The 276,427-nt window shown below is 37.5% G+C and overlaps 4 protein-coding genes across 11 annotated transcripts; 3 read left to right on the forward strand and 1 right to left on the reverse strand.

The window, feature by feature from the left end:
• The first annotated feature begins 11,935 nt into the window (after positions 1-11,935).
• CUNH2orf88 (chromosome unknown C2orf88 homolog) lies at positions 11,936-29,873 on the forward strand. 3 transcript variants are annotated; one of them, XM_058580329.1, is made up of 3 exons: positions 11,936-12,175; positions 27,188-27,307; positions 28,144-29,873. In XM_058580329.1, exon 3 carries the CDS (start codon positions 28,316-28,318, stop codon positions 28,619-28,621), a length of 306 nt encoding a protein of 101 aa, XP_058436312.1. In that variant the 5' UTR covers positions 11,936-12,175; positions 27,188-27,307; positions 28,144-28,315; the 3' UTR covers positions 28,622-29,873. The 3 variants fall into 3 exon arrangements, with proteins under 3 accessions (XP_058436312.1, XP_058436313.1, XP_046303217.1); XM_058580330.1 differs by lacking the exon at positions 27,188-27,307 and having other exon boundaries at positions 11,936-12,194; XM_046447261.2 differs by lacking the exon at positions 27,188-27,307.
• A 3,205-nt stretch (positions 29,874-33,078) lies between these two features.
• Hibch (3-hydroxyisobutyryl-CoA hydrolase) lies at positions 33,079-127,210 on the reverse strand. The gene is made up of 14 exons (XM_046447260.2): positions 127,023-127,210; positions 120,008-120,050; positions 113,142-113,282; positions 110,797-110,881; positions 97,125-97,205; positions 94,779-94,831; positions 64,468-64,546; positions 62,675-62,820; positions 59,731-59,817; positions 49,062-49,120; positions 48,235-48,316; positions 39,079-39,198; positions 36,345-36,378; positions 33,079-33,414 (listed from the first exon to the last, which is right to left on the reverse strand). Exons 1-14 carry the CDS (start codon positions 127,055-127,057, stop codon positions 33,299-33,301), a joined length of 1,161 nt encoding a protein of 386 aa, XP_046303216.1. The 5' UTR covers positions 127,058-127,210; the 3' UTR covers positions 33,079-33,298.
• A 10,383-nt stretch (positions 127,211-137,593) lies between these two features.
• Inpp1 (inositol polyphosphate-1-phosphatase) lies at positions 137,594-172,223 on the forward strand. Of its 4 annotated transcripts, none has more exons than XM_046447443.2 (6): positions 137,594-137,813; positions 159,613-159,880; positions 162,637-162,697; positions 165,696-165,896; positions 168,363-168,537; positions 170,540-172,223. In XM_046447443.2, the coding sequence occupies exons 2-6, from the start codon at positions 159,677-159,679 to the stop codon at positions 171,096-171,098; spliced, it is 1,200 nt and encodes a 399-aa protein (XP_046303399.1). In that variant the 5' UTR covers positions 137,594-137,813; positions 159,613-159,676; the 3' UTR covers positions 171,099-172,223. The 4 variants fall into 4 exon arrangements, with proteins under 4 accessions (XP_046303399.1, XP_046303401.1, XP_046303400.1 ...); XM_046447445.2 differs by lacking the exon at positions 137,594-137,813 and adding an exon at positions 144,849-145,263; XM_046447444.2 differs by lacking the exon at positions 137,594-137,813 and adding an exon at positions 144,851-145,267.
• Positions 172,224-196,603: 24,380 nt separating this feature from the next.
• On the forward strand, positions 196,604-265,466 carry Mfsd6 (major facilitator superfamily domain containing 6). Of its 3 annotated transcripts, XM_058580333.1 has the most exons (8): positions 196,604-196,732; positions 214,266-215,877; positions 238,093-238,190; positions 258,302-258,463; positions 259,353-259,451; positions 261,068-261,348; positions 263,140-263,164; positions 263,300-263,442. In XM_058580333.1, exons 2-8 carry the CDS (start codon positions 214,319-214,321, stop codon positions 263,308-263,310), a joined length of 2,235 nt encoding a protein of 744 aa, XP_058436316.1. In that variant the 5' UTR covers positions 196,604-196,732; positions 214,266-214,318; the 3' UTR covers positions 263,311-263,442. The 3 variants fall into 3 exon arrangements, with proteins under 3 accessions (XP_058436316.1, XP_046303381.1, XP_046303382.2); XM_046447425.2 differs by lacking the exon at positions 263,140-263,164 and having other exon boundaries at positions 196,605-196,732; positions 263,300-265,466; XM_046447426.2 differs by lacking the exons at positions 196,604-196,732; positions 214,266-215,877; positions 263,140-263,164 and adding an exon at positions 237,848-237,950 and having other exon boundaries at positions 263,300-265,466.
• The last annotated feature ends 10,961 nt before the right edge of the window (positions 265,467-276,427 follow it).

Consider the following 276,427-nt stretch of genomic DNA (forward strand, 5'->3'; position numbering starts at 1 on the left):
CCTTTTGGCTGTCACTTGTAAATTGGCAAAGGCATGAAAATGGATATGCTGCACAAAATAACAAACTCATTTCTCAGCAATTCCATTCTAGTTAGGATCTTGGCTCCTGCAGTCTTGGCTGCCTTGATAGATCTTGGATACCTTCAGTCTGATTTTTTTGTTTTTTACATTCTATCCAATTTTTTTAGTTTTTCTCATTAGGAGAGTTGGTGTAATACAAACTCTATAGACTGCTGTAATTGGAAGTGAAAATATCTTGTTATTGATTTGTTCAAGAAGTAATTTTTGTACTTACAGTATATAAGGTACTATTGTTCTAGGCAATGTTAGTATAGTGTTTAAATGCTGTAGAAAGTATTCCCTTAATGGCACTCACATTCTAGAACAGGCGAGTAAAACATAAGCAAATAAGGTGATTTCAAGTTGTGATAAAGACTCTGAAGGAAATAAACAGCGGAAGAGCTGGTTATGGGGAGAAGGCTACTTTACACCAAGTAATCAGGAGAGTCTTCTTCAAGGAGGTGACATTTGAACAGAGATATGAAATATATGAAAAGAAGACCAAATAAAAAGTATGAAGGCCCTGAGGTGGAAAAGAGGCCAGTGTGGCTAGAACTTGTGAGAGAAGGAGTTGGTTGTATGAGATAAGATTGGAGAAGTGCCCAGTAATAGCTGGTGAGCCGTGTGTAGTGGGAGAAGCAGAACAATAAAATGGGAGAAATGACCAAAAAATGACTCCTAAGTTTCTGATTTGAGCTATTAGTTACAAATTTATTAGGTTGGAGAAACCAAAAGAGGAATATATTTGGAGAACAAGTATCAAGAAATTAATTTTTACCTGGGCGGGATGGCGTAAACCTGCAATCTGAGCTACTTGGGCAACATAGCAAGAACTGGCCTCAGATAAAACCAAAAATCTATTTTTGATATGTTAAGTTTGAGATGGCTGTTAGACACCCAAGAAGGGTTAAGGTTGGAGATGTAACATTGGGGTTCACTGGCAGAAAGATCATAACTAAAGCATGTGATCTGTGAAGATATGTGAAGGATTTATTAAGCAGTGCAAATGGGTAAGTTCACCTAAAGAACTATTTTTTTCCTTTTTCTTTTGGTACTAGAGATTGAACCCACTAAGCCACATCCCCGGCTCCTTCTATTTAAAACTTTTTATTTTGAGACAGGGTCTTGCTAAGTTGCTTAAATCTTCTGTAAGTTGTTGAGGCTGGCTTTGAACTTGCAATCTTCCTGCCTCAGACTTCCAAGCCGATGGGTTTACAGGTGTGCGGCACACCTAAGGAAATTATATAGAAAAAAAAAGAGAGGAGAACATACATCAGGCCCTGGGAGATGGCCGTATTTAAGGATTAATATGAGGGTAGGAGCAGCACAGGCAAAGGAAGAAAACCAAAAGAATTAATTGCCACGTGAGCTAAAAGTAGAAAGTGTTTCACGAAGAAGGGGAAAAAAGTAAAATATGGAGTAAGAAATACTCATTGAATTTGACATACAGAAAATAATGGTGACTTTGAAAAAAACAGGCATCTTAAAGTGGTGGGTTTAGAAGCCAGGATAGAATGTGACAAAGAGCCAATGGGGACAGTGCTAGCAAGCTAAGAACTGAACTAATATATAGTCACTCGCTATATATCACTTGCTAAACACCTAATCAGGCTGAATTCCAAAACCAAATTTAAATATATAGTGTCCTCATAAGAAATAACAATTATCCAGATACTCCTCCCCCCGCAAAAAAAGAGAAAACTGAAAACTAGAATTGTATGCAGAGGGGCTCCTGGGAGCTTAGGTCATAATTGACACACAGAAACAGAACAGGTGACCTTGGACTATCCAAAGAAGGAATTGGGAGCCAAGATTCATGCATAAAACTGGTACTCTTTGATAAGCTGCATCTTTGAGAGAGAAAATTGAAAACTCAAGATATTATCCCAAGGAGAAAGCATAAGAGCTGCCTCTGTGTTTGTGTTGTTTGTGGTTGCTTTGCTTTCTGTTGGAGTAGACCTGGCCTGGGTGTAATCTGATAAACTAAAAGCACAAGTCTGTGCAGTTATTGTTTTCAGAGTCTGATTTATAACACCCGAGTGGCACAGTTATCCTAAACCAATAAATAAGCTTGAGAACCTATCCCAGGTGACTGATAATCCTGAACTGTGTGGCAGAAGCAAATACTCCTGGGGTTTTCTGTTCAGACTTTTGATTTAGAAGGTTTAAGAGGAAGGTCAGATAAAGTCGTATTTAGACAGACTGAGTTTTCTGCTTAGATCTTGACAGAAAGATTAACTCCAAGATGTACTAACAGCAGAAGGAAACTTAAACCTAGAACAAAGGAATATAATGTAAGAAGCACTAGTGAAAAGGAAATTAATACTAAGTATGAAAAAGAGAAACACATATAGCAGTTATTTAAAGTAGAAGAGAATAAGGCAGGGATGTAGTTCAGTGGTACAGCACATGTTCAAAGCTCATGATTTCATCCCCAGCACTGCCAAAATAATTCTAATAATAGTATAATAGAATAAATAAAATAAAACAACAACTCTAATAAATTATAAAACTTAGGGAACATGGGCAATCTTCTAGAAATACACAAATTTCCAAAATTATCTCAAGAAGTATGAGATATGTGAAGGATTTTTTTAATCCACCAAATCCATTTTTTAAAAAATCTTTTTTGTGAGGTCTGATAATTTTTTGAAAAATAGATTTTTCCTGTCTTATACAACTTATTCCAGAGACTGAAAAAATGAAGTGTTCACAATTCATTTTATGAAACTGTTATAACATCAATACAGAGAAGAAATATTTTTAAATTATTGACTGATACCACTTATGAACATAATTAAATAAAAACTACCAAGAAAATATACATGCAAACCAAATCTTGAAATTTATTAAAAACAATTATAACCAAGTTTGGTTTATCCTAAAGATGAAAAAATGGTCTAGCGTTTTAAAATCCATTTATATGTATCACATTAGCAGATCAAAGTGGAGAGCAATTTCAATCATCTTAACAGATGGGAGAAAAAGCATTTTAAAAAAAATGAATCACCCATTCATGAAAAAAATATTTTAGAAAATTATGAATAGAAAGGGGGGCTTCTTTAATCTGATTCTTTTTTTAAAACCTCCCAAATCCTAGAGCAAACATTGTTTTAAATAATAAAACATAGAAACATTCCTTTTAAAATCAGCAACAAAAAATAATGTTCCTATTGCTACTTTAATTCAATTATAGTCAGCAAGAAAAGACAAAAAAAAAGAATTAAAAATAAAGAAAAATTATTTATTCAGACTGGACATGATTGTCTACATAAGGTAATTCCAAAAACATTTTTAGATAAACTGTTAGAATTATTTAATGTCCAGCAAGTTCAGATATCACCTAATACTTGATGCACAGATTTCTGTGTAATCTGCCTCCTATAGCTGAGGATAGTAAGGGGGTCTGAAGGTAAGGAACTCTGTATAGGATCATGAGGGCACTCTAATAAGATCAGGGTCTGACTTTCTCGGTTTCAGAGAGAACAGTCTCTCAGATCTTCATCAAGCCTTGACCATTGGAAAAATAGGTGTCAGGCTCCTTATGAGCAGATAATAAGGTTAGATATTTTCATTTTTTATCCTGCCACATTTCAGGAGAGAGTGTTTAAGGCATTATGAAATGTGACCAACTACACCCTCTGTGAGATAATATGCATTTGTGCTTGTGGACATGATTAATTGTGACTTCACTGGTAACACTGGTTAGGACTAGTTTGTTTGGGTTAAGATGCAGCATATTAGCTGAATACCCTCAGTAGGACAAATGGTTTTCCAGCACTAGGACTGTTATCATATGAGGCTCTTCAAAAGGCTTAACGTTGTAAAGTTTCCTTTGAAATAAATCCAGGTTACTGAGGCACTTCTTGTTTGTTTCTGAAGATAAGAGCATAAGACAGGAGCTATTCAAAACTATTCACAAAATTAAAAAGTTAGTCTTTGGCTTAGTTCAGACTGATACAATAAAAATATCATAAGCCAGGTGGCTTAAGTATCAGAAATTTATTTCTTACTGTTTTTGGAGGATGGGAAGTCTGAGAGCAGTGTGGGAGCATGGTTGGGTTCTGGTGAGGTCCCTCTTCCTGGTTTGCAGATGGCTGTCTTCTTGCTGTGACCTCACAAAGTGGGGAGAAAAAGAAGGGAAGAAAGCTCTCTAGTGTCTCTTATAATAGCACTAATCTCATTATGAGGGCTGAACCCCAAGACTTAATTACCTCTCAAAAGCCCCATCTCCAAATACCATAACATTGGGGATTAGAATTTCAGCATATGAATTTGGGGAAACACAAACATTCGGGCCATAGCAGTACTGCAAGATTGAATCCCTGTTGTGTCATTTATGAAGATCAGACGTGTAAATTTTTCTCCACCAGTGGTATTCTGCCAAGAGCATTGGAACTGGGTAGAGACAAACTTGGAATCTGAACTGTTATCTCTATTTATGCATATATTATAAACTGTTTTCCAGGGGGGTTCCCCCACCTCTGTGGATGATATAACCCATGCAATATTAGTTTCCTATTTCTGTTTCTCCCTGTTCCCCATCCCTAGATGGACAATGGAATAGTGATGAATTTTAATTTTGCTCTTAGAAAAGAGAAGGTAACTAATATTAATCACAGAAAATCCATGTGAAGCTTTTCTTTTGACGAAAGAGAAACCTAATAGTTCATAATCCAATACAGATGCAAGATAATGCAATTGTGGTAAAGATGTTCTATTGTACCTCACTCAGTTGGACTTCAAGAATCAATCTCAGCTCCTAGAGCAGACTGGATAGGAGAAAACAGAGTATGTACACTGAATCCCTTGTACATTAAAACTGGGTGGTCCTAGATCAGATAAAGTAGCAATTTCCCAGGAACTGAAATCCTTTTGGAACAAAGCTAGCCACTCTCTTGGGAAAGAATTTCAGTTTAAATGCCTGATGGCATTCCCAGTAACCATCTTTAGTAAAAGGCTAGTTTCTTTAAATTAAGGTTGTTGTTTAGCTTAAAACTGGAAAGTACATGTTGGTTCTTAGGAGAACATCCTGATTTAAACCACTCTATTTTCCTTTGTTTAAAACACAGACTATCCATATTTGCCACTTACATCAATAATTCCCATTGTCTACTGCAAAAGGCAAATAAAATAGAAAAAGATAAAAACAATGAAATGTTTATACACCAAAAGAGGTGGCAGAACTGTGCTAATAGCTAATTCTTACCCAAGGACTCCTTAAAATGATCATGGTATTTTAGAGGTAACCCAAAATTTCTCTATTCAGTCTTTCAAAATGAAAATCATTTAATCAGATTTTTTCTGATTATAAATATAATCAATATTCATTGTAAAAAATTTAACTGCTCTAAAAATGTAATTCCTTCTCTTAAATTCATTTTCTCTGACTCAGCCAATATTCTTGCCTTACTTTTCTGAGCAAAATGAGGTGATTCCTTTCTTTTTTCAGCTCTCCTCTATCAATACAGAATTAGTAGGTTTTGTTTTATTCATTGGTTTGTTATATATAGAAAAACATCCCTATTAACTGAAGCATGTAAACTCAATGGACAGGAAGGCTTCCATCAAGTTCTAAAAGATTCAGATCTTGGTGCCTGCTGGCAAGAAAAACCATGGATAGACTAAGTTTATGGAGGGGAAATAAGCTGTTAGGAAAACCAAAACATCTATGAATTCTTTTTCTCTGGCATTGTGGTAAGACAGGACATTATATTTTTTCATCTGTATTTCTGCAGCATGATTGGTTTGTGCCACTAATCACTACCTTCATGCTTAGTACTGCACTATTAATTGTAAATCTCTTCTATTTGAGAAAGAATTTTATTACATCATTCTTTCAGTGTGCATCTGTTATTTTTCTTAACATATTGTTTTAGTCAGCTTTTTAACTGCTGTGACTTAAAGACCCGACAAGAACCATTTTAGGGGAGGAAAAGTTTATTTAGCGGGCTCACGATTTCAGAGGTTTCAGTTCACAGGCAGCGGGCTCCTTTCCTCACGGCTTGAGTTAAGGCTGAACATCATGGCAGAACAATGTGGCAGAGGGAAGCACGTCACATGATGATCAGGAAGTAGAGAGAGACTTCCACTCTCCAGATACAAAATATATACCCCCAAAGCACACCCCCAATGACCCACCTCCTCTAGCCACACCCTGCTTGCCTTCAGTTTCCACTCAGTTCCTATCACAGGATTAATTCACTGGTTGGATTAAGGCTCTCATAACCCTATCATTTCTCCTCTAAAAAACCTTCTTGCATTGTCTCACACATGAGCTTTTTTAGTTGGCTATATAGCTATACTTTAGTCATTTATAACTCTCATAAAATGACTATCTTTGTGGCTGGCTCTTCATAAGTATTACCTGCATGATTTTAAACAGAAACTACATGAAATAGATCCTTACTAAGAAATACAGAAGTGATGGAAAATATTATTGTTTTGAATACTTTCTCTATCCCCCTGTTCAAGCCTGGCATTCTACCCTAGAGCTTCACTAGTTTTGGTAGGAACTCATCTTCTTTCCAAACCTCAATACTTTGGCCATGGATGCTACCCATAAGAGTTGAGGGATTAGGAGTTGAATATAGGAGGATTGCTGCCTAGAATTAAGGGCCAGATTTAACAGGCTATGGTGAAGATGGCTATGGCTGGAACGTAACATGGAATAATAAAAGGAGTGTTGGCTTTAAATTCAGGCCTGGGCTCAAATTCAAGTTCTACGCATGTGAACATTGACTTTATCATTTTTATTTTTTCATATTTCAAACAGAAATCATACATACCTCACAGTGACATTGTGAGTATTAAATGAGAGGGGCCTTTATGGTTTCCAAGGCATAGTAGATGCTCCATAAATCGCAATTATCATTATGGCCTCTAAGTTAGAGTAGCATCTGACTCCATCAAAGGAGGTTAGCAGTTAAGTGAAATATCACAAGCCATAAAATATTCCTACATGGATAACCAGTTTCTTATGTTGAATTAGTTGGGATTTTTTGAGTACCAATTTGTTCAACATTTGGCAGTTAATTTGCTTTCTAAGAAAAACTCAAAAAGATTGGGAAATGCCTCCTTAGCCAAAGACAACAGCAATACTGTCCTTGTAGAGGGTACAAGGAAGACTTCAAGATGATGCCTTGCGGTGCTGGGATGTATACAGTCCAAAGGCCAAGTGTTCAAGAATTCAACTCCTAAACTTATAAAATCTTGCCTTAAATTTCAACTCAACTCCTAAAATTATAGAATCTTGCCTTAAATTTTCTTAGTGATATGGAATTTTACTATTCTTTTTAGAAACCTCCATTATAACATCCCAGAAAGATCATCTAACTTGTGGTTGAAGAAACAGTTTCTTATTTCACAAACCAGACCTTCCTGCTGTAAGATATAACCACAAGTCAGACCTCTGTTAATTAAATCCAAATCTTCCTGCAGTGTCATCTTTCCTTTGGTTCTAGTACTGCCCATAAGAGCAATGTAGAATATGACTCTGTGTCAGGTCATCTATTCTAACTTCCCCTAACTTCTCCAGAAAAAAAAAATCCTACTGTTTTTAATTATGTAGCTATGCTGCTTTCAACGTATATTTGTTGAATATTAGCTTGAACTTAAAACTTATGAGCTATTAAACAAATATGTGAAAATTCAGAATCCCAGGAGGAAACTGAACTGTTTCCATCCAATTGGGACAGATTGCTTGTAACAATCAGGGCAGGGAGATAATGGAAAATGAATCATACTGAAAGGCACATATGCCCTAAGTAAAAACATTCAATATAATATGACAATTGAAATCATAAATTTTGGAGCAATGATTACTGTAATATTTATCTGGTTCTTAGCAATGTCTTATAACGCATTATTCATAAACAACAACTGGTCCCATCTTAATGTCAGGTAATCTGGCAATTTGGTTTTTGATTCTGGAAAAGTATTAAATAAGAAGAGGTTTTTTTCAACAATGTGATTAAGATTGACAGGGTTTTAAAGCCTGTTTGGGCATAGAGGCAACTGAGAGACCAGGGATAGGATGCTGGAAAATTTTATAGGGAAAAAAAGGAAAAAAAACTTATAGGAAAAAAACAGCCTACAGCTGGTTCTGTATCAAGACTCTTAGATGTCTTGGGCTACAGAAAGTGTTAAAGAATCAGTAAACCATTTCTGCTTCTTAAATTTGAAGTTTTACACCCTAAAACTCTAGCCTAGAGTCTGACACAAAAATGTGTCTGTTGCCTACTCAGAGAAGATATCTGGGTCTCTTAGCCAAATCTAAATAAAATCTTAGCACATGTAACATAAGTTCACTATTTTAAAGAGACCATTGTAGCCAAAATACATTTTTTAAAAACACACATAAAACCTGTATCAGTGAGAAAAGTAGAAGTAGCCTTGTTTTTCAGTAACCACTAAGTTTTCCCCTTAACCACTATTATATGAGAAAAGAGATCATAGAATCTCAAAATGTGTTTTCTCATAGATCATCCTTAATTCTATCAGGGTTTATATCCCAAAATGGTATGTTTTCTGTCTCTGCAGTAAATTTTGTGAGCATTTAAGTTTTCTTCTACCTGCCTAGTTGACTTTGGTCTCTTTTTCATAACCTGAGATGTTTTCTGGGTAGGAGTGTGTGGGGGGTGCGCAGTAAGAGTCATCTATTCTTTATAAATCTTTTCTGTGATTTTCATATCTCATGAACAAACATATATGCTCTAATCTCCAGGTGATTAGAGCTATTCCATCTACCTAACCTGTCCTCATCTCTTCACTTCATTATCAGAAAACAAATTGTGACATTTGACTCTCTGATAAGTAGTAAAAGCAACATGATGGAGAGGTGAGCCCAGAGTGCAGATCTCTCCTGATAGGGACAGGGTCACATCATTTCACTATTTAGAGTTCTTTTAGTGAGGAGGTTTTTTTGCTTCCCCCTGAGGAACACGCTCTGATTGGTCTTCCTGAAGCAAAAAATGGAAATTAAAGGTGCTCTTGTTTAAGTAGGGATGAGAATGGAAGGAGTCTGCCGCATATCTCTCTGTGATCCATCTGTCTCTGAAGTAGAAATGGAAGTTTTATGGGACTAGGGGGTTGAAATTGGAGTTCTTTAAGGGAAAAGTATATGGGGATCCCTTGATTTTATTCTATTAATTGAAGGCTACTACTTGGCATGCAGTCCAAATCCAGCTCAAAACTTCTTCCTTATTGACAACATATTCAAATATCAGTATTTGATACTTAAAATTTTTATTTTCCATGGCCTTCTCCCCAAAAGAAAACCCACAAAAAATTTGTTATTCTCCAATACCGTCATCTTAACCACACTGATATCAGGCCCTGTCTGTGGCCCTTCCTCTTCTCATGTTTTAAAAGGTACCCTCTTTCAAACTTGTACAGTTTCTGTCACCACCAGTTTGAGGAGCTCTGAGTTCTGACCTCCTCCTCTACTCTTGTTCAAGCCAGGCTGAGAGGAAGATAGGAGGGCAGAAATGCTGGGCCCTGACTTCCAGTTCCAGACTGGGGTAGCTGTGAGGAAAGCCAGTCTTTCCAAATCCCAGCAGCAGGTGGGCACCACATTCTCCCTAAGCACTCCCCTTTGGGGATTACCATGGCACCATCTTCACCAGAAGCACAGCCTGCAGTTGTGAGGAGAGAGACCAAGGCTCTCCCTACCTCCTACTCCCACCCAATACTCAGAATTGGGATTCTGAGCCAGTCTTCATGGGTGATAATGGGAGGCCCTGCAGAGAGGAAGAGGATCTGAAGAAGGGGTGTCATGTACCTAGGTTCCTTTTCTGGTAGAAGCCAGAGACTGATTCTTCCCAACCACTTTTTCCTTCTACCCTGATAACTGGGAAGCAAAAATTACAAATTACTGTTTATCTTGTTGCCTAGAGCACATCAAGGACTGACACCCATCTCTCACTGTGGAAGCCAGAGGTTGTCTAAGGATGATTTCAGCACTAGGTTGACAGAGTCTTAAAACTAGGGAAGGGAGAAGGCAAGCAAACGACATCAGTGAAGAATTAGGCAAGGTGGAACCTTGCATTTGATCATAATTATCTAGCATGTGTGCCTGAAATTTGTAGAACTAAATATTTTATCTAAGTATAATCAATTTGTATATATTAAAAGCTGATACTTATCAGATGCATCAATATAAGTGTATTGATGCTCTACGATTGTTAGAATATAATAATTTCAATTCTGTTAGTCATTTAGCATAATGAAAATTACATTTCTGTAATATATAAGTAACCTTAACTAATTTAAGCATAGTAAAAAAGTAAGAATGTCGGGCTGGGGATGTGGCTCAAGTGGTAACGCGCTTGCCTGGCATGTGCCGGGTGCTGGGTTCAATCCTCAGTACCACATAAAAATAAAAAAATAAAGATGTTGTGTCCACCGAAAACTAAAAAATAAATATTAAAAAATTATCTCTCTCTTAAAAAAATAAGAATGCTTGATTCATTTACAGTCTCAAAGAAGCCAGTCACAGTGGTGTATGCCTTGTAATCTCAGTGACTGAGGAGGCTGAGGCAGAAGAATCAAGTGTTCAAGGCCAGCATTAGCAACTTAGTGAGCCTCTCAAAATAAAAAATAAAAAGGGCAGGGGATGTAGCTCAATGGTAAAGCATCCGTGGGTTCAATAACTAGAGACCCCTCTCCCCAACAAAAAAGTCTCAAAGATTCTGAGCAAGGTTTTCTCTATCTTATGTTTCTCAATTCCTTTGCTATCTAGGTTTACTCTTTATATATTGTAGCTTCAAAGAGTTAAATCTCATGTAAGTTTTCAGACTGCAGACTTTTTAAGCTCCAGTCTTTTCCCAGTTTAATTTTGCAGCTGGACTCTGGGTCTCAGCATCCTCATCTGTAATGTGAAGTAGTCAAGTGAAATGATCACTAAGGTCCCTTCAGGCATGAATTTTGCATTGACTAATTCATTGTAGAACACGATGAAAATAATGGTTCTTTTGTAGTTCTCTTGGGGCTGTTATTATTGCTGGGAATCATGCTGGACAGATGCAGGCATCACATGGAATGTGCGGAGAAGTGTAACTGAATAGTGGCCGTGTTTTGAGGTAGTGGCGGCTCAGTTCTTCAGAGTGAGAAAATGGCTTTTCGAGACATTTAATTAAGGAGAAACACGCCTGAAAAATGCAAAAAGGATGCATCCTGTAAATTTTTAAGTACGTGTGCTCTGCATACTTACAGTGCAAACTAGTTAGGAAGGGCAGTCCTGGCCTAGGCCTATTGTGGGCCTGGGGTCAAAGTTGGCTTGTAGCCTGAACCAGGGAGCCAGAATCTTTGGCTTAGAAAGGAAGGCTGCAGCGAGGCTGCTGGAGCTCACCTGAACAGGTACAGCGCCATGGCCGAGCACCTGTTCGCTCCAAGGGCCACGTGACTTCGAAGGGGCCTTGGGAACAGCACCTGCTTTAAACCAGTGCAGAGCGCAAGTGAAATCATAGCTCAAGTGGCTCCCAAAAGGGAACAGGGTAGTGAAGTGACTTGCTCACTCAGCTTTCATAATTTCTTGGGCGGTCTAGCTCCTGCTGGGGAAGTGGCAGCAGTACAGATAGTGTATTGAGGGTGGGTGTGAGCGCGGTGGCTGGGACCCACTGTCCCGCGCGCTCGGACCTAGTGCCTGCGGACTTCACCACGGCACCCCGCCGCCTCCCGGAACTCGCGTGCTGCCCGCAGAGGGCGTACGGGGGAGCGCGCGCCCCTTGGCTGCCACCTGCGGGGCCGGCCGGGAGCGGGGCGCGAACCCGTGACGAGCGCGCGGCGGGTGCGGCGGGTGCGGCGGCGGCGGCGGCAGGAGGAGGGGCCGGGAGCGCGACCGAAGGACGCCCCGTCCTCCAAACGCTGCCACTTGACTGAGCCCGGCGTTTGTGGGAAGGCGGCGCCACTGCCCGGCCACAGACTGCACTTTGCCCCTGCTCGGCCTCAGCGTCCGCGCGCCCTGACGCCAGCAAGCCCCCTCCCAAGAGCAGCGCCCGCTCGGGAGCTCGGGCACTGGCCCGGGCACGCAGCCCTCCGAGCGCCGGATGCCTCCAGGGCCCCCAGGGCGGTGCACACCTGCGATGGCCGCGCAGCTGCCCTGGTGATGTGTGGTGTAAGTGAACATCTGGGAGGTGGGTCCCCGGGGCGCGCGCGTGTCTGTCGGTCTGTGCTCAGTGTACAGTCTGTGTACAGTCTGTCAGCTGTACCCTATTGCTTTTTCAATGGCAGAAACCCATGAGTTACAGGAGGCTTTAATTAAATCAGATATTTCTCGGCCAACTGTGTTGGATTGAGCTTCACATTCTCAGTTCCCGAACTGCGGAGAGTTAGCCCCCACCCCTTTCATCTTGTTCTAAGCCCTCAATTAGAGGTATTTCTTTATGAGCTACAGTTTCACCTTCCTTCCCACCTGAAGAGTGAAGATGTTCGGGTAAAAGGTTTGTCCGTCAAATTTTTTTCGTATGTCAAGCTGTCAGGCTTGTGCTCTGAGTGGCATATGATGAGCAAAGTCTTAGCTCTTGTGCTCTTAGGAGCTGTGAGAGGCTGACTCTAGAGAAGAAATAATGCAATGAGAAAGCAAGCCGGTAAACTGGTTAGATCTTCAGCCATGAGCAAAGGAACTGAGGAGCAAAGCAGGGCAATGGGAGTTGCTTCCCTTGTGTCTGTTCTGACACTCCTCTCCCCATTCTTTATGGAAGTAGTTTAACATAAAATTATAAGCTAGTAATACTCATATCAAAGACTCCATCTTTTGGGGATTTGATGTATATAATGTTTCTCTTAGAGAGATTGTTAAATAAGAATTCATAGGAATACGGAATCTATTTCGTTATGACAAAGTATAAATCAAACCAAGATGAACACTTGGATAATCCTTTTTTTCCTTTGGATGAAATTGCTTTCTATTACCTGATCTAGCTATCATATATAAATGGGAAATTACATTGTTTAGGTATGGCAGAATGGTCTGGAAAAATAGTAACTTGAGTTTTTAACTTTGCCATCAAGCAAAATTACTTAGGCCCACAATCTTACAGCAAAAGGATACTTTAAAATCATAGACCATCCTCCAGTCCATTTTAATCTCCCTTTTGCAGCATTCCTGACAGACCAGCCACACTCCACTTCAGTGCCAGGGAGTTAAATATAATTTGAGGTATCTCTCCTGAAGGTTAGTATTAGCAAGACCTTGTTTACACCCAACAACTGCTTACTTGGACTTGTTTTTCATTAGTCTGACTTTTGCCAATAATCTTCCAACTTTTGAAATTATTTGAAGGCCTTTTTTATTTTTTTTTTGCAAAGATCTAAAATTTTCACCTAGAATCTGAAAAGGGTCCATGACCAAAAATAGTTAGGAAATAAAAGGTCTAAATTAAGATTTTTGTCTATTTGACAACCTTTCAGATCTCTGGGTCTTGGATCTATTATCTGCTAAATGGGAATGGTAATACACTCCATCTGCCCAGAGGATGGTTGTGAAGATGAAATTAAAGATGTAGATTAGGTGCCAAGAAGTCAGAAAATGTTATCTTTAATAGATGATCATTGTTTCCTTCCTTACCTAAGACCCTTCTTGTGCTAAAGATCCTTAGACCACAATGAAGTAAATAAGTCATTATTCAGAGTATAATGAATTCCCATCTTCAAATAAATACTCCAAAGTTGACTTAAAACCGAACCTCCACACTTGGCTATTAAGGTAGGCTTTATTAATTTTTAAACTGTGCAATAGAACATTTCTCAAATCTGAAATTTTTGTTCTGTTGGCTTATATTACTTTGAAACTCTCTCCAATCTCCACTCTGTTAGATATTTTTAGCCATGGTTGTGACATTCATCATATTAATTCTGGACATTCAGTGAGTTTATTCAGCAGACATTCAAGTCACTGATAACATATTGCTATGAAGGTGGCTCATCTAGAAGCCTACAGCATAGTAGAAATGGCCCTGGATTTTTGGAACCTGGTTTTGGAGTTTGTTCCTGAAATCTACTAGATTGATATCCTCGAGAAGCTTCTTTTCCATATCAGTAAAATGAAGTTAGTAACATTTGCCTTTCAGAGTGGTTGTGAAAATTCAGCATACTGAAAGTGCCAAATATAGTACTGGTTGGAGATATAGTTGCTTCTAAGTAGTAGATATTGTTGAAATTAATGAATCAGCTGAACTCAGCATTTTGACTTATTTTAATAAGTCAGTCAGTTATAGTTCATAAACTGTTCTAGTCCACAGACTGGTCTTGTCCATAAAGATATCATGAGAAAAATTTTAATCAAATGTCTTGCTAACAGTAAAGACCTTGGGTATTCCCTAATCTATAACAAAGACTTAATGATGTTAGTTTTAAAATGATTTTTAGTGAACTGCTAATTCTTGGATATCTCTAATCTCCATCCCCCCCCCCCGCCCCGAAAAGTATTGCCTATTTATCATTAAGTCTTGGAGTTTGCCAGAGATTGATGTCAGACTACTGGCATATAATGCTTAGGAATTCTCTTTTCTTCAATTCTGAGTATTACAAAATAAAAACACTTGGGATGAGAGGTTGTGTGTGTGACTCCAGCCTCTGGAGACCTCCTTCCTTCTCCAGGTTAGCTGTATCCTTGTGCTCACACCTGCAAATTCTCTTGCAACCTTGGAAATGAGTCACTAGAAGTCACCTGTTGGCTTTAAAGTGGCTGCTTCTGCTTGCACCTTAGTTCTCACTTAATGAGGTTTCTATCTTTTTCAGTTTGAAGCTCATTTGCTTTTAAAGCAGCAAAACAGCTGCTAAACAGTTCTGTTTTCTTTCTCTAATTAACTAATATACCATCTGCCTTTGGATTTGAGAATTCTTTAATGGGGGCCTGTTTTCCATAGCAAGAGTACAATGAACAATATGGACCAAATTGGTGGTAGAGAAAACTACTCAGGGTCCTATGATGTTTAAAGTTTTGATAAATAACTCTAATCATCTAATATGGGAAGAGCCTTGTATTTTAAGAATTAATTTATTCCTTAGGAGTGTTTCACAAGGGGCTGAAGGTAGCAAATTAGTGAAGCTGGATTGGTAATGTGCACAAGGGTGCAACAGAGGCCTGTGACTAGAGAGTGAAATGCCCAGCTCAGAGGAATCCTAATTCAGAGCACTTTAAACGTTGCACTAGCCACACAAAACACTGGTCCAAACATTATTGCAAGTTTATGGCTTTTCCATGTGAGCACTCTGGGAAAGGTAGAGCTGTGTGAAGTCGAGTGTTTTATTCCCAGTGTCTCACACACTGCATGCTCATGGATATTTGATAAATGGCCAAACAGTAATAAGTATTCATTAAGTGCCTTAATGTAGAGAACTGTTCTGTGCAAAATAAGAAAAAGCAACTCCTACTTGTGAGGAATATTTAATCTCATTTGGGAAGACAATATTTATAAAGTAATTGGTCTAGACACCAGTTCAAGAAGAGGATTCTAACAAAGGCTAGTAGAATTCTAGGAAGTTTGCATGGAGGAGATGGGGGTGTCCATATCTTTGAAGCTTGCTACTTTGGTTTAAGTAGGGAAGAAGGGAAAGGTGCTGGGTGGAGATAAGGGGGAGGTGGTGTTTCAGCTTAAGAAAGGGCTAGAAGGAGGAAATGAGCCTGAGTGTGGCAGGATTAGGTTGATTCGAGAGGACATTTCCTTGGATTAATGAGAAATCCAGTGGTAAAAGAATTTTTTAAACATGTTTAAATTAACTGTAACTTTCCTCCCCTGAAATACCGAACCATCAGCCATGGGCATAAAAATTGTAATAACTCCCTAGGAAAAAAGTATAGTATTATATGCATCATAAAGAAATTATTAAATTTTAAATAGCAAAATTTTCTGAATTCTTGGTTCTTTGACCAAGAGTCCAAGTGTCTTTGAATACTATGCTCTCGCATGTCTCCACATCAGAGTGGGTTCTTCTTGGTGTTCAAAATTAAACACACTGCTGTCTGAAATTTAATTTAGTGCATGGCACTTAACACTCTTCTATTATTTATGCCTCCTACTGTTCTGAAGTATTTGAATTGGTTTCACTACATAACATAAAGACTACAATTTAATTTATAGTGGAGGAAAAAAAAAAAAAAAACCTCTTCTACTCTGCTTGGTTGAGTGACTCAGGCCTATGAATCAAACTGATAAAAGCTGGAGAGTATGATTAAAACACAGATTTAATTATGTATGTATGCACAGGAGTTCACAAAAGAAATATGACTCAAGGAGATGGTAAGAATATGGGACTTATGCACCATCTTAACCATCTTAATGGACAAAATGTGTGCAAAGGTACTAGATCAGATTTCCTTTTTTCTTTTTGTAACAGATTGAATTCAGAGCCACATCCCCAGTCCTTTTTATTTTTTTATTTTGAGACAGGGCCTCTCTAAATTGCTAAGGCTGTCTTTGAACTTGTGATCCTCCTGCCTTAGGCTCCAGAGCCACTGGGATTACAGGCATGAGCCACTGTGCCTGGCTTAGATCAGATTTTCCTAACAAGTTGGTCAGGAGCTACTTTTCATTTTCCTGCAAGGATTAATATTACAATACTGTGGGAACTGCTACAGTTTAAGTTCAATATTTGTCATCATAAATAGGAGTGGTCAGGTAAAGCCATATGGTATGCAGAGTAAAGCCCAGAGAGTCTGAGAGAAATGCCGGCTTGGTTCTTTTCTCCACCTGGAGAACCTGCTAAGTGAGACGAAGTATTCACCCCTGATTTAGGACATGTATCACCTGATTCTGATCTCAGAATGACTGTTGGCATTCTTAGATTATATTTCCTTCCTTAATTATAATCTTAAAATATAAACAAAGCACTATAATTTGATGTTAGTAGGTTTAGGGGACAATCTTGAGAGACAAGGAAGGCAAACAACATGGAAAACCTTCTCTGTTCCTAGGGAGTTCTAGATACTGTATACATTGGATCTCAATTTTTATGACCATCTGAGGTAGAGCCCAGCTCAAAACATATAAAACCATACACCCAACCTCCACTTAGGTTTATCTCAAACATTGTCCTTTCACTTAACCATGTTATTTTCTCTCCCCCTCCACTTGGGTTCTTTAGCCCCAAGTGTGACACATGAAGAGCTATCTCACAGAGACTGCCTGTGGGTGAGCAGCTGCACACAGCATGTGCCCAATAAGCCAGAGGAGGAAACCAGCTACTTGATTTCCAAAGACTTTACTGTGATGTTCTTTTGGTGACCTCCAAATTGATTGAAATCATATGCATATTTTCTAGCTTTTGCATTTTTGGTGAAAAAGAACATTAAATTTAAATTGAGTCCATATCTATTTGACCCTGTTGTGAATTTATAGTCCCCAAGCCAGTGATTCTCAATATTCCCAGTACAGAGTCCTCCATTTAATGTCCAATTTTCATGAACCCCTTCAAGAAAGAAAATATATCCTTAGTACCCATTATCAGAGAATAATGACAAACATGCTGTTTGAAACTCAGTTCTGTTTCTTAAGGAACCAAGGTGTGTTTTTAATGAATTTAAACAACTGCCTCAGTCACAAGCTAATGGAATTGCTTGTCATAGAAACAGACATATTTGCCTATTTCATCTATTAGTTAGAGATGGCAAACATAAATTAGTACACTAAAGTGGTGAAAAACTGAAGAACAGTAGTCTTCTATCCTTTTTGCATTATAGCAAAATTAGCTGAAGGTTGACAATGCATTTTACTATGTAGGTACTATGCCTTATAAACAATCCAGAAATGTGATCCAACTAAAGAACCTAGTAATGGGTCAAATCTTACGGACCTTACTAATCTAGTTCTTTGTATGAGATTCTATATTCCTCTCCCCACTCTACCCCACCCCATGCCCACACTCTTTAGCTGCAAGTTCAGGAACAGCACTGTTTAGGATAAAGGACTTTCAAATCCGATTTTCAAATTGGTTTCTCTTTTATTGCCATCATTTTAAACCAAAGCAATAATGTTCCCAAAGGAAGTGAAAAAACCATTATACTGGTAACTGGAGGTAAGAGTAGACTCCTACCAGAATATCTCTGCTGAGTTTTGGGATGGATTTAGGCCAGTGGGAAGGAAACAACAGGCCTTGTCTTAGAGGCATATGGCACCATGAGTTGGTCTGTGCTCTGGATTCTGCCCAATCACTTTAAGAACTGGAACTTCAGACAGATTTTAACACTTGGTATGACCAATTCAAGCAAACAGTCTTTTTGAGGTACAAATATATATCAATCCCCTGGATTTGGGTATCCCAGAATGTTCTCAAAAATTGATCCTACATTTTATTAAAATAAAAATTACAATGAAATAACAGATGTCAAGGGTATTATCATTGGTAAGTTTTAACAAATGTATACACCCATGTAATCAGTTGCCCAATCAAAATATAGAACATTTCTATCACCCAGAAAGTTCTTTCATTCCCCCTTTCAGGTAGGCCCTACTACCTCTCACCCAAAGGAAACCACTGCTGTCATTTCTCTTCATGCAGTTAGTGTCGTCCAATCTTGCAATTCGTAGAAATATAATCAGTCTTTTGTACCAGCTTGATGTGTTTCTGAGACTCATCCATGTTGTGGCATATGTCAATAATTCATTCTCTAGTAACTGTCAAGTAGCATTCCATTTTAAGGATAGCCCTAATTTGTTCATCCATCTACCTGCTGAGGGAAATCTGGATCATTTCAAGCTTTGACTATTTGTGTATAAAGATGCCATGAACACTGATATACAGACATATTCCATTTGTCTTAGACAAATACCTAGAAATGAAATGGCTGGTTCACAGGTTAAAGAGCATGGATAATTTTGTTAAGAAACAGCCAAATAGTTATTAAAAGTAGATACACCCCCCAGCAATAAATGCATTCCATATTCACCAACATGAAGCACTCTAGGTTTTTCAATTTTAGCAATCTTAGTGTGAATACTATTGTGGGTTTGGAAAATACCTTTTAAAATGTATATACAGTAAAAGTAACTTTGGTGAACAAATCTAAGAGTTTTAGTACATGTGTAGATTTGTTATAACCACCATCACAGTTGGGAAAAAGCAGTTCCTTTACCCCTCAAAAGCTCCTTCCTGCTGCCTCTGTAGTTGCAATCTACCCTAGCCCCTGCTGGGCCTAGATCTGATGTCTGTACCTAGAGGTGTGTCTTCCCCAGAATGTCCTATACATAGAATCATACAGTAAGTAACCTACCAAGACTGACCTCTCCAGTTAGCATGCCTTTAAGACTTATATTGATGTGTGTCACTGTCTTTATTGCTTCCACCTTTTGGCAATAAAGCCGTGACAGACATTTGTACAAAAGTTTTATACAAACACTGATTTTTATCTCTCTCAAGTGAGATTGCTGGCCCATATGGTAAATGGTTGTTTGAACTTTATAATATGAAACTGGCAAACTGTTTTCAAGAGTGGCCATGCCATTTTGCATTCCTACCAGCAATGTGTGAGTTCCAGTTGTACTGGTACTCAGTATGCTTGGTATTATACATGTTTTACTTTACCTATTCTATTAGGTGGCATCTTATCGTGGCTTTAATTTGCATTTCCTTTATGGCTTAACTATTTGATTATTAGCATCCTGATATTAAGCATCTTTCATGTTACTTGCCATCCGTAGTTGGTCTTGGGTGAAATGTTCATCTACATCTTTTGTTCATTTTAAAAACCTGGTTGTTTTCTTGCTGTTGAGTTTCAGTATTTATATAGTCTAGATTCAAGTCATTTGTTAGAATAGATTTGCAAACTTTTTAAATATTTGCTGGCCTTTTCATTTTCTAAACTGCATTTGTCTTCAGAGCAAAAGTTTTCAGTTTTTTAAAACATATATATATTTTAGTTGTCAATGGACCTTTATTTTATTTATTTATATGTGGTGCTGAGGATCAAACCCAGTGCCTCACACATGCTAGGGAAGTGCTCTACCACTGAGCTACAACCCCAGCCAAAAGTTTTCAGTTTTGACGTAGTCCTGTTTATCAATGTTTTCTTTGATGGTTCATACTTTTAGTGTTCTGTCCAGAAACTGTCTAACCCAAGATCACATTTTTTTTCTCTTAAATCTTACAGTTTTACATTTTACACTTAATTTAATGATCCCTACATTTATTTATTTATTTATTTAGGTACCAGAGATTGAACTCAGGTGCTTAGCCACTGAGCCATATCCCCAGCCCTTTTTTATTTTTCAGTGAGTCAGTATCTTGCTAAGTTTCTTAGGGCCTTGCTAAGTTGCCGAGGCTTGGGATCCTCCTGCTTCAGCCTCTTGATCCACTGGGATCACAGGTGTGTGCCACCACTCCCAGTCCTACAGCTAGCCCTACAGTTTCTAGATGGAGCACCAAAAGTATGAACCATGAAAGAAAACATTGATAAACAGGACTACATCAAAACTGAAAATTTGGGGGCTGGAGTTGTGGCTTAGACTATATAGTCTGAACTATATAGTCAGCATATGTATCTGCAAGTGTCATGTCCATAGATTTTCAGATATTTGCAAGAAAATTTGCAACTGTGATGAACAAATGCAAGTTTTTTCTTATCATTATTCCCAAAACAATACAGTATTTACATAGCACTTACATTTGTATTAAGTATTACAAGTAACCTAGTGATGATTTAGAGTATATGAGAGGATGTATGTAATAAATATTATCATTTTTATATAAGGGGCTTGAGGATTTTGGTATACTCAGGGGGTCCTGGAACCAATCTCCTATAGATGCAATGGATGACTGCACAAGGTAGAGGTAGACTTTTTTTTTGGCAGGGGTTGGGGATATACAAATGTCTAATCATTTCATTTATTGTAAAGATTATCTTTTTTGTATTAATTTTACACAATTGTCAAAAATCAATTGACTGTATTTGTGTAGGTCTATTTATTTTGGGGGAGTGGGGAGTACAGGAGATTGAATTCGGGGCACTTGACCACTGAGCTAGATCCCCAGCCCGATTCTGTATTTTATTTAGAGACAGGGTCTCACTGAGTTGCTTAGCGCTTCGCTTTTGTTGAGGCTGGCTTTGAACTTGTGATCCTTCTGCCTCAGCCTCCCAACCTGCTGGGATTAGAGGCATGTGCCACTGTGTCCGGCCTATTTCTTGACTCTGTTCTATTCCACAGATTTGTGTCTAGCCTTTTATTAGTGTAACATTGTCTTGATTTCTGAAGCTTTATAGTCATTCTTAAAAGTAGATAATATGGCTCCTCTAACTTTGTTCTTTCTCAAAATTGTCTCAACTTTTATACTTTTCTTTGTATTTACATATACAGTTTAGCATTAGTATGTCTATATGTAGAGCAAATTTTGCAGGAATTTTGATAGGATTTGAGAATCAGTCTGTCAATATCCACAAAAAGGTGTGCTGGAATTGCATTGAATATATACATTAATTTGGGGGGGAGAACTGATATCTTAACAATATTGTTTTCCAGATCACAAACAGTATTTGCCTATTTACATTCTTTACTTTTCCTTGGTAAAAAAAAAAAAAAAAATATTATTTTTCGTATCCAACATACACAATGTGCAGTATAGTTTTCTTCATATGCTTTGTTAAATTTATGCCTGTGATCATATTTTTAGACTATTGCAATGGCATTAATTTTATCTTTCAAATAAATACTAAGCAGATAGAAATATAGCTAATTTTTTATATATATAAATTTTACATCTTCAGACCTTGATGAAATTGCCCATTAATCTTAGTAATTTAAGGGGAAATAATCTGTAAGATTTTTTGTATATACAATCATGTCCTCTGCAGTTTTCTTTTTCTTCCAGCACCACTTATGCTAGTTATTTCTTTTCTCCCTCCTTCCTTCTTATATAGGACTTCCTTCTCATAGGACTGCTAGTAGAATTTTAAATAGAAATGAGAATGAACAGCATTACCTTTTTATGATAGGGGAAAAGCATTCAGTCATTCCTTTTGTTTGATGTTAGTTTAAAGACACCCCTCCTATTGCTACTTAGCTGAGAATTTTTATCATGAAATGGTTATTTTTGGAGATGTGCTCTGCTTCTGTTGAGAATCTGATCTTTTTGTTAATATGTTGAAAAGTTTGACTTTTCAATATTAGACTGCATTTCTTGACTTGCTGGTATAAATCTCACATTTTGTTAACCATTTCATATATACTAGATTTAATCTGTCACTTAAAACACCTGGGTCTGTGTTAATGGGAAATATTGGTTCATAAAGTTGAGTTTTCTTGTACTATCTTTGGGTTTGGGTACAGGGTCATCTTGGCCTTATATAGAATGAATTTGGGTAAGATTGATATTAGTTCTTCCTGAATATTTGATAGAATATATATTCTATATATTCTAGTATAGCCATTTGAGAAGGTCCTTTGGGGAAAGATTTAAATTACAAATGCAATTTCTTAAACTGATATTGGGCTATGGAATTTTCTTTTCTTATGCTAGTTTTGGCAATTTGGAATTAGCATGAAATTGTTCATATTATTTCTTTGTTATATTTCTAATGTACACAGGATCTGTAGCAATGTCTTTTTCACTACACAATCTTAGATAACAACTTCTCTTATTTTTGTTGAACAGTTTATGAATAGAGATTTGTGTATTTTACTGATATTTTTAAATAAATACTATTGATTCCATTGCTTCACTGACTTCTGCTCTTGTTATTGGGCTATTAGATTTTCTATTATTTTTCTCACCCCAATTCTTTCCTTTCTTATGCTTACTTTGGGTTTAATTTACTTCTTTTTTTTTTTAGCTGAAGGTAAAAGCTTAGATAACTGGTTTAAACCTTTTCTATTTCAAGCATTTAAGTCTATACATTTTCATCTGAGTTTTAATGATGCATTTCAAAACTTCATTATATTGTGGCTATTATATAGTTGAAATGATTTTAATTTTCCTTGTGATTTCTTATTTACCCCATTAATTATTTTGAAATGGTTAATTTTTAAATATTTGGGGCCTTTCTGACTATTTTACTATCATTTATTTTTAATTTAATTCTAGGGTGGTTGGGAAATATACTCTAAAATTTCAAATCTTTGAAATCTGTTGAGACCATTATGTACTCAGTCTGTCTTGATGAATGCTCCATAAGCACTTGATAGGAATATGTATTAGTTGTTGAGATACTGTTAATATAACTGTTAAGTTAATGTCAGTTAATTCACATTGGATCATAATGTTCAAACCTGTATTCTTTGGATACTCTATCATTTGCTGACTGAGCAATGTTTAAATCCAATTGTGCTGGGGTTTCTACTTTAATTCTATCAGTTTTTAGTTCTTCATGTATTTTGAAGCTATTAGTTCTGTACATATTTATATTTAAAGTACACCTCTTATAGAGAGCACATGGTTTGTTTTTAAAGTTGACTTTAAAAAAATTTTTTTGGTAGTTGTAGATAAACAGCATGTCTTTATTTTATTTATTTTTATGTGGTTCTGAGGATGGAACCATGTGCCTCACACATGCTAGGCAAGCGCTCTATCACTGAGCCCTAGCCCCCAAAAGCTGATTTTTTTTTTTTAAGAGCAGTTTTAGGCCCCCAGAGAAACTGAACTTTATGTATCCACCAAGTGCACACCATTAGCATCCCCCATCAGAGCGGTACATTTAATTGATGAACCTATATTGACACATCACATTCACCCTAAGTCATACTTTATTAAGGTTCACTTTTGGTTTTGCAGAGTTCATGTATTTTGACAAACATATAACAGCATGTATCCATCATTATAGTATCATGTAGAATAGTTTCTCTGCCCCAGAAATCATCTACACTGAATCTATCCATTCCACCCTCCTAACTCACGGTCTTTTTACTGTCTGTAGTTTTGCCTTATTTCTCATATAGTTGGAATCATTAGTAGTTCTTTCAGGGTGGCCTTTTAAACCTTGTAATATGTACTTAAGGTTTCTTCTTTTCATGACTTAATTATTTATCCCTTTTTAAAGCTGAGTATTTTTCATTATCTAGATACACCACAGTTTATTCATTCACCAACTGAAGGGTGTCTTGGTTGCTCTTAAGTTTTAGAAATTTGAATAAAGAAATCTGCATGTAGATGGACACAAGTTTCCTTTGGTAAATACCAAGAAGAGCAATTGCTAGATCATGTAGTAAGAGTATGTTTAGTTATGTGAGAAACTGCTGAACTATCTTCCAAAGTGACTGTACCATTTTTGCCTTCTTACCAGCAATGAATGTGAGCTCTGTTGTTCCACATCATCACTAGCATTTGGTGTGTTGGATTTTCTTCATTCTAACAGGTTGTAGTAGTGTATCACTCTTTGTTTTAATTCGCAATTCCCTAGTGGCATATGATGGTGAATGTTTTTTTTCTTGTTTATTTTTCATGTCTTCCTCAGATCTTTTGCCCAATTTAAATTAGGTTGTTCATATTCTTGTTGGGTTACTCTGTATAACAATTCTTTATCAAATATAATTTTACAATGTTTTCTCCGTCTGTGGCTTGTCTTCATATTTTCTTGACAATGTATTATGAAGAGCAGAGTTCATATTCTAGCAAAGTCAAACTTATTATATAACCCAAGGTTATATATAGGTTTTCCCCTATGTTGTTTTCTAGGAGTGTTACAGTTTTACATTTTGTATTTTGGTCTAGGAAACACTTTGAGTTAATTTTTGTGAAGGCTATCTGTCCAGTTTTTTATTTCTTTAATGTGGATACTCAGTTCTCACATTATTTGATCATAAGACTATGCTTTCTTCAATGTATGGCCTTGGATCTGTTGACCATATCTGAATGGTCTGGATCCTGTTTAACTAACGTGATCACATCTGCTTTTTAATTGGAATTTTTAGTCCATTCCCCTTTCAAACAGTATATTTTTTGTGGAAGTTAGTCATCTTGTTTTTTAATTGCTCCATTTTCTTCCAATGTTCCCCCCTTTCCTGTCTTCTTCTGGATTAAACATACTCATTCTCCACTGCTTTAAGGTCATACTTACATTATCCTTTTAGTGCGTTATCTTTTTTGCTCTGTTCAGTTTTAAAATCCCCCCCCCCCAAGTTTTCAGATTATCTGTATATGTGTGTATACACATTTATTTATTAACTTCACTAATCTCTTGCAACATCTAATAGCCCATACAATGAATTTTTCACTTCAGATATTGTATATTTTAGGTTTTGAGTTTCTATTTTCTTTCCTTCATGTCCTTGAATATACTTATATACTTAACTTTTTAAAGTTTCTAGTAAGTTCTATGAAGCTCTATTAATTAAAAATTCTGGGCCATTTGGGGGTCTGTTTCTAACAGCTTTTTTTTTTTTTGATGGTGGGTTACATTTTCCTGCTTTTTTGCATTTAATTATTTACATCGCAAATAATACTTTGTATGGAGTCTGTATTATGTCATTTTTCTATAAATATTTTTAGTCTTTGTTAGAGTGAGATTATTTCTGTTGAACTTACTGACATGGTCTATGGTTAGCTATTTTTGCAAATGAAGTTTTATCGCATACCCATTCATTTATGTATTTCTGTGGCTGCTTTTGTGCAGTAGTAGAGATGAGTCCTTGTGATATACTTTGTCTCGATCTGTTCATGCTGCTATAACAAAATACCATAGACTGGGTGGTTAGAAACAACAAACTTTTTTCTCATAGTTCTGGAGACTGGGAAGTATACTCAGATTTTGTCTGTTGAAGGCTGGCTTCCTGGTTCACAGATGGTGCCTTTTTTCTTCACAGTGAGGGCAAGGAAGCTCCTGGGGCCTCTTTTATAAGGGCACTGATGCCCTAATATTAATTCCCAGAGACACCACTTCCAAATACTATCACTTGAGGATTAGGTTTTAGCATATAAATTGGGGAGGATATTCAGATTATAGCAATATAGCTCACAAGCCTGTCATATACTATCTATCTCTTTACAAAAACCTTTGCCAACCCCTGTTCCTAGGGTATACCCCTGATTCCTAAGGCATCACATTTCCTGGGCAGTAATTAAAGCCTCAAATGTTCGATGGGGTCTCTCCACTTTGGGTGCTCTCCAACTCCAAGGATTCCCAGTACTGTAGAACATCTGGTATCACTGTTCAACTCCGAAGTCCCAGAGCAGGCGATCTCTTACTAGGCCCTGCAGATCATTTTCCTACATATACACATCCCAGCCCTTATCCTTGATGAGTCCTTTAGCAAATTTCTGCCTTTCCTAGGGTTCTTATAAACTCTGTCTTATAAATTTGATGCTTCAGTAACCCAAACCTCTGCTTCCTCAGCTCAGTAGAATTAACACTGTCTGTCTTTGGGCTCAACTTCTCTGTGATAATTCTAAGGAAGATACTCCCAAGTAAAACCCTAGGATGTTCAATTATGGGATTAAATGTCTTGTGTCCTCCTTTCCTCAAGGAATTACAGTACTGAGCAGCTTTTCCTTCATTGTCTGAAAATACCTGCTCTTCATTGTCTGAAAATACCTGTATTTTGTCCAGGTGAGAGGGCAAATCTGGTACTAGTTACTCTGTATTGGCAAGAAAAAGCTGCTTATACAAAACCAAAGATCCTAGAATACACAGGATAATCTGATGATTCTACGCACAGCCTTTTATTTATGAAACCCATTGAGTTTTCTAAGTAAACTTTTTCATGTTAACCATGTCTGGGTCCCTGAACTGTTCCTCACAGTACAAAATAGATACATGCTGGAGATGAAGAACCAAGACAGTTCTCTTCAAGCAGTTCAGTCCAGTAAACAAAGCAGATATCACACATGTTCTTTCTTCCCCATTGAAATACATCTCTGAAATTGAGCAGGAAGCAGGGTATAATATAGAACTAAAGGTAATTAAAAGCAGAAGGACCCTTTACCAGTATATCATCCTTATCAGGAATAGATATAATGAGAAAATTGGGTAGAATTCATAGAAAGCCAAAAAAGTATATAGCAATAAACATGGTAAAGGTTATTTTTTATACACTTAGTTAGAAAAGCAAATTAGGCATATGCTAGCTTTTGCCTTTTAGGGATCACTTGTATCAGAAACACTCAACTGAATTGTCTTGAGTCCTAAAATTAAAAAGAACTGGGAACAGTTAACCTCATCCATAGAGACTTTCCTGTGCTCTCACATGTCTGGTTCTCTCTACAGTGAAGCTGTTCAGTGTTGTTTTAGTTATCATGAAGTTCTAACTTAAGAGAAGTTATCCAGTGACAGCACCTACTTGGGGAGTACAGAAGCATTGTTGCCTACTTACTGTCCAAACATCAGGTAAGGGTAGGATACTTAGGAGAAACCTTTACACCTATTTTAAATAAAAAGCTTTACATATAATCTCATAGAGACATTTAATTCATTTAAAAAAACTGGCTTTGCTGTGTCTAACCTGTGTTGTTTGATTGGCCCTAGTATAAGGACCACTGAGTTGTGAATACCTGACCAGGGAACAAAGCCTGACTAATAGTGGTCCAAGATATGCAGGTTTGTAAGTTCACAACAAAATTAGACTTTGATATGTTTATTTCCCTTGACAAAGAAAGATCAGAGGTTGGCACATGCTTTCTGTAAAGGGCTAGGTAATAAATATTTTAGGCTTTGCAGGCCACACTCTGTCACAAGTATTCAATCCTGCCATCATAGCATGAAATCAAGCAGCAATAATACATAAAACAAATGAGCAGGGCTGCATTCTGATAATAGGTGTCTAGAATTTGATCCAGGAGCTATATTGCTGTTATGAGTTTAAATATTTTTAGTTTTATAAAATTTTCAAAAGCTTGAAAAAACGTTTTCCTGTTTTATAAATTGCCATTTTTGTTGATTTCTTTTCCCTTCAGTTGATAAGATAAAGCTATTTGTTGTTACTTCACATTTCCTCCAAGGGACCAAATTGGTGAAAAGAATTTTTACAGGGTACCAATATGTCAATGAATCTTACATTATTTTGCATTCTATGAATAAAAATGAAAACTCCCTTCTCTTGGGGCTGGGGCTCAGTGGTAGAGCGCTTGCCTAGCATGTGTGAGGCACTGGGTTCAATCCTCAGCACTACTATAAATAAATAAATTAAAATCCATCAACAACTGAAAACTCCCTTCTCTTGACAGATAAACACTACGAGTGAAGAGTGGTGAAAGGGAGCACTGATTACCAAGTGGCCTGGCGAGAGAAAGCACTGGGCCACATCTTGTGGTGGACAGACCTTCACTGTCTTCCCAAAATGCTGCTGAAGTAGTCTTGCTGCTGCTCTCCTTCACTCAGTCATAACACCTCTACAACATGGGCTGCATGAAATCAAAGCAAACTTTTCCATTTCCTACCACATTTGCACCAGAGAAGCAAGATGAGAATGAAGAAACCTTTATGCCAGAACACGAATTTCTACCTAGGATGCCTTCTCCAGTTCATGTCAATGAGGAAGTGAAGAAACCCCCAGTGCCCAACATTGTGGTGCTTGAATATGCACACCATTTATCCCAGGAAATTTTGCATGATGCCCTGCAGCAGTGGGCACGCAATAACATCAAGTACTATGACATCCCATACATTGAGAGTGACAGCGAGGGCCTTGATGCTGTAGGATGACAACTTTGTTGACCTGTGGATATAGTTGGTGCTAGTTTAAATACATGAAACAGAAGCAAACGCTGGTGTGCATATAAGTACAAATAACTCCATCTGGATGTAGAAACTTGTCTATGATAATGTCACTGGTGTAGGAAAACCTAAGATGAAATGTGTTTTAAGCAGTTCTGTGTTAACAGTAATTTCTACCTGCTGGTTTTTGAAGTTTGGTTATACAAGGGCCAAACGAGGTCCTGTGGCACCCAGTAATCATCTGGAGGTCACACCACTTTCTTCCTGAGGCATAATGGCACCACCAAAGAAAATGCTAAAAGTATCCCAGGTTCTAAATGGTTAAAGTCACTTCTTTAAAATAACCATGTCTGTTAATTTATACCAAAAAAAAAAAAAAAAAAGCCCAGATGTGAAAAGGTTTTTCCCCATAATGCCTTGGCAAGGGAGTGGCACTCAGATCATAGTGATTCATTGTGGATCGTTTGCCAAAACCATTTGTCAAGGATCCCCACTTCTCAACACCTATGACCTAAGATTAGAATACAACCTGTGTAGAAAAGTTCCACCTTGAACCCTGTTCTTAATATATTTTTGTAGATGAAAAGCATAACTACCACCTTGAACCTCAGGGCCCTAACTACAACTGTTATTGAATGAGTCAGACTATGTGTAAAGCCATCTTTAAAGATATAATTTTTAGAAGCCATGACATTAATGTTTATTGCATTGTATTAAGAAGTCCTAGGTTCCTTTTACAAACAACAATCCAGTAAATCTTTAAAATAACAGAAGCCAAGTCAGTAAGGTAGAAAGCAAAACCTGGTATTAATTGTGTGTTAACCTTTGTTTCAGAGATGCAGATGTGGGTACAGGTGGCACTTATTCCCAGACTTTTACTGACCAGTAGAGCAACTCCATTCAGTTTACGTGGGACCAAATAATGCATGAGGATTTACAGTTGTGTTACAGAACAAAATAACACATTCCTCCAAGAAGCAGTACTTGTTTTTTAGTAGTAATATGTGCCCATTGGGCATTTTTAGCCATACACTATGCGATTTTCATAAATTAGGCTTTTTTCTCTTTTTACTGTTATCACGTACACACTTTAGAGAAAAAAAAAACATTACATAACTGAAGATCAATGGTAACATGATTTGGGAGACGGGGAGGAAGATACTGAGAAGACAAAACTTTTAGGAAAAATGGGACTGAGTCTGTAGAATTATCTATTAATATTTGCTACATAGTTTAATTAAATTAGAAAGAAAAATCCTTTTATTAAGATACACCAATGTCACTGAAATCTAAAGGAGGTAGAAGAAGGCTTGTGACTTCAAGATCAATGTATATTTGGCTTTGTATGCAGGCAGAAAGCTACACCTCTAACTTAAAGCAATATTTTGAAACCAAAAATTGAATCAGTGAATTCTTCAAGTTACATGAGCACAGGAAGGGATATGAAGTGATGTCCCAAATTTCAGTGGTTTTGGGATGCCTGATTATTCAACTTGTAATTAATTTGTATAATAGAAAAGCAACCAATCCTCCTCATAGAAAGACCTGAAGTCGTAGTCCGACAAAAAGTTTTTAAATACAAAGTACATTTGTAGCTCATGAAGAAAATTTTGAGGTTTTTTGATTTTATACTAATGACACAGACAAAAACCTAGATGAGGATGTTTTCTGTTTTATATATTACTAAGGATGCTTTTGCTGCAAGGTCATTTGCTATTGGAAAGATATAAATTAAATCTATACTATAATATTGTGGTAAGAACACAAAGCCATACAAAGCTATGTCACTAAATTTTTCAGTATACATAGGGGACATAGACTAGTGGGGTTTGGGTCTAACTAAATATTTTAACTTCAGGTTCCTTCTTTGCCTTCTGCCCCTGTTTCCCAGAGTGTAATAGGAATCTCCGAAAGATCCATATCTAGCTAGAAGTCTGATCTCTGTTGTCACCCTCTCTCAGCACTATGGTGGTAAAATTTTATCATTGAGCACCACCCCTGCCCTGAGTTTTATTTCCATAGAGTATGATGTATATATCATCTAAGAGTTATCTAAAAGCTGCTGTATTATATGTCAACCCATGAACAAGGAGCCACGGGCTTACATAATCAGTGAGTTAGTGGATAAACCAGATGGGAAGATAGCTAAGTAAACAATTTATAGTGCATGTGACAATTAGTAAGAGTTTGGCCTTGATGACAAGAACAGTTTTGGTAAAATTTTGCCTTCTTCATACATTCATATTGAAACACGGGCTTTACTTTATTTTTTTCATAAAAAATAGGGCAACTGAGAAAGGAGGAGACCTATAAAGTGGAATACTGGAGAGAATTATTAGCTACTGGAAAAGGACATATTTGGAGCATTAGTGGTGTAAGGGCCCATGCACACTTACCAGCACAACAAAGACCCTCCAGGTGGCAACTGTGGAGGCTGATCATTAGAAAACAAGCACACCAATCCCTTATTTACAGAGTCACACAACCCCACAATGTGCCCCACTGCTGCTTTCCCAATTGTCTCTTACATACCGTTAACTTTCATGCCTTTGGACCTAGAATTCTCCACTTTGAGTTGCTTTATCAGTTTGTTGCAAACTGCCTGTGGTTATCAGCACTTAAGGCATATTGAAGGCGACAAAAATGATTATCATCTTAATCCCAAAGGAATAATTTATATCAAACCGCCTTAATACTATAGTATGATAAAAATAGCATGGTACTCATACATCCTACTCAAAAATCATTGGTATTCTGAGATGGTGTGGAAGTGTACATTTGCATTACACATGGTAGAAATCAAAAGTTACAGACGCATTTAAGTAATGTCAAGAAACAGTAAAAATAAAATTTTGCTGGCTGTGGTGTTACACACCTATAATTCCAGTCACATGGAAGGTTGAGGCAGGAAGACCTCAAGTTTGAAGCTAGTCTGGGAACCTAGTGAGATTCTGTCTTAAAAGAAAATAAAATGGCTGGGAATGTAGCTCAGTGGTAGAGCAGCATGACTCGCATGCACAAGCCCCTGAGTTCAACCCTCAGCACCTCCCAAAACAAAGAAAAGTTCTAACAAATTCCTGGTTTAATCATAATGCCCTCATCCTGTCTTTACATAAACAAATAAGCCATGCCTTTAGGAGTACTACCTGCACTTTAATTTACAAAACCCAAGTTTTGTTAACAAATTCTCTTCCCTGTAAGAATTAGTTATAAAGTGGTATATTTTTTTCCAAATACTTTTGTGAAAACTTTTTTTTTTTTTTTGGTAACTATACAATAAAAGTCCAGTTGCAATTACATAGCTATAAGTTCTTATTTAATTGAAGGAAAATCTTTTCAATGCTGTATACTTTGACATTTTTTAACATAAAAGACAACATTTTCTGTATTGCTAACAAGTGTAAAGTGAATAAAAATCCACTTATACAAATAATTTCTTGAATCATTTGGGTTCAATTTAGAAGCTTTAAAGATATGAATATAAATATCCAATATCATGACATTTTTATTTCAGATCTGTTCCTGAATTTTTTGGAAGAAACCATGTCAAATAGATTAAGAACTGAGCAATACCTTCTGGGCTTCAAATCTCATAAGAAGGGTATAATCCATAATCTTTGATGTCTTTCTATGTTTTTGTTCTTACACACCTGAAATTTTTTTAGTTTCTGAGGGATGTGGAATTAAGGAAAAACTAGAACAAGTTACCAAATAAATGATAAACTGACCTTTAATTTAAAAATTATTCTTAACTAGAACTTTAAAGCCTTACATACCTTAAAAAACACTTATTTTGTCAATAGTACCAATTATTGAAGATACTTATATTTTAAACTACTTTTAACTATTATCACACAAAAGTTTAAATAATAAAAAGTAGAGCATCTCTGTCTTAGAGACTGGGGGTCCTTATTCTGCCAAATTAGAAAATATTGTAAGTAAAAAATAATGCCTTCATTTTCACCCATGGGAAGATATTCTAATTATTTTAGGGAAGACCAAAGCTGAGTTAAAATACTGGAGAGAGAACCTCATGAGAACTTTTTCTTTTTGACCAAGATTTCTAATATATACAAAAGGAACTCTTATGCTATAGTAACCCAGTTACTGCAAAATACACTCATAAAGGAAATTCTATGATGCATTACCACAGAATCCTCAAAAAAATATCAGGGTCTTTATTTTTTATAATCCACACCTAAGTTTGTTTAGCCAAAACATAAATCACTACTTACTGAAAGCCAAATTTCCCATTTCAAATAGATATAATAACTTGAGAATCTCAAGAGATCTTTGAATTGTCCCATCCTCAGAAAAACGGGGGTTGGTAAGCTTTTTCTGACAAGGATCAGAGAGTGAATAGTTTAGGCTTTGCAAGCCATACAATCTCTGCTGCAACTACTCACATCAAAGCAGCCATGGATGATACGTGCAGATGAACACAGTGATATTCCAATCAAACTTTATTTGTAGACACTCATGAACTTCATGTAATTTTCAGAAGTCATGAAATATTAATTTTTTATTTCCTTTCCCAACCCTTCAAAATTGAAGATACCACTTCTAGTTTGTAGACTACATAAAATGAGGCAGCAGGCCAGACTGGGCTTCTGTGTTTAGTTGTCAACCTCTGCTACAAAATAAATTTTAAAAGTAACAGTCACCTCAAAATTTCAAATCATTGCTTCCCAGAGATTTAAAATAATTGTCCAAATCTTCATCAGTAACTTCTTTTAGATTAGCTGGTTTCCATTTTGGACTCTGGTCTTTATCAACTAAAACTGGCAAAAGAAGACATAGATGTTAGGATATTTCTTTCTATTTAATTACTTATAGAAGCTGTTTTGTAGTAGGCATATTTTGCTATAGTACATTGTTTCCTTTCAGTATATATTTTTGTACATTTTTCTTCTAAATTAAACCCTCAGAGAATATGGAAGGACAGCAATATACCTTTGATGACTGGTGTGGGTATATTCTCATCTACTAAGCTTCATGTCTGCAGATTTAATAAAGCCACTTGAACTAATTCAGTGATATAAACATTCATTTTCCTCTTTCAAGAAAATAATAAGAAGATAAAACTAGTGTTGGTATGGTTGAAAGGGAAGACAAGGGAGAGCAAATGACTCAGATCTGCCACCTCACCTCCACCACACTTAGTTTTGGGAGGAAAATTACTTAAGGTTGAGAGAAAAAAACTTTATGCATAATTAAATGTGGACATTGCTATTCTGCTAAATCCACTAGCTCAGATAGCTCTGAATTAAAAAAAAAAAAATCAGACCACTGTCAGGTTATCATGAAGCCTTGTTCTTCTCTTGTTTCAGTGTGGTCATCACTTAGTGTAGCCACATAATATCCCCACAGGAGTGTAAGGATGAGGCAATCTATAACCTCTTCTTAAAAAATAAGAAGAGCCATGTTTACTTCCTGGTTGTGACAACACATTACAGTTATACATGTTTTCGTTTGGGAAACTGGGTAGAGGGTATACAGGATCTCTACATTATTTCTTACAACTAGATGTGAATCTACAAAAAAATTTTTTTTTTTTAATTTTATGGTTGGGGTAGCAAATTTCAACTATGCTTAAAATGTGCATATTTAGGGTTGGGGCTGGGGCTCAGTAGTAGAGCGCTCAACTGGCACATGTGAGGCACTGGGTTCGATCCTCAGTACCACATAAAAATAAATATACTGTGCCCATCTACAATTAAAGAAAAAGTATTTCAAAAAAATGTTCATAATTCTGGTGAATAATAGAAATATTTAAATATACAAACTCTACAAAGACTAGAAAAAACTAATTTTTTTAAGCTAATGAAAAAGCAGTCTGGGAACCAAGGAAGAAGCTTCTCTTGGTAGGTGGAGAAAAGGAAGCTTTATATACAATTAAATGTGGACACTGGAAGCCTTGTTAGAATCTTTTGTTTTTGGAGGTTTGTTTTGTTTGTTTTAGGATGGGGTGTGTCTGTGTTGCCCAGGCTGATCTCAAACCAGCCTTCTGAGTAGCTGGGACTACAGACAGGCATGCACCATCACTCCCAGTTTGTGCTGGAGGCTGTTAGGTATGGCTGTCTGGGATTCTGCAATCAGATCAGTGGTGATGTTAAACACTGATGTTCTGATGCCTACTTTTGAGTCTTCTGACCAATACTACCTACCCTCCTTGAAGTTCCACTGAAGGACAAAAGAAAAGAGAATACTAATCAAATCTGGGTGTTATTTCAAATTAACAAAAATTTTTGCCTAGGATAGAAAGAAATTCTTGCCATATAGGCAATTGTTTTTTTCAGAAGGTCTCCTAAGATACTGTTTAAATTCCATTTGGTAGCTACTTAGCTCTACTAAGATAACCCATTTTTATTTCCTTCTATAACTAGATAGAAGTTTATTCTAGATGTTAAGAGTAAGAATTTTTGCAACTTTTCTTAATTTGCTAACTCATTTCTTCTAATTTGCTAACACATTTTTGTAGTTAGAAAATTGTAGCAAGAACATGAAATAGTTTTAGCCAGAATAAATATTGCTTTCTGAATAAAGAAGCTGTGCTAAAGAAGAGGCAACACACCTTCTCTCATTTGAAAAGTAGCTTGATAATCACTTGCTTTATGAATCAGAACTCTAGATATCACTGCTTGACTTCCAACTTTTTTCTTAAAATAACTGCAAGTATTTATCTAAAAATAATACCTCCCTTTTTGAAGAAGAGCTATCATAATATATCATGACTACTTTAGCAACACAATCCAAGGTAGTACACAGGTCCTCCTAAAATCAGAGATGTAGGCACTAATCCCATGCAGTGAGAACTGGCAAGGAATTAGTGGGGAAAACGCATATTGTACTTGATTTCTATAAAACATAGCCATTTGCTCTGACTCAACTCCATTGTCTTCCAACCAGATTTGTACTTGGTGCTTATTTCTAATAATGTTATATCATGCCAGAAAAGAAGAGAATTCTACAATAGTCTCTGGTTTTTACCAAAGCTTTGAGTTCAGAGAACATAACCTTTTATTCAGATAAAAATGTATATCTAGAGTCTATATATCAAGATGATTAATAAAAACATAAGAAAATTAGATGTACAAAATATATGCAGAGAAAAAATTCATTTTATACAATAAACAAAAACTCCTTAGAAAGATGAGGGTTATTCATAAAAGGAACTGTGGCAAGTTTGTTGGGAAAAAAATATCACTTTACTTGCTTTTTCTAAAAATGCTGACTTTAGATGTGAGAAGTAAAAATGGAAAGTATAACGTCAAATGCTTTTTCTCCAGCAATGTTTAACTGCTCAGATACAGGCAAGGAAAGTAGATGGTAGGATTCAACCACTGCCCAATTTAACCAGGCCAGTAACAAAAGAGGAAGAAGGGAAGGAGAATTGAGGGCTTTTGCAAGGAGTCAGCAGCAGGATGAGTCTACAAGCTCATAAGGCAGTCCATGTGACTGTAAAAGCAGGATTACTACTTGTATGTAAATTAGGGAGAAGTAACCAAATTAGGTGAACTTTAAGAGCAATATTAGTTTCAAGACTGAACTTCCCTTTATATCCAGTATATTTAAAAACACATAACTTGCCAATTTTTACAAAAGTTTAATTTTCACTAATAAAACAACTACCAACTTTAAGTAACATTGTATGCTCACAAATCCTATTTCCCTGATATCTAAGAAGGAAACACAGCTATTTGTTACTTACCAGCTCTAACGCCTTCATGGAAGTCATGACCTCTCTGAAAGAAAATTGAGGTTAATGTAGGAGATTTCTAGGCATCCTTATCCTGGGTTATGTCTCTTTTTCAGCCGCTGCAACCTCCCTCTCCCATGACCATAAACCAATGACATTTAGAGCCTGACAACTTTCTGATCATCATCTCCAAATTTTATTTGTGAAACTTTGTTCACTGCTGTGATGCTCTTGGTCTTCCTCAGGTCCCCTGATTCCATAACTCTTCCCCCTACACTGGCTTCCTATTGCTCTTCGTACAGTCCAGTCCCCCCAGTCCATTCATAGGTCACTTTTCCTGGAAAATGCCTCATCTTCCTCAAACGTCCTCTCTTTTATACTATTCTAGCAAAATCCCTGCACCAGCAGAACCCGACCACTTACCTCTGTCTGAATTTGAGCAGCTTAATCTAGCTGAACAAAAATCATACAACTGTAAGTGGTTTTGTTTAAAATTCATGATCACAACTCTCAAACAGGCACGGAAAACTATCCAATCTCTTCCCTGTTCCCCAAAATAATAATTTAAACTGTTTATTGCTTTCTCTGCCTCTTCCCCTAGAGAACCCTTTTACAGTATTCTCTAATGATCTAACCTCCTACTTTATTAAAAATAGAGAAGCCCTCATGAATGAACATTCTTATGTTCTCACCACTGAAACATGTATAGCCAACTGCAGCCATCTGAACCTGCCTTCTTTTTCATGACTATGGAGAAAGGGACCATTCTCCTCGCAAGGTCAGTCCTTCCCTACACTCCCGTTCACATCTCCTTTGCCTTCTCAAAAAGTCTGCTTGAGAAAGTTATCTACTCCTCTGCCTGTTTGTTTTCATGGAGTAGATTTATAGGCAGTTTTTATTTTCTTATTTATCTTTTTCTGTATTTTACATTGCCAGTGCAACTGCATAACTGAGTGGGTGAGTGTATGCAGTTCAAGTCACTTCCTAGTTCCACTACACAGTGACCATGTTACCTTGCCTAGAAATTTCTCTAAACCCCAGTTTCCTTATATGAAATGGCAATACCAATACACCCATCACAGGATTCTTTTAATCCATATTCCAGTAGGGCCTGACACATACTAAGTGTTCATAAGTTATTATTAGTATCATCAATATAACCATTTTTCTCAACTGGATCATTCCCAATTTACAAACATGTTCCAGTCCATTCCATGTTACAAAATGAACCTCACAGTCCTAGCTTCTACCTATTTCTATTTCAATAATAATTTTAAAAAAAAAGTTGTATACACATATTGTGTCTACTTTCACATCTCATTTGCCATTTCCTCTCCACTTTCTGCACTCTAACTTCTTCCACCACTACTCTGAAGATTTGACAAAATCACACATGGTTTCAGGGTGATTTACTTCTAAGCTCATCTGCCAGATGCTTTGACAGTGCCACTGCACTCTCTCTACCCCACCTTAAAATGGTGGGGGTTCCCTAGGGCTCAGTTCTGGGATCTCTTGATTTCTAGATGATCTTATCACTCACTGCTTAATGCATCAGCCTGAGTGATGAGCTCTATTAAAGATCATGGCACTCCTCTGCTTAAAAACCATCTAGTGGCTTCCATTTTAATCAGAACAAAAGTCAAAGATCTTACAGCTTCAAGCTCCTGTATGCTCCACCAGACCCTTCCCTACAATATTGCCTCTGACCTCATTTTTCACTCACTACTACATTACCCCTCCCTCCCACATGGCCTCCTTGTTCTTCCTAGCACAGGGAGGTACACTTTCCTCAGAGCTTTGTATGTACAGTTCCCTCTGCCTGGGATGCTCTCCCTCAAGAAATCTACATGGCTCACTACTTTTAGGGTCTTCATTCAAAGAGCAATTCTCTGGTTAACCTATCTGTAGTTTAGCCCCCGCTATGGCTCTGTATTCTGTATCCTATTTTCTGGTTTTTTTTTCTCCTTAGTATTTACACTCAATAGACTTTAGCTACCATTGCCTCCTCAAGAAGTAACTTTAAGACATGGTCAAAAAGAGCTTTATTTCTGATTAGATTAACAAATTTGATGTCTTAATAGCTATTTCAAGACATTAAAATCCATTAGGCATGTCTGCTTTCTTTCTGTAATTAAACTAAATATTCCCTTGACCATAAGTTTATATTAATCTAAATAATATGATACTTAAGGGCCCTCTGAACGTAAGGGACAATTCTGCCTTTATAAAGTTTATTATATGGAAAAAAAATCTGACTGAAATATTTCATGATAATCACACTGCCTTTGATTGCTGTCTATGTTTACAATAGTACTTTCAATGTTAATCTACCAACTAAAACACGTAACAAAACTAATATTTTCCATTTATGCATATATCAGCTTATAAGTAATATTCCTCATTTTTGCAGAGAAAGAATTCAGATTTAGAACATTTATGTTCCTTGCCCAAGGTGACAGAGACCTTGCCTAAGAAATGGACAGTTTTCATTTTGAATTCCACATGAGGTCAGAGGCCTTTTTATACACATGCAAATGCAACTGCTATGTCATAAAGGCTTCATGATAATCTGGGTAGCAATACCTCCACAACCCTAAAATTAATTGGCCTGTTTGTTTTCATGGAGTAAATTTATAGGCAGTTTTGATTTTCTTATTTATCTTTTTCTGTATTTTACATGTTCTACACAATGAGCATATATTACTTTCCTAACTAGAAAACCATATTTAAAAAAAAAAATTCTTACCATACATGCTTGACTCATACGATATTCCTCAGTTAATACATCCTTCAAGGTCTGGGAAGACCCCTTTATGAGGTGTCTTAGAGTGATCTTTAGAGATGTTGGAGACATTTGATTAATCACCTTTTGGGGAAAAAACATAGTTGTAAGTTGTAGCCAAATAGTTCCTTTATTGTCTATAATAAGCCAGAGGAATTTCCATGCAAGTCATATTAAAATATGCCCATTAATTCATATGCCAAAGACTCACAAAGGGTTATGGCTTAGCCTAATCCTTCCAAAACACCAAAAAAAAAAAAAAAAAAAAAAAAAAAAAAGTTCTGTTACAAAAAGGGATCATTCCACAGTGGGGTAAATTCTATACTTACAACTTAATGTACCTTTGGGGTTTGCCTGGCATAAATTATGATCCCAACTAAGCAACCAGTGATTATACTTAAATAAAATTAATGTGCATATTACAAAGTAGTAATATTTTCAGTGGACACTTTCTCTTACAATGTAAAGAAAGTGAAGGAGTTAAGAAAGGCAGTAGCTTTTCCTTCCCACTATGTGACTCTAGAAGTGTCTTATCTGAACTCTTCACCTGTAAATAAACCTACTTACCTTGGAAGAGAGAAGACAGAATGATCCAAGTTACTATGAGGCACTCTTCTATAGTATTTAAATAACAAAGTAAGAATTATAGACTGACTTCTTACTACAATGCTAGGCCATTTGTTCTGAATTTAGAGATGCTATTACCAGTGTTCCAATGCATGAGCATAATCGTAACTACCTGGCTGATGAAAGAGTCCATTCCTTGTCAGAGACACCCGATGCCTACATTTTCCTTTATAATTGCAACATATAGTTTCCAGCTTATTGTTCAATGATTGCTCAAAGGTTTAAACTTTATTTTGTGAATTCAAAGAATTCCCCACTTCAAGAGCCTATGTTCTCTGTATTATCCTTAAGTCTGGCGAACAGATTCAAAGAACAAGTTGAGTGGCTAGGACAGCATCTTACCTAGCAGTTGGCAGAGCTTAAGTAGATGACTACCATACAGAAAAGTCCAGGAAAGATCAGTGACCTACATACAACCACAGTGCTGCTGAAGAGAAGACAAGAGAGCTATTACCTAGTTGATACTTCCTGGAAGAGAAGAGAATTGAGGAGGGGAGGGGAGAAAAGAGTAGAAGAAAAGAAAAGTGGATAGGACAGAAATAAAATGATTAAGGGATTTTAAGAAACTGGTTCTTCAAGGGAACTCACCCTTCTGAGCTAGGTGCTTTGTGGACATCATCCCACTTACTCCTACTGCCTGTTCCTGCCTTTCTAGTCACAGGGCATAAGGATAATACCTCACAGCAGTCTGTATGCTGTGCCAGGAGGCCTCTCCTTTGGCAAGCAGACAATGGGTCCATTTTGTTGAAAAATCTACTAGTTTTCTTTAGTAGGATCAATACCCATATATTGTTGTGAGTACCTGGAAGTGAGTACTTGGAAGAACTTTATTCATAATGCTGAAAATTATACTGAAGGGAAAAGCCACCTTCTGGCTTTTTTTGTCTACAGGTCAGTGAAACCACAACTCCCTCATCAACAACATTGTAGTATGTGAGCCCACAGTTATTCCTCAGCAAAACTGTAAGAGCTCACTGCTTATGGTTTCCATTTTGATTTTGCAAATTGCAAAAATCTGTCTTTTGTTATACTTCCTCAGTTGGCTGAGGAAGTATATTCCATAAGAAAGGCACTAAGGGCCCCATTTATTTGTCACCCACACATGAAAAAATGAGGGGAAATGCTTCATCCAAAAAGCTGTTAGACATTTTATGAAATATTGACTATTGAAAAACATTTCTGTAATACTGATACTGCATAAGAAAAAACTGGCATACTGACAACCTAAGGGTTTAACTATTCTTAGTATGCTAGCAATTTAACATTGAGGCTTGGAGTTAGGCTCTAGGACCACAGAGCTCTAAGTTGGAATCCCAGCTCTACCACTTCCTAGATGACTGACCTTAGTCTCCTCATTTGTAAAAATAAGGCTAATACTACCACTTGCCTTGTAAATGGCATGGCAATAAGGGTACTGCAATGCATCAGAAACACAGTAGAATAAGGATGTACTGAGCACATCCCCATAGCTCTTAGGGAAGTATGTTAATATGTTTCATTACACTTTGGGAAAGGAGATGGGAAAGATGAGGAATGAGGAAACCAAACCCTGATATGAATCTGTCCAAGGTGACATAGAAAGTGAGTTAGGAACCAAACCCAAAGGTATTAACTCCAATTCCTACTATACAAGGCTATAAAAGTAGTCAAGATTGTCAAAAGCTGCAGAGAATTCAAAAAGAAAAAGGATATCACATCAGGTAATGAACAGAAATGACCAAAAACTCATGTAATTTTGATGGTGGAAGACAAAGTAAGGAAGACAATGTCAAAGAAAGGCATTTTAACTTGTTTAAGAGTAGAAAAGCTTTGAAAATAATGGCATAAGAAAATGTGCCAATAACTCAAGACGGTAAACCTGAAGATACTGAAAGGAGGAAATGACTGATGCAATTAGTTCCTACACAGGAAGAAAAAGATGGAATGAGCACACAGATGGGGACTTTTCCCTTGGCAGAGAAGTGAGAAATGTATTAGAATCAAAGAAAGATGAAGAGAGTCAAATCAGCCATGGATTTGTTAGTACAGACTATTCTGAAAATTTTGATGAACAATTAGGACTTGCATCTTTGGCTATGCCAGAAATGTGTATTGATGCAATTCTGTACCCACACAACCTAGTGAACATGTTTCTACTCATTGTAAAATACTGGTCAGTGTTCTAATCAATTTATCTGACCCATTAAAGATTGTCTCCTGTACATCAAGGAACCAACTTCTTTTTTCCTTTACTTTTATCAAAATGATTCACATTTTAATTTCAGATCATTAGAGTCTACTCTGAGGAGTAGAAGTGTCTACTTCTGAGGAGACAATAATAAACAGGACATGGTCCTTGCTCTCGAGGAGCATTGTGTCACTATAACCACTGCCTGCTGGATAAGAACCCTTCTTTCAAGACTTATCAAAATTCAACAATAGAAAAACTCAAGATGTTGTCTTTCCTCCTCCCCCCGTCTTAGAAAACCCAATAACACATCTTGTGACATGCACTGTCAATAGAAAAATTATGTGCAATAAGGGCTGATATAAAACTAGAATATTCAGTACATCTATTAACACAATTAAAACATTTTATCAAGTAGGTCTTGGGGTTGACTGAAAACGTATATAGGTATGCCCCTATTTTTTCTTTCACTATGTGAACTTAGAAAATGTTCAGGTTTTTTCCATTAATAAATAAGGAAAAAGTCTAGAGTTAATCCTCAAAGAAAGAATCTGTTATAGTTAATTTTAAATGTCAACTTGACTGTCTCAAGGGATGACCAGATTTTGGATTAAACACTAATTCCTGGGAATGTCTGTGAGAATGTTTCTGGATGAGATGAGCATTTGAATTGGTGGACTGAGCAAAGCAGAAGACCCTTCCTAATATGAGTGGATAAATCCAATCCACTCAGAGACTGAAGAAAACAAAAAAGGTAGAGAAAGATGGGTTGGGCTTCTCTCTCTGCCTGATTCCTTATGCTGGGATATTAATCTTCTCAGGCTTTTTAAATTTAGACTCTTCTCCTCTCAGGCTTTCAAACTCTAGCACTGGCTCTCCTGGGTGTTCAGTTTGCAGACAACAAAATATGGAACTTCTCATCCTCCATAACTGCTTGAGCCCAATATCTTATAAAACTTTTTATATATTAATTATACAGATTACACACACACACACACACACACACACACACACACAAACACCTATCTCCTTTTGGTCCTGTTTCTTTGAAGAATCCTAACACAGAATTCTAAACTTTGGAATTCATGTATATCTCGATCATTTTACTTTTTAAAATGCATTTAAAATAGTTCAATCCCCAGCACCATTAAGAAAAAGAATAATTACTTTTAACATACTATATTACAGACAAAATTTTTTAAAATCATCTGATCATCCCAATAGCTGCAAAAAAGTATTAATGATAAAATCCAACCTTTATTCAAACCAATAATCACCAAAAAACCTTTTAGGTGATTAAGACTAGAAAGAACTTCCTTATATTGATTTAAAGAAAAATTCCATAGAAAACCTATAGTAGTCAATGATTTTAATGTTCTTAAAGATTTTTTTCCCGAGATTGGGAATAAGACAAAGATGACTATCATCTCATCACTTCTACTGAACATTTTGCTAGAGGTGTTGAAGCAGTGTAGGAAGTTGGGGCAGTGTGTGGGGACAGGCAGTCAGAATAAGGAGAGAGTGACAGGAAGAGAAAAAAGAACCAAAGGAGGAGAAAGGGAAAAACGTGAAGAAGGAAAGTATATGTACAAATAATTCAAAGTAATCTGCAAACTATAAATGACTCAATGAGTTTAGACAAGTCACTGATATAAGGTCAACATACAAAATTCAATTTCAATTTTATGTCTACATATCAACAAATAAAAAATGAATTTTTAAAATGATACCATTTACATTGAAACCATTTAAATATCTAGGAATAAATTCACTGCATGATGCAAATGCAAGTCCTCTACAAAGAAAGTTACATCATCACTAAGAGAAATTAATGCACCTAAATACCACACCTTATCTGTGGAATTGAAGACTCAACATTCTGCTTTCCCCTTGGAAGTCTGGAATTTTGGTGTGTGCTAGGCACAGTGCCTACAGGTCTAGTCCCTAGGGAAAGCCTTGTACACCAAGTCTGTAAAGTACTTCACAAGTCTTGTCTCAACCAGGTGCTAGAGGAATTATGTAAGTCCTGTGTCACTCCAGTGAAAGAGGACTCTTGGAAGCTTGCACCTGGTTTCTTCCAGATTTCACCCCATGTGCCTTTCCCTTTGCAGATTTTCCTTTGTATATTATCATAACATGACTACAACTATACGGAAGTCTCCAGAATCCTTCTAGCAGATAGCCAAACTTGGGGGTATTCTTGGGGACTCTTGATATAGAAGACAATGACCTATATTGCCTTTTAGATTCCTATGTTCTTGAGGATCCTGAAGCCTTAGTAACACATCTATTAATATAAAAGCTTACAGAGATGGCCATGATTTCTTAAACAGAACATAAAAGAAAACCTATAGTAATCAACAATTTTAATGTTCTTAAAGATTTTTTTTCTTTTAAGAAATGTTCTTAAAGATTTTTATCTTTAAGGATAAGTTGGATTAATACTAAAATTAACAGTTTATGTTCATCATATGGCACTATTTAAGAGAGAGAGAGGGTTGGGGTTATAGCTCAGTGGTAGAGCGCTTGCCTTGCATGTGTGAAGCGATGGGTTCGATCCTCAGCACCACATAAAAATAAGTAAAGTTATTGTATCCATCTACAGCTAAAAAAAATTATAAGAAATAAAAAATAAAAGAGAGAGAGAGAGAAAGAGAGAAAAGGCAAGTCACAGAGAATGACTAAATGAAAAAGAAATAATGTCATGAGTTGATAAGGCTGTAGAACCAACCAATGCTCAAAAGTAAATGTATAATCATATTAGGAAATTATTTGACAGTAATAAAAATGTATGCATATTTGATGACTTTGCTACCAAAAGACATACAAAAATATTCACAGAAGCTGTTTATATTCTTATCTTTATATAGTGAATTAAAGTCCATTCACCAGAAATGTATGTTGAAATTATGTTCATTTTATTGACAGTATCTTCTAAAGAGCAAAAGTATTTAATTATATTAAAGATCATCTTACTAGGGGTGGGGATGTAACTCAGTGATAAAGCATTTGTCTAGATGTGTAAGGCCTTGAGTTCAATCTCCAGTACAGCAAAAAATAAATTAAGGATCATCTTACCAACTTATTTATTTTTTCTGTTCATTCTTTTTCTGATATCAGAAAAAGAATGAACAGAAAAAATAAATAAGTTGGTAAGATGATCCATATATATATATCTTGGCTAAGCCAAATTCACAACAGAATTCATTTCTGCTTTCTTTTTTAAGTGGTGAGCCATAGCATTTACATTCGGATGTATAATCCATTTTGAAATGCATGTGGTGCAAGGTAAGAGTCAAGTTCTTTTTTCCCTTGCATATGGATATCTAATCATTATAGAACCATTTGTTGAAAAGACCATCTTTCCCTCACTGAATTACCTGAGGACTTTAGAGTAGCCTTCGCTTTAGTGTTCAATCAGGTGTGAGCTGTCTGGCTGATAGGAAAGTGAATTCAACCCAGACCTGAATGAGCATTGTTCCTTATTCAGACCACTGCTTTCCTGTGACTCTTCCCTTGGTCTTGTGGAGTTTTACCTAAAACACATACAGATGAATATTCTGGAAATTCCTCCACAAAGAAAGCCAATAAAACCTTTTTTCCCTTCCCTCAGGGACATAGGTAGTTGTTTCATATATTTTGTCCAGTTTTCTACTTGTTTACAGCAAAAGAAAAGTTCCTTTCACAGTTAATTCTTCATGAATGAAAGCCTACCACTTTATGTTGAAACAGTATATTTTATGAATAATTCTCAAAGTTTATAAAAAGATGAATGAAACCTTCAGGTTGAATTTCTCTTTTTAGTATTTTGCTCTTTTTAAAAATCTATGTTTGGGCTATCACTCTTAGTTTTCCTATCCCTTCTCCTTTTTTTGGTGCATAAATCCTTTAGAGTCCTCTCATAGCCCTGTATGCCAACTTCTTTGGGAACAAAATTGTGTATCATTTACTCTTCACAAAATGGGTATTTTTAAACAAATACATAATCTCACATTGCTAACTAGAAAGAAGAATCACAAGTTATCTTGTTTTTAAAATTTGTTCTAATTAGTTACACATGACAGCAGAATGCATTTCGATTCATTGCACACAAATGGAACATAACTTTTCATTTCTCTGGTTGTACATGATGTAGATTCACACCATATGTGAAGTTAAGAGGAACTTATATGCCCTCTCTCTAAGCCTTCACACAATAGGCCATCCCCTATCAACAACAGAGAATACAATTAAATGAGTCAAAGATAACTGGTTTCCTTGGCCATTCACTCAGGATCATCTTCCTGGATATAAACAGAACCTATTGTTCCCTGTTCTTGTTTCTCTGACTCTGGCCATGGACTTCATAGAGCCTAGCTCTCCTAAGGATTGGTTGTCCATTTAGATCTCCTTCCTTGGCTTAGTGTTCTTACCAAGGGCTTAAGGGTAGGAAGAAAAATTCCGATTTTCTTCTTTGTGTGCTCCTTTGTTTACACTGCAAATGGATACTTGAAGAACCTTCTTTATTTTGGAGAGCCTGGTAGTCTCATCATCAGAAATGGGAGATTCAAAAAGAAGAGGGAGTTTTGAGCTGGGGATTTAGCTCAGTGGTAGAGTGCTTGGCCAAAAGAGGCGGGAGGGTGGGGCAAGGAGCCCTTTCAATAAGTCAACACAAAAAAACTCTGAAAACACAATTTAAAAATTGGCAGAAGACTTGAAATTTATTCAAAGAAAACATATATTTGTATATCAACAAATATATGGAAAGACATTTAAGAACACTAATCATTAGGAAAATTCAAATCAAAACTACAATGAGTGGGCTGGGGTTGTGTGTGGCTCAGCAGTAGAGCACTCGCCTAGCACGCGTAAGGCCCTGGGTTCGATCCTCAGCACCACATATAAATAAATAAAGGGTATTGTATCCAATTACAACTTAAAAGAAAAAAACTACAATGAGCTATCATCTCATAAATATTAACATTGGTAGCCATTGGGATGTCAAAAATAACAAGTGTTGGTGAGGATCTGGAGAAAATGGAGCCCTTATACTGTTGGTAGCAACATAAAATGAAACAGCTATATGGAAAATAGTACAGTTACTCCCTGAAACATTAAAAACAGAATTACCCTATAATCCATATGGGTACATATCCAAAAGATTAAAAACATGGCCTCAAAGAGAGACACCCATGTTCACAAGAGTATTGTTCACAATAGCCAAAAAATGTAAACAAAATGTAATATAACCATGCAATGCAGTGATATTCAGCCTTCAAAAAGAAGGAAATTCTGGCTGGCACCTGTCACTATATGGATGAAGCTTGAAGACAAAATTCCAAGTGATAAGGAATTCCAAAGGAAAAGTTCTATGTGATTTCAATTACATGAGCACTAAAATTCACAGAAGTTCAAAGTAGAGTAGGATTATTGCCAGCAACCACAGGGACAGTGAAAGTCAGAGTTGTTTAATTTATCTAATAGAGTTTCAGTGGAGGCATGCCTGACCTCAGCCCCTAAAGACCCAATCGTCTCACCTGACCTTGGGACACTGCCCCCCTTCATTGTATGGGAGGCAGAATTTTTTGTTCCCCAATAAAAGTGCACTCCCTAGCGTGTTCTCTCTCTCTCGCTAGCCTCTTTAGTAAACCTCGCTACTTTAATGGGTAGCTAGAGGCTAGCGGTCCTGGAGCTGGTTTAAAGGTAATTAGAGTCTGTCTCTTTAATTCAAACTCCCTTAGGATTTCTCACATAGCCGAACCTTCACATATAAAGTCTGTGTTGGCTGCAGGCTAAACTCAGTTGTGTACACATTTATATAAAAATAGCTTTTCTTCTATTATCAGTTATTCTATAGAAAAATCAGAGTCCTTAACTCAGAAATACTACTTAAGACTTAGCTATTATAAATAAATATAATCTCTTACTAGTTTAAATAGGATCACATTTCCATTAAACCTCTTGCTTAAAAAAATACTTCATATTAAACAGAATTCATCAATTAATATCATAATTTCAAAATATCATCAGGTGACTATTTATTTTGGAGAGCCTGGTAGTCTCATCATCAGAAATGGGATAAAAATCTTTATGATAAAAATCTTCCTAAAAACTCCCATAGGACAAGGGGGACTTCTTGGAAATGAAACAGGGTTACAAAAATCCCTATCTGTTACATTCAAAGGATATAATCCCAGCTTGACTTTGCCCTCAAGAGCAGGCCAATGTTTACTAGAACTGCTTCCCAGGCCTTAGGTTACGACCACCACAGACCACTGACACCCCTCAGAGAGACTTCCGCACTCTAAGACTTCACCATATCAGAGAAGAAAGAATCCATAGATTACCTTCAACTGCTCCAGGGCAAAAGGTGAACCATCTTGCTGTAAATTTTCAATAATCTGTTCCACAGTGTTGGCTGAAAAACATCTAAAAAAAGGAAACATATTTTCACCAATATATATGCAAGTGATTTCCCATTTCCAGAATAACCAAGAATCTGAGAACAAGCTTCCCCCAGACCCATTGCAATAATGAAGAGTTTCTTAACCTATTTTATAGGATAACGAAACAGAATTATTACTCCCCTGGGTAAGGGTTTCACAGTCTACCATCATTAGTGCAAAACAAAACCTAAATCTTCTCTTTTCATTTGCTTTCTTACATCCATAGTACTTATATGTAAATAAATATTTCAACTAAAGAAAACCTGAAGCTTGTAAAATGAAGAGATGAATTTATTATTTTCCAATAGTTTTCTTCTTATTTCCTTAGGCCAGTCTGTCAATTTCTCAAATCTTTCAGACAGATTTCTCCTATAAAACCTTTTGCTGGATGCTTTAATAAGACCTTCAAAGAAGATGATTTTACAAAGATAAAAGATAAGTTAGTTCAATTATTATTTTCTAGCCTTTCTTCCCCAGTTTTTTAAAAAAAGGACTTTGAATTAAACTAAATTAGCATGGAAGATTAGTTAAATATAAATGATTATTTCCCTCTAAAAGAGATGGGCAAGAAGTTACTTTCAAATTTAAGTGAAAATAAAAGTACACCTCACGCTATATGATCATAGAATTAAGTATACTGCCAAATACAACATAATTACAATGTTAGAAAATTCAATTTAATAGTTTTCCCAAAGGAATAAATATAATTAAGATGTCTTTTAAAGTACCTGTTTATTTTGTCCAGGTGTTCCTCAAGAATAAAAGACTTGTCTTGATCAATCTTGGACTGTTTGAAAAGAAATAATTTGAATTCAAAAATTTTTTAAATCCATAAAAATTATATTTTAATGATATATTTGTGACAAATAATTACGTTCAGTCAAATTATATCTAACGGCGTACGGGGGTTGCTGAAGTGCTGAGCGTGGTGCTCAAAGCAGCGGCTTTAGTAGAGATTTCGCACAGTCTGTTAAAGCTCCTTTCACCGTTAATCTGTAGTGGACCACTTTGCTAAGGAGCAGGAAGAACAAAGAAATCAAAAAAGAGACGCTTGGCTGCTCAGAGCCGCGGGCGCTTTGCTCCCATCTGCTTCCTCTTTCGCTTCGCTCCAGGCAGAGAAGCTGAATGTGTAATCAGCAGTGGATTGTAAGTACCCGAGGCAAAGAAAGATCAGTGCGCCCCGCCTTTTTTTTTTTTCTTTTTTTTTTGAATATTTTTTATACAGGGAGAGTTTGTGGATTGGGATTGCTGGCGGGGCTGTGGTTTCTGTGCCGAAAATCCACTCCGTGGGAGCCGCCATTTGCTTTCTGCTTGCTGTCTTGATGGCTCTGTATACACTGTCCGGCAGCCGCACCTAGAGGTTGGAGCTGGGCTGCGTGCCGAGCCCTGTCCTCCGAAGGCTGGACTGCAGCCTCGAGCGTCTCTGTGGCCTGTTCACCGCTGCACCTTCGGGCAGAGCCTGCTCTGGGGTCGTTCTGCACCCCCCTGCCAGGGGACCCGTGCTCCGGAGGAGGGGGACGGAGAGCCGCGGCGGCAGCCGCTTGGGCCCCTGGGGCCTGGCACCTGGCTGAAGAGCTGCGGAGGCCAGGGCGGCTCTGCTACGGTCGCAGACAAGCGCGGACGCTCGTCAGCGCGGCCCAGAGTTTCATTTCTAGAAATCTGGACTGGAAACAGAAGCAGCAGTTTGTATAATCCCAAGAACTTGCTTATGCCAGGAAGCTGTAAGGGCAACATGAATATTACTGAGGAGATGTAACATGGTGGCAGGCGCAGAGAGATCAAGTCTCTGACATCTTCAACTGCTCGGGCATAGGGAGCCGTAAACTGTCTAAATGCTGTTTGCTCAGGATCACTAGGCAATGCTGAGCTGACGTGGATCTGGGGTGTACAGGCTGGGCCCCTCAGAACACACACACACACACAGCCCGAATCGGAGGCAATTAAGCTCCGGTTCGCCTGCTTCGTGTGACTCAGCACTAACGATCCCGCTGAAATAATTGGCCGGCCCTTAGGAACTTACAGAGGTAAAAGCCAACCGAGCCTTCATAGGCAGTGGCCACAGGACTGAAACGGGGATTGGGAGAGACAGTCAGGACCCACCCGTTGCATTGGTCATCTGGCAAAGGGAACAAACGGTCACCATTTGCATGGGATATCACCATGGCAGAGAAATGGCGTCACGGGCGGAGGAGATAACTGCATTGAAACCAGCGCGACAGGTGTGTAATCCCCTAGCCATCTCTCTCCACACAGCGGGGAAACCTTAAGGGCCACTCCCAGCTCTCCTGTGAACGCAATAACCAGACCGAGGGAATCAGGAGTGGCGCGGAACTCCCGGCTACCGCTCCCACCAGTGCTGACAACTGAGGTCTCTTGCACCAGCTACCGGGGGCGTGGCTACAGGAGGGCAAGCAAATTCGCTGGGGGATCTCAGCCCCAAGCTCTACAAACTTAGGGTCTGAGGGAGGCAAACAGGGAGAGTGAGCCCAGGTGTTCATGAAAACAGGGCTCCCAGGAGCAGCAGACCTGGCGTGTAGCCAGTATTGTGGTGAGCGCCACAGGTGAGCACGGCCTGGCTTGAGGAAACACAAGACAAGGCCCTAGACACTCAGGATTGGAGACCCGCCCAGTCTAGGAGAAAGAGCTGCTGCACAGTGAATGGTTCCCACCTATTGAGAGGAGAAGCTTGGCCCAGTGGGCACAGCTCCACCTACTGGAAGAGAAGTTAATAGAACTCTAGGACTGCATTTATTATTATTATTATTATTATCATTTTTTTTTCTTTTCTTTTTCTTTTTTTTTTCTTTTTTTTTCTTCTTTTTCTTTCATTTTCAATTTTTATTTGTTGTTGTTCTTTAATTTTTTTTCAATGTTTCTATTTTTTTTAATTTTTTTAATTTTATTATTATTATTTTTTTTAATTTTAATTTTCATTTTTTATTATAATTATTATTTTTGTTAAAATTTTTTTTTCGTCTTTTCTTTCTTTCTTTATTATCTAATCTTTGTTATTCTTGTTTCTTTTGTCTTTTCATTTCTTTTCAATCTTCTTATTCCCCCTTCCTTGAATTCTACCTGCCTACTCTCATTCTCTTTAGTGACTTCTTCCCTTCCCTTCTAATATCTTTCCTCTCAAGCATCAAATAAATCTATAAGAGTAAACAGTAACGCAGCAGTCAAACAGAACAAGAAGTAACATGAGCAGCATAAAAAAGCAAGGAAGAAAAGGAGTACAAACAATGAAGGACAGCCTAAATATTCAGGAGGACCTAGAGTCAGCAGAAAAATGGTCATATAAAGAACTCAAGGAATACCTTAGACAGATGGAATGGAACCTTAAAGAAGATACGAGACAGCAAATCCAAACAGTGAAAGAACACTTTGAAAATGAATTACATAAACAGATAAAAGAAGAAGTTAAGCATCTTTATCAGGAGATTGAGATTATAAAAAAAAACCAAACAATAATTCTAGAAATGAAGGAAACGATAAACCAAATTAAAAACTCAATTGAGAGTATCACTAACAGAGTGGAGCAAGTAGAAGCCAGAACATCAGATAATGAAGACAAAATATATCATCTTGAAAAGAACCTAGCCAACTCAGAAAGGCTGGTTAAAAACCACGAGAAAAACATCCAAGAGATATGGGATAACATAAAGAAACCAAACCTACGAGTCATCGGGATAGAAGAAGGTACAGAGATTCAAACCAAGGGAATGAGTAACCTGCTGAAAGAAATAATTACAGAAAACTTTCCAGAAATAAAAAAGGAAACGGATATACAAATTGTAGATGCATACAGGACACCGAGCACACAAAATCACAGTAGACCAACGCCAAGACATATTGTTATGAAGATATCCAATATACAGAACAAAGAGAAAATACTAAAAGCTACAAGAGAAAGGAGGCAGATTACATTCAGGGGTAAACCAATAAGGTTAACAACGGATTTTTCATCACAGACGCTGAAAGCGAGAAGATCCTGGAACAACGTATTTCAAACACTGAAAGACAATGGATGCCAACCAAGAATTCTGTATCCAGCAAAATTAAGCTTCAGGTACGATAACGAAATAAAAATCTTTCATGATAAACAAAAGCTAAAAGAATTTGCAGCCAGAAAACCAGCATTGCAAAGCATCTTGAGCAAAACACTACACGAGGAAGAAATGAAAAACAATAACCAAAACCATCAGTGGGAAGTGCCTCTATAAAGACAGAGGGCGGGGGGAAAGCTAACCATGGAGAAACAAACTAAATTAAAAAAAAAAAAAGAAGATAAATAATCAAACATGGCTGGAAGTACAAACCATATATCAATAGTAACTCTAAACATTAATGGCTTAAACTCTCCAATAAAGCCACATAGGCTGGTAACATGGATTAAAAAAACAAATCCAACAATATGCTGCCTCCAGGAGACACATCTGATTGGAAAAGACATACACAGGCTGAAGGTGAAAGGTTGGGAAAAAATATACCATGCACACGGTCCTCGTAAGCAAGCAGGGGTGGCCATCCTCATATCGAATAAAATTGACTTCAAGACTAAATTAATCAAAAGGGATAAGGAAGGACATTATATACTGTTAAAAGGAACCATTCACCAACAAGACATAACAATTATCAATATTTATGCACCAAATAATGGTGCTGCGACGTTCATAAAACAAATTCTCCTCAAGTTCAAGAATCAAATAGACCACAACACAATAATTATGGGTGACTTCAACACACCTCTCTCACAATTGGACAGATCCTCCAAACAAAAGCTGAATAAAGAAACTATAGAACTCAATATCACAATCAACAACCTAGACTTAACTGACATATATAGAATATATCAACCATCATCAAATGGATATACTTTTTTCTCAGCAGCACATGGATCCTCCTCAAAAATAGACCATATATTATGCCATAGGGCAACCCTCAGTAAATATACAGGGGTGGAGATAATACCATGCATTTTATCTGATCATAATGGAATGAAACTGGAAATCAATGATAAAAGACGGAAGGAAAAATCCTACATCACATGGAAAATGAACAATATGTTACTGAATGATCAATGGGTTACAGAAGACATAAAGGAAGAAATCAAAAAATTCTTAGAGATAAATGAAAATACAGACACAACATATCGGAATCTATGGGACACAATGAAAGCAGTTTTAAGAGGGAAATTCATCGCTTGGAGGTCATTCCTCAAAAAAAGGAAAAACCAACAAATAAATGAGCTCACACTTCATCTCAAAGCCCTAGAAAAGGAAGAGCAAAACAACAGCAAATGTAGCAGAAGGCAAGAAATAATTAAAATCAGAGCGGAAATCAATGAAATTGAAACAAAAGAAACTATTGAAAAAATTAACAAAACTAAAAGTTGGTTCTTTGAAAAAATAAATAAGATCGACAGACCCTTAGCCATGCTAATGAAGAGAAGAAGAGAGAGAACTCAAATCACTAACATACGGGATGAAAAAGGCAATATCACAACATACACTACAGAAATACAGAAGACAATTAGAAATTATTTTGAAAACCTATATTCCAATAAAATAGAAGATAGTGAAGACATTGATAAATTCCTTAAGTCATATGATTTGCCCAGACTGAGTCAGGAGGATACTCACAACTTAAACAGACCAATAACAATAGATGAAATAGAAGAAGCAATCAAAAGACTTCCAACCAAGAAAAGCCCAGGACCGGATGGGTATACAGCGGAGTTTTACAAAACCTTTAAGGAAGAATTAATACCAATACTTTTCAAGTTATTTCAGGAAATAGAAAAAGAAGGAGCTCTGCCAAATTCATTCTATGAGGCCAACATCACCCTGATTCCGAAACCAGACAAAGACACCTCAAAGAAAGAAAACTACAGACCAATATCTCTGATGAACATAGATGCAAAAATCTTCAATAAAATTCTGGCGAATCGGATACAAAGGCACATCAAAAAAATTGTGCACCATGATCAAGTAGGATTCATCCCTGGGATGCAAGGATGGTTCAATATACGGAAATCAATAAATGTTATTCACCACATCAATAGACTTAAAAATAAGAACCATATGATCATCTCAATAGACGCAGAAAAAGCATTCGACAAAGTACAGCATCCCTTTATGTTCAAAACATTAGAAAAACTAGGGATAACAGGAACTTACCTCGACATTGTAAAAGCTATCTATGCTAAGCCTCAGGCTAGCATCATTCTCAATGGAGAAAAATTGAAGGCATTCCCCCTAAAATCTGGAACAAGACAGGGATGCCCTCTCTCACCACTTCTATTCAATATAGTTCTCGAAACACTGGCCAGAGCAATTAGACAGACGAAAGAAATTAAAGGCATAAAAATAGGAAAGGAAGAACTTAAATTATCACTATTTGCAGATGACATGATTCTATACCTAGAAGACCCAAAAGGGTCTACAAAAAAACTACTAGAACTAATAAATGAATTCAGCAAAGTGGCAGGATATAAAATCAACACGCATGAATCAAAGGCATTTCTGTATATCAGCGACAAAACTTCTGAAACGGAAATGAGGAAAAACACTCCATTCACAATATCCTCAAAAAAAATAAAATACTTGGGAATCAACCTAACAAAAGAGGTGAAAGATTTATATAATGAAAACTACAAAACCCTAAAAAGAGAAGTAGAAGAAGATCTTAGAAGATGGAAAAATATACCCTGTTCATGGATAGGCAGAACTAACATCATCAAAATGGCGATATTACCAAAAGTTCTCTATAGGTTTAATGCAATGCCAATCAAAATCCCAACGGTATTTCTTGTAGAAATGGATAAAGCAATCATGAAATTCATATGGAAAAATAAAAGACCCAGAATAGCAAAAGCAATTCTAAGCAGGAAGTGCGAATCAGGCAGTATAGCGATACCAGACTTAAAACTATATTACAGAGCAATAGTAACAAAAACAGCATGGTACTGGTACCAAAACAGGAGGGTGGACCAATGGTACAGAATAGAGGACACAGAGACTAATCCACAAAGCTACAACTATCTTATATTTGATAAAGGAGCTAAAAGCATGCAATGGAGGGAGGATAGCATCTTCAACAAATGGTGCTGGGAAAACTGGAAATCCATATGCAACAAAATGAAGCTGAATCCCCTCCTCTCGCCATGCACAAAAGTTAACTCAAAGTGGATCAAGGAGCTAGATATCAAATCAGAGACTCTGCGTCTGATAGAAGAAAAAGTTGGCTCCGATCTACATATTGTAGGGTCGGGCTCCAAATTCCTTAATAGGACACCCATAGCACAAAAGTTGATAACAAAAATCAACAAATGGGACTTACTTAAACTGAAAAGTTTTCTCTCAGCAAGAGAAACAATAAAAGAGGTAAATAGGGAGCCTACATCATGGGAACAAATTTTTACTCCTCACACTTCAGATAGAGCCCTAATATCCAGAGTATACAAAGAACTCAAAAAATTAAACAATAAGAAAACAAATAACCCAATCAACAAATGGGCCAAAGACCTGAACAGACACTTCTCAGAGGAGGACATACAATCAATCAACAAGTACATGAAAAAATGCTCACCATCTCTAGCAGTCAGAGAAATGCAAATCAAAACCACCCTAAGATACCATCTCACTCCAGTTAGATTGGCAGCCATTAGGAAGTCAAACAACAACAAGTGCTGGAGAGGATGTGGGGAAAAGGGTACTCTTGTACATTGCTGGTGGGACTGCAAACTGGTGCGGCCAATCTGGAAAACAGTATGGAGACTCCTGGGAAAGCTGGGAATGGAACCACCATTTGACCCAGCTATTGCCCTTCTTGGACTTTTCCCTGAAGACCTTAAAAGAGCGTACTACAGGGATACTGCTACATCGATGTTCATAGCAGCACAATTCACAATTGCTAGACTGTGGAACCAACCCAGATGCCCTTCAATAGATGAATGGATAAAAAAAATGTGGCATTTATACACCATGGAGTATTACGCAGCACTAAAAAATGACAAAAATCATAGAATTTACAGGGAAATGGATGGCACTAGAGCAGATTATGCTTAGTGAAGCTAGCCAATCCCTAAAAAACAAATACCAAATGTCTTCTTTGATATAATGAGAGCAACTAAGAACAGAGCAGGGAGGAAGAGCAGGAAGAAAAGATTAACATTAAACAGATACATGAGGTGGGATGGAAAGGGAGAGAAAAGGGAAATTGCATGGTAATGGAGGGAGACCCTCATTGTTATACAAAATTACATATAAGAGGTTGTGAGGGGAATGGGAAAATAAACAAGGAGAGATATGAATTACAGTGGATGGGGTAGAGAGAGAAGATGGGAGGGGAGGGAGGGGGGATGGTAGAGGATAGGAAAGGTAGCAGAATACAACAGTTACTAATAGGGCATTATGTAAAAATGGATGTGTAACCGATGTGATTCTGCAATCTGTATTTGGGGTAAAATTGGGAGTTCATAACCAACTTGAATCTAATGTATGAAATATGATATGTCAAGAGCTTTATAATGTTTTGAACAACCAATAAAAAATTAAAAAAATATATATATAGTACATATACAAACATGATGGAAGATTATTCAGCCATAAAAATAATAAAGTTCTGTCATTTCCAACAAAGCAGATGGAAATGGGAGACATTAGGTGATGTGAAAGAAGCCAGACCCAGAAAGACAAATATTGCATGTTTTCTCACGTATAGAAGTTTTAATAAAAGAGGTGGGTGTGTATCTGAAAAAAAAAAAAAATTATATCTAACAATCTCAAATACCTACCATTATGTGCTCAAAATGCAGATGGTATGTTGCCGCAGTCTGGCTGGGCACAAATCATGAGCCACTCAAGCAGGAACAAACTTTATTTCTGAACTCCACCAGCACACTCCACACACACTCCATGGGGAATTCTCCCGAACGCCACCCACATGGCTCCTCCAGGAACACCACACACCAACGGGAACTCCCTCCCCTGGGCTGCGCATGCACTCACTCTCAGAACCCCGCGAGAACTCAACAGGAACTCCAAAGTAGCGTGGGTGCCCTGCAGCAAGAGCCATCCTATTACCAGACAGTAAAGGTCTAATACACAATTGAATCAATCCAGCATTATCTTAATGGCTCACCTCTCAACCATTATTACTTCTGGCAAAATGCCAGGGGCCATTGGCTGTGGCTCTCAACAGTATGTTGTACTCTAGACTAGTGTTAAGGCAAAATGTTCTTATATTTTTACTTATATGTGATACATTTTCATTTAAATGTATCTGTGAGTTTAAGGATTTCAAGGGATCTGAGAGATCATCCTGCCAACTTTCTATCCGATCTGGAAATTCCTACTATATTACTGGTGTCCCTGCAGCTCTGACCTCCAGAAAAAGAAAACAGTACTTATAAATTTGGTACTTTGGGTGGTTCTCACATATGTTCATTAAATTTCAAGTTACTATTAAATAGATTCCTCTAAATTCAAAGTATTTTTACATTCATGTACTTTTACCTAACTTATTTTCTTAGTTTCAAATCAATTTGGTCAAAATTCTGTCAACATTCTCACCTAAATCACTGACAAAAGTACTGAATAAATCCAAGATGACTTTCCTACAGACTAATACTTACACATTTAACAGAACTCTTTGGTAAGGCTTTTCAATCTCCACATACCATAATCCAATTCATGTTTACCCAATTTGATAAAGTGAAAGACTGTTAAGTGCTCTGACAAAAATGGATAGAATCCTCATAAGCTCTATAGTCACATTATTACATCAAATACTCAGTGACCCTGTCAATCTGCACTTGAGTTCTTTATTTCTCGGTTACTTTTTGTACGGTTTCTCTCAATATTTCATGCTTTGTCTTCTCTGTAATAAATTCCTAATAGTTACACATTGGCCTTCCCTTCTCTTTCTTTTCCACTCATTATCCTTTTCTTCCTCTTATCCTGGAGTTTTCTTCAATGTCAATTTTAATCTATCTGTTGTAGGGTTTTTCCATTTTTGCTATTGTATTTAAATTTCTTACTCTTGCCCTAGCAATACTTCTTTTTCTGTGAAGATCTGAAGTTAGGAAACTTTATATGTATATGTTGGTTCTCTAAGCCAACTGCTGCTATGGGTCTTCCCATTTAGTTACATTCCACCTCTTAAGAATACAGGAGGATCTCAACCACATCTGTCCTCGGAGTAAGATTCTACTCTGCTGCCATGCTATGTGAAGACAGTTGCTCTGGGTTACACAGAAGGAAGACTTCTAGAGTTCTGCTTTTAAAAACTTACAATTTAGCTGGGCATGGTGGTACATGCCTGTAACTCCAGCTCCTGGGAGTTGAGGCAGGAGAATTGGTAGTTTAAGCCCAGAGCCTGGGCAATATAGTGAAACATTTTATCTCAAAAACGAAATAACAACAAAAACAAACAAACAAAAAAACTTCTTGTTTTTCTTCCCCACTCCATGCTTTAATCTATTTTCTCTTTTCGGTGCTGGGGATTGAATTCAGGACCTTGAGCATGTTAAGCAAAAACTTTTCCACTGAGTCATAGCCCTAGCCCTATAACCCAGTTTTCAGAGGGCCCTGATTCCTTGGAAAGGGTCTATACCAGGAATCAGCTGATTTCTTATTGTCTTTCCCACATTGAAGGATGATTTTAGCATTCTCAGGTATAACTACCCGAGCCTGCTGATTTCAAGCTCCCAAAATGTTGGGCCGGGGGTGTAGCTCAGTGGTAGAATATTTGCCTCACATGTGTATGGCCCTGGGTTCAATTCCCACCAACACACACACACACACACACACCAAAAAAAAAAAAAAATCCTAGAATTCAAGCTCCTAGTACGTTGACATGTCTTCCATTGTCTCCTCTTCTGTTCTATTTGACTTTGTGGTTTTATGCCTTTTTTATTCCCCAATTATAATTTTAGTGGTTTTTTGGAAGAAGTATGTATTCAATAAGATGTGTAATTAGAGTTGCACAGTGCTTTTATACTTGGCTTTTACAAGAAAAATCAAGTTAGATAACTTAAGAATTAAACCGAACACTGCAATATATTATTATAGATAGATATTTAGCAGCTCCATACAACAGTGTGAACACTGAATCTCCATTACAGAAATGCCACACTGTGTTGTGAAAAGCCCTCGGAAGACATTGTGCTGAGGTTCTCCAGCAGTTACGAGAGGAACTGTGCACAGTAAGAAGTCATCTTATCAGATGACTACTCTAACAACAAAGCACTGGTCCTCTCCCCAAGCTTTAAAGTAAAACAATCCCCAGTATATTTATTTACATCCACAAACTATACTATTTACCAACTGATAAGTTTTTAATCACTTCACTTTCCCCATAAATTAAAACCTAGGGTAAAAGCATTGAGAAGATCACCTGTGTATGGTAGGTTTCTAAGACATCTGCGACATTTTCCTTTGAAGGAGATTTCAATGCTACCAAATCTTCCTCTAACATGCTCACCTACGGGGGAAATAAAAAGATAAACATTTGAAACCCATAGAAACAGAAAGGTTTTTTAAAAATTAACTTTCATTTTTTTAAAAATCTCTCTTTGTTAGAATCTTATCTTAAAATGCTCTCTTAAACTGAGTCATTCCCACACAGCAAATGTTGCCTTAGCAGGAACAGATAAGAGATGGAAGATACTAAGGAGCACTTGAAATGTGGCGCAAGTTGAGTATCCCTAATCCAAAATCCAAAACACTTCTAGTCCCAAGCATTTCAGATAAAAGATACTCAACCTGTATTGTAATCAAAGATTTGATTTATAAATTTTATTTTAAATTAATTCTAAGTAAAATTAACACACTTAACTAGGGGCTACTGTCATCACTGCCACTTCTCCATCTAGTCATTCACATATCTATTCTACAACTAAATGAGACTTTTCTCTATTTCCAAAACATAGCTAATGTTTTCCTGGCCATGAGGTTGATTTATTTTATTTATGTTTATCTACTCTATTTGCCTTTTTCTGATGATATTCACGGGAAGGCCATCTAATCCTTTCTTACAGGTATGCTCTTTCTTTCAACATTTTGAGTACTTTCTTAGCATGTATCCTGTTTTTATACGTGTCATGCTTTATACTGCCAGATGAGACGTGTTTATCTACCTTTTGTACCCACTTCTAAACCCATCTTCAATGGGTATTACTCATTTCTGTATTTCCTATAGGTCCTAAGAATGGCTGTTTATCTGCTACAGGTATTATTATTAGGCAAGTTGACAGAGAAAAGCACTGCACATCAGTTTTCCCTCTTTTATCCTTAGCTAAATTCTACTATAATCAAGAATGTCCTTCCAGAGTGGACAATGGAATGCCCATGGCTCAAGGGAAGGATGAAACAGCTGCTTACTCAATGTGACTGAAGATACCCACAATAGGAAGATCTGCAACTTCAACCAGATGAGATGGAAGGCCCTCATAACAGTGTACAGGAACAACCTTCAATTTCTCACACTTCACATACCTCATAGGATCCATAATGGACCAAGATCAAGGTTTACTAACATAAAAAATGGCACAGCCAATTTATAAAGTTAAAAAAGGGAATTCTATTAGCAAGCAAATGATACATTTTTATGCTATCCAACTGGTTTATGTTAATGGCTGGTAGGTCAGAGAGGATGCATGACATTAAAGAATTATATTTTTAACAGTCCTTAAGCATTTGTAAAATAATCCAATGATTTATGCAATCTCTGGTATCAGTGCCCCAAATAGAATGTTATAAAGTAGACACATGGGTACAAGTGGGACATCCTGTGTAACACAAGAAATTCTCAGTGAAAATTCTGGTTAACTCTTAAAAAAAATAAATAAATACACAGAGAAAGTTGTGTTAAAATACTAACAGTTAAAATCTGAATGCTTACTGTATGTCAGTTATACAGCTAAGCATGAAACACAAATTTTCTAATTTAACTTTTATAACATTCCTTCCTCTAACTCCAAACACCTTTTCCTCAAGATCAGATATTCATTGAAGACCACATGCTTCCTGAGAAGTGGACTTCACTCTCTGGTTCCAAAGATGAAGTGCATTATCCAGAACCTATGGGGCAGTCAGTGTATTCCACCCACCCATATGGTTCAAATATATATAATATAAGTCAGGGTGAACTAAGCAAGGTAAAGTAGAATAAATCACAGGCCTTTTATTGAGAATTCTGGGACAAAATCACCTCAAATTAATTTGTTTAGGTTTGTTACATGTAACACAAAGAGTTTTGATTATTATGGAAATATTATCATCTCCCTTTTGCAGATGGAAAACCAGGAAACCAGAGAGGCTAAATTCAAGGTAGGTTTTAAACTCAGTCTATTTGTATACTCTTTGCTACTATGCTATGCTATCCTAAGAAAATTGGCCATACTACTAGAAAAAAAAAATGAAGATAAGTAACATGTATTCCTTGTACAAGACAGATATGTTTAAGAAAAGTCAAGACCAAGGGCTGGGGATGTAGCTCAGTGGTAGAGCAGTTGACTGGCATGTGTGAGGCCCTAGGTTCAATTCCCAATACACAATAAATAAATAGATAGAAGTCAAGATGATATTTTACAAATGCAATTATTTTAAATGCACTAGGGAAACTTACCACAACAGACCCTTTCAGAAATGTCTTCATAAAAGCCTATCTTTAAATTTAGATATCATATAATTAGATTTTCTTAACATAGGTTTTTTTTAACATTCTATTTATTCATTAAAAAATATTCACTAAAGATGCCAGGCAAAACAGCCCTGAATCCAAGTATTATCATCTCCATTTTGCATGAGGAAACAGAATTGGAAACCTTAAGCACCTTCTCCAAGGTTGATGTTATGGTTTAGATATGAGGTATCTCCAAAAGCTAAGACAATTCAAGAATGTTCAGAGGTGAAATATTTAGATTATGAGAGTTAATCTTATGGAGTAACTGTAGGGAGTTGAGGTATGGCTGGAGGAGGTAGGTCATTGGAGGTGTGCCTTTGGGGTTGTCCCTGGTGAGCAAAGACTTCTCTTTGCTTCCTGGTTGCCATGTCTTGAGCTGCTTTCCTCTGCCATGCCCTTCTGCCACAATGTTCTGCCACTTCAGATCCAGAGGAATGGAATTGGCTGACTATAGATGGAACTCCTGAAACTGTGAGCCAAAATAAACCTTTCATTCTCTAAGTTCTTTTCAGGTCCTTTGGTCACAACAAAAAAATCTAACTGAAACAGTTGCACAGCTAAAAGCAATAAATCAAAATTCACACCCATGTCTACCAAAAACCTGTTATTTCAACCATTTATAGTACCTCCACATTCCATGTCAACATCCAATTACCTTTTCAGAATCTACAAAGTGTGTAGCAATTCCTACTCTGTACACATCTCTTCCTTTTAGTCTGAATCCTGTCAATGCCAGAAAGTAACCCAGTTTTCCTTGAAGTCTTGGCAAGAAATAACCTCCACCCACATCAGGGAACAGTCCTGGAATTAAACATAATAAAGAGAAATAACAATGACTCAAATAAGAAGTGAATAAAACCTCCTTCCTTTAAGTCACATAGCCATTTCTCTGGAGTATAAATCTACACTACAAATATTATTAAACTAAATACTAAATTTAACCAATGTCACAAAGAACTTACTACAAGTTGTGATGATTGGGGTATTTTCAAAATCTTCATGTCTCATTTCTATAGAAGGCAGAAAGTATCGGATGATACTTGTTTTGTGTACTTGAAGTACTCAATAATTCTACCTAAATTTTCCTGTCATCAATTTACTTTTCTAAGAATCTCTGAAATAGATAAAAATTGGAAAAAATATTCTTTCCAAATGATAAACATAGGGGAAAAATACATAATACAAGGGTTATTATGGGAAAATTAATCACAAACATTTAAATCATCTCTGAAACTTAATCAATTATCTAATATTCTAGATATTTAAAGACTAGTGCAATACCATTCATTCTATTAAACCATCAGTATGTAATTGATACTAATCACATGCATTTACTCTTTCCTTAGCCATCAGTATTTTTAAAATTCCCCTCTCTACTTACAACAATTGGAAGTAGTATCTATACAATTAGTTACCAGTATACTATTTTTCGGTGTTTAAGAACTTCTTTAAACAACAGTGATGCCCTAGCTGTTTAACTCATACAGCTATTTTAAGGTTACTTAACGTAATGAAGTTGAGATAAAAACAAAACCTCAAAAATTCTTTCTAGTTCTACTTGACAAAGATTCTTATAATTAAGAGAATAAGCAGCATGCTACCGTACATAAAAATAAACTGAACTCCTGACCTTCCCCACTCCTGTCATTACCCACCTCAGTAAAGGAAACAACCATCCACCTTGACACCTTCTCTTAGCCAGGGTGATCTTTTTAAAACTTGAATTTTGATCAGAGTATTGCACTCCTTAAAACCCTCTCACAGTTTCCTGATTGTCTTGGATAAGAACAATCATCTTTATCAAAATCCTTCAGGGCCCTTGACTACTTTCTGTATCTCTGTATCTCTGTTTAGCCACTAAACTCCAGCCACTGTGGCCTTCTTACATTTGCCCAACATTCTGCTTCTCTTCTTGCCCAGAGACTCAATGGTATTCTGCCCAAGTGAAAGCACCCTCCCATCCTTAAACACATTCTTCCCTCCAGGATAATACACATACACACACATTCTCCCACTGGCTGTATCTTTCCAGTCTCCCTTGCTGGCTCTACTTCCTCTGCTTGACCTCTAAGTATTGCAAAGCCTGGACCTGAAACTAGGCTACCTCCTCCTTACACAAGAATCAGAGCTCCAAAGTTCTGTCTGCAACTCTCTCCTCTGTGGTCCTCTCTTCTGGGAATTCTAGATGCCTTGGTCTCCTTGGCCTCTTAGCTTAACTTTCCCAAATGAAGGACCACACCAAGGCTGGAAACTCAAGGTATAAACCTGGAGTTACTGTGAGGTTTCTCTTGCTTGCTTTCCTTTATAAAGTTGTTCATAATATTTCCAACCTTTCTTTGTTATATCTCACACAAGATTCCATTACTTCATTCCTTCAACAACAGTATAAGCTTAAGTGTTTCAAAGGAAGATGATTCTGAAAGTAATCATAAAAAAATGATTTTTTACCTATTGCTGTTTCTGGCATTGAAAAAACAGACTTCTCAGTAGCCACTCGGAATTGTCCATGAACTGAGATACCAACTCCCTAGGGAAATAAGAAAAAAATTTTGGTTAAAAAACACCGTAAAAATTGAAAGCATAAAAACAAATAATACAAAGCAAGTAAATTATATTCATAGGAATTTGTTCCAGAAAATGGGTTGGAGAGAAGACCCAAACCACACAATTTCAGATGAACTTACCAGACCAAAAAAAAGGGAATCCCTGAAATCTGAAACTAATTTGTTTTAACGTAGATGTTTTCAATCAGTAGTGTTTCATGTTCTCTTCCCCACTTCCCTCTCATTTCAAAACAAATGTGGCAAAGATGTAGTATTATAGAATACTGACTTTTCTCAGAAGCACCAAGTGTTGCTTGTGAGTGGCACCATAATTCAAAAAGCACAACCAAGCTATTCTATCAAATTTCAATGATTTTAAAAAGAATATTTAACACATTCTACTTACTTATTTCATCAAATAAAATGAGCAACATCATTTTTCTCAGATAAACATTTAATGAGGACCAATTCAGATCTCAGATTTTTCAACCCAGACTCTCAAAGCCAGGAGATCCTGGAACAACATATACCAACCTCTAAAAGATAATGGATGCTACCCAAGAATCTTATATCCAGCAAAATTAAGCTTCAAATTTGGTGATGAAATAAAAACGTTCCATGATAAACAAAATTTAAAAGAAATTACAGCAAGAAAGCCTGCACTACAGAAGATTCTTGGCAAAATATTCCACGAGAAGGAAATGAAAAACAATAATGAAAATCTGCAAAGGCAAGAACTACAATAAAAGAAAAGCCAACCAAAAGAGAAACCAAGTCAAGCTAAATATCAAAAATAAACAAAATGACCGGTAATATAAATCATATCTGAATAATAACCCTAAATGTTAATGGCTTAAACTCCCCAATCAAAAGACATAGGCTGGTAGATTGGATTAAAAAAAAAAAAAGACCCAACAATATGTTGCCTTTAGGAGACTCATCTCATAGGAAAAGACACCCACAGACTAAAGGTAAAAGGTTGGGATAAAATATACCATTCACATGGTCTACGTAAGCAAGCAGGGGTTTCCATCTTCATATAAAATAGACTTCAAGCCAAAGTTAATCAAAAGGGATAAAGATGGTCATTTCATACTGCTTGAGGGAACCATACATCAACAAGACATAACAGTTATAAATATATATGCCCTAAACAATGAACACCTATGTTCATCAATCAAACTCTTTTCAAGTTCAAGAGTCAAATAGATCACAACACAATAACTCTGGGAGACTTTAACACACCTCTTTCACCAATAGATAGTCTTCCAAACAAAAGCTAAACAAAGAAACTACAAAACTCAACAATATAATCAATAACTTAGACTTAACTGACATACATAGAGCATATTATCCATCAACGAGCAAATACACTTTCTTCTCAGCAGCTATGGATCCTTCTCTAAAACAGACCATATGGTATGCCACAAAGCAAATCTTAGTAAATACAAAAACGTAGAGATACTACCCTGCATTCTATCAGACAATAATGGAATTAAATTAGAAATCAATGATAAAATAAAAAATAACTACTCCAACACCAGGAGACTAAAGAATATGATATTGAATGAACAATGGGTTACAACAGATATCAAGGAGAAGATTTAAAAAAATTTTAGAGGTAAATGAGAACACTGATACAACATATCAAAATCTCTGGGACACTATGAAAGCAGTTCTAGGAGGAAAGTTCATTGCATAAAGTTCATTCCTTAAAAGCAGAAAAAGTCACCAAATAAATGACCTAACATTACATCTGAAAGCCCTAGAAAGAGAAGAAGAAATCAACCCCAAAAGCAGTAGGAGACAGAAAATAATTAAAATCAGAGCTGAAATCAATGAAATTGAAACAAAAGAAACAATTTTTAAAAATTGACAAAACACAAGTTGGTTCTTTTAAAAAATAAGTAAAATTGATAAAACATTAGCCATGCTAACAAAGAGAAGGAGAGAGAAAACTCAAATTACTAACATCCGTGATGAAAAAAGGAAATATTACAATGGCCACTACAGAAATAAAGAAGATAATTAGAAATTATTTCGAAAATTTGTACTCCAATAAAATAGAAAATATCGAAGGCATCAACAAATTTCTAGAGGCATATGATATACCCAAACTCCATGATATACACAATTTAAACAGATCAATTTCAAGTAAGGAAATAGAGGATGCCATCAGAAGCCTACCAACCAAGAAAAGCCCAGGACCAGATGGATACAAAACTGAGTTCTACAAGACCTTTAAAGAAGAACTAATACCAATACTTCTCAAACTATTTCATGAAATAGAAAAAGAGGGAACACTTCCAAACATATTCTATGAGGCCAAAATATCATCCTGATTGCAAAACCAGAAAAAGACATCAAAGAAAGAAAACTTCAGACCAATCTCTCTAATGAATATAGATGCAAAAATTCTCAATAAAATTCTGGCAAATCGAATACACACACACACACACACACACACACACACACACAAACCTATTGCATCATGATCAAGTAGGATTCATCCCAGGAATGCAAGGTTGGTTAAACATATAGAAATCAATAAATGCAATCCATCACATCAATAGACTCAAAGATAAGAAATCATATGATCATCTTAATAGACACTGAGAAAGCATTTGATAAAATACAGCATCCCTTCATGTTCAAAACGCTAGAAAAACTAGGGATAACAGGAACATACCTCAACATTGTAAAGGCTATCTATGCTAAGCCCCAGGCCAACATCATTCTAAATGGAGAAAAATTGAAAGCATTCCCTCTAAAAACTGGAACAAGACAGGATGCCCTCTGTAACCACTTCTATTTAACATAGTTCTTGAAACACTGGCCAGAGCAATTAAACAGATGAAAGAAATTAAAGGAATACGGATAGGAAAAGAAGAACTCAAATTACCACTATTTGTAGTCAATATGATTCTATATCTAGAAGACCCAAAACATTCCACCAGAAATCTACTAGAACTAATAAATGAATTCAGCAAAGTAGCTGAATATAAAATCAACAGCCATAAATCAAAGGTTTTTCTGTGCATCAGGGACAAATCCACTGAAAGTGAAATGAGGAAAACCACCTCAGTTACAATAGCCTCAAAAAAATAAAATAAAATACTTGGAAATAAACTTAACAAAAGAGGTGAAAGACCTCTGCAATGAAAACTACAACACGCTAAAGAAAGAAATTAAAGAAGACTTTAGAAGATGGAAAGATCTATCTTGTTAGGCAGAATTAATAGTCAAAATGGCCATACTACCAAAAGCACTATAGAGATTCAATGTAACCCCAATCAAAATCCCAATGACATTCTTCATAGAAATAGATAGAGCAATCATGAAATTCATCTGGAAAAATAAGAGACCCAGAATAGCCAAAGCAATTCTTAGCCAGAAGAGGGTAGCCGGTGGCATTACTATTCCAGACCTTTATTACAGAGCAATAGTAACAAAAACAGCATGGTATTGGCACCAAAATAGACCTGTAGACCAATGGTACAGAGTAGAGGATACAGAGTCTAACCCACCTAACTACAGTTATCTTATATTAGACAAAGGTGCCAAAAACAAACATTGGAGAAAAGATAGCCTCTTCAACAAATGGTGCTGGGAAAATTGGAAATCCACATGTAACAAAATGAAATTAAACCCCTATCTCTCACCATGCACAAAATTAAACTCAAAGTGGATCAAGGACCTAGGAATTAAACCAGAGACCTTGTGCCTAATGGAAGAAAAAGTAGGCCAAAATCTCCATCATGTCAAATTAGGCCCCAACTTTCTTAATAAGACTCCTATACTGCAAGAATTTAAACCAAGAATTAATAAATGGGATGAATTCAAATTAAAAAGCTTCTGCTCAGCAAAAAAATTAAAAAAAAAAAAAACAATCAGTGAGGTGAACAGAGAGCCTACAGAATGGGAGCAAATCTTTACCACAATCACAGCAGATAGAGCACTAATCTTTAGGATATATAAAGAACCCAAAAATCTTAACACCAAAAAAGCAAATAACACAATCAATAACTTGACCAAGAAACTGAACCAACACTTATCAGAAGAAGATGTACAATCAATCAACAAACATGAAAAAATGTTAAACATCCTAGCAATTAGAGAAATGCAAATCAAAACTACTCTAAGATTTTGTCTCACTTCAGTCAGAATGGTAGCTATCAAGAATACAAACAACAATAAGTGTTGGTGAGGATATGGGGGAAAAGGCACACTCATACATTGCTGGTGGGACTGCCAATTGGTGCAGCCAATCTGGAAAGCAATATGGAGATTCCTTGGAAAACTTGGAATGGAAACACCATTTGATCCAGCTATCCCACTCCTTGGTTTATACCTAAAGGACTTAAAAAACTTAAATACTTGGGTGGGGAACGTGGCTCAAGCAGTAGCGTGCTCGCCTGGCATGCACGGGGTGCTGGGTTTGATCCTCAGCACCACATAAAAAATAAAATAAAGATGTTGTGTCCACCAAAAACTAAAAAATAAATATTAAAAAATTCATATTCTCTCTTTCTCCCCCCCCCCTTTAAAAAAAAAACAAAAAACAGCATACTAGGGCTGGGGTTTTGGCTCAGTGGTAGTGCGCTTGCCTAGCATGCATGATGCACCAGGTTTCATTCTCAGCACCACATACAAATAAATAAAATAAGGTCCATCAACAACTAAAAACTATTAAAAAAAAATAACCAGCATACTACAGGGAAACAGCCATATGGATGTTTATAGCAGCACAATTCACAATAGCTAAATTATGGAACCAACCTAGATGCCCTTCAATAGATGAATGAATAGGGAAACTTTGGTAAATATACACAATGGAATGGAACATTACTCAGCATTAAAAGAGAATAAAATCATGGCATTTGCAGGTAAATGGATAAAGTCGGAGAATATAATGCTAAGTGAAACAAGCCAATCCCAAAAAACTAAACGCTGAATGTTTTCTTTGATATGAGGATGCTGACTCATAATGGTGATGGGGGCAGTGGAGCATGGGAGGAATAGAAGAACTTTAGACAGGGCAAAGGGGAGGGAGGGGAAAGGAGCAGTCAAAGGGTAGGGATGATGGTGGAATGAGTTAGACATCATTACCCTAAGTACATGTATGAAGACACAAATGGTATGAAAATACTTTATGTACAATCAGTTACTTGAAAAATTGTGCTCTATATGTGTAATATGAATTGAACTACATTCTGCCATCATGTATAGCAAATTAGAACAATTAAAAAAAAAATTTAATGACGCCAATTACAAAACTCTTAAAAATTTATTACTGAAAGATTCTACTGAAAGTCTATTTCAAACCTACTGAATGTCACAGAAAAAGGCAATATGACAGATATTTGAATACCAAGCATATTTGAAACATAAATACACATGATAACAAAGCATCCAAGTTTATGTTAGTGCCCATCATGGTAATTTCCTGTGGTACATACACTCTTTTCACATTATTTAGAACTTCTTTTATTGTTATACTTCTCAATTCTTTTTAATCAGTGTATCTTTGAAAATTGAAAGGGACTCATTTCTTTGATTCTTTTAATTTTTCATCAAAATTTTCTTATCTCCTTTGTTTTCAAATTCAGTTCAGCCATTTGTAAGTTCTTAAAAACTTTCTTTCATTACAAAATACTTAGAAACACACACAATTTCTTGTACCATATTCCAAGCTTAAAATTGAATAGATCATGTCTGTAAATATGGAAATGAATAAAATTCTTTATTTGCTACCTTCAACGACCTTGGCTGTAAACATTTCTAGGTTATATCCATAATGTTAGATTATGATTGTGATTATTTATATTATAGGTCTGCATTAGGACATAGTCAACTGACAAGATAAGCCCATATTAGATTGTATATACTTCAAAACTATAATAAAATCTTACGATTCTGGTAAAAAAATTAGTTACATTAATAATCTCCTTTACTATTTTAAGGGCCTTTGCCTTATATTCTATTGTCTACTTTTATCATATTATAACTGAAATTTTATACCTATTGAGGAACATGCTGCTAAGAAATTTAAAAAGAGACTGAATTAACAGTTTCAGATTATGTTCTGTTGAGCTCCAGGACCCACAAGAGCTTCCTAGAAGGCAGACCTCCAGTTCTCACCTGGCTGACCTCTCCTTTTTTTAATTAACTTTGAATTTCACACATTACAGTTCTCAGTCCTAGTCTTGCCAGGCTTCCCTAGAGACACACAGCTATTATCAATTTGGTAAGTAACCTTTTAGACTTTTCTCCATGTATCTCGTATATTTGAATAAATGTGATATATTTGAATAAATCAGATATATATTTTACATATAATAATATATATCATATGCAGAAGTGTGTATTACAAACTCTATTCCACAGCCTGCAAGGCTCTATGTAGTCTGGCCCAAGCTACCTCTCTGACTTTAGCTTCTACAGCTCTTCCTGCTCTCATTCCACTAGCCACAGGGGTTCATGCCATTTCTCCACAATTTTAAGCTTTTACAATTTCAATAAATCATATAATTTTGAAGCAACAAAGACATACAAGAGAAGGCCACTGCGTGCCCAATTACTGCCTTTTCTCTACGGAAATTGGCTCTGCTAGAAACTTTTTTCCCTTCCCTCAGCATGGGCTATACAGAAGATGAACAATGGATTCAAGGGCAGCCAATGTAGACTTTTTTTAGAATTTGGAGGCCTGGGGAGAAATGAGAGGGAAGTGAATTAGACAAGGTTCTTACTCTTAGGTATTTAAAAAGAAACACAGTGGGCAGTTGTCAGTTGATGACAGGCAAATATGCTAAAAGGTCTTTTGAAATTTGAGTTACAGAAGATATGAGAGCCAAATAAAAGTTGAAATTATATGGGGTTGGAAACCAAAAATCTGAGAAAGCTGAGGCTGTACAACACAGAAAACAAAGCAAACATATAAAAAGAAGCAGAGATAGTCACTATTTCTGTCACATTTCTATGCATAATCTTTTGTACTGACAAATTTTCAATATAAGGCATCTCTACTGTAACATGATGAGTTTCTTAAAACAAATCCTAATGTTCTATAAAACTGCACAGAGACTACAGGAAAAAGAGTTGGGGTAGTCTGTTCAGAACCTAAACAACTTAATAATTTTAGTGCTAATTAAAACTATAAATGGTCCTGGAAATGTGATTTAGACAAATCAGTCAGGCAGCTCGATAGCAACAAAGACTACCACAGCAGACATTTAAAATACACAGAAATAAAGTAGAAATAAGGGCAATACTTCAATCAGAATAGAACTATCAGGTGCTAACACAATACAAGTAGAAGTGCAGCTATGTGTTAGAGGGTTTGCCAAAACCTGGAGATTTACGTGATGGTGGAAGACACCCTAGGAACAGGCATTTGTTTTATTTTACTTTCTTAAAATACAGACCAAAGAATTCCTGTTCATAGTACAACTGAGCCAAGCACATTTTCCTGCTTAGCTAAAAATTATATATTTATTCCCAACACCCTACCTCTGCATCCCCAGAAAACAAACAAACAAAAAAAAAAGCACCAGACTTCTGCATTGAAATCATTTCCCCAGTTAACCAATCACTTATGAGTTAATTTATAGTATGAAGCATCTACTCTAAAGCTCACTATACCTACACGAATCCCAAAGTTAACACTCCTTGCCCAGAAAGCAACCAGATTTCAGATTTATATAATCAAGAAAACACTTTTGTTCAAAATAACTACTCCCACTGAATTTCCCACAGGCATCTCTCACTTAACAAACCCCAAATTAAATTCATTTCCCTTCACCATCACCAGCTCACTCCATGGCATTCCGCCTCCCAAATTTTAGTAGACAGTGCCCTCTTTATCTGTCAATACAATCTATCATCAAATTCCACCAAATTGCCTCCTGAATATCTGTCGTAAATATATCCCATTTTCTGCCCCTTTATTACCTCTACTCCAGCTCAAATCATGATAATGTCTCACCTGGATTTCTGCAATAGCTTCCTAAGTAACTTCTTCATCTCAATCCTACCTGCTTCCAGTTCATTCTTCCCACAAGGAAGTTATCTTTCTAAAATGGAAATCTGTTCTATTCAATGGCTCTGCTAAAAGCCTTAAATGCTTCTCCAAGTTGCTATCAGGATATACTACTTAACATGTCTTATACTAGAGGTCTGATGTGACTCCTTGCTTACCTCTCTAGACTCAGAACTGAATCCCTATCACCTTGACACTTCAAATTTTTTTTATTGGTTGTTCCAAACATTACAAAGCTCTTGACATATCATATTTCATACATTAGATTCAAGTAGGCTATGAACTCCCATTTTTACCCCAAATACAGATTGCAGAATCACATCGGTTACACATCCACATTTTAACATAATGCCATATTAGTAACTGTTGTATTCTGCTACCTTTCCTATCCTCTACTATCCCCCCACCCCTCCCATCTTCTCTCTCTACCCCATCTACTGTAATTCATTTCTCTCCCTTGTTTTATTTTTCCTTTCCCCTCACATCCTCTTATATGTAATTTTGTATAACAATGAGGGTCTCCTTCCATTTCCATGCAATTTCTCTTCTCTCTCCCTTTCCCTCCCACCTCATGTCTCTGTTTAATGTTAATCTTTTCCTCATGCTCTTCCTCCCTGCTCTGTTCTTAGTTGCTCTCATTATATCAAAGAAGACATTTGGCATTTGTTTTTTAGGGCTTGGCTAGCTTCACTCAGCATAATCTGCTCTAATGCCATCCATTTCCCTGCAAATTCCATGATTTTGTCATTTTTTAGTGCTGTGTAATATTCCATTGTGTATAAATGCCACATTTTTTTTATCCATTCATCTATTGAAGGGCATCTGGGTTGGTTCCACAGTCTAGCAATTGTGAATTGTGCTGCTATGAACATCGATGTAGCAGTATCCCTGTAGTACGCTCTTTTAAGGTCTTCAGGGAAAAGTCCAAGAAGGGCAACAGCTGGGTCAAATGGTGGTTCCATTCCCAGCTTTCCCAGGAATCTCCATACTGCTTTCCACATTGGCCGCACCAGTTTGCAGTCCCACCAGCAATGTACAAGAGTACCCTTTTCCCCACATCCTCTCCAGCACTTGTTGTTGTTTGACTTCCTAATGGCTGCCAATCTTACTGGAGTGAGATGGTATCTTAGGGTGGTTTTGATTTGCATTTCTCTGACTGCTAGAGATGGTGAGCATTTTTTCATGTACTTGTTGATTGATTGTATGTCCTCCTCTGAGAAGTGTCTGTTCAGGTCTTTGGCCCATTTGTTGATTGGGTTATTTGTTTTCTTATTGTTTAATTTTTTGAGTTCTTTGTATACTCTGGATATTAGGGCTCTATCTGAAGTGTGAGGAGTAAAAATTTGTTCCCATGATGTAGGCTCCCTATTTACCTCTTTTATTGTTTCTCTTGCTGAGAGAAAACTTTTCAGTTTAAGTAAGTCCCATTTGTTGATTTTTGTTATCAACTTTTGTGCTATGGGTGTCCTATTAAGGAATTTGGAGCCCGACCCTACAATATGTAGATCGGAGCCAACTTTTTCTTCTATCAGACGCAGAGTCTCTGATTTGATATCTAGCTCCTTGATCCACTTTGAGTTAACTTTTGTGCATGGCGAGAGGAGGGGATTCAGTTTCATTTTGTTGCATATGGATTTCCAGTTTTCCCAGCACCATTTGTTGAAGATGCTATCCTCCCTCCATTGCATGCTTTTAGCTCCTTTATCAAATATAAGATAGTTGTAGCTTTGTGGATTAGTCTCTGTGTCCTCTATTCTGTACCATTGGTCCACCCTCCTGTTTTGGTACCAGTACCATGCTGTTTTTGTTACTATTGCTCTGTAATATAGTTTTAAGTCTGGTATCGCTATACCGCCTGATTCGCATTTCCTGCTTAGAATTGCTTTTGCTATTCTGGGTCTTTTATTTTTCCATATGAATTTCATGATTGCTTTATCCATTTCTACAAGAAATGCCGTTGGGATTTTGATTGGCATTGCATTAAACCTATAGAGAACTTTTGGTAATATCGCCATTTTGATGATGTTAGTTCTGCCTATCCATGAACAGGGTATATTTTTCCATCTTCTAAGATCTTCTTCTACTTCTCTTTTTAGGGTTTTATAGTTTTCATTATATAAATCTTTCACCTCTTTTGTTAGGTTGATTCCCAAGTATTTTATTTTTTTTGAGGATATTGTGAATGGAGTGTTTTTCCTCATTTCCGTTTCAGAAGTTTTGTCGCTGATATACAGAAATGCCTTTGATTCATGCGTGTTGATTTTATATCCTGCCACTTTGCTGAATTCATTTATTAGTTCTAGTAGTTTTTTTGTAGACCCTTTTGGGTCTTCTAGGTATAGAATCATGTCATCTGCAAATAGTGATAATTTAAGTTCTTCCTTTCCTATTTTTATGCCTTTAATTTCTTTCGTCTGTCTAATTGCTCTGGCCAGTGTTTCGAGAACTATATTGAATAGAAGTGGTGAGAGAGGGCATCCCTGTCTTGTTCCAGATTTTAGGGGGAATGCCTTCAATTTTTCTCCATTCAGAATGATGCTAGCCTGAGGCTTAGCATAGATTGCTTTTACAATGTCGAGGTAAGTTCCTGTTATCCCTAGTTTTTCTAATGTTTTGAACATAATGGGATGCTGTACTTTGTCGAATGCTTTTTCTGCGTCTATTGAGATGATCATATGGTTCTTATTTTTAAGTCTATTGATGTGGTGAATAACATTTATTGATTTCCGTATATTGAACCATCCTTGCATCCCAGGGATGAATCCTACTTGATCATGGTGTACAATTTTTTTGATGTGCCTTTGTATCCGATTCGCCAGAATTTTATTGAGGATTTTTGCATCTAGGTTCATCAGAGATATTGGTCTGTAATTTTCTTTCTTTGAGGTGTCTTTGTCTGGTTTCGGAATCAGGGTGATGTTGGCCTCATAGAATGAATTTGGCAGAGCTCCTTCTTTTTCTATTTCCTGAAATAACTTGAAAAGTATTGGTATTAATTCTTCCTTAAAGGTTTTGTAAAACTCCGCTGTATACCCATCCGGTCCTGGGCTTTTCTTGGTTGGAAGTCTTTTGATTGCTTCTTCTATTTCATCTATTGTTATTGGTCTGTTTAAGTTGTGAGTATCCTCCTGACTCAGTCTGGGCAAATCATATGACTTAAGGAATTTATCGATGTCTTCACTATCTTCTATTTTATTGGAATATAGGTTTTCAAAATAATTTCTAATTGTCTTCTGTATTTCTGTAGTGTCAGTTGTGATATTGCTTTTTTCATCCCGTATGTTAGTGATTTGAGTTCTCTCTCTTCTTCTCTTCGTTAGCATGGCTAAGGGTCTGTCAATCTTATTTATTTTTTCAAAGAACCAACTTTTAGTTTTGTTAATTTTTTCAATAGTTTCTTTTGTTTCAATTTCGTTGATTTCCGCTCTGATTTTAATTATTTCTTGCCTTCTACTACATTTGCTGTTGTTTTGCTCTTCCTTTTTTAGGGTTTTGAGATGAAGTGTGAGTTCATTTATTTGTTGGTTTTTTTCTTTTTTTGAGGAATGAACTCCAGGCAATGAATTTCCCTCTTAAAACTGCTTTCATTGTGTCCCATAGATTCCAATATGTTTTGTCTGTATTTTCATTTATCTCTAAGAATTTTTTGATTTCCTCCTTTATGTCTCTGTAACCCATTGGTCATTCAGTAACATATTGTTCATTTTCCATGTGATGTAGGATTTTTCCTTCCTTCCTTTATTATTGATTTCTAGTTTCATTCAATTATAAACAGATAAAATGCGTGGTATTATCTCCACCCCTGTATATTTACTGAGGGTTGCCCTATGGCATAATATATGGTCTATCTTTGAGAAGGATCTATGTGCTGCTGAGAAGAAAGTGTATCCACTTGATGACGGTTGATATATTCTATATATGTCAGTTAAGTCTAGGTTATTGATTGTGTTATTGAGTTCTATAGTTTCTTTATTCAGCTGTTGTCTGGAGGATCTGTCCAATGGAGAGAGCGGTGTGTTGAACTCACCCATAATTATCGTGTTGTGATCTATTTGACTATTGAACTTGAGGAGAGTTTGTTTTATGAACATTGCAGCACCATTGTTTGGTGCATACATATTGATAATTGTTATGTCTTGTTGGTGGATGGTTCCTTTTAACAGTATATAGTGTCCTTCTTTATCCCTTTTGATTAACTTAGGTTTGAAGTTGATTTTATTCGATATGAGTATGGCCACTCCTGCTTGCTTCCAAGGACCATGTGAGTGGTATGATTTTTCCCAACCTTTCACCTTCAGCCTGTGTATGTCTTTTCCTATCATGAGTCTCCTGAAGGCAGCATATTGTTGGATTTGTTTTTTTAATCCAGGTTACTAGCCTATGTCTCTTGATTGGTGAATTTAAGCCATTAACGTTTAGGGTTACTATTGATAGATGGTTTGTACTTCCAGTCATGCTTATTTGTATATTTATTTTAATATGGCTAGTTTTTCCTCTTGGGTTATTTTTTTCCCCTTTACTGAGTTACCTCCCACTGTTAGTTTTGGGTGCTGTTTTTCCATTCCTCTTCTTGTACTGTTTTGCTCAAAATGCCTTGCATTGCTGGTTTTCTGGCTGCAAATTCTTTTAACTTTTGTTTATCATGAAATATTTTAATTTCATTGTTAAATCTAAAGCTTAATTTTGCTGGATACAGTATTCTTGGTTGGAATCCATTATTTTTCAGTGTTTGAAATACGTTGTTCCAGGATCTTCTTGCTTTCAACGTCTGTGATGAAAAATCAGCCGTTAACCTAATTGGTTTACCCCTGAATATAATCTGCCTCCTTTCTCTTGTAGCTTTTAATATTCTCTCCTTGTTCTGTATGTTGGATATCTTCATAATTATGTGTCTTGGAGTTGGTCTATTACGGTTTTGTATGTTTGGGGTCCTGTAGGCTTCCAGGATTTGGCAATCCATTCCATCTTTCATATCTGGGAAGTTTTCTAAGATTATTTCATTCAATAGATTGTTCATTACTTTGGTTTGAACCTCTACACCTTCTTCTATCCCAATGACTCTCAAGTTTGGTTTTTTTATGACATCCCATATCTCTTGGATGGATTCCTGGTGATTTCTTAGCATCCTTTCTATGTTGACTATATTCTTTCCAAGTTGATAAACTTTGTCTTCATTATCTGATGTTCTGACTTCTACTTGATCTAGTCTATTTGTAATATTCTCTTTTGAGTTTTTAATTTGGTTTATGGTTTCTTGCATTTCTAGGATTACTGTTTGATTTTTTTTAAAAATCTCTATCTCCTGGTAGAGCTCGTTCTTTGCCATTTGAATTTGCTTATGTAATTCGTTTTCAAAGTATACTTTCATTGTTTGGACTTGCTGTCTAATGTCTTCTCTAAGATTCCGTTCCATCTGAGTTAGGTATGCCTTGAGTTCTTTCTCTGTCCATTTTTCTGATGCCTCTAGGTTCTCCTGTGAATTTAAGTTGTCCTGCATTGTTTGTAATCCTTTTTTCCCTTGTTTTTTCATGGTGCTCACGTTACTTTCCAACTCTGTTTGACTGCTGTGTTTCTGTTTTCTCCTTTAAATTTGTTTTGGTTTTTATAGTTCCAATATCTCTCCTTTGTGTTGGGAGACAATGTTTAGAGACGTTGGATTTAACTGTGATTTAAGGTAAATTCATTAGTTTCATTAAAGTCCTACAGATTTTGATGGCATATAGAGAACTGAGGTTTGAACTTAGGATTTTATGTTAAGGTCGGGCGATTTGATGGTATGGAGGTTAGTATATGTTAGCTTCTTTTGGGGGTTGCTCAAATGCAGGCGGATATTAACAAGAGAATAGACAGGAGTACTTGGGGATAGTTAGTTAAGGGCTTAGGCGGACTAGAGACCGACTCGTAGTATTCATCTATTTGCATTTACTAAATTATACGTAATCTGGGTGGTCATGCTTAAGAGTAAATATGGGGAAAAGGTAAGGAAGCAAACCAAGAGAGAGAGAGGGAGAGAAGAAAGAAAGAGAAAAGAATAGAAAAGAAAAAGAAATGATAAAAAAATAATAACATGCAGTAAAATAAAAATTACAATTAAAAAAAGAAAAAAAAAAAAGGCACTGTTAGGCTTCTATTTTCTTTGCTTCCAGTAGGTGGTGCTGTGCCTTCCGGGCCAAGATTTTGCCCTCCGGCTGTAGAAAACAATCCATGTGAGGCTGCTCCCTCCTCCCCCCCCCCTGCCCCCCATGTCTCTCAAAACCTGTTAGCTTAGGTTCCTGGACTACAGTCTCCTCGCTTCTCCTGCCAGACAGGCCTTCCCCAGTGTGATACCTCTCTGCAGTTCAAGCTATACTCTGGGCCTGCAGTTTCCTGGATGAGGAGCGAGGCTATTGGGAACCGGCCCCTATTGTTTTGATTCCCTCCGCTGGTGGGAGGGGGGAGTTGGAGGTCAGGTGCCTTTACCTTTCCCCATGCCTCTATTCACGCTCACTCTGATATTCACGCCCCCAGAAAGCCAGGGAGAGATTTTATGCGATTGTATGTGAGAAGTGCTAAATGCCACACACCTGTTCTATCGCTAAACTTGTTGCGATCTGTCAGAAACTGGTGATGGTGACGTCAGCTCTCCAAGATGGTGGCCGCTGGCTTCCTTGGTGGGTTGTCCGGTGTGGAGGACAGACCTGGACTGTTTCTCTCCCCCGTCTCAAACCCAGAACTCAGCCTAGAGCACAGTGAGGGCACAGTTGGCAGGACCCCACAGAATCCACAGCACCATTTCTCTGTGTTGCTGACACACTGTTTCTCGGCACGCCGCAGTTTCTGGCTGTGGGGCAGGCCGCCAATCAATCAGCCTGAATCTCCGGGTGCACTGTTCACTCGCGATTGAGCCCCAGTAATTGATCCTCGGGTGCTGGAAATCCTTCTTCTAGGTTTCGGTGCACCCCAATTTTGCTGGAAATTCCTAACAAGATAGCTTTTGGCCATTCTAACTCGTTATTCACCTGAGCAGTGACGCGGTACACGGGGGTGATGCACTCTATTCGCCGCCACCTTCCCAAAAAAGACACTTCAAAATTTGAGCACACTAAACTTTCCCAAAATTAGCATTCTCCCATCTCATTTTCACATACAATATTATCTCTCACTTGTACATTTTCCTTCTACACTGTATCAAACCCTTACACACTGGCACCAATTATACTCTGTCTTCTACTCTGAACTTCTTCCCAGGCTAATCCCTCCTTCAGTAGGTCCCAGCTTAAACATAACTTCCTCCACAATTCTTGCCCTACCTCATGTGGTTCTTATCGTTAAGTCTATTGATGTGGTGAATAACATTTATTGATTTCTGTATATATATTTCAGTAGGTCCCAGCTTAAACATAACTTCCTCCACAATTCTTGCCCTACCTCATGCCCATCACTAAACCACTCACACTGGCACACATGCTGAGGCTGGCACTCTCATGTATTCCCAGACCATCCGGTATCTGTCTATTTAGACAGAAAGCTCCATGATTTAAAAAAAAAAAAAAAAAAAAAACCATCTGCCTTGCTCACTATTTTATCCCCAGGTTAACCAATATCAAATATATAGTACACACCTAAAAAGTTTTGCTACTTGGGTAAAATAGTTGAGAACAATCTCAAATAATGGCTAAAGTCATAATGAGCCCTAGTTAGTTTCAAAACTAATATAATATACCCTTAGAAGAATGAGCTTATTTTATAGGCAAAGGTGCTCTCCTCCCCCTTTCTTTTCTGTGAAATAGTTTGATGCTCCATAAGGAATAGAACTCTCTAGACCAATTCAACATGTTGGGTTGAGATTCAGGAAAAGTGAAAATGGCAAAAGAAATGCCAGCCACATGACCTAGAACATAGGGAACTTTCACAACTAAAAACATAATGAACCAAAAACCTGACCAATATGGACAAGTGAAAGAATTCCCTGTCAATTGACAACTTGCAAATATGTGAACATTGTCAAGAATATTTATATTTCTAGAAAGTCAAAGTTCTATTTCCAAGAATTCAATACTTTAAAATGGGGAGTAAAGGCAGTGAAGCCAAGTTCTTGGTATGAAAATGAGAACACGTCCCAATTCTGTACTTAGACTAAAATGGGTTGGGGAGATAGATGAAGGTAAAGAATAAAGAGTTCTATCTAATAAGACAAACAAGTGATGAGATAAAGTTAAACAGATCACCTGAGGCGGCCTGCCAATCAGCATAAGACATGTTAGAGGATGAGAATAGAAAAGGAAAGGGAAGAAAAGATGAAACTAAATGACCTTAAAAATTCACTTTGAGATGGGCTGGGGTTGCAGTTCAGTGGTAGTGCACTTGCCTAACACATATGAGGTACTGGGTTCAATCCTCAGCATCACATTAAAATAAAATAAAATATAGGTATTGTGTCCTATTGTGTCCATCTATAACTAAAAAAAAAAAAATTAGAAAAATTCACTTTGAGAAATTCTGCAACTAAAGGCAATCCTTCTTCCCTAATAAGACAGAAGCAAATTTTAAATAGGGAGAATCCTAGTGGGGGATTTCTCTCTGTAAAGAAAAAGAAGATATCCAGCCACAACTTGGAGAAAGTTCAACAGTGAACATAAATTGAATACCTAGAAACACACCCTAAACACTTAGAAATCCAAGGGAAATTTCACTTTTCCCTATCACATCTCCTCCTGTATTACTAACATTTCTGTCTTAAACAAGGCTCTATTCAGCTCTTAAAGAGCTTTTAAATGATTTTTTAAAAGACATGGGAGTGAGCAGAAGGAAAGTATACACATAAATTTTTCTAATCCACTAATCCTAGGAAAGTCTGCAGGCAGATAAGGACTCTGAAGAATATAATAACAAAGGAACTGGAGAGGGAAAACAGTCCTCTTCCCTGATCTCCAATCTTCAGGTGAGAAACAAAGCAGAGTGACTTTGGTTCTAAAGTAAAATAATGTTCACATAAAACATCTCAATAAATCCAACTGTGCAGTGAACATGCAAACCCACTCCATACATTCCTCCAGCTCGTAGATGCAGTGTAGCGCTCCACTGTATCCCAGCTGCCACCACTGAGGAGTGCAAGAGAAATAAAATATCCAAAACCTTTTCACTGAGTCTTCAAGTTCTTTCTTCGGGATCAGTAAGAAATGTTCTTGGGGTATTTATAGCCCTGAGGTTCAATATTAGTGCATAAAATTATTTTCTCTTTTCTTTCAGGTTTCATTAAGATCTCAGTTTCCACTAAATTGTGTTAAGAAAAACTCAGCACTTCACAATACTATAAAAAGGTTTCTTAAAATGTCTCCTTTTCAAGTGTCACTAACAGCAGCAAAAACAGAATACCTTTTCAAACTGAAAAAAGTATCTATTATCTAACAGATCTTTGTAATATATTAACATAATTTAATTTTTGAGGATTGTTCATTCTTTTCATCACAAGGACATGTCTCAAGTGACATTAATCAGTAGCTAAATATAATCTGATTCAATAGCTCCCATCTAACTGAACACTAGTCAACATTCTATTTGGATGGCCTGTGTCCTAATAAAATCATATGGGTTATGTATGTATCTTATTATTTCCATTCCAATTCTCACTTCTCAATTAATCAGAACATATCCTTCTAAAATATTCTTAAAACTCATTTTTCCATTACTGATCATGAAGTGGAAGGAAAATAGAAATTTCTCTGGACCCTTCTGAGTTCTTAGCTAAGGCTCCCAAAACAAAGGACAAATCAACAAGAGAATAACAAATATGTGCACACACAGGGAAACGTTCTCCAAGAAGTGGTCTTAAACTCTAGCTTATACAGGGTCTTCAAAGAAAGAAATATGTAGGGGAGGCAAATGATAGGAAGGTGACAAGAAAAAGCATGGAAAACAAGAATAAAGTTTGTTTTAAAGACTTGAGTTGATGCCTTCTTCACTGATAGGAATCTCTAGTGATTTAGTCTTCCTTCTCTTCCTGTTTCAACCAGTAAGACACCCTTACAAATGGATATTTCCACCTCTGTGTAAATTTCCTTACAAATGGGAAATTTGTGTTTTTTCAGGGCTTCACCATGTCTGCTATTTCTCAAAATAATACTTCTTATAATAAAGCAGCTTATTTGGGACAGCATGCTCTGGTCTCCTACAATCACAAAACCCTTCTGCTAACAGCATCTTAAAAATACCTTGAGAAATGCAAAACAATACTATATTCCACCCACTTTAGTTGGCTTCAAGGAGCCAATGTTGTTTCTACTACAAAACGAACGCAGGGTGAAAAAGAGGAGGAGGAAAGGAAAGGAAGAAACAAACTTAGCCATTCTTCAAATCCACTTCAACTGGGAAGGAAAACAGAAATGCTACTTCATGTATGGAATAAAAATTTAAGGATTCCCCTTTTTTATTAGAGCATTATTGTTCTACATAGTAGTAGAGTTCATCTCCACGAATTTGCATATGCGTGGAATTCTATTTCAGTTGATATTCCCTTTTTCTTCCCTTCCTCCTTCCCCCGATTCTTCTTCCTCTACTATACAGATCTTTTTACTCATCTATTATTATTTTTTTTACTTACACATAAAAGTGAAATTTCCTATGGTATATTTATATGTACAAATAGCACGATATTTAAAAATTCATTCTGTACTTAATCTCCATTCCCATACTTGTTCTCTCCCTCTCCTCCTCCTCCTACTCATCTTCCCCATATTTTTATAATATCCAATCCTCCTCTCCTTCTTTTTCTCTAGCTTCCATGAGAGAAAACATCCAACCCTTGATTTTCTGAGACTTCTTATTTCACTTAGCATGATGTTCTTCATTTCTATCCATTGGCCAACAAATGGCATAATTTTTTTCTTCTTTATGGCTGAAACTTCCACAATTTCCTAATGCATTGAACTATTTTCAGGCATCAGCACTGATTCCATAATTTGACTATTATGAATTGTGCTTCTATAAACATTGAGGTGCTACAGTATACTGATTTTAGTTCTTTTCGATAGCTACTACTGATTGGGATAGCTGGGTCATATGATGGTTCCATTCCTGGTTTTTTGAGCAATTTCCATGCTTCTTTCCAGAGTGGTTGTACTATTCTGCAGGCCCACCAGCAACACATGAGTGAACCTTACCCCCACATCCTCAAAAACATTTATTATTGTTTGTGTTCTTGATAATTTGCCATTCTAACAGGAGTGAGATAAAATCTTAATGTTAGTTTTGATTTGCACTTCCCTGATTGTTGGAGATGTCAATTTTTTTTCATTTATTTATGGGTCATTTACAATTCTTGTTTTCAGAAATAAAAGTTTAGATCTTTTGTCCATCTATTGATTGAGTTATTTGGGTTCTGGGTGTTGATTTTGAGTTCTCTATATATTCTGGATACTAATCCCCCGTCAGAAAAGCAGCTGGCAAAGATCTTCTCTCCTTCTGTAGGCTCTCTTTTCACTTGTTTCCTTTGCTGTGTAGAAACTTTTCAATTTGATAGCATTCCACTTGGTTTTATTTCTTCAGCTTTAAAAGTCTTGTTAAAGAAGTCAGTGCCAACACTGATATAATGGAGTGTTGACACTATCTTGTCTTCTAGCAGTTGCAGAGGTTCCTAACCTAATTCTTAGTCTTTGGTCCATTTTGATTTGACTTTTGTGCAGTGAGAGAGACAGATGTCTAGTTTCATTCTTACAATATGGCTACCCAGTTTTCCCAGCATCATTTATTTAAAAGACATTTTCTCCAAGTATTTTTGGCACCTTTTGTCAAGTATCACATGGCCTTAAGAATGTAGGTTTGTCCCTATGTCTTCTATTCTGTTCTATTGGTTTTCATGCCTATTTTGTTGATAATATCATGCTGTTTTGTTACTATAGTTCTGCAGTATAATTTCAGGTCAGGTATTGGGACATCACTCCTACATCACTCCTCTTGCTCATGATTGCTTTGGCTATTCTGGGTCTCTCATTCTTGTAAATAAATTTAAGGATTTTTTTTTCTAATTCTGTGAAGAATGTCATTGGTATTTTGATGAGGATTACATTAAATCTGTGTACTATTTTTGGTAGTATGGCCATTTGGACAATATTCTGCCTACTCAAGAACATGGGAGGTCTTTCTATCTTCTAGGTTCTTTGATGTTTTTCAGTGTTTTATAAATTTTCATTGTAGAGATCTTTCACTTCCTTGGATAAATTCTCAAGAGTTTTTTTGTTTTTTGAGGCTATTGTGGATGGAATGGTTTTCCTAATTTCTTCCTCAGCAGAATCCCTGTTGAGGTATAGGAAAGCTATTGGTGTATGGGTTTTGATCTTATATCTTGCTACTTTGCTGAATTTACTTATCAACTCTAGAAGGCTTCTGGTGGAGTTTTTGGGGGGTCTTCTACATATAGGATCATGTCTTTAGCAAACAGAGATGACTTGATAACTTCCTATGTAGATCCCTTTAATTTCCCTCTCTTGCTTGACTAGTGGTTCTAGAACTATAATGAACAGAAATGGTGACAGTGGACATCCTTGTCTTGTTCCTGATTTTAGAGAAAAAGTATTCAGTTGCTGTCCATTTAATATGATGTTGGCTTTGGGTTTGTCATGGACAGCCTTTGTAATGTTGAGGTAATCCTCAGTTTCTCCTAGTACTTTTAGCATGAATGAGTGCAGGATTTTATCCAAGGCCTTTTCTGAATCTATTGAGATAATCATGTGATTCTTGTCCTTAATTCTAATTAAGTGGTAAATTACCTTTACTGATTTACATACGTTGAAACAACCTTTATCCCTGGGATGAAATTCACTTGATCATGATGTATTATCTTCTTGATGTGTCTTTGAATTAAGTTTGCTTATATTTTACTAAGGATTTTTGCATCTTTAGTAATCAGGGATACTGGTCAGTAGTTTTCTTTCCTTGATGTGTCTTATTTGGGTATGAGGGTTATACTAGCTTCAGAGAATATATTTGAGAGTGTTCCTTCCCTTTCAATTTCATGGAATAATTTGAGAAAGACTGGTATTAATTCTTCTTTAAATGTCTGGTAGAATTCAGTAAGAACCCATCTGGTTCTGGGCTTGCTTTGTTGAAGGCTTTTAATTGCTCTTTCAATTTCATTACTTGATATTGGTCTGTTTTATCCTCCTGGTTTAATTTGAAAAGGTCATATGTGTCTAAAAATTTGTCAATGACTTCTAGAATTTGCATTGATTGAAGTATAAATTTTCAAAACAGTTTCTGATCCTCTGTATTTTAGAAGTATCTGTAGTGAGATCTCTTTCTTCATCTCTAATTTTATTGATTTGGATCTTCCCAGTTTGGTTAGGGGTTCATCAATCTTATTTTTCTTTTTGAAGAACAAATTCTTCATTGCATTGATCCTATGTGTTGTATTTTTATTCTCAATTTCACTAATTTTGCCTCTAATCTTTATTATTTCCTGTCTTCTCCTCTGATTTGAAATCATTTGTCCTTCCTTTTCTAAGACCTTGAAATATAAGCTTATTTGTGACCTTTTCTTTTAATGTAGACACTAAATGCTATAAATTTTCCTTTTAGAACTGCTTTCATACAGTCCCAGAGATTTTGATGTTTTATCTGTTTTCATTTGCTACTAAGAATTTGATTTCTGGGGCTGGGGTTGTAGATCAGTGGTAGTGTGCTTGCCTGGCAAGCGTGATGCGCTGGGTTTGATTCTTGGCACCACATACAGATAAGTAAATAAAGGTCCATCAACAACTTTAAAATATTTTTTTAAAAAAGAATTTGATCTCTTCTTTGATTCATTCTTCATGTAAAGGAATATTATTTAATCTACATGTATTTATGTAGTTTCTATTGTTTTTTGTGTGCTGTTGATTTCTAGTTTCATTCTATTATGCTCTGATAGGATGCATGGGATTATATCAATTTTGTATTCACCAAGACTTACAATGTGATCCAGAATATGGTCTATTTTAAAAGATTCCATAAGCTGGTGAAAAGAATGTAAATTCAGCTGTTTGGGGTGAAATACTCTGTAGATATCTATTAAGTCCATTTGATTTAGAGTATTAGATTGGAAATCCTTACTCATCTTATGTTTTGATGACCTTATGATGATCTTATGCCCCTTTTAAAGGGAGGAGAAATCAAAGATGGCACAAATGTCAGCAACAGAATACAGTCTTAGGATGAAGGTCAGGTTGTCTACTTTGATATCTATAATACTACCTGCCACCTATATAGGGATAGATAGATAGATAGATAGACAGACAGACAGAGGTATAGGTAGAGGTAGAGGTAGAGGTATAGATAAGGAATCAGCATTTAACATCAGTACCAACAATAAAAATCTGTGAACTAGATCAGACATTTGACAGCAGGTGTCTATGATATTATCCACCATGTTAATAATCACAACGTGAACGGGGTAGGAATTAAATAAACTATATAAAATTAGTGAGATTATTGTTTCTTAAATAAGAGAAAAATTGGGTAGGAAGGCAAGTTTGAAATAGATTTTTTAAAAAGTGATCAGAGGAGAGGCAGGAAGCAGATGTCAACTATACAGAAGAAATAAAAAACTGAAAGCAATGAAAAACAAGAGAGCATGAGGGAAAAGGAAGTTTTGGCTATTAATGGAGAACAGAGTGAAGAAAGGGAGATAGAAGGGCCAAGAACCAGTGCTGCATCCTGCACAGCCAAACTTGCAGTACCAGCGAGGAGTGATAGGGGATAGAAGAAACTCACACATGCAGCTTATGAAGATAAATAGCTGGGATCAGATGGAGGGCTGCTCTCTGATGGCACATCAGATGTTCTCTGATGGAGAAGCAGATCTAAAGAGTTACAATGGCAATCTTTATTTATATATGTCTCATTATCAGGTTAAAGACTATGCAAGCATTATTCTTTGTACTCAGAAAAGTTAAAGAACTAGAAACATCTATGCAGCTTTTCCACAGTTGCAATGTGCAATGTGAGGAGTTTGTGTAGTGCTCAAGGAGGCCCATTCTTTAAAGTTATTGTTAAGCGGGCAGGCTCAGGAGTAGCAGAGCAGGTAAAACATTGTGATTGTCTTTCATGAGAATTCCTCTATACCTGGGATATAAGTGTCTGAGATCAAGGTCAAAGCTGGTAAGACTCTTGCACAGAGCCTCCTCAGGTGGAGCATTACCATAGCAGCTAAGCATTACCATAGCAGCTAAGCATCCTGTGCCCTTGCACAGAAACATTCTCAGGGTATGCCACAGCCATGAAGTCAACAGAGACCCCCAATCTCATCCACTTCTCTCCTATTCTCTGTCACCACTCTCCACAAACCAAGGTACAAACAAACTCACAAATATATGATCAAAACAACTCAAATCCTCATATAATTATATCCCACCAAATTCAAATCAAGGCTAAATAATAGGTGCAGAAGAAAGCTATTAAGGTGAACATGAAATTATATATTTTATCAAATCTATTGGCACAACAAGGACATACACACACAAAAAATTATATATAATGGAAAAAAGTAAAAATACACAATATGAAATGATGTTTTAAAAAAGGTTAAAGATTTTTTAATTTTATATAATTATATAAACGGGAATAGGAAAAATAAGAAGAAAAAAAGAAGAGAAAGAAAATTTAATGAAAAATAAAAGGTCTGTTTCTACTACAGTGGTCAAAATTATTGGCAGGAATGAATTTTCATTTTTTATATTTATTTTTGGCTCTGTACCCCTTAGGTCAAGGGTTAAGTCCAATGTCTTTGTGTTTCTCACCTAGCTGCCAGCCAAGAATACTAGTTCTTAGTTTCTAATCTCCCAGTGACAGCCTGGGTAAGACTGGGGAGTTCTGATGAATTGTGGCATCCTGTAGCAGGGATGATACAGAGCTCTAAATAGGAAGTTTCAGTAGTTGCAGTTTTGTCTTGGGTGAATTGTGGAACTCTGTTGGTCGGTATTTGGGATTTGATCCATGCCTCCTATTGCTGTGGAAAGGCCAATCTCTGCTAGGTGGCTGGATTTCTGGGGGCCCTCGTAAAATCCATTTTTAGAGAATAGGAACTAACCCTCCACAGGTTTTACCTACAGTGCTATGAATGTGAATTACCAGGTATCGACCCTGGAGTGCAGACACTCCTGGGTGGTAGCTATAGGTATCTTCCTGAAAGCTCTTATGGGATACCAGCAACAGAGAGATTTCTCTCCTTGGTAGTTGGAGCCTATATGAGCCAGATATAATTTTCTTTGTTGCTATTTCAGTTGCTTTGGTTCAGCACACTCTGCAGTTCATAAAATATGACTGGTGGTTACCTCCTTTACATGTTCCCACTTTGTCTCTGCAGGCTGCCACACAGTGTTTATGGATAGTCCCAAGCTGTGCCTGCAGTTGTTTTCTGGGCCAGAGATCTCAGTTCTCCCTGAACTCTCCATCCTGGGGATTTGAGCAAATTTTGGTTGGTTTCATTGAACTTTTTTCCCCACTGAGTCTGTGTTCATGAAGATCAGCCTCCCTCTCTAATTCACAGGTTTTCTGTCTGTGCTCCCTGCTTCCCTTCACTGGCAGCCACCAGCCAAGCTGGCATGTCTCTAACATACTATTCCTTATCTGTTTAAAGTTTGTTTCTATGTCTCTAGTTTCTTTAATAGTCCAATATAAAGTTTCAGTGAGTCCCCTTTGTTATCCATTTGCTGAGAAACAGTCTTTCCACTTTGTAAGTCTGATGCTGAGGAACTGCCTGGAAGTACATTCTTCCTCTAATCTACCAGGTTCTTTCTCCCTCCCCTTTCTTCTATATCTATTTAAACTTTAATTTTTAAACAACCTTCCCTTCTGTTATATATTAGCATAAGAAAATGTAACCTAGAGATTTAATGGGAAAAACACATTAGAATTTTTTATCCTTCAGAAATAGAATGAACTATTATTTCCATTTAAAAAAAAAAATCATTTCTCTGTATTGTTGTTTCAGTATTAGGGATTGAATCCAGGGTCTCACACACATTAGGCAGGTACTCTATCACTAAGATATATCCCCAGTCCCAAAACTGCTCAAATCTTTCTTCAGAAATATTGGAAAAACAAAAGTTTTCACATCATTTTGATGAACTATGTGAAGAACCACTCAGTAACATTTTTATCTTACCAAATACCAAAACAGAGTAAATGTCTGAATTTTCAAAATCTGAAACAAAATAGAATTTAGCTATCTCCCCTGCAAAGTTCTGTGCCATTCTTCATAGTGCATGACAGTAAAACTGTAATTTTCCATGTTGGGTAAAAAAATAATACTTTCTACAGCAAGAGAGGAAGGAGGTAAAATCAAGCTTTCTGACACAGTCTTTTGGATTGTTCAAATTCCTAAGAAAATTCTTTTAGTATTAAAAAAAATGTATTGACCAGAATCAAAACAAAAACAGAGACAACTACTATTCCTAAAACTTTTTCTTAAGCCTTATTTGCTCCAATTTATTCAGAGTTATATATTAGGTTTGCTCATTTAAATAAATAGGTCACTGACCTAATATTGTCTCTGTACTTTTAGGTCCTTTGTAAGATACCTCAACCCTATTACTTAAATCCAAACCAAATTTAGAAGTGTTAGTAAAAAAAAAAAAAAAAAAAGATGAATTTCAGTCAATCACAGGCAGCCAACTAATAATACTATACCCAAATAATGCAAATTTTGCTTTGTTTCTGTGTTCAGCTTATAAAAGCTCCCTGCTGCCAGGCAGAGGTCTCACAACCCTTCCAATGCTGAGTGCAGTCCGATTCATGTTCTTTGCTCAAATAAACTATTAATTTTGTCTGAAGTTTTTCTTTTAACCAATTAAAAATGTGTTTGCATGTAATAATTATGTACCACAAATTCTAATGAAAAATTCGAAAATAAAAACTTTTAGGGGGACAGCAAGATACCGGAGATTGAACTCAGGGGCACTCAATCACTGAGCCACATTCCCAGCCCTATTTTGTACTTCTTTAAATTTAGAGACAGGGTCTCACTGAGTTGCTTAGAGCTTCACTTTTGCTTAGGCTGCCTTTGACCTCGCAACCCTCCTGCTTCAGCCTCCCAATCTCCTGGGATTACAGGTATGCATACTGTGTCCAGCTGAAAATAAAAACTTTTGAGTAACAAACTGTTCTCAACGTCTTACAGAAATGTTATCTAAAGTGACATTGCCTCCAGCATCATCAACATCAACATCATCTAAGAACCTGTTCAAAAATACAAATTCACAGGCCACACTTCAGACTTACTAAACTGGAAATGGGGTGGAGGGGGGTTGTATTTTAACAAGCCCTCTGAGTGATTCTGATACCAGCCAGAATAAGAGAATCATTGTCTTTTGAAAATTTAGAAAGAGTTACACAAGTGACTGACTCTGAACTACACACTAATTATGATCAGGAATCCTTAACCTGACACTCATTTAGTATCACTAGGGAGCTTTAAAAATGAATAGGTCCAACTCCAATATCCAATTTATCCAATTTAATGGTTATGGGAGTTGAGGAAAGCTTGGGCACTGAGAATATTTTAAAGACTCCCAAATGATACTAAAGTGCAGTCAAAGTTGAAAGTCATTGATCTAGAGAATTATATTTAAAAGCTAGAGTTCATGAAAAGTTTTAGGTTAACTAGTTTGTAAATGAAACATAAAAATTTAGCTTTCAAAACCAAGCTACATAAAAAATTTCCATTACAAAAAAAAGCCAATTCACTCTAATCTGTTCATTTTACTCTTTCAAAAGGCTATACAAGACATTATCAGAATAGGATTTTTAATAATGTATTTTTTATACACGTGCACACATTGGCATGTTCTTATGGGAACATTGCCTTTACAAATCACCCGATATTCCTAGGGAAACAAGCCATATCATAAAATAACAATGAGGTACAAACACCAAATTTTGAGTTCAGATGAATATTGGTCTAGGATTGTGGCTCAGCAGTAGAGCACTCGCCTAGCACAGGCGAGACCCAGGTTCAATTCTCAGCACCACATAAAAATAAAGGCATTGTGTTGTGTTCATCTACAAAAAAGATTCTCTCTCTCTCTAAAAAACACCAAATTTTGAGTTCAGATGAATATACTGACTCAAATGAAGGAAGAAATCACGTCTAATTGTAATAGTTTTTATGACTGTCAAAAAAAAAAAAAGAAGAAAAATTAGAACTTAAGTTTTTAAGAATGTGATAGGCAGACCTGCTGGGAGAAAAGACACATAAGTTTTTTATTTGTTTGTTTGTTTTAGGGGAGCAGATAAAATGTAATGTAAAACAAAATTTCTCTCCTAAGGCTTCTTCATCTCAACCATGGGTTGTTGTAATGACATGACTATTTTCTCAATTCTCTCAAGGATGGAACAGAGTACCATTCTAAAAAGCACAGGACAAAAATGGGATAGAAGTTAATTCATTACACACAGTGGCTGCTTTAGGGCGATGATTCTCAATCACTGGAATCACCTGGAAGGCCTGTTTAAACAGACTGTGGCATCTAAGATCTTGGTTTGACCCTGGTGTGGGATAGAAAAATATGGGTTTCTAATAAGTTCCCAAACACTGCTACTGCTGCTACTGCAGAGATAACACCTGGAAAGCCACTGCCTTCAGATACTAACACTTAATTGGTGTAATTCTAGTTTAAAAAGGCTGCTACAAAAGGAACAACCAGTGCGTTCAGATAAGGTGTAGTGCAAAGATTCTTCCCAGGTTTCTGTAAAAAGGAGGACATTCTTGCCTGTTGATATCACTACAGGACACTTCACCAATCTTTTCATATTAAAATTAGTCCATATTTTTGGCTCTGGGGATTGAAGCCAGGACCTCTAGCATGTTAAACACACACTCTAAAACGGAGCTATATTCCATCCCCAATCCTCATCATTTTTATCCTTTTTTTTTTTTTTTGAACATTTTTGTTTTGAGAGAATTTCTCAAGCTTGTTCTCCACAGATACAACTTCACTATTTGTAATATTCAATTCTTTCTCACCTATTGCTTTCAAAATGAAATGTCAGTTTTGCTATTGTATTTTCGTTCTTCATCATCCTTCCTTATATTACTTGTTCCCCTTTTCAACTGGAAGCCCTTTCATCCGAGTTTGCTATCTCCTTATGGGGGTTATCTCCTGTTTCACTGGGGCCACATTTTCTTCTATGCTATTGGGTATGCCTATTGCTTTTCTTTTCACTTTTTCTTGGTTCTCTACATTCACAGAGTGGCTCTCCCTCAATACATCAGATTATTTGACTTTTCCCTTATTTGACAAGTTTTTTTATTTTAATTTTTTAAGAGATTTTATTTTCCCCAGGTTAACACTTCCATGACAAAGAAAGTAAACTAAACCATGTCCTATATCACCCAACAAAAAGAGACCATTAGGCTGTCCTTGATTCTGCTTTCTAACTACACAGCTGCTAGTGGAACCAGCCCCCAAAAAATGATATATACAGGATCTAAGCAATTCCTGATACCCAAGAGGCTTAATTTATGGTGGTTCCACAAGAATAAGGAAGGAGAGGGAAATCTGTATTCCAAATTGGGATTGAACCAGACAAGCATTCTACCATTGGCTACATCCCCATACCTTTTTCAATTTTTAAAAAAATTTCTGAGAGAGGGTCTCACCAAGTTGCGCAGGCTGGCCTCAAACTTGCAATTCTTCTGCCTCAGTCTCCAAAGTCATTGGGATCACAGGCATGGCACTACAATCTACAGCCAGCAGGTAGAATTTTTGAAATTCTACTCTTTAGCCTTAGATAGGCTAAGTTCTATCTGTTATTAGGGTTCAGATCACACGTCCCAAAGGGCCATATTTTCAAAGTCTTTCTACAACAGCTAGCAATAAAGGAATTCTCTGAGCAACCTCTCCTAAAAGTATATCATTAGACTGTCAAGAGAAGAGCATCCTGCATTATGGCTAGAGGAAGGAATGCTATCAGAGAGGCCAAGAAGAACCTGAGCAACAGTCTAAGTCCCCCAGTCTAGGAACACTGTTTCGTACTCCTTTTCTGCAATCATATTCTCTCCAAACCATCCAGTCTGCATCAAACCCTTATAAAATACAGTCTTCCCTGGTCTTTGGGTTTTTAATATTCCTGCATCTTGTAAAACTTTGATTAAATAAATGTTAAGCTTCTCTCTTGTTAATCTTTTGTTCTAGCATGTCAGCCATGACCCTTGCAATTGGATAAACAAAAGATATTACTTTTTCTCCCCATACTATCTTTCTAAGCTGTGTTAAATTCACCATCTTTTCCATGAAGCAAGCCCCTTTTCCACCATAAAGATCCTTTCTGAAACTCACTTCTTTAAAGGCTTATCTTTGTTATAGTCATGACCATATAATTTACAATTTGTTCTATAATTATTTCACATTCATCCCAACTCCATATCAAGCCATTCAAAGTCAGTTACATTTCAGAATTCTTTATAATAGCAGAGGCAAACTAAATGTGTCAACTGATAAAAATGCAGTTTTAGAGAATTTCCTAAAGATTACAAGCACTTCCACCAAGGTGAAATTATATACAATAGATAAAATTTAGTCAACCTCATTTCCATCACTAATAGTCTAAGAGAAAAATTTTACATTCCTGTTTCTCTTTTGAAGCTGTTGAAAGCAAGAAATTGATTTGTAAGTAGAATAAAAAGCTCTACATATTAACAAAAAAAAAAATGCAGTTTTTGTTGCTTCGTGATGCACACATGTAATCTCAGCAACTCAGGAGGCAGCAGGATTTAAAGTTCAAGGCCAGCCTCAGCAACTTAGTGAGATCCTAAACAACTTAGCAAGACCTTGTAGCTAGTGGTTAAGTGCTCCATGTTCAATATCTGATACAAAAAGAGAGGGGTGAGGAGGGAGGAGGAGAGAGGAGGAGGAGGAGGGAGGGGGGGAGAAGGGGGGAGAGGGGGAGAGAGAGAGAGAGAAAAGAAATTTTGCTAATTCAAAAAAAAAATTAAAATAATATATAACATAATTAAGAACATAAAATAGTCTTGTGGGTTGAGATAAGTCTAAAACTGCTATAAGCAAATACTCTAAACCAGTTCTGTCAGGATTCAAAATCTAATCCACATATGATTTTGTTTCAGAGAGTTCTATCATTTTCATCACCTCACTTCCATTTAATAATTAGTAACTTATTTTTAATACAACTCACTCATCAATGGAGAGAGCAAAAAGACTACTTACCCCACCCATTGTAATTCCATCAATAAGTGCAATGTATGGTTTCTGGAGAGAAGCTAAAAGAAACAGACCTATAATTTTAGTTGCAATATTTACAATATATTCACTTTTTCAAAAATCATGTTATATAGACTCTATTATTCCTAGGAAGTTTTTGTAAGAAATATCAAAGAGAACTATTGTAAAGCTTATAAAATATTTTTTAAATGTCAATCCATACACAATCCTGATTAGCTATTCATTAACAACTCAAACTTCAATTTGAAACAAATTATCATGTAACTCAGCTATTAAGAAATATAGTATTTATTTTATAAGTCACTGATATTTACATGCCCACTTGTATTTTAAAGAACATATTTGTTTTTCATATAACTAAAGTATCTGGATACATACAACAAAGTCCAGCATACAAGAAAAAGCATGGACTGAGAATTAGAAGACCCAGATTCTAGTTTCAGCTTTATCATTAATTGGCAATTCAACTAGGTATTAAATGATAAATACATAGATATAAATTATATATAATATATATGCATGACAGATAAGAGTGTGTGTATATGTGTATGTATGTATGTATGTATGTGTGTATCCTCATCTAAAAGATGATGAGACTTAACATATGGCCTCAGATGTCCTTTCCCAGTTGAAAATTTTGGTAATCATATGAACTTTTATTGTCATCCATCCATTCCCTCTTTTGTTTTTCCTGTGAGAGGGAAAGTTGGCCAGAATATAACAAAAATATAAATCATTGAGTTTCAACTATAGCTTTTTGCTAAGATTACCTCCTTATCAAATGGCAATATAAAACTTCAATGTTTTGATCCACTTAGCAATTCTGGAAGATGAAAAATCCAAGGGTAGTCATGACAAAAGATGTATAGAAAAAAACATTTTGGGAAGAATTTGGAAAAAAAGATGTATTAATTCTATGAGCTGTCCATTCCACATAATTATTCCTAAAGAAATTTTAACACATGGACATCATAAGGTTATAATCACCTACATTAGTAAAAACTAGAAATAACTTAAGATATCCATAAATGTAGAATAAATAATATGGGCATATAGTCATAATTATTATATAGTTACACTCATGTTATTAAAAACAACTTATTGGAACACATATAGATTCTCCTTGACTTACAATGAATTTTCACCCAATAAAACTATTGTAACTATTGCAAGTAAAATAACATTTTAACATATCTAATTTAGCAAACATCACAGTAGCTGTTCACCTTGTGAACTCATGGCTGACTTGTGAACTCAGAGCCTTACTGCTCTGCCCAATATCGTGAGAGAGTTCTGAACTACATATCACAAGCCCAAGAAAGATCAAAATTCTAAATTTGAATACAGTTTCTACAGAACACGGACTAGAACGAGTACTGCTTTCACACCATTGTAAATGTGAATGATTAAAGTAAACCACTCTAAGTCAGGGAACATCTATACATAGTAAGAGTTTTTATGTATATTTCAAAACACTAACAAGTTTATAAGCATTTAGTAAAGTTAAGTTATGGTTGCATCACTACACACAACCAATGGTTGCTTCTGCTTAGATAAAGGAATGACATGAAGGAAAACCACAAAATGGGCTGAATTATGACTTTAAAAATTAAAATACTTTATTTCTTTTAAATAAAATTTTCAATAACAAGCAAAAATAATATATTGATATCTGTTATTGCTGGACTGGTGGGTACATAAGTATTTACTGTTATTCCCTATAACTTAACTTTTGAAAACACATGTTTGATAAAAGTAAATACTGCTTTGCTTCCAATGAAACTAGAACTTTGACTATAAAAAAATTTTCATTTCAGAGTTCCTTGAGAATTAGGAAATGGTACATTTTATATAGAAAGCTGAGACCCAAGTTTTTTGTTCAATAAGAAAGCTAACTGTATGATTAGAAATTTCATGAGACAGTAGTGAAGTATAGCCTACAAATATTAAGGTATAATTGTTCTGTAATAAGCAGTCCAAATACTTAAATCAACTTTATTTAGGTCCAACACATAGTATATAAAAGTTTCAATAAGTTAGGCAAGGTGGCACATGCCTATAATCCCAGCAATTTGGGAGGCTGAGGCAGTAGGATCATTAAGTTCAAGGTCAGTCTTAGCTCTTAGTGAATCCCAAAACAACTTAGTGAGATCTTGCCTCAAAATAAAAATAAAAAGGGCTGAGGATGTGACTCAGTGATAAAGCACCCCTAGGTTCAATCCCCAGTAGCAAAAAAAAAAAAAAAGTGCCTACTGATGACATCTTAGCAAATCATACTGCCCACCCCATTTCTTGATTCCATTTTCAAAGCTTTCTAGAGCATACACATACCAATGGCATTGTTCAGTATATATTCTTCTTTGAAGAAAACTTCAGCAAGTTTCTGTTTTGTCTTCATAGCATCTGAGATTGCTAAGAAAGGAAAAAATTAGAAATTGAAAGAAAAGGAAGAACAATTAGAAATCAAAAAAATGTATTTTCTAGTTGACATATTAAAAATACTGTGATAATTAAGTACTGGGTGGAGGACTCTAAAATGGCTTGGTAAAATTAAAGTTGATCATACCACAGAAATATTATATTTAGAGAGTTACAGTCCGGTATCAAAGTTTCAAGATAAAATTCTTATTTGACTTTCTTTGGTATTATGAAATACACACATATTTTGGTTTTTATCCCCAGTTCCAGGCCCCTTAACTCCCTCTCCAAAACAGACCAGAGAAACTAGAACTTCTCTTTCAAAAAGCTGGTCACATACTCAAAACATTTCCCTATATTTCTATCTTGGAGCTGGTCATGAAGTTGCTCTTTGACCCACTTTGTCTGACAGCAGATCACAGACCCCATTTGAGAAGTCTTAGCCCAGATGTGGGAGGGAAGAATGCTGCACAGGGAGGCCACAAAGCACCAGAACAGATAAGCCCTGCCACTCGGTGTACAAGCATTAGATTACACCCTTTTTAATCCATGGTTCTCTATGCTTCAACAATGCTTAAAAAAATGAAGTATCCAAGAAAACACAAAAACAAAGGGTTTGGAGAGCTTCTGGACAGGTGAACATGAAGAGGTTTTTAGGAGTGGTGAGCCCAATAAGGGCATGGAAGTACCACAACCCTGTCCTTGTCCTATGCATCAATCCATATGTATTCATTATAATATTCTCTATAATAAATCAGTAAATGTGTTACTCTGAGTTCCATGAGTTAATGAGTAAATCAACAACTTGAGGAATGAGTTGTGGGAACCTGATTTATCAAAGTGCAGGTTAGTTCCAACATGGTGGCGAGAGGGGAGGCAGAGCTTTCAGTACCTCCTCAACAACGGGATCAGAGAGACGCATGGATACGCTTAGATTCGACCTGCTGAGAAACTCCTAGCAAAATTCCACTAAAGAGAGACCGGTCGGGAATTGGAAGGATTTTTGGAGGTGACAGTCTGCGCTAGACGAGTGAATCTCCGCCACGCAGCGCAGAGGTCCAGACCCGCCAGCCGCTGCCTGCGCGACTCGGCGACTGTCGGCTGCCTGCATGCAGCCCCCGCGTCAGGGCGGATAGCCTCCAAGGCGCAGCGCAGCAGGAGCGGTGCAGGGACTCTAGGAAGAGGTCTCTCGCCAAGCCTTCATGAAATAGCAAACCGGGAGCTGAAACCAACCAGAGACAGACCAGTCCCACCCCTCCCTTCGGACACTCCGGCAAGGAGCCTGGGGCCCGCCATAGCAGAGTGGTGACATCACCAGAGTTCCGCGGACAGAATTCCTTCCCAGCGGAATCCACATTAGCAGGTGTGTAACTCCCACCCCCTCCAGATACAAGCAGCCAGGAAACCACCAGGGGCGTGTCTGTAGGGAAGCAGAGGGGATTCCAGATCCCCACCTCCCCTTAACACCAGCGGCGACACCCAAGATCTTAGCCACCAGTTTCTGGGGGCGTGCCCACCAAAGGGGTCCGGAAAAATTAAACTGTTGGTTCCCAGATCACCCCACCACAGCACTGGGGCTTAATTGAATGACAGAGAGGGTGTTCATCGTTCGGGATATAGGACACACGGTGGGGCTGCAAGTGTAATCAGATCCTTGGGGAACCGCCTCTGGTGAACAGGACTTGGCTGGCTGGCTGGGGGGAGGAACAGGGGGAGGGGCCAGATAAGTGAAAGGGCTCTAGACTAACAGGATTGAGAGACTCCCAGGAGCCACCGTACAGGGATTTCTGTCAGCACATAGAGGGCAGAAGCTCGGCTCAGAGGGCACAGCTCCGCCTATTGGAAGAGAAGAAAATGGGATGCAGCCATAGAACAGGGGATGCCAGCATGACAGAGATCTGATGTCATCGGAGAGCGGCCGAGGAGAAAACTTCATCGGTGCCAGCAGCGACGGAAACAGTTGGTCCCCTGGTAGGGAGGGTGAGTCACAGATACCCGAGTCTCTCTCGCTTTGTCCTCGAGCCAGAGGGGAGGAGCGGGGCCGCCGCCCACGCCCGCAAGGTAGGCAGACCTGCGACCAACCTGCAGATCAGGCCCAGCGGTCTGCAGGCGTGGTAGGAGGGGCAGGGCAGAGCCGCCGCCCAGGCTGGCAAGGTAAGCAGACCTGCGACAGACCGGTGGATCAGGCCTAGCGGCCTGCTAGCGTGGTACACACTTCACCCCAACTGCAGTAGGGGCAGAGCAGAGCCTTCGCCCGCGCCCAGATCAGGCCCAGCGGCCTGCCTGTGTGGTGGTCAAGTGACCCCAATTGGAGTGGGGGCGGAGCGGAACTGACACCTGTGCCCGCAAGGTGGGCAGACCTGCGACCAACCTGCAGATCAGGCCTAGCGGTCCCCGGGCGTGGTAGGAGGGGCAGGGCAGAGCCTTCGCCCCCACCTGCAAGGTAGGCAGACCTGCGACAGAACGGCGGATCAGACCCAGGGGTCCGCGGGCGTGGTAGACACCTCACACCAATTGAAGGAGGGGCAGAGCAGAGCCCCCGCCCGCACCTGCAAGGGAGACTTTTCAACTATACAAGAGCAATATAAATATATAGGGGGGGAAAAATTTCAAAAACACAACAGTTTCACCAAGAAGAAAGAAACGCAAGCAGTATGAAAAGACAAGGAAAGAAAGGACTACAAGCAATGCAGGTCAACTCAACTTTAGAAGAGGTAACAGCTGCAGCAGATGGAATGTCAGATAAAGAATTCAGGATATATATGCTCCAGATGATCTGGAGTATCAAGGAAGAAATTAGACAGCAAAATCAGACAATGAAAGATCACTTCGACAAGGAATTACACAAACAAATCCAGGAAGCAAAGGATCAACTATACAGGGAGATAGAGGTTATAAAAAACAAACAAACAGAAATCCTAGAAATGCAGGAAGCAATAAACCAACTTAAAAACTCAATGGAGAGTACTACCAGCAGAGTAGAACACTTAGAAGATAGAACATCAGACAATGAAGACAAAGTATTTCAACTTGAGAAGAACATAGACAGCTCAGCAAGACTGTTAAGAAACCATGAGCAGAACATCCAAGAAATATGGGATAACATTAAGAGACCAAAATTAAGAGTCATTGGGATACAGGAAGGTATAGAACTCCATACCAAAGGAATGAGCAATTTATTCAATGAAATAATACGAGAAAACTTCCCAGACTTGAAGAATGAGACAGAATCCCAAATTCTAGAAGCCTACAGGATGCCGAATGTGCAAAATTGTAAGAGATCCACACCTAGACACATTATAATGAAGATGCCCAACATACAGAATAAGGAGAGAATTTTAAAAGCTACAAGAGAAAGGAAGCAGATTACATTTAGGGGTAAGCCAATCAGGATAACAGCTGATCTTTCAACACAGACTCTGAAAGCTAGAAGATCCTGGAATAACATATTTCAAACACTGAAAGAAAATGGGTTCCAACCAAGAATTGTGTATCCAGCGAAATTAAGCTTCAGGATGGAAGATGAAATTAAAACCTTCCACGACAAACAAAAGTTAAAAGAATATGCAGCTAGAAAACCATCTCTTCAAAACATCCTGGGCAAAACATTACAGGAAGAGGAAATGGAAAATAACAATGAAAACCAACAGTGGGAGGTAGGACAGTAAAGGGGGGGGGAATAATCAAAGAGGAAAACAAACCATGTTTAGTAACATAAATAAACAAATATGGCTGGAACAACAACCCATATCTCAATAATAACCCTAAATGTTAATGGCTTAAACTCACCAATTAAGAGACACAGGCTAGTAGAATGGATCTCAAAACAAGACCCAACAACATGCTGCCTACAGGAGACGCATTTGATAGGAAAAGACATACATAGGCTGAAGGTGAAAGGTTGGGAAAAATCATATCACTCATATGGACTTCGGAAACAAGCAGGAGTGTCCATACTCATATCAAATAAAATAGATTTCAAGCCAAAGTTAATCAAAAGGGATAAAGAGGGACACTACATACTGCTTAAGGGAACCATACACCAACAAGACATAACAATCATAAATATATATGCCCCAAACAATGGTGCAGCTATGTTCATCAAACAAACTCTTCTCAAGTTCAAGAGTCTAATAGACCACCATACAATAATCATGGGAGACTTCAACACACCTCTCTCGCCACTGGACAGATCTTCCAAACAAAAGTTGAATAAGGAAACTATAGAACTCAATAACACTATTAATAACCTAGACCTAATTGACATATATAGAATATACCACCCAACATCAAGCAGTTAGACTTTTTTCTCAGCAGCACATGGATCCTTCTCAAAAACAGATCATATATTATGTCACAGGGCAACTCTTAGACAATATAAAGGAGTAGAGATAATACCATGCATCCTATCTGATCATAATGGAATGAAACTGAAAATCAACGATAAAAGAAGGAAGGAAAAAGCATACATCACTTGGAGAATGAACAATAGGATACTGAATGATCAATGGGTTATAGAAGACATCAAGGAGGAAATTAAAAAATTCTTAGAGATTAATGAAAACACAGACACAACATATCGGAATCTGTGGGACACATTGAAAGCAGTTCTAAGAGGAAAATTCATTGCTTGGAGTTCATTCCTTAAAAAAAGAAAAAACCAACAAATAAATGATCTCATGCTTCATCTCAAAATCCTAGAAAAAGAAGAGCAAAACAACAGCAAAAGAAGTAGAAGGCAAGAAATAATGAAAATCAGAGCTGAAATTAATGAAATCGAAACAAAAGAAACAATTGAAAAAATTGACAAAACTAAAAGTTGGTTCTTTGAAAAAATAAACAAAATCGACAGACCCTTAGCCATGCTAGCGAAGACAAGAAGAGAGAGAACTCAAATTACTAGCATACGGGATGAAAAAGGCAATATCACAACAGACACTTCAGAAATACAGAAGATAACCAAAAATTATTTTGAATACTTATACTCCAATAAACTAGAAGATAGTGAAGGCATCGATAAATTTCTGAAGTCATATGATCTGCCCAGATTGAGTCAGGAGAATATAGACAACCTAAACAGACCAATATCAATCGAGGAAATAGAAGAAACCATCAAAAGACTACCAACTAAGAAAAGCCCAGGACCAGATGGGTATACAGCAGAATTTTACAAAACCTTTAAAGAGGAACTAATACCAATACTTTTCAAGCTACTTCAGGAAATAGAAAAAGAGGGAGAACTTCCAAATTCATTCTATGAGGCCAACATCACCCTGATACCTAAACCAGACAAAGACACTTCAAAGAAAGAAAACTTCAGACCAATATCTCTAATGAACCTAGATGCAAAAATCCTCAATAAAATTCTGGCGAATCGGATACAAAAACATATCAAAAAAATTGTGCACCATGATCAAGTAGGATTCATCCCTGGGATGCAAGGCTGGTTCAATATACGGAAATCAATAAATGTTATTCACCACATCAATAGACTTAAAAATAAGAACCATATGATCATCTCGATAGATGCGGAAAAAGCATTTGACAAAGTACAGCATCCCTTTATGTTCAAAACTCTAGAAAAACTAGGGATAACAGGAACATACCTCAATATTGTAAAAGCAATCTATGCTAAGCCTCAGGCTAGCATCATTCTGAATGGAGAAAAATTGAAGGCATTCCCTCTAAAATCTGGAACAAGACAGGGATGCCCTCTCTCACCACTTCTGTTCAACATAGTTCTCGAAACACTGGCCACAGCAATTAGACAGACGAAAGAAATTAAAGGCATAAAAATAGGAAAAGAAGAACTTAAATTATCACTATTTGCAGATGATATGATTCTATACCTAGCAGACCCAAAAGGCTCTACAAAGAAACTATTAGAGCTAATAAATGAATTCAGCAAAGTGGCAGGATATAAAATCAACACGCATAAATCAAAGGCATTCCTGTATATCAGCGACAAATCCTCTGAAATGGAAGTGAGGACAACCACTCCATTCAAAATATCTTCAAAAAAAAAATAAAATACTTGGGAATCAACCTAACAAAAGAGGTGAAAGACTTATATAATGAAAACTACAGAACCCTAAAGAGAGAAATAGAAGAAGATCTTAGAAGATGGAAAAATATACCCTGTTCATGGATAGGCAGAACTAACATCATCAAAATGGCGATATTACCAAAAGTTCTCTATAGGTTTAATGCAATGCCAATCAAAATCCCAACGGCATTTCTTGTAGAAATAGAGAAAGCAATCATGAAATTCATATGGAAAAATAAAAGACCCAGAATAGCAAAAACAATGCTAAGCAGGAAGTGTGAATCAGGCGGTATAGCGATACCAGATTTCAAACTATACTACAGAGCAATAGTAACAAAAACAGCATGGTACTGGTACCAAAACAGGCGGGTGGACCAATGGTACAGAATAGAGGACACAGAAACCAATCCACAAAACTACAACTCCCTTATATTTGATAAAGGGGCTAAAAGCATGCAATGAAGGAAGGATAGCATCTTCAACAAATGGTGCTGGGAAAACTGGAAATCCATATGCAACAAAATGAAACTGAATCCCTTTCTCTCGCCATGCACAAAAGTGAATTCAAAATGGATCAAGGAGCTTGATATCAAATCAGAGACGCGCCGTCTGATAGAAGAAAAAGTTGGCTACGATCTACATACTGTGGGGTCGGGCTCCAAATTCCTCAATAGGACACCCATAGCACAAAAGTTAATAACTAGAATCAACAAATGGGACTTACTCAAACTAAAAAGTTTTTTCTCAGCTAAAGAAACAATGAGAGGTAAATAGAGAGCCTACATCCTGGGAACAAATCTTTACTCCTCACACTTCAGATAGAGCCCTAATATCCAGAGTATACAAAGAACTCCAAAAATTAGACAATAAGAGAACAAACAACCCAATCAACAAATGGGCCAAGGACCTGAACAGACACTTCTCAGAGGAGGACATACAATCAATCAACAAGTACATGAAAAAATGCTCACCATCTCTAGCAGTCAGAGAAATGCAAATCAAAACCACCCTAAGATACCATCTCACTCCAGTAAGATTGGCAGCCATTATGAAGTCAAACAACAACAAGTGCTGGCGAGGATGTGGGGAAAAGGGTACACTTGTACATTGCTGGTGGGACTGCAAATTGGTGCAGCCAATTTGGAAAGCAGTATGGAGATTTCTTGGAAAGCTGGGAATGGAGCCACCATTTGACCCAGCTATTCCCCTTCTTGGTCTATTCCCTAAAGACCTAAAAAGAGCATGCTACAGGGACACTGCTACTTCAATGTTCATAGCAGCTCAATTCACAATAGCAAGACTGTGGAACCAACCCAGATGCCCTTCAATAGACGAATGGATTAAAAAAATGTGGCATTTATACACAATGGAGTATTACTCTGCATTAAAAAATGCCAAAATCATAGAATTTGCAGGGAAATGGATGGCACTAGAGCAGATTATGCTAAGTGAAGCTAGCCAATCCCTAAAAAACAAATGCCAAATGTCTTCTTTGATATAAGGAGAGTAACTAAGAACAGAGTAGGGACGAAGAGCATGAGAAGAAGATTAACATTAAACAGAGTTGAGAGGTGGGAGGGAAAGGGAGAGAAAAGGGAAATTGCATGGAAATGGAAGGAGACCCTCAGGGTTATACAAAAGAACATACAAGAGGAAATGAGGGGAAAGGGAAAAATAATACAAGGGGGAGAAATGAAGGTCAGTAGAGGGGGTAGAGAGAGAAGAGGGGTGGGGAGGGGAGGGGAGGGGGGATAGTAGAGGATAGGAAAGGTAGCAGAACATGACAGTCACTAGTATGGCAATATGTAAATCAATGGATGTGTAATTGATGTGATTCTGCAATCTGTATATGGGCTAAAAATGGGAGTTCATAACCCACTTGAAGCAAAGTGTGAAAGATGATATATCAAGAACTATGTAATGTTTTGAACAACCAACAATAAAAAATAAAAAAAATAAAATAAAATAAAAAATTTAAAAAAAAAACAAAGTACAGGTTAGAATGCAGATAAACCAGGGCTTACAACTACTATCTAAAGTGGGAGGTTCTATAGATAGCAAAAATAAGAATGGGGTGCTATGGGAATGGGAGCAAGGAGGGATGTGATTAAAAGATGGCTTTCCAGAAGAGGCAAGTCTGAACCAAGTAAGAAAAAGACAGGTAGGAAGTTCCTAAGAAATGTCAGGAGGAAAGTTTTAAATGGAGGAAGCAGTACCTGCAAAAGCAGAAAAGCAAGGATGCAAAGGTAAAATCAAGAATAAATTTATTTTAAAAGACTAAAGGGAAATGATAAAAGGTGAGGCTAGAAAGGTAAATAAGACAGTAACATTATTATTTGTCAGTAACAACAATGGAAATATAACTTCTCAAAGACATTGCTATAGCATTCTGCTGCCTGACTTAATAAACAAGCACTCAGTAGATATATGCTGAGTAATGAATACTATCAAATAGTTACATTTCTATCGCAATTTTCTCGTAGGCAGATTTCACATCTCCTGCTCCTACTGCAATCAATCTCTATAGTTTTTCTTCTATAAACTGCAAACTCATATGCCTTTCCTGTACTTAAATTCTGAGAATAATCTAAAATATAAATTAAATGTACTTGTATGATATATACATGTTTTTTTTTGTTTGTTTTGTTTTGGCTGTGTTGGGGATTGAATTCAGGGCTTCGCACATACTAGGCAAGCCTACCACTGAACTACATCCCCAGCACCATTTTATATGAGATTTGAGCATCTGTGGATTTTGGGATCCTGGGTGAAAGGAATCAATCCTTCAGGAGGCAGATACTGAAGGATGACTATATATCAGAACTCTAGAGGTTGTCTCAAAATCTAATCAATAATTCTTACATAATACTTTCCCATAAAAGGGGATACATAAACATGCATGGTGGTGCATACTTGTTGTCCCAACTGCTCAGAAGGCTTTAAGAGGATCACAGGTTTGAGATCAGCCTGGGCAATTTAGTGAGATAATATCTCAAAATAAAAAGGGCTAGGGATATAGCTCAGTAGTAGAGAGCTTGCACAGTATGCACAAGGCCCTGGGTTTGCTGCCTAGCAACACACACATACACACATACACACACACACACACACACACACACACACACGATAAAACAAAAGCAAGAGAATCACAGCCTTTGGGACAGGATCTCCTGTGTTTCTACTTGGCTAGCAAAGCAATAAACCTTCTTTTCCTTTTTCTCAAAATCATGTCCTCATCAGGGACAAGTACTGAGCTTTCAGCAACAAACTTGCTATCCCAGGTGGGGCCCAAGAGCGGACCCTGCTCCAAGGAAATAAAAGACGCTGTCAAATGCTTACCAACCAAAAAAAGCCCAGGACCAGATGGATTATCAGCCAAGTTCTACAAGACCTTCAAAGAAGAAGTAATACTAATACTCCTCAAATTATTCCAAGAAATAAAAAGGAGGGAACCCTATCAAACTCATTCTATGAGGCAAGTATCACCCTGATTCCAAAACTAAACACAGTCACATCAAGGAAAGAAAACTTCAAACCAATATTCCTGATGAACACAGATGCAAAAATTCCCAGTAAAATTCTGGCAAATCACATACGAAAACATATTAAAAAGACAGTGCACCACAATCAAATGGGGTTCATCCCAGGGATGCAAGGTTGGTTCAACATACAGAAATCAATAAACTTAATTCTTCACATCAATAGGCTTAATACAAGAATCACAGGATTATCTCAATAGATGCTGAGAAAGCATTTGACAAAATACACCTCTTCAGGTTCAAAATACTAGAAAAACAAAGGATAGTAGGAACATACCTCAACACTGTAAAAGCTATGTATGCTAAACCCAAGGCCAACATCATTCTAAATGGAGAAAAATTGAAAGCACTCCCTCTAAAAACTGGAACAAGACAGAAATGTCCTCTTTCACCACTTGTATTCAACATAGTCCCTGAAACTCTAGCTAGAACAATCAGACAGATGAAAGAAATTAAAGGGATATGAATAGGAAAAGAAGAACTGAAACTATCACTATTTGCTGATGACAATCATATATCAAAAAATTCCACCAGATAACTTCTAGCACTAATAATTCAGCAAAGTATCAGAATATAAAATTAATACCCATAAATCAAATGCACTCTATGAATATTCTGCAAGAGAAATTAGAATTAACCTATTCACCATAGCCTCAAAAAAAAAAAAAATACTTGGGAATCAATCTAACAAAAGAGGTGAAAGACCTCTACAATGAAAACCACAGAACACTACAGAAAGAAATTGAAGACCTCAGAAAATGGAAAGATCTCCCATGCTCTTGGATAGGCAGAATTAATATAATCAAAATGTCATACTACTAAAACTGTTATACAGATTTAAAGCAATTTCTATAAAAATATCAATGACATTCTTCATAGAAATAGAAAAGGCAATCATGAAATTCATTTGGAAAAAGAAGAGACGCAGAATAGCCAAGGTATCCTTAGCAAGAGTGAAGCAGGAGGCACCACAATACTAGACCTTAAACCATATTATTGAGCAAAAAAAAACAATGGCATGGTATTGGTACCAAAATAGACATATAGACCAATGGTACAAAATAGAAGATCCACAGACAAACCCACATAAATATGGTTATCTCATACTAGACAAAGGTGCCAAAAAACAGTCATTAGAAGAAAGATAGCCTCTTCAATAAATATTGCTAGGAAAACCGGAAGTCCATATGTAGCAGAATGAAATTTAACCTGTATCTCTCACCCTGCACAAAAATCAACTTTTTTTTTTATTGGATCAAAGACTTAGACACTAGAACAGAGACCCTGCACCTAGTAGAAGAAAAAGTAGGCCCAATTTTTCATCATGTTGGCTTAGGACCTACCTGACTTCCTGAACAAGACTCCTAAAGCACAAGTAGGAAAAGCAAGAATCAATAAATGGGATGAATTCAAACTCAAAAGCTTCTTCTCAGCAAAGGAAACAACCAATAATGTGAAGAGAGAGCCTACAGAATGGGAAAAAAATCTTTACCACACACACCTCAGATAAAGCACTAGTCTCCAAGATATACAAAGAACTAAAAAAAACTTAACACTAAAAAAAAAACCCAAATAACTCAATCAATAAATGGGCTAAGGAACTGAACAGACACAGAAGAAGAAACACAATCGATCAACAATTATATGAAAAAATACTCATCTTCTTCAGCAATTGGAGAAATGCAAATCAAAAGTACTCTAAGCTTTCCTAGCATGGGTGAGGCACTGGGTTCAATCCTCAGCACCACATAAAAAATAAATTAATTAATAAATAAATAAAGTGAAGTGTGTGTGTGTGTGTATATATATATATATATTTATTTATTTATATTTATATATTTATTTATTTTACAAGCAATAATAAGTGTTGACAAAGATGTGGGAGAAAATGGTTTAGAACCTGACTTCCTAACAAGAAGGGATACAAATAGGAAAAGACGAACTAAAAATATCACTATTTGCTGATGACATGATTCTATATGTAGAAGATCCAAAAAATTCTACCAGAAAACTTCCGGAACTAATAAATTTATACATTGCTGGTGAGACTGGAAAGTGGCACAACCACTATTGAAAGCAGTATGGAGATTCCTCAGAAAACTTGAAACAGAACCACCATTTGACCCAGCTATCCCACTCCTTGGTTTATACCCAAAGGATTTAAAATCAGCATACTGCAATGATGTAGCCACATCAATATTTATAGCAGCTCAATTCACAATAAACTATGGAACCAACCTAGATGCCCTTCAATAGATGAATGGATAAAGAAAACATGGTCTATATACACAATGGAATATTACAAAACCTTAAAGAATGCAATTATGGCATTTGCAGGTAACTGGATGAAACTAGAGCCAATTCCCAAAACCATAGGCTCAACATTTTCTCTGGTAAGTTAATGTTGATCCATTGCAGGGGGCAGTGTAGGGAAGAATAAAGGAACTCCTGATTATGCAGAGGGGAGTGAGGGGAGGCATGGGGCTGTGGGAAAGGGAAGGGCAGTAGAATGAGACAGACATTATTACCATAAATATATGTATGATTACACTACTGGTGTGACTCTCACCAGGTACAGTCAGAAGAATGAGAAATTGTGCTCCATTTGTATATGTCAAAATGCATTCTACTGTCATGTATAACTGATTAGAACAAATTCAAGAAATTTTTAAAAAAATATTCACATGGGGGCTGGGAGTGTAGTTCAGAGGCAGAGAACATACATGCATATATGAAGCCCTGGGTTCAATCCCTAGCACCATACATACACACAAAAAAATTCATGTTGTAGGTAAAACAACAAATTCAAAAACTATTTAATTAACAAACCAGTTTAAGCAATCAAAGTTTATATTAAACATCAATTTTAAAACAGTTACTTCAAATCTAATACATACTTAAAATTATATCCTAAATCCAGATTGTTTCTTCCTATTCTTAATGACTTATATTAACTTGTAAATTTGATGAACAAATCAACCCAAATATTATCATCTTATCACAATACGAAAAAAAAAAATGCAAAACAAGAATACTAGGAGAAAATGTCCCTGGATCCTGCCCACTCCATAAGAAAATAAATATAAATTGTAAAAACAGTTTTCTATATGTATATATATGGACAATGGTAAGTACATGACTTTGATCCTAAGAAATATTTCTTCTCTCTTAAACAGCTAAACAGGTACAGATTGACCCAAACAATTTGAAAAGTAACTTTTATTTATCTCTGTATGTTTATACACATGTAAATATATAAATACACACACAATATATATAAAGTAGAAATAAGCCTGGCACAGTGGTACATGCCTATAATCCCAGGATCTTGGGATTTAAGTCTGAATTAAATTCTTACATTTTTTGAGGAAGGAGGATTTTCAGTTCAAAGCCAGCCTCAACAACTTAGCAAGGCCCTAAGCAATTTAGTCAGACCTTGTCTCTAAATAAAATACAAAAAGGCTGGGGATGTGGCTTAATGGTAAAGTGCCCCTGGATTCAATCCCTGGTACCAAAAAAAGAAAAAAATCCATTAAGTATATAGAAAGTGTTCGCTTTAGATCATAAATAGTAGGAAAATGTGAAAGTTATGGGAATATATAACAGTAGGTGATATTTGGAGATTGGGAAGTCACTCAACATGATCAGATTGCCAAATTACATAACAAACAGAAATGCTTAATATCAGCTATTCTAAAATATGAAGTGGATTCACACACCACTATGGATACCTTGTTTAGGACAATTTAAGGAGAGATACAATATCCAAGTTTCCAAAGGGCAAATGTGTAGTGAAGAAAAAAAATCTCTATTCTCCTCATTTTCTACTACTACTGGCAAAAGGTAAGTCTCTAAATTTTTCTGCATTTTTAAGATTAACTCGTAACCAAAAAATTCTAAAAAAGTATATCATATTACAAATTGCCACAAAAACTTGCCAATACTTTATCAGTTCTAGTGGGGAGGAAGCATTTACATGAGGGGTAGGGAGAGTTTTTACCTCTGATATCACCCCCAGCGCAGAAAGCCTTTCCTCCAGCTCCCTTTATAATAATCAGGGAAGTTTCGGGATCTTGCTCCCACTTCTATCCAAATGTTAAAGAAGATGGTATAAGCATACTGTAATACAAACTCAAAGGTACACATTCATATCTATACATGTACATATATAAATACAACCTTTTATAAAGCATATCCAGAGGAATGGATCTCATTCATTCCATTTCATCATGGAATGAACTTCATTTTCTTTTCTAAGATAAAGTAGAGGCTATTTCAACAAGGATGCTAAATGAATACATTCTGTGATCCAAATTTCATGATAGCATCTGAAATATAAACCATAACTTTAAGACCAAGGTGAGTAAATATGGACTTAAAGGTAATATGTTACATAAACTTATAAATCTGGTAAACAAATCAACCCAAAGATTGTTAACAGAGGAATAACTTTTTTTTAGTTGCAGATGGACACAATACCTTTATTTTATTAGTTTATTTTTATGTGGTGCTGGGGATCAAACTCAGTTCCTCACACATGCTAGGCAAACATTCTACCACAGAGCCACAAATCCAGCCCAAGGAATAACCTTTCTATTATAGTATAATATGACACTTTCTACTGAAACATTTATAAGTAATAGAGCAAAACCACTTATGATATTAATCAAATGTACAAATTCTGGGGGTTGGTAAGAACCACTAACAAATAAGCAGGATCTGGGGCTGGGGATGTTGTTCAGTGGTACAGAACTTAGCATATGAGCAAGGACCTAGATTTCATTCCTACCACCACCTATAAATAGAATAATTGCATAAAGTGCCAATGGAAATTCAAAAGGTTAGAACAGTCCAATGAAAAATTAACAGGAATTCTATGAACTCTATTTTACAGAATAAAATTATAAGTGCACAAGAAAGAGATACAGCCAGACAGATGACTTTCAAAAGAGCAATGCAATTCTGAACTACAATAATAAAAATATGCTCTTCTGACATGGAAGTTTTTACTTTCTTCCACTCTAGTCCAACTCTGACTTGTAATACTTGGATAATTTCTGTGGTGGCAATTTAGGACATACTATAAGATGTCTCAAACAGAACACAAGAATGAAAGAGATCATGAAGTGAAGAATAAGAAATTAAAGGCCAGGAGAGAACTAACATTTGTTCAACACCTACATGGCAAGCCATATTAGGTACTTCCACATACTATTTCATTTAATCTTTGTGATCATTCTAGAAAAGATCATCATCCCTATTTCATAGCTGAAAAAAGGGAGAAATAAGGAAATCAATTTTCCAATGTACACAGTTAACAAGTAGAAATCCAAGTTTGAAACATAAGTAGTCTGACTTTAAGTGTTACATTTTTCTATCACTCTATGTAATTTAATTAGAAAGGTTTATAGCCTTCTTTAAGAAAAAGCAGGCCTGGCTCTGCTCTCTGCTCTCTTCCTCTCTTCCTCTTCTTTCTTTCCTCTTCCTGCTATCTTCCCTCTTCCTCTCTGCTCTCTTTCTTTCTGCCCTCCTCCCCTCCTTTCTCTGCTCTCTGCCTCTCCTTTTCTTCTCCTTCTGGGAGCCCCCTCAATAATATCTGTTGGTTTAAAAAAAAAAAAAAAAAAGGCAGGCCAGGCAGATAAAAACAGCTGTTTTTTAGCCAAAAGGCTACCATATGCAGACAAAGTAGATTCGTACACTCATGTTCTATGAGGCAGAGCTGTATCATTGGCTCAAAGATCAGAGAAACAAAGAATGACAGAATACAAAAAGGAACTTGTTAAAAATCAGAGCTATATAAAAGTGGAAGGTGGGGCTGGGGCTGTAGCTCATTGGTAGAGCTTTGGGCAGTTGACACGCTGGGTTCGATCCTCAGCACCACATAAAAATAAATAAAGATATTACATTCAACTACAACTAGAAAAATATTTTTTTAAAAAAGTGGAAGGGGGGACTGGGCTTGTGGCTCAGCAACAGAGCGCTCACCTAGCACATGTGAGGTGCTGGGTTCAATCCTCTGCACCAAATAAATAAATAAATAAAATAAACAACTTGCTAAGCCATAAGTCCAACTACAACTAAAAAAATATTAAAAAAAAAAAAAAAGTGGAAGGGGTTGTCCTGCAAGGGAGTAGACTTCTTATCACCAAGGTCCCAGAGATAATCACACAGGAAAGCACCAAGGACTCAAGAATCATTGGGGCTTGGGTACATAATCAAAAGAGCCCTATGACTAAATGGGATAGAATCTTTACAACCAAACTGTGAAAGATTCTGTGGGATAAAATATTTTATTATGATACATTTTTTAAATGATCCATATAAATGCTTTCAGAAATTACAAACCTTTAACTGTGAGTAAATCTGCTGAGTCATATTAAGATTCAGTGCATTGAGTAACTTCGGTCTATTAAGTGTAATCACTCCTGCGCAACCTTTTTTTTCCAGAAGTACATCCTCTGCAGCTTCTGTGTGCTTGGACATTCTCTGTGTAAGCAAAGAATAACTTCATGATAAAATTCACTTTTTGTTGCAAGTCCACATCAACACACACACAAAACCCTTTCATGTTAACAATTACCAAAGGAATGAATAAATAGGTAATCTGACAAATATTTCTAAAGTTATTTAGTCAGTATAGATGGACAAATTCCAAAGCAAACTACACATATCTCCTGAATTTTTTTCTGAATCAACTGATTTATAATAAAGCCTAGTACTAGAATTTCCTGGACCATAAAATACTCTTAAATCTCTTAACTTACTATTTTTCAGGCTCTATGCTAGGCAATGAGAAAGTAAAATTAAAATAGAAAAAAGGAGCAAATAAAAAAATTCTGACTACATTACCTTATAGATAGTGTTTTTTGTTTTGTTTTTTAAAGGTAATATCTGGCCTGGGCCATAAAAAGGGAGTAAGAATTCCAGCTAGAAGGAACAGCACTTACTAAGCCATAAGCAATGAAAATTTGGAAATATGAAGATGTAAAAATGAGTGGAACAGAGCCAGGTATGGGGGCTAATGCCTGTAATTCCAGCTATTTGGAAGGTTGAAACAAGAGAGTCATAAGTTTGAGGCCAGCCCCAGAAACTCAGCAAGACCTATCTCAAAATAAACTTAAAAAAAAGACCAAATGAAGGAATGATTGATGTGATTGATGGCAGGCAGAAAAAGAAGTCTGAGGCAAGATTATAAAACTTCAGACTTACATGTTATATGTTTGGAAAAAAGTTGCCTATACACTTACTTACAGCCTTACACAATATAAAGTTATCACCAAATCTCCATTTCTGTAATATACAGTACTAATTTAAATCCTTAAAGAACACGGGTTTAACTAAACAGCAATTTTCCAGAATTGTGTCACACATAAATATCAGGGCTCATGGCACCACCATTCTTAACACTTTTTATCCAAGGACAATTACTTAAACCTTAAATGGGAACAATGTGCAACATAAAATTAAAAGTCAGTTCGAACTAAAAAAATTAACTGAAGTATGCCATTTAAAGCTAAACAGCACACTTACTAAGATCTAATAAAATTCAGGAGTCCATATTTTTAAAGCATATACAACGTTTACAGAATGTTTAAGTTCTCCTTTATAAAATCATGCTACATATTTAAGATTGAAACTAATTATTAAAATTCATTATCATATTAAATATAATTTATATGCATTTAAAAAGTTTTAGGAAGGACTATTAAACAACAGGAAAGAGTGTATCTTTTCAATTTAAATTTCTCACTAGAGAAATTCAAACTTACTTAACACTATAAATTGTAGTAAAATATGGGTTCAATCCCTAGCACACGTAGCTTGATGGTAGAGTACTTGCCTAGCATGTGTCAGGCACTGTGTTCGATCCCCAGCTCCACCCCACCCCACCCCACCCCCCCAAAAAAAAGGAAAAGAAAGAGAGAAAGAGAGCAAGTGACTGTGTGGACTCACATGAAAGACTAAAATGTTCATCAGTGAGAAAATATACTTAAACAAAATATAGTCATTCATATGAGCACATGCTAGGGACTCTAAAAAGAATCCCTGATGAACATTGTTGCAAAAATTCTCAGTAAAATTCTGGCAAATCGGGCTGGGGATGTGGCTCAAGCGGTAGCGCGCTCGCCTGGCGTGCGTGCGGCCCGGGTTCGATCCTCAGCACCATATACAAACAAAGATGTTGTGTCCACCGATAACTAAAAAATAAATATTAAAAATTCTCTCTCTCTCTCTCTCTTTAAAAAAAAAAAAAAAAAAAAAAAAAAAAAAAAAAAAAAAAAAAAAAAAAAAAAAAAATTCTGGCAAATCACATACAAAAACATATTAAAAAGATAGTGTACCAGGATCAAGTGGGGTTCATCCCAGGGATGCAAGTTTGGTTCAACAAACAGAAATCAATAAACTTAATTCTTCACATCAATAGACTTAAAGACAAGAATCATATGATCATCTCAATAGATGCAGAAAAAGCATTTGACAGAAAACATCACCCCTTCATGTTCAAAACATTTGAAAAACTAGAGATAATAGGAACATACCTCAACATTGAAAAAGCTGTCTCTGCTATACCCAAGGCCAACATCATTCTAAATGGAGAAAAATTGAAAGCATTCCCTCTAAAAACTGGAACAAGACAGAGATACTCTCTGTAACCACTTCTATTCAACATAATCCCGGAAACTGTAGCCAGAGCAATTAGACAAAAGAAATTAAAGGGATACAAATAGGATAAGAAGAACTGAAAGTATCACTATTTGCTGATTCTATATTTAGAAGATCAAAAAAAATTCCACCAGAAAACTTCTAGGATTAATAAATGAATTCAGCAAAGTAGCAAGATATAAAATCAATACCCATAAATCAAATGTGTTCCTATACATCAGTAATGAATCAACTGAAGAGAAATTAGAATTACATCAATCACCATAGCCTAGAAAAAAAAAACAAAAAAAGCTGAGAATCAAATCTAACAAAAGAAATGAAAGACCTCTACAATGAAAACTACAGAACACTAAAGAAAGAAATTGAAGAAGACCTTAGAAGATGGAAAGATCTCTCATGCTCTTGGAGAGGCAGAATTAACATTGTCAAAATGGCCATACTACTAAAAGCATGACCCAGATTTAATGCAATTCCTATTAAAATACCAAGCATTCTTCATAGAACTAGAAAATATTTACTTCCAGGAAGGAAAACTGGCATCTAAAACACAGGAGCAGGACAGCCCTTTGAACCCTCAATTTTGTACCATCTGTATCCATATACTACCTATTCAAAACAAAATTTTAATTACCTTTTTAAAAGAATGATAGATTAGATTTAGAAACTACTACGTTAAGAGACTTAGAAAACTGTTTTAGCTGGGCATGGCAGCACACCTTTGTAATCCCAGCTACTTGGGAGTCTGAGGTAGGAGGATCACAAGTTGGAGACCAACCTAGACAATTTAGAGAGATCTTGTCTCAAAATGAAAAATAAAAAGTGCTGGTTCTTTTAGAAGAGTCACAGAAAAACTGCTTGAAATACTTTCTGTCTTTGCCTGAAGTATATGCCAAAGCAAACACCAGGGCTCAGAAACACTCATCCCTCAATCCCTGAGGACACTCCAGTTTATCTTCCTTCCATCATAATAAATGATAAAGTTCTTTGTCTCTAACCCAAGAGTTTTATGTTTTCTGCCACCATCCATAAATTCATAACAAGCTATAAGTTTGTATTCTAGACTGGACATTTGTGTCCCTCCCACATTCATACATTGAAATTCTAATCTCCAAGATTCTATATTAGGAAGGTAAGATTGATAAAGTCACGAGGACACAGCCTTGATGAGTGGTACCAGTGCCCTTATAAAAGAACCTTTAGAAAGCTCCCCACCCAACACCCACCACGTGAAGATGCAGCAAAAAGAAAGCCAACATGGCCAACTAATGTACTCTGAGGCAGGCCCTTGTCAGACACTAAATCTGTTGGTGCCTTGATCTTGGACTCTCCAGCCTCCCTCTCCAGAACTAAGAGAAATGTTTGCTTTTAGGTCACCCAGTCTATGGTAATTTGCTGGAACATCCTGGATGTACTGACCCTTGTATTTGGGGTAAAAATCAAATCCCAGAATCAATGCTTTTTAGACAGAACCAAAGTCCTTCACCAATCACAGCTGTCCCACCCCAATCACAGCTGCTCCCTCTCCAGAAAAGTAAAACTCTCCTAGGTGACTATTTATTTATATGTGGTTGAGGATCGAACCTAGGACCTTGCACGTGTGAGGTGAGTGCTCTACTGCTGAGCCATAACCCCAGCCCCTCTCCTAGGTTTTATAATAAATGTCAAGCATGTATCCAGATAGTTTGTTCATTTTTAAAAATGAACAAACTATCTTTCAAGTGTTTTAATCTACAGGCTCTCCTCCATTCCTTTCTTTTCCTTTCATTTTTTGAAGAAACCAGACCATTTAACCAATGTTTGTGACAAATTCTCATTATGGATTTTGCAGACTGCATACTCAGCCCATCTACTTATTTTTATCAGGTGTGTAAAATGTTATTACATATCAATGCCTATTGATAGGAACTGGATAATTTTCAATTTTTGCTATAATAATGATGCACATCTTAAGTATGGATTTTGAAACACTTAGGCTAAGTATTTGTACAGGACATTTACAAAGATCAGGTCTTGAACAAAAACTATCTCAGAATCTTCTCACATCAATGCCATTAGGATGATGTAATTGAATTAACAAATGAAAGGATATTTCTTCCTACCTGAAAAACAAGGCACTCTCAAAACCTGAAAACAACTATTGGTTCATGAATCAAAATCATTCATGCAAAAGGGCAGAAGGGGAAAAACATGGGCTTTCCAGTGTTAGACTCATCTATATATGTTTTCATTAATTCTAAAGGAAAAAAAAAAACACTCTTTTCTACAAAAATAACACCAGCAATTTTTAACTAAAACCTAAAAAAGTTTTCTATAAAAAGAAACTTATGTCAGGAAAGATCAGACACTAGAATCAGAAACAAAATTCTCATACAATCCAAAGTGTATATGAGGTAAGAACGTTGTGGGGAAAGGGTAAGAATAAAGAAAGTGAAGAAGAAATGTTTCTAGCCATCATTCAATGAAATAAAAAGAAAGCATGAATCCAGTTGGGCACACCAGTAATCCTAGCCAATTCAGGGGGCTGAGGCAGGAAGATTGCAAATCCAAGGCCAGCGCCAGCAACTTTTTTTTTTTTTTTTTTTTTTTTTTTTTTTGGTGAAACCCTGTCTCAAAATGTAAAAAGTGCTAAGTATGTAACTCAGAAGTAAAACACAAACACCCTTGGGTTCAATCCCTGGTACGCTCATGCCCTCACACCCCCTCCCCCAAAAAAGAAAAACTGTGACTCCATTGGTTCTCTTAGAAGGGTCACAGAAGGACTGCTTGGGATCCTCTCTATCCCTGGATCATGTCAAAGCTAACACTGGGACCCAAAAGCACTCAGTCCTTAGGCTCTGATGACAGTTCAGTTTTTCTTCCCTACCTCAAAGTGGGAAGTTTATGCCCCATGTCACCACAGTACCCATGTGATCTGGCTGTCATGTCTTTCCCCCTCTGTACAGTGTCTAAATTTGTGAATTACTACACTGATAAGTTCTTTTTCAACGAAACTCCTCAGTCCCAATGTATGTCAACTGACTAAAATAAGAGTAGAAAGGGATAACGTAATCTTCACATTTCCATCTCCACCTTAGCAATAACTGAAGTACACTTTGCAATAGCTACTGAGTGCCCACTCTTGTCAGAAGCTATACAGTACACTAGGCAAGTCAATGAAGCCAGTCTGTCTGGATTCATATCACACCTCATATTTACTAGCTGTGTGACACTGTGTATGTTACTTAGTCTCCTTGTCGCTCAGTTTCATAAAATAAGATGAGGCCACAATCTTTTAATTCAAGAAAATGTTCTTGTTTTAGATAAGTAATATAGTACATATCATATACTATGTAAACCACTCCAAATGAAGCCTGGGTCAGAACATTATAATCAAATCCTTCTGTATTTCTGCACCAAACCATGAATAGTCACACTAGTTAGGACAAAGATAAAAAGAGCTTCAAATATGTTCAGATTGGGGCTGGAATTGTGGCTCAATGGTAGAGCACCTGCCTAGCATGTGTGAGGCACTGAGTTTGATCCCCAGCACCACATAAACAAAATAAAGATATTAATATATATATATATATATATATATATATATATATATATATATATATATATATATATTCAGGTACAATTTTGCCACTAAATGCATTAATGACAAACTAACAAAATATTTTAGTTTAGAGGTTTTAAAACTGCAGTATACCCCACAGGACTATAAGAATTAATTCAGCTAATAAATATCAAGTACTTAGAACAGCACCAGGAGTACAGTTAGTGCTAAAGTACTTATTTTTTTTAAATATTTTTTAGGGGTAGTTGGACACGATGCCTTTATTTTATTCATTTATTTTTGTGTGGTGCTGAGGACAAAACTAGGGCTTCTCACATGCTAGGCAAGCGCTCTACCGCTGAGCCACAACCCCAGCCCCTATAGTACTTATTTATATAACCTGTTATTTCTTATGTGCAAGATACTTGTCAGTCTACATAAGATATATAAGAGGGAAAAACAGAATTTCTTCCGTACAAACTGATAAACTAAGGACATTTACGTTTGCAAAGTATCAGTACAATAATTACTAACTTATAAATTGACCACATGCCATGTACTATGCTAGATTTTTAAATTTATTATCTTATTTATCATTCATAAACACTCTAAGATAATATTATCTTGATTTTATTTATTCATATGTAAATATATGTATGTGTCAGATATATGATATATATTTTATATATGTAATGCATATTAAACATATATATATATATAAGTAATCTGCCTAAGATGAAGAAGTAGACCCATTATTTAAACTCAAACACTCATGCTTCTCCATGCTTTTTATCATAACCTTATGTCACCTATCATAACCTTATGATAGGAGGTGACATAAGGTTATGAGGACTCATTGTTCTCAATAAGTCCTAGCACTCATTGAGAACAATGGTATACCAAGGTCAAGGAAACCTGCCATGCCAGTATTTTTCTACTTGTATAAAAATGACATTTTAAGTTACATATCACAAAACAATAAGGCCAGCTAAGCAAAGGCCAAACTTACCAAATGTTGCAAAATGATATTGGTTCTTCTGAATGAGTTAAACCTGAAACAAATGTAGAATACAATGAGCATAGTAATGTGGACAGTCATATCTCAATCTACAAATACTATATTGCCTTTTGCTTAAGCCTCTTCTAGAAATTATTAGAACAAAAAGTTAAAGAAAAAAGATTTAACTTATTCACTGCTGATAATTTTAGCAATCAAAGAGTAGAGCCCTTTTGAAAAAGTTTGGCAATTTCTTACAAAACTGAAAAACTAAATATATTCTTACCATATGATCTAGCAATCCCACTCCTTGACTCCTTTTTTTCCCCTTCTCCAATACTGGGGATAGAACCCAGGGGCATTTTACTCCTGAGTTATATCCCCAACCCTTTATATCTGAGACAGAGTCTCACTAAGATGCTGAGGCTGGTCTTGAACTTGTGATCCTCCCTGCTTCAGTCTCCTGAGTCGCTGGGATTATAGGTGTGTGCCACTGTGCCCAGCTTCCACTCCTTGTGTCTTACCAAATAAGTTGAAAACTTATGTCTATAATAAAATCTGCACATGAATGTTATGTTAGCTTCATTTATAATTGCTCAAAATGTGGAAGTAACCAAAATGTCCTTTAATGAGCAAAGTACAATCCAACTTTGGTACATCTATAAAATAGACTATTAATAGAGAGATTATTATGTCACACACCCAAAAGGGGGGAGAGTGTGTACTTCTGAGTGAAAGTCATCAATTTGAATAGACTAATACTGCATGATTTCAAATGTATGATATTCTGAAAAAGGCAAAACTATGGAATAGGAAGATCATTAGTTGCCAGAGGTCTGGGAGCAGAAGGGAAAGATGAATAGGTGGAGACAGGAAACATTTAGGGCAGTGAAAATAATCACGTTATACTGTAACACTAGGTACAAGGCATTATACATTTGTCAAAATTTTCTGCTCAATTTTTCTACAAACCTAAAATGCTCTAAAAAATAAAGTGTATTAATTTTTAAAGTTTGGTATGGAAGCAATAAAATAGGCATTCTCAGACACTGCTGAGAGAAATATAAATTGGTACTGCTCTTCTAGTAGGAGTTATGTAAATATAGATCCACAATCTTTAAAAAGATTATCTGGGCATGCTGGCACTTGCGTATGGTCCCAGCACTCAAGAGGTTGAGGCAGAAGGATCACTTGAGCCCAGGAATTCATGGCCAGCCTGGAAAACATACAGAGACCCTGAAATATTAATAAGGAAAAAAAAAACATTCTGAGGGGCTGGAGATGTGACTCATGGTAGAGCATTTGCCTAGCATGTATAAAGCACTGGGTTTGGTCCTCAGCACCACATAAAAATCAATAAATAAAGGCATTGTGTCCATCTATAACTGAAAATATTTTTTTTAAAAATTCTCTTCCACCTAGTAATTCCATCAACATTTGCAAGGTCTGATTTATAAAGATGTTCACAACAAATTTACAAAAATGAAAAACTAGAAGCAAAGTAAAAAGTAAATAGAGTGATTTTTTAAATTGTGTCATTTATATACAACAATTACATGAACACTAAAAATACTTATTTAAAAATATTTAAATAATATAACATGGAAAACAAGTATGACAGAAATTACATAAAGGAAGCAAGCTACAAAACAATAATCACAAGACATTCTAATTTTTTAATTCTAAAAATATTAGTATAGGAATACAAAGTTAATATACACCTTGGAAATGATGATCAATAACAAATTTCAGAATGGCAGAAGGTGGGGGAAGCTGGAAAGGTGCACGAAGAAACATGTAAAGTTGAAAACTATATCCAGAGGATGATTAGAGAACGACCTACACACATAAAAGTTCACCAAGCTATATACTTCAGAATGGTGCATTTAAGCACCTTATTTAAATCATGATTAAGAAAATATAAAGCAACATGGGGGGAAGGTAGTGACTAGAAGGGCCATGAGACGGGCTTCCAGGATGATGTTGTTAGCTTGTCTCCTGATCCAGGCACCAGGGATTTTTAGAAATGTTTAGTTTGTGAAGATCTCATCAAACTGTATCTTTATCCTTTGGGCCCTTTAAAAAAGTTTCCCCCAAATCACATCTCTTGCCCTTGAAAAACTCACAATGTAGTGACAGTACATATAAAAATACTGAAGTTAGAATGTATTGAGATACGTGCTTCTTGTTTAATAAGTTAAATTTAAGATATATGGAGAGAAGTCAAAGCTGGAATCAGCCACAGCAGACTAAGAAGGGTATACGTGCAGATACATACACTATCTAGTGGAATTAATAATTTTCCAGTTTAGTTTTTCAAGGATACTTCGAGATTATGGGAGGAGCAATAGCAATATCCTGAGACTTAAAAAAAAAAAGATAATATGATAATTGTTTCCACCTATAACCACATCTGAAGATGCCTGAATATATAAAAAATATTTATAATCTAAATGACTATTCAAAATTTATATTTACTTTCCCTTTATATTATATTCAATTCAATCAAACCAAAACAGGGGAAACTGCCTATTTGCTCAAATCAGTTACACTTCATACTCCTGGAGTAGCATATTTTGAATTTGCCTTATCACAAATATTCTTATCCTAGTCCAGTGACTCCAGTCTGCTTTCACATTAGAATTTACCTAAAGACTCTTATTCAAAAAAAAAAAAAAAAAAAGTCAGACCAAAAACCACTTAATCAAACTTGAGAGGTGGGTTATAGGTATAGATATGACAACAACATGCAGACAAATTGTCATTAAAATGAACACTTGAGAAAAATTAAACTGAAGTGACAGATCCTAGCTTATTTTTTAAATAGGGTTTTCATACAGACTTAAAATCTGAACCACACTTAGACTAACATAAGCTTTTTAAAATTTGAATCAATTTTATCTTTTTGGAAGTTTTAAATACTAAAAAGTTGAAGAGCTGAATGTACCTAAGCATGCTCAAGGCCTTAGGTTCAATTCCCAGAATCAAAGGAAAATGAAGAGCTATTTTTTTTTTCAATGCAGAATGACCTTGAATTCCTTAATGAGGTCAGCACCCAAAGTCAGCTCAAAGTTAAAGAAGGAGTTTCCATAGCAAATCTAAGTAACAGTTTAAATATTACCTGTGACAAAAGAAGAAATAGGTAAACACAGGCCCATCTTCAAGTCTCAGTTTTATTTGAGATAGAATCTTATTTCACTCATAGAAAAGTTAATCTAAACCTACCAAATCCAAGTGCAAAAGCACTCTGTACAGCATTTATGGGTCACAAAAATCCCTGGACCAATTATTACAGGAAATCAACAAAAAACTAAGTATTACTAAATTCCATGCCAGATTATTTTTAATCATATTGTTTCCATCTAGTCCAATTTATATTCAAAATACTTAAAATCTGGTTTTGGGACTGGGGATGTAGTTCAGCGGTACAGCACTTGCCTAGCATGAGTGAGACCTTGGGTTCAATCCCCAGCGCTGTAAAAACATAAAATAAAATTTGGTATTAGCTTTTATATCTCAAAGTAAGTACTTGAAAAGTTAGAGTCTCCAAGTAATTCTGAATTTATGGTTTTCTCTTTTCCTTCTATTGGTTCCCAAACTGCCATCTGGTGGATAGGAAGAGGCCATGCACATCTCAGAGACTGCTAATTTAATTCTATGAACAGGTGTATTTCAATTCTTTCAGGTGATGTCAAATTGTGTCACTCTACACTGGTAATTTATTAGAAATGCAAAATATCTGTCCCAATACAGACCTATTGAATAAGAAATTGTGGGAGTGGGACCCAGAAATCTGCTTAATAAACTCTTCAGGTGATTATGTTGCATGCTAAAGTATAAAAACGATTGTCTTAGAAGAACGGGAACTTAATCATTCACATGATTAAGCCAATGAATCAAAAATAGGTTTACAAAATTAAACAACACCACATGAAACTATCCAAGCAAGAATATCATTATATAAGTAATTACACCAGAATTAAGATTATTACACCAGAAGTAGGCAAGATGTAAATAGGGCAGAAAATCAGGTCCAGAAGACCAAGTAATTCAAGCAGTAGCTGATGAAGGAGAGCAGCTGTAGAAGTAGAAAGGAATGATTTATTGAGTTATGAAGTAAAAACACAGTGAAAAATAAAAGACTTATTTCAAAAATGACTCCAAGATTTCAAATAAAGATAGTTAGAAGAATATATTGAAAAGATTGGAAAGGAAAACAACTGGTTTGTAGGGTAAAATGTGAACTTGATTTTTTTATTTCAATTTGTACTGATAATAAGTAGAAACATTCAAAATCAAATGGAGAAAAGAGACTGGAGCCTCAAAGAAAAGTTAAGACTAGAGGCAGGAACTCACATATACAGACAATTGTGGAAGTATCAAGTTTTGGTAAGAAATAAAAAGAGAGCTGCAATTGGAAATTAGTGGCCAGAAGTTGCTATCTAGGTCTGAAAATGTGCTTCTTTGTCATTATCATTGTTGTTGTTTTTCCATTCAGCAGTGTTTCAAAATTATGCATATTTAAAAACCAAAAGATTTCACATAAACATGCAGTTTCCAGCTTTTTCAGAAAAACCAAAAGTAGATATAGAAACACTGTATCTAAATTCTGGAATGACAACAATGTCGGGGGCTAAGGAACTGCCTCCTTTAGACAGAGCATTCTCCCTAGCTTACCAGCCCCCAACTGCTATCATCTAGAATCACTAAACACATATTTTCAGCCTCTGCACTTGGACATGTGCCTCCTAGAACACTGGGGTGGGGAGAGATGGAACACATAATTGAGCTTCTGGACACCTAAGTAGAAGAAAAAAGAAAAGAAGCAGCCAAAGAGCAAGAACCCAAACAATTTAATTAAGCAGAACAGATGGAAAAAAAAAAAAAAACAATGAGTTCTATTAACAACTTAAAGATCAATCCATTTAAGAGACTGACTTTGACTTCCTCTATCTAAATCTGGCTCTCTCATATCTGAGCCTTTCCTTTAAGATGCTTACCAGATTTGGTAACTAAATACCACTTTTGTCCAATTATCTGTCTCATATATGCTATTCTTACAGACTTTAAGGGACTTGGATAAGGAACAGTAAGAATACCAAGTAGTCCAGATAGCTATAGGATAATAGAATTGCCTAGAACAGTATCTCCCTGCAGCTAGAATCACTGTAAAATATTGTATTCGTGAAATAAATTGAAGCCAAATCCTTGCAATCCAGGCCAGTAAATTTTATTCAAGTCCATGAACACAAGGGTACCTCTGAGAGCTTTTGAGCAGAAGAATGGCAGGCACTAAAGTAAAATTTAGTAAGATGACTCTAACAGTCTTGTATGAACCTACTCAAACTGGGATGAGGGTAAATTCATCAATCAACTCTTTGCAAAATTAGCAAGTGATAATTAAATTTGAGTCAGCAGGAAGAGATAAGGTTTGGAAGTATGGGAGAACTTACATAATTTTAGATATCTAGAAGACTGATAGTGCCAAGAGAAACAAATGAGTTGTAAAGGTTGCAATTATGAGCAAACATATTCGAAGGGCAATCAAAACATTCAGATAGTTGTAACTAGCACAAGAGCTCAGGAAAAATCAGGTTAAACAAATGTAAGTTATTGTTAAAGATGATTTGGAGACGAAAAAATGTACAAGGAACTGACACTGAATCAAGAAAAGTAGTGGAAGAGTGGTAGCAGGAACATAAGACAATGCTAGAGAAGCCAAAGGAGGCCATAGTTCAAGTAGGATTGCCCAACAATATCAACCATGGCACACAGGCCCTTCTTACCTCTCAAAAACACACTGGGGCATCCTATTCCCTTATACATTTGTGGATTAGGCAACCTTAGACTGGATGACTCAACCTCAGGTCCTGTTTTGTTAGTATAATACCCACTTCAGAGCTGGATCTGGAAAAGGCATATCTAAACAAAATCTCCCTGGCTTCCCCTAATCCAGTCTGCATCTTGAAATGTGGGGGGAATAAACCCAAGATGAACAGTGGGAATATATTCTTACCCAACTAAGTTAACGTCAATAAACGTGTCTTGTTTATCAAATAATTTGGTATTTGCTGACATCAAAAAAGCAGAGGCAATGAGATATGTACTGATATTCTTAGTATTTACTAAGTTTCTCTATGAGGTGATTAGAAGTACAGGGAGGAATTTTAAGATACCAAGAAAACAAAATGTAGCCCTTCAAAGCGTAACAAACATTTGAGAATCAGGTCAATGGATACAATGTCAGACCAAAAGACACTTTTTACTGAAACAATAACTATTCTTCAAAGAAACGCTATGAATCCCTTCGCAGAAAACCCCTAAAGCAAATCCTTAAGCAGAAATAACTTGTGGAGGAAATAATAAATCCCCCTTCAAGGAGGCACAGCTGCTACGTGGTATTATTTAAGGGCAGGCAGTAGGCCTTAAAACTGATGCAGCCTAATTTCCTATCATTAAAATGATTGCTACCAGAGTTGCTGTGCTGAGCCCAACCTGCAGTGAAGAGCACTTTTAAAAAGTTAACGTCTTCACACATTCCCCACTAAGTCACGTCAAATATCTTCAACACTATTCCCTAAGTTCCAGGCCCCTGTAACAACGCTGGAATCATCTAATAAAGCCAACCAAGGCACACACCACCAGCACAGGTGCAACAACTAGCAAAGCACGTCTGTTAGCTGCATAAAACGTGACACATGTTAATTTACTCTAACTTGAATCCCTACATGACCCAAAACTGTACCCCACCTTTAATAAATGAAAGAAATAGATGCCAAAAGGAAAAAACGCCGTGGCTTATGATTAGGAGCCAGTGACAGAAAACGGAGGTAATGCTGCAAAGATGTTGCTGAAGGAAGAGAAGCGGAAAGCTGGGCAGAGGGCGTGGGGGCATCAGAGCATGCAAGCCGGGTTTGAAGGCTGTGCCTACAAGTGGGACTCGAAACTTGGAAGCCAAACAGTCGGCCACCCAGGACCCTTTTCTCACCTGGGCGAGAGTAGGTGATGAGCTGCCCTTGGCACTTACCTCGACATTAGCCTCCACACGTTCTGATGTCCCATCGCCAAAAAAAATCCGGAGCTAAAGCAGCTAGAAAGACGTACCGGACTTGCACCTCACGACAGACCGGAACAACCCCACGCCGCCCGACACAGAGGACAAGTCCTCCAAGATGCCAGAGCGGCCCACGGCGTCTTTTCCTCTACGCTACGCTAAGGGGCGGGGCAAGAGCAACCACAGGAGGAAATGGATTGAGCTAGGGGCTGGGGCGGGGCCAGGGTCGTGGGCGGGGCCAAAGCGAGAGCCGAGAGAAAGAGCTGAGGCCCGGCCGTGGGAGAGGGTGGAGTTGACTCTGTCGGATTAGCAGGAAAGAAGATTGCCCTCCAGAGGCGGTTTTGGGAAAAGCCCAAACAGTCTTGGCCAGTTGGGATTGATGTCAATGACTTTTCTGAAATTTTAATGATTTTAAATTTAAAAATGTTATTTAATATTCTTTGAGAATAAAGCAGATGAAATATCGATATAGTTTATTTGTAACCCAATATAGTTGAAATCCTTTCATGCTAGAATTGGAACATTTGCAATTTTCTTGGAATAAATTATACATCCCCCAATCTTTCTCAATGACAGACAAGAATATCTGATTCAGAAGTGATAGGTCAGGAGCGGTGGCACGCCCATGTAACCCCAGCGGATGGGAAGGCTGAGTCTGGAGGATAAAGAATTCAAAGCCAGACTCAGCAACTTAATGAGGCCCTAAGAAACTTTGAAAGGCGAGGGACGCTATGGATGTGTCTTGGTGGTTAAGAGCCTCTGGGTTCAATCCCTGGTACAAAAAAAAAAAAAAAAAAAAAAGGATATTTATGTCCTCATTAACTAAACTAAAAATTACTGCTATCAGTGAAAGAGTAATTATATTCCAAAAGTAACTTAAAACAAGATTTAACTAAACCACTAAAATACACTGTAGAGTTGCTCTCAGATCCACCCAAAAGTCTAGCAGCCAACATTTCATCACCAATCAAGTATTTGTATTTATGAGAAATAAAAAATTCAGTGAAGAGTTTAAGAGGGGAAATTAAAGGAGTTTTGTTTCTTCAGTGCTGGGGATTGAAGCCTCGGCAAACTCTACTACTCCCACGTTCTCCGCAAACTCTACTACTGAGCTGTACCCCCCAGCCCTAAAGGAGTTATTTTTAGCTCCTCTGTATTTAAGGAGATACACTATCAAATCTTTAAAAAAAAAATTACCTTCTGACCTATGTCAAATATAATAACTAAATTCCCACTAAACAAAGGAAAAACAACAGACAACAAATTCCTGAACTGCGATTCAGTCTCTAGCTACAGGCAATCACCATCATCTTGCTTCCTTACTTGGTCACAAAAATGAATGGATCATCTTATCCAGCATAGTATACTGGCAAGACATGGATTTCCTGTTATGACCTGAGATTCAAAGTTTTCTTGTCCCTCTAGCTTCTGTGTCTCACAATGCTACCTGTGTCTCACAAGGTCCCTTGCTTGGTTTAATGTTCTACTGTTAATTTTTTAATAAAGGACCCCACATTTTCATTTTGCACTAGGCCAGCAAACTATGTAATCAGTCCTGGCTCTAGCATCACTACGAATTTCAAAATATTTTTATTATTCCACAAAGAAAGTCTGTAATTTTAGCTGTCACCCTCTAGTCCTCCATCTCCTGGGCAACCCCTGGTGTGCTTTCTGTCTACATATTTGCTTATATAGACACTCATATAAATGGAATCATATAATATGTGGTCTTTGTGACCAGCTTCTTCCACTCAGCATTACTCATTCATGTGGTAACACATATCAGTACTTCATTTCTTTTTCTTGTTCAATAATACTTCATCGTATGGATGTACAACTTTTTTAAAAATATCTCTTTGTCAGTGCATGGACAAGATTGTTTCCACTCTCTGGCTATTAAAAATAGTGATGCTGTGATTATCCATGTACAAGTTTTTATGTGGGCTCTGTTTTCCTTTCTCTTAGGCATATGCCTATGAGTGGCATTGTTGGGCCAGATGGAAACTGTTTTACCATTTGAGAAAGTGTGCTAGTGACGGGACTGATTACACTTAATAGTATACTTTAAATGGATGAATTATATGGTATGTTAATTATATCTGCTTTTTAAAAAAAGAATTCAGGTTTCTCCATATACTCATCATCATTTTGTGATTTTTTTTTTAGTTGTAGATGGAAAGATTACCTTTATTTTGTTTATTTTTATATGGTACTGAGGATCAAACCCAGTGCCTCACACATGCCAGGCAAGTGCTTTACCACTGAGCCACAACCCCAGCCCCTTTGAAATCTTTTTAATTTTAGTCATGCTAGTATATGTGGAGTGCTGTCAAGTTGTGGTTTTCATTTCATTTTACTAGTGTCTAAGATGTTGAGCACTTTTTCATGTTTACTACTTTATTTTGTAAAAATACCTATTCAATTTTATTGCCTATTTTTAGGTTTGATTTTCTTTTTATTATTGTTTGATATGCAATCATCAATTACTGTAACACATTACCTCCAAATTTATAAATCAATAAACATTATCTCCACAGGTTGTGTAAGCCAGGGAGAGGCTTAGCCAGGTGTTCTGGCTCAGCTTCTCATGAGGCTGCAAAGTGGTAGCTGGGACTGCAGTTATCTAAATATTCACCTGGGAAGGGAGGGACCACTTCCAAACTCATGACACTGGCAAGCCTCAAGTCCTCGCCACCTGGGCCTTTCCAGAGGACTGCTTACAGTTTAACTCCTGGCTTCCCCCAGAGCTAGGGATCCTAGAGAGAGAACCAACAATGCAGAAGCCACAGTGTCTTTTATAACCTAATCTTGGAAGTGACGTGCCATAACTACTGCTTATTTCATTAACCACACACACACACAAAAAATCACCCCTGGGTTAGCATGGAAGGGAATGAATACCAGGAGGCAAAGATCTTTAAGGATTGTTTGAAGGCTGGCTATCACACTCGATTTCTTTTTAATTGCCAATTAATCATCAAAGCATATCTATTTTTTCTTTGACATATTTCTCAGATTTGCCCTATTCTTTCAACTCCCCACTGCTACCATTCTAGTACCCATGTTGAACTCATTCCAGATCTAACTTATCTTCTCCCCCAACCATGACACCTTTAAATTCATTCCTATATTACGGACAACAAATCTTCCTAAGGTACCATTTTTTATTATTCTGAAAATAAACAATCTCACATTTATCGATAGCTATGCTGTTCAATGCTTATACAAGGCTATTGAGTTATTGAAATGCAGCTATTATAATTGAAGAACTGAAGTTCTTAAAAATTTTTTTTGACAGTGATCAATTTTATTTTATTTTATTTTTTAATTTTTTATTGTTGGCTGTTCAAAACATTCCATAGAAAATTTAAATTAAAACACTAGAGTAGTCTAAAATTTTATGTTTAATATATGATAAAATTACAGTATTTTGAATACTCTGAATTAGAAAAACTACATTGTTAAAAATTAACTTCACCTGTTTCTTTTCACATTTTTAATGTGGCCACTGGAAATTTTTAAATTATACACATGACTTACATTGCATCTACATTAGACAACAGTTGTCTATAACATTCAGTTCAAACTGACTGAATTTTGAGGTAACAAAACCTTACAACTTTCCAACCTTTTTTTCCTGTTTACTTGCTCCAATTACAGTCACACATATCCTGTATGTCACTGAGAACATGATATTAATGTTCTGCCTTTGTGCCTTAACTCATGTTATTCTTCATACCACAAAGCCATTCATTCTCTTTTTATCTTCTTCTAAACTTTCTTCATTCCAAAGGCTTAAGTCTAATCTTCCTGCAATAATCTTTTATTCAACTTGTACTGAACTTGCCTTTCCTGAATTCAAACTACACTTCAAATCAATACTATAATTCATCACTTATTTCTTCCCTAATTATTTGCTGAATGCTAATTTTCTCATACAAGCAAACTGTGCATTCCTTGAGGATAGGAACTCTTAATATTTTGTCTGAATCTTTTAAAAACCTATCACTGGGATATGGTAAGTAGCCTTGCAAATTTGGTATTCTAATTAACCACAAAGGAAATTTTATATATAAATAACTAATATTTTGTATGGTATGGAAATAACTCTCATATGCTGGCATTGGTATTAAAAATAAGGTTGCAAATTTTATTTGTCAAAATGCAAGTACTCTTTGGGGCTGGGGATGTGGCTCAAGTGGTAGCGCGCTCGCCTGGCATGCGTGTGGCCTGGGTTCGATCCTCAGCACCACATACAAACAAAGATGTTGTGTACGCCAAGAACTAAAAAAATAAATAAATAAATACTAAAGTTTCTCTCTCTCTCTCTCTCTCTCTCTCTCTCTCTCTCTCTCTCTGTCTCTCTCTCTCTCTTAAAAAAAATGCAAGTACTCCTTGAATTAATTCTACAATATGTCAAATATTATCCAGAACCAACTCTAGGACTGAAGGTCAGAAAAGGGGTTCTCTCCTACTTTCCCCCATTGGAAATCAGTGATTGGAAACCAATGAAGAGCCCTGGAGAGCCTGCCAGTCACCATCATTGAATTAGGCATCCTCAACACACCCATCCCTGCCCTTTCCCTCAAGCTCCTCTGCAGATCAAGGATGTCTGCCAAAGCCAGAAATGAGATGCTTATTCTGTCATAAAAACCCACTCTTTTTAAAATTTTTTTAGTTGCAAACAGATACAACCCCTTCATTTTTTTTATTTATTTGTTTTTATGTGGTGCTGAGGATCAAACCCAATGCCTCACACATGCTAGGCAAGCACTCTACCACTAAGCTACAACCGCAGCCCCACCAAAACCCACTTCTGAAAGAAGCTTCAGGGCCTACCCTTTCTTAACTGTAACCTGCCTGGGGTTGTCTTACCTGCTCAGCTCTATCTTGATTTCTTAGTTTAAGTAGAAAGTCTCAATTGTTTACCTTCTATCCCTTTCTAAAAAACTTTTGTAAATGTACTGAAACCTGATTTTTCCCCTTTCTTTTCACTGTTTCCCAAAATTTGCAAAGTGGTCATTTGGGAAAACAGCATTTTTTATTTTTATTTATTTATTTTTTTATTTTGCGTGGATGGAGGTGGGGTGCTGGGGATTAAACTCAGGGGCACTTGACCACTGAGCCACACCCCCAGCCCTATTTTATATTTTATCTAGAGACAGAGTCTCACTGAGTTACTTAGCACCAGCATTGCTAATGCTGGCTTTGAATTCACTATCCTCCTCCCTCTACCTCCCCAGTCACTGAAATTACAGGCATATGCCAGCACACTTGGCTGGAAACAGCATTTTTGATTACAATGTTCTTTGCCAAGCCACAGGGCAAATTCCTGACCTATAATGATCATTAATTCTAACTCAAGGCTGTGAGTGTGATGGTCTCAGTGTACCTCTTAGGCCAAGGCTGACCACAGGATGCCCAGATGGGAATACCTGCATGAAATTTCATGTGTCTTTAAACAAGGGAATCTGGGTCATTTGATTAGAGTCCAAGAAGTAAGGACATTTTACAGCTCTTAAAGACAAGAATTATAGAAAAGATACCTTGTTTCAGTGACTAGACAACAATGTTGATTTCAACTTATTGATATAACCCTCTTATATGTCACAGGATGAGTGGTATGGAATACTGTGGTACCTGTGACACACCACTCCTCTTGAGGTACCTGTTATTTTCTGTCTTATACCATTAGCATGGATTGTCACTTAATGGATTCCAAGGTTTTAGTGCTAAGTGAGGTTGAGTAAGGAAATCTTCTGATCTCTTTCCTCTTGCTCAGTATCCAAAGAAAGTTAAATATTCCTTTCTGCAGGGCTCATATTTACCAAGTAAGCATCAGTATAACCATATGATTATCAATACATTGAAATGCTTTTCAAACTGATTAATAAAGAGTTAGTGCCCACTGCCAGGCAATTCAGTCACCCTGGCTCCAAGAAGCCTCAAAGTGGCCATGGCTGAAGAAACCATGTGGCATCTGCTAGCTGGCCGGATACAACTGTCTATTCTCGATCCCATCTCTGTGTACTCAAAGTAGACCCAGATTCCTTGGGGGGAGATGGCACCCCTGGCAGTGGTACATGGTGTACCAGAAGGTCTGGGCATGTGCTCATCTTTCCAAGGCTGAGACTGCCTGCTGCAGGCCAGCATGCACAGAGTTGTTGTCAAGGCAATAACTTGAATATTTTGAAGATCACTCTGGCTCTTATATATGCCCTTTTATTTTGTATAACACAAGGACCAGGACCAGATCATATGCACTGTGGTGGAGCTATTGAAAGGATCACATAGACCAAAACTGTATGAAAACTTTAGATGGAGTGCCCCTCTGGAGGGCCTCTGATCTATACTTCCTTCTCTCCTTGGCAGTGCAGGTTCTTATCCAAACTTGTGGAATGTTTCTCTTTTAATGCTCTGTCTAGTCATAAAAGGACTATTACAATCCAGCTGTTATGTTAGGAGCTGGTCCCTGGAGTTTACATGGTGCTATGGAAGCACATAGTAGGCTTACTTGTCATAAGCTAAGAATCAGAGAAAACTTCCCAGAACAAGTGAGTGTTTTACATGGAGAAACTCTTTACTACTGGAGCATAACAGGTAGCTCCAACATTCTGACAGTGACGCTGGAGATATTTCTTTTGGGGAGGAGAAATAAAGAGATGGAGTAGGTCACCAAGGATCTGTGAGCCACCATAAGAGAATTTGAGCAGAAATATGACACAACCAGATTTTAATTCTATTCTATCAGTATCACTTTGAAGCATGTCCAGTGGATCAGAGGAAACACATCTGGCTCTCCAAACTCCTCCCTGTATGTTTTCTTTACCTTCATATGAATTTGACTTGCAAAGGATTTTGACTTGCTTTGCTTTGTCTGATTTTAACTCTACCTTATTACATTATCCTATAAATTACTTTTAAATAGCTACTCATTTACATATTTTTGTCATACCTGATAACTGGCCAATCTGTTTCCCATTTTTTGGACTTAGCAAAATGATCTTAAAATTTTTTGAGCTATGAATGGGCCACATTGGGTCAAAAGGCCTTGAGATTTAATTGTCTGTTTGGATCATGGTTTCCAAGATTGTGGGAGTGCAACAGGCAATGATGGCTTATTTCTCAGATCATCAATCAATATTCATGCTCATAACAGCGATTCAAATAGCAGCTCTAAGATAGAGACATTAATAAAGTGGGAAGTTTTAAAAAAAAAATAAGATTGTTTCTATTAGGTGAAATGTGTGTGTAAGTATGCAGAAATATTCTAGAGAAAGCATACTCGAAATGTCAACAGTGGTTATTGTTGGGTGGTGGTGGAAATATGTATGACTCACTTCTTATCTTGAGTCATTTCTATTTCCTATTGTTTTACATGAGAATAGATAGCTGTTTTGTAACAAAAATAAATGTGATTTTTTTAAAGGATATAGGGTGATTACATGTAATATGATGTATTTTTCATTATGGGTAATTCCCCAAATAACTTTGGGTACATTTTTTAATTTCCTATATGTACTTGATTGCCACTGAGTTGCTGGCAAGAGGTAAATATGTCAAATAAAAGAAGACTGAAATGCTTGTCTTTTTCCTGCAAGATAGTCCCTCCAAATCAGATTTCTTAGGAAAAAACATTAATACTTCACTTGATTTTGATATATGACATTCCAGGTACGGTGGCTGATGACTGTAATCCCAGTGGCTCAGTAGGCTGAAACAGGAAGATGGCAAATTCAAGGCCAGCCTCAGCAATTTAGTGAGGCCCTATACAACTTTTATGTCTCAAAATAAAAAATAAAAATAATTTTTAAAGTGTCTGGAATGTTGCTCAATGGTTAAGCATCCCTGGGTTCAATTCCTTCCTGGTACTAAAAAAAAAGACAATTTGATTATATGACATGCCATATTATTCCCCTTATAATTAAAACTAAAACATACAAATACATTTACAACATAAGATCAATACTGACATTTGCATTGTAATATTAAAGAACATAAGCCTTGGTATACAATAACAGTACAATATCTATTTGTAGATTTTTAATAATTTGCATGTTATGTCAACTCATCTTCAATATTACAAATATATATTATACAGATACAGTTTTGAGAATTTCAATTTAGCAATAAATATTTAAAATTACCACTAATACATACTCAAGTAAGTAAATAAACTGACTTGTTCTACAAGTTTGTTAAGTTCATTTACAAATTCTGTAATGTTAGCCGGTCCCACAGGGAACTGGGAAAATAAGAAGATCCTCTGTAATAATTATGGCACTAAGATCTTCTGATTCCCTGGACTTATTTGTAGGTGTGTATACACAACAATAGTACATAAGTAGCATAATATATTTTTATAGTATGCATATACTTCCCTCTGATAAATATTAGATTTCCAAATATTTGATATTTCTTTTGGGGAGGAGAAATAACATCAAATGAGTGTTGAAACGATATGCTTTTCCACTCATGAGAAAGTTTCAAGTTCTTTTCAGAGTGTCTTTTATTTTGTTCTGCTATTGGGTATTTGAAGACCTTCTACTATTCATAATAATACTTTATTCTTCTTCTCTATTGAAAATAAAGAAAGAGGCAAACAAAGAGAAAATTGTTAATATTAATATTATGTTTCTGATATTCAACTACTGTGCTCACAAACTCTCGACTGAAACTCTTCAAATCCTAAGTTAAAACATAAAAATTGACTAAAACCACAATACTAATAGTAAATTTTATTTAAATGTATATAGATACATACAGATATCCATGTACATATATATGTAATTTCTGCCTGTGTTTAGGAAAAAAAGAGTCACTGAGAGAAAAAAATGAAAGGCAGGACAGCTATGTTTGGTATGTATTTTTAAGATTCAGAATGGGGGGCTGGAGTTGTGTGGCTCAGTGGTAGAGCACTTGCCTAGCATGCATGAGGCACCGAGTTCAATCCCTGGCATCACATAAAAATAAATAAAATAAAGGTATTGTGTCCATCTACATCTAAAAGAATTTTTAAAAGTTCAGAATGGATGGCGTAGAAAATAATTTGCAACTAGTAAGAGATTTATGGTAAATGATAACATCAAAGTTTTTCTTCAAGTTTTGAGTTTTGACTTTGATAATTATGACAAGGTAGAGACGGTTATTTCTGTACACAGATCTCCTTCTATAGTATATTAAGGTAAAAACTCATCTAAAGGGATGGGGATTAGGACCCCAGAGATGGCAACAGAGAAGTAAGTGGTGGCTGGGTATCAGCTTTTTCTTTTTTCTTTTCTTTTCTTTCTTTTTTTTTTTTTTTTAGATCATATGGTAGTTTTATTTTTCATTTTTTGAGGAACCTCCACACTGCTTTCCATATGACTATACTGTTATCTCTTTTCTTTTTTTATTATTATTAGTCGGTCAAAACATTACATAGCTTTTTCTGATTATGGTTTCAAGAAATGATCTGCAACTTTCATTTAATCCACTGGTCCTCACAGAAACATCTAATGACTGTATTTGTTGTATTTCCAAGACAAAATTTACTGCATATAACAAGTAATATATTTAATTTTTCTTTACAAGTTTGTGGAAAGAGTAAAGAAAGGAAAAAATATGAAGAGGAGGAAAAGTGTTTAGGAAAAAAGGAACTATGTGAAGTAAGTTCAAAAATAACAGGAGTTGAATGTGTGTTCTTTCTGATTTTCCAATGTTTTCTTTCTATTTATAACAGTTAATTTGTGGAAACACTAGGTTATTCACACTGAGCAAACATTTCAGTGTCAGTACTATTGAAAGACTTGCAAAAAAGCATTTAGGATCAAATAGTCAATATGTGTGAAAGCATTTTGAAAATTAAAATTATTTTTAAGTTGTGAGGTGTTAGAAGTAATAGTGCAGGACCCAGATATTTACTATTTCTTCAACAATGATCTAAATAATGAGGCACTTCAGATCACAGAAGGAGTTATTACAAACACATTTAAGAGTATAATTAGCATATAATTCTTGTCTCCTCTTGCCTTTCCAGTTTCTTCTTGGCTTAGGTTTTTAGCAGAATGATTTGGTAACAAGAGGTGTGGAGGAGATATGATGGTGTGGTATAGGAAAAGAATTTGACTATATGCACTAGACTTTTTAAAGAAGTTTCTTAAAGTTCTGTTTTTAATGGTTAAGAAATGTAATTATTTTAATGCATTCTTCTCTAAGAAGTAAATTTATATTCAGACTTCCCACAAAATATCAAAAGATAGGTTACCAAACTACTTACAGTTCTAAAAATAAAATCAAGCAAACCTGTTCAAAGCCAAATGCACAAAGAGATAACCAGTGAGGATGTAAATATTCAAGATAACAAAGTATGCAGTAAACTGATTTTATGAACTAAAGTGCATTAGGAAGGATAGAACAATGAGTTCATCTTAGAGTCATTTGTGAAAAGCTAAAGTAAACTAGAAAATATCCAGGGAAATTTAAGAATTGAAGGAAATGAATGGCCAATATGTGTGTGCTCCAGAGGATAACCTTTGTACTGGATAGCAGAGAACTCTTCACCTAATCAGCAGAGGCTGGGCTTGGTGGTTTAGTAAGCATGTTCAGATGGAGCAAAAGGAAAGGAAATACAATGTCCCTTTCCTGAGTTTTTACTCTCAGGTTCCAGCCATTAATTCCTTGAGAAAGGAAGAAACTCAAATCCTAAGGATCCATATACTTCAAAGTTTTAGCATGTACTGTATTTTACATCTGGGGATTCAGTAAGCAACTCTTCTGTGTAAGGTAAGTGGTGGGGAAAAAAAGAGTTTTTATTAAATAACTTCCTTCTGTGATCTAATGTGCCTCATTATTTAGGTAATAATTGGAGGCATAGTAAATATATTTGGGCACTGTACTATTATTTTGAACCTCACAATTTTAAAAAATAAATACTCAAGGCCCAGTGAAACATTGCTAGATAGAGGCCTATATTCCTGTGTATTGAAAAGTAACTATAAATATATCTACCATGACTTATTCTAGAAATTTATTCTGTTTTTGATATCTTGGCTACTTGTAGCTTAATATCATGTTTGATTCCCTGTAGTTTATATAGTTTAGCAAATTTGCACTGTATTTGAAAAAAACAACTCAGACTTTTAAGTATTCTATCACAAATGTTAAAGGTAACTCTGAAATCTTTTAACAATCATAGATATACTTTGCTTTCATGAGAGTTAGACAATCTTTCCTAAGAATTTGAGAGTTATTTAATCTCTTCTAAGGTTGAATAACTAAGATTGATTTATATTAGTTAATGATTTAAAGGGAACACAAAAATAAGATTGTGCAATATGAAGCTAAGGATCTCTTACAACCAAACAAATTCTAGCTTGTTCCTTGTTGTAACTCACATTTTATTAGCTACCTAACATCCTGTGATTGAGTCACTTTGACATAAAAGAGATGCAGGTGGCAAATACTGAAAAACTCATTATGATACAGTAAACTACAGCCAAAAACCAATTTCAAGTTTACAGCAGCTGATTTCAAGTTACGAGGTGCAGCAGTGGCAAGCACACAATGCTGATCTGTGTAACAACAATTGGTAACATCAGTGCTAGTTCAAGTAAAAGAGATGACTGAGTCCAGAAAGGCTAAGAGTTTTACTGACACTGCTTCTATTGACTCTTATCAAAATTGGCTAATGTGCCATTGAAGATCGTATTTCAAAAGAATATTTAATGACATGGCGAAATACTTGTATGTGATTAAAGAACTATTTATAAAACAATATTTGGTAATATTTGTAAAAATAATATATACCTACATGCACAGAGGACTAGAAAGTTATACTCCAAAATGTCAATAGTTATAGGGAAGTGGGGTTTTTGGTTTCCTTTTACTCTTTCACGTTTTCCCACAAACTTTTCTTCATAATGCATTACTTCTATAACAGAGAAAGTCATTCAAAACAATAAACAAGTTTCACCTGAAAGTATAAATATTAAGAATATTTTTTTAAAAAATGAATTATAGCATAGTTACCTTATCACTATTACAAAGCTAAGCCATGAGCACAATATTCCAAAGGAGGAAGGATGAAGCAAAATAGAACAAAATTTTGCATAAAAGAACAATATTTTGTTCATCATGATTGAATGAAAAGGGGATGTTTATCCAATAACAATGTCAGGAAATTTGGTGAACTATTTGGGGGCAGGGGATCAGTTTGAGTTCCTAAAAAAACAAAAAAATTCAAGATTATTAAAAACTTAAACTTTAATGATAAAATAGTATAAAAATTAGAGGAAATATAAATGAACACCGATCTGATCTTTGGTTTAAAGTGAATTCTAATCGTATAAACAAAGAAAATATTCATAAATTGAGTAAAATTTTTTGGCATTGTGTATTTATTGATAGTAGCAGCATTGAGATAGGGAACATCATTCACTGTGACTAGGGTCTTAAAGGGTAATTGGTAAAATCCTATTGTTGATCATGTAATACTAGAAATTTAATCAAAAGAAATACAATAGACACTTGACATTTATAAATCATGTATCTTCTAGCTTCTGGTACTCTCCAAATCTGTTTTCAAACTGTGTTATAAGGTCCCCTGAGGTTTTTCAGAGGTTCCTAAGGTGTGCTTCAAAGGTAGGGAAAATGTTACTCCCAACCCTGTCTCCTGGAGCAATTCAATTTTTATCTAATCTGTATGTTAGGAAATTTTTTTTCTTGTTGTAACTCACATTTTATTAGCTACCTAACATCCTGTGATTGAGTCACTTTGACATAAAAGAGATGCAGGTGGCAAATGCTGCACTGAAAATATCAAAATGTGAATACCACCACACTTAGTATATGATTTCTTCACTAAAATGCAAGTGTTACTTTTCAAAAACTACTGGAGAAGTGAGGAATGATAGTGTTACATTCACACACACTGGCCTCACAGTAGTGATTCAAATTCCTTCTCAGGAAACATATAAATCATTCTATAATTACCTTGGATGTAAAATCTGAGAATTTCCAGGGCTTGTTGCAATAAAGAATAAAAGATTTGTGTTCTGTGATGATCAACAGAGTTCCTTAATATATGTCAGCCTGTCATAACAGGAACTGACTTCCGCTCAGATGTTTCAACCAAAGAGATTTTATTGTACAGACTATTTACAGAAGTTATATTAGATTTAGGGTTAGTGTTGGGGGAAAAGGAAACAAGGGTCATAGAGTACTCAGGCACTTGCAAGAGTAAGAAGCTGTTAGGCTTGGCCTGAGGGTCTAGGGGTAGGAAATCACATTGGCAGAGCCCAGTGGAAGCTGGGAATTTGGGGAAGAGAGATATAGAGAAGGTATAAATCTAGTCCATTTCTTACTAGGAGGGGGTTCTGCCTTTGTGGGAGCCTTAGAATTTCAAAGCCTTGCAGAACCCCTCCAGAAGCAGGAAAAGAGATGAGAAGCAATACCCCCAATGTTTCTCCTTTTCTGTACTTTAATCTACGTGGTATCTCATTGGTGTCACCCATCAGTGAATACCAGCTGGTAAGACAGCCCAGAAGAAATAGTTAATGAAAGTTTGTCTTTAAAAGCACAGAGTCCAGCAGAGAGAGGTAAGTGGACCAGGCACAGAACAAGTGGGAGAATCATCAGCATACTTTTAAAAAATAGAAGAGTATTTGGAACTCCAATGCCTAAGAACAGAGAAAAGCTTAACTAGATGATGGTATTAACCATTCTGCAATTAAGTAAATAATGGTGCTCAAAAGACCATTATGTAATCAAGGAACATAGAAGAGAGCAACCAGCTTCATCTGGAGGAGTGGATTTGGGAAAGTTGTTCTCAAATTGACACCTGAGGTGCTTTGTTGCCCCACAAGCAAACTTTCTTATAGTTTGTTTATTATAAAAACAGTACACATTCACTAGGGGAAACACACTCATAAAACAAAAAACTAGCTGGGCTCAGTGGCATATGCCTGGTATCCCAGCAGCTTTTGGGAGGCTGAGGTAGGAGGATCACAAGTTCAAAGCTAGCCTCAGCAAAAGTGAGGTGCTAAGCAATTCAGCAATACCCTGTCCCTAAATAAAATACAAAATAGGGCTGGAAATATGGTTCAGTGGTCAAGTGCCCCTGAGTTCAATCCCTCTAACCCCAAAAAACCTAAATAGTATATATATGATTCCATCCTTCCTCCCAGACCACTGCAAACATATTAATGTGTTTCTATCTTTCCTGATCTTTTTCCATGCAAATATATACATATGATTATTTTGTATTGGGATACATATTCTTTTGTATACTATAATTTCCACTTAAATCGTAAATACTATTTCACACAATAGATACCATTTTGCAACATTTTAAACTTGTAAAACCTTGTCCAAATTGTCTGTTTATATCTGATTATAACAACTACATAAACATTCACAGACATTTAGTTTGGTTTCTCTTGTGGCTGTTACCAAATACACATGACAAACTTTCCTGTAGGTTACTTTTTTCACATACTACTTTTCTCATGGTGATTTCAAGCCACTACTGTTTTTTCTACAACTCTCAAACTAATAGCTTGTACATTTTTAGATTGTTTTTTAGAAGCGTGTGTGTGAAAGAAAAATAATGGAGGCAAATGCAGCCTTCAAAGTTTGAAGTACTTACAGTCTGACCTTTTACAGAAAATGTTTGCAAACCTCCGTTATAGAGTATTTCTTTATTAGAAATTCCCAGAAATGTAATTTTGTAGTCAAAGGGTGTGAACATTTTGAGGCTTTTTAACTACATTCTGCCAAACTTACCCTCAGAATGTTTGAGCTGATTCACATACTTCTTCTCAGAAATTCATGAGCTTGGTCATTTGCCACCCATTCTGCCCCAAGGGTTGCTGGCTCAAATCAATAGCTATGAGTATTATTTTATTCTCAGCTAAATTGACGGTGCATCGTTTTAAGTTTTCAATTTCCTTAAAAATGTTTCACCATTATTCATATTTTTCTTTCACAATTTAACTGATTTGCATATTTGTTCATTTTTCTTTGAATAGGATATTTTTATTTTGCTTATAAGACATCTTTGTTTAATAAAAGATGCTATTTCATTATTGTTCACATATATTACATATTTTGATAATTTTTATTTGTCTTTTAATTTTATTCTATGGATATTTTAGATGAAAGAAATTAAAGTTCAATAGTCAACTCTGTCACTTTACCTTTGTAATTTCAATATTTGCTCCATACTTACTTTGAGGTTAAAGCAATTCACTCATATATTCTCCTTGCCCTTTTAAGACTTTTTAAATCTTTCAATCCTGCCCAAATTTAGTACCTAAAAAACAGTTTTAAAGGGATAAGTAGGTAATATTATGTGAATCCTGGAGTCAAATTGCTGGGTTCAGATTTAGCTTCAACACATACCACATATTTTAGTAAATTACTTAACCTCTCTAAGTTTCAGTTTTCTTGTTTATAAAATGGAGATAACAACAATACCTACCATAGGACTGATGCAAAAATTAACAGCTATAAAACATGCCAAGCACTTAGCACAGTGTCATTAGTACTTACTGTAGCAGCAAGAGAATGCTTTAAGGTAAAAGCAATAACGTGTATAAATGTGCAAAGGTATGGAATCAATTTGTGGGTTTAGGAAACTAGATGAGTTATGGTAAAATAGGGCATGAAATGTGAGGGGCAGGATGGACAGATGAGAGGAGAAAATGGGCCTTGAATGCCATGTCCACAGAAGCTTTTTGTTTGTTTGTTTGTTTGTTTGGTTGGTTTTTGAGATGGGGATTCTTACTTAAGTGGTGCATTCTGGCCTGGAACTTACTATCCTCCTGTATCAGCCTGCTGATTAGCTGAGATTACAGCAATGTGTCACTGTGCCTGGGAAGAAGTTTGATACAACCAGAGATGGGGAGGAGGGCAATGAAAGCTTTTAAACAAGCAAGAAACTGCACTGAGATGTGTGGTATAAAATGATCACTGCAGTAGCCAGGGGAGAAATGGACTAGATTTATGTCCCTCCTCCGCTCTCTCCTGCCCAAATCTTACTCCCTAGAGGTAAATTCTTTCCACTTCTAACTACTTCTTCAGGTACTTATCTCTTTACTTCTAAATATGGTGCTTAAACTATTTCTTGATTTTTGCCATCAGGGATATAATTAATAAACAGTAGCAGCAGGGATGGATCTAGGGATCCCTAAGAGATGCATCTGAGAAAGTAAAATCAACTGAATCTGCTAGTGAGTGAAAGTGTTATGGGCCAGACAAATAAAAATTATCAAAACAGACTCCATTTTGCCCTGAGATTCCACCTCATGTAAGAAATGCTTCTCCAGGAGAAAGCCCACCTCTGTAACCATCAACAGTTGCTTAACATAGCATGTTTGCCAACACAAAATGGCAATTCTTTTACAATGTAAAAGTGTCCTCTCTTTGGTTCCATTTTTTTGGACATTGTACCCTGTCAGAGATTGATTGCCTAGATGTTAGTAACCATTCTTTCAACTTGTATACAACTAGGGATGTTTTGGCCCACTCCCTTTTCTGTTTTTAGATATGATGACGTTCGTTTATGGTTTTGAATCATAGCAACAGACACTTATGCTTTAATATGGTTTTGGACTATAAAAGATGTACTCAAACCTCAGGAGGGGGTCGAAGGGTGTAGACTTGCAGCCTACCCCTTGGCCTGCTGGCTGGTGGATCCAGACCACCAGCTGGTGAATCAAGATTCCATCTCCTGCTTTAAGATTGATTCAGTGATTTATTGCAATCTCACCTTTACAAAAGTTGGGGAGTGGATGGATGAGAGAAAAGCTGTTTCACAAACTACAGGAGCAGAGAAATGAGTTATTTGAGAGATGTATAAGTTTTAAGCACCATTTTCTGGAGTATGTCAGCATTGCCCCAGGCTCTTGTCTGGTTGTTCCTGACTGTTCTGAGGACCAAGTGGTGACAACATAGTGAGGCAGTCTTGAGTGGTTGGGAAAGTGTAGAAAAGAAACCATGCTAGCTACAACTTTAAAACAGAGTTTCCCCAATTTTTGCTATGGACTGAGTTACAGATATATGGATGCTGATCTTCTCAGCCCTCTAGGTGGAAGGGCCTAGGCACCTCCTGCAAGAGCAACCTCTTCTAATAACCCATTTGGGACTTTGCAATATTATCCTTTCCTAGTTTTCTCATGAAGTATAAGCACTGCTTTAGGAAGCTCAATGCACTCAGAAACATCAGCCTCTGTGAGGCCCCTTATACTCAAAAGTGTTATGTTGCCCTTTTAAAATTTCTACCCTGGTCTCCCTCTGCCACCCATTCCTATTCCAACCTACCATTCAAAAAAGCCTTCCTTAAGGTACACTAACTACCACAGTTTACAGGATTGAAGGTGAGTTCTCTGCCCATGATACTTTTGGCATAGGTGGCCCTGGGCCCAAACTTCAAGAGGCATGCGCCCACAACAGACTGCTATGGCTTCAAGAACATCCAGATCATCCTGACATTGCTATTAGAAGAATGAGACCTGAATACCACGGGCAGGAAGTCCATCTTCACAGCTGCTAACCCATCTGTCAAACCCATCATCCCCCAAGAGAATGAATGAATGAAAGGGGAAGATTTTTAAAGTGAATTTGTGGGCGGTTACAAGGAAACAACAAAAACGACCAACGAGGTGACCCCGGGAGTCCTTTTCTTCCTGGCCCTCCTATTCGAATCATCACGCTCCACTTGTGTGACGTGGTGGACGCCTGGCTCTGGCAGGCGTGGGATGCCCTAGCCCTCGGCAGAAGCCCGCAGGCGTCACCGCGCCTTTCCACGCCACAGTTCCAGGGGAAACGAGGGGGCGGCGACCTGGCGGATGCTGAGCACTGCAATCCGAGGCCAAGCTAGGCAGCGCGACGGCCTGGCTTAACCCTCCCTTCCCGTGACCTCCGCCGTCCTCCCCGCCCCTCGTCCTCCAGCTGAGCCTGCGGCCGGACGCCTGGCGCCCCTCTCCTAGCCTCCTACACCCGGGCCACCTCCTCCTCCCCCGGATCATTTTCCTCCTCCTCCTTTTCTCCTCCCCCGCCTCTTCCGTTTCTCAAGAGAAAGGCTGTAGCCTCCTTCTCGGCTCCTCATCCCCGGCTTAGGTAATACGTTTTCCTCCTTACGCCAGCCACCGGCTCCCCAGCCACCATCTCTCTCCTCCTCGGATCTGGGGCTGGGGCTGGCTGAGCGGCGCGCGTTCCATCGCCTCTCCGGAGGGTAGGTGAGTCAATCTGGGCCGGGAGGACTCCTTGCCTATGCGCCCCGGCCTGTGAGGTCCTCCGACCCTGCAGCGAGGCTGCCCCCGGCCTGGCGCTGCCCACCCAGGCAACGCCGCTGCAGCCAGCCGAGCAGAGGAGCTCGCGGTCTCGCGGCGCCCTTGGTTCTGCTGTAGCGACCCAAAAGTAGTCAGAGACGGGAAGGCAGAGCAGCAAGCAACTTTATTATTATTTTTAATCCAATCATTAGCATTTCTAGGTCGAATAAGCTGATTTAGCCGATTTGACAGTCGTGGAGAGCAGTAGCCCAGGTTCAACAGGTAGATGGCATAACTGTCATGCGCCCCTTGGTCGCAGCGTGTACATTTGAGAGATGCTTCTAAGTGCTGATAGCTGTTGGCTGCCTCTCGTGACCTACTTGATGAGTGAAAAATAAACATGATGGAACTATATTTAGAAAAAAATCTTTACCTCCTTGATTTAAATTTTCTCCGCATTTTGAGAGGCGGTTTTGTGAGACGTGCAGTTAGTTGGTATGGACAGAGCATAAGTGGAAATAATTAAACCCGGTTTGGCCTAATCATGTAGAAGCTAAGACACAAAGCGTGAAAGAAAATCTCTACATTATTTAGTACATCCACGAAAACAGTTATAAACAATCACATGTGTTTCTTGGAGACTTCCAGTTTTAAAGCTAGTTCTCAGGTGTTGAATAAAGAGATGTGTTCCCACTGGGTGGATGGTGTTTACTTGAAAAGCATAGTGGATTATGGCCTTGTGGACAGACCACTTAAATGCATACCATATGATGAATAAAACATATTTTGGCCCTTTCCCCTTAATTCCTGGGTTTGAAACCAAAGTAGATAAGAATTGGCTTTGCCCAGCCTGATAATAATATAAAAGGTGAAAATAATCCACTCAACTACTATTGACTAATGAATTAGCTAAGTGATCTCATTCTGAACTTTAAAAATATCCCTATGAGGAGAAAAATAAAGGCAATAGAAGAAACACTTTTCCCCATACAAGTATTTTTTGTAGTCTTATTCAGAACATACTTTAAGTTTTTGAGAATTTTTATGCTACTTTTGAAGTTAACTCTTAGTCATATGGTTTACATAAGATGCATATAAGTTACACTTTACTTTTTGCACAGAATAAACTACCTCTTCAAGCTTTTGAACTAAACCGACCACCTGCACCACCTGCGAATTACAAATTTAAATTATGACTATATTTGTTGTAACACTTTTTAAAAAATGTAATTTCTTACTGGGCATAGAAGGCAGGAAAAACAAGTTATAAATGGTAATTTATCCTACAGGCATTTCCCTTTTTATTTCTATCTCTAAAAACAATTAGAAAATGTCTTATTCTATTTTGTGTTTTACAGACATTGCTTAAAAGATAATTATATAAAGTGATCAATAAAAACAAACATCTTCATTTTTAAAGGTGGGGATGGTGTATATGAGAACTTTTTCCAGATGTAAGTCCTTATTAATGTCCTTGTTAAAATACCTTGAATTTAATTAATGCAAATACCTTGAATTCATTATAAGTAATGAAGCTAATGGAACTCCTCTCTCTCTTCCTGTTGATATTCCTGTTTGGCTCAGAGTTTGGAAATAAATGCTTTGCTTCCCATCTCCCGCAATTAGTGTAGTGTTTCACAAATGTGTTTGATTTTTAAAATTACCTAGGAGTATGGGCAAGTGAGGGGGAGGGGTTTAAAAAGATTCCCAGGTTGCAACTTGGTGCTTCCTGATTCAGAATTTCTAAGGGAGAGGGAATACTTAAACTAGGCAAAGATGATAAAATTTTAAGTTTTTCTTTTTTTAAAAAAAGATAGATTTGGAAAACAGGTAAGAAATGACTGTTGCTGGAATGAAAACCTATTAAGATTCCTGTACATAAAATATTCTTAAATGAAAGATGATTCTCTTAATATGATGATATCACTAATTTAGGAAACCTCAAACTTTTATATCCTTTTGTAGTCAAGCCTCTGGTGGTTGAGTTTGGTAAACATATTTTCGTATAAATTTAGTTTCCTTTACGTGGTATGCAGGGTTAATTCAAGTTCTGTCACATTCTAAGAACATTGTATTAATGAATGTTTAATGCAGATTACTGTGACTTGTAATCCACAGGAAAATAAAGTATTGTGCCTGATAATTTCTTCCATGTAGCAGATTTACTTGTCAGATTTACTTGTGCTCCTGATTAAATAAAGGGAAGGAAAGCATGCAACTTTAAGTAACTTAATTGTAGTTTTTATTAAAATGACTCCCCAATCCATTAAAAAAAAAAAAAAAACTTGACCATAAGAAAATAGTAGTTGTACATAAAAACAAATTGACAACATAGAGGATTAAACATATTTCCCTTTTTTCTTTCTCTTTGCCTTTATTTTTTATTTCCTTTTTCCCTTTTAGGGGAATGTAGTTATTAGCTTGTTTTAATGTTAATCAACTAAATATTTAAAATCTCCTAAATTATCCAAGTTTAAATTAATTTAAATATTTGCTAACTTTACCAATAGATATTTAAACATGTACCTTTCTTAGGTGACAATGGTAAATTTCCCTCAATGCAAATGAGAGCAACAATTAACACCAAAGGAGTTAAATTCAAGTGAACACAGGAAATTGTTCTTTTGATATTGCTCAAGGAAAACAGATCAAAGTTAAAGTGATGCCCTAAGTTTTCATTACTAGTGTTTTTTAAGTGAAGATTTGATCTTCAGAATTCCAGAAAACCCCTCTAGTTAATTCCTCCCTGGAATTTGCAAGAATCCGTATAGTCCCAGTTTGATCTGGGAATAATTAAAAGTCTGCATTTAAAATCTGTATTTGTAAGCCTTATGAATATCAAAGAGTGGGGGATATAAAAATAAGACTAAGAAAATTAAATATTAACCCACTTATATATTTATTTAGGTTGCAGAATCAGCAAGAATGCACAAGCAATTAGTATATTTATATATTACTGTGGCTTTAGTGAGCTATTCATATCTTTTTAGTACTTTGAACTTTTCCAATAAAAGATTCTACAATTTTTTTAATCAGTTCATGTTCCTTTAAAAGCAAATATCACATTTAGTATTCTGTATTGCTCTAATCAACATTTTGTAAACATCTGTTAAAGACAAACATTTTCTTCCACAAAATGAAAAAGTAAATAGAATGCTAGGAGAGATGTGAAGCATATAAAGGATACATAATCTGTGATCTCTGCTTGGAACTTTAACATTCTGGGGATTTTTAGGTCCAGTTATTTATCATTGCAGATGTAAGTAATAATATCTTCTAGAAAGTTCTACAAAAAAATATTTGGACTCATGTTTTCTAATAGTTGTAATACTAAATTTGCATAATGAATAATCCTTTATGTTTAGTTTTGGTTTGAGAAAATCCTTTTAAATATGTTTAATGAAATGAAAATCAGACAATTGATAGAACTCCCACTGTGTGTCATGGAGAGATGGAATGTGTACCTACTCTGAAGGCACTCACAGCAGTAGATTGTGCCATGGAGCCCCAATTGGTGACTTGGTGGGAGCATGAGACCCTCTCACTATGTTTATTAACTGCTTCATCCATACCCAAACCACTGTGTATAAACATACAGTATAAATATTAAAAACATTGTGATTATGGTGCAAAATCAGCATCAAGAGTAATAGTGCCTTTCTTTCAACCTAATTTTCATACTCTAACCCCAACCTTTTTTTTCATTCAATTAACGTATATTTATTATGCTCATTATTTAGATGATAAATGTCAAATGCTTTTGAAAACATGCATTTCCTTTAACCTGTAATTTTTCTGTAAAAAATTTCTGTTAAAATTTACCATTTTAACATTTTTTTTCTTGTGGTGCAGGGGATTGAACCCAGGGCCTTGCACATGCTATGCAAGTGCTCTATCACTGAGCCACATCCCCAGCCCTTAACCATTTACTAGTGCACAATTCAGCAGCACTAATTATATGCACATTGTTGTGCAACCATCACCAGTGTCCATCTCTAAAACTTTTTCATCATTCCAAACTGAAACAGTATACTCATTAAACAGCAGCTCTCCATTACCTTCTCCTCCCAGAAAGGTAACTACTATTGTACTTTCTGTCTTTGTGAATGTGACTATTCTGAGTACCTCATATGTAACTGGAATCATTAAATATTTGTATTTTTGAGGTTGCTTTATTTTACTTAGCATGGTATCTTTTATAGGAAAAGTAGATATAAAAAACAGAGAAGTTTTTAAGTGGAACAGACCATTGAAATCATCCTATCCAACTGTTTTCTCTTTCTTTTTTATATTTGTAAAATCTAAAGCAATAATTAAAATGATAAAAATGAATGGTAAATTAATATTAAATAATAAACAATAATGTAATAAACAATTAATATATTTTATTAGTTTTTATGTATAACTGACCATTTTCTTATGGCCAAGTTTCATTTTTATGGGGGGGGGGTGTTGGGGAGTCATTTTAATAAAATTTATAAATAAGTTACTCCAGTTTGCAAGCTTTCATATGTTTAATCAGGAACACAGAAGAGGTGACAAGTAAATTTGTTATATAAAATTTTCAGGCACAATACTATATTTTTCTGTGGATTACAAGTCACAGTATAACCTGCATTAACCATTCATTAATATGATGTTCTTAGAATGTGACAGAACTTGAATAAACATTTCATACAAGTTCCCCAAAGCCTAAGTCACATGGCTAAGGTTATACACTCAGTAGGTGAAGGACAAAGCAGAGCCTAGGAACCAGCTCTCCTGCAGCCTAAGTAAGAGTTTTTTTTTTTTTTTTTTTTTTCTTACCACACATTCCTCTGGCCTCTATAGAAAATAAAAAGCAAATGTTAAATGAGTTGGTACATCCAGTAAATGTTGCAAGAGTTTAGAAGGAAAGATAAATTGACTTGGGAATCCCTTGAAGACCTAGAAAGTTACATTCAGAAAGAAACATTCAAATTGACTCAAAGATTGATCAAAACTATAAATGATATTTTACTGGAAGAGGTTCTTTCTACAAGGAATACTTCTTGTCTTTTTTTTCCCCCTCTCACTGCCTTGAGTTGTCTTTAAAAAGTCTTTTCTTTCCTATCGTTAACAAAGTTATCCTGAATCTACTTTTATTTTTCATATTCCATCCTATTTCAGATTTCATTTACAACACCATAGTTGTTCTAAAAACATTAGCATAGAAAAGTTTAAGGATGTAGTTGAAATACAGCAGATAGAAAAAAACCCAAATCAATAAAGTTTCTAGGCAGAAAATGTTCCAAACTATGGAAAAGAAGGGAAAAAAAATGGATCACTATCAGTTTAAAACTATTTCTAAATGGAATACTTTTTGATAATTTTCAAATGAGTTCTGGGAAGTCTGAAATGCCTGCTTTTCCCAAGTGTTTTGCTAATGTAGAAGAGTTATTATGTAGACCAACTTGTTCCCCTGCCACCTAGCATTTAATTTCTGTTACAAAAAGCAGGGTAAGTCAACTTAGCCTGAGGACAAGGCTGTCCTCATTGCAGTAGCCATCGGAGTCCCTGTTCTGCATCTAAGTAACCAATGATGGACAGGGTGGACTCATGTCATACCTGGTGTTTCCTTAAGTTGTCGTATAAAAATCAGCTGAGGGACTTTTTTCAACCCAGATTTATTGAAACAATGCCTACTGAAGAAAATGCAAAAATCTGTATTTTTAATGTGTCCCAATTAATTCTCGATCTCACTTATTTGTAAAATACTACTTTAGCACAAGCTCTCATTTAGAAGCTACCAGAACAATATTTGAGAACATCAGTCATCTCTGTGTAGCTTATTGCTTTGAGCAGCATCCGTGAGCAAAAATGTTGACTAATGTAGTTCATTAGTAACCTCATCAAAGCTAGAGTGAGTTAAACTAACCACATTAGAAATGGTATGTGTCTTCTTTTGAAGGTTAGAGAGGATAGAGTGAGAAATGTTAAGGAAATGTCTGTTCTAACAAACCAAACTAAACTCACTCTTTTACATGATTTAATTAACAAAAAATTAGTTTTGTTAAGGATAGATCACCTTTAGCTGAGATGGTATAATTTCAGAATCTCATTTAGTGCTCAAAAAATGCAGTTCTGTTGCTAGTCATTGAGATACAGTTGTGGATTTAAAAAAAAAATGAATTTAGAATATACATAGACTTTTATGTAACAAATATAGGTCCATGTGCCTAATAGCACTTGGGTAATGCTGATAAAATCCAAGTATAGTAAACATTATGACAAAAATTCTGTATTTACAAAGCTAAGAGAAAATATTATCAGCTGGCATTTATTGAACACTTCTGAAATATGTGTTAAGAGTCCTAAGAAACCACACGTTTGAATCTCTTGCCAGACAGAGAATAGACACGTAAACCAGTGTATAGTATTATGGAGAGCTGGGATAGAGATTTGGCCTGCTTCTAGTCTCCTGTGGTCCAAGAGCCCAAGATGGAGGGATCTGGAATGGCATTCCTGCAGGAGCCAACAATTGAACTGATTCTCATCCTTCTACACATACACTAAACATACACGTGTGCACGCATATGCACACAAACACGTGTGTTGAGTTAGAAATACATACTTGAAAGTATAGAATTTCTCAAAATATGCTTAATTAATTCACTCAAAGTCAGTGTACCCACTCAGATCCAGAACATTACCAGGGCCTGAAAGTCCCTTTACATCCTCCCACCAATAACCCCTCCTTATTTTCCAAAGGTAGCCACTATAGTGACATCTAACACCGTGAACTAATTTCGCCCGTTTTTTAACTGTGAATAAATTAAACAGCACAGTGTATATCTTTCAAATCTGAATTCTTTCAGAACAGTGTGCCTTTGTGAGATGCATCCATGTTGTTGCCTAATTGCAGTGGTTCATTAATTTTTAGTGCTGTATGAATGTGTTTATGCTACAGTTTCATTTGTTATTTATGGTTACTTGGGTTATTATCAGTGCTAGATTATTAGAATAATGCTGCTAATAAATACCCTTGAATGTATCTCTTGATACACACTTGCATGAACTTCTGTTGGGTATATGTGTCCAGAGGAAATTGCTGGCTCACAGATTTACTTGCATTCAACAAATTACAAATGGTTTTCCAAAATGGTTATGCCAATTTCATGCCAGCACTGTGTAAGAGTTCCCATTGCTCTGTATATCACTAAACCTTGAAAGTTTTAGACTTTTTAATTTTAACTATTCTATTGGTTAAGTGGGGGTATCCTGTTGAAATTTTAAGTAGCATTTTCCTCATTATTAATAAAGTAGGCTGCCTGTTCATATGTTCTTTGACTTTTTGGATACCCTCTTTAAGGCAGTAAGTTTCTTGCCCCTGAACTGATTCTGAGAGGGTGAGTGACCATTAAGTAGACAAAACAAGAGGAATGTCCCATCAACCAGCAGGAACAGCAAGTGCAAATATATAGTATCCTCAGAGCAGGAGAGTAAGTGAGTAGAAAATGGGAAATCATCTGTTAAAAGGTAAAACTTAATCAGCCCTAGGGTGCAATGAGGGCAGTTCCACCCACATCAAAGTAATATAACACCAAAAATGTATAGGCGGTCCCATACTAGAAGACTCACTGGCTTCTGAGAAACATTGGACAGTCAAGTATCTAAAAGTTAAAGAAAGCTTGTATACTGGAAAGACAGTTTAGTTTCCAATGAACTCAAGAGTTGCATTGAATGCTTGTAGTCCACTTTCCCCTGGCCGAGGTAACCGGGTGGGTAGATGAGCAGTCACAGGGCTATCAGACGAGGTGACTGTTAGTAAGCTGTACAACAAATTGAGGCCTATGCTGTCTTTGGGGGCTGCTTCTATTCCCTTCCCTTTTGCCATGATGGCCTCTAGTCTTTACTCCCTGAAGGTAAAGTATGGAACAAAGGAGAGATGGAATGAAATCTGCTTCCCCTACTTACTTGTGTGACTTTGTTAGGGTTAGGTGTACAAGGAATATTTCTGGATCACAGCAATTCAAACTAAATAGAGCGCTACTTCACATGTGTCCATCTAGGAGACTCCTAGACAGCTGAGCCTCTTTGAAAGAGGTCAGGACAAGCACCTTCTTATAAGACTTGCATGTACTTTGTGGAAGCCAGGCCTTTTGCCCCAGCAGCCATGCCTGTCAGGCAGGGCCATGCATAATGCCTACCGATTGCCATTGCTGAGAGAGAATGAGTGATGGGCAGTGGGGCAAAAATGTGGGCTCTGTAGAGAGAAGAGTTGGATCGTCTGCTGGAAGTAGGGAATGTCAACAAAATACTTTGATTCACTTGCCATTTGTTAGAGAGTACTTCATTTTGTTGAGGGCCTTTATCTCTGTGTCACATTTCTATCACTGTGGACAACAAAAAGGCACAGACAGTGCACAGAAGAATAGACTCCCAGGGCCCTAGAATCCTCACAAATTCCCCTGACAAAATATCCCCTTGACAGAAAAGTGTCTCCCCGCAGATGGTCTGCCATGAAGTTAGAGCAATCCCCCAGCCTCCAAGAGCCAGAGTTTCCACCCAGATGCCCAGAAGGCAAAGCAATCAGGTCTGGCCTACATAAAGGAACCTCATTCAGGGTTATTCAGAGAATTACAAGTAGTTCCCAGGCTTTTGATTTAATGGACTAGTACATTTTCAGAAAAGATTTCAGTGACCCATATAAACTTGCCAACCTCTTATTTTTTTTTCAAGTAAGGACATGTGACTATGGTTTTTGTGAGGTTGTGTTTAATTGTCATAGATGCCTTTTATTATTATCTACAATAGCTCATTAGATCTTCATGACATCACTGCATGGTATTATCTTCATATTATGATGAAGAGAGGCTCAGAGAAACTAAGTAAATTTCCTGAAAAATCGTCTCAAAGATAATTTCCATGTAAGGGCAGGTAGGGGCAGAACTAGGTCTTGAGTCAGGTCCACTTGAAACCTTTATCCTTCCCACTATGTTAATTATCACCTCTGAAATATGCATCAACTATTCAGATAAGATATAATCTCTCTCTCTTTTTTTCTCTCTCCCCCCATTTCCCTCCCTCTCTCCCTCTTTCTCTCCCCCTCTCCCCTCACCATCTTTCTCCCTCTCTCCTCTTTTTCCTCTTATGTTGCTAGGGATCCACCCAGGGCTTGTGCATGGTAGACAAGCACTCTACCACTGATTTACTCTCCTAGTCCCAGATATGATTTTTTTTTTTGGCAGTACTAGGTATTGAACCCAGAATTCATGCATGCTGGGCAAGCACTCTACCTACCACTGAGCTTTATTATTATTTTTTGAGATAAAGTCTCACTCAGTTGCCCAGTTGGCCTTGAACTTGTGATCCTCCTGCCTCAGCTTTCCAAGTAACTAACTGAGGTTAGAGGTGTACACTAATGTGCCCAGCCCCAGATGTGACTTTTAAACCTCTGATGTTACAATGAGATGATAGAATGGCTACAAATTAAGGTTGAATTTTATCTTTGTAGAGATATTTTGATTTTTTTCTGAAATGCTTTAATTTTTTCAATATTTCTCCAACTACTGTGACAAGAACACAAAAACTAGAGACCAACCCTGACATTATGACACAATTTAATATTAATATATAGATATACATTGGGTGTGAGATGGTGAAGAATGAAATTTCGTTAAGCCTATTTTGCTGAAATGTGACTGATGTTACAAATCATGGTTTATGAGAGAATTCGTTTCAATGCTCACTGCATAGTGTGGTATTTTACTGTTAAAGTGAAGAGCTCTGAGAAGAAAGTTTATCTCACAAAATTAAACTGTTGACCACTTAAGTGGGGAATAAAACTCTAATTTTTATTATTTGACCAGAACACAAAAGAGAAAGACATAGATTGTGTTGGCATTGGCTAAAATCATTGAGGCCTCTCTATCAGGAGAGGTATTGCAAGCTGAATTGTGTTCCTCTGACATTCTTACATTGAAGCCCTGAAAGCATACAGGAGGACGTGCATAGGTTATATGCAAATAAATATTATGCCATGTTTATTTAAGGGACTTGAACATGCACATATTTTAGTACCTAAAGGGATCCTAGACCTAGTCCACCAAGGCTACCAGGAAATAAGTATATTTGGAGAAAGAACGTTTAAAGGCTACATGAGATCAGATGGATGGGCCCTAATCTAATCTGACTGGGATCCTTATAAGAGGGAGTGACCAGAGATTTGTGCCCAGAGAGGAAAGACTGGGAGAGGCCATAATGAGAAGAAACTGTCTGCAAGCCAAGGAAAACCTCAGGAACTAATCATGTTAACATCTTGATCTTGGACTTGCAGTCTCCAGAACTATGAGAAAATAAATCTGTTCCTTAAATTCCACTTAGGCCCCTACCACTAGTTATATGAAGATGGTTAAGGGAGACATCAGTGGAACTGATGGATGAACTTTTATTACTCAGTAGGGTACTTTACAGTGAGTCTAAGGATCAGCTGAAGAAAGGGTTTTTCTGAGAGTAAAAGGAAAGTAAAGTGTCAATTAGTGAGCTCTAATGCTCTGACTGGTGACAGACATTAGCTATGTGCATTTTTTGCTGTATATTGTACATCATAATAATGTGCTTAGGATTATTATATAATAATCATTAATTTCTTAAACAATTGACAATTTGTGGAGAACAATTTCATTGGCTAGAGTAATGCTTAACAGCATAGGCTTCATCAGCTTGCAGGGCTTGAATCCTGTCCTGCTACTTCCTAGCTGTGTGATTTGGGGGCAAATTCCTTAACCTCCTTATACCTCAGTTTCTTAATCTGTAAAGTGGAGATAATACATATTTCATAGGGTTGTGTGAGAATTAAATGTGCTAATATATTTGAAGTGCTTAGAAGATGCCTGACATATATTAAGCACCTAGTAAATGTTTCAACTTTGGCCTATCCATGCACGTGAATAGCTACTAATAGAACCACAAGCATCTATTATACCTACAACTAATAATAGAACTTTAGGTTTCCACCAGGATACCTGCCACTCTTGAAATGATGGCCAAAATAAGTGTGTAAAGTGAAAACCTTTCTTTTTAAAATCATCTCAAAGATAATTTCCATGTAAAGCTGGAGAAATCCTGTATTGGATGTAGTCCTCAATATCTCTATAGACAATCTCAAGTATTCAAGGTCAGGATGAATTGTTCAGTGTTCCCTTCTTCCTTTTTCTTTCTTTCTTTTCTTTTTTTCCCCTCCAGGGCTCCCTTCTTGCTTGCATGAACTGAATTGAGAATAGATGGAGAGAGCTATGAGGAAACAGCTTACAGAGAAGTATAATAGGATGATTTGATTTGATTGGAAGAAATGGTTTGTTTAATCAGAAAGTAGTAGGTCAGCTGTGCAAATTAGTAAGTCTTTTTTTTTTTATGTTTTGGGACAGGGTCTTGTTATGTCATCTATCTGGTCTCAAATGCCTGTGCTCAAGTGATCCTCATGCTTCAGGCTCCCAAGTAGTGGGAGTGGGGACTACAAGCATGCATCACTGTATTGGTTACCTGGAAAGTCTTGTGTTGGGGCTGTAGGATATATATATAATTTTTTTTTTTTTTGAGAGAGAGAGAGAGAAAGCTGGGGAACTAGAGAAGGAAAAATATCTGAAGAAGTGCTAGGTTGGTTCAGATGATTGGAGAAAGTGTAGTGTCAACCTGAAACTGGATAGTTCCTCTTGGAGTTTGACAAAATATAGTGATCCCTCAGTTCGGAATAAACAGTGGTTAAGGTTGAACTTTGGGATATCTTTGGACTTGAAAAACATGATTATTATGCTAAGAATTTATAAAATATGTAGTCTATTCATTACAGGATTACAGTCTGTGGCTGATAGTTCTCCCCCATTGGTCAAGTGGCCGGGCTTGCTAAGCAGCAACTGCTCAGGTGGGAACAACAGTCACTGAGGAAATAAAGGTCGGGTCCAAAGAGGAAGAACTCAATTCCTGGGGGCAGGAAATGTGTCAAAGGCTACCTAACGGTGTAGTTGGTACAGTGCATCTTTTCAGAAAAATATTGATTGGTTTTAACAAAGTTGAGTATAATAGCCAATTCTGATATTGTTTATCTTGAAAGCTTGCAAATTGGACTCCTTAACATCTTCATCCTTTTAAGATAAAAAGTTAATTGGATACTATTGATTCTTTGGTTCTTGTTCCTTAACTTATATAACTGCAAAATATTTATTAAGAAATTATAATTTATCTCTCAGGGCTTATGATATACTGGGAATATGTATGCATATTTCCATGTATTTATTATACATCATTTTAATTTGTGCCATATACATGTCATATATGCCATAAAATTATTTCTCAAAAGTGCCTTAGCTTACTAATGAAACTCTTTTTCTTAATGTGTAGGTTCAAGTCAACTGAAGTGAATCTTCCAACATATCATTCATTCCTGAAAGAAAAAAACATTTAAAGTTGGAAGATGTTTTTTAGTTTTAAATATATCTCTCTACCTCCTAGGAGCTTTTTGTGTTGTTACCACAAAGTGTTGTTGTGTTTTATTTGGACAGTTACCTTAAGATACTTTAAATGTCATTGTTTATTATAAAAGCATTATATGTTTACTATAGAATATTTGAAAATTATACAAAAGCCTAATGAAAAAAAGTCATATGCAATTCACTATTCAGCAAAAACTATCATTCAACCACCACCTACTATTCTCTCTTCTTTCTCACTCTTTCAGTGTAAACAAATATTGATAATATACTGTTACTCTACATATAATCATAGATGGTTTTCCATTTGACACTGTAGCATTAGCACATTTCCACATTATTCAATATTCCTCATAAACATGATTTTTCTGGCCTCATAGTATTTTATCTGATATTTTACCAATGCTGAATATTATTTTCAACTTTTTCTTATTGCAAATAATATTAACTTACTGTGTGCAGAAATACTTTAACTCAACTCATTTCCTTAACCCAAATTAAGGAAAGATTGGAGTTACAGACTAAAAAAGTGCTGTCTTCTGTAGGGACCTTGATACCCTTCTGTCGATTGCCCTCTGGACACCTGCTTGTTTGTGAGCATGCGTGCATCAGTGCCTTCTCCAAGGGTGAATGTTAACTTTAAAACATATAAAACCAGAAAGAAGATGTCTCATTGTTTTATCCACTGCCCTTTTATTACTGTCTAGGTTGGACACATTTTCTCATGCTGGTTAACCCATAATCTTACAACGAGGAGAACATATTTTGTTTGCAAACTTAAGATGAACTAACTGTGACAATTCACAGTTAACCCTGTTGCAATAATATCTTTATATTTGTTCTAATTTTCAGTCTCTGGGAGTCCATTCAGGAAATTTCTTTCTATGAAGGAAACTGTCTCCTATGATGATAAAGAGCCCAAGTGTCAGTATGACCACTGCAGAGCCCTGTACAGTTAGTCTTTTGTAACCCTGAAGAAGTGACTTCACCTCCCGAAGCTTCCGTTTCTCAAACTGTAGAACAGGGAAGGAAATCCTCATAATAATTCCTACAAAAAGAAACTGGGACTTATTCAAGCTTTTAATACGAGGTAGCTACTATTAAGGGGTGAAAATTTTTCTCTAATTGCAAGATAGGCCCAAGAGATAGATCAAGGCGTGGTAGCCTGAAACTTTAGAAGCCAGGACTTTTCAAGTTCCAACAAGTTGCAAGTCTCAATGTTTTGCTGTTTAGACTTTCAGTTGGTAGGAGGAGTCTACAGATAATAGGATTTTTTTTTTTTTTTTTTTAATGGGGCAGGGATAAGTTGGCTAGGAGATGGCTTGTGCTGCTAGCCCAGCAGTGGCCTTAGAGTCTTGCAGGACACAACAATGCTTGCTGCCTTGCTACTTAATACTTGAGAAAGTTGCCCTGGAACTGAGAGCATAAGTCTGTCCTACTTCTCTCTTCTTCCTTCAGGGTGAGAAAAAGAATACTGCTTTAGTCCTACTGCTGAGTCTCTGTGATCAGACTAGGGTCATTGCAAGAATCTGGCTTTCCTTTAACACTGTGCTCTGTCTACCTGTCTGTGTGGGACTCTGTAAAGATAATATAGATTCTCATTCAAGGATTTTTCTCAGACTGATAATTCAGTTCTTTGTATAATGTATTTTTGAGAATGCAATCATTTTTTTTCAAGATTTTAAACACTAAGTTTTAAATTTCAGCTTATAGGTACAGCCTTCCACTCTGAGGCTGTGATTATGTTATATACTAGCTGTTCAGCAATGCTGACCAGGTTGACTGCCTGCCAAGTGGCTGGTAGTGTGAGGCACCCTGACATCACTCTCTGAACTGCTTTCTCTTTCACATTCTTGCACTTTACAGCTGACAGCCCAGAGAGTGGGAGCCGATTCCACCAGAAGCTGCCACTGAAAACCAAAGTTCAGAAATGTCAGAGATCCTCCAGGAACTGCTCCGTGTCTCAGAGAAAGCTGCCAACATCGCCCGGGCATGCAGGCAGCAGGAAGCTCTCTTCCAGCTGCTCATTGAAGAAAAGAAGGAGGGAGAAAAGAACAAGAAGTTCACAGTTGATTTCAAGACCCTGGCTGATGTACTGGTGCAGGAAGTTATAAAACAGAATATGGAGAACAAGGTAAGAAAGGTCATGGCCAAGGTAATTGTAAATACTTGCCTCTGTGGCTCCCCCACCACCATAGAATAGCATGACTTTTATTCCTTTTCAGAATATTAGCATCTTGGATTCAATAAATATCTTGGGTTCCCCTGTCCCTTGATAGGATTATAATGCTGAAAAAAAATGTTCACTGCAGAAAATCTTTAAAGTACAGAAAAGAAAATAATAATCACAAAAACCTTTCTTTTATTAATGAGTTTCTTCTTAGTGAATAATACATGTTCTCTGAAACACAAACAAAATTGAGCTCTCTTAACCCTGCAACTAGAAAAAACCACAACTATGTTTTGCTAAATATTATTAAAATGTTTCCTTTCTTTGTGTATGTGTGCACGTGACTCCTATCATTCATCTCATCAGAAATGAAAGCACATTGTTTTGTAGCCTGTGTTTTGGTTTATTTTTAAACTTGGTATAGTAAGTCTCATCTTTTGGACTTACTCATGTATCTAATATTTGCCTTGGTTATGGGGTTTGTAGCTCAATGAAGTCTTCCTTTGTTCTACTACTAGAAAAACATTGTCATAACTAACAGTGATTATGATTCTGGGTATCTTGAGCTGAATCACAAAACAGTATTCATAAGTAGAAGTGGTAATAGTAGTAGTGGTAGCAGTAGTAGTAATAGTAGTAGTAGAGATAATACTAATGATGATAACAGACACTTATAAATGCTAAGTGTGTGACAGGCATTATTTTAAGGGCTTTGAGAAGGGTAACTTATTTAGCTCTTGTAACAATTTTATGGCTTAAGAGCAATTATCCCAATGTAGTGAATGAAAAAAGGGACCACAGAGAGCTTAAGTAACTTGCCTAAGGTTACACAGAAAATGAATGGCAAGTCAAGTTTTTGAACACAGGCAAACTGGCTCCAGAGTCTACATCCTTTTTCTTTTTTCTTTTTCTGGTAACAGAGATTGAACTCAGGGACACTTAACCACTGAGCCACATCCCCACCCTTTTTAATATTTTACTTGGGGCCTCGCTAAGTAGGTGAGGCTCACTTTGAACTCATGATCCTCCTGCCACAGCCTCTGGAGCCACTATGATTACAGGTGTGTGCCACTGCACCCAACTTCCAATGTCTATGTTCAATAGTAATATTGCCTTTTAAATGATAATCTAATAATTCTGTTTAGCTTGGGGGAGGATAGAACTTTGTGACATAAAACATTTTAAATTATTGGAATATTTTCTAAGAAATGCTTAAAATATGGGGCATCATTTAAGTGAAATCTTAACCACAGGCAGGTGATAAGAATCAATGACCCCACAAAATTTCTGCCAACTTTGATTTTCTTATACCCTGTAATATCTGTTATATCTGGCTTAGATAAAATAAATGAAGCAAACTTATTTTTGTTTATTACTGCTCAAGATAAATTGAGTACAAATGATGGTTGAGCAACTGGATTAGGTATGTTTATGAACTAATATTTTCCACAGAGCATTATAACAAGTTCAGGCAGTCATTCATTCATGAAGTAAATGTCAGAACTTATGAACAAATAGTTTTCCTTTTCAATTATATGAAATATTTTTATTTCATGACCCTTATGCCTTGGTCCCTCAGAAACAGATGTTTAAGCAGGCTTGGAGACTGAGCTTCCATCCTTAAAGAATAGGATGGTTGCCAGCCCTCATTGGCTTGTACCATCTTTCAAAACAGAAAAAAATAAAACAACAACAACAAAAAGCAAAAACAAAATAAACAAAAAAATAAACCTCCAAGTGGTTCTGGGCATTATTAAAGCTTTTGGCCATCTGCAGATGACTGGGCTTAAGTATTTAAAGCATCTCCTTACTTTTGTTCCCTAAGAACATCATGCATATCACAAGGCAATTTTTATTTTTTAATTTTAATTTTTTTTATACTGGGGATTGAACCTAGGGCTCTCTACGAGTGAACCACATCAGTGTTCTTTTTTTTTTTTTTTTTTGTGAGACAAGGTCTTGCTAAGTTGCTTTGGGTCTCACTAAGTTGCTGAGACTGACTTTGAACTTGCCATCCTCCTGTCTCAGCCTCCTGAGAATTATAGGCATGCTTCAGCAAATATTTTGAGAAAAGTTATTCTCACTACTGAGGGTCAGAAGAAAAATATATTTGAAAGTTTCCTAATCGTACAGAGATGAGAGAAGATTCTTACTCGACTCCATTTACTCACTTTATATTGATGCACAAATTATCAGTCAATAAAGTTCTACACCCCCCCCCCCTTCCTTCCTATATCTTCCTAGCCTGAAAACTAACGGTATTTCTAACAGGAGCAGAAACATATTTGAAAATGAAAAACAAAATCTAACATTACCCTCCTATCTCTTCTATCTAGTCTCAATAATTTCAGCCACTTGATCAATAATATTAACTTTTATAAGGTACTAGGGTGCTGTTTAAGATGATAGTTACAGTATCTCCTTTGCAAGCATCCTAGCTTTAGGGCCTTTCTACAGTAGGATAACAAGACATAAGAAAACCAGACTTCAACCACGATTTGGATTTAGAGAGGCAAAGGGACAGGAAAATATTAGAGAACTAAGCACCTGACCAAGCTAGTGTCATTTTTTATACTTGATTTGGTTTATACATTTGGAAATTTCTGAAATTCAGATGTAATTGTGTTTAACTTGAAATGTAAGATGGAAATCTATTGGGAACTGAACGTGTGTAGGTTTTAGTTGTTGTTTTGCTTTTTATCATATTCTGAATCATTCAGTTTCCAGGCTTGGAAAAAAATATTTTTGGAGAAGAATCCAATGAATTTACTAATGATTTGGGTAAGTATGAGAATCTTAATGTATTTTTGTAACTTAGTTATCATACAGTATTCTGATCTCCAACTTACACCATGAAATAAGTGGAAGTTTGGAAACCTTTCAATGTCAACAGTATTATATATTTGAATGTAAAGCTTCATTCAATCTCTACCTCATAATATCATGCTATTTAAATTAAGAGAGAGATGTGATCTCTTAGAATAATTTACCATGACCATGCATCATTTTAAATATAAATCTGTAGCATTTAAATAATTAATAAAATTACCTTTTGGGAAAATTCTATGGTCCGTTGGGAACTTAGTGGAGGTTATCAATGCCCCTAGAGCCGGGCGTGGTAATGTATGCCTATAATCCCAGTAGCTCAGGAAGCTTACACAGGAGGATCTCAGATTCAAAGCCAGCCTCAGCAAGGCGAGGCGCTAAACAACTCAGTGAGACCCTGTCTCTAAATAAAATACAAAATAGGGTGGGAGATGTGGCTCAATAGTTGAGTTCCCCTGAGTTTAACCCCTGGTATCAAAAAAAAAAAAAATGATGCCCCCAGAAAGATGCACAGCTACATGTATGTACAGACAATTTCAGGTGTAAGTCCAATTTCAGGTCTAAGTCCCAAGGGCTCCCTGGGAGCCCTTGACCCTGAAATCCTGGGTGATCTTGAGCCATCATTTCTCAAGGTCTCAGAACTTCTGTAAAGGTACTTGAAGTAACTTAGTTCCACCTGTTTTTTTTGTTTGTTTGTTTTTATTTTGCTTGAGACAGAATCTCAGAGTCCTATCTTAATATGTTGCCCAGACTGGTCTGGAACCCCTGGGTTTAAGTGAGCCTTCTGCTTCAGACTCCAGAATTGCTGGAGATATCAGAGCAGGCCAATGCCAAGATTTTAGTCTTATTTATGTAGTTTCCTATGGGCATATTCCCCTTCAGTGACCTCCATGTTCTATGGCAGTTTAGGGGAAAATATCATAATCTCTGATTATTTTCAGAGAAATTTTTCATTTTTAGTTTGTTTGGGATTTTTGTTTGTTTAATATTAAAAGACTAAAATAGTGAATCTTATACGTTGATCATGGGACAGACAGTCAAATATTGAGAAACACATTTATAAAGGAAGAACATGAGTTTCTGGATTAGCGTCTGATAATCTTTTTAAGTCTCCTACATGAGCAATATATTAAAATGTCCTTGGTTCTATAATACTGTTTTAGTCAGCTTTTTTTTTGTCGCTGTGATCAAAAGACATGGCAAGAACAAGGTAGAGTAGGAAGTTTATTTTGGCTATGGTTTCAGAAGCCTGGCTCCATAGACAGCTGACTCCACAGCTCTGGGACCCAGGTGAGGCAAAACATCACAGCAGAAGGCTCCCAGTGACCTACTTCCTCCAGCCACACCCTACCTGCCCACCTTTACCACCCAGTGTATTTTTATCAGTGGATTAATCCAGTGACATAGGTTATATCTCTCACAATCTGTTCCTTTTGCCTCTGAAAATTCTTGCATTATCTCACACATGAGCTTTCAGGGGACACCGCCTATCTAAACCATAATAGACATTCAGTAGGAAGAGAGAACTAGCTGAAGGTTAAAAATAACTCCTATGATTAACTCATAAGAATTCCTCATTAAAAATCCTACATTTGACTACTTTACAAAGTTATTTCGATACATGATTTATCCAGAATTATAGGAACACAAAACCATTCCACATCTACTTTCCTGTTTGTTAAAAGGGCAAAGAAATGTAGAGCAGGGAAGAGGAGAGACTGTGGTGTATAGTGTGATTTCAGGCAGGATGCAATCTTGGCAGGAATTCAGGTTGCCCTCAAAGTGTGATGGGGATTCACTAGCCTGTTTTAAGCAAAGGAGTGATATGGTATAATTTACTCATTTGAATGATCCTGTAACTTTTAGTAAGCCCAAAGGTAGTGTTCAGTGTGTGGCACTTATTAGCACTGTTATTCCTCAACTTTAATAGTTTAATTGAATTTGAATTTAAATTTAAGTGTTTCTTGCTGATGCAAAGTCATCATTACGGGCTGGGGGTATAGGTAGGGGTAGAGTGCTTACCTAGCATGTGTGAGTCCCTGTGTTCAATCACCACCGCCACCAAAAAAAAAAAAAAAAAAAAAAGTCATCATTGTAAATACATTCATACTGTGCTTCCCCAACTTTACTGATTATATCATCAAATGAGTATCTTGTTCAAATCCAGTAGGGCTGGTCTGGTGGAAGGCCTCAGGTTCTGTTTTTTTTTCTTTCTTTCTTTTTTTTTTTTTTTTATGGTATTCAGTATTGAACCCAAGGGTGCTCTACCACTGAACTACACTCCCAGCCCTTTTAATTTTTTTTTTTATTTTGAGACAGGATCTTGCTCAATTGCTGAGGCTAGCATTGAATTTGTAATCCTTCTGTCTCAGCCTCCACACCCAGAGAGGTTCTGAATTTCTGACAAGCTCCTGGGTGATAACAGAATCTGCTGGTCCTTAAATCAGATAGGGTTGTGAGGAATATGTGTCTATATATCTAAAAGTGCCATGTTTTCTTAATTTTTTAAATGAGTTTCTTGTTTTCTCCATTGAGGTCTCTTCTTGTACTATTAAATTGCCTTTGTAAAAAATTAAATTTAAAAAAGACCAAAAAAAAAAGAGGATCAATTATCAAGGATTAAAGGATTTTTAACTGGTCTGTGAACCCCCTTAAAATTGACACAAAATTGTGTCCATGTGGATGTTTTCCTGGGGAGTCAGTCTTTCAATTCCTGTATCCTACCCTGAGATTAAGGACATGAGGCCACTGGGCATCATGACTTTGTGAAGCTCCCTACGTGATTCTGGTGGTCATCAGGCTTAGGAACCACGGGCATGGATATGTTGACCTTACCTAATACAGGTGCATGGGTTTTGCAGCCTCCTCCCTCCCTCTCTCTCTTTCCCCTACCTCTCTGTTCTTTCTCCACCAAAACTCTCAAGATATAATGGTTTTAGTTTGTCCTTTCTAGGGGAAAAGATTATCATAAAGCTGTGTTCGACAGAGGAAGAAACAGCCCAGCTTCTTAGCAAAGTCCTTAATGGTAACAAATCAGCATCTGAAGCACTAGCCAAGGTTGTCCATCAGGATGTCACCTTTGCTGATGCAGCTCTGGATTCCATAGTGATCAACATTCCACAGGACCTTATGGGAATTTGGGTGGATCCCATAGGTAAGTATAGGAGAGTATGTTTGCTCTGTTACCTGTGTATTTGTTCTTGTGTACAATCCTTTTTCTTTCTTTCTTTCTTTTTTTTTTTTGGCTTAGAAAATAAAAATTATTGAAAGTATGGTTTAATTCTCCTAGAAGATTTAAAATTTTTAAGTTTCAAAATGCTAAGTGAAGAGTTGAGGTACATTATGATGTGTTATGTTATAGATATGTGTATATATACATATAGCTATGTACATATGTACCTTTATACACAAGTCTATAACAGGTGTGTGTATGTACTACACAGGCCCACAGAAGGGCCAGACTGGTAAATAAGTGAGAACATGAAGTGATAGCAGTTATAACAATTGAGAACACATGTTACTTAAAGAGTGCTTAGCTCCAACAGATTGTGGCCGTATGGGAGTACAGGCCAGACCTTCAGATTTTTTGGTGGGAGCAGAATAAGCAAAATCCAGGGTCTTAAATAAAAGTTTCCAGTTCTTAACCATTGATTACTAAACAAATCAACAATCAAAAACAGTATTGATCAAGCATAATAGTCAATGTGTCTCATGAACCATCAGTTTATTGTGGTAGGAAGATAATCTATAGCTCATTGTTTTAAAAATGTGGTCCTTCCCTCAGAGTTATACAAAAGTACATACAAGAGGAAGTGAGGGGAAGGGGAAAAATAATATAAGGGGGACAAACGAATGTCAGTAGAGGGAGCAGAGAGAGAAGAGGGGAGGGGAGGGGGGATAGTAGAGGATAGGAAAGGCAGCAGAATACAACAGACACTAGTATGGTAATATGTAAATCAATGGATGTGTAACTGATGTGATTCTGCAATCTGTATATGGGGTAAAAATGGGAGCTCATAACCCACTTGAATCAAATTGTGAAATATGATATATCAAGAACTATGTAATGTTTTGAACAGCCAACAATAAAAAATTAAAAAAAAAAAAGAAAAGAAAATGTCTTTTCATGCCTTTTTCCCACTTTTTTTATGCTATCTGATTTTTTTCCTATTTATTTTATATATACATGTGAAACTAAAACTCTTGAGGATATCTGTATTGCAAATATTTCCTCTCATTCTGTAGCTTGTATCTCTGCCTTAAATGTTAAAAAAAAAAAAAAAAAAAAAAAAATGTGGTCCTTATCTTCAGTGATGCCACTAATACCAAGCTCCAGGTATTGTGCCCCCCATCCCATTTTTTTCCCACCTCCCTGTGATATTCCACCCAATACATTTTACTAAGCAGACAAACTCCTCCACCCTTTCCAGTGTTATAAAAATGGATTTAATTGTCTGGGCTTGGTGGTACATGCTTTAGTCCTAACCATCGGGGAGACTGAAGCAAGAGGATGACTTGATCCAAGGAGTTCTAGACCAGCCTGGACAACATTGTGTGACCTCATCAAGGAAGAGGAGAGGGAGAGGGGAGAAAGGAGAGGGAGAAATTAGAGAAATAGTGGTTTAATCAGAGAACTACATAACATTCAGTCAATGGATTGTATGTGGAAATGAAGTCTTTCCCAAAATCTTTGATTACTTAAGGATAAACTACATCAATTATGATTTCTGAAGGACAAGGATCTCCTGTTTCTTGTTTTTGTTATGGTTTTGGTACCAGGAATTCAACCCAGGGGCACCTAACTGAGCCACATCCCCAGCCCTTTTTTAATTTTTTTTTTTATTTTGAGACGGGGTCTCACTAAGTTACTTAGGGGCTTGCTGAGTTACTGAGGCTGGCTATGAATTTGCGATCCTTCTGCCTCAGCCTCAGCCTCCTGAGTCCCTGGGGTTACAGGCATGCACCATCACACCTGGTTATTTCTTGGTTCTTGATTCTATTCTCTAGCTCTCTGCATCTTCTGCCAGTCTCACCCTTAGCTGGGTGCTAACCCCCCAGATGCTGGCAGGCAGCTCTCATATCTCTGAAGAGGAAACAGCTCTTCCACTTCTTTTTCACAGGAACATCATTAATTTCTTCCTTTTTATGCCACCATCATTGTCTTTCCTCCTTGGAACTTGAGGAACCAAATAATATTAACAATAATAGATAATTCTGCCTCTGGCATATTGCTGGAAGAAGACTTTTCCATCTCTCATTGTACTAGTCCTCTGATTAATAACAATTCTAAAATAACCTCACCATTATTCTGAGTTGTTAACTTTTAAATGCTTTCCATCTGTGACAAATATTTGTAAAGTGCTATACTAGATGCTGCAGGAATTATAGACAGGTGCTCTCCTTCATTCTCACTAGCCAGGAGAATGAAACATAAGCAGCTTAAGAATGAAATGTAGGAGGCCAAGTAACAATTTGATACAAGTGACATCCAAAAGTTAAAACCTGCTACAGCCAATTAGAAGAAAAGAGAAATTATACAGAGCAAAATTTATAGATGTATTCAGCATTATCTTCTAAATAATCTTTATGTGAACCTTAACACACTTACTTAATTTTCCAGATTCAACTTATCAGTATATTAAAGGTTCTGCTGACATTCAATCCAATCAAGGAATATTCCCCTCTGGACTTCAGTGTGTCACTATTTTAATTGGTGTCTATGACATACACACAGGAGTGCCTCTCATGGGAGTCATCAATCAACCTTTTGTGTCACAAGACCTAAACACTCTCAGGTAAAAAGATGAACATTTATGGTCTAGTACAGTCTTTGGAATTTATTCCCTCAGCTTTGCTTACAGTCAGGATTATCCTTACACGATATTCCCATGATACATTTTGGTGTTTCCACTAAAAGTCTGCAAGTTTGAATTAAAGTTCTTTCTATTTGGGCTGGGGCTGTAGCTCAGTAGCAGAGCATTTAACTAGCACGTGTGAGGCCCTGGGTTCAATCCTTAGCTCCACATAAAGATAGACAACATGCCTTTGTTTTATTTGTTTATCTACAACTACAAAAAAAATTAAAACAAAGACAGTTCTTTCTACTTTTAGTCCTGCATTTGGCATGATTTTATTTGGCCCAAGTACAAAATAGAAATTTTAAAAGAAATATTATCTTAGAAATATCATAGGTCTACATTTGGGATATTGCAACCCTGTTCTACATTTCTAGAAGGCACTCAGAACCAGATTAATAGAATGGTGCTGCTAGCTAGGCACAGTGGCATGCACCTGTCACCTTAGTTACTAGGGAAGCTGAGACAGGAGGGTCACAAGTTTGAACTTAGCAAGACACTGCCACAAAATAAAAAATTTTTAAAGGGCCAAGGATATAGATCAGTGGTATAGCACTTACCTAGCCTGTGTGAAGTCCTGGATTCAATCCCCAGTACCATAAAGTAAATAAATTAGACTGATGCTAAAATTGTTTTCTAATACTTTTGGACCAAGATATATGTCACCTGTTGTAACCATATAGCCAGATGAACTTTTGTATAATTTTAGAAGAAATTTAAAACAAATGTGAAAAAAAAAATCCAATAAAAAGATTGACAATTGTGGCCAGGCTTAGAACCTACCTCTGGGACATCTCTCCTTATAAATGCTGTCAACATCACTTCCCTTTCTGCCTCCTCTCTCTCTGCCCTTTCCATAGACTCTCCAGCAGAGCATAGAGGATGGCCAGGACACCAGTTACCTCTGACTCATGGCCTGTGCTTTGGGTTGACTCCAGGGGAGGCCGGTTTCAAATACAAGCAGTTTAAGGCTTTTTTAAAAAAATTTTTTCTTGTTGTTTTTTAATTGAAATAGATCATTTTTTTCCATTTATATAGGACTACATATTTTTATTGAATTTTGAGTCACTTCAGGTGAGAATAGTTTGCTCTTTACGAGTCTGGAATTTTTATATTTTGCCTTTCCCTTTGCTTTCTTCCAAACCAAAAGTATGTTTGTGTCATCTTTAAAAGGTCATTAGGAAATTAAAAAGAATTGGGGCAGGATGAGACATTCTCATGGCCTAGAAATGGAGGTAGTCAACAAAGTACTTAGTGTCACAGATTCTGCAGTGAGACCACCTGGGTTTGAATGCAGATTGTATCACTTACAATCTGGGTAGGCCACAGCAAGTTATTTATTTTCCCAATTCTCTATTTCCTGGTCTGTAAACAGTGAATTTTTCAACATAGAATATATGTTAAGAACTAATGAATGGAAGGTACTGTCCTTATTGTTGTTGACCAAAATAGTAACATTTTGAGCCCCATCTTTCTGGTGTCAGAAGCCAACATGGAACTGATAAATCAAAGAATAAAAAGGAGTAACCAAAGACCAAAAACATGTTATAAAGACTGTAAGAGATTTGAAGATTGATTTACCTGTTCATCTTTTCCCCTACTGAAATTTAAATGCCAAAAGTGGCCATAAAAGTTTGCAGTGTTTCTGGAGGCTGGAATTCAAATAATTTGGTGTTGTCCTAGATGGATGTGATAAAGCCATAAAAGTGAAAACATTCCTAACTCTGCCATAACTGCAGGCAGATGCATGCATAAGAGTAACTTTTAAAAATGAATTAGCTACTTGAGATCTATTTCTAAGCTTAGGGGAGGTAAAACTCATGATGCTAGGATGAACTGGGTTTTTGTTTGTTTTCATTTTATTAAAACAATAAAAGGCAATATGAATCATGAAAAACAAATGTGCAAATCGCCTTTATCAACTGAACTTTTTCTTCCATAGGTGGAAAGGACAGTGTTACTGGGGCCTTTCTTACATGGGGACCAACATCCATTCACTTGAGCGGGCCATCTCTAAAAGAAATGGCAGTGAAAAGCGAACTGAGAACTCCAACCCGGAGTCAGAGTCCTCCTGGGCTTTTTCAGCAGTCATCAGCACTAGTGAGAAGGAGACCATCAAGGCCGCGTTAGCCCGCGTGTGCGGAGAGAGGATCTTCCGGGCAGCAGGGGCTGGTTACAAGAGCCTCTGTGTTGTCCAAGGCCTCGTTGACATTTACATCTTTTCAGAAGACACCACGTTCAAGTGGGACTCTTGTGCTGCTCATGCCATCCTGAGGGCCATGGGCGGGGGAATAGTGGACATGAAAGAATGCTTAGAAAGGCATCCAGACTCTGGGCTGGATTTGCCCCAGCTGCTGTACCACCTGGAAAATGAAGGTGCCACTGGGGTGGATCGCTGGGCCAACAAGGGAGGACTCATTGCTTACAGATCCAGGAAGCGGCTGGAGACGTTCCTGAGCCTCCTTGTCCAAAACCTAGCTCCTTTGGAGACACAGGCATAGAGGTCTCTGGCCTCAAAGTACATATAAGCCAAACTGCAACTGTTATTTCTATCTTTTGAAGATAGTTTTGTCCTATTGTTGGCTAACATTCGCCTTCCTCTTTTGAGGAATATTTTTCCATTATGTGTTCATAATGTTAATTTCAGTAAATTAATGACATTCATGCAGTAAATTGATGTATGATATTCTTACAGTGAATATGGTGTTAATGTTGCTTGAAACTTATTCAATAAAATATTGAAGAAAGAGGAAAAATCCTATTCAATTCGCAGAACTACTCTAAACCTCTAAGTTATAGAAGAATGGTCACTGAAATATTAGGGAGAATACAGGAGGGGTTTGCTTGGGTTTTGTTTCCTGTCTTGAAGGCAAAATCTGCCTGTGTGGAACATTCAGAACTGTAAATTTCCATAAATGTAGCAAAATCCATGTACTTTCAAAAGTATCGTTTCTCTTGAGAAGGAAAGGCTAGAGCACTGTGGACCCCCTCCCACCTGCTCAGAGACAGTGAGGGAATTAGAGAAAAGGAATTAGATAGAAATCCTCACAGTGAGTGGGAGAGATGCAATGTGGCAGGGTGCAGAGGAGGGAAGTGTCATTGAGAGAGAAGAGCAAGGACCATAGATGCACAGAGACCCAAGAGAGACATTTCTGCATAAGGGAATGGAGTAGAGATTTCTATGACTTTTGTATATTTACTACACAAGAGATAGCTTTGTGTGTACCAGTTCCCATATTGATTATTCTCTGATATGAACATGAACCGTGGTTATTAGGTTTTTGTTTTTGTCTATGTTAGCTGCCCTGCCAACCCTGTAGTGCCTACCAAAGGGAATCAATCAATGAATCGGCGCTGATCACTGTGTGCTCTCTGGGGGCCAAAGGATGTTCCTCCAAAGTTGTTTTTTTTTCTTCTGTCCTAAATTAAAAAAAAAAAAAATTGACACTAATAGTTGCATATGTTTAATATTGTACAAAATAATGTTTTGGAATATGCATACATCTTGAAATGACTACATCAAGCTATTAATATTTGCATTGTCATTATTTTTGTGTGTATGTTGAGAACACTTAAAATATCCTCCATTAGCAATTTTCAAATATACAATTCATTTTTATTAACTATCTCTTTGAAATTTTTTATCTTTTGACCAATGACCCACCCCAACTATTCCCAACCCTAGTAACCACCATCCTACTATCTGCTTCTATGAGTTGCCTTTTTAAATTCCATATATAAGTGAGATTATTGGGCTTTTTTTTTCTGGTGTCTGGCTTATTTGCCTTCATAATATCTTTCAAGTTCATCCCCGCTGTTGCAAATGACAGAATTTCCTTCTTTTTAAAGGCCAAATAGTATTCCATTGTGTATATATGCACCACATTTTCTTTATTTGTCCATCCAGTGCAGGAATTGATTCCATATCATAAACATTGTGAACATGGGAGTGCAGGTATCCCTTTGACATAAATGAAATTACATTTCCTCAGTAAAACACCTTTTTTGCATATAACAGATTCAACGATTTATTTAATGATTGGTTTTTAGAAGTTGACATTGTGCCCTATGGTTGTGGGCTGTCAAGTTTTATCTTGTCACTGATAGTCTAACTTTAAAGGTTAATTTGAAGTCAAAGTCAGTTGATTCTTCACAAAACTCATTAGAAATAAAAACCCTCATTTCCAAATGCAATCGGCATGGAAACAGAAAATAGTGACTTGGGGTGGGGGGGGATATGCTGACTCCAACAGCACTGACAGAGCATGTAAATAATCAGGAACACACAGCAGAATAGCCATCTTCAGTGAGGTCCAGACAGTTCCTCAATGAATTGGAAGGGAAAAAGAGCTGAAGAGAAAAGGGAATCAATACCAGAAAAGGAAATCAATATATTCTGTAAGAACCTACTATATGCAATCAGCCTTCCATATTTGTGGCTTCTGTGTCTAAGATTCATTCAATCTTAGATGGAAAATATTTGAAAAAATTATGTACTGAATATGTCCAGTAATCTTGTCATAGTTCTCTAGACAATATTCAAAAAATATTTTCAATCTGTACTGAATATGTCCGGTATTCTTGCCAACATTCCCTACACAATACAGCATAACAATTATTTAAATATCAATTATATTGAATTTAGGTATTATAAGTAACTTGCATTTATATTGAATTTAGGAATATATTAAATATATGAAATATTAAGTACATGCTAGGCTATGGATAGATTATTTGCAAACACTACATTGTTTTATATATGAGATTTGAGCTTCTGTGGATTTGGGCATCCATAGGGGTTTCTGGAATGAATCCCCTTCTGATACTGAGGGACAACTATATGTTCATTGTCAATCTTTGACAGAAAACCACAGCCCTTCCTTGAGCCTGTGTCTGCTGATAGGTCATTGTTTCTCTTGCATAAACCACACCCAGGTAAGCAGGATTTCTAATTTTAATTTGTTTACAAGAAGAACTTAAAAATATTTGCAAAGCAATCTGAGGACATATTCATTCTGTATTTTTGTAATTTTTCCCTCTATTTTTACAGTTGACTCATAAGGTAAATTTGTTAAGTTCCACCTTAGTCAACCCTTACCCAAACCTTCAATTCTTTGCTTTTAAACTCATGTTCCATTATTTTATATTATATTTAATTAACATCTTTAATTGTAAAAAGTAAAATTAGGATATAGAGTTTTGGAAGTCAGCAACTCTTGGTTCAGAGAGAACTCATTTGTTGGGAAGAAGAGTGGTGGAGGGTTGGTGGGGCGGTATTGTAGAGAGGAACCCCTTGGCCACAAGGTCAGGTATCTTGGTGATGATCCATGGGTTTTACAGGAGAATGGATGTAGAGATTAATCTGCCAGGTTACTTTGACGAACAGTGGTAAAATGGGAGCTAAACTGCACATCATATTCAGTCTCTGGGAATACAAGTAAATGTTGTTCCATGTATTGTTCTTAAACTCACAATTTGTTCAGGAAACCCTCTTGGTTCCAATTTCAAAATATACCCAGAATTCCACCACTCCTCACCATCTGCCTACCCCTCACCCTGCTCCAGGCCCCCCTTTTATGCCTCACTTGGATAAACTGCTAACTTGCCACCATACACCTTGTTTTCAAGGCAGAAACCAGAGTGATCTTTTTCAAAAGTATCAGATATGTCTCTGTTCTGTTGAAAACCCACCAAATGGCTCTTCAACTCTCTCAGGTAACAACAGCTCTCTTTACACAGCCCATAATATCCACCATTCACCCTTCTCACTTACCCACAGAGTAGAAGTCAACTGCTCTTACTCTGCTATGGTCTAAATGCTTGTATCCATTGCCAAATTCATATGTTGAAATCCTAACTCCCAAGATGATGGTATTAGAAGGTGAGGCCTGTGGAAAATGCTCAGATCATGAAGCTGATGCCGTCATGAATGGGGTTAGTGCCCTTATAAAAGAGGCCTGACAAATACCTCTCACCCTTTCCACCATGTCAGGACACAAGAAGAAGGTGCAGTATATGAGCCAGAAAGCAGGTGCTCATCCTCCACCGAATCTGCCTTGATCTGGAAATTTCCAGGCTCCAGAGATGTGAGAAAGAAATTTTTGTTGTTTATAAGCTACCCAGTTTATGGTATTTTGTTATAGTAGACCAAACAGACTAAAACACTCTCCCCCTTGCTCACTTTATTCCACCTTCCCAACTCCCAATTCTGAGAGTCAAACCCAAGACCTGGCTTTATGCATGTTAAGCAAATACTCTACTTCGCTCCAGAACTTTTTCATCTTCCCAAACTCCATAATAAAACTCCCCATTTCCTCTTTACCCCAGTCCCTGATACCCACTGTTCTACATTCTGTCACTATGAGTTTGACAACTTTAGGTACGTCTCTCACATAGGTGGAATCCTACATTTGTCCTTTTTGTGAATGGTTTATTTTGCTTAGCATACCATCTTCAAGGTTCATCTGTGTTGCAGTAGTTTGTGCAGAGGAGGGAAGTGCTACTGGGGCCTTTCTTAAATTAGCTAGTATGCTTTTATTATTCATGCTTAATGTAGTCAACCTAAAAATTATCAGAAACAAAAGCATCATTAAATAAATAGAAAGAACACACCTGATTTAGTCAATAATCAGATAAGTTATTAATAGGCTTAATTATTTTATTGTAATATAATAACAATATTAATAGCTAACATATGGAGCAGTATATTCCAAATGCTGTTAGATATTCAACTGCATTGTATTATTCAAAATAAGAGTCAAAGTATATATCCCTGGCTCCTGTGGAATAATACTATCTCTTTCACCTGACAATATTTTACCTACATTTTTGAAAGCTCTAAATTAATTAACTTTTAACAATTCACATTTTAAAAGAATACTTTTTAGTTGGCAATGGATCTTTATTTTATTTATTTATATGTGGTGCTGAGAATTGAACCCAGTGCCTCACACATGCTAGGCAAGCGCTCTATAACTAAGCCATAACCCCAGGCCCAACGATTCACTTTTTAATACATTGTCTACCCAATCCTTTCACCTGTTATTCTTTGCACCAGCTACCTGCTTTCACTTTACCATCACCTCTAACTCAGCCCAACTCTTCCTAAGCATTGGTTCCTACATCGAGTATGGGACCTGAAGAGCATTATCTTTTAATGTACCTCGTATGTGGCCAATCTTTTGCCCTGACTTCTGACCCCTTTGTTAGAGCCTCCTCCTATGAGACATCGTTGTTGTTGCTACTGCAGTGCTGGGGCCAACCAGGGCCATAAGCATGCTAGGCAAGCACTCTACCCTTGAGCTATACCTATACTGCTGTATGATATTTTGAAGTGCCAAGGGATGAGTATTCTGTAAAGGGTTTTCTGCTGTGTTATAATGTGTTTAAAAAAATTTTTTTAAAACACAGGACACTGAACCTATGTGTATACTCCATAAGATAACCCTTGTGTCGAGAAGGGAACTTGCCAGAATAAGTTTGCAGTAATACTCCATTGCGGTAAGCATTAGGATTAACAATGAGTGGCAGAAATGCCAAAATAGCAATGGCTTAAGAGAGATGAAATTTCTATCTTCCAAAAGTGAAGTGAAGAGGTTTGTGTTCAACCCTAAAGACCTCAAGCTTCTTTCATCCCACTACTCCCCCTACCCCCAGACTATAACCTTTTTCGGAGCTACCCAAGTGCATCTACATCTCCCATCAAATAGAAGGAAAGACAAAGAAGGGTAAGGAAGGTAATTTTTCATCCCACAACCTAGTCACATGGATTACTCATAGCTCTAAGGGAAATTGGAAAACGTCTATTTTCTGGGAGCCATGTACCCAGCCAAAAGCCAGAAGTCTTATCTCTAGAAGATGGGAAACAGGTATAAGAGAACAACTAGCAGGTTCTATCAGTCAGGGCAACAGAGCTGTCTGGGCTCAGCCTGACCTCTGATCATACACCCCCCTGGTCTTATGGCTGAGGACTCAAAGCCTTCCAGTAGGGTTATTCCAACTCATAGATAGCCACACTCACTTATCTACTTATGATGCACTTATCCACTTCATCCTCCAAAGAATTAAAGTGCCGTAAACACATACATCCTTCAAGATGACAAAGGGCTTCCCGGCAACAAACACATCATGGAAATAGAAGGCAAATGCCAGTACAGTTACTCCTCTCCTGAGACCTGTGAGGAATTTCTGAGATTCTTGGCCCTGGCAACTCAACTCTGGGCCTGTTGCCTCCTCTTAGCAAGCCACACCCCTGCCTCTGTCTGTCAACTGCTCAGAAGGCAGACAAACTAGCGTCAACTGTGTGCTTTGCATACCTTTTTCAGCCATTCCACTTTAGGAGTCTGTTCACTCAGTCCAGTGCACAGCAGCTGGCCGTCACCCCTTCTCCTGCATCTGCAGCCTAGAGGGTGTCACTGTAACCAGCCTTAAACAACGCTTCCTTACCAAAAATGGCAGAAAAGACAAAATTCATCTGCATGTATTTGCTATTTTCCCAAAAGAAGAAACAAGAAGCAAAAGTTTCTAACAATTCTCTTCTTTGTCCCAAGCTTTGTTTGCATTTTTTCCCTCTAAGTACTAAGTTTTGAAAAATAAATAAATAAATAATAATTTTTTTAAAAAAAGCAGGGAGGTGGAGTAGAAACAGTAAATTGTAAACTTTCCCATCTATAGCTGACAGCTCTACGTGTGTTCGGCTTGGTAGTGAGGGTGAAAATCATGAAAACATGCTCATCAACTGCAAATGTCCCTTTAGATTATCCAGGAACTTGAAGCCTGGTATGCATGCAAATAGATCTGTGAAAATGGTCCAATGAAGTAGCTATTTCGGTCATTGACACCTTTCTTAAAAGGTTTTATTTGCTTATTATTTCTATCTGATACTCAAGCTAGTCAAAATTCTGGTTCCAATAAAATACCTGTAATTCTAAACAAAGTTTTTCTTTTCTAGGCTGTATTTCAGTGTTCCTAACAGGGCCATGATCATGACTTTTCTCCCTTTACCTAGTAAAGGAAAAAAGAAAACAAAGCAAACCATTCCTGACCTGGTTTCATGGGTTTGTGACCTAGGCAGTTGTACAAAGCTCCCCTTTTAGAAGACCACCAAGCTTGGTCTAATGTTCTGCTATGGCCATGTTGAAATTCTCAAAAATGTTATCTTCAAACCTGTGTTTTTTAAGTTAAGTCAAAGGTACAATGATGGAGGTGTTAGGAAGCTTTGAAATGATTCCAAATGTGGCATGAGTGACACATGTTTTGCTGTGATGAGAACACAGAGCATAATCCTCCTTCACCAGAATGTTACGTTGTATCTATCAGATCACACATATGAGTGATTTTTGCTCATTATTTTTCTCATCCTTTGAACAATGTAAAAAGAAAAAGGATTTCTTTTGATGGCAGCAAATTATGTGATTTGTGAAATTATACTTTGATTATCTCTGTATTATAACCATACAGAAGAGGAGAGCCTCTCCTTGCAATTCCATTCACATTGGGCTCAGAGCACCCCCCCCACCCAAGACCTGTGGTGTGTGTGGGTCAATGAAACTCAGAGCAAGTACATTATAAGTGAGTTCTATTTATGACTAAGTGGAGTCACCAAGAGTCTCAAGAACCAGAATTTGCTTGAAACAAATAGAAGTCAATGGCAGGGGCTGGGGTTATGGCTCAGTGTAGAGTGCTTGGCTAGCATGTGTGAGGTACTGGGTTTGATTCTGAGCAGCACAAATAAATAAATAAATGTCCGTGGATAACTAAAACAATTTAAAAAAGGGAGTCAATGGCATCCTAAGAAACATGGACAACCAAGGAACCCTATCTCTTCCTGTTTGTGTCATTTTTCTATAAAGGACAATCATATATGCTAGAAAGGGGAGCACAGAAGGAAAGGGACAGCTAGGACTACTTAGAGCTTCTTTCCTTGTTGGTCCTTGCTTTCCAGTGAACCCAGTGTGGAGAAAGCAGGTGGAAATGAGGGAGGAGTAAAGTGAAAACAGTTGAATTAGTTTTCTGCAGCGTGTTTCCACTGTTCTGACAACAAAACATGTATACATGCATGAGCAGTGAAAAATGAATTGTGGGACTGGAGTGTGGCTCAGCCCAGTACATGTGCAAAGCCCTGGGTTCAATCTCCAGCACCACGAAAACAAAAATAAAAACAACAATCAAAGAAAAGATTTAAAGGGAGGGGAAAAAGTTGTATATTTTTTGATGATTTTATATATAAGTTAAACACTCCTTTATCTGTATTACACAATATAAATATGAGTGATAATAATTTAAATGTTTAATTTCTCTGTGCCCAGAATGACATTAAGTAGCAAAAGCACAAAAACAAAAACAGAAAAATTTTTTAAAAATGGGAAAAACTTTTTACTTTCGTACCTTTAATGGCAACTTTCCTCCTGCTTTTAAAACAAAGGGTCCCACATTTTCACTATGCACTGAGCTCCACAAATTATGCAGCCAGTCTTGAATTAGTTCCATTTCTACTTCTAATCTTACTGTCTTTTGTTCCATCTAAATTTTTGTCATATTTGCTAGTCAGGCCCAAACCCACCCACTGAGGATCTAGGTTCATACCAACTGAAGGTTCTTTTTATTTGTTTGTAAACTGAGATGACAGAGGTGTAACTAAACCAGGGTGTGTGTTAGTAGTCACCTGGCAAGAAAGTGGCACATTCAGCACTTTCCACATTTGGTGTCAACTCAACACTGTCCACCAGGTGTCTCCAGCAGATCTGCACAGGCATATGTGACATTACAGGCATGTTGGGGCCAAACTCTTCTCTTATCCTCTTCCCAAGGGTTATTTTTTTTTTTTTTTTTTAATAAGCACCTTCCTGAACACCTCCTTCTTTTCATTATGTTTTCACATGTGCCTGAAAGAACTGGAGAATATGAAGAAGAAGGAAAATTCCACTCCAGACACGACTGCTGTTAATACTATAATTTCTCTAGGGTTATTTTTATTCTAATCATAAGAGAATAAAAAGTTGAGAATGGGAGAGATATTTAATGAGAAATATATAATAGAGGACTTGTATCCACAAGAAATAAAAACCTCCAAATCAACAAGAACAAGACAGAAAGCCCAGTTTTTAAGAAATGACTGCTAGACTCTTTACTTTTGTAAAGAGAGTATTCCAATGGCCAATAAGCATATCACAAGATATAAGAAATAATGCACCTATACTATATAGAGATGCTACTACACCCACCAGAATGACTAAAATTTAACAATTGATATCAAATATTGGTGAGAATTTGGAATAACTAAAATTCTCTTCTACTTGCTAATGGGAGTATAAATTTGCACAACTACTTTAGAAAAATGCTTGGCATGATTTAATAAAGCTAACTATATACTTATTCTATGATTCCCTTCTCTGCATATACTTAATGGAAATGCATGTAAATATATATCAAGAGACGTGTTCAAGAATGTCCATAGCACTGCTACTCAGACCAGCCAGCACTTGAAAACTAATTAAGTTCTTAACTGCAGTAGAATGAGTAAGTGTATTATGATAGGCTAAAAAGGAATGAAAAAATATAGATTCATCTCACATACATGGAATTGACACACACAAGAGTACATACAAAGCAGAACTAATGGAACATACTATCAAAATCCTCCTGAAGGAATGAAGGCCTTCCTGGGAAGTACCTTAGTTGAAGAGAGCTGCCAAGTTCAAGATTACATTCCTAGCCCTGGGGCTGAGAATAAAGGCCCTCATCAGAGTTTGGCAGAACTGTGAAGGACCACCCCAGCTTCAGAGCTCCCTGCAGACCTGTGGAAGAATTTGTTGTGATTCTATTTAGTCCAGTTTATACCTCGCCTTAATTTTACTTTTCTCCTTTCCCTTCTCTTCCTCCTAGTGTTGATCCCAATTGAACAATGATTTTTTCACAGTTTCCCTAAAATTCCTTTGCTACCACAAAGTCAGAGTAGCAGTTACCTTGGGGGAAATAATGACTGGGAAAGTTCAGGGGGTTCCAATAGTGTTCTATACCTTGATGGCAGATATGTGAGAGTGTTTGTTTTGTAAAAATGATGTATACACTTAACATTTATCTATTTACTATATTTAGTTATTCATCATTAATTTAAAATATAATAAATGAGTCAATGAATATATTAGATGAATGTGCACATTTGAACTCTAATTGTATCATTAAGATGAATTCTTAGAAGTAGAACTACTAAATTAAAAAGGCATATTTTAAAACTTGGGTGCTTAACTGTCAAAGAGTCCTCCAAAAAAGGTGTACTAATTGAATTCATCAACAGATGAGGACTATGCTCTACTTTAGAACTAATTGTATACTGATGAAATTAGTCAATGGTTGATTGAGTTATTAAGGAAGCCTAATGTGTTTCTTAAATTGTACCATTTTCTTACCCGTGTCCCTCGTAGGTGATGGAAATGGGGTTCACCTCGGTGGAATGGGCTGGCTGCGAAATAAAAGCTAAGAAAAACAGAACAAGGAAAAAACCACAGGACACAGAAAGTATTTTCAGAAATCGGGGGTGGGACGGGCTAGCTGATAATACAGATCAAGCTTCTCACTAAAAAGCAAAATGGAGCCCACACTTGCTTTATTTATATCAGGGAACATCAAAGGTCTTCCATAGAATGTTCTTCACCAAAAAATGTTATAGGTGGGCTGTCCAGTTTCCAAAGGGTTACACCCATCTTCTGAGCTGTTATGAGAGATCTTCCTAGTAGAGCAGAGATAAAGGTCATGTGCCTTGGGCAATCTATTGCCTGGGAGAGCCATGGATAGTTCCCAAGGTTAAAAATAAAATCTCCCTGGAAGCCAAACCGAGGGAAGACCCTCAAGTAATTCATGGGTGGCTTCCCACACCATTTTATTGTAGAAAATAGATAAAGTTTACAGTATCAAAAGCTTATAGAATCAATTGAGCAAAAATTATGGAGAAGCAAGTACAAGAAGCTGTTGAGGGATATGAAATGCCCAGCTATAGAATGAACTACATTCTAATTACCATCAATCCTTACAGACATTCTACAGAGTCAAGCAAAATCTAGATGATCCTTCTTCTGAGATTCCAGCCATGACATCTAGTTTTCATGGTGAATCTGAGTACCTATATTGGGTTTTCTTTTTCAGCTGTGAAATTCGAACGTGCCATACTTTGTAAAAATTATTTTCTATTTTTTGTGTGCGTGGGGGATAGATACAGGGGATTGAACTCAAGGCCACTCTATCACTGAGCCACATCCCCAGTCCTACTTTGTATTTTATTTAGAGACAGGGTCTCACTGAGTTGCTTAGTGCCTCACTTTTGCTGAGGGTGGCTTTGAGCTCAAGATCCTCCTGTCTCAGTCTCCTGAGCTGCTGGGACTGTAGGCATGCACCACTTTACCAGCATAAAAATTATTTTCTTTATACATTTTTTGCCTAAAGATCCCATCTGTCTCTATAGCTTCAGCTACAGTGTATATCCAATTCTTTAATTTATAAAAGGAAGGAATTAAGGAAGGCATGATTTGAATAGGGAAAAGCCCTAATCTCAGACTCACATTCCAGTGGTCTGCTGGCCATTTCTCCCTCCTTGTGTTGCCAGTCCATGTTCTTAACAGATTGCAAAGTACATACATTTTCTACACCCCCCCCCCCACCAACCCCATTAGACTCCTCTAATCAATCTGGAAGATCTCCTCTTTTGTGTCCTTTCTTGAAGGAAACTCTGGGGCCCCTTTCTCATCCTTGTCTCTTTTTCCCTGCTCTTCCCTATTTCTTGGCTTCCAACAGCCTTCTTTTGCAACATCTGAGTCATCACTTTTGAGCAAACCTCTCCTTGCCTGCTTGGACACACATGGCCAATAGTGCTTTGGGGCACTGGCGGTAGTCTAAGGAAGCCCAGTGTCTTGGCTCTGTTGATGGGGATGATCTGTGACTGTGGGTGGGACACAATCCCTGAGCAGTCTCTTCATTGCAGGACAGTCACAGGAAGCCCTTCTGATGCTAGCATTGTGTATTGATTTTCAGGTCCTCTTTCCCTAAAAACTCTCTGGTGACTTGCAACCAGGCTTTAGTTTGGCACACAAACCCTTCATCCTACCTCCCCCACTGCAAAACTACAAACAAAGAAAACGGGTGAGATTGTCAAAATCAGTCCTTAGATCTAAGCCTCTTAGCAACTCGTTGCTTTATGCTAGGTTTCTCAGCCTTTCACTGTGAGCACATTCAGCTTCTGAATTAGAAAAGTCTTGAAGAGAAATTGTATGAAAAGTGCCAAGTTCACTACTCTGCATTTCTCTTTTTTTCTGAGATTTTAAACCCTCATTTTAGCTGTCCCAAATCTCTAAAGCACAATTTCTCCTCCCCAGCCCAGTGGGACAACTAAAACCTGGAATTTCTCTCTCTCTCACTCTATCTCTCTCTCTCTCCCTCTCCCACAGGTAAATTTGAAAATATCATGGACTAGGAAAAGATTTCTTTTTTTTAATATTTATTTTTTAGTTTTAGGTGGACACAATATCTTTATTTTATCTTTATGTGGTGTTGAAGATCGAACCCAGTACCTCGCGCATGCCAGGCGAGTGCGCTACCACTTGAGCCACATCCCCAGCCCAAAATATTTCTTAAGCAAGACACTGAAAGCACTAATCATAAAGGAAAAACCAGAAATATCTCCAATGAGTTATCAATAGAATATGGCTGAAATAAATTGTAGTCTGTATGTAGTCTGTATGTTATACAATATAAAGAAATAGATCTAGATGCAAAAGATAATTATGGTATACTGTACTACTAAGAGGAAAAAAAAGCAATTTATGGAAGTGTGATCCAGTTTGTAAATTTTTAAAAGTATTTTTAAAAGTCTAAGTATATATACTGAACTATTCAAGGTAATTATACCAAGGGATAAGATTACAAAATTACATTCATTTTCTATATTATGGTTGTTTGTTTCCAGTATTATTATTATAGCTAAGGAAAACAATGACATAAATGTTGATACCTTTCATTAAGGAAAAAGTAATATTTGGGCTAAAGTTATATACCTTCTAGAATGTAAGCTAGGTGAGGGTAGACCTTATCTGTTTTATATATGGCTTCCCGGCACTAAGAACTGTGTGATTTACTAAATAGCCACTTGACAAATACTATATTGGTTAAATGAATGAGTGAATGGAATATACCCAAATTTTTGACATAAATATTAAGACACTGGAGCTAGTCTCCTATATCTAATTATCTTCAAAGAATTATTGCATGTGGTATTATAGAAGACTATTTTAAAAGTCCTGGATTGTTTGGATATAAACATGTTCTTTTCCTCAAGTAACAAACTTCTGAAATATGCTTTAAATATATTTCTCTGCTGAGGTTGCAGTCTTCTTAATACCCAAGCCTGTTCTTTCTGTGCTCTGAATCATTCCATTTCAATAAGGACTGTACCAGAACTTTGAGTGCCTAATAAATATTAACTGAATAATTACTCAATTATTGATATTTCATTACTTATTCATTATCAATGATAAAAATGATGACATGGTATTTAAGGATGAAAACTTTATTTCTACTTTATTTTAGCAATATTAAATTTAGTAGAGTCAATTTTCAATCAAGCTAGGTGAAGGTGGATAGAATTAGAGTTCCTCTTACATTCTCTATGTGCCATATCATACTATTTTAAAATATAGAACATATAGAAGAATGTTGATATAACTGCCAAATTTTCAACAAAACTCACACAAAAAAGTTGTTCACTCTGGAGTTGTAAGAGTTCTTACGTATTCTAGATGCCAAGTCATTTGTTGGATATGTGTTTGAAAATAATTTCTCAGATTTTTGCCTTTTCTTTTTTGTAAACTTGCATTTTGAAAAGCAAAAATTCTTAATTTTTAGTAAGTTCAGTTAATTTATTCTTTTCTTTTATAATTTGTATTTTTCTATCCTACATAAAAAAATCTCGACAAATTAAAGGTAAACATTTCCCATTTCTTCCAGAATTTTTATTGTTTTACCTTTTATAATTAGGTCTTTGATTAATTTTTGAGTTAACTTTTATATATAGTTTGAGGTAAGATTGAAATTCACTTTTGGGGGTGAGGTTTTGGGGGTTGAACTCAAGGGCACTCAACCAGTGAGTCACATCCTCCACCCTATTACATATTTTATTTAGTGACAGGGTCTCACTGAGTTGCTTGGTGCCTCACGGTGACTGAGGCTGGCTTTGAACTAAGGATCCACCTGCCTCCGCCTCTGGAGCCTTTGGGATTACAGGAGTGTGCTTCCATGCCCAGATCCTGAGATTCACTTTTAAAATATAGATATTCAATGCATCTATGTTGGAAAGATGATCCTTCTATTGAATTGCCTTAGTAGCTGCTATGGTTTGGACATGGTTCAAGTGTGCTGCTGTGTTGGAAGCTTCTTTCTCAGTGTGGCAGTGTTGGGAGGTAGCAGAACCTTTAAGAGGTTGGGCCTAGTGAAAGGTAATAAAGTCAGGGAGGGTATTGCCCTTGGAAGTTCTTGTGGGAACCCAGTTAGTTCCTGTGAGAGAAGATTGTTATCAAGCACCAAGACTGGCCCCTGTCCCATCTCTAGCTTCCTGTTTTGCTGTGTGATCTCGTCCATATGCTCCTACAATTGTGATGCCATCTGTCATAGACTTATAGCCTTCAAAACTGTGAGTGAAATAATCTCTTTCACATAAAGTATCCAGCCTCAGATATTTTGTTACAGCAACAGAAAACAGACTAAGAAAGTCACTTCATTGAAATTGACTAGCCTATACTTACTGTCTAGTTAACTCATATTGTGGATTAATCCACTGATTAGGTTACACCTCTCATCATCTAATCATTTCACCTCTGAATGTTCTTGTGTTGTCTCACACATAAGCTTTTGGAGGACATCTCATATCTAAGCCATAATATTATAAGAAGTTTTCATAAAATAAAACTGCTTTTTTTAAAAAATTGACTAGCTATGTGTATGAGCCTATTTTTGAACTCACATTTTGTTCCACTGATCTCTATGACAATCTTTACATCAATACTACAGTATCTTGATTATTCTAGATTTATAAGTTTTGAAATCAAATAATGTAAGTCCTCCAATTTTGATCTTTTTCATAGTTGTTTCAAATATTTGAGACCCTTTAAATTATTTAAAATTGGTTTGTCAAATCCTACAAAAGAGCTTGTTAGAACTTTGCGTGTAATTGTGTTTAACCTGTAGATTAGAAAAAAAACTGACATTTTAACAATATTTAGACTTCTAATCTAGTAACATTATTATATATAGACTTCTAATCTCACTTTCATTTATTTAGATTTTTATTAATTTCTATAAGCCATCTTTTGTAGTTTTTAATGTATAGTTCAAAAATGCAATTATCTTACATTTTGATGCTGTGTAAATGGTAATGTTTTATGAATTTAAGTTTTTGGTTTTTCTTTGCCAATACAGAGAAATACAACTGATTTTTAAATTTATTTTTGTACTCTTCAAACTTGACACTCTCACCTATTAGTTCTGTTAGGTCTAGCAGCTTTTATTTTAGATTGTTTAGGATTTTCCACATAAATAAATGTCATTTGAGAATAAAGACAGTTTTACTTCTTCCTTTTCATCTGTATTCTTATTTATTTATTTGCCTTGTTACACTAAATAGACTCTGTAGTAGATTGTTGAATTGATGTTGAATTTTGTTAAACATTTATTCTGTTGATGGAGATAGAACCTAGGGCCTTTTACATGCTAGACAAGTATTCTACCACTGAGCTACATCCCCAACCCAAAGTTAAACAAATTTCTTACCATGTGCTCCAATAATCCTGCTCTTAGGTATTTTACTCAAGTGAACGGAAAATTTTTGTTTATACAAAACCTGTGTGCAAATGTTTATGGAAGCTTTGTTAATAATAGCCCAAAACTAGAAGCAACTCAGATGTCCTTCAGTCAATAAGTGGATAAAAACTGTGCTTTATCTATACAATTCAGCAATAAAAAGGACCAAACCATTGATTCATACAATATATACAATAATTCATACCATGATATCAATGAATCTTAAACAGAGAATGCTGTGTGGAAGAAGTCCTACCCAAAAGGCTGCATTTTATATAATTCCATCTATGTAACATTCTGGAAAAGGTAAACTATAGGGACAGAATACCAATAAGTGAACTTGAGGTCTGGTGATGGCATCTCTCTTTTTCAAAGATGACGCCTTTTTGCTGGATACTCTAGAGGGGTCAAAGGCTGAATTCTCACAATGGTGGAAGGGATGAAGAGGGAAAAGGAGGTGGAAGGGGCAAACCCATTCCTTTAAGCTCATCAGTGAGGGTGAGGCTATCATGACTTTACCTCCTAAACACTCCACCTCTTAATACTGTTGCAGGAGATTAAGTGTCAACATGAAATTTGAAAGGGATACAAAATTCAAACCAGAGCAGTGTCTTTACAGTGGAGAAACCCAGTACATAGAACCCCAATCAGGGGACTTACGATTCATATTGCAAATACTAGGACATATGACAAGTGTGCCCCTAATGTGTGATCTGAGGACACAGTGTCTATGTTATGTTTCTCCAAGAAATGCATGCCTGAGTCTAGCCATGAGAAAGCATCAGTTAACCTAAATTGAGGGTCCTTCTACAAGCCATCTGACCAATATCCTTTATACGATGTCAAGGTCATAGAAGACAGGGGAAGACTAAGGAGCTGTTATAGACTTGGTGAGATTAAAGAGACATACTGCCAATTGGAGTATAATTTTTTGCAAACACCTTGGAAATTGCTTGGTATTAACTAATAATGGTGAAAATCTGCATGCCCTATGATTTAGCAATTACATTTCTGGTACATATGATAGAAATTCATACATGAGTACTAAAAGATCAGAACAAGGATGTTCATGGAAGCATTATTTGTAATTTTCAAGAATGGGAATAATCCAAGTGTTCCTCAGCAGAAAAATGAAAGATAAATAATGTGCAATCTGTGTATTGGAAATGGAATAACTACACATAGCAGTGTAATTTTGAACTGAAGAAATCAAGCACAAAGTATTACATACTGTTTGATTTTATTTATTATACAATTCAAATTTAAGCAAAACTAACCTGTGAGGTTAGAAATAAAAATGATGTAATTTGGGGCAGGAGAAGGTAGTAATTTGAAGGGAGTACAGGAATCTTTATGGGATATTGGTAATGATCAATTTCTTGCTATTGGAATGATTACACAATGATTACACAATGATTAACTCATTGAACTGTGCTCTTTTGATGTGTGCACTTTTCTGAATAGTTATTATACTCTCATTAAAAGTTTTAAAAATTAAAGATACAAGACTGTTTATGTTTTTGTGTTGGATAAATGTGAGACTGGGAATACGAAAGCTGTTATGGAGACTGTCGCATTAAGACCTGAGTTCCATGGGATGTGTGTAAGGATATGTAGGATGGGTGAGATCAAACACATTAGAGAAATGCCAAGAAGATAAAATTGGCAAAGTTAGTGTTTGGTTGAAGATGATTAAAGATTTTGGACTTTATACTTTAGGCTATAATGATCTAATAGATTTCTCTTAGAAGGGGAAGAACATTAAAAAAATGTTATTTTTGTAACATTAGTCTGTGTATCACTCATAAAATATGCCACCTTCTGTTATTATACTAATTATAATTGATTTATTTATAGCCATACCCTTGCTAGTAGCTTATAAGCCTCTCATAAGGGAGGGACCCGGTTTTATACTTCCTTTTGTCTTCAGTGCTTAACTCTCTGTCCTGACATGGTAGATTCATTATCATTAGGATGACCACAATTAGAAGATAAAAAGCATATTATGATATGGAACTGGATTGGAAATAGACAAAAATATTAGAAAATACATGAAGTAGATTATATTAAAACATCTATTATTCATTTTTAAAAACCTTATTAGATCATATGTAGAAAACTTTATTAACCTAATGAAGAATATCTATGCCAAAGCAACAGTCAGGCTCATACTCAATGGAAAAGTAACAGAGGCAGTCAACAAAGAAAGTAACAACACAAGGGACATCTGTTGGCCATTACAAATATTTACCATTATTTTAGCAATGTGATAAAAATTTTAAAATAGATACAAGTATCAAAAGGGATAGCAAATATCATTATGTATGGCTTGATGTGATTGTCTGCCTAGAAAACTCAAGAGAACTAAGTGAAAATAAGTCATAATAATAGATTGAAATAAATTAGCCTTCTTTGTTACTATTTACGTCTTAAGTCATGTTTTGGGCCCAAAGTTAAGTCCTACTTCCTCCACAAGCCAATGCTGAAGAAGGAAGGAAGGGAAGATAGTGGGAATTAAAAGGAACCATCCTCATTACAATTGTCACCACTGAATTTATCCATTTATTATGATCCATTTAGTCAACAAATATTTATAACTCTCCCTCCATGCCCTTTCCATTTCCTCCCACATGTGATAATCAGTGTCAAAAGCTAGTGCTGTCCTTCCACCTTTCTCTATGCTGAAAGAAGCACATTCCAAGAGTCAGGCTCTGTGTGAGGTGAATGATAACCAGAACACTAGAGAAGGGCAGTCAGGCTCTGGGATGCAGTAACAGAGGTGGGTTAGGGCTGTTAGTCACACTTAGTGTCTGTTCCCTTCTCCTTTCATAGCAAAAGTTTTATCTCTGTACATGAATACTCAAAGACTACATTTCTCAGTCGTCATAGCAGAGAGGTGTGGTCATATAAACAAGTTCCGGCACTGAAATTTGAACAGTAATATTTAAGTGATACGTACAATTTCTGTTTATGTTTTTAAGAGAAAGGAACATGCCTTCCCTTCCCCACATAGCTCAATGGCTAAAGCGTGCACACAGTGGTGAGAGCTGGATGTTGCATTTTGGTGATGCCTCATTGGACTTGGAGATGGAAGCTTTATATTAAAGATGCATCAAGAGACCATAATTCCTGGTTCCCAACACACGGAGCCACCTATTAACCTACAATTTTATATGAGGGAAAAGTATTCTTTTATTCTTGTTTAAACCACTATATGTGGGCTGTTGCAATGGACCATCCTTTAGCTAACTAATAAGAAGGATGAACATTCCTACATTCCCTGTATGCAGAGTCCCATTAAGGAATACACAGTCCAACATGGAAGTCAAACAAGCCATTACAATAGCTATGGTAGGTGCCATGATAGAGAAGACGCACAGCAAATGAAGCCACTGAGGGACAACAAGACTAGTCTGTGGAAGATACAATGGTTTATCTGGGATCTGAAAAAGGAGTAGGGTGTTAAACTTCACACTCCTTGAAACACACACACACACACACACACACACACCACCAACAACAACAGGCTGCAGGGGCAACATCCTCCTTAATTTCCTCCTATTTTTATCACTGATTATTCTAAATTTCTCCTCATATATCAACTGGTAAAGGTTGACCTTTCTCAGGGTTCCTTCAATATATTTTATCCTTAAGTGGTTTTCTTCATGACTGTAAATATTACCTCAGCACTGATGATTGCCAAATCGAGTCCTTTATTCTGAGCTTTGGAATCTTATATTTAATTGTCTGCTTCACAGCTCCACCTTCAAGTCTCACAGCCATCTCAAACTTATGTCAAATGTGAACTCTTTCTTCCCTCCAACCTGCTTCTCCCACAGTCTCCTCCTTCTTCTGTAAAGGTTATCACAATCTACCCAGTTGTTCCAACCAGAAATCTGAGTCATTCTTAACACCTCCTTTCCCTTGCCTCCCACATCCAATGTATCACCAAGTGTGCTCATACGCTTTCAAAAACTCTCTCAAATTCATCTTCTTTCTCTATCCCTACTACTACCACTGTGATCCAAGCCTGTTAGCCATTCTCTCCTCCACTGACTACTTTCTAACTTAGCCTAACCCCCTACCATCTGAGCCCTCTCCAGGCCATGGTGATATTTTAAAAGCACAGATCTCCTAAACATTCTGCAGTGGTTTGCTTTGAATTTAAGCTTAAAATTCCATACGTTTAATAGGATGTACAGGTATTTGCCTCACCTAGCTCCTGCCTATTTACCCAAAGTTATCAAATTTCCCCATAGCTCACTCCTCATTCAGCTCCGGTCAGAGGATCCTAGCTCTCTTGCCTCAAGATATGCCTTTTGTGGGGAAAGAACTTTCCAGAACCCTTTACCTGGCTATCTTTTACTTATGCTTTTAGGTCTCAGTTTAGTGTTACTTCCTCATAGAAGTATCCCTTATCCTCCAGTATAAATTACAATCCTCCACTTTTTTCCCCTGTTGAAGGTTTCCAGTTGATTCTCAAAATTCATTCTTTCTTTCTTTTGTAGGAATAGAACTTAGCTGGGCATGTAGCCACTCAGCTAAAGCCCATATTTTCTTCCTTTGCACTCAGATGTGGTCATGTGACTAAGTTCCAGCCAATGGAATGTGAATGGGAATGATGTATATAAATGCTAGTGCTTCCCTAACTGATTGAATTTATAGCCAACATGCCTGTGTGCTGGGGATGGTGAGACCTGAAGCAGTTACCCTGGACCAGAGATGGAATTCCTGTGTTATGTGGACTATCTGTCTACTTAAGGAGTGATAAATGAGAAAAAAATCTCTAGTCCTATTTAACTACTGGAACTTTGAGTCTCCTTGTTACAATAAATGAGGTCTGCTGATAGCACATCCCAGACACACCATACAATGTGAAGGGTGCCCCATGGTGTTACACAACCCTGAAGGATGGCAAAGAGATTACATGGTCAGATGTTTTTAAAGATTACTTTGGTTGTGGATGGAAAATTAATTGAATGGATGAGCACAATGAAGCAGATAGGTCAGAGAAGTGGTTGTCAAAAGGAAGAGGTGAGATAACCTCGTGGGTTAGAATAGCACAGGGATAGAGAGAAGAGGATGGGCTCCAGAGATTTCAAAAGATGGATCTGGGAGAGTTTGGCGTTTGACTTGGTGTGGTCAAAGCCCCCACTGATGTCCAAATCTCAACCTCAGGTACCTATGAATATGCTACCTTCCATGGCGAAAAGGGACTTTGCAGATGTGATTAAGGCTCTGGAAAGGAGGAGATTATCCTGGGTCATTAGGGTGAGCCCAGTGAAATCATGAGGTTCTTAATAAGAGGGTAAAGGGGTCAGAGTCAGAAAAGGCACCATGAAAACTGAAGCAGAAATTAGAATGGTGTGCTTTGGAAGTGGAGGAAGGGGTCATATGAGGCAAGGAATGTGCCTAGCTTCTAGAAGTGGGAAAAGTCTAAGTGATTGATTCTCCTGTATAGTGTATAGAAATGAAGCTATTATCGACTAGATCAGAAATGTCCCCCAAAAGCTTATGTATTAAAGCCTTGGCCCCCAGTGCAGTAATGCTCAGAGGCGGGGCTTTTGGAAAGTGATTGAGGGCTCTAATCTCATCAATGAATTAATCTACCGATGGGTTCATAGTTGGACCGACTATTGGGAGGCAGTGGAAATTGTAGGAGGTGGGCCTAGTTGGAGGAAGTAGGTCACTTGCAGCATATCCCAGGAAGGGCATATCTTAACCCCAGCCCCTTTCTTCTCCTCTCTCCTCTCCACTTCTCTGCCCCCACATTCCCAGCCACCATCTTGAGGTTGTGCCTTCACAAAGGCCCATAGCAATAGGGCCAACTGACCATGGACTGAAATGTCTGAAACCATGAGCTAAAATAATTTTTCTTCCTTTTAAGTTGTTTACCTCCAGTATTTTGTCACAGTGACAAAAAGCTAACTAACACAGCAGTCCTGCAGTCACTAAAACTCATTTTGGACTTCTGTCTCCAAAATTAAGATAATATGGTAACTTGTTTCAGCAGCAATAGGAAATAAATATACTGTGTATGGGGGTACTGGAGAGGGGGAAAGATAGATGGTAGTTTGAGAACCCAGAAGTAAGAACAGGGGAGGAGAGTGGGGGAGAAGCAGAAGATAATGAAGCATTGATGTGGGACTTAGTGAGGTTGAGATGCCTGTGACACATTCCACTGGACAATGGCCATATGGATCTGGTCCTCAGGAGAGAAGCTGCCTCAGAGAGATGGATGTTAGGTTATCTTTAAACATTCTGTGATTGAAGCTAACAGAATGAGAAGGAACATTCACCAAAATAACAGCAGCAGCAGTTAGGAGAAAGAAAGATCTAGAACAAAATCCAAGGAATTAAAAAAACCCAAATGGATCATACAAAGGGGAGTGGCCTGAGGGAAAAGGGAAACACAAGGCTTATGGGTCATGGAAGTTAGAGGAGGAGTGAGTTTCAAGGAAGAAAGTTTTAAAAAGGAAACATCAGGGGCTGGAGTTGTAGCTCAGTGGTAGCACAGGTGAGACCTAGCACAGGTGAGACCCTGGCTTCAATTCTCAGCACCATATAATTTATATAAATAAATAAAGGTCCATTGACAACTTGAAAAAAAAAAAAAAGAAAGACAGAAAAAGAAACCATCAACAGTGTCCAATGTTCCTGACAGGTGAAGAAAGAAGTGGTTGAGTGGTTGACACTCTGGGGTTGTGGCTCAGTGATTGAATACTTGCCTCGAATGTGTGAGGCACTAGGTTCAATCCTCAGCACCACATAAAAATAAATAAACAAAATAAAGGTATTTGTTCATCTACAACTAAAAAAATTAAAAAAAAACTCCAACCCCCTCTGTATGATTAGACATGTTTTGAAGTATTTAAAAGAGCAAGGAGGAATGAATAAGAGCCAGAATTTGAAGCCAGACTATGTGGGATCGAATGCAGATTCTATCACTTACTAGTGGTGTGATCTTGGTCAAGTTGTTTCACTTTTATATGCACCAGTTGGTAAAATCATGTGATTACTGTGAGGGTTTTCTGAATAAATATATTGCAAATTGTAGTGAGCCTTGCCTGGCTCATGGTGAGTCCTATATAAATGTTATTTGTTATTATTATTGCCCAATGTAATGTGTTTATTTTCTTATTTAAGAATAAACAATTCTGTCAAAGGAAATACAAGAAAAAACATTATGAGGAAGGCAAATGAAGCAGAAGAAAGTAGTTTGTGAGAAAAAGTAGAGGAAAGAGGAAAGGTTGGAAGGACCAAGTAGGCATCGATTTTTTTTTTTTTGGTACCCAGAATTGAACACAGGGGTGCTTAACCATTGAGCCACATCCCCAGCTTTTACTTTTTGAAACAGGGTCTCACAAAGTTGCTTAGGGCCTCGCAAAGTTGATGAAGCTGGCTTTGTGATCCTCCTGCCTCAGCCTCCCAAGCAGCTGAGATTACAGGCATGCGCCACTGTACCTGGCCAAATATTCTTTTTTTTTAAGGGCTAATTCTCCCAGCTTTACCATTAGTCTTGTTTTTTTAAAATATTTTATTTTTTAGTTGTGGTTGGACACAATACCTTTTACTTATTTATTTTTATGTGGTGCTGAGGATCAAACCCAGGTCCCCGCACGTGCCAGGCAAGCACTCTACCGCTGAGCCACAACCCCAGTCCCCAAATATTCTTGATATACTAAATATTCATAAGTCATTCAATATCCAGGAAGTCTTAAAAGGATCACCCACTGGTGATACCCATGCAGGCTGTACTCCTCTCTGCCTGAGAAATGCAGATAAAATCCATAGCAACTACCAGATTAATTGGTGAGCTAGAACTAGAGCCAGGCATACTTGTTTCTATGTCTCCTGGAGCAAGTAAGTATGTGTTGGGTCTGTCACCAGGCACCTTCTGTCTACCAAGCCTCTTTGTTTAACCTCCACTCTGATCCTGTAACTATTCTATCAGTGGGAAAGAATGATATAGCTGAGACTGGAGAAGAGGTATGAAGCTATGCACATTTCATAAATATATCACCCATTTGTACCCCATCCTCTCTCTCTTGGCTTTCATGCTGTGCATTCTTCAATAGCCTTGTGATTTCAACATCTGAAGTCTCTCTGCGCAATGACCTCTGGGTTAGCCTGACTGGTTGTGTACTTGGAGGCTAATTTCCCACACCACACCCACTGGTTAGCTCAGAGACAGTGGGAAGGTGGGAAGGAACAGTAGATCACTATTTCTTCATGCATATTTGTGTCTTCTCCTTATATTGATTTATTTGTGAGTTTTAAAAATTAAGAAAACTTAAAATTTTGTGATCTTTAGTATGTGTATGAGTTGAATAATGACCTACTAGACAGAGCCAAAAACCCTGACATATTTAAAGGATTGTGGCTGTCAGGAAAAAATTCCTTCCTTAACAAGGTCAATTGGAACAACACGTTTTCCCTGTGCTGACCCTTGAGCCTACCCTGTCCTATTTGAAATACAAACACCAGCTTTGATCTCTGGGATGACATGGCTTCACTTTTCAACATGGGGCTGACTTTATAGATCAAGATCTATCCAATATTTCTCCAAGTTTTTTTCTGTTGTCTTTTCTCATAAAGGAAAGGACCTAAGAGAGTCTATTTGCTTTTTTCCCTTATGTTCTTTTTAAAAAAGTTGTTTATTTAATAGTTGATAGATCAGAAAAATGACAATTCTATTGTGACAGCTACCAACTGTGTACTCTATGAGCCATTTAGTTTAAAATAATGCAGTAGGAAGCAGGTATCTCCAGGCCACATCAAACAACAATCTGTCATTCTTAGAACAATAATCTCCTTCATCATTTGCATTTAAAACTTTAGCACTTGCTACCTTTATTTTGCTTTTATGTGTCGATATTGTAAATGGATCTATCAAGAGGCTGTGTTGTAGGCTTCAGGCACATTTCATGGGTTCCTGGAGAGGGTCTAGCAACTTAGTATTCTTATTGTTTTAATTCTCCCCAAAAAGGGACTCCAAATTCTGAAGCTCCAAGACCTAAAAAGTTCTCATGAGTATGATTTCATGGTTAGGAGGTTAACAACTGGATTTAAAAGAAGTCACCTTTTTCTTTTACTACCTAGTAATTTTGGATAGATTACATTAACTTTCAGCCTCAGTTTTCTTAGTTGTGAAGTGGGAATATCATTACCTATACCCATAAGATTATGATAAAGCTTAAATAGTACTTCATATATAATAAACATTCATAAATGTTAGCTTCCATTATTCTCTGCTGTTGCCAGAATAAACGCTGAGAACAGGATATGGCATCCCCTAGAGCCAGTCACAAGCACACAAAAATTCTTGTTGAATGAATATTTTATGCAATCAACTACACTCTCCGCCCTCGCTGTAAGTTTAACCAGAAATACAATTTAAATTACATTCTTAGTGCGACACACAGGATCTCTTCAGCAAAGCGCCAGATACCCCGCAGTACCTTGCTAGGAGGGTGTTTTAGCCTCTGTGAGTTCGTGAAACTCACCACGTTCTTTCCCTCCCTTCTCTCCCAAGTCAACTAAGGACAGTCGATCAAGACTGTGACTTGAGACACTGTGATAGAGCATTTATAGTGTTAGCCTTGTGCCTGGCTCTTAAGAAGCGCTCAATAAATGATGGCTAGTACTATCTTCAGATCAGACGTCCCTCTACTCCCCATCTCAAGTCTTCTTCCTCGCCGTGGCCTGAATTTTTTGCATAGGGAGACAGGGGTCTCGGTCGGAAGCCTGTGTGGGTGGGTGGGTAGGTGGTGGTGGTGGTGATAATGGCGGGGCAGGCTGGAACCTCGACGTCCGCTTTCCCCTTCTTAGTGCGCTTCCCAGCCGGGTCGGGTCCCGGGTCCCCCGGGGCCGCCAGGGCGGGCGGGAGGCCGGGAGGAGGAGGCCGACGCATCCGCCGCCGCCGCCGCCGCCGCAGGAGGCGGAGCGCTGCACCTGGCGGACGGTCCTCGGCGCTCGGCCCTGAATCGGGTCCAGCCGGTAGTGAACGACTGCAGCGACCGTGAGGACCCAGCACCAAGAAGAGCAGCTGCTGGAGAAGGTCGCCCCGGCGGGCGCGCTCGGCCCGGCTGTCGTCGCCCCACCCAGCCCGCATCCCTCAGCCCCGCCGCGCCCCGCCCCACCCCGCCCGCCGCAGCCCCCCGGAGCGAGCGACTCGCCAGAGATGGTGCGCACCGTCCCGACAGCCGCCGCCCCGGCGCCCGGAGCTGCCGCCCCGCGCCCCGGGGACAGGGCTCCCCGCGCCCCGCGCAGCTGAGCGCCGCCGCCGCCGCAGCAGGTGAGTCGTGCCGGGTGCGCGGGGAGGGGGCGCGCTCGGCGGGGGAGGCCCCGCAGCCCCGCCCTGGCCTCCCCCGCGGGGGACGCGCCGCGCGGGAGGGTGGGGACCCTTCGCCGCGCACACCTGCTGTCGGGGAGGGGGCATGGGAAGGGGCCCGAGGGAGCGCGCGTGGGCGTTTCCGCGCCCACCCTGGTCGCCTGCCGCTCGCTCCCTCCCTCCCCTGGGCTCTGGTGTCTGTTGTCATCTTTATAGGGTGCTGGGGGAGGCTGCCGTTAGCGCCCCCCGTGTGCCGGGCGCCGGCAGCACTTCCGCAAACGTAATTGGAGTCGGGAAAACAAAGGCGCTGCCCAGGGAGCCCTCGCCCGACGCCAGTTGCCGCCGGAGAAGGGGGATGAGGGATGGGCCCGGGTGTCCAGGCCCTTCTCGGCCCAGCCCCACTTGCGTCCTTGGCACAAATGCCTCTGGGAGAAAGGCGGAGGTGAGAACCTCCACACAGCCCCAGTGACAAGGACATGGCCCTGCTTTGGCAGAAGGAGGAAATTGATATTGTCAGTCTCCCCAGGTGAATATATACGGGGAAAAAGCCTTTTCTCAGGCCTGCTACCTAGGAGAAATTCTACCCTTCGCGCTTCCTTCTGTGCTTGAATTTAGTGGTATGTCCCTGAAGCACTTTTGAAATGGTAATGGGGGTTGCTGGTACTTCTGAGTCTTATTTATTCCATACCCAGTAATTTACCTGTAAATTTAAGTAGTAAACAATTCCAAATGCACCTCCCCCTTTCTTTTATCCCCTCCTCACGTCGACACACACAGGTGGATTAATAACCCTTCAAGCAGGCACACGATGCATTTTGCTACTCCCACATGCATTAGGAACAACAAACATTTCCTTTAATCAAAAAATGTTTAATAAGTATCACACAGTACAACTGGAACCTATGATACCTGGCCTATGAGTAATAGAAAATAATCTTTAAGAGTGAAGGCTCAAATCCAAATAGTTTGATGCCCTTGGGTTCTGGGTCCCAGTTTTCTCTCACTTGTGAAAAAAAAAGATGGTTGGGTAGTGTAGTGATTAAATTTTCGTTTGCCTTTTCTAGAAGTTCATGATATTGTGTTAATCTAACCTTTTTAGTGTAGATGGATGTAAAGAGTAGGTGGACATATATATAGTTGACTAACAGCATGTTATGAAAAGAGATGACTATTTGGTAGGTCCCAGATGTGAGCAGAACATCTCTTCCCCAAGACCTGGGCATTAGCCAACTAAAAGGGTAGGTATCTCTGACTGCCTTGTTAAACAAAAGGAGAGGTTAGAGTTTTCAATGGGAAGCTTGACTTTTGATACTTGGTCACTGGCAGACAAGGGGAGTGTTTTCAGTTATTTCGTGGTAGTTGATTGGATGGTATTTATCACAATTTATAAGTAAAATTCAGCATTGCTTGGGAAAAGGTTGAAACATTAATGAGCCCAGTGCAACAAGATGCTCTGGGGGAATAGACTATTTTAATACAAATTTAAATAATAGCGACTAAGGGTGTTTATAATAACTTATTTTTAAGGTACCTTCTGTGTACAAATAAGGTAAGTATAAAATCATGAAGGCATACTGAAACAAAAAGACAAAATAGCAAGGTTTGCAGGTATTTGGTCATGTGAATATTGGACTGTCAGTTTCATCTATAATTTCTGGATTATTAACAGTAGTAAGGCACTTTTTTTTTTTCCAGACCCAGGATTGAACCCAGAGGTGCTTAACCACTATGCTACATCCCCAACCCTTTTACTTTTCGTTTTGAGGCAGGGTCTCACTAGGTTGCTTAAGATCTCACTGAGTTTCTGAGGCTGGCTTTGAACTTGTGATACTCCTGCTTCAGCCTCCTGAGTTGCAGGGATTGCAGGCATGCGCCACCACACCTGGCAATAAGACACTTTTGAATACTGATATTCAACACACCATCTTAACACCATTTATTTCTAAATATCTGTAAAATGTTTTTCTCTAATTAAAAGGAAGCTCAAAAATTTTAAGTAATTCTATACTAACCACAATCAGGAAGAGATGCAGTTAGGTTTGGACCCTGTATGTCCTGGCTCCAAAGTGTGGGAAATTTCCACTTGGTGTCTCTCCCTACTCAGGACCATTAAACCTTACCACCTAGGCAAATGCTTTCCTTTTCTTCTTGCCTTTGAAATTAACTTCATTTCAACATACATATATTGCATATGGTAATGTCCATATAGGATAATCTATGTATTTATAATGGAGATATCTATATCTATAGCTATATATAAATATATATAGATATATAGATATATATCAGAACATGTATGTTTTACCATTTGTTCTAGTTTTAGTAAAAACTAATTTGCCAGAGAAAATTTTAGAATTATATCAGTAGGGTTTTCTTACTTCTTTTGATATTTATTAATTCTTTTTAAATTTTATTTATTTATTATTTTTTTCATTAATTCTTTTTTTGGGGAAGAGTACTGGGGATTGATCAAGGACACTCAGTCACTGAGCCACGTCCCCATCCCTATTTTGTATTTTATTTAGAGAAAGGATCTCACTGAGTTGCTTAGTGCCTTGCTTTTGCTGAGGGTGGCTTTGAACTCAAGATCCTCCTGCCTCAGCCTCCTCAACTGCTGGGATTACAGGAGTGTGCCACTGCACCCACCTTTTTCATTAACTCTTGATTGAACATTCTCATTATGGGGAAAGGGAGAAATACAACAAATGCATAGTCAAATGCTAGTCACTTTGGTACATTGGCATGGGAAAAATCAAGATATATTAAGTGAACAAAGCAACTTGCAGAAGAGATTTGTATACATTTACTTAAACCTGCTTACAGGTACATATATATCTCCTTGTCCCCAAACTGTCAAGAGTGGCTACCTTAAGCAAGTGGGATGGGGTGGAATAAAAGGGTGTTTTCCCTTTTTTACTTGTAAAGTTAGGTTTGGGCTTTAAAATTTTAAAATAATCATATGTTCTTTTAGTATATAAACTAAAAAGGGAAACAAAGAATAGCATCAATTCACTTTATAAAAATCCAAAGTGAGAGGAAATTTAGTATGCCTAAATTCTATAATTTAAGCAAGTGAAATGAATCTCAGGAGATCAAAGTGGAAGACAGTGGTCTTGGAACTGCAGATGTAGGAGCAAAGAGTGAAGAGTCTTATAACTGCTTTTTACTTTTTCTAAAGTGTAGCATATTCTGCAGCTCCCCAGTTTTCCTCCTCTGTATGAATGCTATGGTGCATACCACAGTTCATCTGTTTAAGACTAGAGGGTAAGAATTCCTTTCTTCCTGGTCTTGCTGGTGGCTACAACCATGGAAGCATTATTGTTCCCTACAGAACAACCTGGTGGAAGCGGGAGTTGGAGGAATCAGTTTACCTGTTGTGTCATCTTATGAGGTTGACACTCCAGATGACTTTAGATGTAATTTTACTAACAACTTCAGGAGCAGCAAGTTATCAAGTTAATTTAGTCTGATGCATACATATTTATTTAATACAATCCCATAATTCTGCCCAGTTCTATGTAAAATTAATAAAAATTAATGCTTAGAATCCTTAAAAATTCATACATTTCCCTGTTGGGACTTAGAAATCTAGAACCAAATATATTCAGACTTTCCAGAACCAAGAAAACACATGCTTCTTGTATTTTATATGTGAAAGAAAGCTGAATAAACTTGGTTCATTGTAAACATAATAGGAGTCCTGAGAAAGATAAAGTTATTTTGCAGAGGAGATATTGACAATTTGAGGTGATATTGAACATTTTAAGGTTTTCCTTGATTGAGGAAACTCTGTAGATCTAGTGTACAGTTCAACCCTAGCACAGATTCAATTTGTGTAAAACTTTCTTCCTCAAAGCAAAACTACCAAGGCATTTCCCAGGGCACAACATTTTGGATTCCTAGGAGAAACATGTATACAACTGATATCAATTCTCTGTGGGACAATGAAATCACCTTAGTGCCTTCACCAAGAGTGTTCGATTTGGATTTAAAATCCCTCCATGGTTAGTTATCCAACATTAGCTGTCTATGGGCATTTACTATACTGGAATTTTTGGGGTGAAAGGGATTTGTATCAGCTTGACTTATTTTCCTAAATCTTGAATGACAAGTTATCCAGTACTTAGCTCCATTGTTGGATTGAGTAACCTTTGCTTTGTAGCTGTGTTTGGATTTTTATATTTGGAAAATATCAATTGTTTTGTAAAGTGGCACTGTCTCAAGTTCATTGGCTGGGCAACTTAGTCATTTGCTAAGACACATGATGTTTGATTTGTTGGTACAGAGGCCAAAACAAAACTTTCTTTAAAAAAATGTGGAAAAACTAAATCCGGGGTTTAGGTGATATGTATTAATATGTGTCTGTTATAGACATTGCGACTCTGATTGCTAGTTTGTGTCTCTAAAGAGCATACGTACCCCCTCTACTTCAGCACCAACAGAAACTAAGCCTGACAGCCAGTTGTTTTGTACATTCAAAGGAGCAGCCATCTGCCTTGGTCCAGTATGTTAAGTGTAACTGAGCCATGGATATGCTGACAATTGTGTTGAAAGCAGGTTAACATTTGGAAATGTAAATGAGAGCTCTGTGTTACCTCATGACCTTGTGGTCCTGCTGCATTTTAGATGTGGGGGCCAGGGTGGAATGAGAGAGAATTCCAAAGATGGAAGAAATTCAGACTAGTAGAAAAGCCATATTTAAAGAGATGAAAAGGATTGAGTTAAGGAGGTCAGGGACACCTTTCTTGACACTTGTTCTAGGAATCCAAAACAAGGAATCCTTGACACTTGAGAATGGGAGACTAATTCAGGAAACATTCTGCAAATAGAAAATAGGAAAGTCCAACTTTGAATGACGCTGACAAATTGTTTAATAGTGTTTTGATCTGAGACCAAGAGTGAGACTGGGGAAACAGACAGAGAGATGGGAGCACCATGAGTCAGCTGTGGGCAGAGGAAGCTCTGGTGTGGCTTTGTGGAGGATAAAAAGGAGAATTAGAAAGAGGAACTGGTGCTGTCTGAACAAGCCTGATTTGTGGGTTAACCATGCCAAGGGAAAGTGAGTAACGAGTCTGGACTAGTAGTTGGCTGCCTGTGTAGGGTTACTAGAGCCAAGTCAGGTGCCCTCTACTTTCCACATGGCCAGCAGCATCAGCTTCAGTAAACCTATGCACTAAACGCACCCTGAGCCCCTCTGCCATGGTGGGTAAAGAGGGAAGAATTACCTTGGAGGAGTGGGTCCTTGTGACCCGTGTTGCCCATTCTTTTCTCATAACTGTTCTGGACACTTTTAGGGACAGAGGTTCAGATAGACTGTAGTAGGGCCCAAGGAAAATGAGGTTCCATTCATATAGAGCAAAGCAGGAAGCCCCCATACTAAACAAATAAAGCCAGACCATACAAAGTGGCATGCACACTACTTGGAATTTTTAAGAAATGCACTGCTTTGATAAGCAGGACTTGATCCGGAGAGTCCCACTTCTTTAGCTATCATGAGGGCCTTTAATTCTGTTTAAAATAATATCTGTGGAATTGTGTTTAATGAAAAATTGTGTTCCTTTATAAGAAAGGAACCTTTATAACTCAATTCACCTTTTAAGAAAGCTTAAATAAAAGACTTTGTGATATTTTCAAAAGGATAAAAATGACCACATTTTATTATCCATATAATAAGTCTCCCTATCACAGGTGTAAGATCTTTGCAAAGTTCAGAGCCTTTGTAACTGTCCCTTTCAGTCATTTCTACTGAGAAGCACAAGGCATTGGTGAGTAATCACACTTTAGCCAGGAACTCCAGGATAAATGATGTCCCAGTTGTCACTAAGATGTCTCATATTTAACAATGACTTTTTAAATATGCATTTTAAAAGAGAGAAGTGCTCACTGAAGAAAAATCCAACCCAGTATAAAAAATATTAACATAAATTCTAGTTTTAATATACAGAGTTAACACCTAGTAACATTTTTATATTATTTCTTCAAGTTTTTTTTTTTTAAAAAAACATATTTCATTTGCAGTGCATAAATTTACAGATATAAACTCTCACTTTACATGGAGGATTGTGTTCTGCTTTTTTCACTTAGTGTGATACATTTTCCTGTGTAATTAAGTTATATTTTCCCATCATATAGATATGATTTTAATTTTTCTCTAATATGGATCTACCAAGATTCATTTAACTTCCCCTATTATTAATTGCTTACTTTGTTTCAGTTTTGATTATTATACAAGTCTGTAACCTTAAGGTTCTTAAGGTAAATATGGTTACCTTAAATCTTTGCTTCCTAGAAAGTTTATACTTCTATTCTTAGTGAATGAAGGTGCCTGTCAATCCTCAACCTCATTAGCACTGAATACTTTTATTTTAAAAAGTACCAGTATAGCATGTATGTTGGAAGTATATTTTTTATTTAGTAGGCTACATAATAAAACATTTTTCTGAAAGTAATTATGTCATTAGAATGGATAGCACATTTCAGCTCTCAATTTATCAGAACTTTAATAGCATAATAAACAAAATTAAACAATGTGAGATTACACATATGGAATGTTCTAAGGATATAAATTATTCTCTTAGACTGTTGTGTATTTAGGGAGTGAAGGTAAAGATCATTGACAGTAGCTTCATATCTATAGGAAAATGTTTTTAAACTTTGAAGTCTATATTCTGATTTAAATGGTGAACTCATAACAGTTGTGTCTTTCTTCTAAAGCTCCTGTACATTTCTGTATAAAATGTCTTGTCCTATGAGTAGATTATGCTTTCCTTAAGCCTCTTAACTTCCTCAGTGTCTGGTATCAGAAGAATCAAGTGATAAGACCTGTCTTTTATTGAACAAGCATTTATTAAGGACCCATCATAAATACAGTATTATAATAATATATAGGGTAGTACTATAACCTAGTGTTAGGTTACTAATACTTAGAATTATGTTTTTATTTCTCATTATAATTTTTATTTTTTCACAGTCTTGAGTTTTCTATGTTCCTAGTATTTCGTGTTCCTGGACCCATAGTCTTATAGTAATTGTATTTACTGAAGTCAGTCCTTTTCTGAAGAGATTTGAGGAAAAAAATTGTGTGTTTGTGTATGAAAGAGGGATTCACATAACTGAGTTTAAAAACAGTCACAAAATCATTCAATTGAATTGTAATTTGTCTTTTTTAAAAACAGGTATACATTCTATATAAATTGTTTTCATTTTAAGATATAACAAACTTATTGAGGAAGGTATTTCTGTAAAACCTTAAATAATGGTTTTCAATTTCAATGCCAATCTTTAAAAACCCTTTGTTTTATATTATGAAAAGACAAGAGGTGCTGGGGCAGTAGCTCACATGGCTTGCATGCGTGAGGCACTGGGTTTGACCCTCAGTACCACATAAAAATAAACAAAAATACTGGGTCCATCTACAACTAAAAAAAAATATTTTAAAGAAAGACAAGAAATCTAATGTTTTCCATGTCAGTTTACTAGCAAAGAAAGAAATTTATATTCATTAAAATAACAAATAATTTGGTAATAGAGACAGCTTTCAGATGGTCCTTGTAAAATTGCTGGGCTCCTAGTTTTGCTGTGGCCTGTAATGGTGCTGATCAGGTTTCATCCTTCCCCTTCCTCTCCCAACCTCTTACCTGTCTGATTACCTGTGAGGAGTTTGAAGACAACATCCTGTAGATTTCCCATGTGATCATAGTTGCTCTCCTAGGGTCCCCTGAGAAAGTACATGATGGTAGAAATATAATAAGATTTGCATTAACGTTTATTAGAGAAATAAATATATGATGGTAGCATGAATAAACATTTGAAAACAAATAGAACGTGAACATGAGATATGCTTTTTTAGGGCTTTCAGAGATCCCTGGCAATAATTGATGGCTGCCACAGGTTGGTATTGTCGTCCTGGGGGAAGCAAGTGGCTGGTGACCCCAGGCTCAATGCTGTGACTCCTGGCTGGAAAGGAAGGAGTAGAATCTCAAGCTCTGGGTGGAGATGCATTAGAGAGATGTGTTGGTAGCATCCCAGATGGAAAAGTGAAAGAATTTCCCCTTAAAAATGATGTAGACTTTAGGTTCTTAACACTGTTAATTCAGTAACCTGAGCACTCCTATTATTTGTAATATTGGTTCAATGGGGAAATGGTTTCTCAGCTTCAATAATTGAAGTACAATGAGTTTTTGAAACCCTGCCTGTTCATTTAGTTACCATGAAAAGCCATTTCATTGCCCACCTGGCTATTGATCTTTGTTTAGGAACAGATGATGAAAATACATTGCTTCTACTTTCACAAAGGCCTCTGTGTGCCCCTTAAATCCCTACATTGTTTTCCATCTTCAACAAATGCATGCACAATATCAACTGCAAATTCAATTTACTATCTTGAACATCTGTTGAATTTTTTTGGCTAGAGAAACTCACAAGATATAAATACTTTCCCTTTTTTGTGGTGGTGGTGATTGAACCCAGGGTGTGTGCTAGGCAAGTGCTCTACCACTGAGCTACATCCCCAGCCTCAATAGAGGTATCTTTTGTAAAACTTTTTTTTTTCATGTTATAATAGGAACTGTTTCTTGTTCCTCAGGCTGGGCTTGTTTTAAGACAGGAAGTTTATTTGAAAGTACAAAGAAATGTGATTCTGGGGCCTATTTCAGATTTATGTATTTTTTGGTGGGGGTACCTGGGGTTGAATTCAGGGGTACTCAACTGAGCCACATCCCCAGCCTTATTTTGTATTTTATTTAAAGACAGGGTTTCTCTGAGTTGCTTAGCACCTTGCTTTTGCTGGGGCTGGCTTTGAACTTATTATCCTTCTGCCTGAGCTTCCCAAGCCACAGGGATTACAGGCATGTGCCACCTTGCCTGGCCAGATTTATGTTTTAAACTGTGGTATATTGATACAATATTTAATCAGAAGCCTAAAATAAATAAATAGGAGTCTATTTCCATGATGATTACTTAAGTCTAAAGGGCCCAAGTTGTAATTTTTAACATTGGCATTTGATCATTTTTTTCAACAAAGTTAAAGTGAAAATCCACTTGGCTTTTATTCCTAAAGCCGCCATTACACTTAAAAGCTATCTTTCAGCCTTAAGAGATCAAAACAGTTCATTCCTTTTTACTCTCTCAGCAGATTGAAGGGAAATGTTAAGGAGGGTTTCAACTCCTTTCTTGATGTTACAAATATAAGTAAAATGCTTCTACAGACGTTTATATTTTAAATGAGTAGTTATTTCTGGCCCAGAGGTACTCAACTATAATTCCAATCCATAACTCAACAGTGTGTTCTCTAGCAAGCCAGTGACCTCACCTCACACTGGGCTGTGGACTGGGAGATAGACAAGAGCACAAATCTGTGAGCATTGACAGGTCAGATGCTAAGCTAGATGGTGCCAAAAAATTTTAGAACACTCCCTCGGGAGAACACTTTTGGAATAATTGCAAAATAAATAGCATATCCTGGAATAAAACCACAGTGACCACTACCACCACCAAATGTTCATATGTTGCTTTTGAATTAACAAAACGCTTTTTCATACATTATTTCATTTAAGCCCAGAATTTCTCTGTGGGTCAATTAACTTAGTTTTGTGTTTTTTTATCACCATTTTATGATGAGGAAAATGGAGCTTGAAGAGGCACTGATCTGTCAAGACCAGGAGAAATACTGAAACTTCTTTCTCCTCTATTTCCTAAAATTAATCTCTGATCACATTAAACTTTAATAAAAATCCTATATTTTCATCAAATGCTTACCAAAAATAACCAATATTTGCAAGAGCTTACAGAAGTAAATGGAAATATGCAAAGCACTAGATTCCTCTCTCAAGGAGTTTATAATCTTTTTGGTTGGATAAGAGATATCTGTAAAATGGCCAAGTGTGGTGGCCCATGCCTATAATCCCAGCGACTCAGGAGGCTGAGGCAGGAGGATCACGAGTTCAAAGCCAGCCTCAGTAAAAGCAAGGTGCTAAGCAACTCAGACCCTATCTCTAAATAAAATACAAAATAAGGCTGGTAATGTGGCTCTGTGGCTGAGTGCCCCTGAATTACAAATTTCTTGCCTTTAGAATTAAGGCCACACACTTAAATAAGAACTTGAATGTCAGGGAATTCTTAGTAGGTGTTGCAGTAGCAAAACCCTGCGGTCTGTTTTCTATAAATGTGGTCATGCTCTTCTCCTGCTCCATTCACATCAGTGGCTCCCCATTGCTCTCAAAATAAATAAGACCTACAGGTTCTCAGTGTTTATCAAGCACTGTGCTAAGAGTCCAACATGCATGATATGCTTTCACCCTCACAGCTGTCAAGAAGGAAAGGTGTTCTGATGAGCCTCACCTGTAGGTGAGGAAACTGAGATGTTAAAAGCTTTTCCAGAACCTCAAAGCTAGTCAGTGATTCCTGTCTGCCAGTCTCTTCCACCTCTCAGGAACCCCTCGGCATTTACACAGGTCTCTGGATCAGCACCCTATTCCTCTTCTGGGTTGCTCTACACATCCTGTAAGGCTTCCTCAAGATCCCACCCCAGGGACTTCTGCACCACAGTGTCCGTTTCTGGTTTAACATACGGCATGGTATGTTGTGGTTCTTTGCCTTCAAGTCTCTCACCATTGTGCTTGAGAGTAGGGATTGCATGGTCTTTGCCCTGTGAACTGTGGGTCACCAACAGCATATGCCATCTAATGGTTATTGCTACATTTATAGCTGTTGGGTTAAAAAAAAAAAAAGTCTTCATTTTCAGTGTAAGTTGCTAACTTTGTGCTTTGTGTTGAATCCTCTTTCAGCCTGACAGTCAGACCCTCTGTAATCTGTGGCTGTCTGGTGGCCTCAGAGGTCCACAATCCTAATATAAATCTTTTAAAGAAGCACTATTTCTTCTTCATTTCCCATCTTGGAATAATTTCCCCACTCCTACTTGCCTAAGGAAAACCCTTTCTATCTTTCAAGGTCAGTCTAAGTCCCTCGTTCTGTTGCCACCCCCTGTTTGATGTATGGACTCTTCACTCAACTCCAGAAGTTCCCATGGTCTGAAGCACCTTTTTTCTTTTGTTAATTACGCAGTGCTAAGTGGCTGGCTTCTTTCATTATTCCTCTGATTCTAGTGATTTAACTTTTTCCACATCATTAAATGTTTCCTTCTATTTTGGATTCATCTTGTCTACTATAAAGCAAGTCATTGGGACCTCAGACCAAGTATTTGGCATCTCTGCCTAATAACTGTGCAGTGCATAGAGAGGTAGTATCTTTTAAAAGCGTAGGCTATATGGGTTTGAATCCCAGCTCTTCTACTTGTTTCCAGTGTAAACATAGGCTAGTTATTTGCCTTTTCTGTGCCTCTATTTCCTCACCTGTAATGAAGCACAGTAATCATATCTACCCTGGGGAACTGCCATGAGAATTAAATGAGTTAACATCTGTTAAGCCCATGGTGTTAAGTGTTATGCTGTAGTTAGTAATAATAATGATGGCAAAATAGTGCACTAAATCCTTATTCAAATACAAATATATTGTGAAAATGGAGCAACATTATATGTGTCATCTGTTTGTCATCTAGCAGACAAGTTTGACTAGGAGCTTAGGAAAGGTCCCCCATGAGTGACAAGTGTGACAGGTTCTGTTTCTGGGAGGAGGTTCAGTCCCAATACAATGCTATTGGTAGCAGTTACGGAGAGTCTGGGGGCAGCACCAAGTGCCTGGAGGGCTCAGGCTAAAAACTGGACTGACAGAAGTAGGACCAGTTCTGCCCTTCACAGTTTCTCTCAGCCATAAAGAAGCCTTGTCATAATGCCTGGGAGGAAGAGGAAGATTCCAAAATAGCCACTTGTACACTTTGATGTCTTTGTACCCTGTGTGACTGTTATAAAGCCAATTTTTAATTTTTTTTTCATGACATCAGCCAAATGTCTAGCAGATGCTAAAGCAATCCTGATTTAAATAAAGATCTGTGGGGTTGATATTGCATTCTGTACCTCTGAAGAAAGCTCTGTTCTAGAAAATGCTAGGGGTTGAACTGAATGTTCAGGAGTGTTGTGTGTAAATGCCAGGACTCTTACGGCTCATTTACGGTGATTTCTCATAGTCTGTGCTGATAATAAATTACAGTGGTTGTTAGAGTCCTGCTCTGGGACTCACACTGCTCCTAGACATTGAGAATGGTCAGTAACGGTTGGCAAGGTAGAGCTAGCTCCTAGGGTTCAAGAAATAGTCTTCCCTGTGTTGCAGCTTCAGTTATGGGCAACATTTGAGTTATGATGGTAGGGGCACAGGAAGAATGCCCCTTCTCTGTTCCCCATGGATTGTGTCCTTTATATCACTGTTATCTCATTGCTATGTCATAGCACATGTTATCATTATGTTTGTAAATCTGATCTTTGCAATTATTATTTTAAATAACATATTCAGGTCTAAGGGGTTTTTTTTTCCTTTCAAAGATTTAATCCATTTCTATACTCATATATTTATGGATCACAATACATGTTCAAGTCATTTTTAATTTAAATACCTAATGAAGAAAGCTATCAATCTGAACAAGAATGGTTTTATTGTCTCTCATCAATAATTCAAAAATACCTTCTATTTGAATGACTCACAATAGGTACTGGTAGGATGACTTTTCAGGTTTTAAAAGGCTGTGTTCTATTTTCATAGTGGTGGTGTTGATGAATATCATTCAAGTGTGCTAGATGAGAAAACTTTTCAGGTTATCTAGAAAATAAACCAAAGTCCCTGTTACCAATTAGGATCAACTGCAAATTGGCAATAGCGATTTCCCAGAGAGATTCATAGGTTTCTGAATATTTGAAATGTCTTCTATTTTTAAGGCTTATTTTTTTTTAAGCTTCATGATTAGAAGTTTAAAATACAAGCTGAATGGATTCATATTTATTGAATCAATCTGCTCAAGCTGCTCTAACAAAACACCATACATGGACTAGGTGGCTTAAACAACAATTTGTTCTCAGAGTGCTGGGACTAAGAAGTTAAAGATCAAGGTGCCAGTTACTTAGTTCCTGGTAAAGGCCTATTTCCTGACTTGTTAGATGTCTCTCTCTCACTGTCCTCACATGGCCTTTTCTTATCAAATGATGTGGAAAGAAAGATCTGTCTGTCTTCCTGTTCTATAATTGCACTAATTCCATCATGAGGATCCCACCTTCAAGACCATTTTTAAAATCTAAGGTCCTATATCTCCATATAAAGTCACCTTGGTATACTTATAAATTTGGGGGGATATGGACATTCAGCCTATATCAGCCTCTTAATCTGCCCCCATTTTGTAAACATGTGAAGGATCTTGTTCAGAATGTAAATATTTTACCATTCCTTATACTTGCTTTATCCTTACTTGACATGACGAGTTACATTTTATGATTAAATTCAGCAAAAGATAAACTACTTTGGAACATATTTTAGTCTCCTTAAAATACAGAAATGTTTTTGGTTTGTTTCTTTTGTCCTTGGTCCTGTGATTATACGAATGACTATAATTACTCTTTATTTTATTACTGTTTAAATATGATTTCCCTGTGTTTTGATTCCTTTTCATTAAAATCTAAATGTGAAAATATCAAGTCTAAAAATTAATGTCCTGAATTTAAACTCAGAGTTTTTGTTTGTATTTTTGGATTTGAAATTCGTATAAAAGTTACCGAGTGTGACTTTCATATAAAAAGTACTGAACATTATGTTATGGGACATTACTTTGCAATTGTTGATACTTTGAGAACTAACTTAACATCTGGACTTCTGTAACCAAAGAAACCTTGAATAACCCTGTGATGGCCAAATTGAAGAAAGTAGAGAGGAAAGATTGGTTTGAGAGAATGTCATTTGTCAAGGTATAAACTGACTTCCTAATGTAAGGTATCTTGCAGCTTCAGATGAGCATTTGGGCCTCAGTTCTTCATCACCACTTGGACTGTTTAAGGAATTATGCCTCTTACGAGAACTTTGTTGTCCTTCTCTGACCTACTTGGTAAAGTCTCAGCAGTTGATTGATGAGGGATAATTAAAGGCCACCAAAGGGCCCCTGATTAGAATTCATGTAGTCAGATATTTTGTGCAATTCTGAAAAATATTTTTAGTCACTATTGGAAAGGTTTTCTTGTCTCTTGCAGGGCCAAAGCTCATATAACCAGAGATTTCTTTTTCTTTTTTAAATTAAATTTATTTTTAACTGACCCATAACAACACAAATGTTTACATATCAATGAGTACTTTGGGTCACTTGATACCTGTGTACATTGCCTAGTTCAAGCATATCTATCTCATTTATCATTTCCTTTCTTTTTTTCCTTTTTTTTTTTTTGTACTGGGGATTCAACTCAGGCACACTCAATCACTGAGCCACATTCCCACACCTATTTTGTATTTTATTTAGAGACAGGGTCTCACAGAGTTGCTTAGCACCTTGCCATTGCTGAGACTGGCTTTGAACTCATGATCCTTCTGTTTCAACCTCTGGAACCCCTGGATTACAGGTGTGCACCACTGTGCCTGGCTCATTTATCATTTCTTTATGGTGAAAACTTTCATTATATTTCTGCTTTTTTAAAATGTACAATTCATTGACTTTTATATTTTAAATGGGAGTTATTCATGCACAAAAGTTTTAAGAAATGAACCAGTTTACAAAGTTTGATTTTTTTTTCAAACTTTGACAAATGACATTCTCTCAAACCAGTCATGAAAAACAAAAACCCCTTCAGACTTGTGTGCCTTCCTTTCTGGTTTATCCTCCCAGGAGCTGCTTTCTACCTGTTTGGGGATTGTCTTTATATTCCTGTTTCTCAACTTTTGGATGTGAGGATTATCTGTTCTTGCTGTGGAAGGTGTGAAGTTGACTCCCTTCCTGCCTTTAGAGCTTTATCTGCCCAGCCATCTCATTTCCTGCCTCTCCAGTGTAGTTATGTGGCAGATTTGAGTTGTTCAGTATTCACTGTTTACATAGAGTGACTATAATCACAGTGGGAGATGTGTAGTAAACTATGATTATTTTTCCTGTGAAACTTTTTGTTTTCTTGTGTAACTTTTTTTTTTTTTTTTACTTTATTTACCACTGATTCATCCCTGAATGCATCAATTGTCTAAATTGTCTAAATTACCCTCTAGGACCTGCTCAGGTGTGTTGGTATTCCACACCAGTGTTATTCAGCTGAGGGTCTGTCCTGGGCCCCACTGTTCCAGCTAGATTCATTGTCTCTCATGTCTGGCACATAGCTGTCATCTGGGATCTTCAATCACCATCATCCCTATGCTCCCTTTGCTTGTCTTCCTGGTTCTAGCTCTTATTTGCTGCATTTTGTGTCTTACTCTCTTGATTTATCCCATTGGTGTGCTAGAACATAACCTTGAGAAAGGGAAAAACAAGATATCCGTTTTGTGAGAAATCACTTGTGTAAAATATCTCTATTTCATTGATGTTATATGCTCCTTAACTCTTTCTAGCTTAGGTTATGATTATAATGTGGGTATAGGTATGCACACACGCATTTTCCTTTCAGTGGGTTTAGGGAAGGAGCCAAATTAGATGTGTTTAATGCCCATTTCACCCAGAAATGCCATATAACTGTATGAATTTGAAACACAACAAACATTTCTTTTGGTTCTGAGCTCAAGAAATAAAATAAACTAGGAAATAGTTCAAAGGGGAATTACTTCTCATTTTGAGGTAACAAAGTAGAATTGGAGCTGATGAACTGGGAAGGTAGAGGCACTGATGATGGAAGCAAAGTCACTTAGAGTGTGGAAGAACTCGTCTTTCATAGCTGTGCAGCAGACGCTGGACTTTACTTTTCTTCACGTCTTCTCAGGATGGGGAGCTTTTCCTTTTACCATAAAGAAAATCAAGATTTGGAAACTAGGTAGAAGTGGTGGCTGTACAATTCTGTGAATAGACTAAATGCCCCTGAATTGTTTATTTTAAAATGGTTGAGTTTATGTTATGTGAATTTTACCTCAGTTAAAAAAAAAAACTACCAAAATGCATGAATATTTTCAAAGCTAGAAACTATTCGACAACTCACTTCTGAGAATAAGATAAATGGACTTAATTATATAGACCTCATTAACTTGTGTTTCTGTTGTCTGCTGAAGGGCTTTGTAGACATTAAAAAATGTTTACATGCATTATTCTGGAATATTTTCAGAATGTTAATTCATTTGAGAAAAGAGAAGGCAAGATATTACAAGGATTGGCAAGTAAAATTGGTATTTCTCTACCAGAGAAAGTAAAAGGAGTTAACAAAACTTTAGTGGATATGCCTTTTAACTTCAGAAGTGTTCATTGAACTAGAGGACACAACTTGTGAGGCAAGACCTCTTGACTCTTTGACCGTTTGTCTATCAGAAAAAAGTGGAAATTTTGGTGTAATATGACACAGTTCCTATAAATTTATACCATTGTACATTGCTGATCTTTCATATGAAACAGCTGTGTCCTAAAAAGGTTTAATAATATTATCTAAAATGTGTCATTGAGCATTTTGGCATTTTGGGCACTCCAGATCATGTGTCCTGAAGCCATAATCTCAAGGTTAAAATCCTGGCCTTGCCAATTATTAATTAAACTCCTCAGGTTTTATTTTTCTCATCTGTAAAACAGACAAAATGATAGGCCTGTTAGGATGAATGTGAATTAATGCATTTAAAGATCTTAAAATGTTACCTGGCACAGAGAAAGTGCCCAATAAATGTTCTTTTTTAAACATTAGCAGATTGAATTTGCTATGGTTGGTTGGGTGATTGACTGATGGTGCTAAGGTCTAAACCCAGGGCCTCATGCATATTAGGCAAGCACTCTGCTACTGAACCAGCCTTCAATAAATGTCTGCTACCGGCCCACAATGAATGTTATTTTTGATGATGTTCCCTTAAACTGCAAACCATAAAAGCATATTGGGACTGATGTCTGTAACATTAGCAATGCTTCCTTACTGCTTACCGCTTCCTTACTGGGATGTCTTCTCATGGTCCTTGTAACCAACTCCCATTACAGAACACAGTTGGCTTCTTTGTTCTCATTGTGTTTGTCCTGGTGATTAAGCACTTGTTTGTTTTTCTCTGAAAACTGAAGGTTTTTAACTCTCTTTAATTACTAAAGATTTTTAGACTCCATAATGCAGTGGTTTTGTAAATCAAGTGATTGTAAAACCAAGAAACTATAAATAGTGTTTATTTTCAGCTCCCTGTATTAGGTTTAAACATAATCCCTATTACTTGTACATTTTCCCTGGGAATCGGTGAAAAGATTGAGAATGATCCTGAGCTATAAACCTGCCACTGAAAGATGTAATGAGTCAGTGGCCATGAAGGGTATTTAAAATTTTAAAGTTATCTTTCTGTACCAGTACTATATGGCTGTAAGTAATAAATGCTAGTTCTCTCTCCAGTTATTTTGTTAGCTCTAATGTGAAACTCATCTTCCTGCATGATGAAGTCCTATGCTTCCATGTTATGATTTTCATGACTAAGCTGTCTTTAACATTTTGCTTTACAGATCAACAGTCAAGATTTTAAAAGTCATAAGCCTTCTGATGGTGGTGGTGAGCCATGGCGGCAGATGATAAAGTTGCTATCTTAACTGATGATGAGGAGGAGCAGAAGAGAAAATATGTGCTTGCTGATCCCTTCAATGGAATTTCCAGGGAACCAGAACCACCTTCAAATGAAACGCCCTCCTCCACAGAAACATCTGCTATTCCTGAGGAGGAAATAGACTGGATAGAAAAACATTGTGTTAAAATAAACAACGATCTTCTCATTTCCAAGGTTTTTTATTTTTTCTTTTACTCTGCCTATGGCTCTCTTTACCCACTTTTGCCTGTGTATTATAAACAGCTGGGAATGTCGCCAAGCCAGAGTGGACTGTTGGTTGGTATTAGATACTTCATTGAATTCTGTAGTGCCCCCTTTTGGGGTGTGGTTGCAGACCGCTTCAAAAAAGGCAAAATTGTCCTTCTCTTTTCTCTTTTGTGTTGGGTTTTATTCAACCTGGGCATTGGGTTTGTCAAACCTGCTACCTTGAGATGTGTACCAAAGATTCCCCCAACAGCTCACCCCACCAATGCAAGTCACCTGTTAACCGTCTTGCCAACAAATTCTTCTGCTATCTCTTTCCTTACTATATCACCAAAAACGCGTGAGAAAAGGGACTTGTTTCCTTCCAGTGGGCCACCAGTGTTAGAAACGGGGCCCAACATCTTAGATGCTGATATCGTTACGACAGCTTCAACCAAGATCCATGAACCCACTCTGCAGCCCCAGATAGATGAAATCACTGACCTTGTTATGGACTTGAGCTTGAATAGAAGCACAGCAACCCTTACCCCCACGGGGAATGTAACCAGGGAGACAACCACTGCTATTGTCACTACCACCAAATCTTTACCTTCTGACCAAGTCACTCTTGTTTATGATCAGCAAGAAGTTGAAGCTATATTCTTGGTGATCTTGGTAGTTGTCATAATTGGAGAATTTTTCAGTGCCTCTTCTGTCACGATTGTAGACACAGTAACACTCCAGTATCTGGGAAAGCACCGAGACCGCTATGGTCTGCAGCGCATGTGGGGCTCCCTGGGCTGGGGCCTGGCAATGCTGTCCGTGGGCATTGGGATTGACTATACCCACATGGAAGTTCTCGTGGATGGCAAGGGGTGTAAGCCCCCTGAGTACCGGAACTACCAGATCGTCTTCATCGTCTTCGGAGTTCTCATGACAATGGCCTTGATTGTGGCTACCCAGTTCCGTTTCCGCTACAACCACTTCACAAACAGTGATAGCAAGGGGAAAGAGGTGGAGATCCCTCAGGTGGAAAGGAACAACTCCACCGAGTCCTCTGAGGAGACACCCACCACCATGAGCCACTCGCAGACCTTCAACTTTTGGGACTTAATCAAACTGCTCTGCAGCGTGCAGTATGGCTCAGTGTTGTTTGTGGCTTGGTTCATGGGTTTTGGATATGGCTTCGTGTTCACCTTTCTCTACTGGCATTTGGAAGACCTGAATGGAACTACAACCCTCTTTGGGGTCTGTTCAGTCCTGAGTCACGTGTCTGAGCTGACAGCTTATTTTTTTAGTCACAAGCTTATTGAATTGATTGGCCACATCAGGTAAGAAAATGCTTACTGTTGATCCCCTCAGCAGTGGAGCTTTGTCATTTTATAGTCTAGAGCTCCTTTTAACGTATTTAAGGTATTCTGATTTGTGTGGGGGTAGGGTTGGGTTGGCAAGGAAGCTATCTTTTGCTCTTTCTCTTTAAAATGGAAACCAAAGGAAGCAAGGAAGGAATAACCTAGATGGATTATTATAGACAAGCAGGCAAACAAAAAATGGCTGCCTCCCCTTGCCCCCCACTCTGGAAAGATCAGTAGGCTATTTATCTGTGTGCTAAGAGATGCTCAAAATAAGTGTTCTCAGGCGTGGGAGCTTAGTGAGCTATATTGTTCCATGGACTTTGAGGAGTCCACCTGAATCAAACATTTATATAGGAAAGTTTCTGTAGATTATTTTTCCAGCCTCCATTTATTATGAACCACTTAATGACAACAGGTAAAGTTTGAATATGTGATGTGTAAAGATGACCACAAGGCTGGGGCTGTAGCCCAGGGGCAGAGCACTTGCCTAGCACTTGTGAGGCCCTGGGTTTAATAAAAATAAATAAATAAAAGTATTGTGTCCAACTACAATTAAAAAATAAATATTTTTTAAAAATAGATAAATAAAGGCATTCAGTCCTACTACAATGACAAAAAAAAATGTAGCTCAGTGATAGAGCACTTACCTAGCATGCTGAGGTTCAGTGCTGTAAAAAAAAAAAACCAAAACATTATATTTAATGAAGTATGATATGACCCACCATAATCCCTAATCTGTGATTAGAGTAAATCTTTATGTAACTTTTTTCCTAATTGTTACATGAATCTTTGTATCTTTGCCATGAAGACATGGACTATTTAAAAATCTTTCATGATTTCCTTTTATTCAAACAAACAAAAGCTATGAATTCCTCTAGTTTCTTTGTTTTGTAGCGTTTGTCACCGTTGATGTTTATCTAAGGCTGATCAAACCACACCTTGCTATCTACAAGTTCTTCTGCTCTATTATTGACTCCAAAATATGGAACCAGCTGCATTGAACCACTGCCTTGTAGAAAAGTATGACATGTCTCCCCCTAAACTTTCAAGTTACCATAACCAAAAGAAAGCAACTGTATGTGTTTGTGTGTACATGATGGTCTTGAAACCTGCTCTTTCTATAAGAAATTAAAAAAAGAAACAGTGACAAGATTTAGAAAATATTAATCTTTATTCCTTTCATTTCCTTTCTAACTGAAGAAAATATTTTCTCATTTAAAGTTCAACCTAGAATCATTCTTTCTCCCAAACAATTGTGAATATTTTTCCTTGTGTGGTTTGGTTTTGCTTTGGGAGGCTGTATCCTGTCCCTTCTTTCTCAAATCCTTTGACGCCTTTCTTGTCATTAAACAAAGGCACAGTGTGGATGGTTCTCAGACCTATGGAGTCCCTGAGGCACAACCAGTGGGACCTTTTTGTAAAAGAGCCTTATAGCATTAAGGACTTGGAATGTCCTTTAGCCTTTTCCAGGCCATGTTTACATTCTCTGAGCGGTGTGGATTGACCATGATGATTAGATACTTCTCTGCAGCCTAAGTGTATGGATCTTACCTCTAATAGGATTTTAAAAATCTGCCAGGCATGGTGGTACACACCTGTAATCCCAGCAACACAGGAGGTTAAGGTAGGAGGATTGCAAATTCCAGGCCAGTCTGGGTAATTCAACAAGACAGTACTTTAAGGAAAAAAAAAAAAAAGATGCTATTGACTGATTAAATAAATAGATAGCATATTATTTAATCAGTCAATAGCATCAATTGAGCACAGACTCAGTATAGAATATACAAATAGGTTCTATTTTCAGAGATATTAAGTTTTTCTCATGCCTAGAAAAGACAGTTCTCTTCCTCCTTTGCGGTTTTTTTTGTTTGTTTGTTTGTTTTGGTACTGGGGATTGAACCTACGGGGTGCTTAACCACTGAGCCACATCCCCAGTTCAGCAGCCTTTGCCTTTTGTCTGAGGTGTATTTTCATGATAAAGCCCTAATAGTTTCACTACTATTTATGTTAGTGAGTTTACACTTCTGTCTTCCTTTCCTGAGTAGTATTAGTCACTCTTACTTAAAAACCTATACTGCACATAACCTTAATTATTTGGTATTATGTTCAGACACACACACACACAAAAGCATCTCTCTTTTTTTTCTTACTCAATGATGTGATGACAGGAGGTGGCCCCTGTGGTCACCTTGTTGCTTCCAAGAGCCTGCCAGGATTTCATCAATATGTGGTCATTTGCCTCTTTCAAATATTCTGTTCACTAAAGTAATATTAATTATTTTAAATATATTTAAAAGATTCTGGTTGTTAAAGTAAGATTATTCCTGCATTTGTACTCAGGCAAAACAGATATGCTTCTCTTGATAACAATTTTGGGAGCCCAGTCAGGTGGTGATTGTTGAAATTTGGTGACTTAAATATGTTTAGTGGTGACAGTTTAAAGTCAATTTTTTTGTGTGTGAGTTGTACATGGACAGAATAGTCAGAAATCTATTTTCACAAAAAATTTTAATATAGATTTAGAATGAAGAAAAACCCACATCATAAAGCAGTTTTTAACACAGCATGTACACTTTTGAACCATTTAGTATTTCAGGCCCAGTTTTTCAGAGAATAACTTTTCAGTCTAAACACACACATACACACACACAGTAAATGGTTTCTGATTTTGACTTTGGCTTTTGTCCCTCTCTAAACAATGACTTTCTCCAGCAAATAGGATAGTATATATTTACCCTAAAAAACTAAATTTCTTGTATTTGGGGATTTACAGAAAGTTTATTTTTAAGTCCATTTATATCAGGATGGTTAACTAGAGATATAAATGTGTCTTAAGGGTGTATTCACCTTGCAGAACGTTTCAACAACTGTGAGTAGCGTCATGACCAAAACAAATTGCAATAAATGATCTGTAAACTTGTAAATTGTTATTATCTAAGATTAGGCTATGACTTATGTTTTTGATTTAAAATTATTTCCATTTTAAGGGACACAGATAAATCTAACACACATAAATCTACTCAATCTCACTTAAGGTCATTTAATCTTACATTTAAGGTCAGTTTTGCCTGCAGCTGTTATCTAGAGAGAGTAATATATTTATTATCCATTGTTAGCCATAAGTTACTACTTAATAGTAGTCATGTATCCAAACTAGCCAGTCATTTTGGGAAAGAGGGAAATACATGATGCAAATAGCAAGAGGAGGAGCACCAGGCTCTGCTGAGGGGGCGTTGCAGGCAGACACAGAGCAGAGTCAGCTGCTGGGCAACGGCTCAGCTGAGCACACACTTTGGAGAAATAGCAAAAAGCATTAGAAGAAGGAGGAAACCCCACAGCTGGAGTGATCAGTTTGAGCTGGGTGGCCCTGAAAGACCCAGAGAAGATCATGTCTGAGTTTTTTTGATTTTTTTTGGTAGCGGTGGTGGTGTTTGGAGTTTCCCAGGATTTGGTCTCCTGGGCTCAGCTAATGTAGATTCATCAGCAGTGCTTTGGAGGCTCCTGATGCCCAGGCTGTACCCAGACCAATTACATCACACCCTCCAGGCAGCTGCACTTTTTAAAGCTCCCTAGTTGATTCCTGTGCCCAGCCTAGGTTGAGAAACGCCAACTAATAAGAGGCGTAGACGAAAAGAGGAGTAGAGGAAGGGAGATGGGAAAACCGAGGGCATTTTTCTCTTTCTAGCTCATGCAGCATATTTGTATGAGTTTTCAGAGACAGCTCCCTCTAATCCTTCCAGGTGGTTCTTTCCTTGATCTCTGGTAGTTTCCTCACATCCATGTGTTGATTAGTACTCACCTGGAGGCTCCAAGGGAACCCCCTGCAGATCTCTGCAGCTCTCTCTTTGGATCTCTCCACTACAGTACTCTTTCCAGCTTCCCAGACTCTCTACCCTGACTCAGGAGACCTCTCAGCCTCATTAGGCAGAGCCTCTGTGAGATGCTACATCTTGCTTGTGGATCCACCACTGTGGATCATCATCTCCTCCCAGTGTCCTGCTAACTTGTGTCATAGAGAGGCTGTTGAGTAGTACCCTGGATTCTCCACTTTTTTGTCACCTCTTTAACAAGTCCCTGAATTGAGACAGATTGGTGACTGTTTCCCTGATTAGATGCTGACTTGGACACCAACACTTATTTGTTTAGGAAGACTTCTGATGGCAGTTGCCACAATGACACCATAGCATAGAAATAGAATAACTCAATTATTTATTGAGGAACAAAACGAGCTAGGGGTGGTGTTGCATGCTTGAAATCTCAGCTACTTGGAAGGCTGAGGCAGAGGGATTGCAAATTCCAGGCAAGCCTGGGTAATTTATTGATACCCTGTCTCAAAATAAACTAAAAAAGGGCTGGAGATATAGCTCAGTGGTAGAGTGCTTGCCTAGCATGTGGGAGGTCTTGGGTTCAAAACTTAGCACTGCAAGGAAAACAAAACAATGGTGGACCTTAAACAACTTTTTCCCTTCTGATTTCTTAAAGGAGAATTAGTTCTTTAAAAATATTTTTATCCCATTAAAAATGTTTTGAAAGAGTTAATTTTCATAGTAAATTTTAAATTACATGTGCTCTAGAGACACAAATATTATTCCACATTATTTAAAATCAAAACCCTCCATATTTGTTCAATTTTGTTGAACAGTTACTTAGACCTAGAGAATCCCAGATTAATAGGATGCAGAGAATAGGCACTAAAGAAAAGGACAATGGAAAATATAGGAGATGTTGAAGTCGAGATGGATGCTAGATCAGTGAACTTTCTCTTGAGGCAGTAGGGAGTCATAGCAAGGCTCAAAGCAGGGTAGGGCCATTGATTTTCATATGGGATGGTCACTCCTGTGCAGTGTGCAGGGTAACTTTGAAGCTGGGAGCCCATTCAGAATATTCTTTATATATATATATATATTTCTTTTTTTTAGGTGTAGATGAACACAACACAATGCCTTTATTTTTATGTGGTGCTGAGGATCAAACCCAGATCCCGCCCGTGCTAGGCGAGCGCTCTACTACTGAGCCACAATCCCAGCCCCTCAGAATATTCTTAAAATAGTTCAAGTGGCATGTGGTACAGGCCTGAACTACAGCAATTTTGAAATTGAGGGAAAGGATATATTTGGGAGTTAAAATTCATAGAATATTTTGGATATAGGAGATGAGGTAGAGACTTCCACATTTCCGACTTAGGTATGGTAGTTTCATTATTCCATAGGAAATTCAGAAAAGAGATGTAGATAGGAAGAAGGGGCATATAATGATTTGTATTTAGTGTTAGGTTAATTTGAAGTTGAAACATTTAGAGAGGTCAAATGGGGGATGTCTGGCAGACAGTTGGCATGTACTGACATAAGCTTGAAGCTTAATGGAGAGGTGGGATTGGGGGTACATATTTGGGACAGTTAGAACTGCAAACATGTATAGGATCAGCAAGGAACTTTTGTGGGCTAAGAAGAGCAGTGGGTTGAGGGAAATAAATTATAGTTATCTCCAAGATATCATTCTAAGTTTCTGATCTTATTGAAATATTGGTCTGTACTTTATTACTCAAAGCGTATCACTATGCTCCAAATATTCAGTGTTAATGGGGGATTGTGTTGTTTGTCCACCAGTATGGGTTCAGAGCTGGCTTGCCTGGTTCTGGGTCCATATCTGTACCTTGGAACCATGTGGCCATCAACAATTTACAGAACATTTTGTATCTCTGTTTTGTCATCTGTAAATAGGCATAGTATTAATACCTGTCTCTTACCTTTTTTTATGAAGACTAAATGAAATAAAATGTGGCAATTGTTGTGATTGGCATATATTAGGAATTTAGCTAATTTTTTGTTATTTTATGTTAATCTTCTGATATATTACATTGCTCATAACTTAAGATCCATTGAATCTAATAAAGATACAAATGACAGCAATATCATAAGTGTATAAATCATTAAGGCTGCCAAGTCAAGTCATTTGAGGTTTTCAAAATACCCAGCATTCCCCCTCAACAAACATCTTGGGCAAATTGAGATCCTACTCCAACAATTTATAATGATTTTCAAATGTAGATTGACAAATTAAATGAGATTATATTTAATTGGAATCATGCTACCTGGTGTAGCCTTTGTATTAGAGAATGTTTTATTTTCCTTAAAACATAAGATGGTCTTAAAGATTAATCTAGTCTAGTTAATCAGTACTTTTATCATTTGAATTTGTATGGTGTGTATCCAAAACTGGTGATTTGATGTATTCTGGCTAGTTAGTGAAATGGTATGTGAAGACTCTTAGCACTGGTGAAATGAGGCACACTGGCCCCTATCTGCTCTGCCAGAGTGGTATGTGTCATTGATTGTGGCTTCAAACTCAGTATGTGATTGTTCTTGTCATATATAATAGAATACAGAGGAGCCACAGCGTCAGCTCTACAGTGTCACCAGTCTGGGTTTTTAGGATGTGAATGAATGAGTGCTCTCTTGCAGCAGGTTGGGAGTTAACTCAAAAAACCTCAGGAGGGTGATTGCAGACCAACAGAGACTGTGTATTTGCTTTTCGTGTAAGGGACACTTCATGGTTCTTTGAAGTTGCCATTATACACAACTCAGTTTTCTTATTTTTGTCATATTTTTCATTCATTATATAAAATGTATGGTGAAGCATAAATAAAAAAGTAAAGCCACAGTACAAGTCCTAAAATTGGTTATCAGCCAGGTATTTCTATAGGGGTTAACAATTATATCATTACGTATTAACTCTATTGTTTTAATTTTGAAAGGGAATATTCAGGTATGATAAGCAGCTTGTCTTTCAAAAGCAGTTGTTTGATAAAAGACAGTGTTTTTTGTTCTGTTTTAAATTCTGATCTTTTTGTACAAAATCATGTAGTGGAAAGAGGTGATATTCATGGTTTCTCTCTCTTTTCTATACTATGTGTTTTGATAAATACATGCTAATTTGAAATAGATTCAGAGAGATGATAGTTCAGACCCTCATTTTAAGCCTTCCACCCTTCAGGGTTGGTCTTGGAGCCTTGACCTGGCTTCTGTCCTGCCTTTGCTTTTTTACTTAATTGGGCAGTCTTGCTAGAGAGAGTTCAAGAGAATTTATGAAAGCTCGGTGGAATCAGGCCTTAGCAAAGATGCAGGAAGCAATAGGAGCCACTGCTGCTGTTTTTGGTGGTGGTGGTATTGGTATTCCATAACCCTGACAACCCTGAATGCAAGTTATTTTAAATTCATCAGAATATTTAAGAGAATGTAGACTCTATGTATTTCACGTATTGAAAGTAGACTCCAATATGTTCTATGCTCCTTCAACACATTATCCCCATTTAAAGGAGTAGATTTTTTTTTTCTTTTGTGCTGCCAGACTTTCTCAACTGATGTTTCTCAGAACCACAGAATACAGAGAACGGTTTGAGTAACTGGTTCTTCAAGTCTTCCAAGGATGGTACATAACTAGTACCATGTGGATGCATGAAAGAGAAAATAGTTCATTTCCTATGGTGGATAACTTGGAATGTAAGGTCTGACTCTTCTCCTGGTATCTTGGTTTTGAAATTTTATTTGCAGAGTCAGGTGGGGAAAAAATGATAAATCCTTCTCTTTTCATCAGGATAACTTACAATTATTCATAACATGGTAGTATGGAAGGAGTTAATGCTTCCTATAACTGATTGACTGTGTGGACAAAAGGAAGATTGTTTTTCCTCTTTCCCTTTGAACTGTAAGGATTAGAACTGATATTTCAAAACAACCTGCTTTTTCATGTGGGTAAGTAATTAGCCAAAGGAGATAGAGCACATATTAAGCACTGGTGCCAGGGAAAAATAAAGTTATCCTGCCTCCATCTTGATCAATCAAAGGGTATGAATTTTAATATTTTTAAAATTTCTTTGTGACTTAAGTTAAAATAAAAACACCCACACAATAACACTCTCCAGAAGTAGTACTGCTTTTGCCACCATCCAATGACCAAGATTTTCCTGTCCTGTGACAAGGTCTACTTCCTGAGATCAGGCTGAGATTAATATCATGAAGCTTCATCTGAGTTCTAATCATCACAGAATTGTTACAAACTCTAAAGAATATGCTGTTGTATCAATAGGGAAAGCCAGGTTGAGCCACAGCTTTCGTTTGAGGGGTGCTTCTAGAACTCTAGACTCTTGAGCAGAGTATTCTGCCCATCAGAAAGACGCAGACATTGAACTTTGTTTACTGCTATAGTTCCAACAGTTTGGCTCCTTAGCTTCCTGAAAAACAACCCAGCTAGATGGTGGGGCTAACTGGGAGAGGTAGGTATCAGTAGTAAAATATTCCTAGTGGCTCTTTGGGATCTAAGTTTGAAAGAAAATTATTTGGCAATGCCAATGATGTTTCAGAGTTGAGGAGGGGTGAGGGTACATTCCATTTATTAAGAAACTAATGAAATAGATTATGAACTGGAAATTCCAAGTTGGCCAAAGATAGGAAAGCTATAGCGGCAGGACATTTATTGATGCTTCTGGGTCTGCCCAACCCACTGACATTGGTGGGAGTACAAGAGAGAAATAATTGATTCTGGTCTATTTGGCATTTATACTGTATCTTAAAAGCTGAGCTTAAATATCAACAACCTAGAGCGACATGTAAGACTATACTGGTTCAAGTTTAAAATGAGCCAGGTTTCAGGGGATGAGGAATTTTGGAACCCGGGAGTCTTAGATGGGTGGGAATTTAGGGACTCCCCCTGCACTGCTCTCTGAACATATGGCTGGCCTGTGTAAGCCACTAAGGCAGGTTGTGAGCCATCACCACAAGCGTGAAGAGACCTCCTGTTTATTGCAGTCCTGAAAACTTCAGAAGAAACTACACAGATGTTCACTCGCTCTCTCCCTGATTCACAGGCACAGTAAAAAATAACTCAAAAGGATGTCTTGACATACAAAGTATAAAAATTATCATGCATTTAGAGGGCTCTGAGGTGGAATTATTATGTCAACACAATGACTATTATAGAGTGGAGCTGATTAGAGCTTTTCTAGTTACAGAACATGAAACTGGTGACAAGATTTTTTTTTTTTTTTAAGCTCAAAGTGCAATGGGCAGCCTTCTCTTAGACATGAATGGTTGGATGAGAACATAAGGATAGGTCAGTGTGAGCTCATCACCACTGGATTTTGTTTTTCATTTTGTATAAACTGGCAAACTTCAGAGTTGTTAAAATATAAGCAATTATGGATTATTTTTGTCTCAGTTAATACCTGTAGGACATATCTCACACATGTAGTCTATATCATAGCACTTACCAAAACAAAATCAAAAAAACATCTGTTGATAAAAATAAGCCATATAAAAATCAAACTGTTGGAGCTGGGTTTGTAGCTTAGTGGTAGAGCACTTGCCTACCACATGTGAGGCATGGGGTTCCATCCTCAGCACCACATGAAAATAAATAAATAAAATAAAGATATTGTGTTCATCTAAAACTAAAAAAAAATTCTTAAACTCTTTATATATTCCTTAATGCCATTTCTTAGGGCTTGGTGACTGTAAACTTCCATCTCTGTCATTGCTTACATATAAAATAATTGTAATTGTAGCTATTATTATTTATATGTGGGTAGATTTCTACTTTTCTATTTCCCATTTGACCTTCAAAGATGTTGATACCCATTTTCATAGGAAAAGCCTCTTAGAGTTATTTCAAGTATAGATTCTTATTATTGAATTATAAACCATGGAATATAAAAAATAGATGAATTTATGATCAGGAGTTGAAGTGAGTAATTTGGTCTTTGTAGTTCCTTGAAAGAACAGTTTTGCAAAGAAATTCATTACCATATAATATCATAGCTACCAGGATGACTTATGACAACACTACCTATAATCAAGTTATTCATAGCTCAGAACAAAAGACCATTGTTGCCAGGCAGTGCAATTGCATCCAGGGCTTTTAGTTAGTGGTGTCACTTTTGGTTTCTCTTTATCTTCAATTTCTGGGTCAATGAGGCAACTCCCTTGGTTAAAAAGAGCAGGACTAACTTCACCTGTGTCCTCATTTTTGTGGTTGCAGACTGCCCCAAGAATACAACTAACAAGGGCCCCTAACAGGCCAAGGTGATGGTCAAGGTGTGCACTGGACAAGAGCAAAGATGCTCTGACACATTCATTACCTAGGTGGTCACTGTAGAGGCCAATTTAGCAGTCTGTATTGATGCTGAAGTTGGATGTTACTTGTGGCCCGAAAATTGCATTTTAAGATAAAGACTCTGTGTGGGAGACCAACCTTGCACATGACTGAGTCACACTCCCCAGCTGGGTGGTGAGGCGCTCAGTTACAGAAATGTGGCAGAGCTTTCCCCACTCTTCTTGGGTTCAAGGGTCAGTGTCTCATGCATGGGTGTGTCTTGCTACAGCCCCCTGGGTGAAGCTATGCTCACCTGTTCCTTTGTAATATAACCCCTTGCCCTGTTTAGGATAGAATCTTCCATGGAAGTGCCTTGTGTGTGTCCGGTTCTCTTATTGTGCCCTTGGGTGTGGCCTACCCAGGAGTCAGTGAACCTGCTGACAGTGGACAACATGAAGATAGACTCAGCCCCCTGAAACCTGACCCCTTGCCTCATTTGAATAGCTTCTCCTCAATAAAAGGGGTCAGCGTGTGTGCGCTCGCTTTCTCTCTTCCTGCAGACCCTTAAGGTCAGAGGAGCCGTCACAGAGACCCCAAAGAAAAAGGTGTTTGTGTCTCTTGTGTGGTTATTTTGCGCAGCCCAGTCAGCCCAGTTCAACTGGAGTAAACCCTGAGCCTTTTAGAACAGAAACCCAGCAGACTCACCTAGAGGACCTCTCACACACCTGCAGTAAGGCATGCACTTGGCTTACTCTGCTTTTCTTATGGTAAAAAACAGAAACCATATTAGCACCCTGTTCTCTGGTTTTCAGGCTCCAGAAAATTTGGGAAATAATTGTTGTTTAAGCCACCCAGTCTGTGGTTTCTTGCTGTGGCAGCCCAAGCAAACTAATATACATCTCTAAGAGAGTCAGCAAGAAGAGGCTAAAGTGGGTGTAGAGCCTTTGGATTCTCAAATATTCTTAGAGTCAAAGGTCACTAGCATAGGAACCTGTGGCTTAACCCAGTAGGAATGAATCCAGGACCACCCTTAATTGTTCCTGCATATGTGTGCATTTCTGGTAGCATGCACCTTGGTTGGGCACATCCACCCTGCAAGCCTAAGAAAGAACCAATTTACTATAATTTGTCCAAAATTTACCTTTCTGAGAGGAAAGTAGGATATCGGCTCAGGTTCTCTGGCTTACAAATCTCATGGTCTTTTATAGGTATCAGACACTTATATTAGTGTCATTGAAGTACATGGAGACTAGTATCATTATTATTTAATTACTATTAGTTGAATTAATATTAATTACTATTAATTCATTACTATTAATTATTTTATTCTTGGCTCTGTTAATGATTTTTTGTAAAAATATGTTTCAAATATAGGTAGAATATTATAGCAAATCTAAGTGAAACAAGATTTTAAGGTAAAGTGATCATTAATGTATAAGAAAAAGATCACCTTTAAAATTTCCCTAAAGGCTTGTGATCAGGATGGGAAGGCTTTGCCAGTGGTGGAGAGGCCTGGGACAAGGCAGCAGAAGACCCAGCTGTGCTGCTCTGTGATGTTTAGCTACATGACTCTGGAAATTTGGTTCACTTTTCAGGACCTTAATTTCCTCTGCAATAAAACTTCCAGGAGATTATCCACAGGAATAAACAGGGAACTAACTGGGAAAATGCTTTTTAAAAAAAGGAGAATATGATAGAAGATTGAAATATTGGTATGAGGGGTATAATTCTGTAATGTTACAAAAAGAGGGACAGGAATGCTTTGAACAAAATTTATTCAGTTGGAGTTCCTATTTAAAAAAAATAAGAGCAGAATTTCTTATAAAAGTTTACTAATTGACAGGCTTAGGGTAGGAGTTTATTATGTTATTTTTTTTTCTACTTGAAAAATGCACACCTTAAATTGTACTTCAGACAGAATATGTTTAGCATAGGTAGGATTGCATTAAGTTTGAAAACTAGAGCAAGTTCAAGAAAAAGAGGAGGTGACTCAATACCCAGTGTGGCCTTTGGGGAGTTAAGACTCTTCACAGTGAGTCATGTGGAACTGCATCAGGAATCAGGGAATGGAAGAGATCAGGACTCCTTTCAGTCCCCTGATGGAATGATGGGTGAGCCCAGCTCAAGCTACTTCCCAGCCTGATATAGAGGCCTATAAGACCTAGATGATGGATGCAGCCTGCACCTGTGGTTAGGGAGACTCCTATCAGACCCTACCTCTGCCACTCTTAATCCAAATGCACAGTATATCCACACTAATTCTGCCAGTCTTCTGCATAGGGCCTTACCTTAGAGAAGAAAAATACTCTTCCCTTGGCTATGTGTATGTAAGCAGTGTCCCTGGTTTCTGCTTCTTTCCCAGCCATGCAGTCAACTCTGATTATTTCATCTCAAAGTTCACCTGCTAGATGCAGCCCCCATTTGGCCTGCAGGTAGGGGTGGAAACCCTGGCCCACCCTTTATTCTGGCTCAGCATTGATTTCTGTGGCTACTTCAGCAGAAATGGTCTTTTGGCCCATTTCATCTCATAACACATAATTTTGCCTTTGGGTAAGGTTTTCTTTTGAGATCCAGGATATTAGACAGCTGCTGCATGGCACTTGCTTTTCTAGTTTCCTCTTAGCCCAGTCTTTGCAATGATTCATCAAAGTTTAAAATGTTAGCCATGTTCTAAAGCCAACATAAACATCCAGCCAGCATCCTTAATCCAAATGCACAGCTGTGTCCAGAAGTATATCCACACTAATGCTGCCAGTCTTCTGCCATAGGGCCCTACCTTAGAGAAGAAAAATAGCACATTGCTATTACCTCCAATAGAATGCTGTGATGCAAGGGGGACAGGGACCTGGATCTTCCACTGGTCTAACACTGTGGCCTCTCTTTTTTTGCGCTATGAAATGAGAGGATTGGAGGTAATGCTACGGCTTCTTTTAGTTCTGTCTCCAGTAATCTAATTTTCTGCTTTATTTGATTTTAGTATGTGAAAAACCATCCATCAGACCTTCCCACTCCCTGCCTACCTTCACCCTTTACCCTAGTACAGAGACTTCAAATGGTTTTTGCTGCTAAATCAAAAATGTGCACAAAGCCATCCATGCAAACTTATCTATGCCATGCTGTGACAGCAGTCTAGCCAGTGACAGGGGATGTGATTTATCATAGCAGTGCTTGGATTGCTGTACAATTTTTTTTTTAATTAATTGACCTGAATGGAAGTTGGGGCCTCCAAATCTTAGGCACTTCTCTATGTACTGGCTCAGGCAGAACTTGTAAAAGGCATGATTGCTCTTGCTGAAATAGCTGTATTTTATTTAATGGTAGCTTATGCATTTGTACAAGGCTTTGTAATTTTTCTTTGCGTGCTAACTTGAACTTTTCATAAGCAGAAAAGCTATAACCACTTCTAAGCGAAGCCCACTTCAAGAGTGCCTTGAATTCCACCACCTCGGCCCAATGCAGCAATGTCACAGTGCTGCTCATTGTGAAAAGGCATTCATTAGTCATGTTTGTACAAGCCTTTTGTTTTGTATCAACCACTGGAAAAGTAAATAGCAATCCCCCAGATAAAATAAATGAGTAAATGTGACTAGATTACGTTGTGCAAAATCCTAAACAATCCTCCACTAAAGATACAGCTTCAGTCTGACTGCAGAGGCCCAGGGAAGGTACCATTGCTATCACATCCTTGATGGGTAGTCCATGGAGTAAATAGCTCTTTACTAAATTTTGCTCTAGGTTGGGGTCAAAAGTGACCTTGGGGAACATTTTATGGGTTGAATTTTGTCACCTGAAAATTCATATGGCGGAGTCCTTACCCCTAGAACCTCAGAGTATGGCTATATTTGGAGTTATGGCCTTTAAGGAAATATTTAAGTTAAAATGAGGTAATTAGGTGGAACCTTAATCCATGATGACTGATGACCTTATGAGAAGAGGAGATAGGGCACAGACAAGCATAGAGGGAAGACTTTGTGATGACAGGGAAAAGATGGCCATCTTCAAGCCAAGGAAGGAGGCCTCAGAAGAAACCAACCCTGCTAACACCCTGATCTTGCACTTCTAGCCCCAGAACTGTGAGACAATAAATTCCTGTTGTTCAAACCACCCAGTGAATGCTATTTGTTATGGCAGCCCTAGCAAACTCATGCAGTCATATAGGACTAGCTCCATTCCTGTTTATCTTCCCTTCTCTCTAATCCTTGACTCATGGTTACCTAGCCTTTGCTTGGCTACTTCTGGTGATATTGAACTTGCTACCTCCCGAGGCAACCAGGATTTTGTACCATTTAGGACTCTCAGTTGAAGTGGCAGAAAACCTTACTCAAAGTGGATTAAACAAGGGCTGGGGATGTGGCTCAAGTGGTAGCGTGCTCGCCTGGCATGCGTGCGGCCCGGGTTCGATCCTCAGCACCACATACAAACAAAGATGTGTCCGCCGAGAACTAAAAAATAAATATTAAAATTCTCTCTCTCTCTCTCTCTCTCTCTCTCTCTCTCTCTCTTTAAAAAAAAAAAGTGGATTAAACAAAACAGGGAATATATTGTCTAATTGAGAAATGCAGTGCATGGCCTTAGGTGCAGCTTCAACCAGGTCTCAAGTGACATAACCAGACCCTGGGTTCTTCCTTCTAATAATCTCATCTCCTATAGGGCAAGTCCCAGGAAGCTCCAGGCTCAAGTTCAGCTGAAAAGAGAGGCAGCTAAGATAATAGCCTCTACCATATTGCCTGCTCCCTGGTGTGACTGTGGGCCCAACTTATCTTTAGCAGGAAGGCCCCTCACTATCTTGAAGGTCCCAGTTCACTCAGGGATTTCTTATAGATCATCTTGTTTAGCACCTCTATTGTCTTTTCCCTCCATATTCTGGCTTTTTTCTGTTCTCTCTCTCTTTCTTTTTCTCAGTGATCTCTTAAAATCTGGTGCCTTTAATTGTATTCACTTCTGCCATGGTCTGGCCAAAGTCAGGAATGGTGGGATTATTGTCACTTTTTGATTTGGTCATGATATTCTTTCAGCTTGAATTGTTTTTTTAAAAAATAGTTTTTAGTTGTAGATGAACACAACACCTTTATTTTATTTATTTATTTTTATTTGGTGCTGAGGATCCAACCCAGTGCCTCATCCGTTCTAGGCAAACACTCTACCACTGAGCCACAACCCCAGCCCCCTTCATCCTGAATTTTAATGAATTTATTTAGTTCCCTCAGATTTAGTTTAGGAGCAGCTGAAACTCTTGAGGCCTTCTTCAAATTAATTGCTATGCCAAATGTCCTTGTATGTGTACTTAGGCCTTATCATGAACAATTAAAAAAAAATCGGGGGGTGGGGAGGGTGTTATGTTTTTAGTCATTCAGCTTTCACCTAATTGAAAAATATAACAATGAAATAGCATATCCTGTCTTCCAAGTGGTTCTGTTTCATTTGTCAAGGTTTTATTTGTTTTTCAACATCATTAATTTTATACCAGGATGATGGACACACCCTAAGAAAACAGTAAATTAAAAGAATGATGGAGAGATGTAAATATGTCAGGGAACCAACAATGACCATGCCGATGGTGACAATAATTATATTCTTAGTTTGTCAGTCATTTAGAGAGGAGATTTCTGAAGGTAGCAAAATAAAGAATGAGTTAAGAGCATCAGAGACTCAGACTTCACTTTTATCTTTTCAGTTTCTAGTAGGAACTAGATAGAAGGAGCGATTAGTAGATGCAAAAAACACACATAGCTAAATGGCTGTCATTTCTTTCCCTTTTACTCTTTTGTAGACCTTGTGGTTCTTATGCTCAGTTTTACAAGGATGGTTCAGTGGCCAGCAATACCCGTTGGTAATAGAAGCTTGATGGCCTCTGAGGACTCTATTGGAGATCCCTTCAGTTGTGCCAAGAGCATGCCATTGACTCTATGCTTTGTGGCTTGTATGCTAGCTTTTCTTTCTTTTGGTGAGATAGGCCTGTGGGGAGCAGAACTCTGTTATCTGCTTTTTGCACATTGCATGGAGCTTCAGGATGCTCCAAAAAAGCAAACCATAGCCAGCTCTTCATTGAATTACTACAATGTTTATCTTCAACAAAGTCTATTAACTTTAGTCGAAAATGTTGCCAATTGTGTTCATCTGGGTTTTTTTTAATGAATTAAGTCAATTCATTCTTTCACAAACTCATAACTTATTCCTGTACCATAACTAGGAATCTTAAAATAGACACACACATGTAATTGTAAGTACAATATGTGCATAGTATATATCTTTTCCACCACTGTATCCCTAGCACTTAGCACAGATTGTGTTCAGTACATATTTGTTAATTGGTGTTTTATTTAGCGCATTCATATTTTCCCTCTAGATCGTGAATATTTTATTGACTGCCTGTTGTGTGTCAGGCACTGGGGATAAAATGGATATAACGTAGCACCCTCCATGGAAATGCTTTCAGGTTGTGGATGTGTAGTAACAATGGAGATAAGTGTTATGTGGCAAACCTGTGATGCAGTGATCACAGGTAAAGGACATAGACCTGGTATGAGATGGAGCTGAGTGATGGCTGGAGGAGGATTAGGACACTGTGTGCCAGTGGGTCTTTTTGGCATTCATGTGGGCCAGAGGACAGGTTGCTAGGCAGAGCATTGTGCCAGATAGATTGCAAGGAAGGATGATTTAGAATAGAATCTTGTGTGTATCAGCAGTTGTTTTTTAAATCCAGATGCCCCATTGTATTACATATGCTTTCTAATGATCTGTGTGGCAAACAAGTGCTTTCCTTAAGCTGTCTCCAAAGGCCATCAGTTTCTTTGTCTAGAATGAAAATGATTAAGGCATCATTGGTTATGTCATGTGCCTTTTAAAACTACTTGGATAACCACAGTTTATTCACATCCATCCTTCTAATGTATTATTTTGTTTATTTTATGTGGTGCTGAGGATCGAACTCAGTGCCTCACATGTGCTTGGCAAGTGCTCTACCACTGAACCACAACCCCAGTTCCCTCCTATTGTAGTATTAAGACAGGAATGACATTAAATATGAATTTAGTTGGATGTTGCATAATTTTAAAGACAAAGTAGAAATCCAGATAATAATCCTACTGGGTTGGAGAGCCATAGGGCCAGCATCATTCCTTATTTACTTGTCTGCTTATTGAAACACAGTGATGGACCTCTGTTCCTTCTCTGAGAATGGAAAGAGGCAGATGAGCACTGTAGGGTGGGCCTGCTTAGGCCTTTCTTTGCTGCTTACACCCTGTGCTGTCTCTGGAATAATTTCCAGAATGGGTCTGGATTAGAATCGTTCACTAATACCTCTTCTTCAGTCCTGAGCTTAGGACCCCTTTTGTATCTTTGAAACACCCTCTCTGGCTGTAGAACCAGGTGGCTTTATAATTAACCTCTGTTCACTTTGTTTACACTTCCCTGGGGCATTCCCCATCTTCTGTCTCTACCTGCTCCTACCCTGGGTGTCCCTGAACTCCCGTAAGCTAAGGGCCTGGTCTTTATGTTCCCATGTACTCTTAGCATATTTTATTTTGTATTTATTTTTTAGTTACACAATACCTTCATTTTATTTATTTATTTTTATATGGTGCTGAGGATCGAACCCAGGGCCGCACATGTGCAAGGAGAGTGCTCTACCACTGAGCCACAACCCCAGCCCCTCTTAGCATATTTTATTTTACTTGTATTTAACTTTCCTGCTTATGTGTCTTTTTTCCCCAGTAGACTGTTTCTTCTGGCAAGGAAGATTTCTTCTTCATTTTTATTCCCCTTGGGTCCAGTACAATGTATAGTAGTATATAGTGGTGTCTCAATAAATGTTTTTTGAGGAAATTCATACACATTATAGTTTTGTATGGTTCCTATGGGGCATTCAGCCACACTATAGTTGGTTAAATTTAGAAAAATAGGGCATTATGTCTAACCTACATTCTGTAAGAAATTCCAGAATGACTTCACAATTAATTGTTATCTATTTCTTGAAGATTGTTTTTAAAAGTATCAGTTTTATTATCAGATTATTACCAACCAACATATACTGCTAATACTGTGAACTGTGGTTGTATAAGAAATTATAATTTCATAAGCACCTTTTCTCATACTTTTATAGTTTGCACAAATATAGAATCAAGATATCTAACAGGCGATTTAGGTTTTCCATGGTGTAGTAATATATCCCCTCTTACTAGTTGTGTTCCTCTTTGTAGATAACTTCACTTATACCAACCACCTGTTCTAAAATTGCCTTTGTTTCTTGCCTACTTTTATTACTGACTTCCTGTTATGAAAAAGGAAAAGAGTGACATTATTACTGACCTTTATCACTATAGATGTTTAATAGGTATCTGTGTCTTATCGAGAAGCATTTTTTAGGTTGTTCATCTGTGTTTCCAGACCTTAGAGCCCGGGGATATTCTGGGACTCTGAACATGTGCTCTACACCACACATAAAGAAGCATTTGGTTATCTATAAGATGATCTAGTAAAACACATTATAAATTTCATTTTATCAGCAGACCTTAATTTTGTGAGAGTGAATGTATTAGTTTTCTAGGGCTGCCATAACAAAATCCACAGACTTGGTGGCCTAAAAAAACAGAAATTTATTTCCTTATGGATCTGGAGTCTCAAAGTCCAAGATGAAGGTGTCATCAGGGTTGATTTCTTTTGAAGGCCCCTCCCTGTGGCTCATTTTCCAGTGTCTTCACAGCTTTCCCCCATGCCTGTCTCCTACTCTCTTCTTCTAAAGACATGAGTCACATTGGATTAGGACCCACCAATATGACCTCATTTCATCTTACCTCTTCAAAACCTTTATCTCCAAATATAGTCATATTCAGAGATTCTAGGGGTTAGGAATTATGAATTCTGGGCAAAATTAAGTCTATAAAATGGAATAATATGGCAGCTTAAGTTCAGATATTAAAAAAATTCTTTAGTTGTACTTTTCAATGACTGTTGAATAAATGTATTTTTCTATCTTTGCCTTTTCATAGATACAAATGCTGCCTTTCTTTATATGCTCATAATTTTATCTGTGCTAGTTTCTTGAAACCATGGTCTCCCCAAAATGGTTGGTGAGGAAGAATGCTGGGCTCTATATTAGTCATCTTTCTGTCACTGCAACAAAATACCTGAGATAACAAATCAAAAGATGAAAGTTTGGACTGGAGATATAACTCAGTGGTAGAACATTGGCTTAGGATTATAAGGCTCTGGGTTCAATCCCCAACATTGAAGGGGAAAGGTGGGGGTGGGAGGTTGGGTGGATAGATTTGCTTTGGCTCACAGTTTTCGAGATTTTAGTTGCTTTGGCCTGTAGCAAAGCAGTCATGGTAGGGAGCAGGCCACAGAGTAAAAGTGTTTATCTCATGGCAATCAGAAAGCAAAGAGAATATGGAAGGGGCCAGGGTCCTCAATGACCTAACTTCCTTCCACTTGACCCTACCTCCTAAAGGTTTCACCACCTCCCAACAGGGCTATCAGCTGGGGACCACACCTTTAACATATGAGACTTTAAGGGACATTTGAGATTCAAATACTAACAGGTTCCTCTTTTTCAATTCTGGGATAAAGTTCTGTTAGAAAACAAAAGGGAAGTTCTTAGATACTTTCCTCTAAAATAATGAAAATACTGTCATTAATTGAGTGATTATTTTGGGTGAATCGTTGTATTATAAGTATCTCCACAAATTTGCAGAAGAGATGCTGTTATCCTACTTGAGACATGAGGAAACTGAGTGTCAGAGAGAGAGTATCTTGCCATGGATACTTCTTATTTTGCTTTTCTTTTTTAGGGCACCTGTTTGGTGCTAAAGGGATATCAGTTTTGACATTAGAAATGTGGGAAAGAAGTGAAGGCTATAGCAAGCTCTTGGTGGCAGTCTGAGACCTAAGAGTCCCAGAAGCTATGGATCAATAGCTCCATCGAGTGAATTGCACATGGGTAGAGGTTTGAAGACATCATCTACTTCCTAAAATGGGTTGATTGACTTTGGGTTACTTTAGGCCAGGAGCTTTGTACTATGGCCCACTTTGGATTGCATAGCAGTTGTCATGGCAACTCTGATTCAGAGTCAGGCTTGAAAGAAAGGTTGAAGACAGGCAATGTGAGCCTTAGGAAGGTGGATTACCAAATATATTGTATGATAGGATTATGGGAAAGTGTTACTGAAGACAGGTTGGAATGAGTTACACCAGTGATTCTCCTGGCTGACTCAGTTATCAGAACCACCTGGGGAGGTTTCAGAAGCACCACACCTGCATTTCAGCCTAGAGATCTTTATTGAGATGGGTAGGCCTTGACATCTGTCGTTTTAAACAATTACCAGAGTAAACCTGATACATAGCCAAGGTTAAGAATTAACAACTTAGGCCAGGGGTTAGGTCTATGGCCTAAAGGCCAAATCTGGCCTGCTGCCTCTTTTTGTATGACTCATGAACTAGGAATCATTTCTACATTTTGAAATGGCTGAAAAAAGTCACAAGGAGCATAATATTTTTTGACACATAAAAGTTACATGAAATTTAAATTTCAATGTTCATAATTAAATTTTACTAGAGTGTAGACAGGCTTATTTACTTACATATTATCTGCGCTCCTTTCACACCAGCAGAGCAGAGTTGAGTGGTTGTTATAAAGACCATGTGGCCCAGGAAACCTAAACTACAGAGGTTATGACCCTTAACAGAAAATGTTGCTGGCCCCTGAGTTAGGCTAAATAGAGGCTATCCTCTTACCCTAACTTAGAGTTGGGTTAGAACTTTAAAAAGAAGCAAAAAGAGGTTCCTGGATCTTGTTTTGTGTTTCTGTAGTGCATTTTGCATTTTAATTTCCTGTGGGTTTTTTCCTGCCTAGTTGAGGGAGTTTGATAGATGGATCAGTAGCAAGCATGTTCAACAAAATTTTTATGAAACAGAACTGAAATATACTTATTTCATCAAACCACACAAGTATAAAGAATATAATATTCATAGAACTAAGTGACCCAGGCCTTTTTAATAATTCACGGAGGATCTCCTAAGTTTTTTCTAATATCCATTTCCTAGCCCTCCTCAAACCCAATCCTTTTGTCTTTTTCCCATCCTTTTGTTCCACATTTTATTAAAATCAGTCCCAGCTGGGCACCTGAGAGCATAGTCTGTCCTGTGATTGATTCAAGGATGGGAAAAAGAGGACAATTTTTATAGAAATGATTGTATAATCATGTATGTAATCTTAGCAGAGCAAGATTAGGAAAATACCACTGACTGTCATGTTGGCATCAGAAAACAAGAAAAACATTAAGGTTAGGAAAATGAAAAATGACTGAGAAAGAGAAATTCCTCATCAGGCTGTTTGTTTAGTACAGAGAGGCAGGAACCATCTGCTTCCAAACCAGCCTGCCCAGTTCAGAATGGGAGAGACTGTAACTTTATGCTTGGGTGCACCACTTTAGTCCTTTGCTTATTTTGTTTTTACTTATATTTTTTGTAGTAATAATGAACAGGGGTAGGGGAGTCAAGAGATTAATATATATTAGTTTTGTAAGTGTGTGATGTCATGGATATTTTTTAAAATAGTGAACGTCTATCACTTGAACTGACAGGAAAAATATTTGATTTCCAAATAGTTTATTATCCATCATTAGATGATCATTTTTAGTGACCTTAAGAGTCTCCCTGTGACACTGCTTGATGTCCTGGGTATTATAAGTGAGACCACAATCATGTTCACATGTTCTAATTTTTATCCTGTTCTTTCTCCATTGTTGTGAAGTGGCTACAATCCCAGGCATATTTACCCTCCAGCCACCTGGAAGGAAGCCAGTAATGTCATTACAGATGGGAGTGTGCCCAGGCTATCTTAAAAAAACATTGTCTCTGTTACTAATTAAAGTTTTAGGAAGGGCGATGTTCGCTTTTATATTAAGCATTTGGGAAAGGCTGAGGGCAGATATATTAGAAGCATTATTCTTGTTCCTAAATCATGGGTAAATTTAATTGTCCTATAGCTTACCTTCCCCTAGGTTTGGAACCCTATCTGTTCAGTGATGGAGGGTAAAAAGTAGGTAATATTTGTAGTTTTTGTGTTTAGTCTTTGGGGCTTAATTAACTTTCCTTTGCTTTTTATAGGGTTCTGTACATTGGCCTGGCCTGCAATACAGCTCGCTATATTTATATTTCCTACCTGGAAAATGCCTGGACTGTCCTCCCCATGGAAGTTCTTCAAGGTAAGTTAACTGCTATAATTAGAGTTATTTCTCTACTTAACCAAGCAATGTGGCCTTCAGCATCTGACTCTACAAAGGAAGGGTGGACCTGCTGTTTTATATGATTTTGAAGTGATTGTTAAGGAAGAGATGACGTCAAAAGGCTGGCTTTTCAGTTACCCTGAGTGCAGTGCTGCATTGAGTCAAACAGAGCTGGATTTGACCCACACCCTTGTGACTAAACAAAGAAAGAAGAACTCTAGAAAATAATCCTACATATAATTGTTAGGCCACAGGCATTTAAAGGTGGTTTTAAAATGTAAAAGTATTCATTTTTCAAAAATTTAGGTGTTTTTGTTTTTTTAAGTTAACTATGTTTATTGAAAAAATATTGTCATAATTATTTATCTCTTCCATTATTTTTATTATATCTGGTGGTTTATGTCTAAAGCTTTATAGTCACATTATTGTTTTTCCATGAACCTCCTAAATCTTTGCTCAGATATCCTGACCTGAGTTCTTCCCTGGCTTCACTACACTGTTTCCTATCAAGATAGAACTGAAAAAATTTCTAGGAGGCTCATTGCCATATTAGCTCATGTAACTGGGTTCTGAAAACCACTGTTAGTACCTTGGCTGTCCTATTTATTGATTGGCATTGTGATTAAAATACAGGCTCAAGACAAGATCATTTGGAGTTGAGTCTGCTGTGACAGCCCAGGTTCCTAAATCAGTAATTGGACTAGACAGCATGGGGTTATATATAATTTCATTAGCTTTATTAAAGATTTCCATTATCTTTTTTCCTAACTTGAAGGATGTAAATGCATTTCAATATAATTAATTTCTTTTCATGATTTTGATCTTTTAAGATGAAAGATTTACAACCGTATGTCTAAATAGAATGTATAAAATGTGCTGGGCATGGTGGTGCATACCTGTAATCCCAGCTACTCAGGAGGCAGAGGCAGGAGATCTCAAGTTCTAAGCCAGCCTCAGCAACTTAGTGAGGCCCTAAGCAACTCAGTGAGACCCTGTCTCTAAATAAAACATTAAAGGGCTGGGGATGTGACTCAGTGGTTAAGAGCTCCTAGATTCAATCCCTGGTACCAAAAAAAAAAGTAATCTCACTCATTCATCAGATTACACCATAGCAATGAGAAAAGAACGTCCCAATTTAAATGAGATATAATTTATATTTATATTAAAATTATAAAATTTAAAAATATATATATTTTAAGGATAGGGAATGTAGCTCAGTGGTATAGTGTTTGCCTAGCAAGCATGAGGACCTCTATACAATCCCCAGTACTGTACCAAAAAAAAACAAAACAAACCCACAAAAAACCCCAAAAACTTTAAAGGTGCTTTTCACTCAGGAAATTATACTTCTATGGTATAATTGGTAAAAGGAGATTTGTATATAAATATATAGAAAATTGAGCATATAATGAATTATCATATATAATCACTAGAATTCTAGAAGGGTCTTAAGGCATACTTATATTATATCATTGAAGAATAACAAAGAGCTAAACATGAGCTACAGGAAAGAATCTTGCAATAACAAGCTATATGCAACCCAGTTCTTAGTATCTCACTTCTATTTCCTGTTCTCTCCTTGTCTGGCTTCATTGCTTTGTTTATTGGTATGTCACAGTGTACAGACTCTATAAAAAGATCTGTGTGCCTATGAAAATATATTTTGCAATATCTATGTATATACTTTTTTCTCCTTTTAATTTAACATGAATTAGATAGAAAAGTTTACATAAGATACTGAAGAAAAAAGAGCATTCATGAAATGGTTTAAGGAGCAATGGAAGAATTTTATAAGAAGGAAAAACAAATGCTATTTTGAACTTAAAACCTTTTTTCCTGTTAATTTATCAGATGTATTAAATGGCTACTAGGAACCAGGCAGCATGTGGGGTACTAGGAATGTAATAAAAAAAAAATTAACTCATGCCTCAAGGTCTCACCATCTGTTCTGGAAGCCAGATGTGTAAACATATAATTACTACACAGTGTGTTAGATGGAATCATAGAAAAATGTGCTAGGTAACAGACAAAGAGCTTGGTGGAGAAAATAATTGGCTTTGTGAAGTCCAGAGTGGGTGGATGAGGATTTTATTGAAGAATTCCCTAAGGAAATAACATACAAACTGGGGATTGAAGAGCTAGTAGGAATCCACCCGGTAGCCTAAAGAAAGACAGCATTCTGGGATAGGGAAGAGTGCTGTATGCCAAAACACAGAAGTAGAAATCACAGCAGGACCTCAGGAACACAGGTGGTGTGCCACAGCTAGGGCTCCATGGAATTATCATCCCAAACTGCGGACCTGGGCTGTGTTTTTACAATGCCTATATATACCTCGGGGTGTATCATCCCAGGATTTGGGGGGCTGGCCATGTTCTGAATCTAAACAGGAATTCTGCTTCGTGTCACCAGCTACAGTTTATACTTACATATTTCATTTTATTCTCTCTTGTTCCAGGAGAAACTTAGTTACTGATTGAAGCAAGAGAAAAAGGAGATCTGTAAATGCATAGTTTCCTCCTCCAACAGAGGGCTCTGTGACCAGTTTCCACAGAGCTCATTGTTTCTAAAACTGTAGGAGATCATTTCATTCCTTGGCAGACTGAATACTGAGTATTTGGCTGTACAACAAAACCAAAATTCCTTCCTTTATTTGACCCATGCCCACCCCACGGAAAGCAGTGGATCATCCCTGTGGAGTCAGTCTTGCATCACAGGATACAGTTCTGACTGAAAAGATTTGTTTGAGTGGTCTTGATTATGTTGCCTTTACATTGTTTGTCCAAAGACATTAAAGTCCCCAAAACAACATGAAAACTAATACTGCCTAATGCGCAGCTGAAGTGGAGAAGACAAAAGCTGTACTGTGTTCTGTATCACCAGCTACCCATCTATTCCTCTTTGGGGTTGCATGAAACTCATGGTAGAAAAATCCCTTGTTTTCCTTGATTTCTTCAAGTTCTTAATCATCCTGTAACATTCTCTCATTGGGCTATATTAACATTAATTAGCATTTGGGATGCAGAAAAAGGAAAATTTCTCCTCTTTAGACCCATAGGGAAGAGGCTACGCAGATCTATTTGGGGATCAAGGTATGACCATTATGGAAATGTGAGGTCATTTCTTTCTCTTAACTTTCTCACATTCAGTGGCCAGTGTTATCTTGCAGCCTTATCCTTTTAGCAATTCAGCTAACATGTTATTCAGTAGGCAACTAGTGGCATAAAGCATATTTCCTGCCCATAAGGAATCTATATTTTTGGTTTTTAAGTTGAATCTAAGTACCATCCCAGAGGTGGCAGGATTAGTTTTTTATTTCTCAAGATCTTATTTTAAAAATTCATGGAAATTTTACCTTTACTTTTGCATAAGAAACATTTGAACATTTATGGTTATGATCAGGAATATAAACATTTGATAAAAATAAAGCTCAAATTTGTTATACTTCTTTTCTATGTGGGTACTGATTTTATAGTAAATCTTTGCAAAGCTCAGAAAAGAATGTGATCAAAATTATTCTGGTTATTAAAATATATTTAAGGAGAGTAAGTCCACCCCAGGGAGCTGCTATAACTAAAAGGTTACTTTGAATTACTTGAATTAATGACTTTAGTGTTGACAGGTAGAAATGAAGTTCAGATTTTTGATAAGATGGCGGCGAGAGGAGTGCATTGCCCCCGTGTGCTGCTTCACTGTGTGGGAGTATGACAAGTCAGGACGGCTAAAGGCTATCTTGTTAGGAATTTCCAGCAATAGTGGGGTGCTCTGGAACCTGGAGGAAGGATTTCCATCGCACGAGGATCGGCTACGGGGACTCAAACGCAAGAGGTTTGTCGCACGGAGGGTAACACTGCTTATTCAGCAAATCGCCCCGCGGCTAGAGTCTGCAGCACGCGCTGGGATAGAGACGCAGGGTTACAGCGCTGCAGTTTCTGCCAGCCGCGCAAGCACCGTACTCAGGGCTGAATTCTGGGTTCGAGACGGGGGAAGGAAGCCGTCCATCTCGGTTCTCCACACCGGTCAGACCACAGAGGAGGCCAGCAGCCACCATGTTGGAAAACTGACATCACCTTCCCTGTTTTCGACTGACCGCAGCTCATTCAGCCATAGAACAGGTAATTTCAGGCTGCAATTCGCCTGCGGCTTGCAGACAGATTGCTAGGGTTCAGCGCCTGGGTGCTTCTTAGAATCTGATCTTATCGGAGCGAACACCGAGCGCGGGGCGGCTGAGTTCCAGCTCCCGGAACCGTCGCGGAACCGCCCTGGCCCAGGGCTGCGGAGCCTGCGGAGGCTGCTTCTTGGACCCTGCTCCTATCAGAGCATACACCAAGCACTAAGCGGCCGAATTCCGGCTTCCGGAACTGAGCCCGCGGGGACTGCTTCTTGGAGCCTACTCTTATAGGAGCTTACACCGAGCACGGAGCGGCCGAGTTCTGGCTCCCGGAACTTCCCTGGCCCGGGGCTAGGAGCCCGCGGAAACTGCTTCTCGGTCCGGGTCCTGCTGAGGGCCGGTCAGGACTCACCCGTTGCTTTGGTTGCCCTGCAAGGGGAACGAAATGCTGCCATTCGCATAGGATACCAACATGGCAGAGATCTGATGTCATCAGAAAGCGGCGGAGGAGAGAACTTCATCAATACCAGCGGCGACATAAACAGTTGGTCTCCTGGTAGGGGGGGTGAGGCACAGACACCCGAGTCTCCTCAATTTGTCGTCGAGCCAGAGGGGAGGAGCCGGGCCGCCGCCAGCGCCCGGAGCAGGCCCAGCGGCTCGCCAGCGTGGTGACCGCATGACCCCAATTGGAGAGGGGGCGGAGCGGAGCCGTCACCCGCACCCGCAAGGTGGGCAGACCCGCGACCCAGTGGTACATGGGCGTGGTAGGAGGGGCAGGGCAGAGCCGCCGTTCGCGCTTGCAAGGTAAACAGACCTGTGACAGCCTGGCGGGTCAGGCCCAGTGGCCTGCCAGTGTGGTACACACGTCACCCCAACTGGAGTAGGGGCAGAGCAGATCCTTCTCCCACGCCCAGATCAGGCCCTGCCGGTGTGGTGGTCACGTGACCCCAATTGGAGTGGGGGCGGAGCAGAACCGCCACCCGTGCCCGCAGGGTGAGCAGACCTGTGACCAACCTGCAGATCAGGCCCAGGGGTCTGCAGGCGTGGTAGGAGGGGCAGGGCAGATCCGCCGCCCGCGCCTCCAAGGTAGGCAGACCTGCAACAGACCGGCGGATCAGGCCCAGGAGCCTGCCGGCGTGGTACACACACCACCCTAATTGGAGTAGGGGCAGAGCAGAGTCGCCGCCCGTGCCAGGAACAGGCCCAGCGTCCTGCAGGCGGGGTAGTCACGACACCCCAATTGGAGTAGGGGCAGAGCAGAGCCTCCACCCGTGCCCGAAAGGTGGGCAGATCTGCGACCGACCAGAGGGACAGGCCCAGTGGCCTGCCGGTACGACAGACACGTCACCCCATTTGGAGTAGGGGCAGAGTAGAGCCGCTGCCCGCGCCTGCAGGGTAGGCAAACCTGCAACCGACCTGCGGATCAGGCCCGGTGGCCTGCCGGCGTGGTACACTCGTCACCCCAATTGGAATAGGGGCAGAACAGAGCCGCCGCCAGCGCCCAGAACAGGCCCAGTGACCAGCCGGCGTGGTAGCCACGACACCACAATTGGAATAAGGAGAGAGCAGAGCCGCCGCCAGCGCCTGCAGGAAAGATACGCAAGCAGTATGAAAAGACAAGGAAAGAAAGGACCACAAGCAATGCAGGTCAACGCAACTTTAGAAGAGGTAACAGCTGCAGCAGATGGAATGTCAGATAAAGAATTCAGGATATACATGCTTCAGATGATCTGGAGTATCAAGGAAGACATTAAACAGCAAAATCAGACAATGAAAGATCACTTTGACAATGAATTACGCAAACAAATCCAGGAAGCAAAGGATCAACTATACAGGAGATAGAGGTTATAAAAAACAAACAAACAGAAATCCTAGAAATGCAGGAAGCAATAAACCAACTTAAAAACTCAATGGAGAATACTACCAGCAGAGTAGAACACTTAGAAGATAGAACATCAGACAATGAAGACAAAGTATTTCAACTGGAAAAGAACATAGACAGCTCAGCAAGACTGTTAAGAAACCATGAGCAGAACATCCAAGAAATATGGGATAACATTAAGAGACCAAACTTAAGAGTCATTGGGATACAGGAAGGTACAGAGCTCCAAACCAAAGGAATGAGCAGTCTATTCAATGAAATAATACGAGAAAACTTCCCAGACTTGAAGAATGAGACAGAATCCCAAATCCTAGAAGCCTACAGGACGCTGAATGTACAAAATTATAAGAGATCCACACCTAGACACATTATAATGAAGATGCCCAACATACAGAATAAGGAGAGAATTTTAAAAGCTACAAGAGAAAGGAAGCAGATTACATTTAGGGGTAAGCCAATCAGGATAACAGCTGATCTTTCAACACAGACTCTGAAAGCTAGAAGATCCTGGAATAACATATTTCAAACACTGAAAGAAAATGGGTTCCAACCAAGAATTGTGTATCCAGCGAAATTAAGCTTCAGGATGGAAGATGAAATTAAAACCTTCCACGATAAACAAAAGTTAAAAGAATATGCAGCTAGAAAACCATCTCTTCAAAACATCCTCGCCAAAGCATTACAGGAAGAGGAAATGGAAAATAACAATGAAAACCAACAGTGGGAGGTAGGACAGTAAAGGGGGGGAAAACAATCAAAGAGGAAAACAAACCATGTTTAGTAACATAAATAAACAAATATGGCTGGAAGAACAACCCATATCTCAATAATAACCCTAAATGTTAATGGCTTAAACTCACCAATTAAGAGACACAGGCTAGTAGAATGGATCACAAAACAAGACCCAACAATATGCTGCCTACAGGAGACGCATTTGATAGGAAAAGACATACATAGGCTGAAGGTGAAAGGTTGGGAAAAATCATATCACTCATATGGACTTCGGAAACAAGCAAGAGTGTCCATACTCATATCAAATAAAATAGATTTCAAGCCAAAGTTAATCAAAAGGGATAAAGAGGGACACTACATACTGCTTAAGGGAACCATACACCAACAAGACATAACAATCATAAATATTTATGCCCCAAACAATGGTGCAGCTATGTTCGTCAAACAAACTCTTCTCAAGTTCAAGAGTCTAATAGACCACCATACCATAATCATGGGAGACTTCAACACACCTCTCTCGCCACTGGACAGATCTTCCAAACAAAAGTTGAATAAGGAAACTATAGAACTCAATAACACTATTAATAACCTAGACCTAATTGACATATATAGAGTATACCACCCAACATCAAGCAGTTACACTTTTTTCTCAGCAGCACATGGATCCTTCTCAAAAATAGATCATATATTATGTCACAGGGCAACTCTTAGACAATATAAAGGAGTAGAGATAATACCATGCGTCTTATCTGATCATAATGGAATGAAACTGAAAATCAACGATAAAAGAAGGAAGGAAAAAGCGTACATCACTTGGAGAATGAACAATAGGTTACTGAATGATCAATGGGTTATAGAAGACATCAAGGAGGAAATTAAAAAATTCTTAGAGATAAATGAAAACACAGACACAACATATCGGAATCTATGGGACACACTGAAAGCAGTTCTAAGAGGAAAATTCATTGCTTGGAGTTCATTCCTTAAAAAAAGAAAAAACCAACAAATAAATGATCTCATACTTCATCTCAAAATCCTTGAAAAAGAAGAGCAAAACAACAGCAAAAGAAGTAGAAGGCAAGAAATAATTAAAATCAGAGCTGAAATTAATGAAATCGAAACAAAAGAAACAATTGAAAAAATTGACAAAACTAAAAGTTGGTTCTTTGAAAAAATAAACAAAATCGACAGACCCTTAGCGATGCTAGCGAAGAGAAGAAGAGAGAGAACTCAAATTACTAGCATACAGGATGAAAAAGGCAATATCACAACAGACACTTCAGAAATACAGAAGATAATCAAAAACTATTTTGAATCCTTATACTCCAATAAATTAGAAGATAGTGAAGGCATAGATAAATTTCTTAAGTCATATGATCTGCCCAGATTGAATCAGGAGGATATAGAAAACCTAAACAGACCAATATCAATTGAGGAGATAGAAGAAACCATAAAAAGACTACCAACTAAGAAAAGCCCAGGACCGGATGGGTATACAGCAGAATTTTACAAAACCTTTAAAGAAGAACTAATACCAATACTTTTCAAGCTACTTCAGGAAATAGAAAAGGAGGGAGAACTTCCAAATTCATTCTATGAGGCCAACATCACCCTGATACCTAAACCAGACAAAGACACTTCAAAGAAAGAAAACTACAGACCAATATCTCTAATGAACCTAGATGCAAAAATCCTCAATAAAATTCTGGCGAATTGGATACAAAAACATATCAAAAAAATTGTACACCATGATCAAGTAGTATTCATCCCTGGGATGCAAGGGTGGTTCAATATACGGAAATCAATAAATGTTATTCACCACATCAATAGACTTAAAAATAAGGACCATATATGATCATCTCGATAGATGGGGAAAAAGCATTCGACGAAGTACAGCATCCCTTTATGTTCAAAACTCTAGAAAAACTAGGGATAACAGGAACATACCTCAATATTGTAAAAGCAATCTATGCTAAGCCTCAGGCTAGCATCATTCTGAATGGAGAAAAACTGAAGGCATTCCCTCTAAAATCTGGAACAAGACAGGGATGCCCTCTCTCTCCACTTCTGTTCAACATAGTTCTCGAAACACTGGCCAGAGCAAGTAGACAGACGAAAGAAATTAAAGGCATAAAAATAGGAAAAGAAGAACTTAAATTATCACTATTTGCAGATGATATGATTTATACCTAGCAGACCCAAAAGGCTCTACAAAGAAACTATTAGAGCTAATAAATGAATTCAGCAAAGTGGCAGGATATAAAATCAACATGCATAAATCAAAGGCATTCCTGTATATCAGCGACAAATCCTCTGAAATGGAAATGAGGACAACCACTCCATTCAAAATATCTTCAAAAAAAATAAAATACTTGGGAATCAACCTAACAAAAGAGGTGAAAGACTTATACAATGAAAACTACAGAACCCTAAAGAGAGAAATAGAAGAAGATCTTAGAAGATGGAAAAATATACCCTGTTCATGGATAGGCAGAACTAACATCATCAAAATGGCGATATTACCAGAAGTTCTCTATAGGTTTAATGCAATGCCAATCAAAATCCCAATGGCATTTCTTGTAGAAATAGAGAAAGCAATCATGAAATTCATATGGAAAAATAAAAGACCCAGAATAGCAAAAACAATGCTAAGCAGGAAGTGTGAATCAGGTGGTATAGCGATACCAGACTTCAAACTATACTACAGAGCAATAGTAACAAAAACAGCATGGTACTGGTACCAAAACAGGTGGGTGGACCAATGGTACAGAATAGAGGACACAGAAACCAATCCACAAAACTACAACTATCTTATATTTGATAAAGGGGCTAAAAGCATGCAATGGAGGAAGGATAGCATCTTCAACAAATGGTGCTGGGAAAACTGGAAATCCATATGCAACAAAATGAAACTGAATCCCTTTCTCTCGCCATGCACAAAAGTGAATTCAAAATGGATCAAGGAGCTTGATATCAAATCAGAGACACGCCGTCTGATAGAAGAAAAAGTTGGCTACGATCTACATACTGTGGGGTCGGGCTCCAAATTCCTCAATAGGACACCCATAGCACAAAAGTTAATAACTAGAATCAACAAATGGGACTTACTCAAACTAAAAAGTTTTTTCTCAGCAAAAGAAACAATAAGAGAGGTAATTAGGGAGCCTACACCCTGGGAACAAATCTTTACTCCTCACACTTCAGATAGAGCCCTAATATCCAGAGTATACAAAGAACTCAAAAAATTAGACAATAAGATAACAAACAACCCAATCAACAAATGGGCCAAGGACCTGAACAGACACTTCTCAGAGGAGGACATACAGTCAATCAACAAGTACATGAAAAAATGCTCACCATCTCTAGCAGTCAGAGAAATGCAAATCAAAACCACCCTAAGATACCATCTCACGCCAGTAAGATTGGCAGCCATTATGAAGTCAAACAACAACAAGTGCTGGCGAGGATGTGGGGAAAAGGGTACACTTGTACATTGCTGGTGGGACTGCAGATTGGTGCAGCCAATTTGGAAAGCAGTATGGAGATTTCTTGGAAAGCTGGGAATGGAGCCACCATTTGACCCAGCTATTCCCCTTCTTGGTCTATTCCCTAAAGACCTAAAAAGAGCATGCCACAGGGACACTGCTACATCGATGTTCATAGCAGCACAGTTCACAATAGCAAGACTGTGGAACCAACCTAGATGCCCTTCAATAGACGAATCGATAAAAAAATGTGGCATTTATACACAATGGAGTATTACTCTGCATTAAAAAATGACAAAATCATAGAATTTACAGGGAAATGGATGGCATTAGAGCAGATTATGCTAAGTGAAGCTAGCCAATCCCTAAAAAACAAATGCCAAATGTCTTCTTTGATATAAGGAGAGTAACTAAGATCAGAGTAGGGACGAAGAGCAGAAGAAGATTAACATTTAACAGGGATGAGAGGTGGGAGGGAAAGGGAGAGAGGAGGGAAAGGGAGAGAGAAGGGAAATTGCATGGTAATGGAAGGAGACCCTCAGGGTTATACAGTGGAGGGGGTAGAGAGAGAGGAGGGGAGGGGAGGGGAGGGGAGAGGTGGGGAGGGTGGAGGATGGGAAAGGCAGCGGAGCACAACAGACACTAATATGGCAATTTGTAAATCAATGGATGTGTAACTGATGTGATTCTGCAATCTGTGTATGGGGTGAAGGTGGGAGTTCATAACCCACTTGAATCAAAGTGTGGAATATGATATGTCAAGAAATTTGTAATGTTTTGAACAACCCACAATAAAAATTTAAAAAAAAAAAAAAAAAGGAAGATGGGGCCTAAATCAACAACAACAACAACAAAAAGAAATGAAGTTCAGGTCATCTCCTCTCTGTAGGATATTTTGCCAGTGGGGGTTGGGTTACATTTTTTATGATAGATGGTTTTTTAATGTCACCAGTAGGAGGGCCTGAGCTGACATTTATGAAGCTTTATTCTGTTTATATAGCATGCCTCTTCCGCCAAGTAAGACCCATGTTTTCCTTCCTCTTAGGTTCTTGAAGAACATAGAAAAATTATAAGAGGATTACTATGTAGTCCTTATCTGACAGTAGGAATTCTAGACATGATTCCAATCTGTCATTATCAGGTTGAAAATTTTCTGTGTGGCTTAACCCTTAAAACACAGTAGTTTGCTACATGAATACCTAAGATACACAAATATTCTAAGTTAAGCATTTCAATTGATAATTGGTACACAAAAGTCATTGGTATTACTGTTAAAATTAACTTTTAATCAGAATAGTCTTTCAAATTTTAATGATATTTTTTGGTATCAAGGAGTGAATGCAGCAGTGCTTAACTAACACTGAGCCATCCCCTAGCCCCTATATATAATAAAAAATATGATTTTTATGACATTATATATATATATGTACATATATATGTATATGTGTGTGTGTGTATATATATATATATATATATATATATATATATATATATATATAAATATGTTTTTAATTTTGAGAGAGCATCTTGCTAAGTTACTCAGGGCCCTGCTAAGTTGCTGAGGCTGGCTTTGAACTTGAGATCCTCTTGCCTCAGCCTCGTGAGCCACTTGGATTACAGGCATGTGCCACCACACTCAGCTAATAATTTTATTCTTTGTTGCCCATGTTTTATAGTTGACAAAACTAAAATAGTTACAAAAACATTTTCTTCAAAAAGAAATTATTTTTTCCATTTAGTATTCATTTGATGAAATGTCTTCTGGTCCAGTCATCCTTTTCTGGCATCTGTATGCCCCACTGAGCTCTCCTTTTTCTGAATTGTTCTCACATTTATGGACTATGTTGTGTAAGTTAGCACGTAATAGCACTCAAGTCATTTTGCAAATACTAGTTTTGTTGCCTTGTTTAACCCCTTAAATACAAAGTCCATGCCTTACACTTTATTTCTCCTAAGAGTTATGCTTATACAAAGATATGTTGTAACTGCTTGTGATGTATTGCCCCTGTATCTGGTACTGTACTTGATATTTTCCAGTTTTTAACCCTTGTGAATAATGAAGTTCTATCTGAAAATTTATAAATATCTGAAGAGATTTTGAAAACAAAACTTAAATCCTGTATTTTTAATATCATATTTCTTTCTAGAATAACATCTTGCCATCTGTGGCATACTGTAAAAACACTGATATATTTTAATCATTTACTCACTTACACTCCCACCTCATTCTATAGGCTTGTTGAGGCAGTTTACAAAAATATACAATAACCTGGAAACCATAAAGTACTTAGGCTTGAATTAGACCATCTGGGTTTGAATTCCAGCTCCCTATTAGTTCCGTGTCTTTGGCAAGCTGCTTAATCTCTCTAAGCTTAAGACTTGAATTATAGAAAAGATTAATATGAGTACTAAATAAACTAATTTATGCAAAGTATTTAGCACAGTATTTGACACATAGAGTACAGTGGATGTTAGATAAAAAACAATAACAATAAGGTAAATTAGAAACAAACAAACCCAAGTACCAGAAGAAATATAATTGAAAAGATTCTATCCTAGGAGGTTAATCTGCAATTATACATGAAAGTCTGGCTATGAATTAGAACCTGAGACCTGATGACCAAAACATAGTGGAATCAGGACCATCTTTGGGGAAGGGATATTTTTTACTGGCTTTGATATAAAATTAGCCCCTGTGTGCAGCTTCATGTGGGAAAGCATGAGGATGTAATATACAGTGCTGCCAAGTCTTGACATTAAACACACTCGGCGTTAGGTGGTAGTCTCCTTAAACTTGTTTGAAATGTGCCAAAGGCATAATATAAAATTCATGAGGGCTCCAAAAACAATGTTACATCAGATATAGACTTTTCTAGAAACTCAATTTTTTTAAACATGCAAACTAAAGTTTATAGAAGAGATCTGTTTCTTCTCTACTTTTACACAACATGGGATTTGGAAATTCTCTCCAACCTTATCAAGAATACCTTTTATCCATAAATGCCTTCTTTCTCATATGCCAGCATACAGATCACTTCCTGCCTAGTTTGAATTCATCATCCTTTTATTCAGCTGCCATTAGATGTCAGGCTTTGTGCTGGATGCTGGGTAGGTCTGTTCTCCACAAGGAGCTCAGTCTGCTCCTTCTTCAGGTAAATCTTGACCCTTTTGACCCACTGGACATTTCTTAGATATCATCATATTCTTCGAACCTACCAGGTATCTGGCCCATAGTATAGACATCAACATTATCAACAGATAATGCAAAGTAGAGGCATGAAGGAGATTCTTGCAGTGCTGTGTGCTGGTAGAAGTGGAAATGTTGGCCTATAATAATAATTGTTGCCTGTCCTATATAAAATCTCTTTCAAGTTCCATGCCACCTCTGCTAAGTACATTACTCTGTCAGATTCTCTGCTATTTTTGGAAAGTCTAAGAGGGATAATAACAAGCCAGGCTCCCTCCTGTAGTTCATCTGCTATCTGGCTTTCTTCTTGCACATACAGCTAGATTATATTTTCCAATATCCCTTGCAGTTAGGTATGACTGGATAACTGGTTCTGACTAGTGAGATAGGAGCAAAAAAATGATGTATATCCCTTCTAAACTTGACCCATAAAATTTTCCGTGTGCTTTGATTGACTCTCCTCCTTCCCCTGGGTATTGAAACCTAGGGTACCAGGCATTGAAGAGTCGAAGTCTTTGCAGCCTGGATCCCTGAATGAGTGTATGGAACAGAGCTGCTAATCCTCCTGTCTCCTGCTAGTTGGACTTCATTTATGATAAAGAAAGTACCTACTGTGTGAAATCAGTATTATTTTGAGGCTTATCTATTACAACAGCTAGCATTACCTTAACTGATAGAGACTCCTCTTACTGCCTACCCAGTGGAGGCCTTTACTTAGGGAGAGCAGTCTTACCGATGTTCACAAGTTTTATCTTTCAGAAGCTTCTTTCATCCCTGCATGAGAAGTACAATGAAGTAATTGAAATGTAAACTTTGGTCTGTACACGGAAAAGGATTGTGACAGCTAATTCTGTGTGCTGGTGCTAAAGGGATAATTATATTTTGTTTGGTAAGCAATACATCAGTGGTAGAAACAAGAAAAACAAAACAGTTCTAGTTCTCAGTACTTTGTCAGTTCTCTCTCCTCCCAGCCATTATGATGTGATTTCCCCAAGCCAAGCAACATTTAACAAAGAATAGCTGTCTTCTTGAGAAGAAAGGATTTTTTTTCTTGCTCATACATGCCATTTATTGCAATAGAGCACTCTCGTGGGCCAGGACTGAACAGTTTTGAAATACATATTGCAGAATAAGATACCGGTGTTGAATATTATAAGGTAAAGAGCCATTTAGGGTATATGAAAGACTTGATGCTATATGTAATAAATCAGCTTTTAGGGAATGAGGGGAAAAAGGCAGAAGGAATAGGAATTTTTTTTTCAAGAAAGTAGATTGTTGGGCATGTTTGGAAATACCAACAAAACCTCTCAAAGCTGACAACTACATTTTCTGAGGAATACTGAAATAGTTGTTACGAGGACATACAGTGCAACACATAAGCACTTAAGTTCTGAATGTGGGTATCCAAGATTCATACCATGTCCTACTACTGCCTGTCTCTGTGACCTTGAACATGGCATTCTAATCTCTTGGTGCCTTAGTTTCCTTTTTGGAAAATGAAGAAAAACATACTACCCAAGAATAAAGGAAATAATCTGTGCAAAATAGCACAATTCCTTGTGGAATAATTTGCTGTGATGATACTATATTATTAATAAAAAATTTTATTATTAATCACAATTATTTTTAGTGATTCAAGGTTATCCAAACGGTATCTCCAGATAGTTAGGGTCATGGCATTAAGTAATGTGGGCATATCTTTTTGTTTCTATTAAGCCTCAAAGCTAATGCTGATGAACCCCACTAGAAGTAAGGGAGGACTGAGACACTAAGTTTATGTGACCTGTTTGGTCTTTGTGAGTCATGCAGTATTCGTTGAGCACCTATTAGTGAGTTGGTGATGAATTACTACTGAAGGCATCTCGATAGATTTATGACAAGTGACTAAGGAAGGGTTAACAGGTGTGGCTAGGTGTCAATTTGTGTGTTCACTGTTAGCAGTCAGGGGTAACATCTTTTGATTTTCACCGTTGGCTCTTCCAACATAATTATCTCATACTTAAGGGTTTGAAATTTTGTACCTCTGCTGTACACATTTACCCATGTCACAAAATAAATGTTCTTATTTCATCACATAAAGAATAATCATCTACTCTTTTGCACAGATCTCTAATAAAAAGTAAAGAAAGTAGAAATACTTTCTTTTCCTAGTTTATGATAGTATTTTACCTCCTAAATTTTACAGGAGAGTTGTTTTAGGTAGCACAATTGCTAAGGCTTCCTCAATCTTGTCGTATAAATATGGAAAATAGTGGAAAGTTTTTAGATTTCTAAGGTAGCTTTTTATATTATTCTGAAATTAGAGGACCAGAACACAATTGTAATAAAAATATTGGCCAGAGTTTGAGATTACTAATAAGATTACTGGAGAGTTGTGTATTCAAATTTAAGCATAAGAACCACAGCTCTACAAATGCCTTTAAGGTGATATTACTAACCGGTCCCTTCTATGGATTGCTTAGTTTTGCTAGTTTATTTTCTAGGAAGTGGGGTAGGCTTAATTGATTCTTCCATTGTCATGATGTTTAGAAATAGTTGGTTTTTTTTTTTTTGAGAGAAATCAATTCTAACCTTACGTCTTCCCTAGAAAATGTTGGAGGATATAGGAGGACTGGCTTTCCTTCTTCTATCTTTAGTACCAGAGAAGACATTTTTATTGTACACTTTATTGTTTTTCCCTTCAGCTAATGCCATTAGTTACTTTAAAGGCTGTAGTTCCCAATTATCTAATCAAAAACAATAAAGAGACTTTAGAAATCTAACTCAGGAGAATTTCAGAACTGCCACATTATACCAGCCAGCCAGATCTAAAAATAATTTAAAAGCCTTCAGACTGGAGTCACCCTGGTGGAAAATGGTTTGATTACCTTAGATTACCTCGTTGTCTAAGTTTTAGACAACACCTAGAATTTTGAAGTGGTGTAAAGAGAGAGGCTCTATTATTGCAAGATTTTGTGTATGCCAAAGCCTTCACACTTGAGAGTAACTTCAAGAATTATATTTAATCTAAAATATCAATGAGATCAAATACATTTGATCTAAATTATAACCAAAAAGTATATTTTAATACAGTCCCATACACAAAGAGGCTCGTCTTTGTCTACTTGTAAATCCTGCAATTGATTGCAGTTAACGTGCAACCACATGATGTGGTTTCAGGTCTTGGGAAACCACGTCTTAAAGATGGATCACTAATTTGGATTTTGTTATTGAATCAAATCAATTTTGAATGAATTAATTGTATGTGTTGGAATACTTTCGATTTTTATTTTAGTGTTAGTGAAATTCTAGAGTACATCTTGAAAAGAAATAGAAGTAACATCACCCTTAATGATACAAATGAAACTCTTTCCATTGTGTACCTCTGTATCAACATTCACAATGAAGACTCTATCCAGACATTATTCATTTCTGAGAAATGTGGCACTATCTAGAGAGCATTGCAATTGTTTAGCTAAAGTAAATACTTTATTTGACTTCTTTGGAAATTAATTAAGTGTGCATGCTACCACTGATGATCTAGACTGACTTTTTAGTTGAAAAATAGTCTGGTTAGGGCTAGGATATAGCTTAGTGGCAGAGTGTTTGCCAAGCTTGTGGGAGGCCTGGGTTGGATCTGCAGCACTAGAAAAACAAAACAAAACAAACAAACAAACAAAAAACAGTTAAAATGATGACTGAGGCACATATAAGGGATAGGAAAACTGTTTAGATGTTTCTTAGTCAATTATGAGGCATGTGAGATAATGTGTCCAGTAAAAATAACATTTATTGCATTATGGATCCACTTAAGTAAGGTCATCCCAGTGATTTTTTATTGTATGGCATACTTGTGACTTTTCCCTTTTTGAGTGCTGGATATTTTCATATTCCTAGAAACATGCTTGAGCCTTGTTCTGGGACATAGCTCAGTTACTTGGAAATAGTATCATCTTTTGGGGTTTTGCTTTTAAGATTACTTAGGTGAGACTAAAGTAGTGGTTAGGGCTTATTTACTAACACAAGACCCTCTTGAGTACTTGACAAGTCCCAGAAATCCTGAGGTTTTCCACCTTGGCTGGTGGAAGCAGGTACTATTTCCAACCTCATATGGTTTCCAGAATTGCTCTCTATCACACTCTTGGGAGGTTCTTTCCTTGGCTTTGAAAAATTTCTATACATGCTTTTGTTGAACAGTTAGTTCTCTTCTGGAAACCCTCTGTAGGTCTCTGGAGTTTTCTCTTTGAAGGCTGTCTCCTCTCTGGTGTTTTGCCCTAGCACACCAGCTACCTTGTCTCTTTAGACTCCTGGCTGGAATCTTCAACTCAGTGATTCTTTGTGCCTGTACCTCTCAGAATATCTCAGGCTTTGAGCTGGGGCTACTCATTTATTTCTCATGTCTCAGGTGTTACTGGTTTTGTTGCTGATGCACGCTAGAATTTCACTTATACTAAAATAAAAATCGAAAGTATTCGAACACATACAACATATATAAAGCAATGTCTCGAGAATCATATAACTGAAAATATATATATATATATATATATATATATATATATATATATATATATATATATATATATATCTTTTCAGTTATTTCAGGAAAGAGAGTAAGTCTACACCCTGTTGATCCATTCTGGTCAGAAGCAGACAAAAGTTAGACCAAATTTTAAAGGAATATTGACTCTGTAGTTTAATAGTCTAAAACTTAGGGTGAGTTTCTGAAGATATTATCTCCAAAAGAGATCATTTTTTAGGGAAGGAGCTCCTGACTTAATCAAGGCAGAACCAGCTGATTTTTTAATCTCTCTAGCTATAAAACCTGTTGTGATAATATATTTTTTAAAATCACACTTAAAGCAATGTCTCAGTTAATATTTTAATTCAGATAATGCAAAGTTACCATATATTAAAATAATTACTTTTAAAAAACCTGTTACTTCTCTCTCCCTCCAACAGATAATGAAGATAAAATACAGTTGTTATGAGGCATTGTAAGTTGTCTCTACACTCTTTTGGAAAACTAAAACTGTTTATTCACAAGCATAAAAATTGTCATCTCCAGCCAGGTGTGGTGGTGCACAACTGTAATCCCAGTGACTGGGGAGAAGGATCACAAGTTCAGAGCCAGCCTTTGCAACAGTAAGGCACTAAAGCAACTAAAGCAACTCAGTGAGACCCTGTCTCTAAACAAAACACAAAATAGGACTGAGAAATCAATGTAGTTCAGTGGTTGAGAGCCCCTGAATTCAATCCTTGGTACTCCCCTCCCCCAAATTGTCATATCCTCTGAACCATTAACCTCAATTGTGGAATTATAGCCAGTGTAAATAATATAAGGTACATAAAAAGCTTTATCTCCAGCTTTGTAAATTATGGTGCTAATCATGATGGAGAAAAATGGAAATAATCTTAATGTCAGAGTAGGTGCTCACTAAGATATGAATACACAGAACATATAAAGAACACTTCCAACTCATCAATAGAAATCAACTTAATTTAAAAATGGGAGGACTCAAATAGCCATTTCTCCAAAGAAGATACACAAATGGTTAAAAAGCATCACTAGTGCTCAGCATCACTAGTATTTAGGGGAATGCAAATCAGAAACACAAAATACTACTTCACACTCATTAGGATTGCTAATATTTAAGAGGAAAAAAAATCCAAAAATAAGTGGTAGAGAAATTGGATCTCTTGTTCTTATCTGATGGGAATGTAAATGGTGCAACTACTGTGTAAAATAGTTCAGTGGTTCCTCAAAATGTTAAGCATGTGACCATGTGACCCAGAAGCTCTGCTTTGAGCTGTGTATATCCAAAATAATTGAAATCAGGGATACAAACAGGTGCTTGTATACCGATGTTCATAGTAGCATTATTCACACTAGCCTTTAATAGGTGAACATATCTGGGTGTGATGGTGTACCCCTGTAATTCCAGTGACTGGGGAGGCGGAGGCAGGAGGATCATGAGTTCAAAGCCAGCCTCAGCAACTTAGAGAGGTCCTAAGCAACTTTGTGAGACCCTGTCTCCCAAAGGAGAGAAAACTAAAAAATAAAAAGGGTTGGGGATGTGCCTCAGTGGTTAAATGACCCTTATTAGTTCAATCCCCAGTACCCAAAACGAAAAAACAAAATAGGTGGACACAACTCAGATGTCCACCAATAGAAGAATACATGAGCAAATGTGATATATACATATGTTGGAGTATTATTTAGCCTTTAAAAGGAAGGAAATTCTGAAACTTGCTGCAACATGGATGAACCTTTAAGACGTTATGTTAAGTGAAATAAGCCAGAAACAAAGAGGACAAATACTGTATGATTCTAGTTATGAGATACCCAGAGTAATGACCTTCATGGAAATAGAAAGAAAAGGGGTTGCCAAGGCCTGAAGGGGAGGGATTAAAGAATGGTACAGATTTTGTTTCAGGTGAAAAAGTTCTGGAGATGGGTGTTGTTGATGGTTGCAGAATGGTGTGAGTGTACTTAATTCCATTGAACCGAATGTATAAAAATGGTCAAAGTGGTGAACTTTATGCTATGGATATTTTACCAATGTACGTGTGTGTGTGTGTGTGTGTGTGTGTGAGAGAGAGAGAGAGAGAGAGAGAGAATGCATGTGTTTAAAATTTAAATAATTCACATTCTAAATGGGGTAACTGAAGGAGTTCTAAGCAGACATTTGATGCCTCCTGTTTCTCTCCTTCTCCAGGAGTGACACACGCGGCCATCTGGGCAGCATGTATTTCTTACCTCAGTGCAGCTGTTCCCCCGGAGCTGAGGACGTCTGCACAGGGCATCCTGCAGGGCCTTCACCTGGGATTGGGGAGAGGATGTGGTGCCATGATTGGAGGCGTGTTAGTCAATTATTTTGGTAAAAAGGACTTTCTTTTTTCCTTTGGTGAAAACATAATTTTTCAGCAATACTTCATGAACACTCACATTATTACTGAATATTGCCAGAAGCTAAATTCCAGTATTTGTATTCTGTTTCTAAATTTCAGGCTAGTTATAATTCTAAAGCATGTGGTTAGGTTGTTAAGATGATTAAAGGCAGCCTATAATTGTGCCCACACTCCTTTGACTAACAGTTTAATGAGATGCTACATAGATACTTCAAGGGAGCCCAAAAAAATGAATAAGCACATATGTTTTTGGTTTACAGTGTGGTACCCCAAACATGATGATGATAAAGCTAAAGAAAAGAAAATTCATCATTTGAACCAGGAGAGCCTAACTAACTGTATACTGATGTTGATCATGTTAGTACATCTGTATTAACACAGCCTGTCTGCCTCATCAGATCTCCTTTATTGGAAATATAGGGCCCAGGGTGGAAATGAGATTATTCTGCTCTAGGGACTGTGACTGCTCAGTCATGGTGAGTTGGGCCCAGAGACATGTGAGTTTATAACACCATATAAGCTCTGCCATCCCACTACAGATTAATAGGGCTGTTAGTAAAAAGGTAGGTAAATGGTGTTTACAAAGAAGAGAATGCCATTGAATATTAGATGTTGCAATGGAAGGCAGTGAAAGACTATCCCTTATAATCCTTTAAAAATGCAGTTTTATAATTGACAAACAACAGAACCAGTGCCAGCGCCAGGGGCACCTTTAGGGAAAGCTAGCGGAAGGGCACTGTCCTCTGATTCACTGAAAGCTGTGCTTCCTGTGCCTGAACTTTAGAACATTGACAGTTTGGGAGGAGGGCTATCTGCATTTCCTGGAATTCCTCTACGGTCCTGTGATTGTTTTCACAGGGGCTGCTGCAACCTTCCGAGGCATTGGCATGGCCTGTCTGGTGATCCTCCTGCTCTTTGCCCTGATCCAGTGGCTGGCAGTGCCAGATGAGGAAGAAGGTAAACATTTCCATTCTTTCTTGATGTTGCTAATGGTCCAGACCATGAGGAATTTCACAGGTGCCCCTCAGAAACCTGGAAGTAGTAATGGTATACGATGGGCCTACCTGGGTGGATTTCCTCAGTGGTGTACCGATGCACTCGTGTGTGCCATGTTAGAGAGAAGCCTCCTTCTCTGCTAAAAAGAATTATATTAGGAAGCTTGAACATTCTTGTTTTGTTTTATGGTACTGGTTTTAAATTTCCCTGGTATTCTGGAGGGATTTCAATAGTCAAATACATATAAGGCTATAGTAATTTTACTTCTAGGGGTAGGGAGTGGTATTACTATCTATGCCTTTACCTTCATTTGAAGAAAATGAAAGTCTAAACCTGAAATTTGAAGTTTTCCCTGAACTAGATATGGCCTTTAGTAAAATTGTTTTGTCAAGTATAATGTATAGATGAGAATTTAAATCAATCTTGATTGCAGTACTGGAGATTGTACTGGGAATTGAAACTAGGGGCGCTCTACCACTGACCTGTCCTCAGCTCTTTTTATTTTGAGATAAGGTCTGCTAAATGGCCCAGGCTGACCTGGAATTTGCGATCCTCCTTCCTCAGCCTCCTATGTCGCTGGGATTACAGGCATGCACCACTTGTTAAAGCATTTTTTTTTTTTTTTTTGGTGGGGGGAGGACCAGGGATTGAACTCAGGGGCACTTGATCACTGAACCATATCCTCAGCCCTGTTTTGTATTTTATTTAGAAACAGGGTCTCACTGAGTTGCTTTTGCTGAGGCTGGCTTTGAACTTGTGATCCTTCTGTCTCAGCCTCCTGAGCCACTGGGATTACAGGTTTGTGCCACCACACCCAGCTTAAATCAACTTTTTAGTGAAAAGGGTCAACCAGTAGAATACAAATAACTCTTGCTCAGCTCCTTGGTCCCTGTGCAGGGATAGTCTTCTTTGGCTGTCCTATCCTTCCATGAGCCCTGGCTTCAAGTATCCAAAGTACTTCTGTCAGGACAAAAACTTACTTATTACAGAAACCTCATAGGTAGATTTTAATCACTTTGAGTTATTCAGAAAAAAAGAGCAATATTGGGTTTCTTACTTTTGTTCTTTATAATCTCATGTGGATCATACCTCTTATAAGTCTCAGTTTGAGCCTTCAGTAAAAGGCTTCCAGATAGCTTTTGCTGTTTTGGTGCTACCTTTAAAATTGCAATCCTACAAGGGGACCTAAAGCACATTAACTGTAACCTATGCTCCATACAATGTTATATCTAAGTTAAATTGAAAACTAGATTTCTTAAATAAATATAAGTTAATATCTATTAAGCCCTATGAGGAGACCAAGCAAAGAAGTCGTGCACCACATAAAGAAATCCTTGGTAAACAAAAATTTATTAATGTTGCTAAACAAATTAGAATGGGTTTATAGAATTGTCAGTTTACTTATTTAGTTGAGCCAGAGTCTCACTCTGTTGCCCAAGCTGGTCTCAACCCCCTGGGCTCAAGGCAGCCATTCAAGTAGCTGGGATTATAGTTGTGCACCACTGCACCTGGCTTATTTGCCTTTATTTAAATATGTAGAAAACTGAAAAATAATTTGAACATTATTTTCTCTCCAGACAAGACAATGTTGGCAGAAAGGATTCCTGTTCCCTCCAGTCCTGTTCCCATAGCAACCATCGACTTGGTACAGCAACAGACAGAAGATGTCATGCCACGCATTGAGCCCAGACTTCCACCCAAGAAAACCAAGCACCAGGAAGAACAGGAAGATGTGAACAAACCAGCCTGGGGGGTCAGCTCCTCCCCCTGGGTGACTTTGGTCTACGCACTCTACCAAATTAAAGAGATGATGCAACTGACAAGAGACAACCGTGCTTCTGAGATACAGCCTTTACAGGTATTGTTCCTCCACTGGGCTAGCAATGTCACCTTCACTGGAGACACTTCAAGTGGGCTCACTCATTTTAATTATTCATTTTACACTCATTAAGATTTATCGAAAAACTGGTGGGAAACAAGAGACATGCAAACAATTTCAATACTCTGATAGCTGTTATGGCATATTTACATGGGCCCGTAGAAGGAAAATTCTGCCTTATGAAGTTTAGGAAGGCTTTACAAAGGGGATGATAATTCTTAATAAATTCCAATCTTATATACTCCTTTAAAATTTCAGTGTTGATGGATAACAGTTACAGCAAGAGTATATTGTTCTTGCATTCAGGGACTGTATTTACTAAGCTCTATAGTTCCAACATTCTAGTGGTCATGCCATATCATAGGAATGCAATAAATATCTGTTGAATTAATTAACTAATAATTAAGCCACTGTATGGGTTTGTCAGGACCCCCAACTCAGGGGATGATGGTTCTGCAGTGGCCTCACCTGAAAAATAGAAAGTGCAATTATTCTTATCCCTAGATAATCTCTAGTGATCTCTTCTGAGAAAAGTCAAACCATGCTGATAAAGTTAATAGCTGTGTAACTAAAAGCTGTTTCCAGACTTTGGAAAATGAGTATGACTTCTACAAACAGTTTGACCAAAGGAATGAATTTTATTCCCTTTTTTTACCACTTACTTGATAAGTTGTGTCAGCTCCATATTTAGAGTAGCTTCAGAGGAGCCAGAAGAAACAAAGAAATAAAGGAGAAAGACTTAAGGATAATTTGGGTATTTTCTTTTTATAAAATCTGTTGAATTACCTTCATTAAATGTATCTTGACTTTGTAAACCTAAAATCTTTATATAATTTGTGCAAATCTGATTCTTGACTGATAACCATATGCATGCCAGTTTGTGCATGATCCTCCTTAAGATAATAAACTCATATGAATCTTCTGCTAGGTCTGAACTCGACATTGGGGTGGGAGGAGCACAGGGAGGATTTTGTGAGTCTGCCGCCGAGGGCGTAGCATTGTCATCTCTGTGCTCAGCCTCATTTTCACAGAAGCCCATGAGGATTACGCAGCACTAATTTTTTTTTTCTTTTTTTCTGGTGTCTGTTGAGATTAACAAGAACTAGCAGTTTTGGTGTAGTTCTTATGAAAAAGTCATTGTGCTAAAGTTTTTTCCCCATATATTTCAAAATTAACAAAAATGAAACTTTTTAAAAATTATTCAGCTATTAGAAGCAACCCTTTTTAAAAATCATGTTTCCTGGGCTGGGGTTCGATCCTCAGCACCACATAAAAATAAACAAACAAAATAAAGGCATTCTGTCCATCTATAACTACAAAAAAAAATCATGTTTCCTGACCTGAAAACTAATATGGAATTTTACCAAAACATACTGGAGTGAGTACACATACTTATTGCTACCCACCACTGGTTACATAAGTACACGTCCCTTTTTTATGTAGAAGTTCTTTCTCATTTAACTTTTAGTGATTATTTTTATTTTGAAATTGCAAATATACATTAGGATTTTTCATTACAGAAAAATCCCTCATTAACTTAATATTGACAAAACATCTTCTAGCTCTTGAACACCCTGGTCTTAGCAAGTGGCCTGCATTTCACTTATTCCTTGGTACTCATCCAGTGATTTACAGTGACTGGGGAGTCATTAAAATATTTGATGATGTAAATTGTTTACCTAGTAGTGATGGGTGTTTTGGTAAAAATGTTCCTTTATCCACAAGATATGTCTGCTTATAGTGTTTGTGTTTTTCATGCGGCTCTGGCAGTTGCACATAGGAAAAGAAATGAAAGGTAAGACATTCTTTACTTATTCCTCTATTACTTGGTCCCTGGGCACTTCATGATGATCTCCCCACGTTTGCTGTGTCTTACTTGAAAACATATATAAAGGGTTGGTTTCACATTCTTTCTGTTTTTTCCTCCCAGGGGACCAGTGAGAATCAAGAAAATTCTCCAGCTGGTGGAGTCCAGCCTGTCCTGCGTGAGACTCACCCTGACCCACCTAGAAACCAGCCATCCCCTGACGCAGCAGCATCTCAGACGCAGATTAGCTCTGTTCACCCCAGTGTGGACCCACGTGTGGAGGAGAGTGGGGAGCAGCACACTCCGCCTGCCACTGGAGGACGCTGAGGGACCGTGTCCTGCTCATCTCACACCCTGCATGGAATTGGGTTCCTTGGCCAGACCCCATCACAACTCCTGCGGAGGAGCCAGCACCGCATACGCTTCTAAATATCTAAACTCATTAACATGGAAAACACACACACATAAACACACACACACACCTGAGCTACAATACATATGGCAAGAGAAGGTGAACTTCCATAGTCCCATTGGAGTCACAGAAAGGAAATAGCATTCAGTGAGGACTTCAATTCTTGGTTGGTTAGGTGAATGACCACAGAACATTTCTGCCAATGCAGGAAGGCTGGAAACCAGCTGTTACACTAAGTAGAGGGAACATGAGTATTTCAAGGTGAATATTGGTATAATTTCCCTCTTCTGATTATTTATTCTAATTATTGTGTTCTTAATGCCCACTGTAAAGAAATAGAGTACATCTATAATTTTTTTTTCTCTAGAAGAGAACCATTTAAAAAATTGTAAGATATATTAAAAGGTAATCAGATGAAAATAGTACTTATACTTTTTTGTTTAAAATTTTAAAAAGTTAAGTTTCATCATAAGCTTTGCATATCTCCAACAAATATATTTTTATATACATATGGTATATATTGAAAATAGTACTGAGCAGCAAAAGCTGTCATTGACTACTGCAAGCTAAATTGAGCTTTAAAATGCCTTTTGTTTTAAATGGGCTTTGAGAATGACTAGAAATGAGGGAATATTTCAAAGAAACTGACCAAGTCAGTATCCTATGGCTTAACAGGTAAGGGTTTACTAAATATATTATACTGGAAATAGCTTCCATCACTATTTACTATTTTAGAGGGATTTGGGCTCTAGTTAGCTTATATAATAAAACAAAAATCACTGAATTCCTAAGGTTCCTTTAATTACACAATACTATTTACAAAGAACAGTATAAGATTTAAGTGCCTGGGAGAGGGATACAATTTTTAAAACTTACCTAGTAGGTCAGTTTTGTTTGTGAGGTGGTAAATAAGAAATTGGGAATATAAAGGGTGTAACAAGAGGTACTTTCTAAAGAATAAAGAAACAAATCTCAGTGTGTTCTTTCCCAAGAAGATATAGTCAGACACTGGACAATTAGATCTGGGTATGAGACTGTACATATTCAACTATCTTCAGAACAATGGTTTGGTGAATCATGCATAATGCTTGCTGCTAAAAATGAAAGTGGAGGACTAGGGAGAGAGCCACTGCTTCAGCTGAATGAAAGGCAATGGGAGAGAGGAAGGAACAGTTAGAAGCCAGCTCTCGCCTTAGCCTCTGGTCAGACAGGATCATGGTAAAGCCAGGGCCTCCCCATGACACAGCTCTGCCCAGTACTTTATCTGGGAGAAGAAATTGTACACTTGGATATCTAGCTTCACCACAAAACATAGCTTAAAAAGAAATAGAGTTAAGCAAATAGTTATTTTTGCACTTGAACTGAAACGTACTGTACTGTAAATTATCATGACTCATTTTAAGTGACCTTTAAAATCAGATGTATTTATTATGCTTGTGTAATTACAGAAATAAAGAAGTGGGTGACAGGCTGAACCTCACCTATGAATGTACAGTATGTAGATTTGTGAAACTGACTGTAGGAAGTCAAAAACTTATATTGTATCTTGTGTTTACAGTTCTGATTTATTTTCTTGAAAAGCCTGCTGTTTTGGAAATGCACAGTGGACATGTTGAAGTAAAAATAAAACACATTTTTAAATATTTCTTAAATGATAAAGATGTGACCAAAAAAGTAAAAGTCCTTTACTCTGTAATGAATGAGACCAAATGCAACACACCTTTGTCATGAAATGTTTACTGTGGGAATTGATCCAATAATGCAGTAATTTCCAGCCTTTTGAGCTGACACCTTCATGAGTCTGTGGACTTTGTGACTTTTTCTTGTCTTCAAAGTGCCATGGCACTTTAAAAAACATTAAAGTGAATTCAAATTAAATCTTGATTTGAGAATTTTATAACCCCCCTTGAGATCCCTAGAAATACTCAGGGATGTCACAAAACCCAGGCTGGTAATCACTGCCTTAATGACTTATTTTCTACTTTTTCCCCTATGATCATAGAAATAGCAGATTACCCCAGGGTGCTGAGTTCGTCTGGATGCAAAGAGGCTGGTTGCTAATTATTAAACTAGTCCTCAAAGCCTTAAACAGAATAATAGCTTATAATACATTTCAATGGCAGTCACTTCCTGAAAAACTTAAGGACTCATAGGGAGGACAGTGCTCCTCTACTGGCCTGTGAATTTTGCCATGGCCCTAAGAAGCAGTTAGCTGAAAGCTTCCTACGGTTTTGCAGTTCCTTTCAATACTTCTAGTGCTGCCGGGGCCACTGTTTAAGCAATGTTCCTCTCAGCCAATCTGAGGTTAAGCTGTCAATCTAGGAAAAGAGGAGCCACATCCATGGTGATTGGGTGCTTGTTATGTGCTAAAGAAATTATTTTGTCCTTACAAAACTCCTCTGTGGTACATATCACTGGCCCCATTTTAAATATGAGAATTCTGAAGCTAACAGAGCTTAAATTATAGGATTACAGTCACAAAACTAGGATTCAAAGTCAGATCCTCCTAATGTCAAAGTCCTGGTCCACCCAGCACCTTCCTCCATCCCAGGGGGTGGGGAGGCCATTCCCCACCTAATGTTATGGTAGAGCAAGCCTAAAGCAGCCCTGGCCTGAACCATTCCACATGTGCCTGAAACATACATGTGTGTGGTTTTATTTCTATTTAAGGGTTTCTAGATATTTCCAGATAACCAGAAATGTAGCAACTTCAAACTCCTGGTGCTAATTATGAGGACACCAGGTCCTTTACACTCTGGGTGGTTTGTCAATGATAGAGAAAACCCAGAGGTTGGTAGGGACTCTCCAGACCAGAGCCGTGGGAGCCAGGAAGGGCGGATACATACACAGATCAACATCCTTTGACAGTAGTATTGTACAATGGCTCTGTCCAGTAGAACTTACTAGGAAGATGATAAATTCTCTATTTGTGCAGTCTAGTGTGGTGACTGTGAACTACATATGGCTATTAAGCAGGTGGAATGTGGCTAGTGCATTTGAGGAATTAGATTTATACCATATTGGACAGTACAGGAAGAGATCACCTTTGGGGGATATGTGGGCCTCAGTTTCCTCAGCTTCTGCATGAGAGGCTGACCCTAAAGTTAATGTTATTCTGTGAAGATGAGGCTTGTGACAGAGATGAGCATATGGATAAAAAAAAAAAGGTGATTTTCCATTCAGGAATTCTTCAGCCTTATGATGCACTGGAAGAAGACAAAGGCTATCTGAAGCCCTAAACCACTTCTGTGTTATTTCAGTGAAGCTTTAAGAATACCTGATTCAAGAATTCTGAATCATTAGGCACTTGGGAGAAAGACCAATGCTTGGATGGCGACAAAATAGGTGAGAGAAAAGGGGCATGTTTCCTCAAATTGGAAAGTAATGTACTTTGTACAAGAACAAGCTGTGGCTTCTGATAAGTGGGTAACTGGAAGCGTACTGCTTGTCCTGGATGGGAAATGTGAAGCAGTAAACACCCACTCTGGACCCAACTCACCTGGCTCCTCTCTACTTTGGGCAGCTAATTAACACAGGACTACTTACTCCACAGGGCTCTAAGAAAGTCCCAGTTTTTACATGGCAATTCAGGGACCTTATAATGCTTCAGTTGGGAATATGGACTCTGGATTCAGAATGACTGGAATTGACTCCCAGTTCTGCCAATGAGGACTTAACATATATAATACACACACACACACACACACACACACACACATATACATACATATATACATACATAAGTTCTCTGGGCCCCAGGGCCCTCCTCTGTAAAACTGGGGTCATTTTAATTAGTCTGCTTTATAGATTGTTCCAATATTTAAAAGAGATCCCTGACACAATGTATGTTCCGTGACAACACCATTATGACTGTGTGGTGAACAGCCTGGGAAGGAGAAGTACTGTCTCCTTCTCTAGGGCCTTGCTTTTAGTATTTTGTTGACATTTAAATCTATAATCATTATGTTCCTTCAAACAATATATAGTACCATGCTAAATATATTTACCTACAAGTAGTAAGCTGTACAATAAAGCTTTCAGTTCTGATATGCATCATAAACACTAAATGTCGAAGATATGACTTAGTTAAAAGATAAAATTAAATAAAACACAAGTTGAAGAGGATGGGAAAATGACAGGTAATGACACTGCATAATATGCAAGGTCTGCAGAAAGGAGTAGGTTATAATACATTTGCTCCATAATTTCCATTTTTTTCTTAAGAGGTATCAACAAAATAAAAACTGTATAGTCACTTAAAAAGTTATGTACCATGTTTTCTCCACTAGTCATCTGAGGATGCTACTCTTTTATAATGTAAACTTATATTTCAAAAAGGTCAGGAATTTTTTGTTAATGGAAAACATCAATGGGATCTCAGAAAAATAACATCTAGACCAGTGCTAGGGATGATGTTATATCTGAAGTATTGCTGGTATGTGACAAAATAGAATGGTTTGGAGATTAAGTGTCCTCCAAAAGCTACTTTCTATATTAATGAGATGAAATGATTGGATTGTGAGAGCTATGGCCTAATCAGTCCAGATTGGTGTTTACTGTAGGTAGGTGGGGCATGGCTAGAGGAGGTAGGTCACTGGGGTTGTTCCCTAGAAGGGTGGTTCTTAACATGGCTCCATTTTTCTCCTTACTCTCTGCTTCTTAGTCACCATGAGGTGAGTTGCTTTTCTCCACTGCACCCTTTGGCCCTGATGTCCTGCCTCAACTTAGGCCTAGAACAATGGACTCTGCTGTCTATATATTGATACCCCTGAAACCATGAGCCCCAAATAAACTTCCCTTCCTCTAAGCTGTTCTTGTAAGGAACTTTGGTCACAGTGATGCAAAGCTGACTAAAATAGAATCATTTCAAAATACGTATAGCAATTTGAGATTATCATGACAGCCTGGCACTTGGTTGTTGGCCTCATATTTTATGTCTTTTTTTAAAAGATGATCTCATTTTTCTAATAACTTATTTTTGGTGGATCTTACATAAGTATTACTTGCGATGAACTGGGCAGACACTTTGAGAAGCACCAAGTTGGATCATACTCTACAGTATACATAGCTACAAAGGACAAAAATTGGCAAATTCAGAACATCAATAGATATAGTCATTGCTCAACTGCATTATCCTTAGGGACATTTCCTTGACTTTTTCTTTTTTCATGCTGGAGATGGAACCCAGAGCCTTAGCACATGCATCAAGCATTCTACTACTGAACACCCAAATGGCTAACTCATCAATTTCATGCCATGTAGTAGGGACTCTTAGAGGGCAGCTTGCTCCCAGGGTAATCAATGCAGGCCTCATCAAAATCCTACATCCAGAAAGTTATCTATACATATGATCCTGCTTTTATTGGGTCAAAAAAAAAAAAGCTAAAAAAGAGTGTATATCTCTAATTCTGGGGAATAATGACAACAGAAAAAGATCCTATTTCTTTTCTTAACATCATTTCAGGACCATAATTCATCCATAAGTTTAGATATATTGATGTAATCCATCACCTATTTTAAATCTCTTAAAATCTAAAATCTTAAATTTTCAGACTTTAGAAAAGTCATAAATTTAAATATTGTCCTAAATATCACTTGGACACTCTCCTATAATTCAGCCCTAACTATTATTGGCAAACTATAAATCTAATTCACAAAGGGTTTTTTTGTAATATGTAAAATGTTTTTAAACCTTTCAAAAATAATATTTGAATGATATGATTACTTAAACATGGCCACCAATGAGTTTCTCTGCTGAGAGCCAAAGGCCGAGTCTGTATGGCCCCTGGCATTTTGCCAACAGTATTGATTGACAGGCGAGGCATTACTATCCGCCTCTGCCACTACTTTTGAGTTCTCGCACTATTTTGGAGTTCTCATGGGGATTTCCGGGGATTCCCCGAGAGTTCCCATTGGTTGGGGAAGTGCAGGAGGAGGGATTTCCGGGAGAGATATTTCCGGCTGGGGGTTCCTGGACGAGCCGCGTGGATTTCGGGAGAATTCCCCAGGAGCGTGTGTGAGGTTTTTTCTTGCAGTTCAAAAATAAAGTTTTTTCCTGCTTCAGTGGCTCATGATTTGTGCCCAGCCAGACAGCGGCAATTGGCGGCCCGTACGGGGAACGTCTGAAGCTTCAGGGTAAGTGAAATTGCTTGCCCCTAAGGGAAGGCGAGAGAATGGGTGACCATTTTAAAAAGCAATGTGTTCTTGTTTTGATTTGTTTTGTGTTTGTTTCAAGCTGCCTATCCCTAGAATTTTCTCAGGCAGACTGGGAAAAATGGTTGGCTCAAGGTCTGAAGTTGTTCGCCCCTGAGGAAGAGATAGAAATAGACCACAAATGCACATGTCAAGAAAATAGGAAAATTGATACAACGATTTTTTGTTCTGTTTTTGTTTCATTCTGTTTCGGTTTTGTTTTGTGTTATCTTATTGGGTTGCGTTATCTTTATAACAGATTAGAAATTAGTAAAAAACAAACTGAAAGAGTGTTAAGTAAATTGTTAGAGGTTCAGACCATGGAGAAAGACATTTTAGATCAAGCAAAAGAGAAGGTCTCTCAAGCTAGTCAGACAGAGGAAGAAAATTTAAAGGAAGAAAGCTTAGAGGAGAAACAGCAATTAGGGAAAGAGCTACAACAGGAGGCTGCTACTAACACCGTTCTATCACCAGAGGGCGTAATTCAACCAACAGCTCCACCTATGGAGATAGCTGAGTGGCCCTCAACCCCCGTAGTTGATAGATGGGATCCTGAGACAGGACCTCAAAGATTAGCATGCCCTGTACTTGAGCAGGCAGGAGGGCAGCGAATTCACCGTGCTTTAGATTTTAAAACAGTGAAGCAGTTAAAGGAGGCTGTAACAACCTATGGTCCTCAAGCACCCTTCACTGTAAGCATGGTCGAATCCATTACCAACTTGGACATGACGCCAGCAGATTGGGCTAGTATGTGTAAATCTGTGCTAAATGGAGGACAATATTTGTTATGGAAGGTTGCCAATGAGGAATTTTGCAGGGAGACAGCTAGGCGAAATGCAGCAGCCGGTTACCCTCAAAGAAATCTAGATATGTTGTTAGGAAAAGGACCTTATGAGGGTCAACGGCAACAAATTGAATATGATCCTGGCGTATACGCACAAATTGCTGTAGATGCGGTTAGGGCATGGAAAACTTTACAGGGGCATGGAGATTTACAAGGTCAATTATCTAAGGTAATACAAGGAACTAATGAAACTTACGCTGAATTTGTAGATAGGCTTATTCAAGCAGCTTCCAGAATTTTTGGGGATACAAAACAAGCAATGCCATTTATAAAACAACTGGCTTATGACCAAGCAAATCGTTGCTGCAGAGAGGTCATTAGACCATGGAGACATGAAGATTTAAACACATATATTAAATTATATAGAGACATTAATGAACAAGGACAAGTCTTGGCAGCAGTACAACAGGCTTTAGATGCCAGGCCAAAAACATGCTACAATTGTGAACAAACAGGACATTTTAAAAGGAGTTGCCCCATAGGAGGAGGGTTTAACAAAGCTAGGTATCAAAGGAATAGAATACCGGGTATTTGCCCACGATGCCATAGAGGGAGACATTGGGCTAATGAATGCCATTCTCAAACCACCATAGAGGGTACTCCGTTATCAAAAAATGGACAAGGACCAAGTGTTTACCCACGATATTGTAGAGAAAGGCATCGGGCTCCATTGCAAAAAAAACGGACAGGGGGGCCCAATGCTCCGGGGCCCACGACCACAAATGTACAGGGCACTGGAGGAACCCAGAAACACCATGGAGGAACCCAGCAACACCATCAGGGTAGTGCCCAGGACACATTATCCATCAGATCTTTCATCAGACAAACCAGAGGGAGCGCAGGGTTGGACATCTGCGCCTCTGCCAGAGCAGTACTAACTCCAGAGATGGGAGTTCAAATCATTCCCACAGGAGTAAAAGGACCTCTTCCCCAAGGAACAGTAGGCTTATTGTTAGGATGCAGTTCTTCTACGCTAAAAGGACTTATGATAAGTCCCAGGGTAATTGATCCCGATTATGAAGGTGAAATAAAAATTATAGCTAGTTCTCCAAAGGGTATATCAGTAATTTCACCAGGAGATAGAATAGCACAGTTATTAATAATACCCAGCCTACATGATAAATTTTCCAGTAGTAGTATAGAAAGAGGTTCCAGGGGATTAGGATCCACAGGTGTAGATTGGGCTATGCTGTCTTTGAATTTAGATTCTCGCCCAATGCTAAAAAAAATATTCAAGGACATGAATTTAATGGGCTACTGGATACAGGTGCAGACCTTAGCATCATATCTCGTCAAGAATGGCCAAAACATTGGCCGTTACAACAAGCCACTCAAACGCTTCGAGGCCTAGGAGTGGCAACTAATGCCCATAGAAGTGCAATGGTATTAGATTGGAAGGATCCTGAAGGATGTGAAGGAAGTATACAGCCATATGTATTGGATCATCTTCCTATAAATTTATGGGGACGAGATGTCCTAGATCAATTAGGTTTGACATTAACAAATAACATCAATCCAAATGCGCCCACTATTAGGGCTAGACAAGGTTTCAGGAAAGAAAAAAGATTAGGAGAACAAGGTATAGCAGCACCAATTCAAATAGATCAAGGAATAAATAGACATGGACTGGGTTTTCAGAAGGGGTCACTGAGGCAATAAAAATTACTTGGAAATCAGATAGACCAGTATGGGTTCCTCAGTGGCCCCTGACTAAAGAAAAGATACAAGCAGCCCATGACCTGGTCAAACAACAATTAGCAGAGGGACATATACAACCTTCCGTATCTCCTTATAATACTCCCATTTTTATCATTAAAAAGAAATCTGGTAAATGGAGATTATTGCAAGATTTAAGAGCCATTAATAATGAGATGGTTATTATGGGACCTGCTCAATCGGGGATCCCTCAATTGTCTGCTTTGCCAAAAACCTGGTATGTTTTAGCTATAGATATTAAAGATTGTTTTTTTTCAATTCCAATTCATCCTGAGGATAGTCCACGTTTTGCATTTACTATCCCTGCACTGAATCATGAAGGTCCTGATCAGAGATATGAATGGAAAGTACTCCCTCAAGGGATGGCTAACAGCCCAACTATGTGTCAAATTTATGTTAACAAAGCAATCCAGCCACTTAGAAATCAAAATCCTGAACTACAAATATTTCACTATATGGATGATGTATTGTTAACAAACAAAGATAAAAACACATTGCTAGAATGTTATGCCACACTTACAAATTTATTAAAAAATTATAATCTAGAGATAGCAATAGATAAAGTACAATTAAATTTTCCAATTAATTATTTAGGAGTTCTATTATCCTCAACCATGGTCCGTCCACCAAAAATTCAAATACGAGTAGATCAACTCAAATCACTTAACGACTTTCAAAAGTTATTAGGAGACATAAATTGGATAAGGCCTTATCTAGGCATACCAACAGGAGAGTTGGGACCTTTATTTGATATCCTAAAAGGTCCATCAGATCCAAATTCACCCCGCATGTTAATGCCTGAAGCAAGAAAGGCATTAAAAATTATTGAAACATATATGGAAAATATGCATTTGGATAGAATTGATATAACTTTGCCTTTATTATTTATTGTACTACCACCAAAAAATATTCCTACAGGAGTATTTTGGCAAGAAGGTCCATTATTGTGGATACATTTATCTTATTCTCGTAACACTATTCTTACTAGGTATCCTGAGGCTGTAGGACAATTAATACTCAAAGGAATAAAAGCAGCAAAGGGAGTGTTTGGAATTTCTCCCAATAAAATTATTACTCCATATACTATGGATCAAATTGATGAGTTAGCTAATGAGTTAAATACTTGGGCAATAATCATGTGTAAATCTAATGTTTCATTTGATAATCACTTACCATCTAATCCTTTGTTGTCTTTTTGGTCTTCACATCCTGTAGTTTTTCCAAAAATGACAAGAAAAACCCCTATCATGAATGCTCCAAATATATTCACTGATAGATCAAATAATGGTACAGCAGCAGTAGTTACCCCTGATCAAACTTTTACATTTTTAGTACCCAAACAATCAGCTCAAAAGGTAGAGCTTAATGCAGTTTTACAAGCTTTTGTGATGTTTAAAGATTCTGTATTTAATTTATTTTATGATAGTCAGTATATAGTTAATGCTATAGTATCCCTTGAAGATGCTGGTAGGATTTCCCCTTCCTCTACTGTTTTCTCTTTGTTTTCTGCTATACAAAGTCTAATCTGGGACAGAAAAGATCCATTCTTTATAGGACATATCAGAGCACATACAGGATTGCCTGGAGCCCTTTGTTTGGGCAACGATTTAGCAGATAAAACTACACATGACATACATATTTTCTCTACACTAGAAGAAGCTACACATTTTCATAAAAGGTTCCGTGTCAATGCTAATACTTTACAAAAGCGTTTTAAAATAACTAAGGAACAAGCTAGACAAATAATAAAACAATGTCAAAATTGTGTGACCTTTTTACCACAAGTTAATCTTGGAGTCAATCCTAGAGGACTGATACCTAACCAAATTTGGCAGATGGACGTCACACACTTGCCAGAATTTGGAAAATTAAAATATTTGCATGTTACAGTTGATACTTCTTCCGGATTTTTGATGGGCTCCCTTCATGCCGGAGAAAAAAACTAAAGATGTTACAGCTCATTGCTTACAAAATTTTGCCACTGTGGGCGTTCCAAAACAGTTAAAAACAGATAATGGTCCTGGTTATACTTCTACCTCTTTTAAACAATTTTGCTCATCATTTGGCATTACTCATATAACAGGAATCCCATACAATCCTCAGGGACAAGGCATAGCTCATCAAACTATTAAAATGTACTTATTAAAGCAAAAAGAGGGAATTGGAAAGGGGTATATATCCCCCAAAGATAAACTTAAAATAACCCTTTTTACTCTAAACTTTTTAAATTTGGATTCTTCAGGACTTAGTGCTGCGGAAAGGCATGTGTCCAAAAAATGTACATAAGCCTAAGGTACTTTGGAAGGATATTCTAACAGGACAATGGAAAGGTCCTGACCCAGTGATTGTCTGGAATCGGGGGTCTGTTTGTGTATTTCCACAGGGAGAACAGCAGCCGATTTGGATTCCAGAGAGATTAACTAAGGTCCTGACCCAGTGATTGTCTGGAGTCGGGGTTCTGTTTGTGTGTTTCCACAGGGAGAACAACAGCCGATTTGGATTCCAGAGAAACTAACCAAAGCGAATTCTATGGACCAAAAAAAAAAAAAAAAGGTGATTTGACTCAAATCCATAACAGCTGATATCCAGAGCTCCAGTTTGGCTATTCTTACATCTGCGACAATGATTAACCAGGATGCTTTTTTCAATATTTATTTTATTATTTGCCTTTCCCCACATCATAAAGTTCTATTTTATTTTTGAGCTCATACAGACCTAGGTTAATGTTTTTCTGATCAGTTTTATTTTTTGACTGTGGAGTTTTTAAACATTGCAATGGAGATTTCACCTAGGTAAAGCTACAAGGCCTTTACTATTGTCTTATGTGTTGTATGTTATGTGTGCACACTTCTGTTTTGTGTTGTATGTCTGTATGTGCGTATGTCCATATATCATATATGAGGAGCGCTCATGAATAAATGGATCCGAATTTTTTTTTTATTCACGTGATTTTAATAGTTTAATTTAGATTGGGTAAACAGCTGTTGAAAATTGTTTTAATATGTGAACAAATAAGGAGGTTAACAGATGTTTGTTTACTTTCACCTTTCCTTTTCATTATATTTAATAATTCTGTTCAGGATAATGTAAATTGTTCAAAAAATTGTTTTCTTAGTGCCTGTTGGAATGTTACATAATTTTTTTCTTAGCATCATTGCCAGAATTCCTATCTTCATCCCAGTGCCGGTGAAGACAAAGATAAAACCAAACTACAGCTTCTTCGATAGTTATCACAACAAACTGTATAAACTGATGCATCAATGAATAATAACTCAACAAGTAATGCTCAATCAAGGAGTCAATTTACTTTGGGAGGAAATGGACATATTGACAAATTCCTCTGCTTTGAACTGCTTGCAGAACTTGCCTGGACTATGTATTACTTGTATGCATTGTGAACTATCTGTTGGTGCAGCGAATTGTGGTAGTGCTGGAGTATTTTTGCTGATGGTGTCACCGGTGGTACAATTTTTCAAAGGAGCCCTCAACTGGCTTAGTGTCATGGCATTTTTGCATCCTCCTCCCTTCTACTAGTGATGGTCTAAAATTTGGGGGCCAACAGAGGTGAGGCAAAGAACCTCACCCCCCCACTGGCACCAAGGCCAAATTTGGGGGCCAACAGAGGTGAGGCAAAGAACCTCACCCCCCCACTGGTGCAAAGGCCTATCCACAAGTATGGCTGTATGCTGGACCGGTAGTCAGTGACGGGTATGATCCAATTGCAGTGGTACCAACCTAAGACAGGAGGCTGACGCCTAGAGGTCAGTTCATCCGATGATGGGTAAGGACCATATGTTGAATTGGACTACCTAACAGGCACGGTCCCTAAGCCACATTGCTTGTTGTTTAATTAAACAGAAGGAGGGAGATGCTGAGAGCCATGGCCGAGTCTGTATGGCCCCTGGCATTTTGCCAACAGTATTGATTGACAGGCGAGGCATTACTATCCGCCTCTGCTGCTACTTTTGAGTTCTCGCACTATATTTTGGAGTTCTCATGGGGATTTCCGGGGATTCCCCGAGAGTTCCCATTGGTTGGGGAAGTGCAGGAGGAGGGATTTCCGGGAGAGATATTTCCGGCTGGGGGT

Source organism: Marmota monax, unplaced genomic scaffold, assembly GCF_021218885.2.
Source record: "Marmota monax isolate L192 unplaced genomic scaffold, Marmota_monax_Labrador192_F-V1.1 WCK01_AAM20220418_F8-fsc00007, whole genome shotgun sequence".
Lineage (NCBI taxonomy): Eukaryota > Metazoa > Chordata > Mammalia > Rodentia > Sciuridae > Marmota > Marmota monax.

Bases quoted from the DNA above. Each gene is read 5' to 3' on its own strand.
- CUNH2orf88 (XM_058580330.1), top strand. From the start codon at position 28,316: ATGGGCTGCATGAAATCAAAGCAAACTTTTCCATTTCCTACCACATTT.
- Hibch (XM_046447260.2), bottom strand. From the start codon at position 127,057: ATGGGACATCAGAACGTGTGGAGGCTAATGTCGAG. The intron at 97,206-110,796 runs GTAAAAACTCTC...TTCCTTTCTTAG, and splicing joins CGCTGGGGGTGATATCAGAG to CAATCTCAGATGCTATGAAG. The intron at 36,379-39,078 runs GTAAGAATTTTT...ATTTTCTTTCAG, and splicing joins GTATGAGTCAAGCATGTATG to AGAGGTCATGACTTCCATGA.
- Inpp1 (XM_046447443.2), top strand. From the start codon at position 159,677: ATGTCAGAGATCCTCCAGGAACTGCTCCGTGTCTCAGAGAAAGCTGCC. The intron at 162,698-165,695 runs GTAAGTATGAGA...TGTCCTTTCTAG, and splicing joins TGAATTTACTAATGATTTGG to GGGAAAAGATTATCATAAAG. The intron at 165,897-168,362 runs GTAAGTATAGGA...TTAATTTTCCAG, and splicing joins AATTTGGGTGGATCCCATAG to ATTCAACTTATCAGTATATT.
- Mfsd6 (XM_046447425.2), top strand. From the start codon at position 214,319: ATGGCGGCAGATGATAAAGTTGCTATCTTAACTGATGATGAGGAGGAG. The intron at 258,464-259,352 runs GTAAAAAGGACT...TTGTTTTCACAG, and splicing joins CGTGTTAGTCAATTATTTTG to GGGCTGCTGCAACCTTCCGA. The intron at 259,452-261,067 runs GTAAACATTTCC...TTTTCTCTCCAG, and splicing joins AGTGCCAGATGAGGAAGAAG to ACAAGACAATGTTGGCAGAA.